The sequence below is a fragment of the Haematobia irritans genome, chromosome 1, assembly GCF_050003625.1.
Source record: "Haematobia irritans isolate KBUSLIRL chromosome 1, ASM5000362v1, whole genome shotgun sequence".
NCBI lineage: Eukaryota > Metazoa > Arthropoda > Insecta > Diptera > Muscidae > Haematobia > Haematobia irritans.
Genome location: NC_134397.1, coordinates 66,730,915 through 67,007,359, shown reverse-complemented (window position 1 = coordinate 67,007,359; position 276,445 = coordinate 66,730,915). Strand labels below are relative to the sequence as shown.

General features: G+C 32.7%; 1 protein-coding gene across 2 annotated transcripts; it reads right to left on the bottom strand.

Moving 5' to 3' along the window:
• Nucleotides 1-45,378: 45,378 nt before the first annotated feature.
• LOC142221117 (rho guanine nucleotide exchange factor 17) lies at nt 45,379-234,666 on the bottom strand. 2 transcript variants are annotated; one of them, XM_075290666.1, is made up of 14 exons: nt 231,745-234,666; nt 154,970-157,731; nt 148,621-149,398; nt 68,219-68,479; nt 67,959-68,149; nt 65,168-65,518; nt 64,890-64,984; nt 57,824-58,046; nt 57,657-57,748; nt 53,439-54,232; nt 53,219-53,370; nt 52,944-53,151; nt 46,723-46,844; nt 45,379-46,475 (listed from the first exon to the last, which is right to left on the bottom strand). In XM_075290666.1, the coding sequence occupies exons 1-14, from the start codon at nt 234,487-234,489 to the stop codon at nt 45,956-45,958; spliced, it is 9,294 nt and encodes a 3,097-aa protein (XP_075146781.1). In that variant the 5' UTR covers nt 234,490-234,666; the 3' UTR covers nt 45,379-45,955. The 2 variants fall into 2 exon arrangements, with proteins under 2 accessions (XP_075146781.1, XP_075146782.1); XM_075290667.1 differs by lacking the exons at nt 148,621-149,398; nt 154,970-157,731; nt 231,745-234,666 and adding an exon at nt 68,624-68,936.
• Nucleotides 234,667-276,445: the final 41,779 nt, after the last annotated feature.

Here is a 276,445-nt window from a genome sequence, read left to right as displayed (position 1 = left end):
AGTTTTTATCACTCCTTTATTTTTTATTTATTTATTTTTTTTTTTTTTTGTAAAGCCCGATCTCCCAATTTTACTTCTTGTATGTGTAGACGCCGAACTGATCATCTAAATTGCTCGAAAATAATAGAAGAATGTTATTTATCGTTCTCATTCTATTAGGAATGGGAGTAAAAAGCTACAGAGTTTTGATTTCAAATCAAGGTGTTATTTTCATAAGTCACGCTTATATATACAAAGATTGTACTCACTTTTATCGCTGTAATTATCTGTACTAAATTGGTTTCCCGAGAGGAGTTTTTTAATGGTTATCTCTTGCGGCTCAACGAGGAAAGAAAAACAAGGAACAAATCCAACACGAGATTCTAACTGTTGATTGCAGGGGCAGATGACTAACCGTCTTCGCTGTCGATTCAGACTGACTTCGATATGCTTCAATCCATACATATGCCACCACAAAAAAATCATGTTATTCTCAGCAGAAATAAAACTGGTTTTCTTCAAATTCCTTGATTGTCCATTCCTGGTCTCTCCGATCACTATGTGTGTATTGCTTAAGTGTGATGGTGTACATATTTGCCATGGTAGAGATATGATAAACGCATTTTGAGACAGCCACAATCTAGATTTCATTTCTATTCTTTTTATCACTTCTCCGCTGCGGCTGTATTACTCCTCTAGGTGTTGCAACATGTTTTCCATTTACTCCTCTCTGTTATGGCTCTCTGTTTTGTGGTTCCTATTGCTAGGAGTATAACTTAAGATGACAAGTAGTGAAGTAAATAAACGATTGTATTATCGAAAATTGAAAGAGAGTAAATAGGGTTTGTAACAATATGTTCTCCCTAAAACTTAAACCAAAAATGGTAAATTCAGAATTTTATATAGTCACATCATATGTAGACATTTTAAATTTAGCTTCGGGAAGTTTATCATGTGAACCGATCTTCTGAAGTTAGTATGTTTTTAAAGTCCACTGAAAAGTCTACATATTTACATGTCACCCACTACGATGGGGTTTTCAGAGAAAACTTTTCATGTCCAATTAGCTCGTTTTGAAGGAAGGAATTATTATTTTGCGTGCACTTGCTTTAAATTAATTTTTAAATTTAATTGTAAACACTTAATTATACAACACTTTTATTCATTTCAACATAGTTCAATGGTCCTCTTCTAACCCTTTTCAATGTCGCAGGTCAGGTGTAATAAATACTAGCTAATTTTAAAAGTTTCAAAGTTGGGACTACATTCAGCAAAGTGACAAATTTGTGGAGACACCAAAAAACCCCAAATAAACTTTTAAGAAGGTCATTGTTTTTTAGTGTCGCTCTAACATCAACATCAACAATGAGAAGGTTAAATGGAATTTTATTTCAAAGCATAAATGTACAAAATATCTTTGACAAGTGTCTAAGAATTCTGAAATTTTTTAATGTAGATATTTTAAATTTTTTGTGCAATGAATTTATACAGCTAGGAGAGAATGTCAGTACACTAGTCCACCATCACAATTAGAGACATAAATCGGACAAGGGTACTGGTTCATTTAGGAATTTATTTGCTGTCACACAAAGAGTCAATGACACAAAGATAACACAAAGAAGTAATTTACATTTTTGCCATGGTCTTGAATTTGTGTCATGTTCAAAATGTTATAAAGCCAGAGGAACAATGAATTTTCCCCAAACAACCTCTGTTGGGATGGACATTTTTAAACATACCAAAGAAACAAAACAAAATTTGCATATTTGAATTTTGAATATACATTTAGGGTCATCTTTAGTGAAAAATATGCTTTATATTGTGAATTATGTTGCAAATTCATTTAAAATTTCGTGCAAAGAAAATATTTAATTTAAAATTAAATTAAATTACAGTGTTACATTCGATTAACTCTGCGGTATCTTTGGTATAGGTTTTGGAGTATCATTGGTATAGGTTTTGGAGAACATAAAGGGGGGTACATGTTTATGGGTGTCTTGTCACAATCTGAGCAGAAATGTCTAATATTAGGAGTTATAGTTTATTTTACACCAAAAGAGTTAGTATGCCACTAATATTGAGTCCATTATTAAAAAAGAGGAAATCGGTCAATTAGTTTGTGGGTAATAAATCCAAATTTCTTCAAATAGGGCAATAGATTTATGTAAGAGCTACATGTAAGTCTAAATACGATCAGCTAGTATATCAAAATTTGAAATTTGAATAACAAAGCTTAATAAATAAGAGTATTATGGCCAAATATGACAAAATCGGGCGATGCATATATATGGGACCTATATCTAAATCTGAACCAATTTATATAATATTTTGCAGGTATGATTGATACCACAGAAGGTCACTTTGTGTAAAATTTGAGTATGGTCAGTTAATAAATGAGGCCCCTATGGTAAAAAATAAGGTTATTAGGGGGAAATTTTTCAAAATCGGGCGATACATATACATGGGAGCTATATCTAAATTTGAACCGATTTCTATGAAATTTTGCACATACAGTTAGAGGTATAGAAGATTATATTTAGCCAACTTTGAGTACTATCGGTTGATAAATAAGGGTTCTACGGCCAAATTTGGCAAAATCGGGCTACACATATATATGGGAGCTATATCTAAATCTGAACCAATTTCGATGAAATTTTGCAGACTTAAAGGGTGATGAAAAAGTTTACTATGTGCAAAATTTGATGACGATCGGTTTGTAAAAACGCGTAATGTGACTCCATTTGTCGAAATCGGGCGATACATATATATGGGAGCTATATCTAAATTTGATCCGATTTCTTTCAATAGCGTTCATCCTTGCGCCCAAAAAACACCCTGTACCAAATTTCATCCAAATCGGTTAATAATTGCGACCGGAATCCTGTGAACAAAAAATACATGGACAGACGGACGGACGGACGGACACCAAGCACTAGATCGGCTCAGGAGGTAATTCTGAGTCGATTGGTATATATTTTATGGGATCTAAAATCAATATGTCTGGTAGGCACATTTTTTAGGGTATAAATATGGGAAATATTTAAATCTGAAGCAATTTTAAGGAAACTTCACTACCATGAAAGTTTTTGAGAAGGTTTTGAAATTACGAGAATTCCCAATTTCTACAAAATATACGCCGAAAAAAAAATAAAATTAAATTGATGTATAACATTTTTTTTTAAATATTTGATAAAAAAAATTGCCGCTGGTGAGATTAAAAACCTGTGTTTTTTATTTTTTCATATTCAATGGAATTTGAGGATGAGTGTCACAACGAAAAAAAAGCGTCGCCAAAAAAGTAGTGACATTTTCTTTTTTGGATCCGGAAGTAGTGCAAAATTGGCGCAGAAGCAATAAATTTATCATGGGTTTGTCAAAGGGCGGATGTCCATCATTTCAACAGCCTTTGCATTGATCAGAATTGAGTATTTTGGATATGATTAACAAAAATTGTGATATTTTGAAAAATAAATAATTTTTATAATCTTTTTTAAGATTTTTAAGGCATTAAAACAACTTCCTGTGTAGCCAAACTAAAGAACATTTTTAGGAAGTGCTTTTAAAGTGGTGCCTTTAGAAGAACTTCCAAAATTTTTGGTATGGTGCTAATGCATTCTGTTATTGTGCCAACAACACAGGTTTGACCAGCGGTCGGAGCAAAAAAGTTTTTCAAGTTCTAAAAATTATATATACATAAATAAAACATAAAAATATAATAAAAATATTGATGAAAATAACAAGTATATATGGCCGTAAGTTCGCCCAGGCCGAAGCTTATGTACCCTCCACCAAGGATTGCGTATATGGTATTCATAGATTTTAAAAAAGCGTTTGACTCAATAAAGAGAAGATCGATATGGGAAGCTTTGGTACGCAAAGAGGTCCCGAAGAAAATAATAAATATCATCAAAGCTATGTACACAAACTTCACGCTACAAGTACGTCACAATGGTACGATCAGTGACCCATTTTACACAAATGCTGGTGTTAAACAAGGCTGCCCACTTTCGCCACTTCTGTTTGCAGTAGTGCTAGATGACATCATGCTAAAGTTGTCTCAACAAAAAAGAGGGATAGTATGGAACATGCACAGGCACCTTGAATACCTAGCGTACGCAGACGACATCTGCCTATTATCCCATAAACACTCTGACATGCAAAATAAGCTTAACGACCTCGTCGCCATGTCAAAACAAGTAGGTTTGGAAGTGAATATTAGCAAAACTTTCGCAATGCGTATTAACCAATCTACCGATAGCAACTTCACCATCTCCAATCAGCCTATCTCTTTTGTTCAGAACTTTTGCTATTTGGGTAGTATGATGTCTAGTGACAACGGGATAGAAGAGGACGTTGACAATCGGCTGAAAAAAGCCAGATCAGCATTTGGCCGACTGAAGAAAATATGGAGGGCAAGACAAATATCTCAGAACACAAAAATAAAGATTTTCAATTCGTGCGTGAAGTCAATACTTTTATATGGAAGCGAAACCTGGCTCATGTCTAAAAACATAGCACAAAGAATTCAAACTTTTATCAACAAGTGCCTCCGCATAATATGTGGTATATTCTGGCCCAATACAATAACAAATGGAGAACTGTATACAAAAGTAAATGAAGAACCAATAACAAGACAAATTGCTAGACGAAAATGGAGATGGATTGGGCATACATTACGGAAACCGACAAACAGCATCTCTAGAATGGCCATGGAGTGGAACCCCCAAGGATCGAGAAGACCAGGGCGACCCAAAAATACATGGCGCAGAACTGTACAAACTGAATTATTAAGAATAAACAAGACACTAAACGATATTAAAATTATATGTATCGATAAAAGTAGATATAAAATTCTTGTAGAAGCCCTATGCTCCCAAGAGGAACAATAAAGGAAAAAAAAAAAAAAAAAACCAAGGATTGCGTAGAAACTTCTGCGAAAGACAGTCATCCACAATCGAATTACTTGGGTTGCGGTAACACTTGCCGATTATATGGGGGCTATATATAATTATGGACCGATGTGGACCAATTTTTGCATACCAACTCCATGTACCAAATTTCATCAGGATCGGATGAAATAGGCTTCTGTTAGAGGCTCCACAAGCCAAATCTGAGGGTCCGTTTATATGGGGGCTATACGTAAAAGTGGACCGATATGGCCCATTTGCAATACCATCCGACCTACATCAATAACAACTACTTGTGCCAAGTTTCAAGTCGATAGCTTGTTTCGTTCGGAAGTTAGCATGACCGACGGAAGTTAGCATGACCGTCTGTTGGACCGACGGACGGACATGCTTAGATCGACTCAGAATTTCACCACGACCCAGAATATATAGACTTTATTTTAGCGTGGTTGTTAGAGACCATGTACCAACACCATGTACAAAATTTCAGCACTATCGGATGAAATTTGCTTCTCTTTGAGGCTCCGTAAACCAAATCTGGGGATCGGTGTATATGGGGCTATATATAATTATGAACCGATGCGGACCAATTTTTGTATGGACATTATAGACCATATACCAACACCATGTACCAAATTTCAGCAAGATCGGATGAAAGTTGCTTCTCTTTGAGGCTCCGTAGGCCAAATCTGGGGATCGGTGTATATGGGGGCTATATATAATTATGGACCGATGTGGACCAATTTTTGCATGGTTGTTAGAGACCATATACCAACTCCATGTTCAAAATTTTAGCCGGATCGGATGAAATATGCTTCTCTTAGAGCAATCGCAAGCCAAATTTGGAGGTCCATTTATATGGGGGCTATACGTAAAAGTGGACCGATATGGACCAATTTTTGCACGGTTGTTAGAGACAAAATACTAACACCATGTACCAAATTTCAGCGTGATCGGATGAAATTTGCTTCTTTTAGAGCAATTGCAAGCCAAATTTGGGGGTCGGTTTATATGGGGGCTATACGTAAAAGTGGACCGATATGGACCAATTTTTGCATGGTTATTAGAGACCATATACTAACACCATGTACCAAATTTCAGCCGGATCGGATGGAATTTGCTTCTCTTAGAGCAATCACAAGCCAAATTTGGGGGTCCGTTTATATGGGGGCTATACGTAAAAGTGGACCGATATGGCCCATTTTCAATACCATCCGACCTACATCAATAACAACTACTTGTGCCAAGTTTCAAGTCGATAGCTTGTTTCGTTCGGAAGTTAGCGTGATTTCAACAGACGGACGGACGGACGGACGGACATGCTCAGATCGACTCAGAATTTCACCACGACCCAGAATACATATACTTTATGGGGTCTTAGAGCAATATTTCGATGTGTTACAAACGGAATGACAAAGTTAATATACCCCCATCCTATGGTGGAGGGTATAAAAAGTGAAATTGGTTAAAAAAATAAAATTTCTTCATTTAAATTATCTTCCAAGGCACAACTTCTAAAGAAATGCAAAGGATCCGAAAAAAACGTACTTCCGTCCTATGACAAGTCCACGTAAAATCGATTGGAAATGATCCAAGTTTGCACTACCTCATCCTACCTCAGGGAGCCACCATGGTGCAATGGTTAGCATGCCCGCCTGCTTCGACCGAACACCAACAAGTTTTTCAGCGGTGGATTATCCCACCTCAGTAATGCTGGTGACATTTCTGAGGGTTTCAAAGCTTCTCTAAGTGGTTTCACTGCAATGTGGAACGCCGTTCGGATTCGGCTATAAAAAGGAGGTCCCTTGTCATTGAGCTTAACATGGAATCGGGCCGCACTCAGTGATAAGAGAGAAGTTCACCAATGTGGTATCACAATGGACTGAATAGTCTAAGTGAGCCTGATACATAAGGCTGCCACCTAACCTAACCTAACTTACCTCATGATCACAATTTTAGCAATTCTTGGTTGGGTATTCAATATACTTAGTTGAAAGGAGAGTCTAAAGTCAGGCGGACCTGAATATTGTATACAGTTCACCACTTTGCACATACAAAATTTTGAATACCATCTCAAATCCTTCAAATTTGTTGGAAGCTATATAAAAGATTATATTCCCATATACATATATTAATATTTAAGTCTGAACCGATGTGGACAAAGCTTTTTACACTCCTAGAAAATTTCTAAACCTAAAATTTAAATCGGCGTAATGCAAAAACACAAAAACAATTATATACGGCCGAAAGTTGGCTAGGCCGAATCATATGTACCCTCCTCCATGGATAGCGTTTTATTAAAGATTGTGATTCGATTCACAATCGAATCACTTGGGTTTTACCACAACACGTTGGTCAGATATAGTTTTATTTTTAACATGTCTTCTAAAGTTGATCCATACGAGGTCTATCTATCTATATCTATAAAATTCAATCTATGTTTGTTTATTCGTTTGTTTGATTGTTTGTTTGTATGTTCCGAGTTGGCTCCGAAACGGCTGAACCGATTTTCTTGAAACTTTCAGAGATCGTAGGGGGCGTTCATGTGGTGAAAATAGGGTACCTAATTTTTTGACACCTGGTCGCGGAGGGGGACCTCCCCTTTGTCGGACTTTTTGAAAATTGGACCAAAGTTGACCGATGTGCTTGAAATTTTCATTGAAGGTTGAGGTTGGCATCCAGACAAAGATCCGCTACCTCCCCTTTGTTCGACTTTTTTTAAAGTACAGTGAAAAAACTAAAATTCTCTAAATTATCTGAGATTTACAGAGAACATGCGGTGAGGTTATGGAATTAATATGGGGTACCTGATGATTTCATATGTGGACGGGGGGGTACCCCCCCCTTGCCCTACTTTTTGAAACTTGGAACAAAATTATGCGATTTGCTTGAAATTTTCATTAAATGTTGGGGTTGGCATCTAGAAAAAAATCCGCTACATTATTTTTCGATATTTGGTCGGGGAGGGGCGCCACCCCTTTGCCCGACTTTTTTTTTAAAGTACAGTGAAAACAAAACTAAACTCCCCCGACTGAAATTTTACGGAACAAATGGGTGAGGTTATGAAATTTATATCAGGTTCCTGATTTTTTAATAAAAATAAAAGGGCATAGAGAGACATCCGCTTCTCTTAAGTACATACAGAGAAACAATTAAACTTTACCGAGTTACTTGAAATTTACAGAGGACTGGGGAGAGGTTACAATATTAATAGTTGATACTTGATTTTGTGATATTTGAAAGGAAGAGAGGCCGACCCTTTAGGCTTATAATTTGCTTGACATTTTCTGGGACGTTTACAAAAGATACGCTACATCACTTTTCGATATTTAGTCGGGGAGGAGGTCATCCTCTAAAGCTGCAAAAAAAAAAAGAAAAATGTTTAAGTTTTCTTGAAATTAACAAAGGCAGTGGGGGAAGGTTATGAACGAAGAGGCAACCTTCCTTGCCCCACACTTAAAGGAAAATTTCAAGAATTTTCAGGGAAAGTTAGGGGTTCTATTCACTTCGGTGTTTGTCGATATTGTATCGGGGAAAGTGACGTCCTTTTAAAACAATAGAGCAAAATTTCAACGATCTACTTGAAATTTACAGGGAACGTGGGAGTTGGTGATTAAATGTATACATGATTTTTAAATTAGTATATGATTTTTCGATATCTGGTTGGGGAAGGGGAAAATTGAAATAAACTTTGTCGATTTACTTCGATAGAATTTATAGGGGCCATTGAATAGTTTGTGAAATTAATATAGGGTACGTGATAGTCCGATATCAGGTCGGAGTAGAGCGAAGGTGGGGAGAGGGTTCCCTTTTGCCCGTTTTTTTTTTTTCTTAAATTGAAAGTAGAGGGTTTTCTGTAAATGGGAACTCGATACATAATTTTATGACATATTTTATGCACAGGCTTCTGCCAGACTTCTTTTTAGTAAAGAACTTAAATTTACATGAAATTGTCAGCCAACGTAGAGGGTGTATCATTTTCCAACATTTTAACAAATGTTAATGTGGTAACATTTTTTACTACTTTAGCTTTTTCCGATTTATTGGATGGGAAACGGTAATTCTTAATTTTCAGGTATGTTGAGGAGAAGGATACCTTTCCTTGACAAACCACACTTAAAATTCACAAGAAATATGGAAGATTGTCCAACTACTTGAATACAGAACATTATTTAAAACATTTGGAGGAAAGGGTACACCCTCTCCCCGACATTTTTTTAAGACGAACCGTTTTACATATGCATATCCGTCGTATTTGTACCTATAAACGAAAAAGCACGTAGTCGGATTTGTTTGAAAGAATTCAAATCTTTTAACGCAAAATATCCCTACAAATACGCTTTGGAAGGCGCAGCGAAGCGGGCCGGGTTACGCTAGTGTTAAATAAATACAAGAGGATTTCGTTTTATATAAAGGAGTCTACAAATGGTTATAAACCGATATGAACCAATGTTTAAAGGGCCTAATTTTATAGTAATATCAACCGGATCGGGAGAAATTTGCTCCTCTACAGAAGGCTACGGAAGTCGAATCGGTTTATATGGGGGGGGGGGGGGGCTGTATATAATTATGGACCGATATGCACCAATTTGTGCATGGTTAGTAGAAATAATATACTGACATCACGTATCAAATTTCAATTGGATTGGATGAAATTTACTTTTCCAGGAGGCACCAAGACGGGTTTATATGAGGGCTGTATATAATTATTGTAGCTAGAAGGAGTACTTTAACGCTTGCTAACATAACAATGCAAATTTTGTTAACCTCTATCTAAATGTCAAATATGCACATTTAAAGCTTTTTTAAAAGAATTGCTCACTAAAAGCAGTGCTGCGATATTTGACTTGAAATTGTCATTAACGCATGAAAGAGAAGGTTAAAAATTAAGCAACAAACTGTAATTTTAATTATTCTCATTTGCCATTTCTTTTTCTACTACAGACTCGCAGAATTTTTACGACCCAAGTTCCTTCCCCACAAAAAAAGTGACAGTAAAAAACGAAATGTAGTTATGCAAATAACTATTTTTTTCAGATGATTATTTGCATTTTCATTCGTATTGCTGTTGATGCAAAAAACCAACTTGGAAGTTGGTACAATGTTGTGATAGTCCTTAACGGTATTATTTACATTATGTTGAATGGGTGTTTTTTTTTTGTGTTAATGAACTGAATGTAATTTTTTAAGCAACACAATCGCATTATTTTTTGCGAGAACTTCTAATTTAAAAAAAGAAAATGAAAACGAATTGTTAATCGGCAATATTGTAGTTAAGTTACTTAGGATACATCTCATGATTGGGTGGATACGATATTTAAGCATTCATTTTGTAGAAAGATAAGTATATTTTTAGGAGCTTTGTTAAATATTTTCTAATGTACGTATTTTACAGTTGCTTCAAATTCTTTTCTACATTAGAAGTTAGTTACCTACGAACTTATGGCGCAGACTAAGGACCTATTTATATCGATTTATATGAGTAAAAAATTTAATTATGAGACGATATGAACCATTTATTTTATGGTTTCGATTTTTTTCTGATTTTTTCCATCTTTAAGGTAGATTGGCTAAACAAGTAAGGAAAGTTTAAAGTTGGGCGGAGCCTACAATATCATACCCTTCACCACTTTGTAGACCAAATTATTTGAAACAATCTCAAACCGCTCAAATTTCTTGGAAGCTATATAAAAGTTTAAACCAATTTTTAGATAACACAAAGACAAACTTTCTGTTCGTTGTGAACGGATATAGATTGCTCTTTGATTTTGTACGGATAAGCCTAGATATTGACCAAGTAGTGAGCATGGTTACAACATTTGGTGGAATTCTGCCAAAAATGATAGATTTTTTACTGTTTGGCAGATTGGTAGAAATCTTGTTTTTTTTTTTTTCAAACTATTCCCCTCCAAGATGTATTTCATAAATTTTCCATAGAAATAAAATTTTTACAAATTTTTCTGTAGAAATAAAATGTTGACTAAATTTTCTATAGAAATAAAATTTTGACAAAATTTTCTATAGAAATAAAATTTTGACAAAATTTTCGACAGAAATATAATTTTGACAAAATTTTCTATAGAAATAAAATTTTTACAAATTTTTCTATAGAAATAAAATTTTGACAAAATTTTCTATAGAAATAAAATTTGGACAAAATTTTCTATAGAAATAAAATTTTTACAAATTTTTCTATAGAAATAAAATTTTGACAAAATATTCTATAGAAATAAAATTTGAACAAAATATTCTATAGAAATAAAATTTAGAAAAAATTTTCTATAGAAATAAAATTTTGACAAAATATTCTATAGAAATAAAGCTTTGACAAAATTTTCGACAGAAATATAATTTTGTCAAAACTTTCTATAGAAATAAAATTTTGACAAAATTTTCTATACACCCAGAAAAAAGTGCCTTCGAAACTAAAGGAAAAAATTTTCATCAATATAGTTTATTCATTTTATTTCCATTAAGGTAAATTTTTGTGAAAAATAATAAAATTTACTCGTTTCAGTAAAAAAATCCTAAACTGTAAGCAGTTAGGAATAGTTCATTAACTAGAATAAGGCATGGAATTTTACTCATACTATTTTCTTCGCTGGGTATAAGAATTTACTACTGAAAAAGAAAATTTTATTCACAGATAACAAAGCATTCGTAAAAATAAACAAAAACCGAACTAAAACCAAGTTTCCTCAAAATTAGTAAAATTTCTTATAAAATGATAATTGCGACTTCCTTTATAATAGAAAGTTTTTCATACATACGAACAACACTTGGCATAGAAAAATATTTTAGTTCATTCGTACTAAGAAGTATGCAATCCTTTCAAAACTTAAGGAAACACACTTGTTAGAATATAGGAAATTTTCCTAAATTTCTATTGTCTACCTGTAATCGATACCTGTCATCGTAATCGATGTGTTTGCGCGTGGGTGTAATCGATATATTTGCGCGTCGGTTGTTTTTTTAGTTGGAATCGCGTTGTTTTGGTATACGGAGAGATTGTTAAAAAATAATATGGTAAAATAATATAATAAATAACAAATAAAATATATAAAATATTTGTTATTTTAAATTAGTGAGAAAAATTTTCGTTTTTTTAAATAAATCTATCAATGTTCGTGATAGTGTATAAAGAAAGAAAACACCAGCAGAATAACAACCCTTTTATTTGTCTTCATTTTGGAATCTTCAATTATCAGGTAATATTCAGTGACGCTAACCTTTTGCAACAAAAATGTTTTATGATTTTTTATATTTGTAGGTATTGAAATTGTAAAAGGAGGAAAAAATCGTTAGGCAGCAACTTATTAAAAGTGAAAAGTACAAGAAGAAGAAAAAGTGCGTTTTACAGTTGATAATATCACACGGAAATTGGAAATAGTGGAATAATAAACTAATATTTCAAAGAGATTCGATGCTGTTGATTCTTAATAAATATATTCAATATATTAATAAAACATGTCTTTTATTGAAGATAAAATTGCTTATAGAAATAAATAAAATTGTATTTAAAAACGAAGGTAAGCAGTTCTAATTATGAAGTAAAAGTTTTACCACAAATGTGTAAGATTTGTCGAAATGAATGAAAAAATTTCAATAAAATCATTCCATATATGAATTCAAATTAGTTAAATTTTTTCATTCTGTAGTATAGTGGTATATAAATATAGGAAAATGTTAACTAATATATGGAATGCATTATTCCTAATTTCTACGAAAATCACATCGTTCAAACAAATAAAAATGTCTTTGGCGCTATACGAAGTTCAACTTTCTTCGCAATGAGTTCATTTTGACTTAAAGAAGGGGTCACTTTTTTCTGGGTGTATAAATATATTTTTGACAAAATTTTTTTTAGAAATAAAATTTTGACAAAATTTTATATAGAAATAAAATTTTGACAAAGTTTTATATAGAAATAAAATTTTTACAAAATTTTCTATGGAAATAAAATTTTGACAAAATTTTCTACCAAAAACTTTAAGGTTAATGACCGATGCACCCTGGTTTGTGAACAACAATACTCTACACAGAGATCTTGGAATTCCATTGTTGGACGATGAAGCACGTTACACGTTACAGTTCGCGATACTTAGCTCGTCTAAGTAATCATTCCAACATATTTGCTATAACTCTACTTGATGACACTGACGAGGTGAAGAGGCTGAAGAGACATCATCATAGCATATTTACCATACACAAAATAATTAGTTAAGATATATTGAGTAATTTGTCGAGTTTGCTGGAACTCGATGCACAGTCAATGTGAATAGTTATAACATTTGCTTATTGTTTTGTTGAAAATAGATTGCAAATAAATGAATAAAATGAAAAAAAAAAAAAACAAACAAGTATATACGGCCGTAAGTTCGGCCAGGCCGAATCTTATGTACCCTCCACCATGGATTGCGTAGAAACTTCTACGAAAGGCTGTCATCCTTAATCGAATTAATTGGGTTGTGGCATCTTAAAACTTCTTAACATCGTTTTCTAAATTGTTAGTTAGTCCATACGTGGTATATATTAGACAAAAAAGGTATGTATAGGTAAGTCTACAAATAATTACGAATCGATGTGGACTTTTGCACGGTACGTAGAGAGTCAGAATTGAAATATGGGAGTCGCTTATATGTGGGCTATACACAATTATGAATTTGATATGGACCAATTTTTGTGTGACTGGGGATCGATTTATCTAAGGGCTATATATAACTACAGACCGATATGGACCTAGTTAGGCATGGTTGTTAACGGCCATATACTAGCACAATGTACCAAATTTCAACTGACTCGGATGAAGTTTGCTCCTTCAAGTAACTCCAAAACCAAATCTCGGGATCGATTTATATGGGGGCTATATATGATTATGGACTGATATGGACCACTTTTGGCATGGTTGTTAAATAGCATATACTACCACCACGTACCAAATTTCACCTAGATCAGATGAATTTTGCTTCTCCGAAAGGCACCGGGGATCGGTTTATATGGGGGCTATATATAATAATGGACCGATGTGGACCATGGTCATTAGAGACCATATACTAACACCATGTATCAAATTTCAGCCCGATCGAATGAAATTTTCTTCTCTTTGAGGCTCCGCAAGCCAAATCCGGGGTTCGGTTTATATGGGGGCAATATTAGAGCAATATTTCGATGTGTTACAAACGGAATGACAAAATTTAAGGACGATTTCTTTTTCTCTTTTAATTAAAATTTCATTATTTTAAAGAAATTTGTCCTTAATAGTGTGTAAATCGCGCATCCTAAAATTAAGATTGCGTAACCTTTAATATCATGTAAATATTTCTCAATTTTGAAATAGACGAATACAATGGTATTTTTTGAAAAATAAGGAAAACACTTTTTCCACTAACCAGTAGTTTTACATTATTTAAAAAAAGAATACATCTTTGGAATTCTATAAATGGTTTTGTTATTTTCTGTTTTAGGTAAAAATCCGGAATCCCGTTTATAAATCTTTAAAATCTGGAATATCTGCTGCTACGTTACATTGTCCTCATTGTTCCTCATATTTATCTGCAATAGATGAATTCTTGGCTTATAACTATGTATATAGACTTTTGTGGGTTCTAAAGCTCTAAGATTACTTGCAAAGCTTTTTATGGAAAAGTTCTGGTTTACATAAAAGTCAAAATATGAATGTAAGCATATACAGAAAGCATTGTTGCAGTATGTTAAATCTGTTGCAACAATGCTGTTAAATCTGTAAGTTAAATCTGTTTAAAATTTATAAAAACCAGTGTTGTTAATTTCTCCTGTTTTTTTAGTAAATGGTAGCGGGTTTAAACCTATATATACAGAAACAAGTATATACAGCAGTAAATTCGACCGGGCCGAATCTTAAATACACTGAAAAAAAAGCTTACTCGATTCCAAAGATTTTGTCTTTACCTTAAAAAATTTGGTATTGATTCCGAGCCAAAGAAGCGGAGAATATAAGTAAGGATACTTTTAAGTCACAATTCTCTTTTAAATTTAGGTTTTGTGTACTTGCTTCTAGGAAGCAAATTTTAATTTTTCACTTTCTCAGTTTTTTTTTTTTTTTGCATATGCTGTCAAAGTCCTTTAAAAACGAGTTAACGGCAACTTTATTTCCCAAATTAAGACTCGACTTCCAGTAGAAATTATGCTATGTTTGAAGTAAAAAACTTCTTTAAAATAAAGTTTTGAAAAACATGTCCTATATTTGAACGATTTTTTTGCTTTGTAGTCAAAATGCAACAAATTTAAAGACAATTTCATTAAATTTAAAGAATTTTTCTGAATTATTAAAGTCAAGTTGACCTTAGCCTATACATTTTTTCTTTCATATATAATGAAATGATTAGTCAAGCTCGAGCTTGACTAATCATTTCATTATATATTTATAAAAGGTCGAATAAAAAGAAAATTAATAAATTGAAAAACGATTTTTTCTTTCATGTTAAGATACCCATTTTTAAGTCAAATCACTTAATTATAAGGACAATACGACTTCATTGAAAAGTTTATCGACTTTTGGAGAAGGAAAATATCTTTATTTTAGAGAAATGCGTCTTCTATGATAGCAAAATTTGTATTCGTATTTTAAAGACATGAAATCTTTGATCTCACGACAATATTGTCCCAAGCAGATCATTAAAGATTCTATCCATGGGGACTAGATCAGATTCCGGATTTATAAGAACCATTTTTTTTTAGTTTTAGAGAAATCATAAACATGCCGTGTAACATAAATGATGAAATAACGCCTTGATTTGAAATCTTAAATCTGTGGATTTTACCGCCATTATTTAAAGGATTACGAGGAGTTACTTCCAGGTTCGAGCAATTTTCATGATCAGTGCGCCTGCTATACCTCAAGAAGTGAAATCGGCCTATATCGATGCCTTACCAGATTTTTGAGGTCTAAAATACCAGTATATTTACGTTTTCGGCCAAATCGGTTAAAACTACGGTTTCTAGAAGTACAAGAAACTAAATCGGGAAATCGGTCTATACTGGGGTCTATACTAAAAAATGGGTCGATACCCACCATATTCGGCTGACCTATTTGTGGTCCTAAAATACCTCTAAGTTTCCAATTTCAGGCAAAGTAGATAAAAACTACACACAAAAAAATAACTGCAAATAAATATTAACAACTTTATTTGTATGTAGAATCTGCTTATGCTCAACAAATTTGTCTATTGAACATGAGGCATTTGTTGTTGAAATGTGTTTGTAGATGCTTCACAGAGGAAATCATAGAAATATTCTGAATTTTCAACAAATTGCTTTGTTGCGAAAATAGTTGACTGCTATCGATATGAAAACAAAAACAACAAGTATATACGGCCGTAAGTTCGGCCAGGCCGAAGCTTATGTACCCTCCATCATGGATTGCGTAGAAACTTCTTCTAAACACTGCCATCCACAATCGAATTACTTAAGTTGCGGTAACGCTTGCCGATGGCAAGGTATCTTAAAACCTCCTAACACCATTTTCTAAATTGTATGTAAGTCCATACGTGGTATATATTAAATCAAAAAAGATCGATCCAATACGTATATAATTCAGTTTGACAAAGTAGACATAAAATTTTGACAAAATTTTCTACAGAAATAAAATTTTAACAAAATTTTCTATAGAAATAAAATTTTCACACAATTTTCTATAGAAATAAAATTTTCACAAAATTTTCTATAGAAATAAAAATTTTGAGAAAATTTTCTATAGAAAGAAAATTTGACAAAAATTTCTACAGAAATAAAATTTTAACAACATTTTCTATAGAAATAAACTTTTGACAAAATTTTCTATAGAAATAAAATCTTGGTAGATTATTTTTGGCTCGAGTGGCAACCATGATTATGAACCGAATAAAATTGGAACAAAATTTTCTATAGAAAAAAAATTTTGACAAAATTTTCTATAGAAATAAAATTTTGACAATGATGAAAATTTTATTGTGAACCGAATAAAATTTTAACAAAATTTTCTCCAGAAATAAAATTTTGACAAAATTTTCTATAGAAATAAAATGTTGACAAAATTTTCTATAGAAATAAAATTTTGGTAGAATATGAACAGATAGGACCAATTTTTGTGTGATTGGACCAATTTTGGTATGGTTGTTAGCGACCATATACTAACACCACGTTCCTAATTTGAACGGGATTGGATGTATTTTGCTCCTCCAAGAGGCTCCGCAGGTCAAATCTGGAGAACGTTTTATATGGGGCTATATATAATTATGGACCGATATGGACCAATTCTGGCACGGTTGTTAAAAATCATATACTAACACCATGTTCCAAATTACAACCGGATTGGATGAAATTTGCTTCTCTTGGAGACTTCGCAAGCAAAATCTGGGGATCGGTTTATATGGGGGCTATATATACACCCTCAAAAAAAAAATCGCTTCTCTAACATATGTTCCAAACATATTTTGCAGGAAGCACATATATTATTGGATACCGCCGAAACATTAATATGTTTGTTTTATGTGACCATATTATATGTTTGGAAGCATTTTGAGTCCAAGAATAGTATATGCTTGGAAGAATTCCCCAAAGAAGATTATGTTCATTCCCTCACATAATTTTCACTTCCACGAAATTTTTGAGTTCTTCGCATCTTTTTCTGTAATACAAATATGCTGTTTTTTTTTTCAAATGTCTATTCTCTTTATTCCGAATACTCATTCTACTATTCAAATTAAATAATATTTAGACATAAGCATACCAAATTTTTGGCCTTATTATAAAAAAGTTTTCCGAAACAACATACATTCACAGAAATTGCTCTCATTTCATTCTCTCGCTGTGTTATGTTGATATTTTTTATTCAACCCTCCCGGTTTCCATATCTATTTCTTTCTCTATACTAACTCTCTCTCTGTCGCTCTCTGAATAAAGTATCACAACATATATATGTTTACTCGAAATTTGTAAATTTATATATGTTTACATTCACACATATTATTTTTATGAAACATTCATGCCCCAAACATAATATATTCTAACATATTAACATATGTGTCCCAAACATTTTGTGTTAGTTTAGGAACATTACATGTTTGCACTTAAATATATTGTGTTTAAAAATTGTGCCCGAAACATATTTTGTTTATATCGGAACATATGAAAAACATATTTTTCTAACAGTGTAATTATGAACCGATGTGGACCAATTTTTGCATGGTTGTTAGAGACCATATACCAACACCATGTACCAAATTTCAGCCGGATCGGATGAAATTTGCTTCTCTTTTAGGCTCCGCAAGCCAAATCTGGGGATCGGTTTATATGGGGCCTATATATAATTATGGACCGATGTGGACCAATTTTTGCATGGTTGTTAGAGACCATATACCAACACCATGTACCAAATTTCAGCTGGATCGGATGAAATATGCTTCTCTTAGAGGCTCCACAAGCCAAATCTGGGGATCGGTTTATATGGGGGCTATATATAATTATGGACCGATGTGGACCAATTTTTGCATGGTTGTCAGAGACCATATACCAACACCATGTACCAAATTTCAGCCGGATCGGATGAAAATTGCTTCTCTTTTAGGCTCCGCAAGCCAAATCTGGGGATCGGTTTATATGGGGGCTATATATAATTATGCACCGATGTGGACCAATTTTTGCATGGTTGTTAGAGACCATATACCAACACCATATACCAAATTTCAGCCGGATCGGATGAAATATGCTTCTGTTAGAGGCTCCACAAGCCAAATCAGAGGGTCCCTTTATATGGGGGCTATACGTAAAAGTGGACCGATATGGCCCATTTTCAATACCATCCGACCTACATCGATAGCAACTACTTGTGCCAAGTTTCAAGTCGATAGCTTGTTTCGTTCGGAAGTTAGCGTGATTTCAACAGACGGACGGACGGACATGCTTAGATCGACTCAGAATTTCACCACGACCCAGAATATATATACTTTATGGGGTCTTAGAGCAATATTTCGATGTGTTACAAACGGAATGACAAAGTTAATATACCCCCATCCTATGATGGAGGGTATAAAAATACAAGACTGGTTACGCGCACATCGCTGAGAATATGTACGAAAGCTAAAAGAAGTATGCGGAGAATACCGTTAGAACAAAACGAGTATGAGCACATGCACGTGTATGATAGCAAGCAAAGAGCTCACTCATCAGAGAATACAGAAAGACATTTATAAATGTCTGTGATAAATGTACATTTTTCAATATGGTAGTTTCTTAAATGTGTTTTTGTATGAGATAAATAATAAAACCATATTAATATCGGGATTAGAGTTATTACAATTCTAATTAACTAGAATATATAACACTGGGCAAAAAGTTGTCAAAATGCTTGCTAGACCCGGAACTACTCAAATTTAAAATTGTCAAACATTTACAAAACTGAGTATAGGATTTTCGACACAATGTAAGGTTAGGTTATAAATTTGTTACAGGTCATTGATAGACTCCAACAAACTACAAACAAATTTTTTCGTTCAAATTCAAAAATATTTGTTGAGGATTAAACGTAACGTTCAACAACAAATATTTTGTACTGTTGGATGCTCAACAAATTACTTACAAATTATGTTATTGAGAACACAAATTATTTGTTGCCTTCTGATGGTAACGATTGCTAACAACTTTTTTGTAATAATGGTTATTAAAAGTACAAATTAGTTTGTTGCAGGAAAATTAACAAATTTTGTTATTGGTTTTCCAACAAAAGTTATTGGTTCTCAAACTTATTTTTATCTGTGTACGGATTCTAAAATACTCACCATTGTCGATACACTCGCCATTTTCGACAATACTCAACAATTTCGACACACCTCTAAATGGTCCTCAAATACCTCTAGAATTCCAATTTCAGACAAATTGGGTAAAAGCTACGAATTCTATAAGCCCAAGAAGTAAAATCAGGAGTTTATATGGAAGCTATACCAAAACTTGCACCAATACGAACCATTTCCGAGAAACCTCTTTATGGTGCTAAAATACCTCTAGAATTCCAATTTCAGATAAATTGGATAAAACTATAGATTCTAGAAGCCCAAGAAATAAATTGGGAAGGAATTGGGAAGCACAAGAAGTAAATTTGGCTATACCAAAACATGGAAAGGTAAGCACCATTTTCGACACACGATACATTTTCGATACATCTCATTTTCGACACACCTCTTTATGATCCCAAAGTATCTCTGGATTTCCAATTCCCAATTTGTGACGCATAGATGGTGCCGCTAGTATTAAATTCATATTATTTTTATATAGTACCAACCTTCAAATGATTCGTGTCAAAATTTGACGTCTGTAAGTCAATTAGTTTGTGAAATATAGCGTCTTTTGTGAAGCAACTTTTGTTATTGTGAAAAAAATGGAAGAAAAGGAATTTCGTGTTTTGATAAAATACTGTTTTCTGAAAGGGAAAAATACGGTGGAAGCAAAAACTTGGCTTGATAATGAGTTTCCGGACACTTCCCAATAATTGATTGGTATGCAAAATTCAAGCGTGGTGAAATGAGCACGGAGGACGGTGAACGCAGTGGTGGTTGCCGCCGAAAACATCAAAAAAAATCCCGAAAGAAATGATTTTGAATGACCGTAAAATGAAGTTGATCGAGATAGCACAGCCCTTAAAGATATCAAAGGAACGTGTTGGTCATATCATTCATCAATTTTTGGATATGCGGAAGCTCTGTGCAAAATGGGTCCCGCGCGAGCTCACATTTGACCAAAAACAACAACGTGTTGATGATTCTGAGCGGTGTTTGCAGCTGTTAACTCGTAATACAACCGAGTTTTTCCGTCGATATGTGACAATGGATGAAACATGGCTCCATCACTACACTCCTGAGTCCAATCGACAGTCGGCTGAGTGGACAGCGACCGGTGAACCGTCTCCGAAGCGTGGAAAGACTCAAAAGTCCGCTGGCAAAGTAATGGCCTCTGTTTTTTTGGGATGCGCATGGAATAATTTTTATCGATTATCTTGAGAAGGGAAAAACCATCAACAGTGACTATTATATGGCGTTGTTGGAGCGTTTGAAAGTCGAAATCGCGGCAAAACAGCCCCATATGAAGAAGAAAAAAGTGTTGTACCACCAAGACAACGCACCGTGCCACAAGTCATTGAGAACGATGGCAAAAATTAATGAATTGGGCTTCGAATTGCTTCCCCAACCACCGTATTCTCCAGATCTGGCCCCCAGCGACTTTTTATTGTTCTCAGACATCAAAAGGATGCTCGCAGGGAAAAAATTTGGCTGCAATGAAGAGGTGATCGCCGAAACTGAGGCCTATTTTGAGGCAAAACCGAAGTAGTACTACCAAAATGGTATCAAAAAATTGGAAGGTCGTTATAATCGTTGTACCGCTCTTGAAAGGAACTGTGTTGAATAATAAAAACGAATTTTGACAAAAAAAATTGTTTTTCTTTGTTAGACCGGGGACTTATCAGCCAACCTGTTAAATTAGGAAGGAATTGGGAAGCCCAAGAAGTAAATTGGGCTATACCAAAACATGGAAAGGTAGGCACCATTTTCGACACACGATACATTTTCGACACACCTCTTTATGATCCCAAAGTACCTCTAGATTTCTAATTTCAGGCAAATCGGATAAAAACTACGGTTTTTATAAGCCCAATAGCCCAAATCGAGAGGTTGGTTTATATGGGGGCTATATCAAAACTTGAACCGATATAGCCCATCTTCGAACGTGGCCTGCCTGTAAACAAAAAACGAATCTGTGCCAAGTTTCAGGACGATAGCGCCATTATTGAAGGCTGTACCGTGATTACAACAGACAGACGGACGGACAAACGGACATGCGTTTTAGAATATAAAAAAAAATTTTTTTGAAAAGAGCCAAGCCAAGCAACTCGGCTTGCCTGAAAGTGGTCAGTTAAAGAAGTAGGTTTCCTCTGATGAAAATCCATTCCAAATTGATTACTTTGTAAAATTTACACTTTGCAATGGCCACCAGAACTCCAATGCAGCCGATGGTAATGGTGTGGGCCACCGTATCGCCCAATGGTCGCTCCCCTCCACTCATATTCATCGACTTTGTGGTCAAAATAAATGCCAAATATTATCGGGAAAATGTCCTAAGACAGTATTGCCGCCCGACATACAGACCAAAGACATTTCAACAGGAGCACCATTAACAGGTTGGCGATACGTCCCCGTTTTTATATCCTTCACCACTACTGTGGTACAGGGTATAATAAGTTTGTGCATTTGTATGTAACGCCAAGAAGGAGTAATCATAGACCAACCTTTTAGTATACGGATCGGCTTAGAATTAAATTCTGAGTCGATTTAGCGATGTACAGTACAGCTCGCAGTTTTAGTCCGATTGTCCTAAAATTTGGTATAGGGTACTGTTTCGGCTCAAAGACGATCCCCATATATATTTTTCACCCATCTGGTCATAATTGGCGTATATATAAACCGATCTTTCTCAAATTCCGTACATCCGAATATTTTATGAGTGTCGAAAAACTTGCAAAATATCAGCCAAATCGGTTCAGATTTAGATATAGCTCCCATATATAGCATTCGCCCGATTTACACTCATTTGCCCACAGAGGCCAATTTTTTGCTCCGATTTAGTTGACATTTTGCATAGGGAGTAGAATTAGCATTGTAACTATGCGTGCCAAATTTGGTTGAAATCGGTTCAGCTTTAGATATAGCTCCCATATATATGTTTTTCTGATTTCGACAAAAATAGTCAAAATACCAACATTTTCCTTGTAAAATCGCCACTGCTTAGTCGAAAAGTTGTAAAAATGACTCCAATTTTCCTAAACTTCTAATACATATATATCGAGCGATAAATCATAAATAAACTTTGGCGAAGTTTCCTTAAAATTGATTCAGATTTAAATGTTTCCCATATTTGCTTACTAACATTGTTTTCCACCCTAGTGCATTAGCCGACTTAAATTTTTAGTCTATAGATTTTGTAGAAGTCTATCAAATTCTGTCCAGATGGAGTGATATTTAAATGTGGGACAAACCTCTATATATAGCCCCCAACACATTTGACGGATGCGATATGGTATCGAAAATTTAGATCTACAAAGTGGTGCAGGGTATAATATAGTCGGCCCCACCCGACTTTAGACTTTCCTTACTTGTTTTTTGTAATGTGCGCTGTATGAAAAAAAACGCTTTTCCCGTTTTTCCGTTGAGACTTTTCTTGAATTTTGCTTAAACTTCTCGTAGCCCGAGACCTTTGCAACAAATGTAAAACCGTGGAAATCAGTTCAGGAAGGAAACCCCGATTTATTTTTATATAGTAGATGTTATTGATGAGAGTTTTTGTAAGCATATTCGGGCTTTCATCTATCTGTATGTATAATAATTGTTACCATTTGGAACATATTCTAAACTTTCATTAATCATACCTCACTATCCATTTTGAAGTTTTGAACAAAACACATATTTTTACATATTTTTTGAAATAAACGAATTTTGGTTTTATTTTCAAAATAAAAATTTCATAATGTTGTCATGTTTTCTTAGGATTTTATTCTTTTATCATTATTTTTGTTTTTGTTTTTTATGATAAATATTTAACACATCAGGTTTAGGCTTTTTTGCACTAGCTTTATTGAATGCACATTTTATCGCATTTCTTTTGTCATTTATAGTCACAATAAACAGGAAACTTGTGTTACTAATCATGTCAGAGTTGCTGCTACATGCTGTTTTCATTTTTGCATTTACTTTTGTTTTTTTTTTTTTTTATTAGAAAATAAAAGAAAATATGTATTTAATGTATAAAGAGTTTTTTTTTTTTGTTGTAAAAAATAGATATACTCTTAGAAGCGATATAACTTTTAGGCCTTAGATATAATTTACAAATGATTGAGTTTAGAATAGATGAGGGAAATATGGAGATACTTTTGAAATAAGGAGCACTAACTTATATTTAATTATTAAGACAAAATTTAATAAGTCTGACTGTATTTAAAGTATACAGAGTAGAATAAAACTTAAGTTTATTTTTGTTGTGTGTTATTTTATCTACACCCTATAAATAAATTCATTACGGATATATATTTCAAAAATAATATAATCTTTTTTATCAATAGCGAAACCTGCATGGCTGGGTGTATATATTTTCTTGAGATACCAAAATCAAAATAAATTAATTTGAATTTATAAAATAATTCAAACAATTAAAAATAATTTTAATTAAATTTTTTAATTTTCTTGTGATAACAAAAAAATCAAAATAAATTAATTTGAATTTATAAAACAAATTTCAAAAATTCCTGTAAATGAAGCCATTGATATGTATTTTCCTTGTATACATACTTTTTAAAAAATTAACAACCATTAATTAAATTCTTATAAAATTCTTATGTCTCAAACTGTGATGATATGAAACCAAATTCGGTGGGGGTTGGTTCTTATATACTAAATTTAATGATACATAAAATCAAATTACAACAAAATAAATAAATACAATAGGGCTGTTTTCTTTTTGCACTGGATGCAACATTTGTATGAGCTATCCAGAACATCGTTGCACTGGTGTTCTATCCAGAACATCTCATCAGTGCAAGTCGCGCCGATCTTGCCAGATTGTGTTTTGATAAAGTGACGCTTCATCGATTCACAATAGCACTTTATTGTGACTAATTTATCGAAAAACATGAAATTCAAAGTGGTATAGTGTCATTAATAATCGCAGCAGTAAATATTTATTACTAATTGGAGCATTTCATACATTAAAAATGCAAGATTTCACTTCTTTCCTGTGATTGTTTTTGAACAGCTGATGACAGTGTTGCATATTTTTGGAGATGTCCTGGATAAACGAGTACTCTGTTTTCATTTAGTCCTTTACGGCTTAGGGTATCCAGTGCTAAAAGAAAACAGCCCTAATATTAAAATATCATTTAAGTAAATTCAAGCGGTTGATTTATCCCCCATGTTCTGGTTTACGAATTCACAAAACGCAAAATTTTTATCTGCAAATAACTTCTGAACCACTTCATATTTTGCCAAGAAATTTCTTCCATTTAATTTCCTTATCCATAGGAATAGTATGTAAAAATTTCGTATCATATATCATTGTGGTTTGGGAACTATCGATAGACGAAACGTTTACGTTTTGCGAATTCGTAAAGCAGAACAGGGGTGTATGTTCAGAGAATGAAGCCGCAGAGTTGCGCCGCCGAACATATTTTGCCAGTAGACGCCGCCCCCGAATATGTCGACTCATCTCGACTCAAATTTAGCTGCCAATTAATCAAAAATATCGGTTTAAATCACAAAAACTGATTAACAATTGTCATAATGTTTGCCAAAATTTTGAGCCTTTCACCCACAATCAATCTATTTTAAAGTGTTTTGCAAAAATCTACCTCATAAAATTTGAACGAAATTTAAATTTGATTGTAAAAATAGTTGTACAACTAATCTCATTACCATTCGAATAACTTCAAATTGATTTTATAATGGATAATTGTCCGCCGCCGATAAAACATAATTATATCGGCTTAGCCGTCAAGCCGCCGCCGCCGGAAGCAAGAATTTAGTGTCAGCCCCCGCCGACAAAAATGGGTCGGCTTCATTCTCTGGGTATGTTTCCATATGGAAGGGTTGACATCACTGCCTTAGGGTTTTCAATAATTAATTCAGCCTAAAAGTATACATCATTTTATTTTATTACATTGTATAGTGTGATGTAAAGACCCCATAAAATTAAATGCATGACTATTGAAAGACTCCGGCCTGATGTGTAATAAGCGATACTGGAATCACATCCAATATCTAAGTCTAAAATCTCGTATACAAATTGCTAGAAATTATAGCATTTTGAATTAATTAACCGGAGATCGCATTTCTGATTTAAGCAAGACTTTGTTGCAGCCAACATTCTTTTGAGATTTGGGAATAGGAAATAATCGACGGGGATCCCAAATGGAGAATGCGTTTGAATGGACACACAATTGGAAACCCAATTTACGCATTTTTGCATTAATTTTTGCCACACGGTGCATTGTCATCATGAAGCATCTCAATCATCATATGCGTCTTTATACCCTTCACAACTACTGTGGTACAGGGTATAATAAGTTTGTGCATTTGTATGTAACGCCAAGAAATAGTGGTCATAGGACCCATCTTTTAGTACACCGATCGGCTTAGAATTAAATTCTGAGTCGATTTAGCGATGTCCGTCTGTCTGTCTGTCTGTCCGTCTGTCTGTCTGTCTGTCTGTCTGTCTGTCTGTCTGTCTGTATATGTAATTTTGTGCACAAAGTACAGCTCGCAATTTAAGTCCGATCGTCCTTAAATTTGGCATAGGGCCGTTTCTTGGGACAGAGACAATCGCTATTGGTTTTGGAAAAAATCGGTTCAGATTTAGATATAGCTGCCATGTATATTTATCCCCGATTTGGTCATAGTTAACGTGTTTATCTACCGATTTTCTTGAAATGCCGTACATCCAAATATTTTATGAATATCGAAAATCTTGCAAAATATCAGCCAAATCGGTTCAGATTTAGATATAGCTCCCATATATATCTTTCGTCCGATTTAGACTCATATGACCACAGAGGCCAAAGTTTACTACCGATCTTCGTGAAATTATACACAAAGGGTAGAATTGACATTCTACCAATGCTTGGTAAATTTGATTGAAATCGGTTCAAATTTAGATATAGCTCCCATATATATCTTTCGTCCGATTTTAACTTATATGGCCACAAAAGCCAGAGTTTTGCCTTGATTTGCTTCAAATTTTGCACAAGGGGTACGTTTAATAGTATCGTTAAGTGTGTCGAATTTTGTTAAAATCTGTTCAGATTTAGATATAGCTCACATATATATCTTTCGCCCGATTTGGACTTATATGGTCTCAAAAGCCAGAGTTTTGCCCTGGCTTACTTCAAATTTTTCACAAGCGGTACTTTTAACGATACTATTGTATGTGCCAAATATGGTCAAAATCGATTCAGATTTAGATATAGCTCCCAATATTTTATGAATATCGAAAATCTTGCAAAATATCAGCCAAATCGGTTCAGATTTAGATATAGCTCCCATATATATCTTTCGTCCGATTTTAACTTATATGGCCACAAAAGCCAGAGTTTTGCCTTGATTTGCTTCAAATTTTGCACAAGGGGTACGTTTAATAGTATCGTTAAGTGTGTCAAATTTTGTTAAAATCTGTTCAGATTTAGATATGGCTCCCATATATATCTTCCGTCCGTTTTGCACTCATATGACCAGGGGATCAAAGTTAATCTCCTATTTACGTGAAATTTCGCATAGATAGCAGAATTATTGTTCTAACTATACATGTAAAATTTTATTCAAAATCGGTTCTGATTATATATAGCTCCCATATATACGTACACCAGAGTTGGGGAAATATGGTAGACTGTTACACATTTTAGACCCATTTTCAATGGAAGTTTCCTCCAATTACCTGGATAGCGTTAGCCGATTTAAATTTTAATTCTAGAGATTTTGTAGAAGTAAACAAATTGTCTCCTTTATATAGCTTCCAGCAAATGTGAAGTAGTTGAGATGGTAACACAAATTTTGTCCTACATAGACCCCTATGTAGGACAGTACAGGAAGGGTATAATATAGTCGGCCCCGACCGACTTTAGGCTTTACTTACTTGTTTTATAGGTGATTTCATGGAAATGTGACGATTCGGTGAGAAGCCATCCAAGTGGTAGCATGGAGACGTGGGAATCAGTTGATCCCAAGAAGCGATGGTTGAAGTCATACAAATCAACCTCCTCTCACGCTATAAACGAGTGAACAGAAGTAATCTAGCTTCCATAAAAAATGAGGTGTTATTTTGGTATTAAAAGAAAGAATTATTTTTTTGATAAAAATCGTTTGTCTTATTTCATAATAGGAAGAGGAAGATATGCTATTTACAGAGACATATCTTTTTCATGAAATTTTGCATAACCAAATAGTAAAGTGGTCTGGAATTTTATATTTCCATCTTTGCGTTGACGCTGGACCATGGTCAATAGAGATCATCTCCTCTACCATAAAAATAAAACTAATTACCCCGCTAGACCGAACCGTCACATGTTCAGGACGAAGAATCCCCTCAATAATAATTCTTGGGAATTCAGAGCTATACTCTACATTTAATCTTGAATCTATCATTCTAGAAAGCAACCATGTATTAAAACTACGCAAACTGCTGTAAGATTTTTCAATTGTTGCGGTAGTACATGGTTGTCCCACGAAAATACTTATGAAGGGAAAACATTTTACCTTCTTGGCGAACATCGCAAACATGCAAGTTTGACAAGTAATGTGCTGTAATTTTCCAATGATTATAACAAATTTCTGCTTCCTGCTCAAATCGATTTATAGAATAATGAAGTAAAAAAGTTTTGATTCTTTTTTAAATTCTTTGACGATTAATTTAAGTCTGTTTAAAGGGTGCAGCAAAATAATAAAAACGCCTTTGTCAGAAAATCTATGTTATAGGGCTGAATTCAATAAATAAAGGTATGGAATTAATTTCACTATTTTCCAATAGTTTTCAGAATTGGGTACAGGAGGATTTACTCTAGGATCAGTTTGGCAGGTTTAGATTAATAGAAGCTTACCTTTTGCTAAATTTGAGTAAGATCGGCTATATTGGTCAAAAATAGAGTTATTAGGGATTTTTTTTCAAAATTGGGCGATACACATATATGTGAGCTATATTTAAATCTGAACGGATTTGGATGATATTTGGCAGGCTAAATTTTTAGCTAAATTTGAGTATGATCGGGTGATAAATAAGGGTTTTCTGGCCAATTTGGGAAAATCGGGCGATACATATAGATGGTTGAGTTAGGTGGCAGCCCGATGTATCAGGCTCACTTAGACTATTCAGTCCATTGTGATACCACATTGGTGAACTTCTCTCTTATCACTGAGTGCTGCCCGATTCCATGTTAAGCTCAATGACAAGGGACCTCCTTTTTATAGCCGAGTCCGAACGGCGTTCCACATTGCAGTGAAACCACTTAGAGAAGCTTTGAAACCCTCAGAAATGTCACCAGCATTACTGAGGTGGGATAATCCACCGCTGAAAAACTTTTTGGTGTTCGGTCGAAGCAGGAATCGAACCCACGACCTTGTATATGCAAGGCGGGCATGCTAACCATTGCACCACGGTGGTGCAATGGTGATAGGAGCTCTATATAAATCTGAACCGATTTCGATAAAATTTTGCAGACTTCAGGGGTGGTGAAAAAGATGACCTTGTGCAAAATTTGACGATGATCGGTTAGTAAGAAAGCACAACGTCACCTCATTTGTCGAAATCGGGCGATACAAATATATCCGAGATATATCTAAATTTAATCCGATTTCTTCCAAATTCAATAGGATTCGTCCTTGTGTCAAAAAACCACTTTGCACCAAATTTCATCAAAATCGTCTAATAATTGGGACCGGAATCCTGCAAACAACACGGACGAATGGACACCAATTGCTAGATCGACTCAGGAGGTGATTATGAGACAATCGGTATATATTTGATAGGGTCTAAAATCAATTTTTCCTGTAGGCACATTTTTTGACAGATCAAAGTTATTATACCCTGACCGCTATGTGGTTTAGGGTATAATGATCGTTTCTTTATTTCACATTAGAAGCGAAAAACATGCCGTTACTAAAGAGCAAAATAATACATCATTTTTATGGCATTGGAATTTTATCCTTCAGGCTTTCAATTGACGCTAGACCTTTGGTATATCTTATCTTTTTACATGGCCAATTGATATCATCGGTTCGGTCCGGACACTGTTGTGTTGCATACAGGACCGCATTATTAAAAGAAAAGTTGTCCAGATCATAAAAATAGTTAATTATCTCCCAATGCCGCAATCCATTCACAGTAACTCTTAGTCCAAGCTCCTTAAAAAAAAGTAAACTCCAATTACCCCGCCAGACCGAACAACATCAGGACGGAGAATTTCCTTAACAAAAATTCTTGAGATTTTCGATCTGCAGATGCGACAATGTTGCCATAGCCCTAAAGTTAGAGTTACCACCTATTGGAAAATTGTAAAAACTACCACTGGTAGTTCGTATTGACCAAATTGGGGAAATGAATCTTCGACCCTTCCAACCCTAAAGTGCCTTAACTTTTCCACATGTTGATTAATAGCAACTGTTAGAAAAACAACGCATTTTATTAGTTCAAGTGATTTTTATAGAATGGTGATGGGGGTATAATATATATAAATTATATATATTCTTGATCAGGGAGAAATTCTAAGACGATATAACCATGTCCGCCTGTCTGTCTGTTGTAATCACGCTACAGTCTTCTATAATGAAGCAATCGTGCTGAAATTTTGCACAATCTCGTCTTTTGTGTGCAGGCAGGTCAAGTTCGAAGATGGGCTATGTCGGTCCAGGTTTTGATATAGTCTCCATATAAACCGACCGCCCGATTTGGGGTCTTGGGCTTATAGAAATCGTAGCTTTTATCTAATTTGCCTGAAATTAGAAATCTAGAGGTATTCTAGGAGCATAACGATATGTGCCAAAAATGGTGAGTATCGGTATAGCCCCCATATAGACCGATCTTCCGATTTTACTTCTTGGTCTTATAGAAACCGTAGTTTTTATCCTATTTATTTGAAATTGTAAATCTAGAGGTATTTTCGGCAGACCATAAATAGGTGTGCCGAAAACTGTGAGTATCGGTCCATATTTAAATATAGAAATTGTAAATATTCTGGTATTTTAGGATTGCAAAAACGGGTATCGGATTTAGTTTTAATCAGTTCATTTGGTAAGGCCTACATATAGACCGATTTCACTTCTTGAAGGTATAGACGGCGCACTGATCATGATTTTACTTCTCGGGTGAAAATCTACAGATTTAAGATTTCAAATCATGACGTTATTTTATAATTTTCTTGCACTCTTACAAGATATGTTAATGACTCCTCTAAAATTCAAACAAAAATGGTTCTTATAAATCCAGAATCTGATATATGTAGCCTTCATAGGTAAAATCTTTAAATTTATCTTCGGGAAGTGTACTGGTTGAACTGCTCCATTTGATTTGTCATCAAACCCCCCTGAAATTGAAATGAAACCCTAATATTTGATTCATGGTATTTAAGATTCGGCCCGGCCGAACTTACTGCTGTATATGCTTGTTTTTTTTTTCACTCAGCATATATAAAAAATGTATTACTCATCCATATACTGAAAAAAAAATGTTGGCGTAAGAACAAAGATTTCATCTCATTCCAATACGAATGCGCATCACAGGTTAGGTTATGTTAGGTATAGTGATAGTGCAATATTTCAGGCCCATTTAGACTATTCAGACCATTGTGATAGAGAAATTGTGAACTTTTCTCTTATCAATGTATGCAGTCCCATTTTATGTTCTGTTCACTGAAAAGGGACCTCCTTCTTATAGCTGAGTTCGACGAGGTTCCACATTACAGTGAAAAAAGTGTTTATATTCACTGAGAGTAGTTTGACAAACCCAGAAATGTCACCAAGCAAAGGATAAACCACCGCTAAAAAAATTATTTGCTGTAAGGTCAAAACTGGGATTGAACCCACGACTTTGTAAAAATTTTATTTCTATAGAAAATAGTTGGAAAAATTGTACTTCTATATGCAACTTTTGTCACAATTTTATTTCTATAGAAAATTTTGTAGAAATGTTATATCTATAGAAAATTGTGTACAGATTTTATTTTTATATATATTGTGAACTTTTCCCTTATCAATGTATACTGTCCCATTCTATGTTCAACTCACTGAAAAGGGACCTCCTACTTATAGCTGAGTTCGACGGGGTTTCACATTACAGTGAAAAAGTTATTATATTTACCGTAAGAAGTTTGACACACCCAGAAATGTCACCAGGCAAGGGATAAGCCACCGCTAAAAAACTGTTTGCTGTTCGGTCAAAACTGGGATTGAATCCACGACTTTGTCAAAATTATATTTCTATAGCAAATTTTGTCAAAATTTTATTTCTATAGAAAATTTTGTCAAAATTTGATTTCTATAGAAAATTTTGTCAAAATTAGATTTCTATAGAAAATTTTGCAAACATTTTATTTTATGGAAAATTTTGTCAAAATTTTATTTCTATAGAAAATTTTCTCAAAATTTTATTTCTATAGAAAATTTTGTCAAAATTTTATTTCTATAGAAAAATTTTCCAAAATATTATTTCTATAGAAAATTATGTCAAAATTTTATTTCTATAGAAAATATTGCAAAAATTTTATTTCTGTAGAAAATTTTGCCAAAATTTTATTTCTGTAGAAAATTTTGCCATAATAGCAAATATTGTCAAAATTTTATTTCCATAGAAAATTTTGTCAAACTTTTATTTCCATAAAAAATTTTGCTAAAATTTATTGTTGGGTTTAATGAACTGCCTGAATTTATTCTGATAATTGGTTGATAGTTTTGCTGCAAGTAGAGGATGCTGATGATAAATGTGGAAATTCCGAAACGTGCGTCCATCCACCATCTTGCAGTCTATAGTGCTTTGCCCAAATAAATTTGACAAACATTCTTTTCCTCAACATTTTATATATAGAGACAATTTTGTCAAAATTTTATTTCTACAGAAAATATTGTAGAAATTTTTGTTTATAGGAAATATTGCCAACATTTTATTTCTATTGAAAATTTTGTCTAAATGTTATTCCTATAAAAAATTTTGTAGAAATTTTTGTCTATAGGAAATTTTACTAAAACTTTATTTATATAGAAAATTTTGTCAAAATGTTATTCCTATAGAAAATTTTGCCCAAATTTTATTTCTGTAGAAAATTTTGCAAAATTTTATTTCTATAGAAAATTTTGTGAAAATTTTATTTCCATGGAAAATTTTGTCAAAATTTTATTTCTATAGAAAATTTTGTCGAAATTTTATTTCTATAGAAGTTTTTGTTAAAATTTTATTTACTATATAAACATTTTTGCACAATTTTATTTCTATAGAAAATTTTGTTAAAATTTTATTTCTATAGAAAATGCTGTCAAAATTTTATTTCTATAGAAAATTCTGTCAAAATTTTATTTTTATAGAAATCTTTGTCAAGATTTTATTTCTATAGAAAATTCTGTCAAAATTTTATTTTTATAGAAAATTTTGTCAAAAAATTTCTATAGAATATTTTGTCAAAATTTTATTTCTATAGAAAATTTTGTCAAAAAATTTTATAGAATATTTTGTCAAAATTTTATTTCCACAGAAAATTTTATAAAAATTTTATTCCTACAGAAAATTTTACCAAAATTTTATTTCTATAGAAAATTTTGCCTAAATTTTATTTCTGTAGAAAATTTTGCCAAAATTGTATATCTATAGAAAATTTTGTCAATATTTTATTTCCATAGAAAATTTTGGCAAAATTTTATTTCTATCGAATATTTTGTTAAAATTTTATTTCTATAGAAAATTTTGTCAAAATTTTATTCCTTTAGAAAATGTTGTCACAATTTTATTTCCATAGAAAATGTTTTCAAAATTTTATATCTATAGAAAATTGTGTCAAATTTTTATTTCTATAGAAAATTTTGTCAAAATTTTATTCCTATAAAAAATTTTGTAGAAATTTTTGTCTATAGGAAATTTTGCTAAAATTTTATTTCTATATAGAATTTTGTCAAAATTTTATTTCTATAGAAAATTTGGCAAAATGTTATTTGTATAGAAAATTTTGTCAAAATTGTGTTTCCATAGAAATTTTATTTCTATGGAAAATTTTTCCAAAATTTTATTCTATATAAAATTTTGTCAAAATTTTATTCCTGTCGTTTTTTTATTTCAGCTTAAAACCATACATTGACTAAACTACAAGAGTAGCTTAACCAACAGAGGAAAAGAATGTTTGTCAAATTTATTTGGGCAAAGCCCTATAGACTGCAAGATGGTTGGATGGACGCACGTTTCGGAATTACCACATTCCTCATCAGCATCCTCTACTTGCAGCAAAACTATCAACCAATTATCAGAATAAATTCAGGCAGTTTATTAAACCCAACAAAAACCACACTTGAACCCTCCGAAAAAAGGTTTTACATTGATAGCCGGCTTATGCCAAATGAATTCGAAACAAACATATCTCTTTTCCTATGCCACTGTCAAATCATCGATTTGAATTCACATGGCTGGGTTTATTTTGAGCGTGCCTCCTCTTCTTTTTCCATTTGTTTTGTTTTGTTATTGTTGGTTTTGTTCTTTAAGCATTGTTGTCGTTTTTTTATTTCAGCTTAAAACCATACATTGACTAAACTACAAGAGTAGCTTAACCAACAGAGGAAAAGAATGTTTGTCAAATTTATTTGGGCAAAGCCCTATAGACTGCAAGATGGTTGGATGGACGCACGTTTCGGAATTACCACATTCCTCATCAGCATCCTCTACTTGCAGCAAAACTATCAACCAATTATCAGAATAAATTCAGGCAGTTTATTAAACCCAACAAAAACCACACTTGAACCCTCCGAAAAAAGGTTTTACATTGATAGCCGGCTTATGCCAAATGAATTCGAAACAAACATATCTCTTTTCCTATGCCACTGTCAAATCATCGATTTGAATTCACATGGCTGGGTTTATTTTGAGCGTGCCTCCTCTTCTTTTTCCATTTGTTTTGTTTTGTTATTGTTGGTTTTGTTCTTTAACAAAATAACAAAACAAAACAAATGGAAAAAGAAGAGGAGGCACGCTCAAAATAAACCCAGCCATGTGAATTCAAATCGATGATTTGACAGTGGCATAGGAAAAGAGATATGTTTGTTTCGAATTCATTTGGCATAAGCCGGCTATCAATGTAAAACCTTTTTTCGGAGGGTTCAAGTGTGGTTTTTGTTGGGTTTAATAAACTGCCTGAATTTATTCTGATAATTGGTTGATAGTTTTGCTGCAAGTAGAGGATGCTGATGAGGAATGTGGTAATTCCGAAACGTGCGTCCATCCAACCATCTTGCAGTCTATAGGGCTTTGCCCAAATAAATTTGACAAACATTCTTTTCCTCTGTTGGTTAAGCTACTCTTGTAGTTTAGTCAATGTATGGTTTTAAGCTGAAATAAAAAAACGACAACAATGCTTAAAGAACAAAACCAACAATAACAAAACAAAACAAATGGAAAAAGAAGAGGAGGCACGCTCAAAATAAACCCAGCCATGTGAATTCAAATCGATGATTTGACAGTGGCATAGGAAAAGAGATATGTTTGTTTCGAATTCATTTGGCATAAGCCGGCTATCAATGTAAAACCTTTTTTCGGAGGGTTCAAGTGTGGTTTTTGTTGGGTTTAATAAACTGCCTGAATTTATTCTGATAATTGGTTGATAGTTTTGCTGCAAGTAGAGGATGCTGATGAGGAATGTGGTAATTCCGAAACGTGCGTCCATCCAACCATCTTGCAGTCTATAGGGCTTTGCCCAAATAAATTTGACAAACATTCTTTTCCTCTGTTGGTTAAGCTACTCTTGTAGTTTAGTCAATGTATGGTTTTAAGCTGAAATAAAAAAACGACAACAATGCTTAAAGAACAAAACCAACAATAACAAAACAAAACAAATGGAAAAAGAAGAGGAGGCACGCTCAAAATAAACCCAGCCATGTGAATTCAAATCGATGATTTGACAGTGGCATAGGAAAAGAGATATGTTTGTTTCGAATTCATTTGGCATAAGCCGGCTATCAATGTAAAACCTTTTTTCGGAGGGTTCAAGTGTGGTTTTTGTTGGGTTTAATAAACTGCCTGAATTTATTCTGATAATTGGTTGATAGTTTTGCTGCAAGTAGAGGATGCTGATGAGGAATGTGGTAATTCCGAAACGTGCGTCCATCCAACCATCTTGCAGTCTATAGGGCTTTGCCCAAATAAATTTGACAAACATTCTTTTCCTCTGTTGGTTAAGCTACTCTTGTAGTTTAGTCAATGTATGGTTTTAAGCTGAAATAAAAAAACGACAACAATGCTTAAAGAACAAAACCAACAATAACAAAACAAAACAAATGGAAAAAGAAGAGGAGGCACGCTCAAAATAAACCCAGCCATGTGAATTCAAATCGATGATTTGACAGTGGCATAGGAAAAGAGATATGTTTGTTTCGAATTCATTTGGCATAAGCCGGCTATCAATGTAAAACCTTTTTTCGGAGGGTTCAAGTGTGGTTTTTGTTGGGTTTAATAAACTGCCTGAATTTATTCTGATAATTGGTTGATAGTTTTGCTGCAAGTAGAGGATGCTGATGAGGAATGTGGTAATTCCGAAACGTGCGTCCATCCAACCATCTTGCAGTCTATAGGGCTTTGCCCAAATAAATTTGACAAACATTCTTTTCCTCTGTTGGTTAAGCTACTCTTGTAGTTTAGTCAATGTATGGTTTTAAGCTGAAATAAAAAAACGACAACAATGCTTAAAGAACAAAACCAACAATAACAAAACAAAACAAATGGAAAATTTTATTCCTATAGAAAATTTTGTAGAAATTTCTGTCTGTAGAACATTTTGCCAAAATTTTATTTCTGTAGAAAATTTTATCAAAATTTTATTTCTATAGAAAATTTTGCCAAAATTTTATTTCTGTAGAAAATTTTGCCAAAATTTTATTTCTATAGAAAATTTTGTCAAAAATTTATTTCCATAGTAAATTTTACCAAAATTTTATTTACATAAAAAATGTATCCAAATTTTATTTCGATAGAAAATTTTGTCTTAATTTTATTTCTATAGAAAATTTGTCACAATTTTATTTCTATAGAAAATTTTGTCAGAAAATGTCTATAGAATATTTTGTCAAAATTTTATTTCTATAGAAAATTTAGTCAAAATTTTATATCTATAAAAATTTTGTCAAACTTTTATTTCTATAGCAAATTAGTGGAGAACCTCTCAGTTGGAGAGGAATATTGTGCAAAATCTTCCAAAAAAATCAACAATTCAACCAGTCTAACCTACAGTAAAAAATGTACTAGTACTAGTTTGGTAACCGTGCTTATATACCGTTTCTTCTAGCAAGGTTTTGTAAAGGAGATATGAGTAACTAGAGATGAGGAAACCTTATATATTGCTTTGCATTGTTATACTAGGGTGAAAATAATTTATTTTAAAATATAAATATTTATATATATATATATATATATATATATATATATATATATATATATATTTTTTTTTTTTCAAATAAAAATAAAAGCACATCATAACCTTAGTATCTCAAGAAAACAACTATCCAACAAAAAATTATTAGAATAGAGCAGACTATATAATTTAAAAAACCTTGTGCATATTGAAAACATCAAATACTACTGATATTTGGCAATACTATTTTGTTTTGTTTATCGGGAAACCAACTGTAATACTATATATATTTCTTTTAATTTCTTTGAAATTCTAAGAACTTTGCTTCCTCATCGTCTCTACAAAATAAATAAATTCGAAAAATTTAATATGAATATGTGATTGTTAATGTATATGTCAATATGTATTTTTCTCTGTGTTTTTTACTATTAAGAATCTTTCCTGATTTGGGATTTTTTTTGGGAAGATGGTTTGTTTTTTTTTTGTTGGATTGTATATTAATTGAATGCATTTTAATTAAATAATTTAATCAATTTTATTTACAACAGGTAACAACAACAATTGTTACTAAACAACATTAAAACATACAAATTACAAATAAATCTTTTTTCTTAATATTTTCTTATTAATTTGTTTCTGTAAATTGTAATGTTTAATTTCTATGTTTTTGTATTTCACACCATTATAAATATAATGATGTATATTTTAAATTTAGATTTACAATTAAAGTATTCAAATATTATGTTTAGAAAAAAAAATGGAGTACTAATTATATTATATGGTATGACAAAAATAATAGAAATGAACAAATGAATAACGAAATACTTAATAAACACTCATGAGAGAGCGAGTGAGTACAATGGGTATGAGTATGAGTATGCGTACGAGTACAAATGAGTACTTTTACATAGTAATGAATGAATGTTTGGCTTTTTTTCTTCAAATCATTGAATTTTAGTAAATAAATGAATGTCTCTGCAGATGTTTTTGTTTTTTTTTTTGTGTATTTCTTTTACTTAATGGAATTTAACTATATTTAATAAATATATATATATATATTTATGTATAAGTATATGACCATATCAATACAATATTAAATGTTAATTTCTCCGTTCTGTTCGGTTCTTCTGGTTTTCATTGAATTTAATGTAACTATATATGTATGTATATATTTATGTTGTATGTATAAATATACAAGACATTTAGACTTAGAAATAATAGGTGTACAATATGTATATATATATGATAAACTATATATAATATTTTATAAAGAAATAATTCTCAATTTAACTTATATTTAAATACACAACAAAATATTATGCTTATTTATTTATTTCAGTTATTTTATTTCAAATTCGTCTCGTTAGTTGATTTCTTTTAATTTGTGATAATTAAAATATTTTTTTTTATTTAGTTGATGCCATAATTTTTGTCAACATCACCATCATTATTAACCCTAAATAATTTCAATATCATTTTTTGTTTTATTTTTAAATTCTATACAAATAATTTATTGTTTAGTTTTTAATTAATTCTCTTAAATATTAATTCTATTGATTTTTATTTCACATTTCATAGATAAACAAAAATATACAATGGGTTTATTGTTTTCAGTTTTGTATGGGTTCAGACATATTTATATATTCTTTGTTATATTTTATATATGCCATTTAAAAATAAATAAAAAAAACATGTTTTCTTAATATTATATAATTTTTAGAATTTTGTTATTATTTTGTTATCAGATTATTGTTCATACACAAGTGTTTTGTTTTTAAATATTTTCCGAAGATTTGTTATAATCTTTTGTGTTTATCTTATGCTCAATTTAACAAAAATATACAATTAGTTTTTTTTTTTCTTTTAAAGAAAAATATTTAGTTTCTATTTTTAATTTACAAATATTTGATCAATTTTGAGAGAAATATTGACGGCCAAAATGAATGTGAGATATGGAAAAGGATATAACATAGTCAATTATTTTTCATTTATAGCCCTTTCTGGAAAAAGTTTTTATAAAACAGCTACAGTAAATGAAATACTATTGAATAGTTTTGCTTGCACAAATTGAAATAGTTATTTTAGAAATCCGATTTTTGTTATATTCATATTTACTTTTGCTAAAGAAAAAACATTTAAAGTTGCTGTATAGTTGACCTCGAAATAAAACAAATAAAATATTTTTTATATTATTTCATTGTGAATTTTTTTTTTCAATATATCGAACACCATCGTTATCCCTTAGGGAATTAAATTTTTAATTGGAGATAAAATGACTAGCTCACCACTTTGCCACACGCAATGTAAACCTAAAGGCAGTGGTGAGCTAGTCACTTGATTAAAATCTATAAAAAAAAAGGTATTTATGTTTATGTTTGAATAATTATAATCATTACGTTCTTATATAAATTAATTTTGCATAATTCAGACTTCAGAAAATCGAAAGTGCCCTTCTAACCTAGAAACTCTATAAAAATTTAAGTTAACCCTTAATAAATTTCCATTAAAATTCCATTAAAATGCAATAATGTTTTAGCATTGATCACTATCATAACATATGACACGATTTCCTAAAATCCTAAAAGTATGCAATATCAAACATTTTGTATATTGGAGATTTTTATGCGCATACTTTTAAACCATATTGAACCAAAATTTTATTATAGTTAAATTTATATTTTCCATTTCGATTTTTTTGTAAATATTCTTGTAATTCATAAACGTTATCTTGTTCATCCAGAAGTCATTTAAAAATTTTGTTGAATTTGCAGCTCCATATATTCAAAATTTCCATTAAAATTGCGAAAGATTAAAGAAAAGTAGTAGTAATATTCACTAATTTTAATGAATACATTTAATTTAATTTTTTCAATTTTCTTTGATTTAAAATCATTTTTTTTTTTTAAATTTATTTAACCAATTTTAATTTGAATTTTAGTTTAATTAAACCATTTTTGCATTCGATTTCCATGAAAATTGCGAAAAATTAAAGAAATTTTTAAATTTTTTTTTGTACGTAATTTAATTTAAAATTTTATCATTCGATTTCCATGAAAAGTTGAATTTGTATTGCAATTAATTTAATTTTATATAATGTAATATCCAATAATTTTAATGGATATTATATATTATATCGTTTTTAATTGATTTTAATTTGCATTTTGTTTTAATTAAAAATTTATGCATTCGATTTCTATGACACTTGCAAAAGATTCTTTAATTTAGTTTTATATTATGTAATATCCAATAATTTTATTGGTTGCAATTTCATTTAATAGACTTTTTTTTCTTTTAATTTTTTAATTTCTTTTAAGTTATATAAAATATTTTTTTTTAAATTGTCTTAACCATATTTAATTTTTATTGCATTTAATTTTATTTTTTATGATGTTATTTCCATGAAAAATTGAATTTGTATTGTAATTAATTTAATTTTATATAATGTAATATCCAATAATTTTAATGGATATTATATATAATATCTTTTTAATTGATTTTAATTTGCATTTTGTTTTAACTAAAAATTTTTGCATTCGATTTCTATGACACTTGCAAAAGATTCTTTAATTTAATGTTATATCATAGAATATCCAATAATTTTATTGGTTGCAATTTCATTCAATAGATTTTTTTCTTTTAATTTTTTCAATTTCTTTTAAGTTATATTAAATATTTTTTTTTTAATTGACTTAACCATATTTAATTTTTAATGCATTTAATTTTATTTTTTATGATGTAATATCCTAAAGTTTATTTGGATATAATTTAATTTAGTTATTTTTCTTTTAATTTTCTTTTAAAAAATTAAAAAATTACAAAAAAAAGATTTTTTAATTTTATAAATTGATTTAACCCTCAGATGAGTGATAAGGTCCCTATGGACTTTTTATTTACAGACATAAATCTGTCTTTTTTATGATCTCAAATATTATGATTTATCACTTCCTTTACAAATTAATACAGGTAGTCGTAAACTATTATATTTGAGATCAGATAAAATTCAGAATTATGAAATATTAAAAATCCAAAAACTTCCAATGGAACCTTACCATCCATGGGAGGGTTAATAATATTTAGTTTATATATCATTTAATTATACATATAATTAAACAAAACAAATTTTATATGGAACTAGTACCTTATACAGCATTTTACGGTGAGGAAATACAATCCAATTGTCTCGAATATTGTGTATTATATTATATATTATTTTATTTTATTGTACTTCATTTTATTATTTTCTTTGTTATTTTATTATTATTTTATTTTACTTTAAACAAATCAAATTTATATGGAACAATTACCTTATACAGCATTTTACGATGAGGAAATACAATCCAATTGTCTCGAATATTGTGTATTATATTATATATTATTTTATTTTATTGTACTTTATTTTATTATTAATTTTTTTATTTTATTATTATTTTATTTTATTTTGCTTTATTTTATTTTTTATTTTATAATTTATTTTTTTATTTTTTATTATATTTTTTTTTATTAACCATAACCTAAAATCCTAAAATTATGACTTTAATTATGCAACTTTTTTACGATGTCGGTACTATTTTTATTTTATTTTACTTTATTTTTTTTTTTTTATTTTATTTTGATTTTATTTTATTTTATTTCATTTTATTTTATTTTATTTTATTTTATTTTTTTTTATTTTACTTTACTTTATTTTATTTTATTTTATTTTAATTTTATTTTATTTTATTTTATTTTATTTTATTTTATTTTATTTTATTTTATTTTATTTTATTTTATTTTATTTTATTTTATTTTAATTTTATTTTATTTTATTTTATTTTATTTTATTTTATTTTAATTTTAATTTTATTTTATTTTATTTTATTTTATTTTATTTTATTTTAATTTTATTTTATTTTATCCTATTTTATTTTATTTTGTTTTATTTTATTTTATTTTATTTTAATTTTACTTTACTTTACTTTACTTTACTTTACTTTATTTTATTTTATTTTATTTTTTTTAATTTAATTTAATTTAATTTAATTTAATTTAATTTAATTTAATTTAATTTAATTTAATTTAATTTAATTTAATTTAATTTAATTTAATTTAATTTAATTTAATTTAATTTAATTTAATTTAATTTAATTTAATTTAATTTAATTTAATTTAATTTAATTTAATTTAATTTAATTTAATTTAATTTAATTTAATTTAATTTAATTTAATTTAATTTAATTTAATTTAATTTAATTTAATTTAATTTAATTTAATTTAATTTAATTTAATTTAATTTAATTTAATTTAATTTAATTTAATTTAATTTAATTTAATTTAATTTAATTTAATTTAATTTTATTTTATTTTATTTTATTTTATTTTATTTTATTTTACTTTATTCTATTTTATTTTATTTTATTTTATTTTAATTTTACTTTATTTTATTTTAATTTAATTTTATTTTTTTTTATTTTATTTTATTTTAATTTTATTTTATTTTATTTTATTTTATTTTATTTTATTTTATTTTATTTTATTTTATTTTATTTTATTTTATTTTATTTTATTTTATGCAATGTCGTTTTCGTCCCTAAAGTTATGCTTCTTTGTATCTGAGACGTTTTCCATCCATTTTAAAATACTCTCAGAACTAAAGAATCGAAATTTTTTAAGACAATATAAATTCCACTGAATTTTTAAAGAATTTTTTTGAAGGGATAAAAGAAAAACATAAAAAATCAGGGAAATTGTGCACATAATCCGTTTTTAATTAACCTACATAGTGTAAAATGTGATTGATAAAACTAAATATTTGCAACATAATTTAACTCAAGGTATTTTAAAATCATATGCAAGTTTCTAATATAATATTAGAATATATTAATATACGATTTTTCTGGATACCATAAAGTAGACTACACACATATATATATTTTCTAGATCGACGTTGGAAGAATAGGAGAATGACTTTTTTCTAAATTATTTATTTCTATAACGGGCTAAATTATTTCTATAACGGGTAATTTCCGTCGGATTAAAATATGAAATAAGATCTTTTTATTTGCATTTATAGAGATCTTAAAAGTCTGTTTTAGAAATAATCTGGGAAAATCCAAAACTATAAATTATGAATGTCTATAAAATCAAATAAATTAAGACACCAAAATAATTTTCATTTTAAATTTTACCAAAACTCAAGCCCAATATTGGAAAACTTTTAATTTTTAATGTAATTTTTTAATCAAATATGTAATATTTTAACTCTTATATGTATCCATAAAGGTAAAAATAACAAACAAAAATTCAAATTTACAAATATATTTGCTTTATACTTCAGCTTAAAACATACAATTTTTATGGTGCAAAATAAAATCATGAACTATCCTAAAAGTATGCAATATAAACAACAAAGGAAAGGATTTTACTAATGTTTTTTTTTTTGGGACATATGGAATTTTTAAAAATTTCTTAACAGATTTTCATGATTAATTATGAAATATTTGAAGCTCATTAAATCATTTATAGAAAAAAAACCTTAAAGCATAAAAACACATAAAGCAAATTCAATCCTTTGGAATACACGTGTAGTGAAGGAAAATAGAAGGAGATTATGCATCAATAGTATTGCTTAATAGGCCATTATCATAAAATTGTGTTATAGTTTTATGGCACAAATTTGTTTAAAATCCTAAAAGTATGCAATACAAAATATATATAGATTTGATAAAATTGGATACATAAATGACAAAAAGTGTTTTAAAATTAAACTCGTATTTTTCAGCAAAAATTAAATTATTCGAAGATTTTTAGCAACATTATTGCTTCATTGGTAACTATCATAAAATCGTGTGAATTTTTATGACACGATTTCTTAAAATCCTAAAAGTATGCAATATCAAAAATTTTGGAGATTTTTACACTCATACTTTTAAACCTTATTGAACCAAAATTTTATCATAGTTAAATTTGTATTTTCCATTTCGATTTTTTGCAAATATTTTTGGAATCCATAAACGTTAACGGTATGCTGCAATTTTTTTAAATTTCATGATTTGTATAGAAAAATAGAAGAAGATAAAAGGATGTATATAAATTCTCAAATTTCTATCAGGAGAAAGAAAAGGTGTTATCTATGAGTTCTTCTTTTCAAAATCTGGTCTTAATGAAGGAGAATAAATTAATTTAAAAAAGACTCGAAAATGGTTAGTGAAATTTCAACATCCTTAAATTATGCAATATTGTTATGACAAAAATTATAGAATTCTTGAAATATAAACGGAACATTTTACCTTTGTTATAGCATATATTTCCAATAACTTCATCTCCAAAAAAATATCTTCAATACACTTTCGGCTACGAAAAGAGTGAAATCACATTTCTAACTAGCTATGAGTTTAATCCTGTAATACCCAAGTCCACCTTTAGGCGGTCTCAATTACATCCAAAATAATTTATATATAAAACACGTATTTAAAACTGTAAAAGAGACTTCATCCCAGCAAAAAAAAAAAAAGCGTCGCCAAAAAGTAGTGAAAATGTTCTTTTTGGATCCGGAAGTGGTGCAAAATTGGCGCAGAAGAGATGATTTTAACATTGGCTTGTCATAGGACGAATGTCCACCATTTCAAAAGCCGTTGTTCTGAATTTCCATCATTTCTTAAGGTGTGATGCCAATCCAGTGATTTGGATGTGAATTAAAAATTTTGTGATATATTGACGAATAAATAATTTTTAATTTTTTTATGATTTTTAATGCATTATAACGCTTGTCTGGAACATTTTCAAAAATTTACAATTTTCATAGAAAGGATTTAGCATTTTTTTCGGCAAAATTTAAATAATTTGCACTATTTTATTAATTTTTAGTCTGTTTTTAATCCATTTGAAACAATAAAACTTTAAATTTCCCATTAAAAATGTTTATAAAAAATTGACCCAAATGAACTTCCTGTGCAGTTAAAATAAAGAACATCTTTGGGAGGACATTTTTGGGAGCGCTTTTAAAGTTGTGCCATCAGAAGAACTTTCAAATTTTTTTGCTGGGATATGGATGATTTTGACACATGGTTCTTTCTTGTTTTGTTTTTCTTTTTTTGAACCAAAAATTGTGAGCACTGGAAGATGTACAATTTCAAAAAGTTTAGTTTCACATTTAACAATGAGTAAATCTAGAAAATGACACTTGATCCTAAAGGTATGCTATGAATATTATTATATTATATTATTATATTACAATTGTACGAATATTCTATCCCAAAAAGTATGCAACATAAGAAAATCAATGATGTGGGGAATTATTTAATATCTGAAAGAGACGGTGTTATCCATGACTGCGTTGTGTAAAGATGAGACAAAAAAATTCCTGATTTCCTCCAATATTCCTTTTAGAGCAGAAAATAGCGGTGACCATGATTTATTCCAAATATAATTTAACTCTGTATTTTCGTGCAAATATTCGATTATAGCTTGGAACTAACCCCCCAAACTATCTCTATTGAATATTTGCTTTCAATTTTCCTTGCTTCTCACATTCATTTTGGCTAAATTTCTGGCATTATTAAAATGCTTTGAATAAATTTAAAAATGTTTTGAAAAAAACAAATACCAAATAAAAATCAATTTTCTCTTGGCAATTAAAAGAAAACAAACATAAGTGGATTTTTAAAATTCCAAAAACAATAATAAAGTCTCTGGGTTATTACCATTTTGGCACATATATCAGTTTGTTAGTTACAATATAGTAGGTTAAGATTGAAATTTGGGGGGCCATAACAGTTTAAGCCCTTAAAGTTTAAGAGAAAGCTTTGTCTTCCTTGTTAAGGGTCTACCCTTTCTCTCTCTCTCCCTCTGTGATCCTCTGGCCCATAAGCTAAAATGTTCTAAACTTTTTACCCAAAATCATATTTAGCTGATGCTAGTTATTGTTTTTCCATCGCTTTAGTAGAACACGCCAACGATTCTTACGCCTTCGGCTTCAAATTTGCCATATCAGTAAATGATTCGTGCTGTCTTCACGTCCGGCAATTTCGCTCAAGGAATTTGCTCCGGAATTACGGAAATCCTCATAGCCATCACCGCCTGAAATGATGAGAATATTGCCAGGGGTGTTGGTGGCACCCGCCGCATTGGATGATTGTTCACCTTTAGGTTTGGGTGATTTAGCTCCTGCAGCCACATCATGATCTTTGTTATTTTCAGCATTAGGATTACTTCCAGAGGCTGCTGTGGTTTCGACAAATGTCAGGAAACGTACATGACCCGTATGACCATGGGGTATACCTGTGGGCACGACATTTGGTGCCCCTTTTTCATAGCCCTGTGAAGGTATTGTAAGAAGTACACCAGCGCTGGTACCAATCCAAATGAGATCACGACATGAAAGCAATGAAGTGACTCTTAAACAGGCAGCCTTATGCTGACGTATAATTTCATCACAATTTGAGAGCATTTTATTCACAGCCTGGGCCAAATTAACTTCGGTGATTAATTGATGTCTATAAAATAGATTTATAATTTCAGTTAGCTTATGCAATAAGAACAAAATAGGTTTTAGAAAAATTGGGGAATAATTTTTAAATTTTTTAATATTTCTAAAATATATATATATATTTATTTTTTTTTGGACGCAAAAATATCCATCTTACTTTTAAAACACAAAAAAAAAACATATAAAATAAAGGTTATCTTTCTTAAAAATTTATTCATAAACTTTTATTAATTTGTAATAAATTCTCAACTTACGTATTGGAATGGAAACATTTGATGTGAGCTGAATTTTGTATGGATATCCACACGTAATTGCTGGAAACACACATGTTTGTTATTGGTTTTGAATCCGATGATATTTGAATTTGATTGATCACCTAAAATTAAAAAGAATAAAAATAAAATTAATTAAAAGATGGCTTAAATTTACTCTAAAACTCTAAATCACGAAAATAATTTGGGATTAAACTGTACAAAAACTATTCCATTATAAATTAATGTAATGGCTTCAACATGTCCACTGAACAAAATAAATATCCCTTGAATTAAAAACTGTGTCGAATTTTAAATGTTTTACATGATCTTGCACGAAAATTAAAATTTTTGAAGAAACGGAATTTATAAATTTTGACAAACTTTTATTTCCATAGAAAATTTTGTCAAAATTTAATTTTTATAGAAAATTTTGTCAAAATTTTATTTCTAAAGAAAAATTTTGTCAAAATTTTATTTCTATAGAAAATTTTTTAAAAATTTTATTTCTATAGAAAATTTTTTAAAAATTTTATTTCTATAAAAAATTTTTTAAAAATTTTATTTCTATAGAAAATTTTGTCTACATTTTATTTCTATAGAAAATTTTATAAAAATTTTATTTCTATAGAAAATTTTGTCAAAATTTTATTTTTATAGAAAATTTTGTAAAAATTTTATTTCTATAGAAAATTTTGTCAAAATTTTATTTCTATAGAAAATTTTGTAAAAATTTTATTTCTATAGAAAAGTTTGTCAAAATTTTATTTCTATAGAAAATTTTGTAAAAATTTTATTTCTATAGAAAATTTTGTAAAAATTTTATTTCTATAGAAAATTTTGTAAAAATTTTATTTCTATAGAAAATTTTGTAAAAATTTTACTTCTATAGAAAATTTTGTCAAAATTTTATTTCTATAGAAAATTTTGTCAAAATTTTATTTCTATAGAAAATTTTGTCAAAATTTTATTTCTATAGAAAATTTTGTCAAAATTTTATTTCTCTAGAAAATGTTATCAAAATTTTATTTCTATAGAAAATTTTGTCAAGATTTTATTTCTATAGAAAATTTTGTACAAATTTTATTTCTATAGAAAATTTTGTAAAAATTTTATTTCTATAGAAAATTTTGTAAAAATTTTATTTCTATAGAAAATGTTATCAAAATTTTATTTCTATAGAAGATATTGCCAAAATTTCACTTCTATAGAAAATTTTGTAAAAATTTTATTTCTATAGAAAATTTTGTCAAAATTTTATTTCTATAGAAAATATTATCAAAATTTTATTTCTATAGAAAATTTTGCCAAAGAATTATTTCTATAGAAAATTTTGTAAAAATTTTATATCTATAGAAAATTTTGTAAAAATTCTATTTCTATAGAAAATTTTGTAAAAATTTTATTTCTCTAGAAAATGTTATCAAAATTTTATTTCTATAGAAAATTTTGTCAAGATTTTATTTCCATAAAAAAAATTTGTAAAAATTTTATTTCTATAGAAAATTTTGTAAAAATTTTATTTCTATAGAAAATTTTGTCAAACGTTTATTTCTATAGAAAACTTTGTCCACAAAAGCTCCGGAGAATTAGGACACTTACAAAATGAATCTGAGAGAATATAAACGAGAACTGAGAAAGGCTCATCATAACTCTTGGAATGATTACTGTAGCAGTATTGAGAATACGTTCGAGGCTTCCCGACTACTATCATCCACTAATTCCACTCCAGGTTTCATTAAAACATCGGAGAGAAATTGGACAACGTCCAGTTAAGAGATACTTTTTGACAAACATTTCCCGGAAATCAGACGATTGAACCATGTTCTGGAGGTGCAACAGAGACTCAACGGTCATTTCCTATGGGGGAAATTGTATCGAATCAATAATAAAATGGGCTTTAAATAGTTTTGGACCATTCAAATCCCCTCGGACCTGATAGAATTACTCCGGCGGAGTTACAAGCAGTGACTGACAGAATTACCCCTTGGTAGACGGCGATATATAAACGATGTATATACTTAACATATATTTCAGAAAATTAGCACTCCCTCCTTGCATACACAAGGTCGTGGGTTCGACTCCTGCTTCGACCGAACACCAAAAAGTTTTTCAGCGGTTTGCTGGTGACATTTCTGAGGGTTTCAAATCTTCTCTAAATGGTTTCACTGCAATGTGGAACGCCGTTCGGACTCGGCTATAAAAAGGAGGTCCCTTGTCATTGAGCTTAACATGGAATCGGGCAGCACTCAGTGATAAGAGAGAAGTTCCTTGGTATCACAATGGACTGAATAGTCTAAGCGAGCCTGATACATCGGGCTGCCACCTAACCTAACCTAAAGTCGTTTTCATACCTAAAGCGGGAAAGGCCTCTCAGTCGTGTGCGAAGGATTTCCGACCAATCAACTTATCCTTATTCTTACTTAAGACTCTGGAGAGGATGATAGATATTTATCTTAGAACTAGCGTCGATTCTAGTTTGCTCTCGAAACGACAGCATGCATACTCGAATGGCAGGTCTACTGAGGCAGCATTGCATGAACTAGTCAGCTTAATGAAAAGCTCACTATCTGTCAATGAATACACAATCGTGGCGTTTCTAGACATCGAAGGGGCATCCGAGTTCGACATTAAATGGACTGACAATTCTGAATGTTGTTCCATGTGTGTTTGAATAACATTCTAATGAAGAGACGTATTTCAGAAAACATACAAAGGTATGTGAACAGAGGCACTCCCCAAGGAAGAGTTATATCACCTCTTTTTTGGAATGTTGCTATAAACAACCTTCTAGTTTCCCTTGAAAAAGAAAGGATAAAAGTGGTGGCATACGCAGATGATGTGGCTCTAGCAGTCAGGGGCAAATACCCATCCACAATCAGAGATATTATACAGAGAGCCCTCTGGATGACTGAGAAATGGGCGAAAGAGAATGGTCTTAGGGTAAATCCTGCAAGACAGAGCTAGTCATGTTCTGCAAAGATCGCAAAACTCCCACGGCTAAGCCCATATCCTTAGGGGGTATTGAAATTCTCTTTGGTGAGTGTGCAAAATACCTTGGCGTTATTTTAGACAGGAAGCTGAAATTTAAGCTTAATATTGAGGAAAGGGCGAGAAAAGCTACGGTACCTTTGTACTCGTGTAAAAAGGCAATAGGAACAAGTATATACGGCCGTAAGTTCGGCCAGGCCGAAGCCCTCCACCATGGATTGCGTACACACAAAAAAATTTCACGAAAATTTTTCCAATTAAAATTTTAATTGAGTTTTAAAAAATATTCAATTAAAAATTTAATTGATTCAACAATTTTTTTAATTAAAACAAAACTCAATCACAAAAATAATTGTATCAATTATTTTTTTATTGGATCAATTAACTTTTTAATTGACCTTCAATTAATTTTTTAATTGATACTATCATTTCTGTGATTGAAAACATTTCAATTAAAAATTAATTGAATCAATTAATTTCGTGATTGAAGCTGAAAAAAATTTGTTTGTGTGTAGAAACTTCTATTGAAGACTGTCATGCACAATCGAATTACTTGGATTGCGGTAACACTCACCGATGGCAAGGTATCTTAAAATTTCCCAACACCGTCTTCTAAAATGCAGGTAGCCCACACGTGGAATATATTAAACTAAAAAAGGCCGATTAAATACGTATATAATTAAGTTTGACAAAATTTTCTATAGAAATAAAATTTTGACAAAAGTTTCTATAGAAATAAAATTTGGCAACATTTTCTATAGAAGTAAAATCTTGACAAAATGTTCTATAGAAATAAAATTTTGACAAAATTTTCTATAGAAATAAAATGTTGATAAAATTTTCTATAGAAATAAAATTTTGACAAAATATTCTATGGAAGTAAAAAGCTGACAAAATTTTCTATAGAAATAAAATTTCGACAAAATTTTCTATAAAAATGAAATTTTGACAAAATTTTCTATAGAAATAAAATTTTGACAAAATTTTCTATAGAAATAAAATTTTGATAAATTTTCTATAGAAATAAAATTTTGAAAAATTTTCTATGGAAATAAAATGTTGACGAAATTTTCTATAGATATAAAATTTTGACAAAATCTTCTATAGAAATAAAAGTTTGACAAAATTTTCTAGAGAAAAATAATTTTGACAAAATTTTCTGTAGAAATAAAATTTTGGTAGATTATTTTTGGCGATATGGACCAATTTTCGTGTGATTGGCGATCGGCTATATATAAATATAGACCGATATGGACCAATTTTTGCATGGATGTTAGACACCATATACTAATACCACGTACCAAATTTCAACCGAATCGGATGAATTTTGCTCCTCCAAGAGGTTCCGAAGATCAAATCTGGGGATCGATTTATATGGGGGCTATATATAATTATGGACCGATATGGACCAATTTTTGCATGGTTTTTAGAGACCATATACGTACACCACGTACCAAATTTCAACCGGATCGGATAAAATTTGCTCTTCCAAGTGGCTCCGGAGTTCAAATCTGGGGATCGGTTTATATGGGGGCTATATATAATTATGGACCAAGTTTTGCATGGGTGTTAGAGACCATATACTAACACCACGTACCAAGTTTCGACCTGATCGGATGAATTTTGCTCCTCCAAGAGTCTCCGGAGGTCAACTCTGGGGATCGGTTTATATGGGGGCTATATATAATTATGGACCGATATGGACCAATGTTTCCATGGTTGTTAGAGACGATATACTAACACCACTTACCAAATTTCAACCGGATCGGATGAATTTTTCTCCTCCAAGCCAAATCTAGGGGTTGGTTTATATGGGGGCTATACGTAAAAGTGGTCCTATATTGCCCATTTGCAATACCGTCCGTTTCAAGTCGGGTCCGATTTGGCCTATTTGCACCATCCGACCTACATCAATAACAACTTCTTATGCCAAGTTTCAAGTCTATAGCTTCTTTCGTTCGGAAGTTAGCGTGACGGACGGACTGGCATGCTTACATCGACTCAGAATTTCACCACGACCCAGAATATATATACTTTATGGGGTCTTAGAGCAATATTTCGATGTGTTACAAACGGAATGACAAAGTTAATATACCCCCCATCCTATGGTGGAGGGTATAAAAAGCAAATCGCTCAAATATTTTGGGTAATAAATCCAAATACTCGCCTGATAGGCGAGTTTGCAAAAACTATTGGCGTAAAGTATAACGACTACCGTATGAGCTGTCATGATGCGGAGGAAAAGTAATCAATTAAAAACCTTTTGTGTAAGTGTTCTACATTAGTCGATGTGGTATCACAATTGACTGAAACAAATTGGGTTGCCACTTTAGCCTAACCTAAACATGTGTTAATATAGCAAAAGTCCCCATACAACTGTCCGCATTTGAAAGTTGTCAAGCTTTCAGAATGGTCAAGTTTGAGAGGTTTCACTGTAATGCCATTAAAAGAATTTATGTTAACCCTTTCACTACCGATGTCCACTGAGAAGGACATTCGAAAAAGACACCAAATTCTACATTCCCACTCAGTTTCGATTTATTTCTCGATATTATTTTAAAGTAAAATATTGTCCATATTGGTGAGGTCTAAAATACATTTTTATAAACGAAAAATACGAAAATTTGAGACTACTTTTCTACTGTATGCTTCTAGTAAATGGACATTTATACAAAAACTCTAGCTGATACTTTTCCGGGTTCTTTTTTGTAATTTTTCTCACACTTTGAAAAATATTATAGGCCAAATAGCGCTTATTTTCGTAATGCCATTTGGTCACAATTCAAGAATCACGTTTTCAGAACAAGCTCATATAACTCTTGAAGTAATTGAGGTAGGTTTTCAAAATGACAATTTTTGTTCTACATGCTGTTAGTACATGTAAGGACAGACGAAAAATAAAAGTTTTTAACATTAGGTTTATTTCGGTAGTGAAAGGGTTAATATATACTCTAGCGCCCACTTTTATTGAGTTTAGATATAACCATTTTTAGGATCTTTTCAGACCTTGGAACAGATCTATACATATCTTGACTCAGACCCAACAATTCAATTCAATTTTTACTTATGCTTTTGAGTAAATATAATGTATTTTTCCACAAATTCTCGTTTCAATTCGTGTCACAAAAAAACTGTTTCAAGCTTTCAAACAATTCTCTACTTCATTAAAATATCCCATGCCGTCGAAGTATGAGTCGAACATGAAACATATTCCAATCATTCACAAAACTTACCGCTAATGTTTCAATATCCAAAACTTTAATGATTCCCTGTATGGAACACCACAGTCTACCATGTACATTAAGCAATTTCGTCACAGGACTTGTTACAGTCCCTATGGAGAGACAATGCGAGGAGGTTGTATTCCAGGCTGAACCATCACGCAGATAGACACAAATATCTCCATTGGCCAAGGCCACAAAAACACGATTATCAAGGTACCTGAGACAAAAAAAGAGGAAGAATTAACCATAGGGTCTTAAAATCATTATCTCTTCTGGAGACTTACAATATGGAATAAACAGCTGCATGATGTTCGATTTTGATGCGATTCTTTTTGATACGAATATTATCGGTACTATTGTAGACATGAATGCAACCATCTTCGGTACCAATCCACATTGTAGATTGATTGCCATCACTTTCTTCGGGATTGGAGTCCTACGATAAACACAAATAGAAATAAATTTCAATTGCATTATTGGTAAGCCGAAGAGAATCTCTCTTACCTGATGCCCATGATATAAGGTACTACTGCTACCCACAATTGCCGTTGAGGCGGTTGACGTTGAACCAGTTGTATGGGTAGATGGAGCCGGACTGGGTACTCGCTCACACGAGGCACTAGTGCCACCAACTCCTGGCCCCTGCACATTAGCATTCGCCAAGGCATTTGCATCGGCCTCTTCATCACTGGAACTTAAATTTAAATCTAATTGAATATCACTATTATTGCCTGTTGTTGCTCCTGTCACCGAACTGTGACTACTGCTGACAGCTAAGCTGCTCGACTGTGATGTCTTATCGCGTTTCTTTTCCGGTGTTCCAATCAACGATGAAGCTGTTGGGTAATTCGGTGAAATACTCTTGCGATAGTCCAATAACTGTTGGGTATAACTTAGGGGAGGTAAAGAAGAACGTTGCTGCTGCTGGTGCTGATGGTGATGCGTATGATGATGCTGTTGCAAGTGTTGAGCTGATGATGTGGTAGAGGCAGAGGAGGATTGATCTTCATTGGATGAGGAAGTAGACTTAATGGAAGAACTGTGAGGACTATAAGCAGGTACAGAGGCCACACATAAAATGCGGGCATTACAGACACCATTGCAACTGGTCACATTGGGTTCCGGATGCAGAGACATAATGCACACTTGACCCACATAACCGTCACTGTTGCATACCCAAACGTCACGTTTCTCGCTCAAAGTGGCTGCGGCACAGGTGAATTGGAGACCAGCTCTAGTTTTGCGTATGGGTATTGAGGTTAAGAACTCAGGTATGGGATGACGTTCCAAAGTGGCGGCTGTAAGAAAAGATTTTATGATTGATTATTGAGGATTGAAGTCTTTGGGGAATTTTATACTAGAGTCTAGAAATAATTCTGAATTTCTTCTGTGTGTAACTCTTCAGATGTCTAAGAATAGGGATCATGATTGGGATAAAAACCGTATTAACCCTAGCGGAATATTTTCTAGTATGGGAGGTATAAATTATAATAAATAAATTTTAATGAGGACTGCAATAACTTTTTTAGCAACACCCGATGGTACACAGAAAAAAATATCACCAAAATATTTCCAATTAAAAAGTTGATGGAAATTTTTTAATTTTTAAATAAAAATTTATTTCAAACAGTCAACTTGTTAATCAAACTAAAAACAAAAAGTCAGATAAGAAAGCAATTGAAAATAGTCACATTTTTAATTCGAGAAATTAATTGAGTTTTGCAATCAACATTTTAAATTAAAAAATTAATTGATACAATTAACTTTATAATCAAACCCGGAAAACTAAATCAGTTAAAAAGCGATGGAAATTTTTTTAATTTTTAAATAAAACTTTATTTCAACCAGTCAATTTTTAAATCAAACAAAAAGTCAGATAAAAAAGCAATTGCAAATAGTCACTTTTTTAATTCAAGAAATTAATTGAGTTTTGCAATCAACATTGAATCAATTAAAAAATTAATTGAAATTTTCAAATCAAATCAATTAATTTTTTAATCAAAAAAATTTTTTTGTCCAATTAAAACTGTGAGGTACTATCATTGTCGTGATTGAAGACATTTCTATTAAAAAATTAATTGGATCAATTAATTTCGTGACTGAATCAGCAAAAAAAAAATTGTGTGTAGAGAACTGTTTTTATACCCGCCACCATAGGATGAAACTTAATTCCGTCATTCCGTTTGTAACACATCGAAATATTGCTCTAAGACCCCATAAAGTATTCTGGGTCGTGGTGAAATTCTGAGTCGATCTAAGCATGTCCGCCCGTCTGTTGAAATCACGTTAACTTCCGAACGAAACAAGCTATCGACTTGAAACTTGGCACAAGTAGTTGTTATTGATGTAGGTCGGATGGTATTGAACATGGGCCATATCGGTCCACTTTTACGTATAGCCACCATATAAAGGGACCCTGAGATTTGGCTTGTGGAGCCTCTAACAGAAGCATATTTCATCCCATCCGGCTGAAATTTGGTACATGGTGTTGTTATATGGTCTCTAACAATCATGCAAAAATTGGTCCACATCGATCCAAATTATATATAGCCCCCATATAAACCGATCCCCAGATTTGACTTGCGAAGCCCCAAAGAGAAGCAAATTTCAACCGATCCGGCTGAAATTTGGTACATGATGTGGGTATATGGACTCTAACAAAACATGCCAAAATTAGCCCATATCGGTCCATAATTATATATAGCCCCCATATAAACCGATCCCCAGATTTGTCCTCCGGAGCCTCTTGCAGGAGCAAAATGTATCCGATCCGGTTGAAATTTGGTACGTGGTGTTAGTATATGGTCTCTAACAACCATGCCAAAATTAGTCCATATCGGTCCATAATGATATAGCCCCCCACCCAGCAAAAAAATTTGGAAGTTCTTCCAAAGGCACAACTTTAAAAGCACTTTTAGCCGATGCACTCCCAATGATGTGTTTTATTTTAACTACCGAGGAAGTTCTTTTAATTCAATTTTTTATAGGATGCTTTTTTCATACTTTTAATGGATAATTTTAACTTTTTTTGTTTCAACTACGTTAAAAACAGAGTAAGAATTCATAAAATGGTACAAATCATTTAAATTTGGTCGACAAAAATGCTAAATCCAATCTGAAAAAATTGTGAATTTTTGAAAATATTTGAGGTCAAACATTTCCGACAAGCGTTAGAATCCATTAAAAATTATAAAAAATTATAAAAATTATTTATTTGACAAAATATCACAGAATTTTTTAATTTACATCAAAACATTGAATTCGGATCACACCTAAAGAAGTGATGCAAATTCAGTGCAACGGCTGTTGAAATGGAGGACTTCCGTCCTATGACAAGCTCATGTTAAATTCATCGCTTCTGCGTCAATTTTGCACCACTTCCGGATCCAAAAAGAACATTTTCACTACTTTTTTGGCGACGCTTTTTTTGCTAGGCATATAAACCGTTCTCCAGATTTGATCTCCGGAGTCTCTTGGAGAAGCAAAATTGATCCGAAACGGTTGAAATTTGGAACGTGGCGTTAGTATGTGGTCTCTAACAAACACGATATGGACACGAATTGGTCCATATCGGTCCATAATTATATATTGCCCCCAGGTTTGATCTCCGGAGTCACTTTGAGAAGCATATATATAGAGCCGATCCCCAATCACACAAAAATTGGTCCATATCGGTTCACAATCATGGTTGCCACTCGAGCCAAAAATAATCTACCAAAATTTTATTTCTATAGAAAATTTTGTCAAAATTTTATTTCTATAGAAAATTTTTTCAAAATGTTATTCCTATAGAAAATTTTATCAAACTTTATTTCTATAGAAAATTTTGTCAAAATTTTATTTCTATATAAAATGTTGTCAAAATTGTAATTCTATAGAGAATGTTTTCAAAATTTTAATTCTATTGAAAATTTTTTCAAAATTTTATTTCTATAGAAAATTTTTTTCAAAATGCTGTTTCTATAGACAATTTTGTCCAAATTTTATTTCTATAGAAATTGTTGTCAAAATTTCATTTCTATAGAAAATTTTGACAAAATTTTATTTCTATAGAAAATTTCGTTAAAATTTTATTTCTATAGAAAATTTTGTTAAAATTTTATTTCTATAGAAAATTTTGTCCAAATTTTACTTCTATAGCAAATGTTGTCAAAATTTTGTTTTGTCAAAATTTTATTTCTATACAAAATTGTGTCAAACTTAATTATATACGTATTTAATCGGCCTTTTGTAGTTCAATATATACTATGTATGGACTGCCTTGCAATTTAGAAGACGGTGTTAGAAGGTTTTAAAATACCTTGCAATCGGCAAGTGTTACCGCAACCCAAGTAATTCGATTGTGGATGACAGTCTTCAGTAGGAGTTTCTACGCAATCCATGGTGGGAGGTACATAAGCTTCGGCCTGGCCGAATTTACGGCCGTATATACTTGTTTATTTTTTTTAAGATATTACACATATTTTTTTAATAACGTCTAAGTTTTATTTTAAATATATAAAGACTGATTTGTTATTGTTATATTATTTTGTGTTTCTTTTGCATTTCCACTCGAATAATTTTTTATGGAAAAAAATAATAATAAAAATTTAAATGAAACCCAATAGTATGAGTGTTTTTATTTGTAAAGTTTTTTTTTTCAGAATCAATTTTTTTCCTCAATGTCAAGCTTTTTGACAATTTGGATCAGGTAAGCCTAGGTGAACATATGTGTAAACTTACCTAATTTTTGTTTGGCTTCATTAAAGGTCTCCTCCCACTGTGTCCTCTTTTCAGACTTACTAAAAACTATGGATAATTTTTGAGTACCATTTCTATAAGAGAGAGAGAGACAAAATATACAATTTGGTAAATTACAAAATGACAGCTGTAAATCCATAAATACTTACGGTGAATTAACCGCTAATTCGAGCATATTCAATTGAGCATCATTGGTTTGTCGCTCTGACAACTGGCGTTGGGCATTTTGATGTAATTCTCGGACAACATCTTCCAAATACTGATGGGGAAATTTAAGAGAGGCGGTTATTTCGGATATCTGTTGCAATTTATTGCAATCCTCGGCGAGATTTTCAATTTCAGTCATAATACGTTTTATATTCTCATCTTTTGCTGTAGAGGATATAAAAAAAAATAAATAGGCACATATTAGATATAATATACTTATTTTTATGATAGCCTTTCGTTACAAGTAATTTTAAATTCAGTTGAAATGATTCGGAAGGGGTTTCCAACAAGAGGTGTTATTTATATACAATAAGTAAGACATCACTTATGAAGCTTTTCCTCGTTGATGTTTGACAAGTAAAAAGAAATAGAGATAGTCTAAAGTCGGGCGAGGCTGACTATATTATAACCTGCACAGTTTGTAGATCTACACGCAAAAAAATAATTCTTCCTCCCAAACGAAATTTTAGACAAACAAAGTTCGTTTCTCATTTGCTTTTTGTTGAAAGGAAGTGTATTTGGAAGAAAAGTATATACTTTTTGTGACAAACGTTTATTCTTTTCCAGGATGTAAAAACAATTTCATAAAGACTAATTCAAAAAATTTTTTTTTCTGGCTAATTGCATTTTCCCTCACATCTCTCTCACTTCCACGAAGTTTTTTAGTTCTTAGCACCTTTTTCTGTAACACAAACAATGTAGAAGAAATTATACGATTTTATAAATTAAAAAAATTTTTTTTTAGCTTTCGCCTGGACGGAGAATCGAACCGCGGACCATGCAATTTGTAAGCCAATACACTATCCACTGAGCCATGTAGCCGTTATTGTCATCAATAGACAATTACCCATATAACTAAGTTGTATTTATATAGCATAGCTTGCGGCGCCCACGAGCCGATTAAACAAAGTTTATTTAACAGAAAAATACATTTAGTTGGGCACCGTGGAGCAGTGGTTGCTACGTCCGACTTGCATGCCAAGAGTCGTGGGTTCGATCCCTACTTCGACCAAAGTTTTCTTTTTTTTTTACATATATTCCAGATATGGTCGGAAGAATCCGAAAAAAATTTCAACATTACATTCTACTATATTAAGTTTTTACTATGAACTGTAAAATGCGTCTTATTAAAGATCTAAATTTAGAAAAGAACAGTGTTTGATATTAATGAAATGGACTGTATTGTTGGTTCAAAAATAACTTTCTTTATTGAAAAAATAAAAATTTTGTGACAAACGAATTTTTTTGGTGATAAAAGTGTATACTTTTCGAAGCAATTCAAAAAACTCTAACAAAAGAAAAACGTTTTCGGTACACGTTTTCCAAACGTTTTTTTTTTCTTTGCGTGTAAATTTTCGATACCATCTCAAATCCTTTAAATTACTTGCGTGCAATATATAAAGGCTTATATTCTCATACACTTATATTTAAATCTGAACCGATTTGGATAAATCTATTTGGACTTATACGAAATCTTTAAACTCAAAATTTAATTCCCCTAAAGATCTGGGGCCGAGCACAATGGTAGTAACACCCAGAGAAGGAATATGATCACCTCAAACATGTTTTAAGAGCAAAATGCTATTTTTGGGAGGTGACCATATAACATGGTTTTCGCAACCATGTTATTTTCTCGGAAATCATGTATCTGATTTCGGCAAGCAGGTTATATTTGACGAGAAAATAATATTTTAGTGACAAACATGTTACATGGTCACCATACAAAAACAACATTTTGCTCATGAAACATGTTTGAGGTGATCATATTCCTTCTCTGCGTGAACAAAATATGGGAAATATTTTAATATAAAGACATTGCATAAAAATTCGCAAATTCGCAGTTTTAACCTATCAATCGATAGATATGCATTAGAGGAAATAGGAAAATTTGAGCCATTTTTACACGTCTTCGACTTCGCAGTGGCAAAATGAGGATATTTGCCCAAATCTTGTTTATTTAAATTTATTTATTTATTTATATATTTACAATCATAATAAATTATGAAAATAAACAGGAAATATAGGTGCTGTCCTGTCTAAATCTGAGCCGATATTTACCAAATTTGACACGTATTGTTTATTGTACTCGCTGTGCGAAATTTCAAAATTTTCGGAGTGAATCTAAATCGATTTAGACAAAATTTTATGTACATAACTAGAATAGAAATCATACTCCGTGTACAAAATTTGAAATTCTGTCCTCCGGTGAGCATATGAGTGTAAAAAGGCCGAAAGATACATATAGGAGCTATATCTAAATCTGAAACAATTTAAACCAAAACGGACTAGAATGTTAATTATATTCCCTGTGCAAAATTTCACTTAAATCGTGTAAATCAGGTGAAAGTTATATATGGGAGCTATATCTAAATCTGAACCGATGTCAACAAAATTTGGCACAATTACGAAGATATCAGTTCGCAAAACTTCTGCAAAACTTAAAGAAAATCTGGATTCACAGGATGTGCGTGAAGATAAATTGTAAATTTAACTAGTCGAGACACAAACCAGGTAGTTTTTGCCTGCGCACCTAATGGGTTAATTACAATTTGGGGAGATGAAATATTTAATGAAATTCAGCACTTTCCAACATATTTGCGCAAAATATTTTGGTATTAAACAAAAGATCTTGACAAGTACTATAAATGCAAGTGGTTGTCATGTTCGAAAGCGTCCCATAAATATTAGTTTTGCAGCTATATTTTAAAAGTCAGTTTGTCCAACTTGAAATAAAGTTAAACTACGCCCACTGTGCAATACCTGCTCTAGATTTTTTGGTATCAAATGAAAGCTCTTGACGAGTACTATAAACGCAAGTGGTTGTCATGTTCGAAAGCTTCATAAAAATATCGATTTTTATCAAAAAGAAAATTACTTTTTTAGAATTTCAAAAAAAGTGCACATTGTGAGGTTCACAAATACAATGAATCTTCGGCGTATGTACATTTTAAATAATTAGAAGTAATTTCTACCTATGGGTTAATACCATGCATTTTTCACTTTGATTCTTAACTTTTTACAAGAGAAGTAGGCCTTGGTATTTGAATTGCTTCTAAACTTTTTCCATTTGATTTCAAATTTTCAACAAGAAGGAGAAAAAAAAATCTCAGAAAGAATTTAATTTATTACATATAAATATTGTTCGCCGCGAATTGAAGTATTTTCAAAGAAATTTTATATAAAAACAAGTTCAGGATTAATCCTTTAAGCTGCCTTGTTTTGACAGAGCTGCAGATATTCCAATTTACCAAGATAAAGCTGTGGGATGCATATCCCACAGCAACACAATTTAAAAATCTAATAGAAAAAAGATTTGTTTTGTATGGCGGTTTTGAAAACAGATGTTCATTTGCTATTTTATTTAAATCGTTGAAGGCCAAATGAATAAAATGAAGTTATTTACAAATTACCCTAAAATGCATTGGATTGAATCGATCACAAAAATAAGCAAATTATAAAGAATATGGTACCGTTATGCCAAAGAATTTTCCCCGCTTCTGTCAAAGGATTTTAACAAAAATCAAACAAAAATATTTAACGTCATCATTGCCAGGAATCTACTAATTTTAAAGATCCAGTTAATTTGCATATGTCTCCGATACAATTACTATTATATTCCTATACCAAGACACATCTTACAATTTCCACAATTACTACATCCATTTATTTTGAACTGCAGTCTACAAGCGCTTGTCGACGGAGTATACGATAAATTGTGAGTATTATTTTTCTTGTTTTTGCGTATGAATGATTTTTATTGCTATTAAGTATACGCCTTGATTACACATTACCTATTATTTGTTTGTCTATTTTTTTATATTTCGCGTTCATTTTTAACTTACATTATTTTATACTTATGATTCCTATTAGTTTTATTAAATGTTAAATATAATGTTTTAAATATAAATAAACTCCATGAAATTGAAAAGATGACATATTAAAGTTGAGCAAATGGGCTGACTAACATGTAGAGTCAGTATGGTAGGGAGGGTTGACTCAAGAGAGGATAACTAACATCTTTTCATCTTCTCAACTCTACGTAATGGTACTTCTAATTTCGTTATAAATGCCTGTCAATGATTGGGAAATTAATAACTATTGCTATCTAAGATATTATTTTTTTTGTTAATGGACCGAGATTTACCTTTTGTGGCAAGAACACACTCCCAGCCCTGAGCACAGCCGGAATTAAAAGATAGTAGCGCCGCAAAAGATAGAATCTGATATGAACTGGTCGTTACAACATTGGCCCACTGTGCAACACCTGCTCTACAGTGTTTGGTATCAAATGAAAACTCTTGATGAGTACTATAAATGCAAGTGGTTTTTATTTTCGAAAGTTTCCCAAAAAAAATTGTTTTAAGCAAAAGTAAAATTAATTTGCGAAATTTTAGAAAATATCGCACCAGCGCCCACTGTGCAAAACCTGCTCTAGATTTTTTGGTATCAAATGAAAGCTCTTGACGAGTACTATAAACGCAAGTGATTCTCATGTTCGAAAGCATGATAGAAATATCGATTTTTATCAAAAATATAATTAATATGTCAGAATTTAAAATATAGTGCACGAGGGCCCACTGTGCAATACCTGCTCTAGATTTTTTGGTATCAAATGAAAGCTCTTGATGAGTACTATAAATCCAAGTGGTTGTTATATTCGAAAGCATCACAGAAATATCGATTTTTATCAAAAAGAAACTTAGTTTGCACGAAGTTACAATATAGGACACCCGTGCCCACTGTGCAAAACCTGCTCTAGATTTTTTGGTATCAAATGAAAGCTCTTGACGAGTACCATAAACGCAAGTGGTTCTCATGTTCGAAAGCATCATAGAAATATCGATTTTTATCAAAAATATAATTAATATGTCAGAATTTAAAATATAGTGCACGCGGGTGTTTATAGTACTCGTCAAGAGCTTTCATTTGATACCAAAAAATCTAGAGCAGGTATTGCACAGTGGGCGTAGTTTAACTTTATTTCAAGTTGGACAAACTGACTTTTAAAATATAGCTGCAAAACTAATATTTATGGGACGCTTTCGAACATGACAACCACTTGCATTTATAGTACTTGTCAAGATCTTTCGTTTAATACCAAAATATTTTGCGCAAATATGTTGAAAAGTGCTGAATTTCATTAAATATTTTATCTCCTCAAATTGTAATTAACCCATTAGGTGCTCAGGCAAAAACTACCTGGTTTGTGTCTCGACTAGTTAAATTTACAATTTATCTTCACGCACATATTCACAGGCCTTTATCTAAATTTGAACCAATTTCTTCTAAAATCAATAGGGTTCTCTTCTGACCCAAAACAGAAACTTGTGCCAAATTTGAAGTCGATTGGACTAAAACAGTGACATAGTCTTCGATTAGAAATATGTGTTCACAGATACACGGCCGTACGGACAAATGGACATGGCTAGATCGATTCAGGGGCCGACCAGTTTTTGTTTTGTGCTTTAGTACATCAGCCTGTATCCAGATTAAGGAACTCTGTGACTAAGATACGGACAAATGGACATGGCTAGATCGATTCAGGGGCCGACTATTTTTTGTTTTGTGCTTTAGTACATCAGCCTGTATCCAGATTAAGGAACTCTGTGACTAAGATACGCCCAGAGTTATCTGGTAGTAACTCGGGTAGGTTTAGCTGTGCAAGCAAAAATGTGGAGCGTGTCATGTGGCCCTTGGTCGCAGATGGCACACACGTCAACTATGTTATGCTGCTATCAACCACTGACAGATAGGAATTGAGGCGGCAGCACTTGCCTGATATCAGTTGGCCCAAACCTACGCTGGTCTGCCGTGGGAGGTAGTCGAACTTCGAGATTAATCTTGAAGCTTCTCACCACTTCAGCTACAGTATCGTAATCAGAGGTGGTCCGAATAGCAAGTTTTTGGGTTTTCTACTGTCAAAAAGTTGTAAACGTCGAAAACGTCATATACCTGTATAAAACGTAAAAACGTAGTAAATGTCAAAAACAATTACAGGATCATTGGATTTTGATTTCAAAAACTATTTTTAGTATCCTAAGACATGAAAACGTCCTATTGAAGTATTTTAGATTTTTTTTATAATAATATTTTGAAATTTTTACTCAAAAGCAATTTGCACGATTTTCAGACATAAACGTTTGAATTCAACGCGGTTTCAAATTGCTGAAACTGTGAAAATTGTTGTGGCAAAAATCGGATTTAGGTAAAACGTGTAGACATGCAAAATTCCAACCACGCAGATTTAAATATATTAATAACTCCAATTTTAATACGGCTATGTGAAATCTAAATGGCAGTAGTACGTCTATATTTACTATTTTTTATAAGGAAAAGGAAAACGCCTTCTCCAATCAAGTAAGCCATAAATGGTGCTAAAAACGTCTACTGTACAAAAAATACTTACATTGCAAAAAACTGAGTAATTTACGAAGGTTAGCATTTTTTTTACAAAAAATATTTATATTGCAAAAAAACTAAGTATTTTACGAAGGTTAGCATTTTTCTTTGGTGAAAAGGTGTTTTTTTTAATAATGAAAGGCAATATTCTAAAAAAAAAGTATACTGTACAAATTCTTATATTGTCAAAAACTGAGTATTATAAGAAGGTTTACGACGTTTTTGACGTATGGTAAAATACGTCGTAAATGTATGTCAAATACCTTACAGTTACGACAGACCATCTCTGATCCTAATGTATCCTGTTGAGATCTGCCTCTTTTTAAAACTGCAGTATGAATTTCTCCTCAACTTATTTTGTTCAATGTTCATTGTATTTCAAAGAATTTTTAATTTTTACTCGGTTAACCGGTTTTGGGCAAAATAAAAAATAAAAACCATTTGTTTTTTTTTTCGTATAAACCGAAAACCTCTTTTTGGAAAACACAACCGGTCATTTTGACACCCTAATTAAAATCTCTACTACGAATGCTCTTCATGAGATCGAATTTAAATGTGCTCTCTCAATGATAGTTTAAAAATTCTCTACAAATATTAGTATTCACTTACTCTTAACAATTTCTAAACAATCCAGTGAAATTTTAGTGAGAAATTTATATTTGTTGGTATCCAATGTTGAAGCTACGGTTCCGGGGCATGTTGTTCTAGGGTAGAAAAATACAAACAACAAATTAGTAAGTATAAGATAAAGTTTACGCAAAGAGAAGGTATCCCATAACAACAAACATCATGCAAAATATTCACCAGCAAAAAAGTGAAAGCCATCAATGCGGTTATGGAAATATACTTTCTCTCCTTGTATGTACAACATTATCTCCACTACTTACGTATTAGGTTTTCTTATGGTACCGCTACGTTTCTTAATACTTGTCAATACCAACAAATCGTTGAACAAAAAGAATCCCCTTTCTTTGCGGGCTCCTTGCCCCGAAGGCATTGTTACCAAGTCAAAGAGTAAAAATTGTCGATCTGGTGCTGTGAGATCTGTTATACCCTCAATTACACCTTCTAACTCCCGTAATGTTGCTTCCCGTTGACCATTTTCCAATATCTCACGCTCTTTGCAATTGATATGCACAAGGATGTCATGCACCAGTTTGAGAACATCTTGTAAATGCTTCTGATCGGGATGATCATGATCGGTGTGCTTGATAAGTCTTTGAAAGAGAAGTTCATAACTAAAAAAAGAGAAAACAAAACAAATTTTTTAATATTTATTATATATAGAAAAAGAAATAAAAGTGGGTAATTATTTGATGTATAAACATCTTGGGCTAGGAATGAAGAATTCTTACTATGACATACATAGTTTAGCATCTCTATTAAGTTATGTTAGGATAGGTTAGTTATAGTGGCATCCCGATATTTCAAGCAATGAAGTCCATTGTCATACCACACTGGTGAACTTCTCTTTTTTTCACTGAGTGCAGCCCGCTTCTATGTTTAGCTCAATGACAAGGAACCTCCTTTTTATAACCGAGTTCTAACGGCGTTCCACATTGCGATGAAACCACTTAAAGAAACAGAAATATTACCGTCATTACAAAGACGAGATAATCCGCTGAAAAACTTGGTGGTTAATTGAAACTGGCATTGATCTCAAGATTCTTTGTATCCAAGGCGGGAATGACAAGGCGTTCCACATTGCGATGAAACTACTTAGATCAACTTTGAAACACTCAGAAATTTCACTAGCATTGCTGAGAGGGAATAATCCGCTGCTGAAAAAAATTCTTGGTGTTTGGTTGAAACTAAGTGTTCGGGGACATGTTGAGAAATGTCATTCAATCACGGTGGTTCCCATTGTGTTACCCAACTAAGAGGTGACTCATTCTAAAGATAAGGGGCATCCTTCTTATAGTCGATACAAAATGGATGGAGGATCTGGGCCGGGAAACTTTTCCAGCACCTGTGAGTAGACGACAGACAGAGCATTCTCAATTTCCCCCCATTTTTGCTTTGGAACCATACCGTCCAATTCTCCTTTATTAATGATAGCCATCACAAGGCTGTCTTTAGCAACTGAGGCAAACGATCTTTTGGAGGATGGCAACTCATCCGGCGATCTTTCGCCTTTTTCCAGTTTCAAGAATTCCTTGAGCCCATTTTAAGGAATCGCTTTGTTTAGCCGACAGCGTGCTTGGGTCGACTGATCCTAACTTCTTTAGAATAAACAAAGTATTTCTGCGTTCCTTGACTCTCGTTCGTGAAGGATTACCTCCTTTTGATGTCGTTACCTTAGAAAAAGTTCGACTTGTCAGAGTGTCGCCACCTGTCGACCCGTCTACATGTCGACTAATTGGGCCTAACTCTTGGTCATTGCCCAGATTTATAACTCCAGTCGATACCCGTCCACTGGGCCCTGAAGTTAGCAACCCAGTGGATGACTTGGAATTTCGCTGCATGGTGGCTTAATTTCCCACCACACTTGAAAGTTTTAGTAGGAACCTATTACGATGAGTTTATCCGCTATTGAAAAACACGTCCGTTCCGTTCGACGGTTGAATAGAACGGACGTGTTAAGTTTCTAACTGGCATTGACGGTTAAGTTTCTAACTGGCATTTTGAATGTATACGCAAAAATCGTTAGCTAACGTAGCACTAACGGAGCTTCATGAAAATGGGGGTAAGAGGTACTTCTGAAATTTTCAATAGAAATAAATTTCTCACAAAATTTTTTATAGAAATAAAATATTAACGAAATTTTCTACAGAAATAAAGTTTTGACAAAATTTTCTATAAAAGTAAAATTTTTACAAAATTTTTATAGAAATAAAATGTTGATGAACTTTTCTGTAGAAATAAGATTTTATCAAAATTACCTATAGAAATATATTTTCAATAAAAATAAAATTTTGACACAATTGTCTATAGAATAAAATTTTGACAAAATTTTCTATCTAAATTTGGAATTTTAGGTTGATTAAGACCAGTGCCAAATTTGGTTCTGCCGAACTTTTGGACTTGGATATACGTGGATGAATATTAAGCCTACAAAAAAAAAATACTCCGGTTATATTTCAGTTTTCGTATACCGTAAAAATACGAAATAAACTCCCAACTATTTTGGCTGCCCCTTATAGATCTCCTAATTTTAATTACCGAGTATCTTGTAGCCACAGTTGTGATCTATTTTGACGCCAATTTGGTAAACACATTTAATACTCTGCGAAATAAGCTCCCAAATACTGTGGCACTCCTTAATAGATTTTTCAATTGACATCTATTCCGCGGGTCTGCTGTGAATTTTTAAAGAGTGGCATAAAAAGTGTCACTCGCAATAAAAGGTGACACAATAATTTTAAAAGGTAAAATCACTTTTTTCAAATTGAATTAATTTTTTTTCATAAAACACCAATCACATTCGAATTTATAATCAAAAATTAATAAAATATAAATTACAGTAAAAAAAAGAATTAAACAAAGGGGGCACAACGTGACAAAAATTTGGCATAAAAACTAATAAAATATACCATTTAGTGGCGGAAAAATATCAACACTTGAAAAGGGTGGCACATTTGCCATTTAAGTATCACAACGGCAACACTGTCAAGGAAGATATTGTAGCCCTTGGCTTAATACCTTAACGAGTTTAAAAGCTCATTTAGTTGGACTTACTTTGGAAACTTTTGTACCGGCTTTATCAGCAAATAGTCCAATGTCAATTTGCCTTTATGCTCACGCGCTGTGGTCTCCAAAAATTTGGCAAATGAGGGTCGTTGATGTTTGCTGGTACGTATGGCATTTTTGGCACGACTGCAATTATTTACAAATGATGTGTAGACTTCTAAAACTTCAAGTTTGGAAAACTAAAATTGGACAAAAAATGACAACACATTAAAAACAAATTTTACAAATAAATTTAATGAGAAATATACCGTTTCCATAAAGGCATCGCCAACTTTTTGTTGTGGATCCCAATTATCCAAACGATTTTTTAATTCTGTTAGGAATTTCTCATGAATTTCGAGGATATCAGGAACCATGAAAAAGATCTCATCTATAGTTCGGGTCTCAAGAACACCAGCATGTTCCGGAGATTTTAAGGCCTTCAGATAACGATTAACCATGGTCTGCAGAGATTCCACATAGGATTGTTCATTGTGGAATATTTCATGGACTATGTGAGTGCGGGTATCCTAAAATAAGAAAAACATAAAAATATATTTTTATAATCGTTTCAAAAAAAGCATTGTGTTTTACTTAAATTTAAAAAATAATAAATGCTAAAATTATAAAAAGAAAAAACTTGGAACCCTTTTGTTTTAATTGCTTAGACTTACACCTTCATATCCACCTAATTGCCATTTTCCATTACCCTCCAATTGTATTCGTCGTTCGGAATCATCTTCAGAATCGGAACATGTTATCGATGTCATTTTTTTCAAACGTTCACATTTGTCATTCTGATACCCTCCCTTGGTGAATTTATTGGCCACTGTTGTAATGGCCTGGTTAGCTATCACTGACATGGATTGTGAGACACTGGATGAACTGGATGATGAATTTATGGGTGCTGTGGTGGTCTGTTGCAAATCGTGCAAACTTAAGCGTAAATTTTCACGATTGTGTGTCATTTTGTTCAAAAAATCTTGGATAAATAATTTTGAATGAAGCTTTTCAGATTTCGAGTGTCCCAAATTTAATTTAGGGAATTTTTAATTGTTGTTGTATGTTTTGATTTGCTTTTTATTTTTTGTTAATTAGTGGTGGTTTGATTTTTTTTTTATAGTTTTAAAAGGTGTAATCCAATGATAATTGATGTGATATATATGTGGAGAATTTTGTAGCACTTTGTTTTATTTTTGTTTTTAATTTAGGTTAATTGTTTAGTTTTTTTGTTTTTTAATTGGTTTTGTTAATATATTTGTTTCTTATGTTTAATTGTTTTTTGTTTTGTTTTGTTTTTTTTTATTATTATGTTTTTAATTAAATTTATTTTACAAATAATTTAACAGCATTGTTTCTTTGATGAGCTCTAGTTTAATAAAAAACAAAGGAAACGGAAATGAGTGCATAAGTGTGTGTGAAGTGTGCGTGTGTAAGTGCTAAGCCCTATAATAAAACTCTAAATTGGTTTTAGAGATGAAGAACACTGTTGTTGAGAATGAAAAATAGAAGAATAGAGGACCGGAGAAAAGAGAAAAATAATCTATGGGAAATTATAACCGAGAAAAGAGTTTGAGAAAGAGAGGGAGAAGTTGAGAGACTAGAAAGTAGAGAGAGTTGTCTACACACTGGGAATCATAAAAGAAAAAATATCACCAATATTTTTTCGAATTGAATTAAAAAACAAGTAAGGAAAGTCTTAAGTCGGGCGGGGCCGACTATATTATACCCTGCACCACTTTGTGGATCTAAATTTTCGATACCATATCACATCCGTCAAATGTGTTGGGGGCTATAGATAAAGGTTTGTCCCAAATACATACATTTAAATATCACTCGATCTGGAAGAATTTGATAGACTTCTACAAAATCTATAGACTCAAAATTTAAGTCGGCTAATGCACTAGGGTGGAATACAATGTTAGTAAAAAACAAGTAAGGAAAGTCTAAAGTCGGGCGGGGCCGACTATATTATACCCTGCACCACTTTGTAGATCTAAATTTTCGATACCATATCACATCCGTCACATGTGTTGGGGCTATATATAAAGGTTTGTCCCAAATACATACATTTAAATATCACTCGATCTGGACAGAATTTGATAGACTTCTACAAAATCTATAGACTCAAAATTTAAGTCGGCTAATGCACTAGGGTGGAACACAATGTTAGTAAAAAAATATGGGAAACATTTAAATATGGAGCAATTTTAAGAAAACTTCGCAAAAGTTTATTTATGATTTATCGCTCGATATATATGCATTAGAAGTTTAGGAAAATTAGAGTCATTTTTACAACTTTTCGACTAAGCAGTGGCGATTTTACAAGGAAAATGTTGGTATTTTGACCATTTTTGTCGAAATCAGAAAAACATATATATGGGAGCTATATCTAAATCTGAACCGATTTCAACCAAATTTGGCACGCATAGCTACAATGCTAATTCTACTCCCTGTGTAAAATTTCAACTAAATCGGAGTTAAAAATTGGCCTCTACGGTCATATGAGTGCAAATCGGGCGAAAGCTATATATGGGAGATATATCTAAATCTGAACCGATTTCAACCAAATTTGGCACGCATAGCTACAATGCTAATTCTACTCCCTGTGCAAAATGTCAACTAAATCGGAGCAAAAAATTGGCCTCTGTGGTCATATGAGTGTAAATCGGGCGAAAGCTATATATGGGAGCTATATCTAAATCTGAACCGATTTCAACCAAATTTGGCACGCATAGCTACAATGCTAATTATACTCCCTGTGCAAAATTTCAACTAAATCGGAGCAAAAAATTGGCCTCTGTGGTCATTTGAGTGTAAATCGGGCGAAAGCTATATACGGGAGCTATATCTAAATCTGAACCGATTTCAACCAAATTTGACACACATAGCTATAATGCTAATTCTACTCCCTGTGCAAAATTTCAACTAAATCGGAGCAAAAAATTGGCCTCTGTGGGCAAATGAGTGTAAATCGGGCGAAAGCTATATATGGGAGCTATATCTAAATCTGAACCGATTTGGCTGATATTTTGCAAGTTTTTCGAGACTCATAAAATATTCGGATGTACGGAATTTGAGGAAGATCGGTTGATATACACGCCAATTATGACCAGATCGGTGAAAAATATATATGGCCGCTATATCTAAATCTGAACCGATTTTTTCCAAAATCAATAGGGATCGTCTTTGAGCCGCAACAGGACCCTATACCAAATTTTAGGACAATCGGACTAAAACTGCGAGCTGTACTTTGCACACAAAAATACATCAACAGACAGACAGACAGACGGACAGACAGACAGACAGACAGACAGACAGACAGACAGACAGACGGACATCGCTAAATCGACTCAGAATTTAATTCTAAGACGATCGGTATACTAAACGATGGGTCTCAGACTTTTCCTTCTTGGCGTTACATACAAATGCACAAACTTATTATACCCTGTACCACAGTAGTGGTGAAGGGTATAAATATGGGAAACATTTAAATATGGAGCAATTTTAAGAAAACTTCGCAAAAGTTTATTTATGATTTATCGCTCGATATATATGCATTAGAAGTTTAGGAAAATTAGAGTCATTTTTACAACTTTTCGACTAAGCAGTGGCGATTTTACAAGGAAAATGTTGGTATTTTGACCATTTTTGTCGAAATCAGAAAAACATATATATGGGAGCTATATCTAAATCTGAACCGATTTCAACCAAATTTGGCACGCATAGCTACAATGCTAATTCTACTCCCTGTGTAAAATTTCAACTAAATCGGAGTTAAAAATTGGCCTCTACGGTCATATGAGTGCAAATCGGGCGAAAGCTATATATGGGAGATATATCTAAATCTGAACCGATTTCAACCAAATTTGGCACGCATAGCTACAATGCTAATTCTACTCCCTGTGCAAAATGTCAACTAAATCGGAGCAAAAAATTGGCCTCTGTGGTCATATGAGTGTAAATCGGGCGAAAGCTATATATGGGAGCTATATCTAAATCTGAACCGATTTCAACCAAATTTGGCACGCATAGCTACAATGCTAATTATACTCCCTGTGCAAAATTTCAACTAAATCGGAGCACAAAATTGGCCTCTGTGGTCATTTGAGTGTAAATCGGGCGAAAGCTATATACGGGAGCTATATCTAAATCTGAACCGATTTCAACCAAATTTGACACGCATAGCTACAATGCTAATTCTACTCCCTGTGCAAAATTTCAACTAAATCGGAGCAAAAAATTGGCCTCTGTGGGCAAATGAGTGTAAATCGGGCGAAAGCTATATATGGGAGCTATATCTAAATCTGAACCGATTTGGCTGATATTTTGCAAGTTTTTCGAGACTCATAAAATATTCGGATGTACGGAATTTGAGGAAGATCGGTTGATATACACGCCAATTATGACCAGATCGGTGAAAAATATATATGGCAGCTATATCTAAATCTGAACCGATTTTTTCCAAAATCAATAGGGATCGTCTTTGAGCCGAAACAGGACCCTATACCAAATTTTAGGACAATCGGACTAAAACTGCGAGCTGTACTTTGCACACAAAAATACATCAACAGACAGACAGACAGACGGACAGACAGACAGATAGACGGACATCGCTAAATCGACTCAGAATTTAATTCTAAGACGATCGGTATACTAAACGATGGGTCTCAGACTTTTCCTTCTTGGCGTTACATACAAATGCACAAACTTATTATACCCTGTACCACAGTAGTGGTGAAGGGTATAAAAATATGGGAAACATTTAAATCTGGAGCAATTTTAAGAAAACTTCGCAAAAGTTTATTTATGATTTATCGCTCGATATATATGAATTAGAAGTTAAGGAAAAATAGAGTAATTTTTACAACTTTTCGACTAAACAGTGGCGATTTTACATGGAAAATGTTGGTATTTTGACCATTTTTGTCGAAATCAGAAAAACATATATATGGGAGCTATATCTAAATCTGAACCGATTTCAACCAAATTTGGCACGCATAGCAACAATGCTAATTCAACCCCTTGTGCAAAATTTCAACTAAATCGGGGTTAAAAATTGGCCTCTATGGTCATAAGAGTGTAAATCGGGCGAAAGCTATATATGGGTGCTATATCTAAATCTGAACCGATTTCAACCAAATTTAGCACGCATAGCTACAATGCTAATTCTACTCCCTGTGCAAAATTTCAACTAAATCGGAGCAAAAAATTGGCCTCTGTGGTCATATGAGTGTAAATCGGGCGAAAGCTATATATGGGAGCTATATCTAAATCTGAACCGATTTCAACCAAATTTGGCACGCATAGCTACAATGCTAATTCTACTCCCTGTGCAAAATGTCAACTAAATCGGAGCAAAAAATTGGCCTCTGTGGTCATATGAGTGTAAATCGGGCGAAAGCTATATATGGGAGCTATATCTAAATCTGAACCGATTTCAACCAAATTTGACACGCATAGCTACAATGCTAATTTTACTCCCTGTGCAAAATTTCAACTAAATCGGAGCAAAAAATTGGCCTCTGTGGGCAAATGAGTGTAAATCGGGTGAAAGCTATATATGGGAGCTATATCTAAATCTGAACCGATTTGGCTGATATTTTGCAAGTTTTTCGAGACTCATAAAATATTCGGATGTACGGAATTTGAGGAAGATCGGTTATTATACACGCCAATTATGACCAGATCGGTGAAAAATATATATGGCACCTATATCTAAATCTGAACCGATTTTTTCCAAAATCAATAGGGATCGTGTTTGAGCCGAAACAGCACCCTATACCAAATTTTAGGACAATCGGACTAAAACTGCGAGTTGTACTTTGCACACAAAAATACATCAACAGACAGACAGACGGACAGACAGACAGACAGACAGACAGACAGACAGACGGACATCGCTAAATCGACTCAGAATTTAATTCTAAGACGATCGGTATACTAAACGATGGGTCTCAGACTTTTCCTTCTTGGCGTTACATACAAATGCACAAACTTATTATACCCTGTACCACAGTAGTGGTGAAGGGTATAAATATGGGAAACGTTTAAATCTGAAGCAATTTTAAGGAAACTTCGAAAAAGTTTATTTATGATTTATCGCTCGATATATATGCATTAGAAGTTTAGGAAAATTAGAGTCATTTTTACAACTTTTCGACTAAGCAGTGGCGATTTTACAAGGAAAATGTTGGTATTTTGACTATTTTTGTCGAAATCAGAAAAACATATATATGGGAGCAATATCTAAATCTGAACCGATTTCAACCAAATTTGGCACGCATAGCAACAATGCTAATTCTACTCCCTGTGCAAAATTTCAACCAAATTGGGGTAAAACTCTGGCTTCTGGGAACGTATTAGTACATATCGGGCGAAAGACATATATGGGAGCTATATCTAAATCTGAACCGATTTCAATAAAATTTGGCACACTTGACTATAGTACTAATTGTTCTTCTTGTGCAAAATTTTATGTAAATTAGGGTAAAACTCTGGCTTCAGGAGCCATATAAGTCCATATCGCGCGAAATATATATATGAGAGCTATATCTAAATCTGAACCGATTTGTTCCAAAATCAATAGGGATCTATTCTGAGCCAAAACACATACTTGTGCCAAATTTGAAGTCGATTGGACTAAAACTGCGACCTAGAATTTGATAACAAAAATGTGTTCACGGACATGGCTGTATCGACTCAGGAGCCCACCCTGAGCATTTTTGCCAAAGACACCATGTGTCTATCTCGTCTCCTTCTGGGTGTTGCAAACATATGCACTAACTTATAATACCCTGTTCCACAGTGTGGAGCAGGGTATAAAAACTGCTAAAACTTATTCTCATGATTGTTGGATATGGGAACCAAGCAATTTACCTCCAAATGAGGCTACATATTTTAATTATTATTTTATTTTTATTGGAGAAAGGCGGTGAATGGATTTTATTAATTGAGTTATTGAAAAGAAAATTCCAAAAGATTCAAATCTATTAAAAGATTAAGTGAGTTTATCATATTTTAATCAAAATAAAGATCAATTATTTCAATTTAGTGGCCCTATTAATTTTTTCTGTGCATCAGTTCTTTTTGTAATTGACACAAACTGCAGGTGGCAGCCCGATGTATCAGGTTTACTTAGACTATTCAGTCCATTGTTATACCACAGTGGTGAACTTCTCTCTAGGTATATATCCCTTACAATATGGACTCGTTTAGTAGCACAAAAAATATGTTTTCTCCCCCTAAAATGAACGCAATTACAAAATTTTACGGATGAATTATATCGTGAAACATGGACTTTTCAACAAGATAATTCTCCCATTCACGTTACAGACCAATGGCCCATGCTTGTCCTCGATCCAAACCCTATCGAGTATCTTTTGGGATGTTTTGCCAAGCCCAAACAATATACAACAATCAAAGACTAAAGTCTACAATTAAAGCGGATTGGAAAAAATACCTGCGATGACGATGAAGAAACTTGGAGGGACTCTATGCCTCCCTGATTGTATCCGGAGACCTATGGACCGTCAAAAAGGAAGACTGGACCCAGGAATTTTATTCAGCAGAGGGCGTCCAGAAAATTGATTCAAAAGGATTCACAAGGTGAGGATCCATACATACTACCTGTGGAAGTAATCGTTATGCATCCTATATAGAACTTTGTGATTGGTCTCAAATTAAATTTTTACTTAAAGTTATAATGGAAAAAAAATTGCAATCCACACCCGTGAAACGGAAACGTTCGCAAAAAATTGGACGAAGCATCACTACACTTAAAAAAAACTATTGAAGTTTTACTTAGCATAGAAGATGGAAATGTTTTCTAGTTATAGGACTGAGGTCGATACAATTTTCAATTAAGGAGTTTTGGCCTTAGAGTTAGGAGATTCGACTTTAAAGTGGGTATGTTTACATTAACGAAAATTATATTTAACTGAAGTTAATTTGTACTATCAAAATGCACTCGAAGAAAAAAAGTTTGGAAAACGTGGACCAAAAACGTTTTTGGTAGATTTTTTTGAATTTCTTCAAAAATAACACACTAACCACACGGGTCTCATACATTGGGCTACCAACTAACCTAGCCCCTAAAATCAAAAATAAATCAGTAAAAAAGTATAAAATTATAACTCTTCGATGCAAATTTTAATATTACGTAATGAGGAATAGCCCAAAGCAAATTTCTATAAAGTTTAAAATCGATTATAAAAGAGAAGTAATCGTGAAAAGGGCGATTTTAGCGGCTAAATTCGATCCTAATACCCCCATTTAGTCTTTATGAAATTGTGTTTACGTTCTGTAAAATAATAAACGTTTACGTCTGTAAAATAATAAACGCTTATACGTTTTGCCCAAATAAACTACCTTACAGCGAAAAGCAAATGGAAAGCGATATTTGTTTGTCTAAAATTTAGAAAGAATTATTTGTTTGCGCGTGGAAAAATATTTCAATTATATTGAAATAATCCTTAAATTCGATCATTTTTATACCCTCCACCATACGATATGTGGAGGTTATAAAAGGGTAACACATTGAAATATTGCTCCAAGACTCCATAAAGTATATTCTGGGTCATGGTGACACTCTGAGTCGATCTAAGCATGCCCGTCCGTACGCCCGTCCGTCCGCCCGTCCGTCTATTGAAATCACGCTAACTTCCGAACAAAACAAGCTGTCGACCTGAAACTTGGCATAAGTAGTTGTTATTGATATAGGTCGGATGGTATTGCAAATGGGCCATATCGGACCACTTTTACGTATAGCCCCCATATGAACGGACCCAAAGATTTGGTTTGCGGAGCCTCTAAGAGAAGCATTTTTTATCCGATCTGGCTGAAATTTGGTACATGGTGTTAGTATATGGTCTCCGATCCCCAGATTTGAACTCCGGAGCCTCTTGGAAGAGCAAATTTCATACGATCCGGTTCGAATTTGGTACGTGATGTTAGTATATCGTCTCTAACAACAATGCAAAAATTGGTCCATGTCGGTTCATAATTATATATAGCCCTCATATAAATCGATCCCCAGATTTGACCTCCGGAACCTATTGGAGAAGCAAAATTCATCTGACCCGGTAGAAATTTGATACGTGGTGTAAGTATACGGTATCTAATAACCATGCAAAAATTGGTCCATATCGGTCTATAGTTATATATAGCCGATCGCCAATCCCACACAAATTGGTCCATAGAAAAACTTGTCAAAATTTTATTTCTATAGAAAATTTTGTCAAACTGAACTATTTAATTTAATCGGCTTTTTTTATACCCTCCACCATAGGATTAACTTTGTCATTCCGTTTGTAACACATCGAAATATTGATCTAAGACCCCATAAAGTATATATATTCTGGGTCGAGGTGAAATTCTGAGTCGATCTGAGCATGTCCGTCCGTCCGTCTGTTGAAATCACGCTAACTTCCGAACGAAACAAGCTATCGACTTGAAACTTGGCACAAGTAGTTGTTATTGATGTAGGTCGGATGGTATTGTAAATGGGCCATATCGGTCCAAATTTACGTATAGCCCCCATATAAACGGACCCCCAAATTTGGCTTGCGAGGCCTCTAAGAGAGGCAAATTTCATCCGATCCGGCTGAAATTTGGTACATGGTGTTAGTATATGGTCTCTAACAACCATGCAAAAATTGGTCCACATCGGTCCATAATTATATATATATCCCCCATATAAACCGATCAACCGATTTGGTTTGCAGAGCCTCTAAAAGAAGCAATTTTCATCCGATCCGACTGAAATTTGGTACATAGTGTTAGTATATGGTCTCTAACAACCATGCAAAAATTGGTCCACATCGGTCCATAATTATATATAGCCCCAATATAAAGCGATCACCAGATTTGACCTCCGGAGCCTCTTGGAAGACAAAATTCATCTGATTTAGTTCAAATTTGGTACGTGGTGTTAATATGTGGCCTCAAACACCCATGCAAAAATTGGTCCACATCGGTCCATAATTATATAGGCCCCATATAAACCGATCCCCAGATTAGACCTCCGGAGCCCCTTGGAAGAGCAAAATTCATCCCATTCGGTTGAAATTTGGTACGTGATGTTAGTATATTGTATCCAACAACCATGCAGGAATTGGTTCATATCAGTCCATAATTATATATAGTTCCCATATAAACCGATCCCCAGATTTGACCTCCCGTGCCTTATGGAGAAGCAAAATTCATCCGATCTGGTTGAAATTTGGTACGTGGTGGTAGTATATGATATTTAACAACCATGCCAAAAGTGGTCCATATCAGTCAATAATAATATATAGCCCCCATATAAACCGATCCCGAGATTTGGTTTTGGAGCCTCTTGGAAGAGCAAATTTCATCCGAGTCAGTTGAAATTTGGTACATTGTGCTTGTATATGGCCATGCCTAACTAGGTCCATATCGGTCTATAGTTATATATAGTCCTCAGATAAATCGATCCCCAATAACAAAAAAATTGGTCCATATCAAGTTCATAATTGTATATAGCCCCCACATAAGCGACTCCCATATTTCAATGCTGGCTCTCTGCGTATCGTCCAAAAAGTCCATATCGATTCGTAATTATTTGTAGACTTACATATACATAACTTTTTTGTCTAATATATACGACGTATGGGCTAACTTACAATTTAGAAAACGATGTTAAGAAGTTTTAAGATATCACAACCCAAGTAATTCGATTGTGGATGACATTCTTTCGTAGAAGTTTCTACGCTATCCATGGTGGAGCGTACATAAGATTCGGCCTGGCCGAACTTACGGCCGTATATACTTGTTTTTGTATAATATATACCCCGTAACTAACTTACAATTGGGAAGACAGTGTTAAGAAGTTTTAAGGTACCTTGCCATCGGCAAGTGTTACCGCAACCCCAGTAATTCGATTGTGGATGACAGTCTTTAGTAGAAGTTTCTACGTAATCCATGGTGGAGGGTACATTAGATTCGGCATGACCGAACTTACGGCCGTATAACATATACTTGTTTCCCTTTTAGAGTGTTTGTGGAACAATTTCATACATTTTTATACTGGGATACTATATCTGGCCTCGTTACACCTTCAGTTATCTACTTACATCACACAACAGCATGTTTCTCTTCAATATTCAATAGCATGTGATAGTTTTTAAATTGCCCTTCACTATTAGTCATTATTGTACTCAAAGTAATGAAAAATGAGCTTAGAATCTTAGCAAAAAAAAAAAATAATGGGCATCTGGTGTCTCTTCCACTCGAGTAATGGTAAGGCAAAATCCTAAGCCCTACTAAAACCAAAGTAGATACACATGTCAACACAAATATAAAGAGAAATCTATACAAGTGACTATGCATATAGGCTGCTTTATCACCTATTATGTATTATGCATAGCATAGAATCAGTGGCGTCGTCGGGGGATGAGGGGAAAAAATGGGTAGGGGCTATATGACATTGTTTGTAAGAACTCTTCGCCTGATCGATTTCTTTTCGACCTCTACTTAAATCTCATACAATATGGATATTTTGCATATTTAGGGAAAAAGTATCGCTATTGGCACAAGCAGTTGATATTGATCTCTAAGTCGGATTGTTTTGTAAATAATCAATATTGGACCTCCTTAAGGCTATAGCCATCAACACACAAGCAATGCAAACAGTTATATTTTTATAACATAGATTTGGGAGCTCACGAGCCGATGTAAAGAAACTTTATTTGAGAGAAACAAACATTTTTTGTCCACTGTGTATTTACTTGTTAAAAATTCTTAATTTTCGTGTTACTCGTAGGCCATTTTTAGACAGCCACAGACTATTGAAGTCTACTGTGACACTACACTGTAAATTTTCCCTTTTTGTAGATGTAGCAACGTTCAAGGGATTCAAGGGATAACCACCAAAATTTGACCAAAAACTTTAAAATGAGATATTTTTAAATTTGGTAATTTTTGGTAGAATTTTCTAAACATTTTACTAGAATATTTTTAAATCGATTGACAACCGTGGCATCAATCCCAACAAATTATACCTTTCTCTTTGTTACATCTACATATGTCGTAAAGTATAATCCTCTTTAGTTCTCTTTGCGCTACGGATCTGCTTATGCATTTGAGCCTATATTTTCGTCCTATCATTCTGCAGGCATATTATGTGCTTAGTTATTTCAGTGTGTGTGTGTATGTATGTATGTGTGTGTCTGAGAGAGAAATAGTGTATTCTTCCATAGTTTTATTCACAGATTGCAATTTATTTTGCCTACTGAAGCGTAAGTGGGTCGATAAAAGCATCTTAGTCATGCCTTTCATTTTATCATCATCGACCTAAGACTGCAAGGAATCCAAATGGAAATAAAATGCAACCGGAAATTTAAATAAACCTTTCGTGTTTAGAGATAATACACTTAAATGTTGATACAGGGTGATGTAGAATGAATATTAAATTTAGTTCTTGGTATTTTTTTTTCACACAAAAATAGAATAATTATATTTTCATGTTAAATGTTGATTAGAATTGAAATTTTATTTGAGAATCTTTTTAAGTAAATGCAATTAAGCAAATAAGAAGAACAAAAAGATTTTCATAAATTTAAAATCACAATTACACTCATATATACAGTGAGCGTCTTAAAGCGTACATAAAAATTTGTTTCAAAATATCTTTAATATTAACGAATAAGAAAAAGTAGAGAATATAGGAGAAACTAAAAAAGTAGAGAAGCTTGAGCTCCTTAGCAAATTGTAGAGAGATAAGTGCTATTCTCATATAGCAGCATATAAGAACAGCTTTAAATATAGGCTCGGAATTATTTAAAGAATTTTTAATTTTTCGTGTATTTCTATACCCTTCACCATAGGATGCAGGGTATACTAATTCCGTTTGTACCAAATATGGTAGATTTTTTAATGTTTTGGTAGATTGGTGGAATTTTCGATGTTTTTTGTAGAATTTGCAAACCATTCGTCTCCAATTAAAAGGTACTTCACAAATATTCTATACAATTAAAATTTGGGAATTTTTCCTACATAAATAAAATTTTGACAAAATTTACTATGGAAATAAAGTTTTAACAAAATTTTCTATAGAAATAAAATATTAACACATTTTTCTATAGAAATAACATTTTTAGCAAAATGTTCTATGGAAATAAAATTTTAACAACATTTTCTATAGAAATAAAATTTTGACAAAATTTTCTATAGCAATAAAATTTTAAGCAAAATTTTCTATCGAAATAAAATGTTTAGCAAAATCTTCTATAGAATAGAAATTTTGACAAAATTTACTATAGATATACAATTTTGCAAAAATTTTCTATAGGTGTACAATTTTGACTATATAAATAAAATTTTTACAAAACTTTATATAGAAATAAAATTTTGACAAAATTTTCTATAGAAATAAAATTTTTAGCAAACATTTCTACAGAAATAAAATTTTGACAAAAATTATGTAGAAATCAAATGTTGACAAATTTTCTATATATATAAAATTTTGAAAAATTTTATATCTATAGAAACAAAATTTTAAGAAAATTTTCAGTCGAAATAAAATTTTTAACAAAAATTTCTATAGAATTAAAATTTTGACAAAATTGTAAAAAAAACCATGCATAAAACCATGCATTGACTAAACTACAAGTGTAGCTTAACCAATAACATTTTATAGAAATAAAATTTTGACAAAATTTTGTATAGAAGAAAAATTTTGACACAATTTCCTATAGAAATAAAATCTTGACAAAATTTCCTATAGAACTAAAATTTTGACAAAGTCTTCTTAGAACAAAATTTTCTATAGGAATAAAATTTTAGCAAAATTTTCTACCGAAATAAAATTTTGATAAAAATTATTATAGAAACAAAATTTTGACAAAATTTGCTACAAAACAACAATTTTGACAAAATTTCTTATAGAAATACAATTTTTAGCAAAATTTTCTATAGAAATAAAATTTTGACAAAATTTTCTATAGAAATAAAATTTTGACAAAATTTTCTATAGAAATAAAATTTTGACAAAATTTTCCATAGAAATAAAATTTTTAGCAAAATTTTCGATAGAAATAAAATTTTTAGCAAAATTTTCTATAGAAATAAAAAATTGACAAAATTTTCTTCAAAAATAAAATTGTCTCAAAATTTTCTTTAGAAATAAATTTTGACAAAATTTTCTTTAGAAATAAAATTTTTACAAACTTTTCTATAAAAATACAGTTTTTGCAAAATTTTCTATAGAAATAAAATTTCCCATAAAAATAAAATTTTGACAAAATTTTCTATAGAAATAACATTTTGACAAAATTTTCTAAAGAAATAAAGTTTTGGCAAAATTTTCTATAGATATAAAATTTTGAAAAAAAAATCTATAGAAATTAAGAAATTAGATCAAAAAACAAAAAAACAACAATAACGATTGAAGAGAAGCCAACAATAACAAACAAAACGAATGAAGATAGAGGAAGCACGCTCAAAAACAAACCCAGCCAAATACATATAAATCGATGATTTGAGTTTGGCAAAGGAAAAGAGATATGCTGGCAAATTTGTTTAGGCAGTAGCCGACTATCAAACCCTTTTTCGGGAGGTTCAAGTGTAGTTCACGTTGGGTTGAGTGAATTACCCGAATTTATTCTGATAATTGGTTGATAGTTTTGCTGCAAGTAGAGGATGCTGATGAGGAATGTGGTAATTCCGAAACAGCCGTACATCCAACCATCTTGCAGTCTATAGGGCTTTGCCCAAATAAATTTGACAAGCATACTTTTCCTCTGTTGGTTAAGCTACACTTGTAGTTTAGTCAATGCATGGCTTTAAGCTGAGATCAAAAAAACAAAAAAACAACAATAACGATTGAAGAGAAGCCAACAATAACAAACAAAACTTTTACAAAATTTTCTATAGAAATAAAATGTTTACACATTTTTCAATAGAAATAAATTTTCTATAAAAATGAAATTTTGACAAAATTTTCTTTAGAAATAACATTTTGACAAAATTTTCTATAGAAATAAAGATATAAAATTTTGAAGAAAAAAAATCTATAGAAATAATATTTTTAAAAAAATTTCTATAGAAATAAATTTTTTAGCAAAATTTTCTATAGAAATAATTTTTTTAGAAAAATTTTCTATAGAAATAAATCTTGACAGAATTTTCTATAGAAATAAACTCATGACAAAATTTTCTATAGAAATAAAATTTTGACAAAATTTTCTTAAAAATAAAATTTTTAGCAAAATTTTCTTGAAAATAAAATTTCGACAAAAATTATTTTAGAAATAAAATTTGACAACATTTTCTATAAAACAAAATTTTGACAAAATTTTCTATAGAAATAAAATTTTTAGCAAAATTTTCTATAGAAATAACATTTTGACAAAATTGTCAAAATGTTATTTCTATAGAAATTTTATTTCTATCGAAATAAAATTTCGACAAAAATTATTTTAGAAATAAAATTTGACAACATTTTCCATAAAACAAAATTTTGACAAAATTTTCTATAGAAATAAAATTTTTAGCAAAATTTTCTATAGAAATAACATTTTGACAAAATTGTCTATAAAAATAAAATGCTGACAAAATTTTCTATAGAAACAAAATGTTGACAAAATTTTCTATAGAAATAAAATTTGGACAAAAACTTCTATAGAAATAAAATTTTGACAAAATTTTCTTAAAAATTTAAATTAAAAGTTTTGACAAATTAAAAGTTTTGACAAAAATTATTATAGAAATAAAATTTTGACAAAATTTTCTATAAAACAAACATTTGCAAAATTTCCTATAGAAATAACATTTTTAGAAAATTCTCTAACGAAATAAAATTTTGACCAAATTGTCTATAAAAATAAAATGTTGACAAAATTTTCTGTAGAAATAAAATTTTCTATAGAACTAAAATTTTGACAAAATTTTCTATAGAAAGAAATTTTTAGTAAAGTTTTCTATCGAAATAAAGTTTTGAAAAAAAACTTTATTTCGAAAATTCTACGAAAATTCGATGAGTGAGATCTGTATAGTAATTTTAATTTTATAGAGCCTAGATAGTTTCCAAAAATTGTCATTATTTTAAAGACGTCGCATCTTTTTACAAAATTTTCTATAGAAATAAATTTTTTAGCAAAATTTTCTATAGAAATAAATTTTTTAGCAAAATTTTCTATCGAAATAAAATCTATACAAAATTTTCTATAGAATTAAAATCTTGACAGAATTTTCTATAGAAATAAAATCATGACGAAATTTTCTATAGAAATAGAGTTTTGACAAAATTTTTTTAAAAATAAAATTTTTAGCAAAATTTTCTGTCGAAATAAAATTTTGACAAAATTTTCAATAAAACAAAAATTTTGACAAAATTTTCTATAGAAATACATTTTTTACCAAAATTTTGTATAGAAATAAAATTTTGACAAAATTGTCTATAAAAATAAAATATAGACAAAATTTTCTATAGAAACAAAATTTTCTATAGAAGTAAAATTTGGACAAAATTTTCTATAGAAATAAAATTTTGACAAAATTTTCTTAAAAATTTAAATTAACAGTTTTGACAAATTAAAAGCTCTGACAAAAATTATTATAGAAATAAAATTTTGGCAAAATTTTCTATAAAACAAAAATTTGGCAAAATTTCCTATAGAAATAAAATTTTTAGAAAATTCTCTAACGAAATAAAATTTTGGCCAAATTGTCTATAAAAATAAAATGTTGACAAAATTTTCTGTAGAAATAAAATTTTCTATAGATGTAGAAGTTTGCAAAACATGGTAGGAATGAAGTTTAATTTGAGTGGTCACAATGCAGACGATAGAGAATCAATCAAGTACTTCTTGGAGCGGAATATCAATATATTTGTATACATAATTTGTACATTTACAGTTTTCAATATTTGTATATTATATTTATAATATTTTTATATTCCATTACACCTAATGAAGAATATGCAATGGAACTCTTAAAAATTTCCTAATATTATTTCTCTAGCTAATTTTATTGTCCTTTGTCCCCTCCCAAAACAAAAACTTATTTAAATTTATTATTAATGGCATCAACATCAATCAACCACCACAAAGATGTTATAAAAACTATAGAAAAACTCACACTCAATTTCGTATATTGTTGCTCCAAAAACTAATGAACACAATGTGAAAGTTCAAAATTTTGTAACATAAAATCAAATTAAAGACCTTTCAAGGAAACCACTTTACACATGAAAAATGAAAGTGAAAACTTTGTCCTTAAGCTGATGTCTGAGAAATTTCATGGATACAGAGTGAGAGCATTAAATTTCCTAGCAATGATGCATTAGCATTGATGCTAACCTTAACTTTCATTCATTTTATTGTTGTATTTTTTTATTCCTATTTTATTTATTTTTTCTCTTAGGTTTTTTCCTTCATTATTCTCAAGAACAATTGTAAACGCTCTCAAGCTGGGAAGCTGAAGAAAAGCAAAAACCAAAACAAATTCTGTAATGTAACAAAATAACTTGAAAGGACCTTGCTGCAGTCATCTGGCCATAGTAGCTACTGTCACAACCAATGTCACGAAGAGACTCATGTAGCCATTGCCATATCCATAGATGTGGGGAAGTTGTAGTAGTACACTAAAAAAAAAAATATGGCAAAGATATCTTATCCTTAAAGTACGAATATTTACATGTTTTGCTTAACATAGAAGACACATTTCTCTGATATAAGTCGATAAACTTTTCAATGAATTCATTTTGTCCTTATAATTAAGTGATTCGACTTAAAAATGGGTATCTTTGCATAAAAGAAATATTTGTTTGACTAAGGTCAACTTGGCTTTAATAATTCTGAAACATTCTTCAAACTTTATGTAACTTGTTGTTTTTTTTTTTGCATCTTGACTACGAAGCAAAAAATCGTTTAAAATAGAAGAAGTTTTCCAATAATTAATTTCAAAGACGATTTTTACTTGAAACATAGCATAATTTTTCTTGAAGTCGAGTCTTAATTTGGAAAATTAAAAGGACTTTGATAGCGCATTAGCTGAAACAAACAGAAAAAAAACGAATAAATCCAAATTTCCTAATATCCAGTACACAAAACTTGTATTTAAAAGAGAATTATATCTTAAATGTAGCCTTAGTCTTTGACTCCAAGTCAATACGAAAATCATTAATGTAAAGACAAAATATTCGGAACCTGCGATGCTTTTTTCAGTGTAAGTTTTGATTGTGGCTTTCGGTTGCATTCAGTGTTTATTCAAGGAACCCATAGTGAAAACAAAATACATTCGACAACTTTCCAAATCCTGGGCACTCATTCATCGGCTCCATATACTACAAAAAGCTGTTACCGGATGTGGAACTAGTAGAAGCACTTACATCATCACATAACAATTGATTGTGGTATTATAGAAGAAACAAAAATCTATTTTTTCAATATTGACATCTAAATGAGAAGGGATGCCAGTAAAAGGAGTATCATTTGCAACATGCAAATTAGGCGTTAGTTAGTAAAAAAGTAGACCTCGTGCAGGGATCCGGAGCGGTCAATTTTTTCGCTCCGCTACGCTCCCGCTCATGAGAAAAAAATCGCTCCTATTTTCTATCCGATTTGCCTGAAATTCAGCGTTGCCAATTTAGCTTTTTTCCCGCTAGATTTGGCTTTTTTTGAAGACGTTTAGCGGGGAAAAAATGCATTTAGCTTTTAGCTTTTTTCTGGCTTTTTTTCATGACCCTTTTAGCTATTTTTGGCTTTTTTTATTTTCGACATGTTTCTATTGAAATATGGATAAATCGGCGTTTTTATCTAAGCCTTGCTGCAAGTATAAGGGTTTCCACATATTTCAAAGCTCAGTTGAAACATTAATAATGAGTCCAGCCATTATGCGGGCATTTTTGTAGCAAATACACCTTGTTGTAAAGTTTTTTCATTATATACATAAAAAGTTATCGTAAACTTTAAATCTACTTTTACCATACAAATTTGTTAGATAAACTGTCAGTAAATTATTGGGAATATTATCATTTGACTCGTTTATCCTTTTTATGTTATTATAATATTCTAAAGTTATTACGATATTACTAAATTAAAATAGTAGATGTGAATAGCTTTGTGCACTGAAAAAATATTGTCGTCTCCTTAAAATACGAACGCGAATTTTGGTTATAATACCATTGGTGAATTTCTTTTATATAAACTGTTTTCCTTGTCCAAAAGACGATAAAGTCGTTTTGTCCTTATAATTAAGTGATTTAACTTAAAAATGGGTATGTTTTCATGAAAGAAGGAAGAATTAATGAAATAGTCTTTAAATGTGAGGAGTTTTTGCATCTTAACCACAAACCAAAATAGCGTTCAAAAATAGAAGATGTTTTTCAACACTTTATTTTAAAAACGTATGTATACAATAATTTCTACTTGAAGTCGAGTCTGAATTTGGAAATTTAAGTTGGCGTTAGCACGTTTTTAAAGCACTTTGATAGCTCATGAAGAAAAGGAAAATGTTTTTACTGGGAAATGTAAACTATAGGTATTTTCTACAATTTAAATAAAAGTAATGTATTTCGAATTTTTCACAATTTCAAAACCAAACTAAAATTTTATTTAAAAAAATGACAAATCATTTTTTTTACCAAATCCAAAGCATGCTCAGATCATTTAATATTTTAAAATAACAAGTAAATAAAATAGAGGTGTTGGGAAGGTAGCTCCCACAAAACGAAGGACTTCCAGTAAAAAATTTGTGATAGTAATCAAAATGTATCAAATACGCAAACAGAGCTAATATGCAATGCAAATGAAAATAATATGCATTGTAAGTTAAATAAAGCCTTTAAGTTTGTTAAATTTCAATCAAAAATGTGACTTTTGATACAAAAGAATTTAGCTTTCTTCTAGCTATTTTTTAGAATTTTTTAGCTTTTTTAGCTATTTTTTTGGGCAAATCTAGCGGTTTTTGGTGAAACAATTCTGACAACGCTGCTGAAATTGGAGGGGTGTATTGGTCAATGTTTTGGTATAGTCCCCATATAGACCGATCCCACGATTTTACTTCTTGGGCTTCTAGAAATTGAATTTTCTATGCGCTTTCCCTGAAATTAGAAATCTAGAGGTACTTTAAGACCCTAATAAGTGTGCCGAATATGGTGTGTATCGGTCCATGGTTTTCTATAGCTCCAATATAGACCGGTGTCCCGATTTTACTTCTTGAGCTTCCAGAAAACGTAGTTTTAATCCAATTTTCCTGAGGTTTCTTAGGACCATAAATAGGTGTTCCGAATATATTGTCTATGATCGAATACAGATTTTGATATTGGGTTTCCTAACATGAAAGAAATTTTCTTTTTACTAAAGTCAACTTGACTTTAAAACTTCTGAAAATATCTTCAAAATTAGTGAACCCGAACAAATTTAAAGTTGACTTTTTGTAGCTTGGCTACAAAGCTAAACCGCGTTTAAAAATATAAGACGTTTTTCACCACATTATCGACGATTTTTGTCTGAAACATACATAATTTCTGTTTGAAGTCGAGACTAAATCTCACAACTTTTGTGGTCGTTTACACGTTTTTAAAGGGCTTTAATAGCATATGAAGAAAAATATGAAAAACGAATAAATTATAAATTGCTCCCTACAATCACATACGCAAAACTTAAATTCAACCTTTGTGCACTCCTTGGGTCAATTTGACCCAACATTGATTTTAAAACGTAATTTTTATTCCTTTAGTTATTGGATATTTTTTTGAAACTTTTATTTATCCATTACAGGAACGAAATGTATGTTTTTAAAAGATAATAATAAAAATAAAATATTTCCATAATCCGCTATAATAATCCGCACGCGGAAAGGACACTTATCCAAGGAGTGTAAAGGGTTAAAAAAAATAATTTTATGTTACAAATCTTTACTTCTAGTTTCAAAATCGATACCAAAATCATTAGTGAAAACACAAAATCTTTGGAAACGGATATGTCGTTCGGTTTGAAATATTAGTCTCAGATCCCATAAAGTGTATATATACTTGGTCGTCGGGAAATTCTGAGTCGATCTTGTGTGGTCCGTCGGTCTGTTGAAATCACTCCGAACGAAATAAGCTATTGTCTTGAAACTTGGAACAAATAGTTGGTATTAATGCAGGTTCAACAACTATATGCGACTGTAAGTTCGGCTAGGCCGAAACTTATGTACCCTCTACCATGGATGGCGTAGAAACTTTTTCTAAACACTGCCATCCACAATCGAATTACTTGGGTTGCGGTAACGCTTGCCGATGGCAAGGTATCTTAAAACCTCCTAACACCGTCTTCCAAATTGTAAGTAAATCCATACGTGGTATATATTAAATTAAAAAAGACCGATTAAATAAGTATATAATTCAGTTTGACAAAATTTTCAAAAAAAAATTGACAAAATTTTCTATAGAAATAAAATTTTAACACAATTTTCTATAAAAATAAAATTTCGACAAAATTTTTTATAGAAATAAAATTTTGACAAAATTTTTTATAGAAATAAAATTTTTACAAAATTTTCTATAAAAATAAAATTTAGACAAAATTTACTGTAGAAATAAAATTTTTACAAAATTTTCTATAAAAATTTAATTTTAACAAAATTTTCTATAAAAATTTAATTTTTTACAAAATTTTCTATAAAAATTTAATTTTAACAAAATTTACTGTAGAAATAAAATTTTTACAAAATTTTCTATAAAAATGAAATTTTAACAAAATTTTCTATAGAAACAAAATTTTAAAAAATTTTCTATAGAAATAAAATGTTGACAAAATTTTCTATAGAAATACAATTTTGGTAGATTATTTTTGGCTCGAGTGGCAAACATGATTATGAATCGATATGGACCCTTTTTTGTGTGATTGGGGTCGGCTATATATAAAAAATGGACTGAATAGTCTAAGTGAGTCTGAAATTTAATTGGGCTGCCACTTTAACCTAACCTAACCGATAGACCGATATGGACCAATTTTGGTATGGTTGTTAGCGGCCATATACTAACATCACGTTCCAAATTTGAACCAGAGGCTCCGGAGGTCAAATCTGGAGAACGGTTTATATGGGGGCTATATATAATTATGGACCGATATGGACCAATTCTGGCATGGTTGTTAGAGACCATATACTAACACCAAATTTTAACCCTTCTCTTAGAGGCAAGCCAAATCTGGGGGTCCGTTTATATGGGGGCTGTACGTAAAAGTGGGCCGATTTGCAAAACCATCCGACCTACATCAATAACAACTACTTGTTCCAAGTTTCAAGTCGATAGCTTTTTTCGTACGGAAGTTAGCGTGATTTCAAAAGACGGACGGACGGACGTACACGCTTAGATCGACTCAGAATTTCACTACGACCCAGAATATATATACCTGAGAGCAATATTTCGATGTGTTACAAAAGGAATGACAAAGTTAATACCTTTTTATACCCTCCATCATCCTATGATGGAGGGTATAAGATTTAAAACAACGGTGTGATACCCTCAAAATGAGTACTAGCCTATTTTTTCAGCTTTTTGTATACCCACCATCATGGGGTGATGGGTGATATAATAAGTTTGTCATTCCGTTTGTAACATATTGAAATATCGGTTTCCGACTAAGTAGATATATTTTTAATCAGGGAGAAATTACGACCATAAAGAGGTGTTCTGAAAATGATGAATATCGGTCCATGTTTTGGAACAACCCCTATATATACCGATCTCACGATTTTACTTCTTGGGCTTATAGAAACAGAAGTTTTTATCCGATTTGCTTGAAATTGGAAATCTGTAGGTTTTTAGGACCATAAATAGGTTTGGGGTCTAGATTCTGTAGGTTTTTCAGAAAAACAATTAGGTGTGCAAATACGATTTATCTGTCGATAGATCGATGTATTAGAAGTATGGGAAAATTTGAGTAATGTTTGCACTTAACAGTGGCGATTTAAAAATGTAAATATGTGTATTTTGGCCATATTTGCCTAAAACGGAAGAACATATATATGGTGGCTTTGTCTCAATCTAAACCGATTTTGACCAACTTTGATACACTTTGATATACTTTGCTAATATGTTAGTTGTACTCTCTGTGCACAATTTCAAAATATTCGGAGTGAAACATTGGTCTCCGTGGTTATATGAATCTAAATCGGGCGAAAGATATATATGGGAGCTATATATAAAACTGAACCGATGTCAATCAAATTTGGCATGCATAATAGGAATATTGGTTCTACTCCCTGTACAAAACTTCATGTAAATCGGAGTACCTCTGTGGCCTCTGTGTTCATATGGGTGTAAATGACTTGGAATTTAGAATCACTAAAGTCGAATACTGAAAAAGTTATATTTGATTTACATCATTTCCTTATAGATTTAGCATGAAATGAAAATCTCTTAATATTCAAAACTAACGAGAATCGTACAAATATTGCATAGCTTGGGTGATGTGAGATGGTAATAGAGCAAAGAAGCTATGCATACAATTGTGTGCGTTAGCACTATTAAATACTCGCCTTCTCTCCCTCTCTATCTCTCTAGTCCATACAAACACACACACACATGCGTTGAATGGGAATACGTCAGTTAGTGAGTGTATTTGCTTTTCCATTTAAATCAATTTTTGCTGTGTTGTTGATGTCAAAACAACATCAACAAGTGGGTTGTTGTGTTGTTGTTGATGATGAAGATTATGATGGCAGTGGTATAGAAGCATAGCGTGCTGGTTGCCACACAAAAAGGGAAAAAACAAACGTCTGTTGTGGTTTTTATCATAAACCAGCAGTTGTCGTCCTGGTTATATCCTATCCTCTATTGCAGAATAACGTCATTCAGTCGCTAGTCAACAACAGGCAGAAGGCTCCTAGTCCGGAAACTAAAGTAGGCACAAGGCGTAAAGGTGGCATTGCATTCAACGGAAAGAAAAAACAAAACAAGAAAATACTTTAAAGTGACGTTCTCGTTTGCTACTGCAACTACGGTAATGGTCCTTGTTGACGTCGATAGTAAGTGGGGTTGGTTGCTCTACGAGAATAGTTAAGTATACGCGCGTATGTGTGTGTGCTAGGGAATCTTGTGTGAGTAGACTCAAAAAAAAGCGTTGTGTTATTTTGGCTTTGACACTTTTATTCTCATGGACACATAAATTCTTTTGTTCTGTGATTTACGTGTTTTTCAAATATTGAAATATTTATATATGCGATGTATATTAGGGTGAAACGAAAATAAATCACTTAGTTTATCTTTTATCTATGGTGCGAGCAAAGCGGCCCAGAAAATAATATCACAAAAATATATATAATATCAAAAAAACGTAATAAATTAAAAAAATACATGATACACTGAAAACAAAAAACATGTCCTGTTCCACTTTATCTTTACACTAATAATTTCTTTTAAATATGAATTTTGCATACTTGATTCTAAAACCAAAAATATTATTATTTATTCGTGCTATCAAAGTCTTACAAAAACGTGTAAACGACAACATAAATACCCAAATTCAGACTCGACTTCAAGTCGAATTTAGGCAATGTTTCAAGTAAAACCGTCTTTAAAATAAAATATTGCTTTGCTTTGTAGTCAAGATACAAAAAAGTTAACAAATTTAAAGAATTTTTCTGAACTATTAAAGTTGACCTTAGACAAACAAAATAATCTTTCATGTTAGGATACACAATTTTAAGTCGAATCAATTAATTATAAAAATAAAGCGAAGTCATGGAAAAGATTATTGACTTTTGGATAAGGAAGAATACTTACATCAGAGAAATAAGACTTCTATGCTAAGCAGTTTATGCATTTGTATTTTAAGGATATGAAATCTTTGGCCTCAAGACATTATTTTTTATACCCTCCACCATAGCATGTGGGTATATTAACTTTGTCATTCCGTTTGTATCACATCGAAATATTGCTCTAAGACCCCATAAAGTATATATATTCTGGGTCGTGGTGAAATTCTGAGTCGATCTGAGCATATCCGTCCGCCTGTTGAGACCATGAAACTTGGCACAAGTAGTTGTTATTGATGTAGGTCGGATGGTATTGCAAATGAGCCATATCGGTCCACTTTTACGTATAGCCCCCATATAAACGGACTCCCAAATTTGGCTTGGGGATCCTCTAAGAGAAGCAAATTTCATCCGATCCGGCTGAAATTTGGTACATGGTGTTAGTATATGGTCTCTAACAACCATGCAAAAATTGGTCCACATCGGTGCATAATTATATATAGCCCCCATATAAACCGATCCCCCATGCTAACCATTGCACCACGGGAGCCACCGTGGTGCAATGGTTAGCATGCCCGCCTAGCATACCCACGGTCGTGGGTTCGATTCCTGCTTCGACCGAACACCAAAAAGTTTTTCAGCGGTGGATTATCCCACCTCAGTAATGCTGGTGACATTTCTGAGGTTTTCAAAACTTCTCTAAGTGGTTTCACTGCAATGTGGAACGCCGTTCGGACTCGGCTATAAAAAGGAGGTCCCTTGTCATTGAGCTTAACATGGAATCGGGCAGCACTCAGTGATAAGAGAGAGTTCACCAATGTGGTATCACCTGCCACCTAACCTAACCAGGCCCCCATATAAACCGATCCCCCGATTTGGCTTGCGGAGCCTCTAAGAGAAACAAATTTCATCCGATCCGGCTGAAATTTGGTACATGGTGTTAGTATATGGTTTCTAACCCCCATATAAACCGATCCCCCGATTTGGCTTACGGAGCCTCTAAGAGAAGCAAATTTCATCCGATCCTGCTGAAATTTGGTACATGGTGTCAACATATGATCTCTAACACGCGTGCAAAAAGTGTTCCACATCGGGCTATAATTAAATATAGCCCCCATATAAACCGATCCCCCGATTTGGCTTGCGGAGCCTCTAAGAGAAGCAAATTTTATCCGATCGGGCTGAAATTTGGTACATGGTGTAAGTATATGTAACAACTATGCAAAAATTGGTCCACATGATCTAATGACCATCCAAAAATTGGTCCACATCGGTCAATAATTATATATAGCCCCCATATAAACCGATCACCAGATTTGAACTCCGGAGCCTCTTGGAAGACCAAAATTCATGTGATTCAGTTGAAATTTGGTACGTGCTGTTAATATATGGCCTCAAACACCAATGCAAAAATTGGTCGAAATCGGTCGAGATTTGACCTCCGTAGCCCCTTGGAAGAGCAAAATTCAACCGATTCGGGTGAAATTTGGTACGTGATGTTAGTATATGCTATCCAAAAACCATGCAAGAATTGGTTCATATTAGTCCATAATTATATATAGCCTCCATATAAACCGATCCCCAGATTTGACCTCCGGTGCCGCTAAGGTGAAACATAATATGTTTGAGCAATACAAACAATATTTTGTTTGAACCAATCCTGAAAATATATATGCTTGAAGCAAAATGTGTTACAGAAGCGATTTTTTTTGTTGTTGAGAGTGCAGTTAGGATTTATTTTCATTTCAGTTAGAATTAATTTCTTTTGAATCAAAATAGAAAATGAGTCCAAATTTTATTTTGGTAGAAATTTTTATGCTTCAGTTACATTTTGTTGAGGTCATAGTCAACTTCATTATAAAACATCGCCCCGCATTTGTGGTCCTGTTTCATTTGGGGTCATTTTCCTGGGGTCCTTTTTCATACCGCCTATCCGTGGTATATATATTTGAATCTGTTTTAAAATCTATCTATAACATGTTTTGGCCCTAGACCCATTATTATATACTGATCAATTTAAGAGCAAAGAAGTAGTAACTGGATCAATATAGAGCTGTCCGTCCGTCTGTGAAGACCTATATAAGAAGATGTTCAAGTATTCAAATTAAGACAAAGAAAACATTTCGGTAAAGTAGCGACTTTCGATACAGATCCCAGCAAACCAAATTGGAAGTTGATCCAAAAACATTTCTTTTTATCCATCAATTTTTTTCTCTTCCGATGAAGTTTTTTTTTTTTTTTGGACCAGTCTTAGAAAATACGGTATTTTGTCAAAATTTCAATTTTGGACAATTAAATGTTGCAAAAAAGACTGATGATGACATGCCAGCTTAAAATTATTTAAATCAAATTTACCTTTAAATTCTAGTTTTTGCCATACGATTAAATCCCCCTTTTGGGGATTTAATTTTATTTTCAAAAAAACAAAAATTTAGTCGATTAATGGAATTTAAAGATTACTAAAGTCGACTTCGATTTACTTTAATAAAAATCCGATTAGCAATAAAATCGATTGTCGATATTTGTATCCCTATTATTTTTATCTCACCTGATTCTTTAAATCAACTACGAATCGATCCTTTGATTCAACATAAAAATATTTGTTTTCTATTTCTTTTGTTTTTTGAAAATATATCTTTTGCCATCTTAAAATTTCAATAATTGTATTTTTTTTTTTTGATAAAATTGGTTCTAACCGACATTTGATGTACCCAAAGAAGAGAAGAAACGACTTTTGATGGGTCCAAAAATTAAATGTTCAACTTTGAATTAACTGGGGTAGAGAAAAATTGTTTATTTTAAATTTGTTTTTTAAAGTAGGGAAATTATAAAATCAGAAGGTGATTTTTAAATAATCGAAAAAAAGTAAAATTTTGAAAAATGTAAAACTGCTCTTAACTATTTCATGTTCATATTTTGTTTTTTTTTTTTTTTTTTTTTTAAATTTGTGTTATTTATTTCTATTATTTTTTGTTTTTTTTTCCTACTACCACCAAAGTCATTGTGGTGATTGTGTACGCTATTCGTAATTGAATGCATTTTCGTTGGTACTCACAATTTCATATACATTTCACGTAAGTCCTTTTCATGTTGTCGAGGACTTTTCGCCATGAAAGTCAAGGCCCATAAACCTTGAATGTTCACATGGTAAATTGCATACGAGTGTAATAGAACACAGAAAATAAACCAATGTGGGATAAAGTTAAAGCGACCCACAATGACATATTAATGTAATGATGGCGAGAGTTTTGTTGTGGAAGGATCTATACAAACAGGACGATAAAGTACAAATATTTTAATAGAAATATAGAAAAACAAAATGTGTTTCTATGCTTTGACATTGTATAATTTAAAATATGTGGAGAATGGTGGGAGGAACTGATTTTTTTCTTCACCAATATCCATGTCACACCCACTTACCCCGAAAAACCTCCCATCATCAAATAATGGTGAAGGTAAATTAGTTCAAAATTGGTAACCAATTTATATTAACTAGAAAGCCTGACTACTTTGGCAAGGCAGATTTACCATTGATGATATTCAGAAAATCGAACAAGCAGCGATTAACGTCCAAATGCATGATTTAATTTGTTCGAGCTTTATGGACAAAGAAGATTAAGGTGCTTGATCAATTGAGTTTTCTTTTCTATGACCCAATTGATAAAGTTCCTTAATCTTCTTGGTATAAATAATTTCGAAATCGCATTTAAAATTGTAATTAATGTAAAAAAATTTCGAATAATAATAATAGAAGTAATATCTTGGCAAAGTTTTGTATAGAAATAAAATTTTAAAACAACTTTTGCATATAAATAAAATCATGACAAAATTTTCTATAGAAATAAAGTTTTGAGACAATTTTCTATAGAAATAACAATTTGACACACTTTTCTATATAAATAAAATTTTGACAAATTTTCTTTAGAAATAAAATTTTGACAAAATTTTCTATACAAATAAAAAAATTTCTATCTAAAAAAATTATAGAAATAAAATTTTGGCAAAATTTTCTATACAAGTGAAATTTTGAGAAAATTTTTTAAAGCGATAAAATTTGAGAACATTTTATATAGAAATAAAATTTTGACCAAATTTTGATAAAATTTTCTATAGAAATAAAATTTTGACAAAATTTTCGGTAGCAATAATATTTTGACAAAATTTTCAATAGAAATAAAATTTTGACATAATTTCTATACAATACAAATAGAACTAAAATTTTTACAAAATTTTCTTTAGCAATGAAATGCTGACAAAATTGTGTATAAATGTAGCAATAAGATTTTGACAAAAAATTTCTGTAGCAATAATATTTTGACAATATTTTATATAGAAATAAAATTTTCACAGAATTTTTTTTAGCAATAAAATATTGACAAAATTGTCTATTAAAATAAAATTTTGAAAAACTTTTGCATAGGAATAAAATTATGATAACATTTTCTATAGAAATAAAGTTTTTCCAAAAAACCTATTTGAAGAAATAAATTTTTGGCAAAAATTTCTGTAGCAATAATATTTTGGCAAATTTTTCTATATAAAAACATTTTGGCAAATTTTTCTATGAAAAAAAAAATTCTATATAAAAAAAATGTTGGCAAAATTTTCTATGAAAAAAAAAAATTCTATATAAAAAAATATGTTGCCAAAATTTTCTTTGAAAAAAAATTTGATAAAATTTTCTATAGAAATAAAATTTTGACAAAATTTCTATAAAAATATATATAAATAAAATTTTGACAAAATTTTCTATAGAAACAAATAGAAATAAAATTTTGACAAAATGTTCTATAGCAATAATAGTTTGACAAGATATTCTATATAAATAAAATTTTGGCAAAATTTTCTATAGAAATAAAATTTTGACAAAATGTTCTATAGAAATAAAATTTTGAAAATTTTTCTATAGAAATAAAATTTTGACAAAATTTTCTATAGAAATAATATTTTGACAAAATTTTCTGTAGCAATAATACTTTGACAAAATTTTCTATAGAAATAAAATTTTGACAAAATTTTCTATAGAAATAAAATTTTGGCAAGATTTTCTATAGAAATAAAGTTTTGACAAAATGTTCTATAGCAATAAAATTTTGACAAAATTTTCTATAGAAATAAAATTTTGACAAAATTTCCTATAGAAATAAAATTTTGACAAAATTTTCTATAGAAATTAAATATTGACAAAATTTTCTATAGAAATAAAATTTTGACAAAATTTTCTATAGAAATAATATTTTTACAAAATTTTCTTTGACAAAAATTTCTGTAGCAATAATATTTTGGCAAATTTTTCTATATTAAAAAAATTTTGGCAAATTTTTCTATGAAAAAAAATTTTCTATATAAAAAAATGTTGGCAAAATTTTCTATGAAATAAAAAATTTCTATATAAAAAAATATGTTGCCAAAATTTTCTTTGAAAAAAATTTTGATAAAATTTTCTATAGAAATAAAATTTTGACAAAATTTCTATAGAAATATATAGAAATAAAATTTTGACAAAATTTTCTATAGAAACAAATAGAAATAACATTTTGACAAAATGTTCTATAGCAATAATAGTTTGACAAGATATTCTATATAAATAAAATTTTGGCAAAATTTCGTATAGAAATAAAATTTTGACAAAATGTTCTATAGAAATAAAATTTTGACAAATTTTTCTATAGAAATAAAATTTTGACAAAATTTTCTATAGAAATAATATTTTGACAAAATTTTCTGTGGCAATAATATTTTGACAAAATTTTCTATAGAAATAAAATTTTGACAAAATTTTCTATAGAAACAAAATTTTGTATAGCAATAAAATTTTGACAACATTTTCTATAGAAATACAATTTTACAAAATTTTCTATAGAAATAAAGTTTTGACAAAATGTTCTATAGCAATAAAATTTTGACAAAATTTTCTATAGAAATAAAATATTGACAAAATTTTCTATAGAAATAAAATTTTGACAAAATTTTCTATAGAAATAATATTTTAACAAAATTTTCTGTAGAAACAATAGTTTGACAAGATTTTCTATATAAATAAAATTTTGGCAAAATTTTCTATAGAAATAAAATTTTGGCAAAATATTCTATAGAAATAAAATTTTGACAAAATTTTCTATAGAAATAAAATTTTGACAAAATTTTCTATAGAAATAAAATTTTGACAAAATTTTCTATAAAAATAAAATTATGAAAAACTTTTCCATACACCCAAAAAAAAGTGACCCCACCGTGGAAGAAAATGTACGTTTATTTTAGAAAATTTTAACTAAAATAGTTTTCTAATTGCAACGTGTTACAAAGAAGATAATACTTTTTGTCAAATTGAAGAAATTTTTGTTTGAAAATAATTAATTTTTTTCTGTTGTTTAAGAAAATTTCATATGTTGGAAAAAAAATTGGATTTAAAAATTGCTAAATTGTCTTTATCGCTGTACGAAGTTCGAGAGAGGTGTAATTTTAGTAAAATTTACTCATTTGAGAGACTTATGAACTCAATTTAAGCAAATTTCTGCCATTTTAGGAAAATATGAACTATTTTATTTTTTTAGTAAAATTGTGCACTATATTTGTATACAACTTTTTTTCTTATTTTTAGTTCACGTCATTAAAGTTATTCAAATAAAGAACATTTAGTCATATTGTGCAAAATTTAACTATAATCAACTAATCTTCATGAACTAAAATAAAGTTCAGTTGGCATTAGAGCCCCTATTTTCTGGGTTTAGGAATAAAATCATGATAACATTTTCTATAGAAATAAAGTTTTAACAAAATTTTCTATAGAAATAAAGTTATGAGAAAATTTTCTATAGAAATAAAAATTTGGCACAATTTGCTATAAAAATAAAATTTTAACACAATTTATACAAATAGAATTTGGACAAAATTTTCCATAGAAATATAATTTTGACATCATTTTTTATAAAAAATAAGATTTTGGAAAATTCTCTTTAAAAATAAAATTTTGGGAAAATTTTCTATAAAAAAAATTGATAATATTTTCTATAGAAATAAAATTAGAAGAAATTTTTCTAAAGAAATAAAATTTTCAATAAAAATAAAATGTTGGCCAAATTTTCTTCAGAAAAAAAATGTTGACAAAATTTTCTATAGAAATAAAAATTTTTACAAAATTTTCCATAGAAATAAAATGTGAGAAAATCGTCTATAGAACTGTAGAATTTTGACAAAAATTTAAATAAAATTTTGCAATCCGTTAGATAGTTCACTTTGCTACATTTTTTATGGTATCGAATTTTATGTGGTGCATACTTTAACTCACTGATGAAGGATAATAACAAACAATATTTTATGGGAAAACTTTGCTTTCTACATTTTATAAAACTGAATCTTTTGATGAAACACACAAAGCATACATTTTTTTCAAAAATTTAACGGATCCTCTTTATTTTACGAACTGGCTGACATGTTAAAATTAATGGAATGGATAAAGGATTTGTATGAACCATCAAGTAGCTTTTGTGTTTTTATGTTTTCTCGAGGGACTTTGTATTCTACGAAAACACTGATGCATTTTAACTTTTTGCTCACGTGGCATTAATCCCTGGCATATGTATAAAACTGCACAATTCTCCTATGGAAATAGGGGACAATTTTTCACAGAAAAATAAAATCGGCGTTTAATTAAATCAATTGCAATCGTTATTTATTTTTTATACCCTCCACCATAGGATGGGGCGTATATCCGTTTGTAACACATCGGAATAGTGGTTGAAGACCCCCATAAAGTATATATGTTGTTGGTTGTGGTGAAATTCTAAGTCGATCTAGCAATGCCCGAATATTTAAATGACGCTATCTTCAGAACGAAACAAGCTATCGACTTGAAACTTGGAACAAGTAGTTGTTGTTCATGTAGTTCGGACGGAAATGGAAATCGGCTGTATCGAACCAGATTTAGATTTAGCCCCCATATAAACCGACCCCCAGATTTGGCTTGCGGATCCTCTTGGAGTAGCAAATTTCATCCGATCCGGTTGAAATTTGGTGTGAAACATGGTGTTAGTATATGACCTTTAACAACTGTGTACAAATTGTTCCATAATTATATATATCCGCCATATAAACCGATCTCCAAATTTTGATTGTGATGCCTCTTAGAGGATGTTAGTATACGCCCTCTTATATCCACGCAAAAAATGCTTCATATCGGTCCATAATTATATATAGCACCCAAATAAACCGATCCCAAGGTTTGGCCCAAATAAACCCAGCCTTAAAATTGACCACCGAAGCCTGATGGAAGAGCAAATTTCACTCGATCCATGTTTAGAGAGGCCAATCTTTCGATTTGATTTCTAGAGGACATGCAAGTCACAGTTTTTATGCGATTTACTTGAAATTGGAAATAAAGGGTGATACGGTCAAAATTTGGTCAATATAAACTTGACGTATTTCTTTCAATTTTGCATTTAAAACACCCCTCATTTTGAAGGTGTGTGTGTGTAGAATGTTGCTCCTATTTTGATTTTGGAATTCACTCTTCAGTTGTCAAAATGCCGTCCAAGCAAGAAGAGCAGCGTATCAAAATTTTGCTCGCGCATCGCGAAAATCCGAGCTACTCGCACGCAAAGCTGGCAAAATCGCTAAAAGTTGGCAAATCAGCCGTTACAAATGTAATTAAAGTGTTTGGGGAACGTTTGTCGACAGCCAGGAAGTCTGGATCGGGGGGAAATCGAAAACCGGAAGCCGCTGAGACGATAAAGAGAGTTGCCGGTAGTTTCAAGCGAAACCCTAACCTCTCTCTCCGAGATGCCGCAAATAAGCTGGGTGTATCGTCTACAACCGTGCATCGAGCCAAAAAACGAGCCGGACTATCCACTTACAAGAAGGTAGTGACTCCAAATCGCGATGATAAACAAAATACGACGGCCAAAGCGCGATCCCCGACGATGCTGACGAAGTTTGACTGCGTGGTAATGGACGACGAAACCTACGTCAAAGCCGACTACAAGCAGCTTCCGGGACAGGAGTTTTATACGGCAAAAGGAAGGAGAAAGGTAGCAGATATTTTCAAGCACATTAAACTGTCAAAGATCGCAAAGAAATAACTGGTTTGGCAAGCCATCTGTACCTGTGGCTTGAAAAGCAGCATTTTCATAGCTTCCAGGACTGTCAACCAAGAAATTTACGTGAAAGAGTGTTTGAATAAACGTCTGCTGCCTTTCCTGAAGAAACACGGTTGTTCCGTACTGTTTTGGCCGGATTTGGCATCTTGCCATTACGGTAAAAAAGGCCATGGAGTGGTACGCCGCCAACAACGTGCAGGTGGTTCCCAAGGACAAGAACCCTCCCAACACGCCAGAGCTCCGCCCAATTGAGAAATACTGGGCTATTGTCAAGCGGAACCTAAAGAAGACCAAAAAAAAACTGCTAGGGACGAGCAGCAGTTCAAGGCAAACTGGCTTTCTGCGGCGAAGAAGGTGGACAAAGTGGCTGTACAAAATCTGATGGCAGGTGTCAAGCGTGAGGCCCGGCAATTCGGATTTGGAAAAGCGAAAGCCTAACTGAATATTTTTCCTGAATTTTATACTAATTGAACTTGAAAAAGAAATTTAATTTGATTTTTTAAATAAACGATTTCACCGATTTACACGCGTTTTCCCTTGACCAAATTTTGACTGTATCACCTTTTATTGTTTAGGGTGATCCTCCGCTGGTCTTCGATCGAAACTGGTATTTGAACCCATGTATTCAAGGCGGTCATGCTAACCATACACCAATAAGGCCTCCCCTTATTTTATTAACGTTGTGTGGGAGATAACTTATTATCTCCCTCTTCTTCATGATTTGTTACGAAATATAAAAATGTTTTCCAAAACTATATATTTTCATAGCTGCCACTATTCCATTTCATTTCATTCTCCATTGATTTTCATAACTAAAACTCATTATCTGTCGATCAATAGCAACAATAGTTATCTCTTCTATTGTAATCCAATTCCTGATTTCATCCATATCGCTATAATATCAACAAAGTGATAAAGGGAAAAATCAATTCAACCTTTTGATTTGTTCGAATCATAAGAACATTTGTGATAAGGGTAAACCATTGCCGTCATAAGTCATTCAACCCTTTTTGATTTCTACAAATTAGACGTTTCCAAGGATATGTATGTTATACCAAATGCATTTTTCTACATGATTGAAGTGGCAATGACTAACGTTTGGTCCTGGGTTTGTTTGAGCAACAAGTTGACCTTCAAATTAAAGGAATATGTGAGTGACATTTAAATTTCCGCATCTTTTCATTTGGATGACTTTGTGGCTTTTATGTCGGTTGAGAATGAACACATGGGATGTATGTTCATGTATATAATGTCTCGAGAAGAGTTGCTACATGTCAATATTTCAATTTCCTTGGGTTAAGTACAAAATGCCCTTGGGTTAAGTTCACAGTTAAACTGATGTTTGAATTTTCACCGAATACAAAGGTGTCATGGGATTGTCATTGATTTTGAAAGACATCGTTGTTTGGGAAAACGATTCTCGAATTGTCAATTTTTCAAAATACGATTTTGATTTTACTGAACAAACATCTACAAATTCGAGTTTTAACTAATCCATCAGCCGAACGTAAAATTTCCAGTCTCTTGTTTCTTTCCTCTAATTTTTAAAATTCTGACGACAAATTTCGAGATCTAAGAATGCTAGACAGTTCGAAAATTGTCTAAACCGATACTTTATAGACAAACCGATCATCGGTTACACATTAATCGATATCAAGTATAACAGGTTGGCTGATAAGTCCCCGGTCTAACAAAGAAAAACACATTTTTTTGTCAAAATTCGTTTTTATTATTCAACATAGTTCCCTTCAAGAACAATACAACGATTATAACGACCTTCCAATTTTTTGATACCATTTTGGTTGTACTCCATCGGTTTTTCCTCAAAATAGTCCACAGTTTCGGCGATCACCTCTTCATTGCAGCCAATTTTTTTTCCTTGCGAGCATCCTTTTGAGGTCTGAGAACAAGAAAAAGTCGCTGGGAGCCAGATCTGGAGAATACGGTGGGTGGGGAAGCAATTCGAAGCCCAATTCATGAATTTTTGTCATCGTTCTCAATGACTTGTGACACGGTACGTTGTCTTGGTGGAACAACACTTTTTTCTTCTTCATATGGGGCCGTTTTGCCGCGATTTTGACCTTCAAACGCTCCAATAACGCCATATAATAGTCACTGTTGATGGTTTTTCCCTTCTCAAAATAATCGATAAAAATTATTCCATGCGCATCCCAAAAAAACAGAGGCCATTACTATGCCAGCGGTCTTTCCACGCTTCGGAGACGGTTCAACGGTCGCTGTCCACTCAGCCGACTGTCGATTGGACTCAGGAGTGTAGTGATGGAGGCATGTTTCATCCATTGTCAAATATCGACGGAAAAACTCGGGTGTGTTATGAGTTAACAGCTGCACACACCGCTCAGAATCATCAACACGTTGTCGTTTTTGGTCAAATGTGAGCTCGCGCGGCACCCATTTTGCACAGAGCTTCCGCATATCGAAATATTGATGAATGATATGACCAACACGTTCCTTTGATATCTTTAAGGCCTCTACTATCTCGATCAACTTCATTTTACGGTCATTCAAAATCATTTTGTGGATTTTTTTTTATGTTTTCGTCGGTAACCACCTCTTTCGGGCGTCCAGTGCGTTCACCGTCCTCCGTGCTCATTTCACCACGCTTGAATTTTGCATACCAATCAATTATTGTTGATTTCCCTGGGACAGAGTCCGGAAACTCATTATCAAGCCAAGATTTTGTTTCCACCGTATTTTTTCCCTTCAGAAAACAGTATTTTATCAAAACACGAAATTAATTTTTTTCCATTTTTTTCACAATAACAGAAGTTTCACAAAAGACGCTCTATCTCACAAACTAATTGACTTACAGACCTCAAATTTTGACACGAATCCTTTGAAGGTTGGTACTATATAAAAATAATATGCATTTAATAATAGCGACGCCATGTATGTGTCAGACCGGGGACTTATCAGCCAACGTGTTAGTTATAAGTCTACCAACCTTAAGGTTCTTAGTGTACTGTGATAAAATTTTCGTCTTTAGGAGACCTAAGTTCTTGGTGTGGCTTTTGAGTACCTTTTACTCTGTGGCTCGCAATTGGTTGATGAAATGTTGGGAGCAGAAATAAGCTGCAAAAACACTTTGGGAGAAAGATACCGAGACGAGTCTAATGGTTGCCCTTTAACGGTTATGTGACCCCCAGATCTACGAAACGTAATGGAGAATTCTCCTGCCGAGGGCAAATTCTGAGCTGCGGATTACTCCCAGACTTGCTACTTCCACACACGGGAGCCACCGTGTTGCAATGATTAGCATGCCCGCCTTGCATACACAAGGTCGTGCGTTCGATTCCTGCTTCGACCGAACACCAAAAAGTATTTCAACAGGGGATTATCCCACCTCAGTAATGCTGGAGACATTTCTGAGGGTTTCAAAGCTTCTCTAAGTGGTTTCACTGCAATGTGGAACGCCGTTCGGACTCGACTATAAAAAGGAGGTTCCTTGTCATTGAGCTTAACGTGGAATCGGGCAGCACTCAGTGATAAGAGAGAAATTCATCACTGTGATAATACGATGGACTGAGCAGTCTAAGTAAGCCTAATACATTGGGCTGCCACCTTTCCTAACCTTCTCCAAGACACCGGAACAATACCTGCGGTATGAGTCTAAAATGGCCTCGGTGAGGCGTATACGGCAACGTTTCAGGAAGATGTACCATCCTACTAGTGAAGTGTTGTACCGAAGTAAAGACCACTACCCGTCAGCGACGATGCCTGGTATTCCTAGTCGAAGTATTGGCATGGCATTTGATAACCTTTTGCTCTTTGGCTAACACTCGCAATTGGTTGACAAACAAATTGCAAAAGACGTTGGCGGCCAAAACTTGGGGAAAAGATAAGGAGATGATTTTAAAGACTTACGAGTCCATTGGTCGATCTTGATGAAAACCCCTTCAGCCGATATAAAATATAAAATATTATCATCAGTAGTTACCAAGTCAGCGGAGCAGCATCTCTAATTCTCTCAGAGTGAGAGAACATATCAGCAACTGATAAAGAGCGGCATGGTAAACCACTCGGTTCATGTCACTTTTGTTGTATTGAAGTAAATACCACCACCAATCAGCGTCGATGAGACACGGCTGTCTAATATTCCAAGTCTTGTCGTGGTACTTTCGTCATTGGGAAAATCTCAATATTGGCTTGCAATTTGTAACCTTTTACTCTTGGGTTGACAAAAATGTTGGAATTTGCCTTACACATAACTCAGGGAATCTAGAATCTGAGAGACTGCTTCCAGCAACGTGCAATCTGTTTTGTAACACTTAGAATGGTTCAACAGAAAAGTATAATTGGATGGACTCAACGCTAAAGCCTAGTAGTACCTATATGTAATAGGTACATTTAAGAAGTACCTATATGTAATAGGTACATTTAGTTAATGTGGTATCACAATGGACGAAATTGTCTTTCAGACCATAAAATTAAATGGGATGCCACTATCTTAACCCCCTACATAAATTCAATATGGCTCAAACTTCAAAGCTAATAATCAACTATACTAAATAACAATACAATTTTCAGACATAAAATAAAAAGATATAAAAAAATATACATCAAGAATAGAATCCTACATTGGAGAATACAAAAGTCTGACGTAAAAGCCTTGCGCCAATGCAACAACAATTATAGCATATTTACACAACAACAAAAAACTCTCATGCAACAATCCTTTTTGCATTGTTAACTTCTATGGAAGAAAAATCGCCATAAATGAGACTGGCAACCGGTGACTGTTATAAAAAAAATAAATAAATACTACGCCAATACAACTCAGACAATGCAAGAGTAGACCATACAATTGCAGCGTCAATCTATGAAGGATGATAACGCTTGTAATCTTATTAAGTAAACGAATAAAATATGAGTGGGCTTTGTGCACTTAATTGACATGAAAAACGCCACATATAAAAATCCTAAGGTAATTTGCCATGTATAATCACTATGACGACAGAAAAGGATGCAAATATTAATCTATTTTTGAAACAGCAAAGTCTTCATTATTTGATGGATAAAATAATCTAAGAATAGATTCCTAGTTTAAGCGAAATGTTATATGTAATAAAAACCAATGCAAAGAGTTGATAACAAATCGCAAATTTAATTTAATTTGTTTTCAAAAGCCTAAAGTGGGCAGACGTAATATATACACTGGAGATGATATTTCACATACCGAAATATTTTACGAAGATTGAAGAATTATCTTAAGAACCGAGTTTTGCTGTATGACACTATACAGGGCCAAAGAAGAATGGAAGTGACCCCAGGTTCCGCACAAGGCTCAATCCTTGGAGCAGATCTCTGACATACGACATACGACGAAATACTGAAGATATCCATGTCAGACGATACATTCCTTGTTCGCTACGCTGATTACATAGCCGCTGTGATATGGGCAAGAGATACTGAAGAGCCTCAACGAAAACTCTGCCAAACCATGATACGTGCAGAAGACTAGTTGTACAAAATTAGTCATTCAAAAGACCGAACTGCTACAACTAACAAGACGGCATCTGTCTTTAGAAATAGAGATGCACATAGACGACATGGTAATCCCAATACGGCAGTCAATCAAGTACTTGAGACTAGGTTAGGTTAGGTTAAAGTGGCAGCCCGATTAAGATTCAGGCTCACTTAGACTATTCAGTCCATTGTGATACCACATTAACTAAAAGTACCTATTACATATGGGCACTTCTAGTTTTAACCGTTGAACCTTCTCGATTATTTTCTTCTGTTGATTGTTCCAAAAACATTAGCAGACTGCTTAAGTTAACGTTTTCCAGGTCCGCCAGTAATCTGAAGCTATATGCCCCTAAAATTTGCTTACGCCTTACACAAACTGCAGGACACTCACACAAGAGGTGTTTTACTGATTCCTTTTCCTTCGCATCATGACAGCTCATACAATAGTCATTATACTTCGCCCCAATAGTTTTTGCAAAATCGCCTATCAGGCAGCGACCCGTTATAGCAGATATCAGGAGTGATATCTGGCGTCTCGAGAACACTAGCATACCTAGTGTGCGGTTTAAGTTTAAATGGGGCCATATTTGCTTGGTGTCGTTACAACCCTTACAATTCTCCCATCGAACATTTGCCATCATGACAGCCTTCTAACGCAGTAAGAGCTTGCAGGTAGCCAGAGGCACACCAACAGATTCTAGTTCCCCTGGAATATGTAAGGTAGTTCCTAGCCTTGCTAGCTCATCTGCTTCGCAGTTCCCCGGTATGTTCCTGTGGCCAGGCACCCATATTAGGTGAATATTGTGCTGCTCAGCCATCTCATTGAGAGATTTGCGGCAGTCGATGGCCGTTTTCGAGTTGAGGAACACAGAGTCCAAGGATTTTATTGCAGGCTGACTGTCTGAGTATATATTAATGCCAACACCTGTTGGAACATTACTTCTCAGCCAATTCGCCACCTCTCTTATTGCTAATATTTCAGCCTGAAAACACTACAGTGATCAGGTAATCTTTTCGCTATTCGAAGTTCCAGATCTTTAGAATATACTCCGAAACCCACTTGGCCATCCAATTTGGAGCCATCAGTGTAGAAATCTATATATCTTTTATTCCCCGGGGTCCGTGTACACCACGCCTCACTGTTGGAAATTAGAGTCTCAAACTTTTTGTCGAAAAGTGGACTCGCCAAAGTGTAATCCACTACGTTAGGCACATCAGGCATTATTTTGAGGACCGAACTGTGACCGTAACTTTTTTCCGACCACAGCGATAGCTCGCGCAACCGCAGAGCCGTTGTTGCAGATGACTGTTTGGCCAAAATGTCTAAAGGCAATAGATGCAGTATGACATTAAGGGAGTTTGTTCCTGTCTTGCTGAATGCACCTGAGATACACAAGCACAAGCCATACGCTGAACTTTGTCTAAACTTGTCGGCTGGTGAAGTGCCGGCCACCAGACTACAACACCATATAGCATTATAGGTCTAACCACTGCCGTGTATAGCCAATGCACAATTTTTGGTTTTAGTCCCCACTTTTTCCCTATTGCCTTTTTGCACGAGTATAAAGCTACCGTTGCTTTCCTCGCCCTTTCTTCAATATTAAGCTTAAAGTTCAGCTTCCTGTCCAAAATAACGCCAAGGTATTTTGCACACTCCCTAAAGGGAATTTCAATACGATCCTCCGTGAGGAGTGCCTCTGTTCACATACCTTTGTATGTTTGCTTGTCCTAGTGTGGCTGAAATGCGTCTCTTCCTTAGAAGTTCGTCTAACAGCCTAAGTATACCTGGATCAACATTCAGAGTTGTCAGTCCATTTAATATCGAGCTCGGATGGACGTTATTGAACGCCCCTTCGATGTCTAGAAATGCCACGATTGTGTATTCTTTGACAGATAGTGAGCTTTCAATAAAGCTGACTAGTTCATGTAATGCGGTCTCAGTAGACCTGCCTTTCGAGTATACATGTTGTCGTTTCGAGAGCAAACTTGAATCGACACTAGTTCTAAGATAAATATCTATCATCCTCTCCAGAGTCTTAAGTAGGAATGATGATAAGCTGATTGGTCGGAAATCCTTCGCATTCGAGTGAGAGGCTTTTCCCGCTTTAGGTATGAAAACGACTTTTGATTCTCTCCACTTTCGTGGAATATATGCTAAGTTGATACATCCTATATATATCGCCGACAACCAGGGGATAATTCTGTCAGCCACCGCTTTTAACTCCGCCGGAGTAATTCCATCAGGTCCGGGGGATTTGAATGATCCAAAGCTATTTAACGCCCATTTTATTCTAGATTCTGATACAATTTCCTCGATAGGAAACGACCGACTTGAGACTAAGGCTGGACTGAAACTAACGTACTTCAAGCAGATAGAGTACGCAACGGAGAAAGCTGATACGTTAACGTCGCGACTGAGCACACTAAAGAAGGAATATGATCACCTCAAACATATTTCAAGAGCAAAATGTTATTTTTGGACGGGGAACATGTAACATGTTTGTAGCAACCATGTTATTTTCTCGGAAATTATGTATCTGATTTCGGCAACCATGTACATTTTTGTCAAGCAAATAACATTTTTGCGACAAAAACCTTCCATGTTCTCCGTCTAAAACTAACATTTTACTCTTGAAATATGTTTGAGTAGATCATATACCTTCTCTACGTGCAGGCTGATTGCAAACATAGGAGGCCCTCTTCCAAGCAGAAGAGCGATACCAATGGCGATGAGTAACGGTATACTTCTCTATGGATGTAAGATTTGGGCTTAGACCCTACAGAGGCGAACAAGAGCGAAAAAACTGTATACCGCAGTGTATCAGTGATAGCAAGAACGATCCCAATAGACATTCAGGCTATTGAGCGGAAAAAGGTTTCAACAACAAGGCGCGACGGATTTGATAACGAATATTGAACAAGAGACCAGAGAGATGGCAGGAACAGTGGAGGAACGAGGCAAAAGACATATGGACACATACAGTCATGGCGAGAGAGAAGATATGGGGAAGTGACGTATTACATGACTCAGATGCTCTCTGGTCACGGATACTTTCGATAGTGTCTGCATCGTTCAGCACTGTGGTATCTCAATGGACTGAATAGTCGGGCTGCCACACTCATTTAATTTAATTTAATTTAATTTAATTTAATTTAATTTAATTTAATTTAATTTAATTTAATTTAATTTAATTTAATTTAATTTAATTTAATTTAATTTAATTTAATTTAATTTAATTTAATTTAATTTAATTTAATTTAATTTAATTTAATTTAATTTAATTTAATTTAATTTAATTTAATTTAATTTAATTTAATTTAATTTAATTTAATTTAATTTAATTTAATTTAATTTAATTTAATTTAATTTAATTTAATTTAATTTAATTTAATTTAATTTAATTTAATTTAATTTAATTTAATTTAATTTAATTTAATTTAATTTAATTTAATTTAATTTAATTTAATTTAATTTAATTTAATTTAATTTAATTTAATTTAATTTAATTTAATTTAATTTAATTTAATTTAATTTAATTTAATTTAATTTAATTTAATTTAATTTAATTTAATTTAATTTAATTTAATTTAATTTAATTTAATTTAATTTAATTTAATTTAATTTAATTTAATTTAATTTAATTTAATTTAATTTAATTTAATTTAATTTAATTTAATTTAATTTAATTTAATTTAATTTAATTTAATTTAATTTAATTTAATTTAATTTAATTTAATTTAATTTAATTTAATTTAATTTAATTTAATTTAATTTAATTTAATTTAATTTAATTTAATTTAATTTAATTTAATTTAATTTAATTTAATTTAATTTAATTTAATTTAATTTAATTTAATTTAATTTAATTTAATTTAATTTAATTTAATTTAATTTAATTTAATTTAATTTAATTTAATTTAATTTAATTTAATTTAATTTAATTTAATTTAATTTAATTTAATTTAATTTAATTTAATTTAATTTAATTTAATTTAATTTAATTTAATTTAATTTAATTTAATTTAATTTAATTTAATTTAATTTAATTTAATTTAATTTAATTTAATTTAATTTAATTTAATTTAATTTAATTTAATTTAATTTAATTTAATTTAATTTAATTTAATTTAATTTAATTTAATTTAATTTAATTTAATTTAATTTAATTTAATTTAATTTAATTTAATTTAATTTAATTTAATTTAATTTAATTTAATTTAATTTAATTTAATTTAATTTAATTTAATTTAATTTAATTTAATTTAATTTAATTTAATTTAATTTAATTTAATTTAATTTAATTTAATTTAATTTAATTTAATTTAATTTAATTTAATTTAATTTAATTTAATTTAATTTAATTTAATTTAATTTAATTTAATTTAATTTAATTTAATTTAATTTAATTTAATTTAATTTAATTTAATTTAATTTAATTTAATTTAATTTAATTTAATTTAATTTAATTTAATTTAATTTAATTTAATTTAATTTAATTTAATTTAATTTAATTTAATTTAATTTAATTTAATTTAATTTAATTTAATTTAATTTAATTTAATTTAATTTAATTTAATTTAATTTAATTTAATTTAATTTAATTTAATTTAATTTAATTTAATTTAATTTAATTTAATTTAATTTAATTTAATTTAATTTAATTTAATTTAATTTAATTTAATTTAATTTAATTTAATTTAATTTAATTTAATTTAATTTAATTTAATTTAATTTAATTTAATTTAATTTAATTTAATTTAATTTAATTTAATTTAATTTAATTTAATTTAATTTAATTTAATTTAATTTAATTTAATTTAATTTAATTTAATTTAATTTAATTTAATTTAATTTAATTTAATTTAATTTAATTTAATTTAATTTAATTTAATTTAATTTAATTTAATTTAATTTAATTTAATTTAATTTAATTTAATTTAATTTAATTTAATTTAATTTAATTTAATTTAATTTAATTTAATTTAATTTAATTTAATTTAATTTAATTTAATTTAATTTAATTTAATTTAATTTAATTTAATTTAAGTTAATTTAATTTAATTTAATTTAATTTAATTTAATTTATTATTATTGTGTTATTTAATTTAACATTGTAAAGAAGTAGAAAAACTGATAATTGCACTTGTTGATCCTAATTACAATCATTAATTTATTATAATTCGAAGTCAATGCCCTCCATTTTTATGGCGACCTTCAGCCTTGAAAATATTTCAGAATTATATTATCTTACACTATACATACATATACATAATTGAATATTTTGATTTCCATAAACGGTAGAGAGCCCAACAATACTTGAACTATATAAATTATATGACTTTCTTTTAGTTCAGAAAAACCAGAATTCTTCTTAATATCCTTGCTGTTTACACAATTCATTTGTCGGTGTATTAGTTTGTGTTATTTTTAATACCGTTTATCATTAAAACGCATTTTATTATGGATAAACAGGTGGGTAGGAAAGCGCGTACAATTTACATATCTATCATGTACTAAGTACTAACAGGTAAAAATGTATGTATGCAGATTTGTCGAGGGGATATCCTTGCTTGCTATCCCCAAAACCAGCAAACCCACGACAACAGCTAGTTTACATTTATTTTGTGAAATGTTTCCCCCAGGAACCTCATTTTAATCATGTGGAAGATAATTTCTTTTATTTTCAGGTTTGTTATTCTACTCCCACCACCAATGATATATATATATATATATATTTTGTTGTTTTCATTAGAATGAGGCAGATGAAGTCGAATGTAATAATGACAATAACAACCAAGGAGTGGGGCAGTGGAAAAGAGGACAGCATGTCAGACATAATAGTAAAGTATTAGCAGCAGCAGTAGCAGTTACAATAACAGTATTTACAGTGACAATGTAAACTAACAACAAATACCTATACTTCTGCTACTACTAACATACTATGGCCTTGTCTCTTCTCTGTACTCTTTTTTTGTTCTCCGGCCAGAGATAAATGGACTCGTGACTATATTGTGTATGTGTGTATATTCTATCTTGTGGGGGAGTAAAGAAGCCCTAAGTTTTAAATGAGTATAAGCTTGTGCTTGTGTGGGTTTTATATTAAAGAGAGTTTGTTTGAGAGGGAGGCAGCAAAAAGGGTGGTGTTTTTGTTTACAGCAGTAGATTTTTTGTTTTTTTTTTTTTTCAAAGATGTATGCTTGAATGTAGAGCAATGTGGAGCTGAGTGTTTTTAGTGAGTACGACGGTGTGTGTGTAGCATTGTATCCATTAGAAAGTTTGAAATATGTTAATGTAGAGGCAACAATATTGTACACATGGACATACTTTTAAGGAACAAAGAAGCAGCAGCTTGTGCCACATGTATACACATTATACGCAGGTGCAATTATTAGTGTGTGTACATAATGTGTAGCTGAAGAAAAGAAGAAGATAAACAACAACAGCAACAAAATGTAAAAGAAAATTAAGAGGAATTGAGGAATATAATGAAAACAAAACAAAATAATCCAAAAACGACAAAGGCAAAAGAGGAAGAAGAAGAAGAGGATGTAATGAGAACGGTATAAAATTTAACTGGGCCGAATGTTGCATACTCTCCACCAGGTTTTGAATAGAATGGATAATTCAGAACAAAAATGATAAATTGCCAAGTATTCAAGCAATACTTTGAGACCCCTGGTGTTGGGGTTAGCATACCTGCCTGGCATACAAGGGGTCATGGGTTCATTTTTGGCCAGAACACCAAAATGATTTTCATCTGTGGATTATCCCTCTCAGTAATGCCGGCGACATTTCTGAGTGTTTCACTTCGGACTCGCTTATAAAAAGGAGGTACATTGTTATTGAGCTAACAAAAGAATCGCACAACACTTAGAAAAACAAACTTATTATACCCTGACCACTATGTGGTTTAGGGTATAAAAAGAGCAATAAATTGTCTAATAATGGCGATTTCGATTGGGAAAAATGGTGCAACATTCTCAAAATTTAGTGCAATATATGAAGGACTCTGTCATAGAATTTTGAACCTGTATCCGTCACAATATTAGGGATTAACAATAACTTTGGGATGACACTATCGTTTGGGCGAAAATACAATGAGGGAAAAAATAGTACAACACCAAGGCAACATATTTTTTGCGAAACGAAATCGTTTCGCTAATGAGCCTACAAAATAATGGGTGCCACTATACCTAATCAAATCCGATTTGATACCCTATCAGGTTAATATATTTTAGACCATGAATAGAATTAGAATGTAAATGGAGTGTAAATGAATCGCACAATATATAACCTAGCCAAGCTCTATCGAAATTCATAGAAATAGGTTTCCTCTCTCTCTTTAGTACACACTACAAAAATTGTCCGGAAAGTTCACTGAAAAAAAAGATTGCGCAGTGCAAAGGAATTTGTCTTTACACTCAGAATTTTTGTACAGGTTCCGAGCCAAAGAAGCAAAAGAATGGACTACAGAATCATTTAATCATTTTTTTTTAATTTCAAACAAATTTGAATTTTTTTTTTAAATAAATTTGAATTTATTCTCTTTTTTGGGCTGTCGCTAATGCTAAAATCTCTCAACTCTAAAGACAAAACGACTTCATTTATCGACTTTTGTCCAATGAATTTTTATACCCTGCGCCACACTGTGGAACAGGGTATTATAAGTTAGTGAATATGTTTGCAACACCCAGAAGGAGACGAGATAGACACATGGTGTCTTTGACAATAATGCTCAGGGTGGGTCCCTGAGCCGATCTAGCCATGTCCGTCTGTCCGTCCGTCCGCCTGTCTGTGAACACATTTTTGTGATCAAAGTCTAGGTCGCAGTTTAAGTCCAATTGCCTTCAAATTTGACACAAGTTCCTGCTTTGTCCCTGAGTCGATCTAGCCGTGTCCGTCCGTCCGCCTGTCTGTGAACACATTTTTGTGATCAAAGTCTAGGTCGCAGTTTAAGTCCAATTGCCTTCAAATTTGACACAAGTTCCTGCTTTGGGTCAAACTAGAACCCTATTGATTTTGGAAGAAATCGGTTCAGATTTAGATATAGCTCTCATATATATCTTTCATCTGATATAGACTTCTATGGCCTCAGAAGCCAGAGTTTTAGCCCAATTTGGTTGCAATTTTGCACTAGGAGTACAATTAGTAGTGTAGTCAAGTGTGCTAAATTTTATTGAAATCGGTTAAGATTTAGATATAGCTCCCATATATATATCTTTCGCCCGATTTTCCGTCATATGACCACAGAGGTCAAAGTTGTAGTCCGATTTACGTGAAATTTGGCACAGGGAGTAGAATTAAAATACCAAGTAAGCATGTCAAAAATGGCCAAAATACCCACATTTTGCTTATAAAATCGCCACTGTTTCTAATACATATCAATCGACCGATAAATCATAAACACACTTTTGCGAAGTTGCCTCAAAATTGGTACAGATTAAATTGTTTCCCATATCTTTTACTAACATAGTGTACCATCCTAGGGCATTAGCAAACGTAAATTTTAAGTCTATAGATTATAAATTTTGTTCAGATGGAATCAGATTTAAATGTATGTATTTGGGACAAAAACCTTTATATATAGCACCCAACACATTTGACGGATTTGATATAGTATCGAAAATGTGGATTTACAAATTGGGGCAGGGTATAATATAGTCGGCCCCGCCCGACTTTAGACTTTCCTTACTTGTTTTTTTATTAAACTAATACGTCTTCTGTGCTAAGCAAAACTCGCATTCATACCGACAATAAATCTTTGTACACAAAACAATATTTTTTTCCGTGTAACTAAACCTAATAATAATGATTTTTTAGGCCGATAGCCTCTAGTTGTTAGCGCCCGTATAAATAAGTTTATTTGATATTTATTTATTTATATATTTACAATCATAATGAATTATGAAAATAAACAGGTAATATAGGTGCTAACAACATAGGTTTTCGACCTGAAATAAGTTTATTATAATTTGTAATTATAATAAATTAAGTAATAAATAAATAAATAATAATGATTTTTAAATGGATATACTTAGAAGGAGCATTTCGACCTAAATGTATTCCTTTAAAAAAGGGTCTCCAATAAAAGGAGTTATATTGGTATTAAAAGAAAAATGTTTTTTTTTACTTCAGCCCCCAAAGTGGCCATTATGCCGTTAATAATAATAATAGCAATATCATCCAAATGACCACCATGACCATGCTAAAAGAACCATATACTTTTCCTGAAAATTCACATAACCAAATCGTTATGTGTCTCTCCTATCTTCTATATTGGAGGCCTCGAAGAGAAGTGGAAATATTGGCAGAGACCAAATCTTCAATGTATGTTAGTAGCAAATAAAGAAGTCAACATGTGTTAAATCACAAGAGCTCGGTGGCTAATTCACAACTCTTTAAGAGAGTAGCACTGTTCCAAAAAATTTTCTTAATGAAAAATCTCAATCGATACCCCGACCAACAAACATCACCAATCATCTCCAATGGCCTTGCTTAACAGCAGTAACTCCTCGGATTTCCCATCCAAAGATGTAACGATTGTGTTCACTGTTGAAGTCCAAAAACCTTCGTTTTTAGTTTTGCGAACTGCGACTTCGTTTTAACAATATCTGTAGTGAACTTTAATAATTTCAATGCGTTGTTGAAGCTTGTATGTTGTAAAACGCTTTAATTGGCCTTTCATTAATTACCCAGCAAAAACGCGTAATCAAAAAGGCAATGAAAATTTTCTTTTTGGATCAGGAAGTGGTGCAAAATTGTCCCAGAAGGAATGTATTTTACATGGGATTGTCATAGAGCAGAAGTCATTTTTTATACCCTCCACCATAGGTTATGGGTATATTAACTTTGTCATTCCGTTTGTAACACATCGAAATATTGCTCTAAGACACCATAAAGTATATATTCTAGGTCGTGGTGACATTCTGAGTCGATCTGAGCATGTCCGTCCGTCCGTCCGTCTGTTGAAATAACGCTAACTTCTGAACGAAACAAGCTATCGACTTGAAACTTGGCACAAGTAGTCGTTATTGATGTAGGTCGGATGGTATTGCAAATGGGCCATATCGGTCCACTTTTACGTATAGCCCTCATATAAACGGACCCCCAAATTTGGCTTGCAATAGCTCTAAGAAAAGCAAATTTCATCAGATCCGGTTGGTACATGGTGTTAGTATATGGTATCTAACAACCATGCAAAAATTGGTCCATATCGGTCCATAATTACATATAACCCCCATATAAACCGATCCCCCAATTTGGCTTGCGGAGCCTCTAAGAGAAGCAAATTTCATCTGATCCGGTTGAAATTTGGTACATGGTGTTATTATATAGTCTCTAATAACCATACAACAATTGGTCCACATCGGTCCATAATTATATATAGCCCCCATATAAACCGATCCCCCGATTTGGCTTGCGGAGCCTCTAAAAGAAGCAAATTTCATCCTATCCGGCTGAAATTTGCTACATGATGTTAGTATATGGTCTCTAACAACCATGCAAAAATTGGTCCACATCGGTCCATAACTATATATAGCCCACATATAAACCGATCCCCAGATTTGGCTTGCGGAGCCTCTAACAGAAGCAAATTTTATCCGGTCCGGCTGAAATTTTCTACATGGTGTTAGTATATGGTATCTAACAACCATGCAAAAATTGGTCCACATCGGTCCATAATTATATATAGCCCGCATATAAACCGATCCCCCGATTTGGCTTGCGAGGCCTCTAAGAGAAGCAAATTTCATCCGATCCGGCTGAAATTTGGTACGTTGTGTTAGTATATGGTCTCTAACAACCATGCAAAAATTGGTCCACATCGGTCCATAATTATATATAGCCCCCATATAAACCGATCCCCCGATTTGGCTTGCGAGGCCTCTAAGAGAAGCAAATTTCATCCGATCCGGCTGAAATTTGGTACATGGTGTTAGTATATGGTCTCTAACATCCATGCAAAAATTGGTCCACATCGGTCCATAATTATATATAGCCCCCATATAAACCGATCAACAGATTTTACATCCGGAGCCTCTTGGAAGACCAAAATTCATCTGATTCAGTTGAAATTTGGTACATGGTGTTAATATATGTCCTCAAACTCCCATGCAAAAATTGGTCGGTATCGGTCCATAATTATATATCGATCCCCAGATTTGACCTCCAGAGCCCGTTGGAAGAGCAAAATTCTTCCCATTCGGTTGAAATTTGGTACGTGATATTAGTATATGGTATCCAACAACCATGTAGGAATTGGTTCCTATCAGTCCATAATTATATATAGTTCCCATATAAACCGATCCCCAGATTTGACCTCCGGTGCCTTTTGGAGAAGCAAAATTCATCCGATCTGCTTGAAATTTGGTACCTGGTGATAGTATATGATACCACAACCCAAGTAATTCGATTGTGGATGACAGTCTTTCGTAGAAGTTTCTACGCAATCCATGGTGGAGGGTACATAAGATTCGGCCTGGCCGAACTTACGGCCGTATACACTTGTTTTTATACCCACCACCATAGAATGGTGACGGGGGTATAATAAGTTTGCCATTCCGTTTGTAACACATCGAAATACCGATTTCCGACTATATAATGTATATATATTCTTGATCAGGGAGAAATTCTAAGACGATATAACGATATCCGTCTGTCCGTCTGTCTGTCTGTCTGTCTGTCTGTTGTAATCACGCTACAGTCTTCAATAATGAAGCAATCGTACTGAAATTTTGCACAAACTCGTCTTTTGTCTGCAGGCAGGTCAAGTTCGAAGATGGGCTATATCGGTCCAGGTTTTGATATAGTCCCCATATAAACCGACCTCCCGATTTGGGGTCTTGGGCTTATAGAAATCGTAGTTTTTATCCAATTTGCCTGAAATTTGAAACCTAGAGGTATTTTATGACCATAAAGAGGTGTGCCAAAAATGGTGATTATCGGTCCATGTTTTGGTATAGCCCCCATATAGACCGATCTCCCGATTTTACTTCTTGGGCTTATAAAAACCGCAGTTTTTATTCAATTTACCTGAAATTTGAAATCTAGAGGTATTGTAGGACCACAAATACGTGTGCCAAAAATTGTGAGTATCGATCCATATTTTGGTATAGCCCCCATATAGACCGATCTCCCGATTTTACTTCTTGGGATTATAGAAACCGCAGTTTTTATTCAATTTACCTGAAATTGGAAATCTAGAGGTATTGTAGGACCAAAAATACGTGTGCCAAAAACTGTGAGTATCGGTCCATGTTTTGGTATGGTCCCCATATAAACCGACCTCCCGATTTGGGGTCTTGGGCTTATAGAAACCGTAGTTTTTATCCAATTTGTCTGAAATTGGAAATCTAGAGGTATTTTAGGACCATAAAGAGGTGTGCCGAAAATGGTGAGTATCGGTCCATATTTTGGTATAGCCCCCATATAGACCGATTTCAAGATTTTACTTCTTGGGCTTCTAGAATCCGAAGTTTTTTTCCTATTTGCCTGAAATTGGAAATCTAGAGGTATTTTCGGGTCATAAAGAGATGATGATCATGAAAGTTGCTTGAAACTCAATGTAAAATTTCCAGATTTTACTTTTCAAGACTTTATTTTATAATTTTCTTGCACACTTACAAGAGATGATTCCTTTAAAACTCAGACAAAAATGGTTCTTATTAATCCAGAATCTGATATAGTCCTCATAGGTGAAATCTTTAAATTTATCTTCGGGAATATCCTCAAGTCCTCAAGCCCTCCTGAAATGTGAAAGCAAACCCTAATATTTGGTTCATGGTGGTGGGTATTTAAGATTCGGCCCGGCCGAACTTAGTGCTGTATATACTTGTTTTTTATATTTCCATTATTTTATTTATCCTGACTACGTCACACTGTGGGCACAGCATCCCAGCAAAAAAATTTGGAAGTTCTTCCAAATGCACAACTTTAAAAGCACTTCCAGAAGATGCACTCCCAATGATGTTCTTTATTTTAACTACCCAGGAAGTTTTTTTAATTCAATTTTTCATATTTTGGTTTTTTCATACTTTTAATAGGTAATTTAAAGTTTTTTTGTTTCAAATAGGTTAAAACCAGAGTAAGAATTCATAAAATGGTACAAATCATTTAAATTTTGTCGAAAAAAATGCTAAATCCAATCTGAAAAAATTGTGAATTTTTGAAAATATTTGAGGTCAAACGTTTCCGACAAACGTTAGAATCCATTAAAAATTATAAAAAATTATAAAAATTATTTATTTCACAAAATATCACAGAATTTTTTAATATACATCCAAAACATTGAATTTGGATCACACCTAAAGAAGTGATGCAAATTCAGTGCAACGGCTGTTGAAATGGAGGACTTCTGTCCTATGACGAGCCCATGTTAGATTCATCGCTTCTGCGTCAATTTTGCACCACTTCCGGATCCAAAAAGAACATTTTCATTACTTTTTTGGCGACGCTTTTTTTGCTGGGATATTATAAGTAAGTCAATAAGTTTTCAGTACCAGAATGAGATGAGCTAGACTCATGGTGTCTGCGGCATAATGCTCAGAGCAGGCGCCTGAGCACAGTTTCCACTCGTGCCAAAAATAACCTACCAAACATTCAAAAAAATTTTGCTACAAATCTATATGATTTAAAAAAAATTTACTTGAAGTTTTTGATCAACTTTTTTGTAGTTAGTATGAAACAACGTGTATTTTTTTCGAACGAATAAATAACCCCTCTATCAACAAAAAATTTTTGGATATGAAATAACACGAAAATTCAAATTTTTAAAGATATTGAATTTTTTAAAAATTGTATTTCTATATAATTTTTTTCAAAATTTATTTCTATAGAAAATTTTGTTAAAATTTTATTTCTATAGAAAATTTTGCAAAATTGTATTTCAATAGAAAATTTTGTCAAAATTTTATTTCAATAGAAATTTTTGTCGAAATTTTATTTTGTTAAAATTTTTTGTTAAAATTTTGTTAAAATTTTATTTCTATACAAAATTTTCTAAAAATTCTATTTTATAGAAAATATTCTCAGCGTTAGGTTAGGTGGCAGCCCGATGTATCAGGCTCACTTGGTCTATTCAGTCCATTGTGATACCATATTGGTGAACTTCTCTCTTATCACTGAGTGCTGCCCGATTCCATGTTAAGCTCAATGACAAGGGACTTCCTTTTTATAGCCGAGTTCGAACGGCGTTCAACATTGCAGTGAAAGCAATATTAGAGAAGCTTTGAAACCCTCAGAAATGTCACCAGCATTACTGAGGTGGGATATTCTCAATTTTTTTTTTATATAGAAAATTGCAGTACCTCTTAGTTGGAGCGGAATAGTTTGCAAAATCTACGAAAACATCAAGAATTCTATCAATCAACCAAACAGTAAAAAATTTAAAAATTTTTGGTAAAATTCCACCAACTGTGGCAACCATGCCTCTGAGTCGATATAGCCATTTCCGTCCATCTATCTGTGGACACATTTTTGTGATCAAAGTCTAGATCAAAGTTTTAGTCCAATCGGCTTAAAATTTGACAGGGGTTTTTTTTTGGTCCGGTGTTTTATTTATATTTTATAAGACATCGGTTCAGACTTAGATATAGCTCCCATTTTTTTTTAATTCTCCAGATTATAAATAAAAGTGATAATTAAATTTATAAGCACCTTAATTATGTTAGTAATTGCACTTTTCTGTAGAAATTTTTCTTAAAAAAATTAAGAAGAATTCAATTTTATTAGATTGTATTTTTTTTTTAATTTTTTAACACCGGTATAAAATATACCGGTATAAAATATTCGGTATATACCCTAGGTTAACAGTCCTACTATCGTGGCCTTGTTTTAATCCATGATGTAGGATATACGAGCTCTACGAGCCCAGTTTACTAAAAAGGCTGAACTTTTCTTATGTAAATGATTTCGTTGGCCTGGATTTATCAAGAAGTTATAAATAAAACGGTAGTTAATTTAAACATAACCATTTTCATAATAATGAAACTTGAAATGAAATTGCATTAGAGAAAAATAGTATTGTTTTCAGTGTATGATGAAAGGTATTCGAAAATTAAATATAAATAAAATGAAGAGAAGTGGAATAAATCTAATAAGAACATTAGGAGTAAAAAAAGCAGCAGCAACAACAACACCCAAAAAACTCCCAGCCAGCTCAGCTGGGCTAAGAATTTTTTTTAGAATAAGAAAAAAATTCATTTTAGTAGAAAGTTATTTTGTGATTGTAATGGGAAAAGAAGATTAGAATATAGTAGTCTTAGAATTAAAAGTTTTTTTTTTTTTTTGTTTTGAATTAAAAAAGAATCCAGTCTTTGGAAAGAGGATATGTTTTGATTTGTTCCATTTTATTTCAAATGCCAATCAATTTTGTTTTTGCTAAACTGTTTTTTTTTATTCTCTTTTACAATAAGTTTCCGATGAGCCTTAGTTTATCGAAGTCAACATATTATTTTTTTTTTCAAAATCTAATTTAAAACTTGTTTTTTTTAATTCCATTGCACATTTTTTTTAATTTTTTCACCGCTGAAATTGGAGAGAGCACACACACACGCGCGCACCTATACATATAACCAATCACATGTATGTTTAGATATAGGGATCTACAATAATGATACACATTCTCGAGCAATCATATAGAAACAAATTTTGCTTTCGTTTTCATTTAATTACATTTACACAACCACACACATACATATACATTTAGCTGTAGGCTCATAACATAATTTTTCGCCAAATCGTGTTGCAATAGGTAAGTGTATACAAGAGTTCAAGAGTGTAGGTATGTGTGTGTGTGTCTCATTCTGAGGCATTTATTAAAACAATTAAATTTTCTTTTGCTCTCTTTCAGGAGATTTGTACTTTAGATATAATCTCATGATACAATTTATTTATTTTTGTTGTTTGTTTTTGCATTTTTTTACACTCTTTTGTTTTATATTTCTTTATGAAAAACATAAAAAACAAAACCCATACACTTTCAATGAAAATTATTTCCAATTTCCAGACTTGGGAGAAGTCCATTAGAACCAAAATCACCACAATTAAATTTTTCTTTATTTATAATTACTTTAAATTCTATTTAAATTCGCTTTTTCATAGAATCATCATTTTGATTTTGTTATGATTTTATTTGCTTGTGATTTTAACATTTTCTTTTGTGTGAATTTTCACTTTTTATTTCATTTTGATTTTTCGTGAAACTTGTATAATTTTTTTTTGTACGATGCCCGTTCCGTGGAGTGGTCTACGGTGCTTTGATGGCTGATATGATTACTGCTAATGCCGCCGTTGCTTTTGCTGATGGAAAATATTTACTACAGTCTCCTCAGATAATGTACAATTACTACTACTGACTGAGCAATGGAAAAATAGCTGGAGCAGCAGCAGCCAAAAAACAAAATTCTTATACTCATGGCAAAAATATTTGTATTTTATACTTGGGGCTTTCTGTCATCCCCACCATAGTCGCAGATAGAAGCCTTACTTCCACGCGTGAAAATAATAAATATGCATACTCTTCTACACACATGTGAGTACTCTCTTCCTTTGCTAGTTCTAGCGTCAGTAAAAGGGATAACAAAACTCAAATCTCTCTTTCCAGACCCATTAACTTGTTTACAAGTTGACGACATTCAAAAAACAATTATAACTTTAAATTTTTAAATTTGGTGATTTTTTTAATTTATTTTTTTATTATTTTTTTTATTATGTTTTGTATATATGTATATTATTTGTTAATCATTTCTCTACAATTTCGTAACTTGTATACTATACTTACTAACTGCTATATTCTCTCACTCACTCTCTTTTTCCTGTTGGCCATGCATAAGCTTTAGGGTTGCCATATACCCCTCAATGAAAGATGTTAGAGAATAGCAATGAAAATCAACAAGTAAACCACTAGGAACACTGGAGCTTTGTAAAAAATAATAGATTAATCTCAATATAGAGGAAACTTCCACAAATATCCAAAGAATATTATATGGGCTTGTCATAGAAGGTATTATTTCATGATATAATATCATCTCTATAAAAAAGTGGTTGAAAATTCTGCAAAGAAAGCCATTCATAATCGCTTTACTACATTGAAAAAAACAGTGGACCAAAAAGGAAGACAAATGTTGGTTCATATTAGAAAATTTAGAATATTTTTATAAAATTTTAACTAAACAGTATTACGAACGCTGACATCATGCCGATATCACAAAAATTATTAGACATAATTATTTTTTTTCCATTTACTAAAGAAATTTTCGTAGTTCGAAAAACAAGATTGGTGTTCAAAATTGCAAAAATGTGTTAAGTACTATACGAATATTAATATGGGTAGATTATTGGTAAAATTTAAAAATTTTAAGAAATTTTCAACTATTTTGTGGGAGACACGAATTAAGTAAATCTTGTGTATCCATTTTTATACCCTCCACCATAGGATGGGGGTATATTAACTTTGTCATTCCGTTTGTAACACATCGAAATATTGCTCTAAGACCCCATAAAGTATATATATTCTGGATCGTGTTGAAATTCTGAGTCGATCTGAGCATGTCAGTCCGTCCGTCCGTCCGTCTGTTGAAATCACGCTAACTTCCGAACGAAACAAGCTATCGACTTGAAACTTGACACAAGTAGTTGTTATTGATGTAGGTCGGATGGTATTGCAAATGGGCCATATCGGTTCACTTTTACGTATAGCCACCATATAAACGGACCCCCAAATTTTCCTTGCGATCGCTCTAAGAGAAGCAAATTTCATTCGATCCGGCTGAAATTTGGTACATGGTGTTAGTATATGGTATCTAACAACCATGCAAAAATTGGTCCATATCAGTCCACTTTTACGTATAGCCCCCATATAAACGGACCCCCAAATTTGGCTTGCGATCGCTCTTAGAGAAGCAAATTTCATCCGATCCGGCTGAAATTTGGTACATGGTGTGAGTATATGGTCTCTAACAACCATGCAAAAATTGGTCTATATCGGTTCATAATTACATATAGCCCCCATATAAACCGATCCCCCGATTTAGTTTGCGGAGCCTCTAAGAGAACCAAATTTCATCCGATCCGGCTGAAATTTGGTACATGGTGTTAGTATATGGTCTCTAACAACCATGCAAAAATTGGTCCATATCGGTTCATAATTACATATAGCCCCATATAAACCGATCCCGCGATTTGGCTTGCGGAGCCTCTAAGAGAAGCAAATTTCATCCGATCCGGCTGAAATTTGGTACACGGTATTGGTATATGTTCTCTAATGACCATGCAAAAATTGGTCCACATCGGTCCATAATTATATATAGCCCCCATATAAACCGATCCCCCGATTTGGCTTGCGGAGCCGCTAAGAAACGAAAATTTCATCCGATCCGGCTGAAATTTGGTACATAGTGTTGGTATATGTTCTCTAATGACCATTCAAAAATTGGTCCATATCGGTCTATAATTATATATAGCCCCCATATAAATCGATTCCCAGATTTGTCCTCCGGAGCCTCTTGGAGGAGCAAAATTCATCCGATCAGGTTGAAATTTGCAACGTGGTGTTAGTATAAGGCCGCTAATATCCATGCCAAAATTGGTCCATATCGGTCTATAGTTATATATAGCCGATCCCCAATCACACAAAAATTTGGTCCATATCGGTTCATAATTATGGTTGCCACTCGAGTCAAAAATAATCTACCAAAAATTTATTTTTATGAAAAACATTGTCAAAGTGTTATTTCTATAGAAAATTTTGTCAAAATTTTATTTCTATAGAAAATTTTGTAAAAATTTTATTTTTTTAGAAAATTTGGTAAAAATGTTATTACAATAGAAAATTTTGTCAAAATTTTATTTCTATAGAAAATTTAGTCAAAATTTTATTTCTATTTTTTCCCAAATTTTATTTCTATAGAAAATTTTTTCAAAATTTTACTTCTATAGAAAATGTTGACAAAATTTTATTTTGTCAAAATTTTATTTCTATAGAAATTGTAAACTTAATTATATACGTATTTAATCGTCCTTTTTTAGTTTAATATATACTACGTATGGACTACCTTGTAATTTATAAGACGGTGTTAGGAAGTTTTAAGATACCTTGCCATCGGCAATTGTTACCGCAACCCAAGTAATTCGATTGTGGATAACAGTCTTCAGTAGAAGTTTCTACGCAATCCATGGTGGAGGGTACATAAGCTTCGGCCTGGCCGAACTTACGAACGTATATACTTGTTTTAGTTCTTTGAAGTAACATACACAAAAAATTATTACAGTTAAGGAAACTTTCTCAAAACATAAGAATTCCATGATCTAAAATAAATTTCAATTGGTTTTAATGTCATATTACGAGCTGTACCGTGAAAACAAAATATACGGAAATATCTAAATCGACTATATTTTATTCTATATGACCATTGGCGTAGTAAACGATGGTTCTCAGGCTACTCCTTCTGAACTACTACAGTAATGAAAGATATAACTGCGAAAAAAAAGAATTACACCCTCATGATCAATATGTTCCACGAACAACCGAAATAATTTTCCCTATCAAATTTTTATTATTGTCAAAATTCGATAAACTTTTCAATGAAGTCGTTTTTTAAGTGATTCGACTTAAACATGAGTATCTTTACATGAAAGAAATTTTTGTTTGACTATGATCAACTTGGCTTGAAATATTCTGAAAAATCTTTAAAATTAAATAAATAACATTAAAATAAAGTGTTGAAAGACATCGCTTATATTTGATCACTTTTTTGTTTTGTAGTCAAATTACAAAATGTCAACAAATTTAAAGACGATTTCATGGCTTTAAATTTGTTATGACTACATGGCTTTAAATTTGTTATGATCTTGACTACAAAGCTAAAAAGCGATCAAAAACAAGAGATCTCTTTGAACACTTTATTTTAAAGTCGATTTTTATTTGAAACAAAGCATACATTTTTGTTAATACGTTCTTTAAAGACTTTGATATGACGCGAAAAAAAATCAGAAAAAAACCGAATAAATTCACATGAGTTTCCTAGTACCAAAAACGCAAACCTCCAGCTTAAAAGAGAATTGTGTCCTCAAAGTATCCTCACTTCAATTCATCGCTTCTTTGGCTCAGAATAGAATTTTGACAAAATTTTCTATAGAGATAAAATGGTGACAAAATTTTCTGTAGAAATAAAATTTTGACAAAATTTTCTATATAGATAAAATGGTAACAAAATTTACTATAGAAATAAAAATTTTACAAAATTTTCAACAGAAATAAAATGTTTACAAAATTTTCTATAAAAATAAAATTTTGACAAAATTTTCTATAAAAATACAATTTTGACAAAATTTTCTAAAGAAATACAATTTTGACAAAATTTTCTATAGAAATGAAAATTTGACAAAATTTTGTAGAGAGATACAATTTTGACAAAATTTTCTATAGAAATGAAATTTTGACAAAATTTTCTATAGAAATGAAATTTTGACAAAATTTTCTATAGAAATGAAATTTTGTCAAAATTTTCTTAGAAATGAAATTTTGACAAAATTTTCTTAGAAATAAAATTTTGACAAAATTTTCTAATAAAATTATGAGAAAATTTTCTATAGAAATAAAATTTTTGAAAAAATTTTCTATAGAAATAAAATTTTCAAAAAGTTGTGTATAGACATAATAAAATATAAATTTTTAATAAAATTATGAGAAAATTTTCTATAGAAATAAAATTTTCAGAAAATTTTCTACAGAAATAAAATTTTCAGAAAATTTTCTATAGAAATAAAATTTTGAAAAAATTTTCTATAGAAATAAACTTTTCAAAAAATTTTGAATAGAAATAATAGAAGTAGAAATTTTTAATAAAATTATGAGAAAATTTTCTATAGAAATAAAATTTTCAGAAAATTTTCTATAGAAATAAAATTTTTAAAAAATTTTCTGTAGAAATAAAATTTTCAGAAAATTTACTTAGAAATAAAATTTTCAGAAAATTTTCTATAGAAATAAAATTTTGAAAAAATTTTCTATAGAAATAAAATTTTTAGAAAATTTCGTATAGAAATAATAGATTAAAATTATAGAAGTAAAAATTTTCATAAAATTTTCTATAGAAATAGAGTTTTGAGAACAATTTTTATAGAAATAAAATTTTCACATAATTTGCTATAGAAGTAAAAGTTCAGAACAAAATATAGAAATAGAAAAAGAAATTTTGACAAAATTTTCTATAAAAGTAAAAATTTTGACAAAAGAAGTTTCTAAAGAAGTTTCAAATTGGTAAAATTTTCTATAAAAGTACAAATTTTTACAAAATTTTCTAAAGAAGTTAAAGTTTGGTAAAACTTTGTATACACAGAAAAAATTTCCGTAATTAAACTAACGCTAAATTTAACTTATTTTTATTGGAAACAATTTATTTGCTTGTAGTTAAATTTAATTTTTTTATCGAAATTTTCCACAGTTTAATGAAATCTTACTTTTTTTAAGTATGTCTCAAAAATTTTATGAACTAAACGTGAGTATAAAGTTCAATGACCGTACACATAAGTTCAATATGAGTTAAAGCAAAAGACGATTCCCACAAATAGTAAGAATGAACTATTGTATGGTTAAAATGGTCATGATTTGGCGCACATGATTTTCTTCTTTACTTTTAGTTAATTTTTCTTCTATGACATGATGTAATTTCGTGAACTGCAGTTAAAAAGTACAACAGGGCATTAAAATTTCCTGGTTTTAACAACCCTTTGTGGAAATCCCAAAATGTGGAATAAAATTTAGTTAAATTTTCGTGCGAGGTAGTTCATTCTTCCTAAAAAACAGTTCACTTTTTTTTCGGTGTAGAATTAAAATTTAAAAAAAATCCTATAGAAATAAAATTTTGAGAAAATTTTCTATAGAACTAATATTTTAACAAAAATTTCTATAGAAGTTAAATTTTGATAAAAATTTCTATAAAAATAAAATATTGTTAAAATTTTCTATTAATTCAATATCTTTAAAAATTTTAATTTTTCTGTTAGATCATAGTACAAAAATCCATTGTGAATACGTTCTCCCATTTTGTAGAACTAGTAACTTAGTATTGTTGGTGCAAGCTAAAATCGGTATAGCTTTAAAATTCGACACCTTTGCAATTCAAAGGATATTTATATACCCAAACAAATTTTAGCTAATAGGAGCGATTAAAATATATTGTATTGAAATGTAAAATACAATAATAAAACCTTTCTTTCAAAATATTTTTTTTTTTTTTAAATTTGGTTGATTTTTGGTAAAATTGTCTTTAAAATTTTGGTAGATTATTGTTGGCATGAGTAGCAACCGTGTTCTACAATAAATCAGCACTTTATTTTCTAAGCATCAACTATGCAGAATTTATTTTATACAAGATGTTCGCTACCAAATCTAATCATATGTGGTAACACTGTCATACCATATTGGCAGACAGTTAATATAATGTGTATATCTCAATTTCATATGTGCTACCAGTAAATGTTCTCATTAAGCTTTTCTCTGTAGTGTTGTATTGAAGGAAGCTACAAGGTAAGTACTCAATAGCTCTTACCTCTTGATGCTGACTGGATGCTCTCTTTACTACAGCATACTCTCAGAATAACATACAATGACAATAAGAAAACACATAATAGGCCGCTATTTGATAAAAAAAAGCTTCAAATGGATATATCAACAGTTTGAAAGTTTTTCCTGGTTTTATTATTCGCTCTCCATTTATAGAGACCAAGAGAGAGAGAGAGAGAAAGTTGTATCTCTTTCGGCCAGAAAATTCTCTTTTTTCATTAATTGTTGAACAAAAAACTTTTCATAGCTTGTTTATATTTGCGTTGATACTTTTGGTTGTCCTTTTTTATTCGTTTTGGCCATTCGTAGGTTTTCACTCGTCCCCTTCTATTTGTTTGCATATATTTTTGTCTTTATTTTCTATGGGTGTATTGGTTAATGGGGTGGATCGATTTTGTTTTTGTTTTTTGTGTCCCACAGAAAATTCCTATAATAGCCATAATACGTATTCAGCGACCCCAAATGTAATCTATTCCTCTTTTCATTCATGGGGAAGGAAAGGAAAGGAAATTTGATTTAGTGGAACGACTTGGCCATATGGGTCATTATTTTAAGTTCGATTTATTTAAATTAAGCCAACTCGAGTAAAAATTGAGCGATCTACTTAGATCTGAGCAGATCCGAAAATTGGTAAGATACACCGAGAAACAGTGAATTGTTTTATAGGAACTAACTCGAACTAGCAGAAATTAAACTAATTTGTACTCCACATATTGAGATTTCCACAAAACATTGATAAATACACTAAAATTTAATGACCTGTTTTTCGTTTTAACTGCAGTTCACGTAATTACACACTCTCATACAAGCAAAATTGAACTGAAACAAGTATATACGGCCGTAAGTTCGGCCAGGCCGAATCTTATGTACCCTCCACCATGGATTGCGTAGGAACTTCTACTAAAGGCTGTCATCCACAATCGAATTACTTGGGTTGCGATAACACTTGCCGATGGCAAGGTATCGTAAAACTTTTTAACACTGTCTTCTAAATTGTAAGTTAGCCCATACGGGGTATATATTAAACAAAAAAAGGCCGATTAAATACGTATATAATCTAGTTTGACAAAATTTTCTATAGAAATAAAATTTTGACAAAATTTTCTATAGAAATGAAACCTTGACAAAATTTTCTATAGAATTAAAATTTTGACAAAATTTTCTATAGAAATAAAAATTTGACAAAATTTTCTATAGAAATAAAAACTTGACAAAATTTTCTATAGAAATAAAATGTTGACAAAATTTTCTATGGAAGTAAAATGTTGACAAAATTTTCTATAGCAATACAATTTTGACAAAAATTTCTATAGAAATAAAATTTTGACAAACATTTGTATAGAAATAAACTTTTGACAAAACTTTCTATAGAAATGAAATTTTGACAAGACTTTCTATAGTAATAAAATTTGACAAAATTTTCTATGGAAATAAAGTTTTGGTAGATTATTTTTGGCGATATGGACCAATTTTTGTGTAATAAGTCATCGGCTATATATAACTAAAGACCGATATGGACCAATTTTTACATGGCTGTTAGAGGCCATATATTGACAAAATGTACCAAATTTCAACCGTATCGGATGACTTTTGCTCCTCCAAGAGGTTCCGGACGTCAAATCTGGGGACGGTTTATATGGGAACTATATATAATTATGGACCGATATGGACCAATTTTTGCATGGTTGTATACTAACACCATGTACCAAATTTCAACTGGATCGGATGAATTTTGCTCTTCCAAGAGGCTCCGGAGGTCAAATCTGGGGATCGGTTTATATGGGGGCTATATATAATTATGGACCGATATGGACCAATTTTTGCATGGTTATTAGAGGCCGTATACTAACATCAGGTACCAAATTTCAACCGGATCGGATGAATTTTGCCCCTCCACAAGTCTCCGGAGGTCAAATCTGGGGATCGGTTTATATGGGGGCTATATATAATTATGGACCGATATGGACCAATTTTTGCATGCTTGTTAGAGACCATATACTAACATCAGGTACCAAATTTCAATCGGATCGGATGAATTTTGCCCCTCCCAGAGGCTCCGGAGGTCAAATCTGGGGATCGGTTTATATGGGGGCTATATATAATTATGGACCGATATGGACCAATTTTTGCATGGTTGTTAGAGACCGTATACTAAGACCACGTACCAAATTTCAACCGGATCGGATGAATTTTGCTGCTCCGGGAGGCTCCCCAAGCCAAATTTGGGGATCGGTTTATATGGGGGCTATACGTAAACGTGGTCCGATATGGCCCATTTTCAATACCAGCCGACCTACATCAATAACAACTACTTGTGCCAAGTTTCAAGTCGATAGCTTGTTTCGTTCGGAAGTTAGCGTGATTTCCACAGACGGACGGACAGCCGGACAGCCGGACAGACGGACGGACGGACGGACGGACGGACATGCTTAGATCGACTCAGAATTTCACCACGACCCAGAATATATATACTTTATGGGGTCTTAGAGCAATATTTCGATGTGTTACAAACGGAATGACAAAGTTAATATACCCCCATCCTATGGTGGAGGGTATAAAAATCATTGTCGCCAAATCATGACCATATTAACCATAGAGTAGTTCATTTTTATTATTTTTGGGAATCGTTTTGCGTACTTAATACTAGGAAGCAAATTTGAATTTATTCGTGTTTTCTGACTTTTTTCCTCATATACTATCGAAGTCCTTTTAAAAAAGTGCTAACAACTTCAATTTCGAGAAAAATTTATGCTAAGCTTCTAGTAAAAATTCTTTTTAGATAAAGCATTGAAAGACATGTCCGATTTATAACGTTATTTTTAGATGCAAAGAGACAAGAAATTTAACCCTGGAAAGTCATCCTTATTTATTGTACACTAACGTCATCCTTCGTCATTTTGACTACGGCTTATTTCGAGACGCTATAATTTGCATTGTGAGCAAATATGTGAACCAAATTTGAATTTATTTTCTTATTCAATTTGTTTTTAATTAGTATAAAACAAAATTTCATAAAATTGTTGAATTAGTATAACTTAAATTTATTATTTCCCAATCGACTAAAATGCATTTTAGATCGAATATGAAATTACGAGTCGTCAATTTGACGAAGGATGACTGTCCAGGGTTAAAGAAAAGAATTATTTTTCACAATTATTAAAGCCAAGTTGACCTTAGTTAAACAAAAGTGTTAGTCATGTAAATATATCCATTTTAAGTCAAATCACCTAATTATCGGAAAACCCGACTTCATTGAAAAGTTTATAGACAAGGAAACAATTTTATATCATAGAAATGCGTTTTCTATGCTAAGCAAACAACGTATTCATATTTTAAGGAAAAGAGACCTTTGGCTTCAGGAAAATATTTTTGCAATGTACAACGTTTCTCTTATCTTCTCATGAGATTGTTTGGATCCTCATGCTGTTGAAGGTTTACGACAAGTGGCATTTTGGGTCTATAGAACAATGAGCGGGCATAAATAAATAGGAGGTATTTCCCATGTTGGGCCACGGAAGCCACCGTGGTGCAATGGTTAGCATGCCCGCCTTACATACACAAGGTCGTGGGTTCGATTCCTGCTTCGACGAAACACCAAAAAGATTTTCAGCGGTGGATTATCCCACCTCAGTAATGCTGGTGACATTTCTGAGGGTTTCAAAGACCCCCTAAGTGGTTTCACTGCAATGTGGAACGCCGTTCGGACTCGGCTATAAAAAGGAGGTCCCTTGTCACTGAGCTTAACATGGAATCGGGCAGCACTCAGTGATAAGAGAGAAGTTCACCAATATGGTATCACAATGGACTGAATAGTCTAAGTGAGCCTGATACATCGGGCTGCCACCTAACCTAACCTATGTTGGGCCTGGATCAAGGCCCCCTCATCAAAATGGCGAGGAATCGACCTGGGATACGATAGTTATTGGTTTAGACGACAGGTTTGAAATAAATGGCATTCTGAGAGTTTTGAGTCTACAGAACAAAGAACTAGAATAGGACTTTGATTACATAGCACCCCACATTATTCTTACTGAAAACCATGGAACCACGAGCGTGAACCCAAAACACGATGAAACCAAAAAGGATAATAACATAATAACAAATAATTCGGCAAGGCCGAATCTTATGTGCCCTCCACGAGGAAATGCGCACAATGTTAGAGACACCGTGGTGCAATGGTAGCATACCCACTTTGCATACATAAGGCCGTGGGTTCAACTCTAATTTATACAGAACACCAAAAAGCTTTTCAGGGGTGGAATATACCATCTCAGTGTTTCAAAGCTTCTCTAAGTGGTTAAACCGTAATGTGAACACGACTGGCAACCGAAAATAATCAAAAATAATCTACAACATTTTTGAGAAAATTTTACCACAAAACCACCAAACAAGAAATCTAATTTTGCAAAATTTTATAAATATGTAGAACAATTTATTTACTATATATTATAGAAAATTTAATTTCTATAGAAATTTTTGTCAAAATTTTATTTCTATAGAATATTTTGTAAAAATTGTATTTCTATAGAAAATTTTAACAAAATTTTATTTATATAGAAAATTTTGTAAACATTTTATTTCTATAGAAAATTTTGTAAAAATTTAAATTCTATAGAAAATTTTGTCAAAATTTTATTTCTATACAAAATTTTAACAAAATTTTATCTCTATAGAAAATTTTGTCAAAATTTTATGCCTATAGAAAATTTTGTCAAAATTTTATTTCTATAGGAAATTTTGTCAAAATTTTTGTACTATAGAAAATTTTGTAAAAAATGTATTTCTATAGAAAATTTTAACAAAATTTTATTTCTATAGAAAATTTTGTCAAAATTTTATTTCTATAGAAAATTTTATAAAAATTTTATTTATACAGAAAATTTTGTAAAAATTTTATTTCTATAGAAAATATTGTAAAAATTGTATTTCTATAGAAAATTTTAACAAATATTTATATAGAAAATTTTGTCAAAATTTTATTTCTATAGAAAATTTTGTCAAAATTTTATTTCCATAGGAAATTTTGTCAAATTTTATTTCTACAGGAAATTTTGTCAAAATTTTATTTCTGTAGAAATTTTTGTCAAAATTTTATTTCTATAGAAATTTTTGTTAACATTTTATTTCTGTAGAAAATGTTGTCAAAATTTTATTTCTATAGAAAATTTTGTCAAAATTTTATTACTATGGAAACTTTTGTAAAAATGTTATTTCTATAGCAAATTTTGTCAAAATTTTATTTCCACAGAAAATTTTGTCACAATATTATTTCTATAGATACTTTGTCAAAATTTTATTTCTATAGAAAATTTTGTAAAAATTTTAGTTCTATAGTAAATTTTGTCAAAATTTTATTTTTATAAGAACTTTTGTCAAAATTTTATTTCTATAGAAAATTTTGTCAAAATTTTATTTCTATAAAAAATTTTGCCAAAATTTTATTTCTATAGAAACTTGCGCCAAAATTGTATTTCTATAGAAAATATTGTAAAAATTTTATTTCTATAAAAATATTGCATAAAAATTATTTCAAAAAAAAAATTATTTCTATAAAAAAAGTTGACAAGATTTTTTTATTTAAATAGAAAATTTTGTCAAAATTTTATTTCTATAGAAAGGTTTGTCAAAATTTTATTTCTATGGAAAATTATGTCAAAACTTTAATTCTATGGAAAATTTTGTCAAAATTGTATTTCTATAAAAATATTGCATAAAAATTATTTCAACAGAAAAATTTATTTCAATACAAAATTTTGGCAAGAATTTTTTATTTCTATAGAAAATTTTTTCAAAATTTTATTTCTATAAAAATATTTCATAAAAATTATTTCAATAGAAAAATTTGTTTCTATAGAAAATTTTGACAAGGTTTTTTTATTTCAATAGAAAATTTGTCAAAATTTTATTCTTATAGAAATTTTTGTTAAAATTTTATTGCTATAGAAAAGTTTGTCAAAATTTTATTTCTATGGAAAATTTTATCAAAATTTTATTTCATTGTTGTTGTTTTTTATTGCAGCTTAAAACCATACATTGACTAAACTACAAGTGTAGCTTAACCAACAGAGGAAAAGAAAATTTTATTTCTATAGAAAATTTTGTCAAATTTTTTTTTTCAATGGGAAATTTTGTCAACATTTTATTTTGATAGAAAATTTTGTCGATATTTTATTTCTAAAAAAAATTTTGTCAAAATTTTATTTCTAAAAAATATTTTGTCAAAATTTTATTTCTATATTAAATTTTGACAAAATTTTATTTCTATAGGAAATTTTGTCAAAATTTTATTTCTATAAAAAATTTTGTCAAAATTTTATTTCTATAAGAAATTTTGTCAATATTTTATTTCTATAGAAAATTTTTTCAAAATGTTATTTCTATAAAAATATTGCATAAAAATTATTTCAATAGAAAAATTTATTTCTATAGAAAATTTTGACAAGATTTTTTTATTTAAATAGAAAATTTTGTCAAAATTGTATTCGTATAGAAATTTTTGTTAAAATTGTATTATTATAGAAAATATATAGAAAATTTTGTCTAAATTTTATTTCCATAGAAAATTTTGTAAAAATTTTATTTATAGAATTTTGGCCAAAATATTATTTCCATAGAAAATTTTTTCAATTTCTAAAGAATTTTTTGTTACTATAGAAACTTTCGTCAAAATTTTATTTCTATAGAAAATTTTGTGAATTTTTTTTTCTATAGAAAATTTTGTCACAATTTTATTTCTATAGAAAATATTGCAAAAATTGTATTTCTATAGAAAATTTTAACAAAATTTTATTTCTATAGAATATTTTATCAACATTTTATTTCTATAAGAAATTTTGTCAAAATTTTATTTCTATAGAAATTTTTGACAAAATTTTATTTCTATAGAAAATATTGAAAAAATTGCATTTCTATAGAAAATTTTGTCAAAACTTTACTTCTATAGAAAATTTTGTCAAAATTTTATTTCTATTGAAAATTTTGTCAAAATTTTATTTCTACAGAAAATTTTGTCAAAATTGTATTTCTATAGAAAATTTTGTCAAAACTTTACTTCTATAGAAAATTTTGTCAAAATTTTATTTCTATTGAAAATTTTGTCAAAATTTTATTTCTATTGAAAATTTTGTCAAAATTTTATTTCTACAGAAAATTTTGTCAACATTTTATTTCTATAGAAAATTTTGTCAAAATTTTCTTGCTATTGAAAATTTTGTCAAAATTGTATTTCTATAGAAAATTTGAAACTCAAAATTTTATTTCAATAGAAAGTTTTTTCAAAATATTATTTCTATAGAAAATTTTGTCAGAATTTTATTTCTATAGAAAATTTTGTCAAAATTTTATTTCTATAGAAAATATTGTAACAATTGTATTTCTATATAAAATTTTAACAAAATTTTATTTCTAAAGAAAATTTTGTCAAAATTTTATTTCTATAGGAAATTTTGTCAAAATATTATTTCAATAGGAAATTTTCTCAGCATTTTATTTTTATAGAAAATTTTGTCAACATTTTATTTCTATAGAAAATTTTGTCAAAATTTCTATTTCTATAAGAACTTTTGTCAACATTTTATTTCTATAGAAAATTTTGTCAAAATTTTATTTCTCTAGAAAGTTTTGTCAAAATTTTATTTCTATAAAAATATTGCATAAAAATTATTTCAATAGAAAAATTTATTTCTATAGAAAATTTTGACAAGATGTTTTTATTTCAATAGAAAATTTTGTCAAAATTTTATTGCTATAGAAAATATATAGAAAATTTTGTCAAAATTTTATTTTTTATAAAAATATTTCATAAAAATTATTTCAACAGAAAAATTTATTTCTATAGAAAATGTTGGCAAGATTTTTTTATTTCCATAGAAAATTTTGTAAAAATTTTATTTCTAGAATTTTGGCCAAAATATTATTTCTATAGCAAATTTCAACATTTTATTTCTAAATTTTCTCAAAATTTTATTTCTATAAAAAATTTTATTTCTATAAAAAATTTTATTTCAATAGAAAATTTTGTCAAAATTATTTGTTTCTATGCAAAATTTTATAAACTAAACGCATAAAGATCACTCGGTTTGAGTTGGACCTGAAAGAATGGAGAAGACACCAAAATTGATATGGGATGACCTAAACAAAACCTGGGCCAGAGAACTACTGATGGGTAGAAGAATAACAGTCAGAACAGTCAGCCGTGGTTTTTGAAAAAACAGTCAGCCGTGGTTTTTGAAAATTGCCATTATTTTATTTGTCCTTAGTATGTCTTATAGAAAGATTATTATACCCACTATATTGTTGAGGGGTTAGGGGATCCTTAATATTTCACCGATTTCGTTCCACCCTTATATAGCCATTTGGGGTTTTTTTTTTTTGCATTCAATTCGTTTTCAACATTCGACAAGTGGGAAATTGCATATGGCGCGTTCACTGTTCACCTCTTGTATGTTCGCGTTTCGCTTTTGTTTCAATTTCGCTTTGGTGTGTTCTTTGGTCCGTGGGTTTCTTCCACGTACGTTTCGTCTGGTTTGTTTATAGAATACGTGGGGGAATTAGTTCGAGATAAAATGCCACAATCATAACACACTTCATGTTGAGTAGTGTGAATGAATATCCAGCAATACAACAATCAGCCAGCCAGCCAGCCAACTAGCGAACTAGCCACCCAGCCAGCAAGTCATCCAGCAAACCAATCGACTTATTCCCCAATTCTATTCGATTTATGCGTCCATCCATCTGTCTGTATGTCCATTTAAGTGTCCGTCCCTCCGACTGTATGTCTGTCCATTGCTTTTCTCGAGATTATTAGGTGTGAAACAATGTTACAATTTGGCCGGTGAATAATTTTCATTCATTTCCATTTGCAACTGGATCAAAAGGGGAACAATGGCAATGGGTAAGGAAACATGTTTATGGGAAAGCGTATAGCAACTGCACCAATTCGCCTGGATAAGGTAAATCAACTAGGAGTAGGGCAGGATTTTAAAGTGATCTATCAATACCCAAAGTATTCATAACCTACGATATTCTGGAACGTGATGGCCTAACATTTTTTGGGGGAAATTTGTTTTTTTTTTGTTTTGTTTTTCTTTGTTGTTGTGTATGTGCGTATTTGGATATGCGCAAGTGTTTGTAAACGTTTTGTTCGAATGCAATCAATAGTGGATGATAAAATCTGAATGAATAAGTGATTGAACTGATAATGGGGAAATATTCTAGAAAAATTTCTAAACTACACAATATGGAGGGCAGGTGCCCAGAAAAAAAGTCCGTAGTTCAACTAACGCTCTATTTATTATTTTTTTTTTTTTTTTTTGTTTTTAGTTAAATTTTATTATATTTTACGAAATTTTTCACAGCCCAATTCTTTTTTATACCCACCACCATAGAATGGTGGTGATATGGGGGTATAATAAGTTTGTCATTCCGTTTCTAACACATCGAAATATCGATTTCCGACTATATAAAGTAAATATATATATTCTTGATCAGGGAGAAATTGTAACACGATATAAGCATGTCGGTCTCTCCGTCTGGCCGTTTCTGCTCATGCTACAGTCTGCAATAATGGCGCTATCGTCCTGAAATTTCGCACATATTCGTTGTTTGTCTGCACGCAGGCCAAGTTCGAAGATGGGCTATACGGGTCTAGGTTTTTTATATAGCTCCCACATAAACCGATCCCCCGATTTGGAGGCTTGACCGGAATTTTCATGCGGTTTGTCCGAAATTGGAAATCTAGCGATATTTTAGGTCTACAAAGTAGTGTGCCGAATATGGTGTATATGATGTGTATCGGTCCAGGTTTTAGTATAGTCCCCATATAGACCGATGCCCACATTTGGAGTCTTGAGTTCCTATACACCGCAATTTTCATACGGTTTGTCTGAAATTGGAAATCTAACGATATTGTAGGTCTACAAAGTCGTGTGCCAAATATGGTGTATATCGGTTAACGTTTTGGTATAGCCCCCGTGTAGACCGATCCTCCGATTTGAATTCTTGGCCTTCTAAACACCGCAATTTTATCTGATCTGCCTGAAATTCAAAATCTAGACATATTTTAGGTAAAAAAAAAAAAATTATACAGGCTTGGTGCGTATCAGTCCGTATTTTGGTACAGTCGGTCTATATAGGGACCGATTCCCCGATTTGACTTCTTGAGCGTAAAGACAACACATTTTTCATACGATTTGGGCTGAAATTTGAAATGTAAAGAAATTTTAGGCCCACAAAGAGTTGTAGTAAATATGATGTGTATCGGTCCACGTTTCGGTATAGCCCCCATATAGACCGAACGCCAGATTTGACTTTTTGGGATCGTAAACACCGATTTGCCTGAAATTCAAAATCTAGAAATATTTTTGGTCCACAAAGAGGTGTACTGGACATGGTGTGTATCGGTCCATTTTTTGGTATAACCCTCTTATAAGACAATCTCCCGATTGGATTTTTTGAGCGTCCACAAATCCCAATTTTTATACGATTTGGCTGAAATTCAAAATGTAAAGGTATTTTAGGTCCAAAAAAAGTTGTGGCGAATATGAAGTGCATCGCTCCATTATAGACAGACCTCCCAATTCGACTCTTGGTACTTTAGGTCCACAACGAGATGTGCCGACCAAGGTATATACCGGTCCAGGCTTTGATATAGCTCTCGTATAAACCGATTGCTCGTAATTTTCACGCGATTTGTCGGAAATTAGAAATCTAGAAATTCTTTAGGTCCACAAAGAGGTGTGCCGAATATGGTGTGTATCGGTTCATGTTTTTATATATACCCCTATGTGGGTGCAATTTTGGTATTGCACCCACATAAACCGATCTCTCGGTTTGAATTCTAGACACAACACCGGTCCACATCGGTCTCCTGTGCGAAATTTGAAGCAAATCACGGCAAACCCCTGGATTTTATGGCCATATAAGTTCAAATCGGACGAAAGATATATATGGGAGCTATATCTAAATTTCAACCGATTTCAATCAAATTTCCCAAACATTGGTAAAATGTCAATTCTACCCTCTGTACAAAATTTCACGAAGATCGGTAGTAAACTTTGGCCTCTGTGGTCATATGAGTCCAAATCGGACGAAAGATATATATGGGAGCTATATCTAAATCTGAATCGATTTTGACCATATTTGGCACATACAATAGTATCGTTAAAAGTACCGCTTGTGCAAAATTTGAAGTAAGTCAGGGCAAAACTCTGGCTTTTGAGACCATATAAGTCCAAATCGGGCGAAAGATATATATGTGAGCTATATCTAAATCTGATCCGATTTTAACAAAATTTGACACACTTAACGATACTATTAAACGTACCCCTTGTGCAAATGACCATATTTGGCACATACAATAGTATCGTTAAAAGTACCGCTTGTGCAAAATTTGAAGCAAATCACGGCAAAACTCTGGCTTTTGTGACCATATAAGTTCAAATCGGACGAAAGATATATATGGGAGCTATATTTAAAATTGAACCGATTTCACTCAAATTTACGAAACATTGGTAGAATGTCAATTTCACGAAGATCGGTAGTAAGCTTTGGCCTCTGTGGTCATATGAGTATAAATCGGACGAAATATATATATATATATATATATATATATATATATATACATACATATATATATATATATATATATATATATATATATATATATATATATATATATATATATATATATATATATATATATATATATATATATATATATATATATATATATATATATATATATATATATATATATATATATATATATATATATATATATATATATATGGGAGCTATATCTAAATCTGAACCGATTTGGCTGATATTTTGCAAGATTTTCGAGATTCATATAATATTTGGATGTACGGTATTTCAAGAAAATCGGTTGATAAACACGCTAACTATGACCAAATCGGCGATAAATATATACGGCAGCTACATCTAAATATGAACCGATTTTTTCCATAACCAATAGCGATTGTCTCTGTCCCACGAAACGGCCCTATGCCAAATTTGAGGACGATCGGACTGAAGTTGCGAGCTGTACTTTGTGCACAAAAGTACATATATAGACAGACGGACGGACAGACAGACGGACATCGCTAAATCGACTCAGAATTTAATTCTAAGCCGATCGGTATACTAAAAGATGGGTCTATGACCACTATTTCTTGGCGTTACATACAAATGCACAAACTTATTATACCCTGTACCACAGTAGTGGTGAAGGGTATAAAAATTTCCCGAGTTTACTACGCGTGCCCATTCGAGTAATTGGGGTAAACATCTATAGAATTTAGATTTCAAATCACATTTTGACGAGATATTTAAAACTCAAACAAAACTGGTTCTTTTAAATCCAGAATCTGGTGTAGCCTCAATATGTAGAAACTCTAAATTTATCTTTGGGAAAATTACCATTTGCTTCCGGTGGCTTCAGTGGTGCGATGGTTAGCATACCCGCTAACCATTGTGCGAAATAAATGTTTAATTAAAAATTAACAAGATTTCCATACCCTTCACCTCTACTGTGGTACAGGGTATATTAAGTTTGTGCATTTCTATGTGACGCCGCGAAGCAGTAGTCATAGACCCATTTTTTAGTATACCGATCGGCTTAGAATTAAATTCGATTTCCGTCTGTCTGTCTGTTGATGTATTTTTGTGTGCAAAGTCAAGCTCGCAGTTTAAGTCCGATCGTCCTCAAATTTAGCATAGGGTCTTTTTTCGGCTCAAATACGATCCCTATTGATTTTGGTCTGGTCATAAATGACGTATTTATCAATCGATCTGCTACCAATCGAATATTTTGTGAGTCTCGTAAATTTTGCAGAATATCAATTAAATCGCTTCAGCTTAGATATAGCTCCCATGTATAGCCCGATTTACATTCCTATGGCCCCAGAGGCCAAACGTTTACTCCGAGTTACGTGAAATTTTGCACAGGGAGTAGAATTAGCATTATGAAAATGCATACCGAATTTGGTTGGTCCCAGAGGTCGATATTTCACTCCGATTTAATCGAAGTTTTGCACACATGCTATACATGCCAAATTTAGTCAAAGTCGATTCAGTTTTAGATATAACTCCCATATATATCTTTCGGCCGACTTAGATTTATATGAATCGAGCCCACGACCTTTTGTATGCAAGGCGGGCATGCTAACCATTGCACCACGGTGGCTCCCATACTAGATGACTTGGTAGAAAAATGAATTACACATGAAATCGGATCACAAATTAAAACATTCCGAGGCTAAGCATTTGCTATTAGGCCCACGGTCTTAAAACGTGGCAAGTCACCTGGATAGAACCTCAGCTACTTTGTATTCAAAGATCCAATGGGTAATCGGAACCATTTTTCTTTCGATGTCAGTTTTTTCTCATAAAAGCCTATGAGAAGAGAATTCCAAATAAAGCTTAAAATGTCCTTATACAAAACCAAATAATAACATAAAATTCCTAACAGTATAAGAGAGGTAAAGCAAAGCTTAAGAAAGCTCCGGCATACACTGTGTTCATTCGCATCTATGTAAAAAGGCAAACTTATAGATAAACAAGAAGAACAAAATAAAACAAGACGGCAGCTATAACAATACAGCAAAAGAAAGTACACAGAAGTTGATTATGCCACTCAGTGGCCTTGTGTGTACACCTACAAACACACACACACAACATGACCAAGTTTTGCAACAACCACTTTACTTACAGACCCATCAAGAACATGCCTTTTTATGTTAGGACTTGTAGACAGAGAGAGATAAAGAGAAAATCAACATACCTTATATATGCAATACTCTCTATTAGGGGGAGAACATGCGAATATAGTCATGAGAAATCTCATTTCATTCAAATTTCTCTAGCCTATTGCACACAACCGTTGCTGCCCTTTACTCCTGTTGAAGCATCACTAAAGTTAATGAAGCATACTTAATGGGTTAATCGGTTGGCTCTCAATGTTAGGATGCTAGTGTATTAATGAGTACCATGTTAGTTTTCTGTTTTCATATGCCAGACACTTCTCATAAAAAAACACAATGACTTCTGGCATCAGACCAACAGTAGATGTGCGTAACATGGAAAATTGCAAAAGACAATGGGCAGAAGATTGGATAGTAAAAATAAATGAAATGGGATGGAAACCACAACAAAATAGATAATGGAGCACAGCAATTACACACTAAAAAACATATAAGCAGTACACGATATGTGTTTTGTGTCGAGATAGATATGCGTGTGTGTGTGCCATTGTGTTTATGGCATAAAATCGAGTAGGAAGGAGCGTAGTGCTGATTGCTATCAGCCACAGACAGTGGCACATGCCATACTCATTTACTCATACGCATATGACTTACACTCCGCATACACACTATCTACATACATATGTATATGCACACTCATTTACATGTGCATAAAAAAAAAACGTTTCTGTGGGGTTGGTTGGAAAAATTGTTGTTAACATTAGGTCTCATTGTAGAAGCAGCACGAGAGCACGAGCTATTACACAGGCAAACGCATGCACATACACACACACGAAAATAGTTGCGAAATTGTTAAGCAATAATGTAATGAAAAATAATAATGCCTATGCCCAAACAGATGCAGAACAATGTGAACCTGTTGCTGCTCGTGTTGCCGCAGTTACAACTGGCTGGATGCCTGGCTGGCAGCTTGATATGTCAAAATCATACTATTGATGAGGAGTTTGAACAAGGATTTACATTGGGTTGTAATGAATATTAAGGGGGAATTTGCTAAGACATTGAGTTAAAGGTAAGGCAAAAAAAAATGTAAATATGGCTGTAAGTTCGGCCAGGCCGAATCTTATGTACCCTCCACCATGGATAGCGTAGAAACTTCTACGATAGACTGTCATCCACAATCGAATTACTTGGGTTGTGGTATCTTAAATCGTTTTCCAAATTGTGAGTTAGTCCATACGTGGTATATATTAGACAAAAAATGTATGTGTAGGTAAGCCTACACATAATTACGAATAGATATGGACTTTTGAACGGTACGTAGGGAGCCAGAATTGAAATATGGGGGTCGCTTATATGGGGGCTATATACAATTATGAACTTGATATGGACCAATTTTTGAGTGATTGGGGATCGATTTATCTGAGGGCTATATATAACTATAGATCGATATGGACCTAGTTAGACATGGTTGTTAATGGCCATATACTAGCACAATGTACCAAATTTCAATTGAATCTGATGAAATTTTGTCCTCCAAGAGTCTCCAAACCAAATCTCGGGATCGGGACTGATATGGACCACTTTTGGTATGGTTGTTAAATATCATATGCTACCACCACGTACCAAATTTCAACCAGATCGGACGAATTTTGAAATTTGAACCGAATCGGACGAATTTTGCCCTTCCAAGGGGCTCCGGAGGTCAAATCTGGGGATCGGTTTATATGGGGGCTATATATAATTATTGACCGATTTCGACCAATTTTTGCATGGGTGTTTGAGGCCACATATTAACACCACGTACCAAATATCAACTGAATCAGATGAATTTTGGTCTTCCAAGAGGCTCCGGAGGTCAAATCTGGTGATCGGTTTATATGGGGGCTATATATAATTATGCACCGATTTCGACCAATTTTTGCATGGGTGTTTGAGGCCATATATTAACACCACGTACCAAATATCAACTGAAGCGGATGAATTTTGTTCCTCCAAGAGGCTCCGGAGGTCATCTGGTGATCGGTTTATATGGGGGCTATATATAATTATGCACCGATGTGGCCCAATTTTTACATGGTCATTAGAGACCATATACTAACACCATGTACCAAATTTGAGCCGGATCGGATGACATTTTCTTCTCTTAGAGGCTCCGCAAGCCAAATCTGGGGATCGGTTTATATGGGGGCTATATATAATTATGAACCGATGTGGACCAATTTTAGCATGGTTGTTAAAGACCATATACTAACACCAAGTAACAAATTTCAGCCGGATATTTGGGGGTCCGTTTATATGAGGGCTATACGTAAAAGTGGACCGATATGACCCATTTGCAATACCATCCGACCTACATCAATAACAACTACTTGTGCCATGTTTCAAGTCGATAGCTTGTTTCGTTCGAAAGTTAGCATGATTTTAACAGACGGACGGACGGACATGCTCAGATCGACTCAGAATTTCACCACGACCCAGAATATATATACTTTATGGGGTCTTAGAGCAATATTTCGATGTGTTACAAACGGAATGACAAAGTTAATGTACCCCCATCCTATGGTGGAGAGTATAAAAATAAATAAACAAAACAATTAAGGAAAGTCTAAAGTCGGGCGGGGCAGACTATATCCGTGAAATCTTTTGGGTGCTCTTATAAAAGTTTTTGCTTCCATATACATATATTTAAGTCTGACTCGATCAGGACAAAATTTACTAGACTTTTACAAAGTCTGTAGACTTAAAATTTAAGTCGACTAATGCCATAGGGTGGAACACAAAGTTTGCCATGCATAGTTACTATCTTAATTCTACTCCCTGTGCAAAATATCACGTAAATCGGATTACAACTTTGACCTCTGTGGTTATATGAGTGAAAATTGGGCCAAAGATATTTGTGGAAGCTATATCTAAATCTGATCCGATTTCAACCACAATTGGCACGCATATATAGAACCTAATTTCAACTACCTGTGCAAAGTTTCAAATAAATCGTAGTAAAACTGTGGCCTCAGTGTCCATATGAGTGTAAATCGGGCGAAAGATATATGTGGGAGCTATATCTAGCACTGAACCGATTTAAACCAAACTTCGCACAAACAATAAGAATGTTAATTCTACTCCCTATGCAAAGTAAATCAGAATAAAACTTCAGTGTCTATATGAGTGTAAATCGGGCGAAAGATATTTATGGGAGTTATATGTAAATCTGAACCGATTTCTTTAAAATAAATAGGGTTATTGTCTGACTCAAAACACATATCTATGGCAAATTTAAAGTTGATTGAGCTAAAATGCGACCTAGACTTTGATCACAAAAATGTGTCCACAGACAGACGGACATGGCTAGAGCATCGACTCAGAGCCCCACCCTGAGCATTTTTGTCAAAGTCAACATGTGTCTAAAGGGTGATACGGTCAAAATTTGGTCAAGGGAAAACGCGTGTAAATCGGTGAAATCGTTTATTTAAAAAATCAAATTAAATTTCTTTTTCAAGTTCAATTAGTATAAAATTCAGGAAAAATATTTAGTTAGGCTTTCGCTTTTCCAAATCCGAATTGTCGGGCCTCACGCTTTACACCTGCCATCAGATTTTGTACAGCCACCTTGTCCACCTTCTTCGCCGCAGAAAGCCAGTTTGCCTTGAACTGCTGCTCGTCCTTAGCAGTTTTTTTGGTCTTCTTTAGGTTCCGGTTGACAATAGCCCAGTATTTCTCAATTGGGCGGAGCTCTGGCGTGTTGGGAGGGTTCTTGTCCTTGGGAACCACCTGCACGTTGTTGGCGGCGTACCACTCCATGGCCTTTTTACCGTAATGGCAAGATGCCAAATCCGGCCAAAACAGTACGGAACAACCGTGTTTCTTCAGGAAAGGCAGCAGACGTTTATTCAAACACTCTTTCACGTAAATTTCTTGGTTGACAGTCCCGGAAGCTATGAAAATGCTGCTTTTCAAGCCACAGGTACAGATGGCTTGCCAAACCAGATATTTCTTTGCGAACTTTGACAGTTTTATGTGCTTGGTCCGATGCACGGTTGTAGACGATACACCCAGCTTATTTGCGGCATATCGGAGAGAGAGGTTAGGGTTTCGCTTGAAACTACCGGCAACTCTTTTTGTCGTCTCAGCGGCTACCGGTTTTCGATTTCCCCCCGATCCAGACTTCCTGGCTGTCGACAAACGTTCCCCAAACACTTTAATTACATTTGTAACGGTTGATTTGGCAACTTTTAGCGATTTTGCCAGCTTTGCGTGCGAGTAGCTCGGATTTTCGCGATGCGCGAGCAAAATTTTGATACGCTGCTCTTCTTGCTTGGACGGCATTTTGACAACTGAAGAGTGAATTCCAATATATAATACTCTGTACCACAGTGTGGCGCAGGGTATAAAAAAGTTACCAAAAATTGTTTCGATCCCCACACAGAAAAAAATTTCACGAAAAATTTTTCCAATTAAAATTTTAATTGAGCGTTAAAAAATATTCAATTAAAAATTTAATTGATTTTCATAAATTTTTTTAATTGAAACAAAAATTAATCACAAAAATAATAGTACCAATTATTTATTGGATCAATTAATTTTTAAATTGATACTATCATTACTGTAATTGAAAACATTTTAATTAAAATATTAATTGGATCAATTAATTTCATGATTGATTCAGATTTTTTTTTGTGTGTGCAGAGAAATAATATGATCAACTCAAACATGTTTCAAAAGCAAAATATTATTTGTGGGTGGAGAGCATGTAATATGCTTGTCGCAACCATATTGTTTTGTAGGACATTATATATCCGATTTCGGCAACAAGAAAACAATTTTTTTTTCGGTAAAAATGTTACATGATCCACATCAAAAAAAAATTGTTTTTGTTTTTTATAAATTTTTGAAGTGATCATATTTCTTCTCTGCGTGTACCACAATTCCATAGAAAAAACTTAGCATTGCACACTTCTATTGCATATTCCACAGGGACCACCCTAATGTCTCCAAATCTATTTTTGTCAATTTTCATACTACATGCGTGTGGACGGATATCAATATCTCTGTTTATAGCTATAAACAGATTACAGTACAATAAAAAAAGAAAAACAAATAACAAACTTACCGCAAACATTTGTTGACGTTGTTCCGAAAGTAGTTTTTCACTGGAACCCTTCAACAATTGAGCCAACAATTCCTGCGTGGGCAAAATATTGGTGGCTGTCGTTGAGGCCGGGGTACTCGTGACACTGCCACCACTTTTATGCTGCTTCGATGCTGCCACACCACTGCTTGTCACATCTAAACTACGTTTCTGTTGATGCACATGCTGCATATGGGTAGTGGGTTTCTCGGTACTACTCATGGACTGGCTACGTTTACTATGGCTCGTTTTGGTGGGACTTTCGGAGGCGGATCTTTTTTGTTCCCGTTGCAGCAGAGAAGTTTTCGATTTGTTGCTTGTCACTGCATTGGAGACGGGAGTCGATGGTTTCGAGTTGGGTGTCAATGCCGTCATTGGCTTTAATGTGAGTAAATCATCTGATCCTCCTCGACCTATTGAGGTTGTATCCAAGGTTGATTGATATTTCTTCTCCAGGGGCTTCAAGTGGCATAGATCATTATTTTTAGTACCACCTCCACTACCGCCACTGCCACTGCCACCATTATTATGGCTGTTGCTGAAACTGTTGCAGCTATTGCTACTGATGTTTTCGATTTGGGAAGGTGTTGAGGCGGCACGCGTATGTTGAGGCACTGGCAGACTGGTGCCATTGTTGTTGTTGTTGCCATTGGTTGTTTTACGCACACGCATCGAATTGGAATAGTGGGGCAATACATTATGAGTGCTACGGCCACCTGCGTCATCAGCCGAAGAACGCTGGCGCCTTGGTTGTAAGGAACTGCAAAGAAAATAATAACAACAACATCAGAAAAAAATCAACACACGAGGAAAATTATGAAAAGTCCATTAACAATAACAACAAAGAGTCAACAATAATAATAATATGATATATGAAGCAAGCAAAGTGTTAAGAGACATGTCGTTTGTATTTGATTTTATTTTTATTTTGATTATGATTTTGATCTTTATTTTTCCTATGGTTTCAGTTCAATGCGACTGGAAATATAGCCCCAATAATACATCAATATCCTAATTACTTTAAGAAAAATTTAATTTTGAATTCGAGGTAGTGCGATAAAGACGTTAAGGTTTCAGTCAATTTATTAAAATTTTTAATTTAATTTTGTCTCTATCAAAGGGTAGTAAAAATTACCGAGCACGAAAATTTAGATTTTTGCTAAGCCCTATGAATGCCACTCAATATCAAAATACACACAAACAACAATTTGTCTCATTCAATCACAAAATTAATTGATCCAGTTAATTTTTCCATTGAAATGTCTTCAATCACGAAATGATAGTATCAATCACAGTATTAATTGGGCATAAAAAAATGTTTGATTAAAAAACTAATTGGTTTGATTTGAAAATGTCAATTAATCTTTTAATTTATTCAATTAAAAATTTAATTGATGTTTATTACAATATAACAATTATTTTTTTATTGATTCAATTAAAAATTTAATGTCGATTGGACAACTCAATCAGTAATTATTTAGTTAAACATTTTAATTAAATCAATTAAACAATTAATTGAGTTTGCAATCGACATCGATTAATTTCTCTTATTTAATTGTTTATTGGAATAATTAATTGTTAAATAAAAACCACGAAAATTTTCACTCATTTTCTTAACTAACTTTGTCTTCTTAGTTTGATAAAAATTTGTATCAATAATTTTTTTAATTAAAAACGTAGATATTTTCCCTCACTTTTTAATTGATTTTGTGTTTTTATTTTGATTAAAAAATTTATTGTATTTTTTTTTTTTGTAAAAATTCAAATTTTTGCAATTTCAATTGTATCAATTAATTTTTTAATTGAAAAACTGTTCAGCTTCATTAATGACCTTTTTATTGGAAATATTTGGGTGATATTTTTTGGAAATATTTTTCATCATAGCAGGTTACTGCTGAAGAGACAATATCAGATTCTGGATTTATAAGAACAAGTTTTGTTTTTCAGTTTTAGAGGAATCTTAAAACCATGCATTGACTAAACTACAAGGTTAACATAGCTAACCAACAGAGGAAAAGTCTGCTTGTCAAACTTATTTTGACAAAGCCCTATAGACCGCAAGACGGTTGGATGAACAGCTGTTTCGGAATTAACACATCCCTCATCAGCAAACTCTACTTGCAGCAAAACTATCAACCAATTATCAGATATATATTCGGCTATAAAAAGGAGCTCCCTTGCAATTGACCTGAACATGGAATCGGGCAGTGATAAATGACAAATTCACCACTGTGCCACGGGCTGCCACTATACCTAACCTAAATTTATTTCAACAGAAAATGGTGTCAAACATTTTATTTCTATAGAAAACTTTTTAAAAATTTTATTTCTATAGAAAAATTTGCCAACATTTTATTTCTATAGAAAATGTTCTCAAAATTTTATTTCAATGGAAAATTTTCATCTTATTTCTGTAGAAAATTTTTTCAAAATGTTATTTCTATAGAAAATTTTGTCACAAAATTTTATTTCCACAGAAAATTTTGTCAAAAAATTGTATTTCCATAGAAAATTTTGTCAAGATTTTATTTACATAGAAAATTTTTGTCAACGCTTTATTTCTATAGAAAATTTTGTCAAAGCTTTATTTCTATAGAAGATTTTATTTCTACAGAAAATTTGTCAAAATTTTGAATCTATTTTTGTAAAAAAATTAATTTCTATAGAAAAATTTTGTCAAACTTTTATTTCTACAGAAAGATTTTTAAAAATATTATTTCTAAAGTTCGAAAATTTTCTTAGAATTTTATTTCTATAGAAAATTTTGCCAAGATTCTATTTATATACAAAATTTTTGCAAAATTTTATCTCTATAGAAAATTTTGTCAAAAATTTTGTTTCTATAGAAAAGTGAGACCAATCTTTTTTCTATAGAAAATTTTCTCAAAATTGTATTTCTATAGAAAATTTTGTCAAATTGTTTTTCTATAGAAAATTGTGTCAAAAATTTTTTTCTATAGAAAATGTTGTAAAAATGCCATTTCTATAGAAAATTTTGTATCAATTTTATTTTCATAATTTTTTTGTAAAGTTGTATTTCTATAGAAAATTTTTATAAAATTTTATTTCTATAGAAAATTTTTTTAAAATTTTATTTCTATAGAAAATTTTGTCAAAATTTTATTTCTATAGAAAATTGTGTCAGAATTTTATTTCTATAGAAAATTGTGTCAGAATTTTATTTCTACAGAAAATTTGTCAAAATTTTATTCTATATTTGTAAAAAAAATTAATTTCTATACAAAATTTTGTCAAATTTTTATTTCTACAGAAAAGTTTTTAAAAATATTATTTCTTAAGATAGAAAATTTTCTTAACATTTTATTTCTATAGAAAATTTTGGCAAAATTTTATTTATATAGAAAATTTTGTCAAAATTTTATCTCTATAGAAAATTTTGTCAAAATTTTATCTCTATAGAAAATTTTGTCAAAATTTTTTTTCTATAGAAAATTTTGTCAAAAATTTTATTTTGTCAAGTTTTTATTTCTATAGAAAATTTTTCAAAAATATTATTTCTAAAGTTATATTTTTTTGTTTTAATTTCATTTCTATAGAAAATTTTGTCAAGATTTTATTTAGGTAGAAAATTTTTTCAAAATTTTATCTCTATAGAAAATTTTGTCAAAATTTTATTTCTAGAGAAAATTTTTGTCAACGTTTTATTTCTACAGAAAATTTTGTCAAAATTTTATTTCCATAGAAAATTTTGGCAAAATTTTATTTTTATATAAAATGTTCTCAAAATTTTATTTCTATAGAAAATTTTGTCAAAATTTTATTTCTATAGAAAATTTTGTCCAAATTTTATTTCCATAGAAAAATTTGTCAAAATTTTATTTCTATTGAAAATTTTTGTCAACGTTTTTTTTTTCTAATTTTGTCAAAATATTTTATTTCCTTAGAAAAATTTCTCAAAATTCTATTTGGATAGAAAATTTTGTCAAAGCTTTATTTCTATAGAAGATCTTATTTCTGCAGAAAATTTGTCAACATTTTGAATCTATATTTGTAAATTTTCTGTAGAAAATTTTTTCAAAATGTTGTTTCTATAGAAAATTTTCTTTCAATATAATATTTTCTCAAAATTTTTTTTTATATAAAATTTTCTCAAAATTGTATTTCTGTAGAAAATTTTGTCAAAATTTTATTTCTATAGAAAATTTTGTCAAAATTTTATTCCTATAGAAAATTTTGTCAAAATTTTATTTCCATAGAAAATTTTGTCAAAATTTTATTTCTATAGAAAATTTTTGTCAACGTTTTATTTCTATAGACAATTTTGTCAAAGCTTTATTTCTATAGAAGATTTTATTTCTACAGAAAATTTGTCAAAATTTTGAATCTATATTTGTAAAAAAATTAATTTCTATGGAAAATTTTGTCAAACTTTTATTTCTACAGAAAGATTTTGAAAAATATTATTTCTAAAGTTCGAAAATTTTCTTAGAATTTTATTCCTATAGAAAATTTTGTCAAGATTTTATTTATATAGAAAATTTTTGCACAATTTTATCTCTATAGAAAATTTTGTCAAAAATTTTATCTCTATAGAAAATTTTGTCAAAAATTTTATTTCTATAGAAAAGTGAGACCAATCTTTTTTCTATAGAAAATTTTGTCAAACATTTTATTGCTGTAGAAAATTTTCTCAAAATTGTGTTTCAATAGAAAATTTTATCAAAATTTTATGTCTATATTTGAAAAAAAATTAATTTCTATACAAAATTTTGTCAAATTTTTATTTCTACAGAAAAGTTTTTAAAAATATTATTTCTTAAGATAGAAAATTTTCTTAACATTTTATATAAAAAATTTTGTCAAGATTTTATTTATATAGAAAATTTTGTCAAGATTTTATTTATATAGAAGATTTTGCCAAAAATTTTTTTCTATAGAAAATTTTGTCAAAAGTTTTATTTCTATAGAAAATTTTGTCAAAAATTTTATTTCTATAGAAAATTTTCTCAAAATTGTATTTCAATCGAAAATTTTCTCAAAATGTTATTTCTATAGAAAATGTTTTCTATATTTTCTCTGTATAAAAAATTTCTCAAAATGTTATTTCTATATAAAATTTTCTCCAAATTGTATTTCTATAGAAAATTTTGTCAAACTTTTATTTCTATAGAAAATTTTGTCAAAATTTTATTTCTACAGAAAATTTTGTCAAAATTTTATTTCCATAGAAAATTTTGGCAAAATTTTATTTCTATAGAAAATTTTGGCAAAATTTTATTTCTATTGAAATTTTTTGTCAACGTTTTATTTCTATAGAAAATTTTGTCATAAAATTTTATTTCGATAGAAAATTTTGTCAAAGCTTTATTTCTATAGAAAATTTTCTCAATATTTTTTTTCTATAGAAAATTTTCTCAATATTTTCTTTCTATAGAAAATTTTCTCAATATTTTCTTTCTATAGAAAATTTTCTCAAAATTTTATTTATTAGAAAATTTTCTCAAAATTCTATTTGGATAGAAAATTTTGTCAAAGCTTTATTTCTATAGAAAATTTTATTTCTACAGAAAATTTGTCAAAATTTTATTTCTATATTTGCAAAGAAATTTAAGTTCTATAGAAAATTTTGTCAAATTTTTAAAAAATATTATTTCTAAAGTTAGAAAATTTTCTTAAAATTGTTTTTTTTTTTTATAGAAAATTTTGTCAAGATTTTATTTATATAGGAAATTTTTGCAAAATTTTATCTCTATAGAAAATTTTGTCAAAATTTTATTTCTATAGAAAATTTTGTCAAAATGTTTTTTCTATAGAAAATTTTGTTTCTATAGAAAATGTTGTCAAAATTCTATTTCTAAGAAAATTTAGTCACAATTTAATTTTTAATTTTTTTAAGTCGTATTTCTATAGATTTTTTTTTTTAAATTTTTGTTCTATAGAAAATTTTGTCAAAATTTTATTTCTATAGAAAATTGTGTCAAAATTTTATTTCTATAGAAAATTGTGTCAAAAATCTTTTTTCTATAGAAAATTGAGTCAATTTTTTTTTAATTTTATTTCTACAGAAAATGTTGTCAAAATTTTAGTTCTATAGAATTTTTTTTTTAAATTGTATTTCTATAGAAATTTGTTTAAAAATTTTAGTTCCATAGAAATATTTTTAAAAATTTAATTTCTTTAGAAAATTTTGACAAAATTTAATTTCTACAGAAATTTTTGGCAAAATTTTTTCAAAATTTCAAATTTTTACAATGGTCTCAGACCAATATTCCTATGTGTTAAAGCTACTATACCGATTATATTAGGGTGTAGTAAATATAAAAATGATTTCAACACTAAATTAGGGCAATTTCAATGCAATCTCACTCACCTATTCTCTTCTCGCAGCTCTTCTAGAATTTCCTCAAAATGTTTCTTTTGAGGTTTCTTCATTTCAGCCTCAAGCATTTGCCCGTAAGGACCACGCAAAGGACGTTTGGAGAATCTCTTGAAATCATGTTCACTGGAAACAGGACTACTACGGTCTCTCGATGGAGGTGGCGTACGATCACTTTCATTATCCGACACCGAATCGGTGCGTAAAAATGGAAAACTTTTATTTTGCCTTGGTAAATTAATGTGTGAAGTACTCAACGAGACGGGGGGTGAAGCCAAAGGTATGTCATCTTTTTCCTCGGAACTTTGACAACTAAAACTGGACATTATAATGTGTTTGGACCATACAGGCGATTGACGATATTCGGATTCTGGTGTAGCCAAATCAAAAGAATACATAGAGCCTGGAGTTTTATTATCCTCCGTGAGAGGACTATTAATGTACATCATATCATCTTCGGGTGAGTCGGGTTTTATGGCATTCAAATTGGCTATGGAAATATCCAAAGCCAGAGATTTATGTGAGCTACCATCTGGGGTGTCTGAAGGTTCTTGCCAATTTTCTATATAGATACCTTTACGACGAGTGGACATATCCGCTTTGCGGCGATCATCTGAACTATGACGTGTGGGTATATTCTCCAATGAGGAACGATTTTCTGGAACTATATCCATATCATCATGGCTATAGCGTTTCTTAACCTCCTGGTTGGTGGGTGAAGGTACTGCCTCACTTTCAGATTTGGATTTCTTAACCGTTTCGTTGATAGCTTCTTTATCCTTTTGGCGTAGCAAGGCCTTTTCCTCAATTTCTTCGGAGGAACGTCTTACTGATATTGTGGGAACAGGTTCCCCATCGGTTTTTGTCTCTGGCTTTTCTATACTACATTGATCCAAAGTTACCAGGGGTTCAATGGTTTCTGGTATTACAATAAATTCTTCGGGAGCCACTTCTTCCCATTCCTGCGGGGGATTTTCCAGACCCCATTCTTGGGCAGCACATTCATATACGGGAACTGGTATCAGACAAGTGGTGGCTGTTTGCAGAAAATTATCAGGAGGTGATTCCATGGGCATTTGTTCCTCCATGAGAGTGGCCAAATTGGGAGAGAATGATTCCAGGCTATTGGCTGTAGCTGACGGTGAGGATGCACTGTCGTTGGAGCTTTCAGCTTGACTATGAGATTTGGCTTCCATTAGATCTTGGGCCTCCACAGTAACTGGGACTTGAGACTCATCGATGATGTAGTCATTATCCGAATGTATGGTATCGGTAAGTGACTCCATTTTGGCATGAGCCGCTTGCATAGAGGCCACCACCACACAGGCCTCCGATTTTTGATCTCCGCCATCAGGTAACTCTTGTATGGTATCGGCCATGAAAACCTCTTCCTCGGGTATTATCTCTGGAGATTCCATGACATCTTCTAGACTTTTGTCTTGACCATAACACAAACTAATACTGAGCTCGGATTTCTGTTTAAGGGGTATATAAATCCAATCGGGTTCCTTCTTGGTTGGGGTTACCAAATCGCTGGCAGGAGATTTCTCCTCTTCACATACCTCTTCGACAATTTTTTTACGCGGCCACGTTAGGCTATCGACAACACTATTGAATATCGATGTGGTAGAACCATCAACGGATTTGTCGCGACGCAAACGATCCCTTAGAGCGCTAAGGGCCGAACGTTTATATTTACCCGCCGAATAGTCAATTTGCGAAAACGAAGCCGAACGAAATGGAATTCCCTTGGGAGATGACGAACCGTTTTCCGTGCGCTTTTTCGATTTCGATTTGTCTTTTGCCGATGCACTATGAGTACTGGTCGCTGCCAATGTGGGATTCTCCTTAGCACACTCTGGCCCACTCTCAATTGGCCGTCGTCGTGTTAGCTTTCCCATAGATGCCATAGCAGGAGGAGGAGGAGGAGGAGGTGGTGGCGGAGGGGGCGGAGGTGGTGGCGCTGTAGTATTGGCTACTTGGGATTCACTCTCTCGTCGCATTAGCAGTGCCTCCAAATTCGATAACGATGCATTTGCCTTTAGGGCTGTGGGAGACGAGAGTGGGGTGGTCGAGGCCGACACCGACGATAGCAATAATTTTGAGTGTTTCGTGGAGGGATCGTGATGGTTTACACTTAATTGTTGTATGCCCTTCTCTTCCAGCACTACTCCAGACTCCATGGAGATTTGCTTTTGTAGATGGCGTAACGATTTTGAGGTGTTACTTGGCTCATCTTGATCCATTAGCAATATATCATCGGAATGAGTCGACATAAATGACAGAATTGGTTCGTGACTATGCGAGGGAGAGGGGGCGTTATTGTTTTTCTTGTTATCGGTTTGGCTATTTTGGCCAATGTTGTTGGCGGCCATGGTCTCTGTTACCAACAGTGACGTGGAAGGTGATGATTTTTCATTGGCATCCGCCTTATCAAAGCTGGCCGATGTTGATGATGGTGTGATTGAACGTTGTTTGCGTGGTGGCGGTACTGGTGGCGGGGTAGGTGAGGAACTATGTGGAGCTCCGCCGCCGCCGCCACCACCACCTTTTAACATTTCGGTTAGTTCACGCAATCGTTCGGTTTTCTCGGACGATTTACGTTGTTTTGAATTGCCACACGAATCGCTTGAGGCGGCTGCCGTCGATGAAGCTGATGGATTTTTGTTGGACACACTTGTATTGGGCGATGATTTGCGGCCAAAACCCAAACGCTGAAAACGATCCAATGTATTACGTCGTTTTTCCATGGTGTTCTGAAAATAGCAACAACAAAAAAACAACAACAAAGATGAGAAATTCGTATGGGAAAAGAAGAAAATGAAAAAAATTTTTCATCTGCCACCAGTAGTGAATACCGATGATCATCATCAGCTAAATGATGATGATGATGATGAAAATTTTTGTGATCATCCTACTAAGAAAATCAAGGGGACTGAGAGACAACAACAACAACAATGATTCCGAATGTTTTTTTTTCTTTGAGAAATCGAAACAAGCTCTAAATGTTTCTGACAAAAATCTCAACAACTGTGTTCCTTGATTTCATCAATAAATTTTCCAATTTTATTTTCTATTTTTCTTTGGCGTGTTCTCATAGTAACCTCAACGTTTCTCTTTTGGTATTGCCCTAACCATGACTATTACCTCTAAAGCAATTGGCTAGCTATTTATCTTCCAATATACAAGATAATGGAATACATTAAAATAAATGAAAATTATTTCAATTTCAATTAAACATAATTGAGGATAGACTAAACGCCAAATGGGGCAAAAATTTAAATCTTAAATCATACTGGGTATCTAAATTAATTTTTTTTTCGAATGGGCTTTCTGTTTTGAAATAAAATATTTCAATTCCTATATTTTATGAAATTGAAATATTTTGTGGAAAAAGCTACCGAGCAAAAAAAAAATGGAAATTATTCTCAAGTCATTGCTTTTAATGAAAACTCTAGGATATTCTCCACATATGTTTACACTATTTAAAATAAAACTTACACTATTTAAATTAAAACTAAAAAAACAAATAAGGAAAGTCTACAGTCGGTCGGGGTCGACTATATTATACCCTGCACTCTGTAGATCTACATTTTCGAAATCATATCAAATTCGTCAAATGTGTTGGCTGCTATAAATAAAGGTTTTTGTTCCAAATACATACATATAAATCGGACTTGATGTAGACAAAATTTGTTAGACTTCTACCAAACCTATAGACTTAAAATTTAAGTCGTCCAGTGCCCTGGGGTGCAGTGGTACCGTTGGAAATTTTGGAAAAGTCGCAAAAAAGTCTCATATTCCAAAAAAAGGTCGCACAAAAAAGTTGCATAATGATGAAAAAGTCGCATAATGTTGAAAAGTCGCATAATGATGAAAAAGTCGCTTGCATTTGTGAGGACTTTTTATTACAAAAAAAAAAATTCTATAAAACAACACAAAAACAATAAAGGAACAGTCCCTTTAACATAAAAAGATATTTAACCAACTTATTGTAACATAAAATTCAGAAAAAAATAAACTTGCAAGATAATAATTATGGATTTTTTCACTTTGCTAAAATTTGCAGAAAAGTACGCGGACGCCATCCAGCACCAATTTACCATCAGCTAATTTAAAGCTTTTAACTCAATTAAAATAATAAAGATATTTATTTTCTATACTAATTTTCTAATTGACTCTGTGAAATATATTGCTCGTATGATTTGTTTATGACAAACTCTTCCAGTAAAAATTAAAAAAAAGAACAAGTATATACGGCCGTAAGTTCGGCCAGGTCGAATCTTATGTACCCTCCACCATGGATTGCGTAGAAACTTCTTCTAAACACTGCCATCCACAATCGAATTACTTAAGTTGCGGTAACACTTGCCGACGGCAAGGTATCTTAAAACCTCCTAACACCATCTTCTAAATTGTATATAAGTCCATACGTGGTATATATTAAATCAAAAAAGATCGATCACATACGTATGTAACTCAGTTTGACAAATTAGACATACAATTTTGACAAAATATTCTACAGAAATAAAATTTTAACACAATTTTCTTTAGAAATAAAATTTTCACAAAATTTTCAATAGAAATAAAAATTTTGACAACATTTTCTACAAAAATAAAATTTTAACAAAATTTTCTATATAAATAAAAATTTCACAAAATTTTCTATAGAAATAAAATCTTGATAAATTATTTTTGGCTCGAGTGGCAACCATGATTATGAACCGAATAAAATTTGAACAAAATATTCTATAGAAATAAAATTTTGACAAAACTTTCTATAGAAATAAAATTTTGACAATGATGAAAATTTGATTATGAACCGAATAAAATTTTAACAAAATTTTCTATAGAAACAAAATTTTGACATAAAATATAGAAATAAAATGTTGGTAAATTATTTTTGGCTCGGGTGGCAACCATGATTATGAAGCGATTTGAACTAATTTTTGTGTGATTGGAGATCGGCTATAAATAACTATAGACCGATATAGACCAATTTTGGTATGGTTGTTAGAGGCCATATACTAACACCATGTTCCAAATTTGAACCGGATCGGATGAGTTTTGCTCCTCCAAGAGGCTCCGGATATAAAATGTGGAGAACGTTTTATATGGGGGCTATATATAATTATGGACCGATATGGACCAATTCTGGCACGGTTGTTGGAGACCATATACTTACACCATGTACCAAATTTGATCCTGGTCGGATGAAATTTGCTTCTCTTAGAGGCTCCGCAAGCCAAATCGGGGAATCGGTTTATATGGGGGCTATATATAATTATTGACCGATGTCGACCAATTTTTGCATGGTTATTAGAGACTATATACTAACACCATGTACCAAATTTCAGCCGGATCGCATGAAATTTGCTTCTCTTAGAGGCTCCGCAAGCCATATCTGGGGATCGGTTTATATGGGGGCTATATATAATTATGGGCCGATGTGGACCAATTTTTGCATGGTTATTAGAGACCATATACTTACACCGTGTACCAAATTTCAGACGGATCGGATGAAATTTGCTTCTCTTAGTGGATTCACAAGCCAAATTTGGGGGTCCGTTTATATGGGGGCTATACGTAAAAGTGGACCGATATGGCCCATTTGCAATACCATCCGACCTACATCAATAACAACTACTTGTGCCAAGTTTCAAGTTGATAGCTTGTTTCGTTCGGAAGTTAGCGTGATTTTAACAGACGGACGGACGGACGGATGCTCGGATCGACTCAGAATTTCACCACGACCCAGAATATATATACTTTATGGGGTCTTAGAGCAATATTTCGATGTGTTACAAACGGAATGACAAAGATAATATACCCCCCATCCTATGGTGGATTTAATGCGATTTCTTCTACACGCAGAGAAGGAATATGATCACCTCAAACATGTTTCAAGAGCAAAATGTTATTTTTGTATGCTGACCATGTTACATGTTTGTCACTAAAATGTTCTTTTCTCGACGAATATAACCTGCTTGCAGAAATCAGATACATGATTTCCGAGAAAATAATATGGTTGCGAAAACCTTGTTACATGGTCACCACACCGAAAGAATTCTCTTCGTTAAGTTTACGAAGACTTCTTCATTCATTTTCGTAAATTTTACGAAGAACATTTTACAAATATACGAAACTTCTACGAAATATTCTACATTAACTTTTCTTCGTAAAAAGTTCGTACTTTTAACGAAACTTTCTTCAAATTTCATGAATTTTTTTGTGAAGAAGTTTTTACGAATATTTTACGAAACATTCTGCGTTAAAATTTCTTCATAAAAAGTGCGAAACATTTTCTTTGAAATAACGAAGAAGTCTCATTGAAGTTGTAAAATTTCCGTTCGCGGCATTAAATTGTCTTTTATAATGTGCTTGAGTGTATTCCTTTATTCTATTTTTTATGCGTGTCTATGCTACATCTCATTTGGGCGATAGCGCGCTATGAATAAAAGTGAAGCAATAAAACTAAAAATTATTCAAAAACTTAAGATGTAAAGTAGTGATGCCATTTTTCACACTTGTAACTACAACCAAATGCACTTTCGACTATAATTTTTTTTCTAAAAGTTCGAACATTTTTCAAAAAAAGTACGAAAGTTTTTCATAAAAAGTACGAAAATTTTTCATAAAAACTACGAAATAAAATGTACGAAATAATTTCATAAAAAGAACGAAATTGTTTCATAAAAAGTACGAATATTTTTCATAAAAAGTACGAAGATTCTTCATAAAAAGTACGAATTTTTTTCTTACAAACTACGAACATTTTGGAAGAACTTTTCTTCGTATAAAGTACGAAATATTTCGTACTTTTAATGAAAAGTTTCTTTGGTTGTAAAACAATGACAAATTTCGTACTTTTAGCGAAATTTTTCGTTCTTTTTACGAAGAGAGTTCTTTCAGTGCACCCAAAAAAAAAACATTTTGCTCTTAAAACATGTTTGAGGTGATCATATTCCTTCTCTGGGTGTAAATTCATTAGTGTTCGTCCTTGTGCCCAAAAAACACCCTGTACCAAATTTCATCAAAATCGGTTAATAATTGCGACCGGAATCCTGCGAACAAGAAATACATGAACAGGCGGACGGACGGAAACCAGGCGCCAAATCGACTCAGGAGGTGAGTCGATCGGTATATATTTTATGGGGTCTAAAATCAATATTTCTGGTAGGCACATTTTTTGGCAGATCAAAGTTATTATACCCTGACCACTGTGTGGTTTAAGGTATAAACATTAATTTTAAGGGTTAGGATATTAAAAATATAGCATAATACTATTTAAATTCAATCTACTAATTTAATACGGTAAAGTAAACGAGTGTTTTTCATTCAGTTTATTTATCTCCCCAGTGCAAAAAATGTTCAAGGTCGCCTCCTATGACACTGGAATACATATTGCCAGTGTTCCATTATTTTAAAGGTATTGCCCCAATGTGCATTGTGGTTACCTTCAAAAATATAAACATTCATTCTTTTTATACCCTCCACCATAGGATGGGGGTATATTAACTTTGTCATTCCATTTGTAACACATCGAAATATTGCTCTTAGACCACATAAAGTGTATATATTCCGAGTAGATCTAGGCATGTCCGTCCGTCTGTTGAAATCACGCTAACTTCCGAACGAAACAAGCTATCGACTTGAAACTTGGCACAAGTAGTTGTTATTGATGTAGGTCGGATCGTATTGCAAATGGGACATATCGGTCGACATTTACGTATAGCCCCCATATAAACGGACCCTCAGATTTGGCTTGCGGAGCCTCTAAGAGAAGAATATTTCATCCGATCTGGCTGAAATTTGGTACATGGTGTTGGCATATGGTCTCCAAGAACCACGCAAAAATTGGTCCACATCGGTCCATAATTATATATAGCCCCCATATATACCAATTCCCAGATTTGGCTTGCGGAGCTTCAAAGAGAAGCAAATTTCATCCGATCCTGCTGAAATTTGGTACATGGTGTTGGTATATGGTCTATAACAACCATGCAAAAATTGGTCCATATCGGCCTATAATTATATATAGCCCCCATATAAACCGATCCCCAGATTTGGCTTGAGGAGCCTCAAAGAGAAGCAAATTTAATCCGATCCGGCTGAAATTTGGTACATGATGTTGATATATGGTCTCTAACAACCATGCTAAAATTGGTCCACATCGGTCCATAATTATATATAGCCCCCATAAAAACCGATCCCCAGATTTGGCTTGCGGAGGCTCAAAGAGAAAAAAAATTCATCCGATCCGGCTGAAATTTGGTGCATGATGTTGGTATATGGTCTCTAACCAATCATGCAAAAATTGGTCCACATCGGCCCATTATTATATACAGCCCCAATATAAACCGATCCCCAGATATGGCTTGAGGAGCATCTAAGAGAAGCAAATTTCATCCGATCCGGTTGAAATTTGGAACATAATGTTAGTATATGGTCTCTAACAACCGTGCCATAATTATATATAGCCTCCATATAAACCGTTCTCCAGATTTGACCTCCGGAGCCTCTTGGAGGAGCAAAATTCATCCAATCCGGTTCAAATTTGGAACGTGGTGTTAGTATATGGCCGCTAGGTTAGGTTAGGTGGCAGCCCGATGTATCAGGCTCACTTAGACTATTCAGTCCATTGTGATACCACATTGGTGAACTTCTATCTTATCACTGAGTGCTGCCCGATTCCATGTTAAGCTTAATGACAAGGGACCTCCTTTTTATAGCCGAGTCCGAACGGCGTTCCACATTGCAGTGAAATCACTTAGAGAAGTTTTGAAACCCTCAGAAATGTCACCAGCATTACTGAGGTGGGATAATCCATCGCTGAAAAACTTTTTGGTGTTCGGTCGAAGTAGGAATCGAACCCACGACCTTGTGTATGCAAGGCGGGCATGCTAACCATTGCACCACGGTGGCTCCGCTAACAACCATTCCAAAATTGGTCCATATCGGTCTATAGTTATATATAGCCGATCTTCAGTCACATAAAAATTGGTCCATATCGGTTCATAACCATGGTTGCCACTCGAGCAAAATAATCTATCTATAGAAAATTTTGTTAAAATTTTATTTTTATAGAAAATTTTGTTAAAATTTTATTTTTATAGAAAATTTTGTTAAAATTTTATTTTTATAGAAAATTTTGTTAAAATTTTATTTCCATAGAAAATTTTGTCAAAACTTTATTTCTATAGAAAATTTTATCAAAATTTTATTTCTATAGAAAATTTTGTCAACATTTTATTTCTATAGAAAATTTTGTCACAATTTTGTTTCTATAGAAAATTTTGTTAAAATTTTATTTCTATAGAAAATGTTGTCAAAATTTTATTTCTATAGAAAATTTTGTTAAAATTTTATTTCTATAGAAAATTTTGTCAAACTGAATTATATACGTATTTAATCGGTCTTTTTTAATTTAATATATACCACGTATGGACTTACTTATAATTTAGAAGACGGTGTTAGGAGATTTTAAGATACCTTGCCATCGGCAAGCGTTACGGCAACCCAAGTAATTCGATTGTGGATGGCAGTGTTTAGAAGAAATTTCTACGCAATCCATTTTGGAGTGTACATAAGCTTCGGCCTGGCCGAACTTACGGCCGTATATACTAGTTTTTTTTTTTTTTGTTTTTTTGTTTCTCAAGAATTTCGATCCCCTTTTCTCTTGTTCACATCTTTAAATACCGGGCATTTTCTGTAGATTGCCACTTTTCATTACTGTCATCTCCTTTTTGGATTTTCTTTATTGTTTTCCCTTTTTGGTCTGTGGACTTTTTACTCTCAGCCTCTTTTGCTAGCCAATAAAAATATTTATGTGTTAAAATTTTGTAAAATCAAAACAAAAACCGCCCCATATAATAACACAAAACTCGGCAAAAGAAAATAAAACAAATATCGCGCAATCCTAAACAAAACAAAAGAAAACAACAACAACAGCATCAACGTGAACAAAGACTGATTCTCAATTTGGGGGAAAAACAAAAACACAAACATTTTGGCCTTAAAGAAAAATGCATAGCATCGTCATATCAGTACAAATGTACAGATAACGAAATAAATGTGATTGCCAGTACAAGAATTTTTGCTTTATTCGAAAAATGAATTTATTTCCTTAGATGCATTTGAAATTCTGCAAGGGTTACTTTCTAGCCTCATTCTAGTAGTACCACATTTTGTACTGTGACAAGGGGTTTCCAACAAAAGATTACTTCGATCCCTAGAATTTGACCTTTATTTAAGCATGTTAAAAAAAAATTATTTTGCGGAAGCCATCGAAACTCAAATATAGATTTTTATACCCTTCACCACTACTGTGGTATAGGGTATAATAAGTTTGTGCATTTGTATGTAACGCCAAGAAGGAAAAGTCTGAGACCCATCGTTTAGAATTAAATTCAGAGTCGATTTAGCGATGTCCGTCTGTCTGTCCGTCCGTCTGTCTGTCTGTTCATGTATTTTTGTGTGCAAAGTACAGGTCGCAGTTTAAGTCCGATCGTCCTCAAATTTGGCATAGGGTCGGTTTTCGGGACAAAGACAATCGCTATTGATATTGGGAAAAATCGGTTCAGATTTAGATAAAGTTGCCATATATATGTATCCCCGATCTGATCATAATTGACGAGTTTATCAACCGATGTTCTTCATGTTCCGTACATCCGAATATTTCATGAGTCTCGAAAAACTTGCAAAATATCAGCCAAATCGGTTCAGATTTAGATATAGCTCCCATATATATCTTTCGTCCGATTTAGACTCATAAAAGGTGATACGGTCAAAATTTGGTCAATATAAACTTGACGTATTTCTTTCAATTTTGCATTTAAAAAACCTGAACACCCCTCATTTTGAAGGTGTGTGCGTGTAGAATGTTGCTCCTATTTTGATTTTGGAATTCACTCTTCAGTTGTCAAAATGCCGTCCAAGCACGAAGAGCTGCGTATCAAAATTTTGCTCGCGCATCGCGAAAATCCGAGCTACTCGCACGCAAAGCTGGCAAAATCGCTAAAAGTAGCAAAATCGTAAAAGTTGGGGAACGTTTGTCGACAGCCAGGAAGTCTGGATCGGGGAAATCGAAAACCGGAAGCCGCTGAGACGACAAATAGAGTTGCCGGTAGTTTCAAGCGAAACCCTAACCTCTCTCTCCGAGATGCCGCAAATAAGCTGGGTGTATCGTCTACAACCGTGCATCGAGCCAAAAAACGAGCCGGACTATCGACTTACAAGAAGGTAGTGACTCCAAATCGCGATGATAAACAAAATACGACGGCCAAAGCGCGATCCCGGAGGCTGTACACGACGATGCTGACGAAGTTTGACTGCGTGGTAATGGACGACGAAATCTACGTCAAAGCCGACTACAAGCAGCTTCCGGGACAGGAGTTTTATACGGCAAAAGGAAGGGGAAAGGTAGTAGATATTTTCAAACACATAAAACTGTCAAAGTTCGCAAAGAAATATCTGGTTTGGCAAGTCATCTGTACCTGTGGCTTGAAAAGCAGCATTTTCATAGCTTCCGGGACTGTCAACCAAGAAATTTACGTTGTCTTGGAACAATACCAAAATCTTTAAGTGCAAACTAAAATCTGTGGACTCAAGCACTTCAAAAAAAAAAAAAAAAAAAACAAGTATATACGGCCGTAAGTTCGGCCAGGCCGAAGCTTATGTACCCTCCACCATGGATTGCGTAGAAACTTCTACTGTCATCCACAATCGAATTACTTGGGTTGTGGTAACACTTGCCGATGGCAAGGTATCTTAAAACTTCCTAACACCGTAATATATACCACATAGTCCATACGTGGTATATATTAAACTAAACAAGTATATACGGCCGTAAGTTCGGCCAGGCCGAAGCTTATGTACCCTCCATCATGGATTGCGTAGAAACTTCATCTAAACACTGCCATCCACAATCGAATTACTTAAGTTGCGGTAACGCTTGCCGATGGCAAGGTATCTTAAAACCTCCTAACACCATCTTCTAAATTGTATGTAAGTCCATACGTGGTATATATTAAATCAAAAAAGATCGATCCAATACGTATATAATTCAGTTTGACAAAGTAGACATAAAATTTTGACAAAATTTTCTACAGAAATAAAATTTTAACAAAATTTTCTATAGAAATAAAATTTTCACACAATTTTCTGTAGAAATAAAAATTTTGACAAAATTTTCTATAGAAAGAAAATTTTCACAAAAATTTCCACAGAAATAAAATTTTAACAAAATTTTCTATAGAAATAAACTTTTGACAAAATTTTCTATAGAAATAAAATCTTGGTAGATTATTTTTGGCTCGAGTGGCAACCATGATTATGAACCGAATAAAATTTGAACAAAATTTTCTATAGAAATAAAATTTTGACAAAATTTTCTATAGAAATAAAATTTTGACAATGATGAAAATTTTATTATGAACCGAATAAAATTTTAACAAAATTTTCTCTAGAAATAAAATTTTGACAAAATTTTCTATAGAAATAAAATTTTGACAAAATTTTCTATAGAAATAAAATTTTGACAAAATTTTTTATAGAAATAAAATTTCTATAGAAATAAAATGTTGGTAGATTATTTTTGGTTCTAGTGGCAACCATGATTATGAACCGATATGGACCAATTTTTGTGTGATTGGACCAATTTTGGTATGGTTGTTAGCAACCATATACTAACACCACGTTCCTAATTTGAACCGGATCGGATGAATTTTGCTCCTCCAAGAGGCTCCGGAGAATGTCTTATATGGGGGCTATATATAATTATGGACCGATATGGACCAATTCTGGCACGGTTGTTAAAGATCATATACTAACACCATGTTCCAAATTACAACCGGATGGGATGAAATTTGCCTCTCTTGGACACTTCGCAAGCCAAATCTGGGGATCGGTTTATATGGGGCTATATATAATTATGAACCGATGTGGACCAATTTTTGCATGGTTGTTAGAGACCATATACCAATATCATGTACCAAATTTCAGGCGGATCGGATGAAATTTGCTTCTCTTTGAGGCTCCGCAACCAAAATCTGGGGATCGGTTTATATGGGCGCTATATATAATTATGGACCGATGTGGATCAATTTTTGCACGGTTGTTAGAGACAATATACCAATACCTTGTACCAAATTTCAGCCGGATCGGATGCAATTTGCTCCTCTTTGAGGCTTCGCAAGCCAAATCTGGAGATCGGTTTATATGGGGTCTATATATAATTATGGACCGTTGTGGACCAATTTTTGCATGGTTGTTAGAGACCATATACCAACATCATGTACCAAATTTCAGCCGGATCGGATGAAATTTGCTTCTCTTTGAGGCTCCTCAAGCCAAATCTGGGGATCGGTTTATATGGGGGCTATATATAATTATGAACCGATGTGGACCAATTTTTGCAAGTTTGTTAGAGACCATATACCAACACCATGTACCAAATTTCAGCCGGATCGGATGAAATATGCTTCTCTTAGAGGCTCCACAAGCCAAATCTGGGGATCGGTTTATATGGGGGCTATATATAATTAAGGACCGATATGGACCAATTTTTGCATAGTTGTTAGAGACCATATACCAACATCATGTACCAAATTTCAGCCGGATCGGATGAAATTTTCTTCTCTTTGAGGCTCCGCAAGCCAAATCTGGGGATCGGTTTATATGGGGGCTGTATATAATTATGGACCGATGTGAACCAATTTTTGCATGGTTATTAGAGACCATATAGCAACACCATGTACCAAATTTCAGCCAGATCGGAAGAAATTTGCTTCTCTTTTAGGCTCCGCAAGCCAAATCTGGGGATCGGTTTATATGGGGGCTGTATATAATTTTGGACCGATGTGGACCAATTTTTGCATGGTTGTTAGAGACCATATACCAACACCATATACCAAATTTCAGCCGGATCGGATGAAATATGCTTCTGTTAGAGGCTCCACAAGCCAAATCTTAGGGTCCCTTTATATGGGGGCTATACGTAAAAGTGGACCGATATGGCCCATTTTCAATACCATCCGACCTACATCGATAACAACTACTTGTGCCAAGTTTCAAGTCGATAGCTTGTTTCGTTCGGAAGTTAGCGTGATTTCAACAGACGGACGGACGGACGGACGGACGGACGGACATGCTTAGATCGACTCAGAATTTCACCAAGACCCAGAATATATATACTTTATGGGGTCTTAGAGCAATATTTCGATGTGTTACAAACGGAATGACAAAGTTAATATACCCCCATCCTATGATGGAGGGTATAATAAAATAAAATACAAGTATATTTGGATTAAACCATACTACTTCTATGTTAGATATCTAACTTGCAAACTATTTGTTTTAAAGAAATTTAAAAAAAATATTTTTGTTTTCGACCCATTCTAATTTCACATATGGTAAATGGACTTAGAAGACATCTGCAGCTATATGCTACCCATACCAATTGTATTTATGTTTGATACCTACGTAACTAACGAACTAATTGTTGTGGCACTCACTCATTTTAAATTTTCCTATTTAAAAATTTTGTTGGCACTTTCTCAACACTGCGTCAGAAAAAAAAATTGTATTCTTTTTTTTCCTGACAAAGTTTTTTTATGAGAGTCTATTAGGTTTGCGGCAGTTTATGTGCTCTCACCCTCTTTGATGTGATAAATATTTCACTAAGTTAGCTGAAATCACAGTGGTTTAAAAATGAATGGAAGGGGAATAAAAGAAACGAAATTTTTGTAAATGAAATAAATTTTATGCTGATTTCATTACCAAATTATATTCACTTAATCTTTTGACCACCGATGTCCACTTAGAGGGACCTTTGAGAACGATACCAAACTCTATTTCTTCACCTATTTTCGATTTATTTCTCGATCCCTCAAGTATTTTCGTATTTATTCCGAGCCACAGATGCGGCTTCTTGAAAATAAAGACAATTTGTAGAAACCTATTTAGCTATAAATCTAGGATCAATAAAATTAATATCAGGATACAATTTTCATTTATGGAATTTTCAGTTACTTTTTAAGATATAAAGGGTGATTTGTTAAGAGCTTGATAACTTTTTTTTAAAAAAAAACGCATAAAATTTGCAAAATCTCATCGGTTCTTTATTTGAAACGTTAGATTGGTCCATGACATTTACTTTTTGAAGATAATTTCATTTAAATGTTGACCGCGGCTGCGTCTTAGGTGGTCCATTCGGAAAGTCCAATTTTGGGCAACTTTTTCGAGCATTTCGGCCGGAATAGCCCGAATTTCTTCGGAAATGTTGTCTTCCAAAGCTGGAATAGTTGCTGGCTTATTTCTGTAGACTTTAGACTTGACGTAGCCCCACAAAAAATAGTCTAAAGGCGTCAAATCGCATGATCTTGGTGGCCAACTTACCGGTCCATTTCTTGAGATGAATTGTTCTCCGAAGTTTTCCCTCAAAATGGCCATAGAATCGCGAGCTGTGTGGCATGTAGCGCCATCTTGTTGAAACCACATGTCAACCAAGTTCAGTTCTTCCATTTTTGGCAACAAAAAGTTTGTTAGCATCGAACGATAGCGATCGCCATTCACCGTAACGTTGCGTCCAACAGCATCTTTGAAAAAATACGGTCCAATGATTCCACCAGCGTACAAACCACACCAAACAGTGCATTTTTCGGGATGCATGGGCAGTTCTTGAACGGCTTTTGGTTGCTCTTCACTCCAAATGCGGCAATTTTGCTTATTTACGTAGCCATTCAACCAGAAATGAGCCTCATCGCTGAACAAAATTTGTCGATAAAAAAGCGGATTTTCTGCCACTGATTTTGGTAATAAAATTCAATGATTTGCAAGCGTTGCTCGTTAGTAAGTCTATTCATGATGAAATGTCAAAGCATACTGAGCATCTTTCTCTTTGACACCATGTCTGAAATCCCACGTGATCTGTCAAATACTAATGCATGAAAATCCTAACCTCAAAAGAATCATCCTTTACTAAAAAAGCTTTTCACGTACAAACAAATGCCAGTTTAAAAATTAAAATTATAACACAAAGAAAAAATATGTTTTCTTATTTTCAAAAGGTACAATATCCTCTGAAAAAGTATAAGCCTATATTTGAAGTGTTTTTATCCTCAATTTAATGATTCAATATTTCTTTTAATTTAAGAACGAAAGGAAATGTTTTTCTTTACCTTAAGCTAAATTTGACTTACTTCAAAGTCACACGACTTTAACAGAGGGAGACAATTTCCAATTCCACAATATGGCGCAGGGTATAAAAATCCCTCCACCATGGATTGCGTAGAAAATTCTACTAAGACTGTCATCCACAATAGAATTACTTGGGTTTCGGTAACACTGCCGATGACAAGGTATCTTAAAACTTCCTAACACCGTCTTCTAAATTGTAAGTTAGTCCTTACGTGCACTGAAAAAAAAGCATGCCCGGTTCCAAAGATTTTGCCATTCCTTTAAAAAATTTGGTTTTGATTCCGAGCCAATGAAGCGGAGAATACAAGTAAGGATACTTTTAAGACACAATTCTCTTTTAAATTTGGGGTTTGTGTATTTGTTTCTAGGAAGCAAAATTTTATTTTTCGCTTTCTCATCTTTTTTTCTTCATATGCTATCAAAGTCCTCTAAAAACGAGTTAACGACAACTTTATTTTCCAAATTAAGACTCGACTTCCAGTAGCAATTATGCTATGTTTCAAGTAAAAAACTTCTTTAAAATAAAGTTTTGAAAAACATGTCCTATATTTGAACGAATTTTTGCTTTATAGTCAAGATGCAAAAAGGCAACAAATTTAAGGACAATTTCATTAAATTTAAAGAATTGTTCTGAATTACTAAAGTCAAGTTGACCGTAGCTCAAAGATTTTTTCTTTCATGTTATGATACCCATTTTTAAGTCAAATCACTTAATTATAATGATATTACGACTTCATTGAAAATTTTATCGACTTTGGACAAGGAAAAAAACTTTATATTAGAGAAATGCGTCTTCTATGCTAATCAAAATTTGCATACGTATTTTAAAGACATGAAATCTTTGACCTCATGACAATATTTTTTTCAGTGTGGTATATATTTAATTTAAACAAGTAAGGAAAGTCTAAAGTCGGGCGGGGCCGACTATATTATACCCTGCACCATTTTGTAGATCTAAATTTTCGATACCATATCACATCCGTCAAATGTGTTGGGGCTATATATAAAGGTTTGTGCCAAAATACATACATTTAAATATCACTCGATCTGGACAGAATTTGATAGACTTCTACAAAATCTATAGACTCAAAATTTAAGTCGGCTAATGCACTAGGGTGGAACACAATGTTAGTAAAAAAATATGGGAAACATTTAAATCTGGAGCAATTTTAAGAAAACTTCGCAAAAGTTTATTTATGATTTATCGCTCGATATATATGCATTAGAAGTTTAGGCAAATTAGAGTCATTTTTACAACTTTTCGACTAAGCAGTGGCGATTTTACAAGGAAAATCTTGGTATTTTGACCATTTTTATCGAAATCAGAAAAACATATATATGGGAGCTATATCTAAATCTGAACCGATTTCAACCAAATTTAGCACGCATAGCTACAATGCTAATTCTACTCCCTGTGTAAAATTTCAACTAAATCGTAGTTAAAAATTGGCCTCTACGGTCATATGAGTGTAAATCGGGCGAAAGCTATATATGGGAGATATATCTAAATCTGAACCGATTTCAACCAAATTAGGCACGCATAGCTACAATGCTAATTCTACCCCCTGTGCAAAATTTCAACTAAATCGGAGCAAAAAATTGGCTTCTGTGGTCATATGAGTGTAAATCGGGCGAAAGCTATATATGGGAGCTATATCTAAATCTTAACCGATTTCAACCAAATTTGGCACGCATAGCTACAATGCTAATTCTACCCCCTGTGCAAAATTTCAACTAAATCGGAGCAAAAAATTGGCCTCTGTGGTCATATGAGTGTAAATCGGGCGAAAGCTATATATGGGAGCTATATCCAAATCTGAACCGATTTCAACCAAATTTGGCACGCATAGCTACAATGCTAATTATACTCCCTGTGCAAAATTTTAACCAAATCGGAGCAAAAAATTGGCCTCTGTGGTCATTTGAGTGTAAATCGGGCGAAAGCTATATATGGGAGCTATATCTAAATCTGAACCGATTTCAACCAAATTTGACACGCATAGCTACAATGCTAATTCTACTCCCTGTGCAAAATTTCAACTAAATCGGAGCAAAAAGTTGGCCTCTGTGGGCAAATGAGTGTAAATCGGGCGAAAGCTATATATGGGAGCCATATCTAAATCTCAACCGATTTGGCTGATATTTTGCAAGTTTTTCGAGACTCATAAAATATTCGGATGTACCGAATTTGAGGAAGATCGCCAATTATGACCAGATCGGTGAAAAATATATATGGCAGCTATATCTAAATCTGAACCGATTTTTTCCAAAATCAATAGGGATCGTCTTTGAGCCGAAACAGGACACTATACCAAATTTTAGGACAATCGGAATAAAACTGCGAGCTGTACTTTGCACACAAAAATACACCAACAGATAGACGGACAGACAGACAGACAGACAGACGGACATCGCTAAATCGACTCAGAATTTAATTCTAAGACGATCGGTATACTAAACGATGGGTCTCAGACTTTTCCTTCTTGGCGTTACATACAAATGCACAAACTTATTATACCCTGTACCACAGTAGTGGTGAAGGGTATAAATATGGGAAACATTTAAATCTGGAGCAATTTTAAGAAAACTTCGCAAAAGTTTATTTATGATTTATCGCTCGATATATGTGCATTAGAAGTTTAGGAAAATTAGAGTCATTTTTACAACTTTTCGACTAAGCAGTGGCGATTTTACAAGGAAAATGTTGGTATTTTGACCATTTTTGTCGAAATCAGAAAAACATATATATGGGAGCTATATCTAAATCTGAACCGATTTCAACCAAATTTGGCACGCATAGCTACAATGCTAATTCTACCCCCTGTGTAAAATTTCAACTAAATCGGAGTTAAAAATTGGCCTTTACGGTCATATGAGTGTAAATCTGGCGAAAGCTATATATGGGAGATATATCTAAATCTGAACCGATTTCAACCAAATTTGGCACGCATAGCTACAATGCTAATTATACTCCCTGTGCAAAATTTCAACTAAATCGGAGCAAAAAATTGGCCTCTGGGTCATATGAGTGTAAATCGGGCGAAAGCTATATATGGGAGCTATATCTAAATCTGAACCGATTTGGCTGATATTTCGCAAGTTTTTCGAGACTCATAAAATATTCGGATGTACGGAATTTGAGGAAAATCGGTTGATATACACGCCAATTATGACCAGATCGGTGAAAAATATATATGGCAGCTATATCTAAATCTATTGAACAAAAATCAATAGGGATCGTCTTTGAGCCGAAACAGGACCCTATACCAAATTTTAGGACAATCGGAATAAAACTGCGAGCTGTACTTTGCACATAAAAATACATCAACAGACAGACAGACAGACAGACGGACATCGCTAAATCGACTCAGAATTTAATTCTAAGACGATCGGTATACTAAACGATGGGTCTCAGACTTTTCCTTCTTGGCGTTACATACAAATGCACAAACTTATTATACCCTGTACCACAGTAGTGGTGAAGGGTATAAAAATGCCGGTTAAAATCGTGTACAATTCAGTTTGACAAAATTTTCTATAGAAATAAAATTTAGCAAAATTTTCTATAGAAATAAAATTTTGAAAAAATTTTGTATAGAAATAAAATTTTGAAAAAATTTTCTATAGAAATAAAATTTTGAAAAAAAAATCCATAGAAATAAAAATTTAAAAAAAATTCTATGGAAAGAAAATTTTGACAAAATTTTCTCTAGAAATAAAATTTTAAAAAATTTTCTATAGAAATAAAAATTGAAAAAGTTTTCTACGGAAAGAAAATTTTGACAAAATTTTCTGTAGAAATAAAATTTTGACAAAATTTTCTATAGTAATAAAATTTTTACAAAATTTTCTATAGTATTAAAATTTTTACAAAATTTTCTTTAGAAATAAAATTTTGGTAGATTATTTTTGGCTCGAGTGGCAACCATAAATATGAACCGATATGGGCAAATTTTTGCATGGTTGTTAGAGACCATATACTAACATCACGTACTAAATTTCAACCGGATCGGATGAATTTTGCTCCTCCAAGAGGCTCCGGAGGCCAAATCTGGGCATCGGTTTATATTGGGGCTATATATATGGACCAAATTCTGGCATGGTTGTTAGAGACCATATACCAACATCATGTATCAAATTTCAACCGGATCGGATGAAACTTGCTTCTCTCAGAGGCTCCAGAGGTCAAATCTGGGCATCGGTTTATATGGGGGTTATATATAATTATAGACCGATATGGACCAATTCTGGCATGGTTGTCAGAGACCATATACTAACACCACGTACTAAGTTTCAACCGGATCGGATGAATTTTGCTCCTCCAAGAGGCTCCGGAGGCCAAATCTGGGCATCGGTTTATATTGGGGCTATATATAATTATGGACCGATATGGACCAATTTTTGCATGGTTGTTAGATACACATATACCAACACCATGTACCAAATTTCAGCCATATCGGATGAAATTTGTTTCTCTTAGAGGCTCCGCAAGCCAAATCTGGGGTTCGTTTATATGGGGGCTATACGTAAAGTGAACCGATATGGCCCATTTGCAATACCATCCTACCTACATCAATAACAACTACTTGTGCCAAGTTTCATGTCGATAGCTTGTTTCGTTTGGAAGTTCGCATGATTTCAACAGACGGACGGACGGACATGTTTAGATCGACTCAGAATTTCATCAGACCCAGAATATATATACTTTATGGGGTCTTAGGGCAGTATTTCCATGTGGTACAAACGGAATGACAAGGTTAATATACCCCCCATTCTATAAAACGAATAAATTAAAACTTGTTTCTTAGAATGAAGTACGCCAAACTCTTATATAAAAGAGAATCTTTCTCCAATTTTCCGTTTTTTTTTTTTTTTGGCTCGGAAACAATATCAAAATCATTACGAAAACGTTGTTCTTCTGTTATAGTTGTTTTTTAATTTCTTTGGAAATTTCAAACTTTTATCGCAAAAAAATATGCTCCAAAATCACAGTCCATTTTGGTTATATCAGCACTGTTCTTTTCTGACTTTAAAGAGTAACATTTTGAAATTTCATAGTAAAAATGAACTATTTTAGTATCTCAGCAAAAAAAAGTCTCGGCAAAGAAGTAGTGAAAATATTCTTTTTGGATCGGAAAGTGTTGCAAAATTGGCGCAGAAGCGATGAATTTAACATGAGCTTGTCATAGCACGGATGTCAACCATTTCAACAGCCGTTGCACTGAAGTTGCAACACTTCTTAAGATTCGATCCGACTTCAGTGTTTAGGATAAGAATTAAAAATTCTATGATATTTTGTCACATAAACAATTTTTATATTTTTTTATGATTTCTGATGCATTCTACCGTTTATGTGAAATTTTTGACCACAAATATTTTCAAAAAGTTGCAATTTTTTCAAATTTATTTAGCACTTTTTCTATAATATTTAAACAATTTGTACCATGTTAATTGTTTCTCTGTTTTTAATCTATTTGGAACAAAAAATGTTAAAATTACCCATTACAAATATGGAAAAAAGCTAGTTAGAAAAATTTAATTAAAACAAGTAAGTAAAGTCTAAAGTCGGGCGAGGCCGACTCTATCATACCCTAAACCACCCCTACTGAATTAGTAAACATTGTTTGTGGGCTTTGAATGGTACAGGATTGGGAGATAACCCGCATTTCCATATATAAGAACATTAAGGGGTACATGATTATGTATCACAATCTGAACAGAAATTTCTGATATTAGGAGCTATAGTTGATTCTGAAGCTACAGAGTTTGTATGCCACTAATATTGCTTCCATTATTAAAAAAAGAGGAAATCGCTCAATTAGTTTGGGTAATAAATCCAAATTTGTGCGAATCGGCCAATATATTTTTGTACAAGCTACATGTATGGCTACAAAGATCATCTAATACATCAAAATTTGAAATTTATGTATTAACGTTGGTTACTTATTATGGCAAACTTTGGGAGCTATATCTAAATCTGAACCAATTTGGATAATATTTGGCAAGTTTGATTGATACCACAGAAGGTTACCTTTTGCTAAATTTGAGTAAGATCTGATAATAAATGACCCCTCTATGGTCAAAAATATGGTTATTAGGGGCAAATTTTTCAAAATCATGTAATACATATATTTGGGAGCTATATCTAAATCTGAACCGATTTTGATAATATTTGGCAGGTTAGAATAGAAGGTTATCATGTGCTAAATTTTAGTAAGATCGGGTAATAAATAAGGATATTTTGGCAAAAAAATATGGTTATTAGGGAAAATTTTTGAAAATCAAGCGATACATATGGGAGCTACATCTAAATCTGAACCGACTTAGATGATATTTGGCAGGTTTGGTTGGTACTACAGAAGGTTACCTTTTGCTAGATTTTAGTAAGATTGGGTAATAAATAAGGGTTTTATGGCCAAATTTTGGAAAATCGGGCGATACATATAACATATATGGGAGCTATATCTAAATTTGAACCGATTCCGATGAAATTTTGCACACTTGAAGGGTAAACAAGTATATACGGCCGTAAGTTCGGCCAGGCCGAATCTTATGTACCCTCCACCATGGGTTGCGTAGAAACTTCTACGAAAGACTGTTATCCACAAATTTCAACTCACATGGTTGTTAAATATCATATGCTACCACCACGTACCAAATTTCAACCAGATCGGATGAATTTTGCTTCTCCAAAAGGCACCGGAGGTCAAATCTGGGGATCGGTTTATATGGGAGCTATATATTATTATAGAACCAATTCCTGCATGGTTGTTGGATACCCTATACTAACATCACGTACCAAATTTCAACCGAATGGGAAGAATTTTGCTCTTCCAAGGTGCTCCGGAGGTCAAATCTGGGATCGAATTATATGGGGCCTATATATATTTATGGACCGATATCGACCAATTTTTGCATGGGCGTTTGAGGCCATATATTAACATCACGTACCAAATTTCAGCCGGATCGGATGAAATTTGCTTCTCTTAGAGGCTCCGTAAGCCAAATCGGGGGATCGGTTTATATGGGGGCTATATATAATTATGGACCGATATGGACCAATTTTTGCATGGTTGTTAGAGACTATATACTAACACCATGTACCAAATTTCAGCCGGATCGGATGAAATTTGCTTCTCTTAGAGGCCTCGCAAGCCAAATTTGGGGGTCCGTTTATATGGGGGCTATACGTAAAAGTGGACCGATATGGCCAATTTGCAATACCATCCGACCTACATCAATTACCACTACTTGTGCCAACTTTCAAGTCGATAGCTTGTTTCGTTCGGAAGTTAGCGTGATTTCAACAGATGGACGGACGGACGGACGGACATGCTCAGATCGACTCAGAATTTCACCACGACCCAGAATATATATACTTTATGGGGTCTTAGAGCAATATTTCGATGTGTTACAAACGGAATGACACAGTTAATATACCCCCCATCCTATGGTGGAGGGTATAAAAAGCGCAACGTAACCCCATTTGTCGAAATCGGGTGATACATATATATGGGAGCTATATCTAAATTTGTTCCGATTTTTTTTCCAAATTCAATAGCGTTCGTCCTTGTACCCAAAAACACACTGTATCAAATTTCATCAAAATCGGTTAATAATAGCGACCGGAATCTTGCGAACAACAAATACATGGACAGACGGACATACGGACGGACATACGTACGGACAGAAGGTGATTCTGAGTCGATCAGTATATATTTTATGGGGTCTAAAATCAATATTTCTGGTAGGCACATTTTTTGGCAGATCAAAGTTATTATACCCTAACCACTATGTGGTTTAGGGTATAAAAATTTCCTGTGTAGTTAAAATAAAGAACTTCTTTGGAAGGACATTTTTGGTTGTTCCTTTAAAACAACTTCTAAATTTTTTTACTGGTATGTAATGCCGAACATCTATTCGAAATCTTGCGAATATTTGTGGAATATATGTAAAATTACATTAATGGTATGTTTCTTTTAAATAAAGTTCCTTTACATCACCTCGTGGGCGCCCAAAACTATGCTCTATAAATATAACTTCTTAACTAATTTTATCTACATTGTTCGTATTACAGGAAACGGGGCTAATAACTAAATAAATTTCGTGGAATTGAGAAAAGTGCGAGGAAAGAAGCAGTTAGTCACAAAAAATTTTTTTTTGAGCCAGTTTTCATTATCTATAAATGGGAAACGATATTTGGTTGTCAAAAATTCGTTTGGAAGGAAAGAATTATTTTTGTGTGTATATAAACCAAACAAGCACTTAATTGACGTACATAGACATTTTATTAGCTTCTATATGGACTAAGACAAATGTTACCACAACCCAAGTAATTTGACTGTAAATTACAGTTTGTATGTCGCTTCTGTAACATATACCCCAAGGTTAGGTTAGGTTAGGTTAGGTGGCAGCCCGATGTATCAGGCTCACTTCGACTATTCAGTCCATTGTGATACCACATTGGTGATCTTCTCTCGTATCACTGAGTGCTGCCCGATAGGTATCTTTGGTCCAAACAAAATATTGTTTGTATTGTTCAAACATATTATGTTTCACCTTAGGGCATATACTGGTAGAAAAAAATTTTAATGAAATTTTGTGAGTTCCAAACATATAATTTTTACACCCAAACATATGAAAAACAGTCTTTTTCTTCCGTGTAGTAGAACTTGCTATACCATTCATGGTTGAGGGTACATAAGATTCGGCCTGGCCGAACTTACGGCCGTATATACTTATTTTATAGTTAATCTATATACAAATGTATAAATATTATTATCTAGTAAATAAATATGTAATAGATAACACACCCACAAGTCCCACTGTACCCAGGATAGTATATGTAACAATAAAATCTTTGTTTAATACGAATTGATGCAATATTTCCATTATTTTTATGATCTACATTTCTACATATAAACATTAAAGCATACATACAGAAGAATATTCCTCCTAAATACAAACGCATGTATTAACAATCCATGATATAGTCATGTACTCTTGTATTTACTTATTTAGCAAATGTACACAGCCTTTCACAAGCATGGAAAATGGTCGGAGATTGAATGTGGTATCGTCAAAATTATATCTGCTGCTCTGTTCTGAGCTCCCATTGAATGAATTGTACGAATGCATATTCATACAGGCATGTATAGTACAAATAACGATGCTCTCTCTCTCTCTCTCTCTCTCTCTCTCTCTCTCTCTCTCTCTCTCTACCTTTAGATCTGTACCATACGCCCATATGGATGGACATGTTTTTGTACCCTGCGCCACAATGTGGAACAGGGTATTATAAGTTAGTGCATATGTTTGCACCACCCAGAAGAAGAAGAGATAGGTGTCTTTGCTATTATTGCTCAGGGTCGGCTCCCCGTCCGTCCGTCTGTGAACAGATTTTTGTAATCAAAGTCTGCGTCGCAATTTAAGTCCAATCGACTTCAAATTTGGCACAAGTATGTGCTTTGGGGCAGAATAAATAGAATCCTATTGATTTTGGAAGAAATCGGTTCAGTTTTAGATATAGCTTCCATATATATCTTTCGCCCGACATCTACTAATATGGCCGCAGAAGCCAGAATTTCAGCATGATTTGCTTTAAATTTTGCACAAGGAGTGCAAACGATAACATCGTAAAGTGTGCCGAATTTGGTTCAAATCGGTTCAGATTTAGATATAGTTCCCATATATATCTTTCGCTCGATTTACACTCATAGAACTTTACGTAGAGAGTAGAACTAACTTTCTCGATATACATGCCAATTTTGGTTGAAATCGGTTTGGATTTAGAAATAGCTCCCATATATATCTTTCGTCAGATTTAGACTTATAACAGGTTGGCTGATAAGTCCCGGTCTAACAAAGAAAAACACATTTTTTTGTCAAAATTCGTAGTTCCCTTCAAGAGCGATACAACGATTATAACGACCTTCCAATTTTTTGATACCATTTTGGTAGTACTCTTTCGGTTTTGCCTCAAAATATGCCTCAGTTTCGGCGATCACCTCTTCATTGCAGCCAAATTTTTTCCCTGCGAGCATCCTTTTGAGGTCTGAGAACAAGAAAAAGTCGCTTGGGGCCAGATCTGGAGAATACGGTGGGTGGGGAAGCAATTCGAAGCCCAATTCATGAATTTTTGCCATCGTTCTCAATGACTTGTGCGTTGTCTTGGTGGAACAACACTTTTTTCTTCTTCATATGGGGCCGTTTTCCGCGATTTTGACCTTCAAACGCTCTAAAAACGCCATATATAGTAGTCATTGTTGATGGTTTTTCCCTTCTCAAGATAATCGATAAAAATTATTCCATGCGCATCCCAAACAACAGAGGCCATTACTTTGCCAGCGGACTTTTGAGTTTTCCACGCTTCGGAGACGGTTCACTGGTCGCTAGGTTAGGTTAGGTGGCAGCCCAATGTATCAGGCTCACTTAGACTATTCAGTCCATTGTGATACCACATTGGTGAACTTCTCTCTTATCACTGAGTGCTGCCCGATTCCATGTTAAGCTCATTGACAAGGGACCTCCTTTTTATAACCGAGTCCGAACGACGTTCCACCTTGCAGTGAAACCACTTAGAGAAGCTCTGAAACCCTCAGAAATGTCACCAGCATTACTGAGGTGGGATAACCCACCGCTGGAAAACTTTTTTTGGTGTTCGGTCTAAGCAGGAATCGAATCCACGACCTTGTGTATGCAAGGCGGGCATGCTAACCATTGCACCACGGTGGCTCCATATGGTTCACCGGTCGCTGTCCACTCAGCCGACTGTCGAATGGACTCAGGAGTGTAGTGATGGAGCCATGTTTCATTCATTGTCATATATCGACGGAAAAACTCGGGTGTATTACGAGTTAACAGCTGCAAACACCGCTCAGAATCATCAACATGTTGTGGTTTTTGTCAAATGTGAGCTCGCGCGGGACCCATTTTGCACAGAGCTTCCGCATATCCAAATATTTATGAATGATATGACCAACACGTTCCTTTGATATCTTTAAGGCCTCTACTATCTCGATCAACTTCACTTTACGGTCATTCAAAATCATTTTGTGGATTTTTTTGATGTTTTCGTCGGTAACCACCTCTTTCGGGCGTCCACTGCATTCACCGTCCTCCGTGCTCATTTCACCACGCTTGAATTTTGCATACCAATCAATTATTTTTGATTTCCGTGGGGCAGAGCCCGGAAACTCATTATCAAACCAAGTTTTTGCTTCCACCGTATTTTTTCCCGTCAGAAAACAGTATTTTATCAAAACACGAAATTCCTTTTTTTCCATTTTTCCCAAATAACAAAAGTTGCTTCACAAAAGACGCTCTATCTCACAAACTAATTGACTTACAGATGTCACATTTTGACACGAATCATTTGAAGGTTGGTACTATATAAAAATAATATGCATTTAATACTAGCGACGCCATCTATGTGTCAGACCGGGGACTTATCAGCCAAACTGTTAGTCCATTGTGATACCATAGTGGTGAACTTCTCTCTTATCACTGTGTGCTGCCCGATTCCATGTTAAGCTCAATGACAAGGGACCTCCTTTTTATAGCCGAGTCCGAACGGCGTTCCACATTGCAGTGAAACCACTTAGAGAAGCTTTGAAACACTCAGAAATGTCACCAGCATTACTGAGGTGGGATAATCCACCGCTGAAAAACTTTTTGGGGTTCGGTCGGCGGGCATGCTAACCATTATGCCAATGTGTCTCCCGTTTCGTGTGTAACAAATCGATATATCGATTTCAGACTATACCATAAAATGTTTATATATTCTTCATCAGGGAGAAATTCTAAGACGATAGACCGTCCGTCTGTCGGTCTGTTTGTCTGTCTGTGTGTTCTAATCACGCTACAGCCCTCAATAATGGCGCTATTATCCTGAAATTTGCAACAGATTCGCTTTTTGTTTGCAGGCAGGTCAAGCCCGATGATGGGTTATATCGGTTCAGGTTTTGTTATAGCCCCCATATAAGCCGACCTCCCGATTTAGGATCTTGGGCTTATAGAAACCGTACACTTAAAACAATATTGTCGTGAGGGCAAAGATTTCATGTCCTTAAAATACGAATGCAAATTTTGCTTAGCATAGAAGATGCATTTCTCTAATATAAAATTTTTTTCCTTGTCCAAAATTCGATAAACTTTGCAATGAAGTCCTATTGTCCTTATAAATAAGTCATTTCACTTAAAAATGGGTATCATACAAATATCTATAGATTTTAGATTTCAAATCAAGGCATTATATCACAGCTTTCTTGCACACTTACACGAGATGTTTATGTTTCCTCTAAAACTCAAACATACGTAACTGACTGTTACTAATCCAGAATCTGATCTAGTATCCATAGGTAGAATCTATAAATTAATATTTGGGAATCGTACTGTTTGAGTTGATCGGGTCCGGAGAATATTTTTCATCAAACCCCACCTTAAATGCTATATATTATGATAAAGAATTTTCAAAGGATTTGATTTTTGGTGGTGGGTATTTAAATTAAAATTAATTTTTATACCCTCCACCATAGGATGGGGGTATATTAACTTTGTCATTCCGTTTGTAACACATCGAACTATTGCTCTAAGACCCCATAAAGTATATATATTCTGGGTCATGGTGAAATTCTGAGTCGATCTGAGCATGTCCGTCCGTCCGTCCGTCTGTTGAAATCACGCTACCGAAACAAGCTATCGACTTGCACCTTGGCACAAGTAGTTGTTATTGATGTAGGTCGGATGGTATTGCAAATGGGCCATATTGGTCCACTTTTACGTATAGCACCCATATAAACGGACTCCCAAATTGGCTTGCGATTGCTCTAGGAGAAGCAAATTTCATCCAATTCGGTTGAAATTTGGTACATGATGTTAGTATATGGTCTCTAACAACCATGCAAAAACTGGTCCATATCGGTCCACTTTTACGTATAGCCCCCATATAAACGGACCCCCAAATTTGGCTTGCGATTGCTCTAAGAGAAGCAAATTTCATCCGATCCGGCTGAAATTTGGTACATGGTGTTAACATATGGTCTCTAACAACCATGCAGAAATTGGCCCACATCGGTCCATAATTATATATAGCCCCCATATAAACCGATCCCCAGATTTGACCTCCGGAGCCTCTAAGAGAACCAAAATTCATCCGATCCGGCTGAAATTTGCTACATGGTGTTAGTATATGTTCTCTAATGACCATGCAAAAATTGGTCCAAATCGACCCATAATTATATATAGCCCCCATATAAACCGATCACCAGATTTGACCTCCGAAGCCTCTTAGAGGAGCAAAAGTCATCCGATCCGATTGAAATTTGGAACATGGTGTTAGAATGTGGTCTCTAACAGCGACCGGTGAACCGTAGGGAGCCACCGTCGTGCAATGGTTAGCATGCCCGCCTTGCATACACAAGGTCGTGGGTTCGATTCCTGTTTCGACCGAACACCAAAAAGTTTTTCAGCGGTGGATTATCCCACCTCAGTAATGCTGGTGACATTTCTGAGGGTTTCAAAGCTTCTCTAAGTGATTTCACTGCAAAGTGGAACGCCGTTCGGACTCGGCTATAAAAAGGAGGTCCCTTGTCATTGAGCTTAACATGGAATCGGGCAGCACTCAGTGATAAGAGAGAAGTTCACCAATGTGGTATCACAATGGACTGAATAGTCTAAGTGAGCCTGATACATCGGGCTGCCACCTAACCTAACCTAACCTAACCTAATCTAACCTAACCTAACCTAACAAATACGCAAGAATTGGTCCATATCGGTCCATAATTATATATAGCTCCCATATAAAACCGTTCCCCAGATTTGATCTCCGGAGCCTCTTAGAGGAGCAAAATTCATCCGATCCGGTTCAAATTTGCAACATGGTGTTAGTATAAGGCCGCTAATAACCATGCCAAAATTTGTCCATATCGGTCTATAGTTATATATCCGATCCCCAATCACACAAAAATTGGTCCACATCGATTCATAATCATGGTTGCCACTCGAGCCAAAAATAATCTACCAAAATTTTATTTTTATAGAAAACATTGTCAAAATGTTATATCTATAGAAAATGTTGTCAAAATTTTATTTCTATAGAAAAGGTTGTCAAAACTTTATTTCTATAGAAACTTTAAACTTAATTATATACGTATTTAATCGGCCTTTAGTTTAATATATACCACGTATGGACTATGTGGTATATATACGTTGTTAGGAAGTTTTAAGATACCTTGCCATCGGCAAGTGTTACCGGAACCCAAGTAATTCGATTGTGGATGACAGTCTTCAGTAAAAGTTTCTACGCAATCCATGGTGGAGGATACATAAGCTTCGGCCTGGCCGAACTTACGGCCGTATATACTTGTTTTAAATTAAATTTTTAATTTAGTTACACTTTTTACGAAATATATATGTCAAAAAACTACACTGAAAAAATATTGTCGAGAGACCATTGATTTCAGTTTTGCTTAGCAAATCAAAGCATTACTCTGATATAAACTTTTCTTTCTTGTCGATAGCCTTTCTGACAAACTCGTTGTATCCTTATAGTTAATTAATGCGACTTAAAACTGGATAACTTTTGATATTTAAGTTGTCGTTAACACGTTCACAAATTTAGAATTAAGTACGCAAAACTCAAATTTAAAAGAAAATTGTGTCTTAAAGATATCCTTACTCCAATTCCCCACTTTTTTGGCTCGGACTCAATACCAAAATCGTTAGTGTAAATACAAAATCTTTAGAAACGGGTATGCTTTTTTTCGTGATTGCTTCAGAAATTCAGGGAAATATGAATAAACACCTCTTTATAATAATCTAAATACTATTTTTTATGTTTAAATGAAATTTGCAATAATCTTTATGAATACAACAAGAACAACAAAAGTGCATTTTGGCACAATTGCCCCCATTTGGCGATGATTCACACAAAATTAGCTATGGTAAATAATTTACTCTCTACATTAGGTGGCCAGAAGACTTATTTGGTAATTAATTAAAAAAAATATACAATAAGTTTATATTGTTTATTTTTACTGAATATTTTTCAGTAGATGGTTCATTTTTATGATTAATAAAACTTATAAAAATATTTTGATAAGGCAATTAATAACTTGTAATGTTTATGAGTTGTAATAAAGAACTTGCATTTTATGTTACAATTGAATCATTAAATGATTTTTGTTTTTAACAAAATTCAATACCAGGAGGAATCTTTTTCCGGCCATGATGTAAGTTTTGTCCAGGAAACAACTGACATAACTTTATCAAGCTTGCGGAAGATGTATAGTTTTATGAATTATTTTGGCGAACGATCCAACAAGAATTAAGAAGGAGACAAATGAGGGCGATATCGCATACCAACATCACAAACACGGTGATATTTAGCCCACAAGGAAAAATTTATATTGTGCCAAATTTTATAAAGATTAATGTTTTAATTGCTAGAGTCGGTGTTACATAGGGATGCTAAAAATTAATCATAATCTATTCGACTGAAGTTAACAAAGCGATACAATATGTTTTCCTGTAAGTTTGTATCACATTATCGATCTATCGTCCAGAAATGTGTCAGATATTCGTGTTTTGTCTGCACACAGTCCGAGTTCGTAGACCCCCGATTTGGGTTCTTTGGCATATAGACAACACAATTTTCATACGATTTGGCATCAAATGGACATCTAGAGATCAATTCGGGGTTTGATCTAGTCCCTATACAGACCAATCTTCTTATTTGACTTCAACACACCGCAATTTGCTTGAAATTGGAGAGAAGGAATATAATCACTGACTGGAGAAAAATTTTGTCGAAATCAGAATAAAGTCCGAGAAAATAACACGGTACATGTTCCCCGTCCAAAAATAACATTTTGCTCTAGGAGGTGATCATATTTCCTCTCTGGGTGTAGAGGTAACGCAGCAAAAAAACTTGCTGAATTTTCAGCAGTTTTGTAAAGGAAGAAAAGTCAAGCAGCACTTACCCTTGCAAGGAATTCATCGATGAATTTATAAAAAAAATGTCCCACTTAAATGAGCTTCTACTACGTAGGAATTTCAACGCTTTCAGAAGCACAAAATAAGGATGTAAAGAACATGAAATCGTAACTTGCCACATAGTTCGCAAGTAGTCGTGATAAAATACACAAACAACTCTTCTTTACAGGAGTGCAACCTTGTAAGCGAGAGACGAAGCACCCGCTTACCCTAGTGCAACTCGGCTGCGCTAATTTCAGCACCAGCATTATTTACACATTTTAAGTACGTTGTTCATCTTATATGTGAAGAATGAAACGCTTTACGGCACTGAAAATGTTGCGAGGAAAAGTAGTGCCCGGTATGGACACTATAATTTTACTGCTTCCAAATTTACAATTATTTTGTGCTGGAATTGTAGACACGGTTGCCACAGTTGGTAGAATTCTACGAAAAATGGTACTGTTTGGTAGATTGGTAGAATTCTTGATGTTTTCGTAGCTTTTGCAAAATATTCCTCATCAACAAATTTTCTATATCAATAACATTTTGATAAAATTATCTGTAATAAAATTTTGACAATTTTTCTATAACAATAAAATTTTGACAAAATTTTCTATAACAATAAAATTTTGACAAAATTTTCTATCACAAAAAATTTTGACAAAATTTTCTATCACAATAAAATGTTGACAAAATTTTGTATCACAATAAAATTTTGACAAAATTTTCTATAGAAATAAAATTGTGAACAAAAATTTCTATAGAAATGAAATTTTGAAAAAAAAATTGTCTATAGAACTAAAATTTTGAAAAAATAATTTTCTATAGAAATAAAATTTTGACACAATTTTCAATAGGAATAAAATTTTGTCAAAATTTTCTATAGAAATAAAATTTTGGCAAAATTTTCTATAACAATAAAATTTTGGCTAAATTTTCTATTACAATAAAATATTGACAAACTAAAATAAACTAAAATAAATAAAATTCTGACAAGATTTTCAGTAGAAATAAAACTTTGGCAAAAATTGTCTATAGAAATAAAATTTTGAAAAAATAATTTTCTATAGGAATAAAGTTTTGTCAAAATTTTCTATAGAAATAAAATTGTGTCAAAATTTTCTATAGAAATGAAATTTTGACAAAATTTTCTATAGAAATAAAATATTGATAAAATTTTCTATTGAAATAACATTTTGACAAAATTTTCTATAGAAATAAGATTTTGACAAACTTTTCTACAGAAATAAAAATTTGGCAAAACTTTCTACAAATAAAATTTAAAATAAATAAAATTCTGACAAGATTTTCGGTAGAAATAAAACTTTGGAAAAAATTGTCTATAGAAATAAAATTTTGAAAAAATAATTTTCTTTAGGAGTAACATTTTGTCAAAATTTTCTATAAATTTAAAATTTTGTCAAAATTTTCTATAGAAATAAAATTTTGTCAAAATTTTCTATAGAAATAAAATTTTGACAAAATTTTCTATAAAAATAACATTTTGACAAATTTTCATTAGAAATAAAATATTGACCTAATTTTATATAGCAATAAAATTTAAACAAAATTTCCCATAGAAATAAAATTTTGCACAATTTCCTATAGAAATAAAATGTTGACAAAATAAATAAATATAAATAAATTTTTTAAAAAAAAATTTCTATAGAAAACAAAAACAAATTTGACAAAACTTTCTACAGCAATAATGTTTTGATAAAAATTTCTATAGCAATAAAATTTTGACTAAAATTTCTATAGCAATAAAATTTTGACTAAATTTTCTACAGCAATACAATTTTGACAAGTTTTCCTATAGCACTAATTTTTGGTAAAATTTTCTATAGTAATAAAATTTAGAAAAAATTCTATATAGAAATAAAATTTTGACAAAATTTTATATAGAAAAAAAAAAACTTAGAAAACAATTTCTATAGAAATAAAATTAAAAAACAAAATCTAAAGAAATTAAATTTTGAAGAAACTTTTTATAGAAATAAAATTATGCAAAATTTTCTATATAAATAAAAATTAGACAAAATTCTATATAGAAATGAAATTTGTAAAAAAAATTTCTATATAAATAAACTTAAAAAAAATTTTTAGAAATACAATTTTGACAAAATTTTCTTTAGCAATAACATTTTGATAAAATTTTCTATATAAATAAAATTTTGACAAAATTTAGACAAAATTCTATATAGCAATAAAAAATTATATGTAGAAAAAAAATCTATATAGAAATCAAATTTTGGAAAATTTTTCTAAAGAAATGAAATTTGATAAAATTTTCCATAGCAATAAAATTTTGAAAAAAATGTTCTATAATTTTTCTTTTTTATTAATTTCTATAAAAATAAAATTAAAAAAAAATCTATAGCAATATAATTGTGACAAAATTTCTATAGAAATAAAATTTTGAGAAAACTTTCTATAGAAATAAGATTCTGACAAAGTTTTTTTATAGAAATAAAATTTTGAGAAAACTTTCTATAGAAATAAAATTTAAAAAAAAAAATTTTAACAAATTCTATAGAAATAAAATTAAAAAAAAACTATCTATAGAAATAAAATGTTGGCAAAACTTTCTATAGAAATAAAATTATGCAAAATTTTCTATATAAATAAAAATTGGAAAAAATTCTATATAGAAATAAAATTTAAAAAAAAAATTTCTATAGAAATAAACTTTAAAAAAATCTATAGAAATACAATTTTGACAACACTTTCTTTAGAAGTAAAATTGTGACAAAATTCTATATAGAAATAAAAAATTCTATGTATAAAAAAATCTATATACACTGAAAAAACAGTGAACCCACCAGGAAGAAAACTTTTGATTAATTTTTGAAAATTTTGAATAGTTTTAGAAATTTTTAACTAAACAGTATTACAAGCGCTAGCATCATGCCGATATCACAAAAATAAGTAAATATTTTTCGACAAATTCAAGAAAAGTTATTAGACATAAATAATCTTTTTAACTTTTTAAAGAAAATTTTGTAGTTTGAAGGAAAAAATTGGAGTTCAAAATTGCAAGAAAGTCTTTAGTGACATACGAAGTTCATGATGGACGCTTTTGTAGTAAAATTTACAAATTTGAAGAAATAATTAACTATTTTATGAGAAATACGAATTTAGTAAATCTGTATCCTTAATTTGTGTATAATTTTTTGCCGTATTTTAGTTAATTTAACTAAGGTACGCAAAAAATTATTAGAGTAAATGAAACTTTCTCCAAATATAATAAGTTCATGAACTAAAATATAGGTAAATTGGCTTTAGTGAAATAGTGAGTTCAATTTTTTTGAGTGTAGAAATAAAATTTTGGAAAAATTTTGTATAGCAATAAAATTTTGACAAAATTTCTATAGAAATAAAATTTTGAGAAAACTTTCTATAGAAATAAAATTTTGACAAAGTTTTTTATAAAAATAAAATTTTGAGAAAACTTTCTATAGAAATAAATTTTTGTCCAAATTTTATATAGCAAAAAAACTTAAAACATATTCTATAAAAATAAAATTTAAAAACAAAAATCTATAGAAATTCAATTTTGACAAAACTTTCTAGAGAAATAAAAATATGCAAAATAAAATTTTGACAAAATGTTCTATATAAATAAAATGTAGACAAAATTCTATATAGAAACAAGCATATACGGCCGTAGGTTCGGCCAGGCCGAATCTTATGTATCCTCCACCATGGATTGCATTGAAACTTGTACTAAAGACTCTCATCCACAATAGAATTACTTGGGTTGCGGTAACACTTGCCAATGGCAAGGTATCCTAAATTTTCTTAACACCGTGTTCTCAATTATAAGTTTGTCCATACGAGGTACATATTAAACAAAAAAGGGCAATTAAATATGTAACTAATTTGGTTTGATAAAATTTTCTATAGAAATAAAATTTTGACAAAATTTTATATAGCAATAAAATTTTGACAAAATTTTCTACAGAAATAAAATTTTGACAAAATTTTCTATGGTAATAAAATTTTGACAAAGTTTTCTATAGAAATAAAATTTTAACAATATTTTCTATAGAAATAAAATGTTGACAAAATTTTCTATAGAATAAAATTTTAACAAAATTTTCTATGGAAATAAAATTTTGACAAAATTTTCTATAGAAATAAAATTTTGACAAAATTTTCTATAGAAATAAAATTTTGACAAAATTTTCTATAGAAATAAAATTTTAACAAAATTTTTTATCGAAATAAAATTTTGATAAAATTTTCTATAGAAATAAAAGTTTCTATAGAAATACAATTTTGTCCAAATTTTATATAGCAAAAATACTTAAAACAAATTCTATAGAAATAAAATTTAAAACAAAATCTATAGAAATTCAATTTTGACAAAACTTTCTATAGAAATAAAAATATGCAAAATTTTCTATATAAATAAAAATTAGACAATATTCTATAAAAAAATTCTATATAGAAAAAAATTTTGACAAAATTCATTATAGGAATAAAAAATTCTATGTAGACAAAAAATCTATATAAAAATAAAATTTTGAAAAAATTTTCTATAGAAATGAAATTTTGACAAAATGTTCCATAGCAATGAAGTTTTGAAAACATTTTCCACAAAAAATTTTTTAATTTCTATAGCAATAAAATTTTGACAAAATTTCTATAGAAATAAAATTTTGAGAAAACTTTCTATAGAAATACAATTTTGACAGAGGTTTTATAGAAATGAAATTTTGACAAAATTTTCTGTTGAAATAAAATTTTGACAAAATTTTTTGTTGAAATAAAATTTAAAAAAAAAATCTGTAGAAATAAACATTTGACAAAATTTTCTATAGAAATAAAATTTTTATAAAATTTTCCATAGAAATAAAATTTTCTAGAGAAATAAAATTTTTATAAAATTTTCCATAGAAATAAAATTTTCTATAGAAATAAAAATTAGAAAAATCTAATAAACACTGTGAAATAAGATTTTCCTATTTCGTAGTTTTTGAGTAAAATTTTCCTGGTAGGTTATTTTTGGATCCAGTGGCAACCGTAATTGCAGGTCCACAAAGAGCTACACCAAATACGATGTATATCGGTCCATGTTTTGTTATAGTCCCTATATATACTTTCCACGATGGTGACTCTAGATTTCAATGGCTACCTTGATGAAAAATTTTAAAAATTGTATATTTTTTATTATTATAACCACTTATTTAATCCATCCACAAACATTTAGTTTATCCAATACATACAACAAAATACAAAATAAAATATGCGTTATCAGTAGACAGACGAAAGTTATGCTAATTTTCGAATCATTGAGGCAGCAAACCATAAGAAATTTGCACACAAAAGGAAAATATGAGTTTACTAATTTGTGACCATTAGAGATTCACGCCACTTTACTTTTTTCGATTTTGGTTTGGACACATTGCTTTTTTTACACTTTTTTTGTCGTTTTTTGTTTGTTTTCCAATGTGTTTGGTTTGGTTTGGTTTGATTTGTTTTATTTTGTTATTATAAAAATAAATCAAGAGAATTATCTTTGCATATGCTGCCACAAAATGAAGCAATAAATTTATTTAGCCACAGAACATTTTGTTGTTTTTATTTCTGAGCTTTTAAAAAAAAATGTTTTTTTTTTAATTTTTGAAAAATATAAATAAATAAAATACAACACAATATGCTAAATGTATGAGAGAAATCCATAGACATGGAGGTTTTTACGTTTTGCAGCATACATGGTGATGGTCTGTCCATGAACTGAGAGATTTAATTATGAGCCAAGTAAATCAAGAAAAATGTGTTTTCATCTTAATAACATTATTAGAAATGAGACGAAAAAATAAAACAAACAAATAATGGAAGTCTATATGCCTGGTGATTTTTCAAAGTTTTGAGGATTTACATAAAATTAACAATGAAAATTATTAAATTAAAGTCAAATTGTTCTTTTGAACTTAGCAGGTAGTTTGAGGAGAAAAAACTTGTACAATCGCGTACAGAAATAAATAGCAACAATATTTTTTCAATTAAAATTTAAATTAAAAAAATGGTCTAATAATGAAAAAAAAACTAAATGATTAAAAAGTTTTTTTTTTTTTTAACAAAAAAATTCAATAACAAAACTTATTTGAACCACTTAAACTTTTATTTGGAACCAAGGAGGCCAATATTTTCATGTTCAAAATTAATATATAACAAAACTTTCATTAAAATCCGAGACAATTTTTCTCCATTTACTTTGTAGTTACAAAACGAATGAGAATGTTATCCCAACTCCACACAAAAAAAACCTGAATTAATTGATCCAATTAATTTTTTAATTGAAATCACAGAAATGTTAGTTTCAAATAAAACAAGTATATACAGCCGTAAGTTCGGCCAGGCCGAATCTTATGTACCCTTCACCATGGATTGCGTAGAAACTTCTACGAAAGACTGTCATCCACAATCGAATTACTTGGGTTGTGGTATCTTAAAACTTCTTAACATCGTTTTCTAAATTGTGAGTTAGTCCATGCGTGGTATATATTAGACCAAAAAGGTATGTATAGGTAAGTCCACAAATAATTACGAATCGATATGGACTTTTGCACGGTACGTAGAGAGTCAGAATTGAAATATGCGGGTCGCTTATATGGGGGCTATATACAATTAGGAACTTGATATGGACCAATTTTTGTGTGATTGGGGATCGACTTATTTGAGGGCTATATATAACTATAGACCGATATAGACCTAGTTAGGCATGGCTGTTAACGGCCATATACTATACAGAAAAAAATTTCACGAAAAATTTTCCAATTAAAATTTTAATTGAGTTTTAAAAAATATTCAATTAAAAATTTAATTGAATCAACAAATTTTTTAATTGAAACAAAAATCAATCACAAAAATTAATAGTATCAATTAATTTTTTAATTGACCTTCAATTAATTTTTTAATTGATACTATCATTTCTGTGATTGAAGACATTTCAATTAAAAAATTAATTGGATCAATTAATTTCGTGATTGAATCAGAATTTTTTTTTTTGTGTGTAGCACATTGTACCAAATTTCAACTGACTCGGATGAAATTTGCTCCTCCATATGATAAAAATGTCCTTCAGATCTGCCAAGATCATCCACCCCGAGACCTTGATGAAAGCAAAAATACTCCTAAGGTATCTTGTTCTGAAAGATAATCTTTCTATTAAATATGTTTCTTATTTCTATAACCATAAGTAAAGTTAGAACTATTGGCGTAGCTAGGGATGTCCGGGAGCGAAGCCACCCCGAAAAATTGAAGAAATTGGCTTACTCTAATCTTCTATAGTACTGACTATATATGCAAAATATCATCCAAATCGATCGAATCAGATTTATATATAGCTCCCATATATATGCATTGTCCTTTTTTAACTTACCCCTCATAACTGTATTTCTGATCATAATAAACTTATTTAGTAACCGATCTTACTCAAATTTAGCACAAGGTATCAACCTTCTGTGGTATCAACCAAACCTGGAAAATATCATCCAAATCGGTTCAGATTTAGATATAGATTCCAAATGTGGCCATAATACTCATATTTATTAACCAATGTTGCTCACATTTCTTAATACAATAACCGATTGTATTTAGACTTACATGTAGCTCTTACATAAATATATTGTCATATTTTCACAAATTTTGATTTATTACCCACACTAATTGAGCGATTTTCTCTTTTTTATGGAATCAATATTAGTTATATACTAACTAACTATATAACTTAGGACTGGTAGTTTTTAATAATGTCGCGGAATGATGTCTACTTTCTATAGATAACAGATATTTAAACATAAACTAAAAACTCAAACACAATTTATTGATACACCGTTTGGGTCAAAATACTCCACTGTAGGCCGGTACAAAGTTCAATTTAACGGGTGAGAATAATAATTACTTCATGGTCACTAATTATAAATTCGGGCTTATTTGATGTAAGAAGAGGGGGAAATTTCATTTCCCTAGATATCTAGATACACGCTCACAAAAAATCGCTTCTGTAACATATACTCCCAAACATATTTTGCTTCAAGCATATACATTTTTGGGTATTGCCCAAACATTTATATGCTTGATCTCTTCCAATATATAATATGTTTGAAAGCATATTGGTCTAAACAATATATGTTTGGGTAGTCTAAGTTCCAAACATTTTGTATTTTTGCATCCAAATTCAATAATGTTGTCTTCCAAAAAACAATATGTTATTATGTGAACATATAATATGTTTGGAAGCATTTTGCACCCAAAAATATTATATGCTTAAAAAAAATTCTCCCAACAATATTGTGCTCAAAATTTTATTTATTTATTTATATATTTACAGTCATAATGAATTATGAAAATAAACAGGTAATATAGGTGCTAACAACAAAGGTTTTCGACCTGAATGCTCAAAATTTTGTTTCTGCCCAATTGTATATTCCCCCACATCTTTCTCACTTCCACGAGATTTTTTAGTTCTTAGTACCTTCTTCTGTAATACAAACATTGTAGAAGAAATTATCCAATTGTATGATTCTTTTTATTTTAATTTTACCTTTTGCCGGACGGGGATTCGAACAGCGGACCACACAGTTTGTAAGGATCAAAGAAGTAGCTGATCAATTGCCCAAGGAAAAATAAAATGTTAATTTTGTAATAACAAGCAACAACCACCAACTTAATTCAATATCGCTCCCTGTTAAATAGCGCTCCAAGCTACTAAACACATATATGTTTATAGGCTATTTCTAAATTAATATATGTTTGCATCCAAGCATATTATATTTACAAACATTTTATGTCCCAAACATAATATGTTCTAACATATTAACATATATGTCCAAAACATGTTATGCTAGTTTATGAACATTATATGCTTGCACTCAAAAATATTGTGTTTAAAAATTTGTGTTCCAAACATATAATGTTTATAGCCAAACATATGAAAAACAGTCTTTTTCATCCGTGTATGACAATCCTGTTTGCCTTTACTATATGTTGCTGATTTTTGTGAGTTTGTGGTTGCGTATTAGTAACGATGTCTTTTTTTATCATACGCCCCATAGTCCTCTCAATTCTCAATAATTCCATGAAATAAAATAAAGTTTAATTGGCTTTAGTGAAATAGAGATTTAACTTTTTTTGAGAGTAGAAAAAGATTTGATATTAAAATGTAATAATTCCTTAAACTAAAATAGAAAAAATCGGCTTTAGTGAAATATAGGGTTCATTTTTTGTTTTTGAGAGTATTGGGAAAATAAATTATTTACTGTTTTATTACTTAGATATTTCATTATACCCTGCGCCACACTGTGGAACAGGGTATTGTAAGTTATGGCATATGTTTGTAACACCCAGAAGGAGACGAGATAGACACATGGTGTCTTTGGCAATAATGCTCAGGGTGGGTCCCTGAGTCGATGTAACCATGTCCGTCTGTCCATCCGTCTGTCTGTGAACACATTTTTGTGATCAAAGTCTAGGTCGCAATTTAAGTCCAATCGCCTTCAAATTTGGCACATGTTCCTAATTTGGGTCAGAATAGAACCCTATTGATTTTGGAAGAAATCGGTTCAGATTTCGATATAGCTCCCATATATATCTTTCGTCCGATTTCGAAACTCAGCAGCCAGAGTTTTATACCGATTTGGTTGAAATTTTGTACAAACATAACACTTAGTCGTTTAGTCAAGTGTGCAAAATTTGATTGAAATCGGTTCAGATTTAGATATAGCTCCCATATATATATTTCGCCCGATATGGACTTATATGGCCCCAGAAGACAGATTTTTGGCCGAATTTGGTTGAAATTTTGCACTATGAGTACAATTAGTAGTATAGTCAAGTGTGCAAAATTTGATTGAAATCGTTTCAGTTTTAGATATAGATCCCATATATATCTTTCGCCCGATATAAACGAATATGGTCCTAAAAGCCAGAGCTTCGACCCAATTTGGTTGAAATTTTGCACAGGGAGTAGATTTAGTATTGTAGCTATGTGTGCCAAATTTGGTTGAAATCGATTCAGATTTAGATATAGCTCCCATATATATCTTTCGCCCGATATGCACTTATATGAACCCAGAAGCCAGAGTTTTATCCAGATTAGCTTGAAATTTTTCACAAGGAGTACAATTGGTAGTATAGTCATGTGTGCCAAATTTGATTGAAATCGGTTCAGATTTAGATATAGCTTCTATATATATTTTTCGCCCGATATGGACTTATATGGCCCCAGAAGCCAGAGTTTTGGCCCAATTTGGTTGAAATTTTGCACTAGGAGTAGAATTAGCATTGTAGCTATGCGTGCCAAATTTGGTTGACATCGGTTCAGATTTAGATATAGCTCCCATATATATGTTTTTCTGATTTCGATAAAAATGGTAAAAATACCAACATTTTCCTTGTTAAATCGCCAGTGATTAGTCGAAAAGTTGTAAAAATTACTCTAATTTTCCTAAACTTTTAATACATATATATCGGGCGATAAATCATAAATAAACTTTTGCGAAGTTTCCTTAAAATTGCTTCAGATTTAAATGTTTCCCATTTTTTTTTTGCTAAATTTTGTGTTCCACCCTAGTGCATTAGCCAACTTAAATTTTGAGTCTATAGATTTTGTGAAAGTCTAACAAATTCTGTCCGAATCGAGTGATATTTAAATGTATGTATTTGGGACAAACCTTTACATATAGCACCCAACACATTTGACGGATGTGATATAGTATCGAAAATTTAGATCTACAATGTGGTGCAGGGTATAATATAGTCGGCCCCGCCCGACTCTAGACTTTCCTTACTTGTTGTTTTTGGCTTTAGTTTTATATTCCCCATATGGTTTTCTTAATTGTGTTTCGTTTCGTTAAATTTAAAGTCTATAGATTTTGTAGAAGTTTAAAAATATTGCTCCAAATAGGTTCTGATTTAAATATTTGTATATGGGAATGTAAACCTTTATATAGTTCCCAACAAAACTTGAAGGAGTGAAGAGATGGTATTAAAAATTTTGTTCTACCTAGTGGTGAAGGGTATAATATAGTCGGCCCGGCCCGAGTTTAGGCTTTACTAACATGTTAGGTCTAGATTTGGCAATCATATTTGCCATTATGACGCTGATTTTTCAGTTTGTGGTTGCGTATAAGTAACGATGTTATTTTTTTTTTAATTATCATACGCCCCACAGTCCTCTCAATTGAAAGTAGTCATATTTCACTCGTTGCATCTTAAATGGAATATATGTTTGTCAGATGAAGAGAAGCATGAAATATTGGGTCAGGGAATTTGACCTTTTGTCAGTGTATCGAAAGACTATTCCAATATATAAAAGTGTGCCAAAAATGAAAGTAATATGCACATCAATTTCAATAGTTAAAAATTCCATTTTTCTGAATTACTTAAAATTCTGAACATACACTGAAAAAACAGTTAACCCACCAAGAAGAAAAGTTTTAGAAAATTTAGATAATTTTTAGAAAAATTTAATTAAAAAGTATTACAAACGCCGATATCACAAAATAAGTTAATATATTTCGACAAATTCAAGAAAATTTATTAGACATAATTATTAGTAATTATTTATTTATTTATTTATTTTTTTTTTTTTTTTTGTTTGAAAATTGTAAGAATGTCTCTAGTGCCATATGAAGTTCAAGATGGACCCATTTGTAGTAAATTTTATACATTTACAGAAATAATAAACTATTTTATGAGAAGCACGAATTAAGTAAATCTGTTTGCTTCATTTGTGTACAATTTTTCTCCCTTTTTATATCCACCACCATCGAATGGTGACGGTGGTATAATAAGTGTATCATTCCGTTTGTAGCACATCGAAATATCGATTTCCGACTACATACAATATATATTCTTGATAAGGGAGAAATTCTAAGACAATTTAACCATGTCCGTTTGTCTGTTGTAATCACGCTACAACCTTCAATAATGAAGCAATCGTGCTGAATTTGTGCACAAACTCGTCTTTTGTATGCAGGTAGGTCAAGTTTGAAGATGGGCTATATCGGTTTAGGTTTTGATATAGTCCTCATATAAACCGACCTCCCGATTTGGGGTCATTGGCTTATAGAAACCGTATTTTTTATCCACTATGCCTATAATTTGATATCTAGAAGTGTTTTAGGACCGTACAGATGTGTGCCGAAAACGGTGAGAATCGTTCCATGGTTTGATATTGCTCCCATATAGACCGATCTCCCGATTTTATTTCATGGGCTCTTAAAATTCGTAGTTTTTATCAAATTTGCCTGAAATTGGAAATTTAGAGGTATTGTGGGACCACAAATACGTGTGCCCAAAATGACGTGTATCAGACCATGTTTTGATATAGCCCCCATATAGACCGATCTCCCGATTTGGGGTCTTGGGCTTATAGAAACCATAGTTTTTATCCAATTTTCTCGAATTTTGAAATCTAGAGGTATTTTAAGACCATAAAGAGGTGTGTCAAAAATGTTTTGGTATAGCCCCTATATACACCGATCTCCAGATTTTACTTCTTGAGCTTATAGAAACCGTAGTTTTTATCCAATTTGCCTGAAATTGGAAATCTTGAAGTATTTTAGGACTACAAAGAGGTGTGCTACAAATGGTGAGTATCGGTCCATGTTGTGCTATAGCCCCCATATACGATAGACCGATTTTACTTCTTGGGCTTATAGAATACGTAGTTTTTATCCTATTTACATCAAATTGAAAATCTAGAGGTATTTTAGGACCATACAAATTTGTGCTGAAAATGTTGAGTATCGGTCCATGTTTTGATATATCCCCCATATAAATCGATCTCCCGATTTTATTTCTTGGGCTTATAGTACCCGTAGTTTTTGTCCAATTTTCACGAAATTTTGAAATCTGGAGGATTCTTAGGACTATAAATTGGTGTGCAAGAAATGATTTTTATACCCTCCATCATAGGATGGGGGTATATTAACTTTGTCATTCCGTTTGTAACACATCGAAATATTGCTCTAAGACCCCATAAAGTATATATATTCTGGGTCGTGGTGAAATTCTGAGTCGATCTAAGCATGTCCGTCCGTCCGTCCGTCTGTTGAAATCACGCTAACTTCCGAACGAAACAAGCTATCGAGTTGAAACTTGGTAGAAGTAGTTGTTATCGAAGCAGGTCGGATGGTATTGAAACTGGGCCATATCGGTCCACTTTTACGTATAGCCCCCATATAAAGGGACCCTCAGATTTTGCTTGTAGAGCCTCTAACAGAAACATATTTCATCCGATTCGGCTGAAATTTGGTACATAGTGTTGGTATATGGTCTCTAACAACCATGCAAAAATTGGTCCACATCGGTCCATAATTATATATAGCCCCCATATAAACCGATCCCCAAATTTGGCTTCCGAAGCCTCTAAGAGAAGCATATTTCATCCGATCCGACTGAAATTTGCTACATGATGTTGGTATATAGTCTCTAACAACCATGCAAAAAGTGGTCCACATCGGTTCATAATTATATATAGCCCCCATATAAACCGATCCCCAGATTTGGCTTGCGAAGTCTCCAAGAGAAGCAAATTTCATCCAAGCCGGTTGTAATTTGGAACATGGTGTTAGTATATGATCTTTAACAACCGTGCCAGAATTGGTCCATATCGGTCCATAATTATATATATCCCCCATATAAAACATTCTCCAGATTTGACCTCCGGAGCCTCTTGGAAGAGCAAAATTCATCCGATCCGGTTCAAATTAGGAACGTGGTGTTAGTATATGGTCGCTAACAACCATACCAAAATTGGTCCAATTACACAAAAATTGGTCCATATCGGTTCATAATCGTGGTTGCCACTAGAGCCAAAAATATTCTACCAAAATTTTATTTCTATAGAAAATTTTGTAAAAATTTTATTTCTATAGAAAATTTTGTCAAAATTTTATTTCTAGAGAAAATTTTGTTAAAATTTTATTCGGTTCATAATAAAATTTTCATCATTTTTTTTTCTTTCTATAGAAAATTTTGTTCAAATTTTATTCGGTTCATAATCATGGTTGCCACTCGAGCCACAAATAATCTACCAAGATTTTATTTCTATAGAAAATTTTGTCAAAAGTTTATTTCTATAGAAAATTTTGTTAAAATTTTATTTCTGTAAAAATTTTTGTCAAAATTTTCTTTCTATAGAATATTTTGTCAGCATTTTTATTTCTATAGAAAATTTTGTGAAAATTTTATTTCTATAGAAAATTTTGTTGAAATTTTATTTCTGTAGAAAATTTTGTCAAAATTTTATGTCTACTTTGTCAAACTGAATTATATACGTATTGGATCGATCTTTTTTGATTCAATATATACCACGTATGGACTTACATACAATTTAGAAGATGGTGTTAGGAGGTTTTAAGATACCTTGCCATCGGCAAGCGTTACCGCAACTTAAGTAATTCGATTGTGGATGACAGTGTTTAGAAGAAGTTTCTACGCAATTCATGATGGAGGGTACATAAGCTTCGGCCTGGCCGAACTTACGGCCGTATATACTTGTTTTGTTTGAGATTCTAGAAAGAGTAGTTTTTATCCAATTTGCACGAAATTTTAAATCTAGAAGTATTTTGGGTCTATCGGTCAATGTTTTAGTGTAGCCCCCATAAGACCGATCTCCCGATTTAACTCCTTGGGTTTCTAGAAACCGTAGTTTTTATTCGATTTGTCTGAAATTGTAAATATTTAGTTTTTATCGCTTCATTTGGTAAGGCCTCTACCGATTTCACTTCTTGATGGTATAGAAGGCGCACTGATCATGAAAATTGCTTGATTGATTGTAAAATTTCCAGATTTTACTTCTCGTAATCATTTAAAATAATGGAGGTGAAAATCTACAGATTTTTAAATCCTTAAATTTATCTGCGGTATGTGTACTAGTTGAATTTTTATGTTTTTCTCTAAAAGTTTTTGCGTACGTTAGTTAAATGAACTAGAAGACGGGAAAAACTTAAGTATAGAGATTTACTAAAATCATATTTCTCATAGTTCATTATTTCTTCCAATTTGTAAATTTTACTACAAAAGCGTCCATCACGAATTTCGTATGTTACTAAAGACATTCTTGCAATTTTGAACTCCAATTTTTTCTTTCAAACTACAAAATTTTCTTTAACAAGTGAAAAAAATTATTTATGTCTAACGAGTTTTCTTGAATTTGTCGAAAACCGTTTACTTATTTTTGTGATTTCGGCGTGATGTCAGCGCTTGTAATACTGTTTAGTTAAAAATTTCTTAAAATATTGAAAATTTCCTAAAATTAATCAAATCAAATTTAATCAAAAGTAAAATTAATCAAAAACAGTGAAACCACTAGCACTGTTTTTTCAAAAAAAAAAAAAATTGGAAGTTCTTCCAAAGGCACAACTTTGAAAGCAATTCCACAAATGTCCTCCCAAAGATGTTCTTTATTTTAACTATACAGGAAGTATTTTTAATAGAATTTTTTATAACTCGTTTTTTTCACATTTTGAATGGGTAATTTTTACTTTTTATGTTTCAAATAGGTTAAAATCAGATTATGAATTAATAAAATGGTATAAACTATTTAAATTTTGTCGAAAAAAAAATGCTGAATCCATTGTAGAAAAAATGTAAATATTTAAAAAATTTGAGGTCAAACGTTTCAGACAAGCATTAAAGCGCATTAAAAATTATACAAAAATATTGAAATTATTTAGTTGGCAAAATATCACAACATTTTTTAATTCACATTCAAAACCGGAATCTTGCAAACAACAAATACATGGACAGACGGACGGACGGGTGGACACCAAGGGCTATATCGACCCAGGACGTGATGGTGAATCGATAGGTACAAATTTTATGGGGTCTAAAATTAATATTTCTGGTAGGCACATTTTTGGCAAATTAAACTTATTATACCCTGGCCATTATGTGATTTAGGATATAAAAAACTCAAAATCGGATATGTTCGAATTTTATTTCGCAATAGAATTCCCTTTGTACTGAAAAAATTGTTAACTCTTAAATAAACTCTAAAAACTCGTTAAAAAAAAATTAAAATCACCGTAATAAAAGCAAACCATGAATACAAAATGTTCACTTCATTGAAATATTTCCCACCATGTGGAGATTATAACAAAAATTTCCCATCAAAATCATTATTTATAATCTCATACAAAATATGTCCAATATTTTGTATTACTGAATTTCTTTCTTTTGTTTGCATTTTGACCAACATCTTGAAAAGATAGCCATATTGAAAGACTAAAACAAATAAATATCCTCTGTCGAATATGCAAAATTTGTGAATAAAGACAATAGAATAACAACATGAGTAAATTTTTCATGCCAATACAAAACTGAAATTTGTTATTCTTTGCCAAAATGGGAGATGATCACAAAAATACAAATATTCAAGATCGATAGAACAAATAGAAGAATACAAGTCTATCCCATAGATGATGAGTTTTTCAGGCTTTCAAGAAAGTTTACAGTAATATGGTGTCTGACAAACATGAAACTCAATTTTTATACTATCCATAGGATAGCGGTTATGCTGACTTTGTTTATTGTGTATGTAACGCTTTGAATGTTCTTATCTTCGATACATTTGAAAGTACGTATCAAAAATTGATTTATGATTTTTTACGAGTAGAAATAAGAAACGGTTCTACGAGCAACGCTCTTGGTATAAATCACTCATACATTGCGGCGTATTCACTTTCTTATAATGACACAAAAAAATAAGCTTTATAACTACACGCAGAGAAGGAATATGATCACCTCAAACATGTCTTAAGAGCAAAATGTTATTTTTGGGTGGTGATCATGTAACATGGTTTTCGAAACCATGTTATTTTCTCGGAAATTATGTATCTAATTTCGGCAAGCAGGTTATATTTGACGAGAAAATAACATTTTAGTGACAAACATGTTACATGGTCACCATACAAAAATAACATTTTGCTCTTGAAACATGTTTGAGGTGATCATATTCCTTCTCTGCGTGTAGGGTTATGCATATGCATGTGATTAAAATTATCTCTTATTGCAGCATTTATATTTACAACATTATTTCACCCGTAAATGTACAAGGTCACAGATTCCTTCGAAAAAAATATATAATATGCAAAATGGTAAATAAGGAACATCTGCATACCATGTACATCTGCATGTTCGAAATATATTTAACTAACCATATTCGAAATATATTTAACTAACTTTTTCTAGACCAAAACTGTGATTTTGGCCCATTTTTATTTTTTAGGAATTTTTAAAGAACAAACAAGCGAAAACAAGTATACAAGAGCGTAAATTCGGCCATGCCGAATCTTAACAGGTTGGCTGATAAGTCCCCGGTCTGACACATATATGGCGTCGATAGTATTAAATTCATATTATTTTTATATAGTACCAACCTTCAAATGATTCGTGTCAAAATTTAACGTCTCTAAGTCAATTAGTTTGTGAGATAGAGCGTCTTTTGCGAAGCAACTTTTGTTATTGTGAAAAAAAATGTAAAAAAAGAATTTCGTGTTTTAATAAAATACTGTTTTCTGAAGGGAAAAAATACGGTGGAAGCACAAACTTGGCTTGATAATGAGTGTCCGGACTCTGCCTCAGGGAAATCAACAATAATTGATTGGTATGCAAAATTCAAGCATGGTGAAATGAGCACGGAGGACGGTGAACGCAGTGGACGCCCGAAAGAGGTGGTTACCGAAGAAAACATCAAAAAAAAAATCCACAAAATAATTTTGAATGACCGTAAAATGAAGTTGATCGAGATAGCAGAGGTCTTAAACATATCAAAGGAACGTGTTGGTCATATCATTCATCAATATTTGGATATGCGGAAGCTATGTGCAAAATGGGTGCCGCGCGAGCTCACATTTGACCAAAAACAACAATGTCTTGATGATTCTGAGCGGTGTTTGCAGCTGTTAACTTGTTATACACCCGAGTTTTTCCGTCGATATGTGACAATGGATGAAACATGGCTCCATCACTACACTCCTGAGTCCAATCGACAGTCGGCTGAGTGGACAGCGACCGGTGAACCGTATCCGCAGCGTGGAAAGACTCAAAAGTCCGCTGGCAAAGTATTGGCCTCTGTGTTTTGGGATACGCGTGGAATAATTTTTATCGATTATCTTGAGAAGGGAAAAACCATCAACAGTGACTATTATATGGCGTTATTGGAGCGTTTGAAGGTCGAAATCGAGGCAAAACGGCCCCATATGAAGAAGAAAAAAGTGCTGTTCCACCAAGACAACGCACCGTGCCACAAGTCATTGAGAACGAAGGTAAAAATTCATGAATTGGGCTTCGAATTACTTCCCCACCCACCGTATTCTCCAGATCTGGCCCCAGCGACTTTTTCTTGTTCTCAGGCCTCAAAAGGATGCTCACAGGAAAAAAATTTGGCTGCAATGAAGAGGTGATCGCCGAAACTGAGGCCTATTGTGAGGCAATACCTAAGGAGTACTACCAAAATGGTATCAAAAAATTGGAAGGTCGTTAAAATCGTTGTATCGCTCTTGAAGTGAACTATGTTGAATAATAAAAACGAATTTTGACAAAAAATTTGTTTTTCTTTGTTAGACCGGGGACTTATCAGCCAACCTGTTATGCACCCTCCACCATGGATTGCATGGAAACTTGTACTGAAGACTGTCAGCCACAATCGAATTTCTTGGGTTGCGGTAACCTTCCCGATGGCAAGGTATCTTAAAACAAAATTAAACATACAAAATTAAAATAAAATTGTGACAAACATTTCTACAGAAATAAAATTTTGACAAATTTTTCTATAGAAATAAACTTTGGACAAAATTTTCTATAGAAATAAAATTTTGACAAAATTTTCTATTGAAATAAAATCTTGACAAAATTTTGTATAGTAACAAAATGTTGATAAAATTTTCTATAGTAATGAAATTTTGACAAAATTTTCTATAGAAATAAAATTTTGACCAAATTTTCTATAGAAATAAAATTTTGACAAAATTTTCTATAGAAATAAACGTTTGACAAAATTTTCTATAGAAATAAAATTTTGACAAAATTTTCTATAGAAATAAAATTTTTACAAAATTTTCTATAGAAATAAACGTTTGGCAAAATTTTCTATAGAAATACAATTTTGACAAAATTTTCTATAGAAATAAAATTTTTACAAAATTTTCTATAGAAATAAAATTTTGACAAAATTTTCTATAGAAATAAAATTTTTACAAAATTTTCTATTGAAATAAATCTTTGACAAAATTTTCTATAGGAATAAAATGTTGATAACATTTTCTATAGAAATAAAATTTTGGAAGATTATTTTTGGGGATCGGCAATATATAATTATAGACCGATATGGACCAATTTTGGCATGGTTGTTAGCGCCCAGATACTAGCGCAATGTATCAAATTTCACCACATACCAAATTTCAACCGGATCGGATGAGCTTCGGAGGTCAAATCTGGGGATCGGTTTAAATTGGGGTTATATATAATTAAGACCGGTATGGACCAATTTTTGTATGGTTGTTAGAGACCATATCACCACGTACCAAATTTCAACCGGATCGGGTTAATTTTGCTCTTCCAAAGGGATCCGGATGTCAAATCTGGGGATCGGTTTATATGGGGGCTATATATAATTATGGACCGATGTGGACCAATTTTTGCATGGTTGTTAAAGTCTATATACTAACACCATGTACCAAATTTCAGCCGGATCGGATGGCATTTACTTCTCTTAGAGGCTCTGCAAACCAACCCGGGGGATCGGTTTATATGAGGGCTATATATAATTATGGACCGATGTGAACCAATTTTTTCATGGTTGTGAGATACCATATACCAACACCATGTACCAAATTTCAGCCCGATTGGATGAAATATGTTTCTCTTAGAGGCTCCGCAAACCAAATCTGAGGGTCCGTTTATATGGGGGCTATACGTAAAAGTGAACCGATATGGCCCATCTGCAATACCATCCGACCTACATCAATAACAAGTATTTGTGCCAAGTTTCAAGTCGATAGCTTTTTTCGTTCAGAAGTTAGCGTGATTTCAACAGACGGACGGACGGACGGACATGCTTAGATTGATTCAGAATTTCACCACGACCCAGAATATATATACTTTATGGGGTCTTAGAGCAATATTTCGATGTGTTACAATCGGAATGGCAAAGTTAATATACCCCCCATCCTATGGCGGAGGGTATAAAAAATTAAAATTTTATTTTTATTTTTTTTTTTCTCTATAGAAAATTTTGTCAAAATTTTATTACTATAGAAATATACCTCCCATCCTATGGCGGGGGTATAAAAAAATTAAAATTTTATTTTTATTTATTTTTTTTTTCTCTATAGAAAATTTTGTCAACATTTTATTACTATAGAAAGTTTTGTCAAAATTTTATTTCTGTAGAAAATTTTGTCAAAATTTTATTTCTATAGAAAATTTTGTCAAAATTTAAAGTGTAGAGAGTTTGTAGAAGTTTACAAATGTTTCTCCAAATCTGTTTTGATTTAAATATTTGTATATGGGAATGTAAACCTTTATATAGCTCCCAGCAAATTTTAATTATTTGTGATGGTATCAAAAATTTTCTTCTACATAGTGGTGAAGGGTATAATATAGTCGGCCCCACCCGACTTTAGACTTTACTAACTTCTTCTATTTTAAATATGATCATTAAAATCCATACGAATATGAAAAACAGCAACTACAATAGGACATGATAACAAAAACAACAACAACAACAAAAATGTGTATGAACAATAATAACAACATGATTTTTGCATTTTATGGAAATATGAACAAAAGATGAATAAACTGTTCTGAGGTTGTTTCTCAAGGAGAACCTAAATGCATCTCATCGTCGAATGCTTTTAGGAAAAAATGGCATCTAATGGATGAATCACTTTACGCATAATTTCTGTATACATATTAAAATTGGCAAATTGATTTTCCTTGTTAATATTCATACACTAAATGAGTTTGTGGAACATTTTAGCGCTATAGCTTTATTATTAAAGGCTGTATGCAGCGTAATTACAAACGATAGACGGACATTGTCACGTCGTCTTAGAATTTCATTGTGATCATAGACTTAATGTTGTCACCGAAGAAAAGTTTTCAGGGTTCTAATGATTTTGAGGATATTGGTATTAATTCTGAACCAAAAAGTGCAGAATTGCTTTTTGGCTCAGAAAAGACAAAATCTTTGAAACTGTTTTTCAGAGTTGAAATCACTTACCAACTTTCAAGCGGATCGAAGGAAATTTGCCCCTCCAAGGGGCTGCATAAGTCAAATCTGGAGTCGGTTTATATGGGGGCTATATCTAATGGTTTGGCCCCATACGGTATCCCAACGATGTTCTTTATTTTAACTACTCAGGAAGTTCTTTTCATTAAATTTTTATACCCTGCGCCACACTGTGGAACAGGGTATTATAAGTTAGTGCATATGTTTGCAACACCCAGAAGGAGACGAGATAGACACATGGTGTCTTTGGCAAAAATGCTCAGGGTGGGCTCCTGAGTCGATATAGTCATGTCCGTCTACCCGCCTGTCCGTGAACACATTTTTGTAATCAAAGTCTAGGTCGCAGTTTTAGTCCAATTGAGTTCAAATTTGACACAAGTATGTGTTTTGGCTCAGAATAGAACCCTATTGATTTTGGAAGAAATCGGTTCAGATTTACATATAGCTCCCATATATATATTTCGCCGTTATGGACTTATATGACCCCAGAAGCCAGAGTTTTACGCTAATTTGCTTAAAATTTTGCACAAGAAGAACAATTAGTACTATAGTCAAGTGTACCAAATTTTATTGAAATCGGTTCAGATTTAGATATAGCTCCCATATATATCTTTCGCCCGATATGGACTAATACGGTCCCAGAAGCCAGAGTTTTATCCCAATTTGGTTGAAATTTGCACTAGGAGTACAATTAGTAGTGTAGTCATGTGTGCTAAATTTTATTGAAATCGGTTCAGATATAAATATAGCTTCCATATATATTTTTCGCCCGATTTTCCGCCATATGACCACAGAGTTCAAAGTTGTAGTCCGATTTACGTGAAATTTAGCACAGGGAGAATTAGAATTAAAATACTAAGTATGCATGTCAAATTTGGTAGAAATCGGTTCAGATTTCTATATAGCTTCCATATATATGCTTTTCCGATTTGGGCAAAAATGACCAAAATGCCCAAATTTTCCATATAAAATCGCCACTGCTAAGTCGAAAACTTGTAAAAGTGACTAAAATCAACCGTTTCAGACAAGCGTTAGAATGCATTAAAAATCATAAAAAAAAATTAAAACTTATTTATTTATCAATATATCACCGAATTCTTTAATTCACATCCAAAACATTGAATTTGGATCATACCTTACGAAGTGATGCATATTCAGTGCAACGCAGTTGAAATGGTCACGAAAAAAAGTTGATGCGGTCACCCCCCAGTTTTGTAGCATATTCGAAGACAATTTCAGAACACCAAAACTTTTTTTTTCGTGCACCCTACGACCCCCCGAAATACAATTTATTGTGCTGTGTCGTCATTTGAAGTCCGATCGAAAAGAAACGCATATCGTTGTTCGTGGTTGATCAGGGGCTATATTTCGTGCATTGGTCATTTACCGTTAGAAATTTACAGACAAACAGGTTTTGTGTTCTAAATGCCTTATAAATTAATTTCGTAGATGTGAATAACGATGTGCATGTGGTTTCGATCGGACATCATGACAACACAGCAAACTATTGGTGGTGTGTAGGGTGACCTATTGACTTTTTAAAATCTCTGTAACTTTTTTGTTTATGAATATAAGTAAATGCTTCAAAAGCAAAGTTTCATATTTTGTTAAGATCTTTATATTGCTTATCAGAAATGGGCATCATAGGGGTATACGAAGCGAAATAAAAAAATTAAAAATCAAATTTGACTTCGGAGTCAAAAATGACCAATATATGCGTTTCTTTTCGATCGGACTTCAAATGACGACACAGCACAATAAATTGTATTTCGGGGGGTCGTAGGGTGCACGGAAAAAAAAAGTTTTGGTGTTCTGAAATTGTCTTCGAATATGCTACAAAACTGGGGGGTGACCGCATCAACTTTTTTTTCCTTTAGGCCGTGACCCTATCTAGTGGACATCCATCCTATGACAAGCCAATGTTAAATTCATCGCTTCTGCGCCAATTTTGCACCGCTTCCGGAACATTTGCACTACTTTTTTGGCGACACTTTTTTTGATGGGTAGGTATAGTGGCAGCTCGATATTTCAGGCTCACACAGACTATTCAATCCATTTGGAGTTCAGTGGCGAACTTCTTCCTTTATAATTGGGTGCTGCCCGATTCTATGTTTACCTCAATGGCACGCCGAGTACGAAGGGTGAAACGACTTAGAGAAGCTCTCAAATTCTTAGAAATGTCACCAGCAATACTGAGGGATAATTCACTCATGAAAAAAAATTTGGTGTTTGGTCGAAAGAGGGATTGAAGCTATGGCCTTTTGTATACAAATCGGGCATGCTAACCGTTGCATCACGGTAGCTCCCTCCCTCCGTCCGACCTATATCAATAACAACCACTTGTGCCAACTTTCAAGTGGATTTTTCGCTCGAAAGTTAGCGTGATTTCAACAGACGAAGGGACGGACATCAACTCAAAAATTCAAAGCGATCCAGAATATATTTATAATTTATGAGGTCTCAGACCAATATATCGATGTGTTACAAACGCCATGACAAAATGAAAATACGCCCTATGGTGGAGGGTATAAAAATGTCGAAAATTGTATTAGATTTTAAAATCAGTTTAGATTTGTTTGAATTGGCAACCTTTAGCACGAATTCTGGCTTTCAAAGTACTGACAAACCCATCAGACACCGCACGCAAGTTGCCCTTCGCTATTTTGATCCATTCTCATCTAAGCGCTGTCTTGAGATGATCGACAATCGACAACCATACTGCAAAATAATCCCCCCAGGCCCAGTAGATTTTGGTGGTGGCATGTTGTTGCTGAGTCTTGCTTGAATGTCCCTGATCTGTGGCAGCCATATTTATCTACCCACTACCCAGGGTTTCAATACTGCCTTTTTATACACTCCACCATAGGATGGGGGGAATATTAGCTTTGTCATTCCGTTTGTAACACATCGAAATATTGCTCTAAGACCCCATAAAGTATATATATTCTGGGTCGTGGTGATCTGAGCATGTCCGTCCGTCCGTCTGTTGAAATCACGCTAACTTCCGAACGAAACAAGCTATCGACTTGAAACTTGCCACAAGTAGTTGTTATTGATGTAGGTCGGATGGTATTGAAAATGGGCAATATAGGTCCACTTTTACGTATAGCTCCCATATAAACGGACCCCCAAATTTGACTTGCGGATCCTCTAAGAGAAGCAAATTTCATCCCATGCGCGTGAAATTTGGTACATAGTGTTAATATATGGTCTCTACTAACCACGCAAAAACTTGGTCCACATCGGTCCATAATTTTATATAGCACCCATATAAACCGATCCCCCGATTTGGCTTGCGGAGCCTCTAAGAGAAGCAAGTTCCATCGGATCCGGCTGAAATTTGGTACATAGTGTTAGTATATGGTCTCTAACAACCATGCAAAAATTGGTCCACATCGGTCCATAATTATATATAGCCCCCATATAAACTGATCCCCTGATGTGGGGATTATATATAGCCCCCACACTAAAGACTTTCATGCACAATCGAATTACTTGGGTTGTGGTAGAAGTCTGATATTTATGAAATAAAGCTGTGATTGAACTTATGATTTAATTGAATAAAAAATAGTAATTGATATTAAAACTTTTCTTTCATAAATTAATATCTTAGTAATGCTGCAAAAAAGCGTCGCCAAAAAAGAAGTGGAAATTTTCTTTTTGGGTCTGGAAGTGGAAAAAATTGGCGGAGAAGCGATGAATGTAATATGAACTTGTCATAGAACGAATGTCCACCGTTTCAATAGCCGTTGCAATGAATTTTGAAAAGGCGGGGAATTAAATAAAATAATTTATCAATGAGGGGGGAAATAAATAAAAACACAATTAAATTTCGGGTTTTAAAAAGATAAATTAAAATTTAATTTATTGGCGGGGGTATTCGTACCTTCGGGTATTTGAGCGAGAGAGTAAGTGTGAGAGAAAGTTTCGATAAGTCATTTGTCATTTTTTCAGATATCGTTATAATTCAGGGGTGTATTTTACAATTCATGAAACTTAAATCTAACAGGGTGTCAACCTGAACATCCCGCCCCCCTTGCAGGAATGCAACATAGGGGCAAGCAGGAGCTAGGGGACAATAAAAAAAACGAGAATTCAATTTACCATTCAATGGACATACAAATACAAAAAACATAAATAAATAAATTCAATGGGACCCAGAATGGACGTGAATCACAATCGTAGCAGGTCCACTGCCGGTGTTGGGGCTAACAGTGGAAGTGTTGACCGGATTGTGACCACAGGTGCATCGTCCGCCGGCGGCTCGAGGTTGATGCGATTCCGGATTTGTCGACATCCTATTGGCTGCATTGGTGTTGCTACGAGCATCTAGCGAGCGCCTTTGGTGGGTGTCTCGTCGTGGAGTTTCTTCCTAGGATTAGCTTTTTCCGTGGCCTTCCTAGAATTCTGGGGTCGGCTAGCGACGGCACTGGGGGGATTTTCACGCTTCCCAACAAACCTCGGGTGGAGCATCGTATGGTGCTCACCGCAGCATTCCATACATCTTTCGCGGCTCTTGCAATTCAAGCGTTTATGGGACTCCGCCAAGCAGTTGAAGCAAAAGCCGAGCTTCATCACTGTTCTCCGACGTTTTGCCGAATCCATCGCACGAAAACGAGGACAGAGACGAAGTACGTGAGGCTGCAAACATATCTTACACCGCACCTCACTACCCTTCTTCGTGCGTTGGGTGACGTCTTTATCTGCCTCAGGGCGTTCATTTGTGAGACGACGTGATGGGCCAGACATGTCTGGAAATACGAAAAATGGGGACAGCACACACACAAAGAAAATAAAATGTTATTAATTTTGTCCATCAACAGGTAGTAGCACGAGTTTGACAACGGGCCTTGTAATAGTACAATTTCCAACCTTGATGTCAACAACTCGCACTTTGTTGTCGGGGCCTAAGTAGATCTTTTCGATTCTACCTACTTTCCACTCTGGTGGAGGCAGATTATCTTTCCTGATTACTACCAGGTCACCAACGGCAAAATCTCTTTGAGGAAATTTCCACTTATTTCGCTTATGGAGTTCAACGAGATATTCCTCTTTCCACCGTTTGGCGAAAGAGTGATAAAGGACCTTAAGTTTCTGCCATCTATTCACATAACTTAACGACTCAATTGTCGTGTCGGGCTCCGGTGGGGAGAGAAGGGCAGAACCTATAAGGAAGTGTCCTGGGGTCAAAGGAGCCAAATCGTTTGGATTATCGCTCATAGGACTAAGGGGCCTAGAATTAAGGCATGCCTCGATTCTAGCTAGCATTGTGCTGAACTCTTCAAAAGTAAACTTCTGAGCGTGAGACACTTTCTTAAGATGAGTCTTGAAACTCTTAACTCCTGCCTCCCAAAGACCACCCATATGTGGCGCACCAGGGGGAATAAATTTCCATTCTAATAATTGGAAGGCGTTAAGCGAAATAAGATTTTGCTTCACTTCAGCGAGAAATCGGGCTTGGTCTCTACCAAGAACATTAGAAGCTCCTACAAAAGATGTCCCATTATCCGAAAACATCTTAGAAGGGCAGCCTCTTCGGGAGAAAAATCGGGTGAATGCAGCAATAAAACAATCAGTCGACATGTCATTTGTCGCTTCCAAATGAATTGCCTTAGTCGCAAAGCAGACAAACACAAGCACATATCCCTTAGTGATACGGCAACCTCTACCAATGTAGGTCTTTATATCAAAGGGGCCTGCAAAGTCGACTCCAGTGCATGTAAACGGGCGAGACAGTGTAGTTCTCTCAGGGGGAAGAGCGGCCATAATTTGGTCTACAGTTTTCTTCCGAAACAATACGCATGCACGGCAATTATGGATGATTGTCCTTACGAGATTCTTCAATCTGGGTACCCAAAATTCCAATCTCATTAATCTCAACATTAATGCATTTTCACCATGCACCGTATTCTTGTGAATGTACTCCAGGTACAATCTGGTAAACCGGGCATCATAGGGTAGAATTTTGGGGAATCTCTCGTCATAGGTGAGAGTAGGGGAACGCGCAAGTCTACCATTCATCCGCATAAATCCATCAGAATCTATAAACGGATTGAAATTCAATAAAGGGCTCTTTCGAGATAACTGCGCATTGTTCTCCAGCGCCACATATTCAGGAAAATGTCGACGCTGGCAGAGGACAACAAGACGACCTTTCACAAAGTTGATCTCACCCTGTTCCAAGTTGAAGGATGAATGCGTCTGTGTCGATTTAAACTTCGGGTGTATTCGATGAAAGAATCTGAATACATATGACAAAACTCTTAGGGCTCTGGATAAATCAGAGAAACGGGCCAAAATATCCTCAGGAGGGGATAATTGGTTCAAATTGACTTGAATCGGTTTAGTTTCAAGATTCGTCATGATTCTAAACGTAGATTTTGGCCATTCGGAGCGAGGGCGACATAACCAAGCGGGACCTTTCCACCAAAGGTTATTTGTTAGAAGATCGCGCGCTGAAGAACCTCTCGAGGCTATATCAGCGGGGTTATCGTGTGACAGAACATGATGCCAATTACTAGTACCGATTTTCGTAGAGATGTTAGCTACTCGATTCGCAACAAACGTAGGCCAGTGGCACGGGGGCTTCTGAAGCCACGACAAAACTATCGTCGAATCAGTCCAATAGAATGTCTCAATTTCTGGGAGACTCAGCTCGGAGCGAATAGTCTCAACCATATCAGCCAATAGAGTTGCACCGCAGAGCTCTAAACGGGGCAAGGATTCAACCTTGATTGGCGCTACCTTAGTTCGTGCTGCGAGCAGATGCGTGACATAATCACCAGGGGCGTTTTTAATTCGGACGTATAGGGAAGCCGCATATGCTTTCTCAGAAGCATCACAGAATGCATGAAGCTGAACTTCATGGTCTGGGCTGAAACCAACCCATCGGGGGATCTCTATCCGTTCGATTTCACTATAATCGTCCAAAAACGCAAACCATCTATTCAGAGTCATGGGTTTCAAACATTCGTCCCAATCTGTTTTGTCCTTCCAAATTTGTTGCATTATAATCTTAGCAACTATTATCTTAGGGGCCAGCCAACCTGCTGGATCGAACAATTTAGCTATCTCAGACAAAACGGCTCGTTTGGTGACGGAAGATCTAGTAGGGGCTGAAACCAACTTGAAAAAGAAAACATCTTTTCCAGCGTTCCAACGTAAACCCAGAGTCTTGGCGGTACTTTCATTGGAAATATTCAAAAAGTCATTATCCAATAAATATTCGGGGGGTAAATCTAACAAAAGACCCTGCACATTAGAAGTCCATTTTCTTAGATTAAACCCAGCAGAACCTAGAACTTCCATAAGTTCATCACGGCTCTTCATGGCATCATCTAAACTGTGAGCTCCTGCCAAAATGTCATCGACATACATCTGCGAACGTATTATCTCCGCAGCAGTCGGGAACTCACCCTCGACGTCATCAGCAAGTCTAAGTAGGGTCCGAATAGCAAGATATGGGGCACAGTTCACACCAAATGTGACCGTGTTCAATTCGAAATCTTAGATTATATCATCAGGGGCTAGACGGAAAACAATTCGCTGATATGACGCCTGATCGGGATGAATCAGAATTTGCCTATACATCTTCTCGATGTCGGCATTGAAGACAAATCTAAATAATCTCCATCGGAGAATCAAAACAATTAGATTTGCTTGTAGAACGGGTCCAGTGTACAATACGTTATTAAGACTAACGCCATTAGAAGTGACACTGGAAGCATTAAACACCACACGTAATTTAGTGGTGGCGCTGTCAGGCTTGAAAACAGCGTGATGGGGTAAATAATACACAGTATTAGAAGAATTTACCTTATTCTCATCAATCATGGTCATATGTCCCAAATCAGCGTACTCTTGTAGTACCCTGTCATACTGAATCTTCAGCTCGGGATTTCTCATTAACCGCGACTCATTTCGCTTAAATTGAGAAATGGCATTATTCCGGGACAAACCAAGTTGCAAATCTTTGGGGTATTCACGCTTAAAAGGCAGTGAAACAACATATCGACCATTATGATTACGATAAGTCGTTCGTAGGTATAATTCCTCACACCATCTATCCTCTTCTGACATAGTGCATACTTTCGGTACATCTTCGATTTCCCAAAACCTAGCAAGTTGATCATTCAACTCTATGTGGCTGTAAAATGATACCACCGACTGTAGGGGCTTGGTTTGGGAGACTTTGCCAGTCACGATCCAACCGAAAACTGTTTTCTGGGCAATAAGATCACCATTAGGGTGCTTATGAACATCAGTATGCATTATCCGAGAATATATATCACCACCCAGTAAAAGGTCCATATGAGAACACTTTAGATCACACATCGTGACTTCGGGCAGATCTACGTCTAGTAGCTGTGACAATGAATAAGTAGGCAAACGACCAGTTAACTTGTCAACCACATACGCATCTGTCGACAACTCAAAAGTTGGGTCAATAGGGGAGCACAAAGAGATCCTACAAACATTAGTAGACTTCGCCGATATCGTGCCGTTTAGGCCAACAATATTCGCAGAAGTAACTGGGAATATCGGCAAAGCAAGTTTCTTTTGCAACTTTCGGGAAATAAAAGTTGCTTGCGAGGCAGGATCGATCAATGCTCTAGCAGAACACTTCACGCCATGACAACACAAATCTACCACAGTAGTTCCCAAAAGAACTGTAGAAAACTGTGATGTTTCCATAGCAGTTGCAAAAGTTTGCAACGAACGGGCAGCCTCTGATGTAGAAGGAACATCGTCAGAAGCTGATCGGGCTGGATTTCCCATATCGCGGGTCATTCCAGGTCGTGAGCTCGAATCTCGACTTACTTGTGCTGAGGATTCCCTTCTATGCAAGTGAGAATGATGTTTTTGTTTGCAGAAGAAACATATATTTGAGCTCTTACAATTGCTAAAAGTGTGCGACGAAGCTAGACAATTTGTGCAACATTTGAGTCGCTTGACTGTTTCCAATCGATTGTTAACCGACATTTGAAGAAATTCTTCGCATAATCGTAGGGGATGCGATTCGGAACAAAGAGGACATTTCTGCTGAGAATTAGATGGTATAATCGTAGAGAAGCTCTTAAAACTTCTATTACCATTATTATTAGTAATTGACTTTCTCTTTGGGCTAGTAGGTTTTCTTACATAACTCGGACCAGAAGACGTCGAAATATTATGGGCGCCTTTAATGTCAAAGACGGACTCAAGGGTCTGATACCGAGCAGTCAAAAACTTATCCATTGTTTCCCATTTAGGTAGGTCAGAACTTGACCCTTGAGATTGCTCCCAATGTCCTAGGGTAACTTCAGGAAGACGGGTGGAACATATGAAAACAAATATAACGTCCCAATTCTTCGTATCAATGCCCAAAAGAGACAAATTAGTTATGCAGTCGCTCATAGTACGCTGCAATTGCTTAATAGAGGGGCCAGATTCCTTTAAAACGGGTGCAAGATTGAATAAAATCTTGAGTTGGGCGTTTACAAGAACCCTTTTGTTCTCATAACGATCGACTAAATTTTGCCAAGCCATCTGAAAACCCTCATTAGTAATCGGACATGTTTTGATAATATCGCGGGCTTCACCTTCCGTCTTTTGCATCAGATAATACATTTTCTGAATATTACTGATATGTTCATTATCTTTATATAGGGCAGAGAACATGTCTCTGAACGTAGGCCAAGATTTATAATCACCAGAAAAAATCTCAGTATCACAAGGGGGAAGGTGAATTGGAAGGGATGAACTAGAAGACTTCTTCTTCGCATTGAGCTTTTCAATTAAAGACTCAATAAGGGCTAGTCCACGCACATACGTCTTATATGTTGCGATATATTTTGCCTTAACTTTGGCAATATCATCACTAGAACCCATAGTGTCACACAATTCCTCATAAATTTCACGGAAATTCTCCCAAAGTCGAATAATTTCCTGTTTATGAATGTTGAGGCTGTGGACGGTGTGATCATCCTCCTTGAGCGAAGTCACGAACATATCCAAATCAATTAAGCGGTCTGCGCTTTTAATCAAATTCTTGATATCAGACATTATTATTTTCAATAAAATTCAAATTTCGAGTAAAAAGTTTAATTTGGTATGAAAACGGGGTTGCAGAACTCAATTCCAACAACAAACGTAAATAGGGTTCAAAAAAATTCAAAAAAGTTATGATTTTTTTTATTATTGGCAATAAACAAATATTTAATGCCTTTGCATATTTTTCGTAAATTAAAAAATATTTCAATTTTGGTCTTACCAACACCACTGTGCAACAAAACTACGTATTAGTATACGATACAATGTGCAAGAATCAAAAATATTTCAAACGGGCGAAACTACGGGGTTAGTTCGATATCAATTTAATTTATTATACAAAATAGTCACAATTGCCTTTTACTTGCAATATTTTCCAATAATTAATCAATTAAAATAATTAATTTGAATATTTATTTTTCAATGTAAAATAATTTTCAAAATTATTTAATGAACAACTTTTGTTCCTATCGGGCCCACTGTGCAATGTTCAGTTACAACTCACTCGAACATGCAATGCAACATGTAGTACAATTGAATGCAACACACACACGTATGTCCGTATAACAGTCAACCACACTACTTGATAAGAGAGACGGGAGTGGGGGTAATAATGCAAGCTGTTGTTTTCGTTTGGTTGTTAGAAACAAAGATATTAAAAGAGGAAGATGGGAGATTGGCTACTGAGCACATCAAACCATTTACCACATTAGTTTAATACTCGAACCAAACGCGAATACGACAGGTATTGACATAGCATTAAAATGCACATAAAAAGAAACTAAGAGCACGAAATAAATTTCCATAAAGGGGAAAATGTAATTTTTTTTGTTGTTGCCTAAAATTTATCATTGTTTCATTAAGAAAATTAAATTTTTCATTTAAAAAATAAAAACTAAAAACAACTAAAAGGTTACAAACATGTATTAAACTAATGTGGCAAATGCAACATTTGGTATGACGCAAGCCAATCTCCCATCTTCCTCTTTTATTATCTTTGGTTAGAAACCAAAGCGTATGGGCAAATGAAAATACAACAACAACACACAGGCAAACGAAAGAGTGACTTTGTATTTATTATTTCTTTTATTTTATTGATATTCTTGCACTTTTGTTTACTTTATTTTCACCACTAATAAATGTCCACAACCTTACCTTGGTGTGATGATTATTTTAGGGGAAAACAAAGGTAATGGCCAATAGTTTAGGGGGTAAAAATACCAAATATATCCAATGGATTTTCGGGCTCTAAAAAGAGAAGCTCAATGAAAAATTATTTTATTTTGAATCTCGGGCGGTTTAATCCGGTTCGAAGGACCAATGAAAAGGCGGGGAATTAAATAAAATAATTTATCAAATCAATGAGAGGGGAAATAAATAAAAACACAATTAAATTTCGGGTCTTAAAAAGATAAATTAAAATTTAATTTATTGGCGGGGGTATTCGTACCTTCGGGTATTTGAGCGAGAGAGTAAGTGTGAGAGAAAGTTTCGATAAGTCATTTGTCATTTTTTCAGATATCGTTATAATTCAGGGGTGTATTTTACAATTCATGAAACTTAAATCTAACAGGGTGTCAACCTGAACAAATTTGCATCACTTCTTAAGGTGTGATCCGAATTCAGTGTTTTGAATATGAATTAAAAATTTTGTGATATTTTCCCAAATAAATAATTTGTATACTTTTTTAATGCATTCTAACGCTTGTTTGAAACGTTTTCCCTCGAATATTTTCAAATATTATCGATTTTTCTATAATGGATTTAGCATTTTTGTGGCAAGATTTGAATAATTTACACTTTTTTTAAACTATTTGAAAAAAGAAAACAAAAAATTACGCATTAAAATATAAAAAAATGAAGTATAAAAGCTTGTGTAGTTAAAATAGTTAACTTCTTTGTGAAGACATTTTTGGAAGTGCTTTTAAAGTTGTGCCTTTAGAACAATTCCCAATTTTTTGCTGGGAAAAGTGTGGAACTACCCTACGGGAAATGGATCAACCACAGAACTGGTACAGGACTAGTCCTTGGTGTGTATGGACCAGTCCCAATTCTGATCAAAACGTATGGAAGGGACCGTCCACTTTAACATGGGTTTGTCATTGACGGAGTAAACTTACATTTTAGGACGCGTCTTGGACTCATCCCAAAGGACACGTCCTGGGGCACTTTAGCAGGAGCAACCCATAAAAGGTCCTCAGGAACCAGTCTCGAACAAACTCTTAGAAATCTCTTTCAATTTGGGCTCCTAATCGAACCCGAAAAAAAAACTTTTGAAATATGTCGAACAAAAGGTTATTCTGATAATTTTATTTCACTAAATGTGAAAATTGCATCTAACTGGAGCAAAGGTACCAGTTCTGTGATAGGTCCGTCAGTGGCAATTTGCACCAATTTCCCGTAGGGTACTTTTACTTGCTTTATTATAAATTGATTGTCGAGTTATTTTGATGTCTATTTTTTTATTCAATTTTATGAAATAAAACATTAGTTGAACCTATAAGTTCAGTCTATAAAGTTTTAGCTAGGGGGGCTATAGCCCCCCTCTGGCTTTGTGGCCATATAACTTCAAATCGGACGAAAGATATATATGGGAGCTATATCTGAACTCTGGCTTTGTGGCCATATAACTTCAAATCGGACGAAAGATATATATGGGAGCTATATCTGAATTTGAACCGATTTCAATCACATTTACCAAGCATTGGTAGAATGTCAATTCTACCCTCTGTGCACAATTTCACGAAGATCGGTAGTAAACTTTGGCCTCTGTGGTCATATGAGTCTAAATCGGACGAAAGATATATATGGGAGCTATATCTAAATCTGAACCGATTTGGCTGATATTTTGCAAGATTTTCGAGATTCATAAAATATTTGGATGTACGGTATTTCAAGAAAATCGGTTGATAAACACGCTAACTATGACCACATCGGGGATAAATATATATGGCAGCTATATCTAAATCTGAACCGATTTTTTCCAAAACCAATAGCGATTGTCTCTGTCCCAAGAAACGGATGATCGGACTTAAATTGCGAGCTGTACTTTGTGCACAAAATTACATATACAGACAGACGGACGGACAGACAGACTGACAGACGGACATCGCTAAATCGACTCAGAATTTAATTCTAAGCCGATTGGTATAATAAAAAATGGGTCTATGACCACTATTTCTTGGCATTACATACAAATGCACAAACTTATTATACCCTGTACCACAGTAGTGGTGAAGGGTATAACAAAACTTGTGTATTTTTCGGAGTTTCTTATATCCGTTATCCACTGTAACATTATTTCAGAATGCAGTAGACCAACATGTTTTTGTAAGCTTGTAAACAATAAAATTAACTGTCACTGGAATAAATATATCAGCTGTCTGACGAGCGTTTAATGATAGCATAATAAAATTGGTTGCAACACATATCAGCCACCCTGGGTATCCCCAATTTATTTTGCTTTTTACATACGACGAGGATACCAGGTCTAAACGACTTCTTCTTCATATTTAAAACCTGAATGTAAATAATTGTAAATCGATAATATTTACAAAAAAAGTATTTAACATGTTATTGTTGTTATTATTAAATTTAAAACAATTTGCAACAAAATTAATTACTTATTAATGATCTCAGACTCAGCAATAAATATTTATGTTAAAAAGAAATTTTTTTTCTCGATCGATATGATTTATGGCCGCATGGTCAGGGTGGGATTTTGGCTTCCGTATTTGTTTATCGCCATATAAATAAAAATAAAGACGTATAGACCCTCGAAAAGGAAGCTACGAATTTCCGGCTATTGTTCAAGAGATATAAATTTGCAATTTCCAATTTGCAAATGTGTTAACACAAATTCTTCAATTGTTCCCAATTGAAAATGTGTTAATAATACGCGTTTTTCTTGAGTTGGCTGGAACTTGGCTGAAAGTGAACCAAAAACCTAAAAGCACAAAAAAAATCGCATTACCTACCACTGTTTTATGGCAAATTTCAATTGAAATTATATTTCAATTTGTTTAAAATAAATTTCTTTGCTTGATTCTTGCTACATTCAATAATTTATTGGATTAGCCATAAGATCTGGCCAGGCTAAAATCAGTTTTTTTTTTTTTTTTTTTTTTTGATTCTCCAAAAAATGTAAACAAAACAATTGATGGTTGCTGTTGTTTCCCCCCACTTGATTTTGCAAAATATTCTTCATGGTTCCAAAACTCAAGTATACCAAAAACAATCAAAAAAAATTTTTTTAATTCTATTTTCTGAAAGCCAATGAACGCAACTGAATCATGTGATGGGCCAAACGGCAAAGCTAAAGGCAATTTTGATTGATGGCAACAGGGTTGTGTTATTCCGCTTGCCAGAGGGGGGTTAATAATGTTTACCGAATATTATGCACACTGCCGAACTGTTGACTAATCAATATTTTTTTTCCCCCAAAACCAGTCTACATACTATATTAGATGATATTATCGAAGTATATATATCATTGGATAAATTGATGTGAAACATATTTTTTTATTTTTATTAATTTTCCATCTTTCATTAACTCTTGGAATAAGTAACAAAATCAGGTTCTCTATTAGTGTCTATTAGAGCGGAAATTGACATAAATACCGGAAATCAGGATTTGAAATTTTTGAAGACGTAATGATAGACCTTTAAAATGGGTGTTGAAATCGGTTTATTATTTATTGCTACTGAATAATTTTATTAAAAAAACATATTGAGTGAAAAACCTAGAAACTAGATAACATCAATTATGCTGGTTGCGCAAACTAAAAATGTGGATTTTTGTTTTTCATTCCGAAAAAATATGTTTGAGAATTCATTCCGAAAACCAAACAAGTATATACGGCAGTAAGTTCGACCAGGCCGAATCGTATGTACCCTCCAAAATGGATTGCATAGAAACTTGTACTACACACAAAAAAATTTTTTTCTGATTCAATCACGAAATTAATTGATTCAATTAATTTTTTAATTGAAATGTCTTCAATCACGAAAATGATAGTATCAATCACAGTTTTAATTGGGCATAGAAAAAATTCTTGATTAAAAAATTAATTGATTTCATTACCAAATATCAATTAATTTTTTAATTGATTCAATTAAAAATTTTATTGATGTTGATTGCAAAACTCAATTAATTTTGTAATTAAAAAAGGTAACTATTTTCAATTACATTCTGAATTGGCTCAGAATTTTTATTTGGATTAACAATTGATTGTTTGAAAAAAAAACAAATTTAATTAAAAATTTAAAAAAATGTTCATCACTTTTTTAACTGACTTAGTCTTCCGAATTTGAATAAAAGTTAATTGTATCAATTAAATTTTTAATTAAAAATTTTTAAATTTTCAATCATTGACTAAATTAACTTAATGTTTCTATCTTGATTAAAAAGTTAATTGTACCAATTAATTTATTAATTGAAAAAAATTTCAACTTCAATTAACTTTTTAATTGGAAATATTTTGGTGATATTTTTTTCTGTGTAGAGACTGTCATCCACAATCGAATTACTTGTGTTGCGGTAACACTTGCCGATGGCAGGGTATCTTAACAGGTTGGCTGATAAGTCCCCGGTCTAACAAAAAAAAAACGCATTTTTTGTCAAAATTCGTTTTTATTATTCAACACAGTTCCCTTCAAGAGCGATACAACGATTATAACGACCTTCACGGTGCGTTGCCTAGGTGGAACAACACTTTTTTCTTCTTCATATGGGGCCGTTTTGCCGCGATTTCGACCTTCAAACGCTCCAATAACGCCATATAATAGTCACTGTTGATGGTTTTTCCCTTCTCAAGATAATCGATAAAAATTATTCCATGCGCATCCCAAAAAACAGAGGCCATTACTTTGTGAGCTCGCGCGGCACCCATTTTGCACAGAGCTTCCGCATATCCAAATATTGATGAATGGTATGACCAACACGTTCCTTTGGTATCTTTAAGGCCTCTGCTATCTCGATCAACTTCATTTTACGGTCATTGAATAATGTGTTACGGTTTATAAGTTTGGAGCTCAAGCTCGATATGAAAACTGAGGTTTTCAACTTGATAAACGATAGGGAAGAGTGGGGAACTCAAGTTCCATGGGATTATTCAAAGATTGTTGGAACTTAGGTTCCTGGAATAATGGGTCACTTTGTATGATCACACTACTACCACAAATACTTACATAGGTGATAATATGTCGGAACGAGAGAAAAAGAGACGAAAATATGTTTGTTATATGAGATGACAAATATTTTATTGAGAGATAGGGATCCTTTATCGTCGGCAGCTGGATGAAGAAAGAGGTCGGAAACTTAGACTAGATTTGACAGGTGAATTCAGAGCTTCAGAAAAGAAGAAAGAGGAAAGTAAATAGAAAACGGAGTTGCTACCTAAAATTATGACAGCTTAAAACTCTAATCTATTACATGCTAACGGCTAGTCTAAAAAAAGGAAATTCATTTAACTTATCTTAACAATAGGAATTCAATATTAATTCAAATTTCAATTCAATAGTTCAAAATTCATATTCAATATATTTTCCAACTACATTAAACAGTCATTCAAAATCATTTTGTGGATTTTTTTGATGTTTTCGTCGGTAACCACCTCCTTCGGGCGTCCACTGCGTTCACCGTCCTCTGTGCTCATTTCACCACGCTTAAATTTTGCATACCAATCAATTAATGTTGATTTTCCTGGGGCAGAGTCCGGAAACTCATTATCAAGCCAAGTTTTTGCTTCCATCGTAGTTTTTCCCTTCAGAAAACAGTATTTTATCAAAACACGAAATTCCTTTTTTCCATTTTTTTCTATCTCACAAACTAATTGACTTACAGACGTCAAATTTTGACACGAATCATTTGAAGGTTGGTACTATATAAAAATAATATGCATTTAATACTAGCGACGCCATCTATGTGGCAGACCGAGGACTTATCAGCCAACCTGTTAAAACTTCTTAACACCGTCTTCTCAATTGTAAGTTTGTCCTTTGTCCATACAGGGTATATAACATTAAATACGTATATAATTCAGTTTGACACCATTTTCTATAGCAATAAGATTTTGACAAAAAATTCTATAGCAATAAAATCTTGAAAAAAAATTGTATTGTAATAAAATTTTGACAAAATTTTCTATAGAAATAAAATTTTGACAAAATTTTCTATAGAAATAAAATTTTGAGAAAATTTTCCATAGAAATAAAATGTTGACAAAATTTTCTATAGAAATCAAATCTTGACAAAATATTCTATAGAAATAAAATATTGGTAGAATTTTGTTTGGAATCGGCTATATATACCTATAAACCGATATGAACCATGTTGGGCATGATTGTTAGCGGTCATATACTAGCGCAATGTACCAAATTTCAACCGGATCGGATGAATTTGGCTCCTCCAAGAGCTCCGGAGGTCAAATCTGGGGATCGCTTTATATGGGGGCTACATATAATTTTGGACCGATATGGACCAATTCCTGCATGGTTGTAAGAGACCATATACTAACACCACGTACAAAATTTCAACCGAATCGGATGAAAGTTTTTCATCCACGAGGCTCCGGAGGTGAAATCTGGTGATCGGTTTATATGGGGGCTATATATAATTATGGACCGATGTGGACCAATTTTTGCATGACTATTAGAGACCATATACTAACACCATGTACCAAATTTCAACCGGATCGGATGAATTTTGCTCCTCCAAGAGGCTTCGCAAGCCAAATCTGGGGGCTATACGTAAAAATGGTCCTATATGGCCCATTTGCAATACCATCTGACCTACATCAATAACAATTACTTGTGCCAAGTTTCAAGTCGATAGCTTGTTTCGTTCGGAAGTTAGCGTGATTTCAACAGACGGATGGACGGACATACTCAGATCGACTCAGAATTTCACCACGACCTAGAATATATACACTTCATGGGGTCTGAGAGCAATATTTCGATGTGTTACAAACGGAATGACAAACTTAATATACCCCTCATCGTATGGTGGAGGGTATAAAAAAGCATGACAGGTTCCAAAGATTTTGTCTTTACGAGGGCAGTTCGGAAACTTCTTAGCCTAGCACAAAAAGCGAGGTATAAACAGAAAAAAGTTAAGTGTTTTGGAAACTTCCATCGTTTCATAACTGATGATGAGACATGGATCCACCACTATACTCCAGAGACAAAGGTTAGGTTAGGTTAAAGTGGCAGCCCGATTAAGATTCAGGCTCACTTAGACTATTTAGTCCATTGTGATACCACATTAACTAAAAGTACCTATTACATATGGGCATTTCTAGTTTTAACCGCTGAACCTTCTTGATTATTTTTCTTTGTTGAACCAACCAGATTGTTCCAAAAACATTAGCAGACTGCTTCAGGTCCGCCAGTAATCTGAAGCTATATGCTCCTAAAAGTTGCTTGCGCTTTACACAAAATGCAGGACACTTGATTTAATTGATTCTTTTTCCTCCGCATCATGACAGCTCATACAATAGTCATTATACTTTGCGCCAATAGTTTTTGCAAAATCGCCTATCAGGCAGCGACCCGTTATAGCAGATATAAGGAGTGATATCTGACGTCTCGAGAACATTAGCATATCTAGTGTGCGGTTTAAGGTGAAATGGGGCCATATTTGCTTGATGTCGTTACAACCCTTGCAATTCTCCCATCGAACATTTGCCATCCTAACAGCCTTCTCACGCAGCATGAGCTTGCAGGTAGCTAGGGGCATACCAACAAATTCCAGTTCCCTGGAATATGTTAGGTAGTCCCTAGCCTTGCCAACTCATCCGCTTCGCAGTTCCCCGGTATGTTCCTATGGCCAGGCACCCATATTAGGTGAATATTGTACTGCTCAGCCATCTCATTGAGAGATTTGCGGCAGTCGATGGCCGTTTTCGAGTTGAGGAACACAGAGTCCAAGGATTTTATTGCAGGTTGACTGTCTGAGTATATATTGATGCCCACATTTTTTGGAACATTACTTTTCAGCCAATTCGCCACCTCTCTTATTGCTAATATTTCAGCCTGAAAAACACTACAGTGATTAGGTAATCTTTTCGTTATTCGAAGTTCCAGATCATTAGAATATACTCCGAACCCCACTTGTCCATCCAATTTGGAGCCATCAGTGTAGAAATCTATATATTCTTTATTCCCCGGGGTATGTGTGCACCACGCCTCACTGTTGGGGATTAGAGTCTCAAACTTTTTGTCGAAAAGTAGACTCGCCAAAGTGTAATCCACTACGTTAGGCACATCTGGCATTATTTTGAGGACAGAACTGTGACCGTAACCTTTTTCCGACCACAGCGATAGTTCGCGCAACCGCACAGCCGTTGTTGCAGCCGACTGTTTGGCCAAAATATCTAAAGGCAATAGATGCAGCATGACATTAAGGGAATTTGTTCCTGTCTTGCTGAATGCGCCTGAAATACACAAACACGCCATACGCTGAACTTTATCTAAACAAGTCGATTTCTGGAGTGCCGGCCACCAGACTACAACACCATATAGCATTATAGGTCTAACTACTGCCGTGTGGATTGTTCTTTTGTCCAGAGACAAAAGAACAATCCAAACAATGGACTGAAGCTGGAGGAAGTGCCCCAAAGAAGGTAAAAACAATTCAATCGGCTGGTAAGGTTATGTGCAACGGTTTTTTGGGACTTAAAAGGTATTTTATTGATTGACTATCTGCAAAAGGGTAAAACTAGTACTATTGCAACCTTTTGGATCAATTAAATGTACAAATTCGAGAAAAACGTCCTGGCTTACAACACAAAAAAATAATTTTTCATCAAGACAACGCACCAGCGCACAAGAGTGTTTTAACAATGGCTAAAATCAACGAATTAAAGTACGAGTTGCTTGACCACCCACCTTATTCTCCTGATTTAGCTCCCAGTGACTTTTACTTGTTCCGAAATCTAAAAAACTCCTTGCTGGCAAGCGTTTTACCTCAAATGAAGATGCAATTACAGTTGTAAACCACTATTTTGAAGACCTTGAGGAAAACTATTTTAATCAAGGGATAGAATTGCTAGAAAAGTGTTGGACTAAGTGTATTGAAGTTTCAGGAGATTATATTGAAAAATAAAAATATTTTTTAAAAAGTAACAATTCTCTTTCATTGATAGGCTAAGAAGTTTCCGAACCGCCCTCGTAAGTCTCAATCATTTTATGTTAAGTTCATTATATTGAAAAATAAAAAGATTATATTGAAAAATAAAAATATTTTTTAAAAAGTAACAATTCTCTTTCATTGATAGGTTAAGAAGTTTCCGAACCGCCCTCGTAAGTCTCAATCATTTTATGAACTTAATGTGGGTATAAAGTTTAATGACCGTACACATAAGTTCAATATGAACTAACGCAAAAGAAAATGTTCGTACAATTCCCAAAAAAAGTAAGAATGAACTACAGTATGGTTAAAATAGTCATGATTTGGCGCCAATGATTTTTATACCCACCACCATAGAGTGGTGACGGGGTATAATAAGTTTTCATTCCATTTGTAACACATCGAAATATCGATTTCCGACTATATAAAGTATATATATTCTTGATCAGGGAGAAATTCTAAGACGATATAACGATGTCCATCTGTCTGTCTGCCTATCTGTCTATTGTAATCACGCTACAGTCTTCAATAATGAAGCAATCGTGCTGAAATGTTGCGCAAACTCGTCTATTGTCTGCAGGCTGGTCACGTTCGAAGATGGGGTATATCGCTCCAGGGTTTGATATATTCCCCATATAAATCGACCTCCCGATTTGGGGTCTTATAAAAACCATAGTTTTTATCCAATTTGCCTGAAATTGTAAATCCAGAGGTATTTTACGTCCACAAAGGCGTGTGCCGAAAATGTTGAGTATCGGAAATCTGCGGGTATTTTAGAAGCATACAAATGTATGTCGAAAAAAGGAAGAACCAGGGAATTGCTTCGCTCGCCTGAAAGTGGACAGTTAGTGAATTTGGGTTTCTCCGATACGAAGTCATTCAGAATCACCTCCTGAGTAGATCTAGTAATTGCGACCAGAATTCTGCGAACAACATGTACATGGACAGACGGACGGATATCAAGTCCGTCTGTCCATGTATATGTTGTTCGCAGAATTCTGGTCGCAATTACACCCAGAAAAAAGGGGCTCTAATGCCAACTGAACTTTATTTTAGTTCATGAAGATTAGTTGATTTTAGTTAAATTTTGCACAATATGAGTAAATGTTCCTTATTTGAATAATTTTTTGTTAACTTTAATGGCTTGAACTAAAAATAAGAAAAAAAAGTTGTATACAAATATATTGCACAATTTTACTAAAATATTAAATAGTTCATATTTTCCTAAAGTGGCAGAAGTTTGCTTAAATTGAGTTCATAAGTCTCTCAAATGAGTAAATTTTACTAAAATTGTACCTGTCATGAACTTCGCATAGCGCTAAAGACATTTTAACAAATTTTAAATCCAATTTTTTCTTTCAACATATGAAATTTTCTTAAACAAGAGAAAAACAAGTATATACGGCCGCAAGTTCGATCAGGCCGAAGCTTATGTACCCTCCATCACGGATTGCGTAGAAACTTCTTCTAAACACTGCCATCCACAATAGAATTACTTAAGTTGCGGTAACGCTTGCCGATGGCAAGGTATCTTAAAACCTCCTAACACCATCTTCTAAATTGTATGTAAGTCCATACGTGGTATATATTAAATCAAAAAAGATCGATCCAATACGTATATAATTCAGTTTGACAAAGTAGACATAAAATTTTGACAAAATTTTCTACAGAAATAAAATTTTAACAAAATTTTCTATAGAAATAAAATTTTCTATAGAAATAAAAATTTGGAGAAAATTTTCTATAGAAAGAAAATTTTGACAAAAACTTCTACAGAAATAAAATTTTAACAAAATTTTCTATAGAAATAAACTTTTGACAAAATTTTCAATAGAAATAAAATCTTGGTAGATTATTTTTGGCTCGAGTGGCAACCATGATTATGAATCGAATAAAATTTTAACAAAATTTTCTATAGAAATAAAATTTGACAAAATTTTCTGGGGATCGGTTTATATGGGCGCTATATATAATTATGGACCGATGTGGACCAATTTTTGTACGGTTGTTGGAGACCATATACCAATACCATGTACCAAATTTCAGCGGGATTGGATGCAATTTGCTTCTCTTGGAGACTTCGCAAGCCAAATCTAGGGAATGGGTTTATATGGGGGCTATATATAATTATGAACCGATGTGAACCAATTTTTGCATGGTTGTTAGAGACCATATACCAATATCATGTACCAAATTTCAGCCTGATCGGATGAAATGTGCTTCTCTTTGAGGCTCCGCAACCCAAATCTGGGTATCGGTTTATATGGGCGCTATATATAATTAAGGACCGATATGAACCAATTTTTGCACGGTTGTTAGAGACCATATACTAACACCACGTACCAAATTTCAATCGGATCGGATGACTTTTGCTCCTCTAGGAGGCTCCGGGGGTCAAATCTGAGGATCGGTTTATATGGGGGCTATATATAATTATGGACCGATATGAACCAATTTTTGCATGGTTGTTAGAGACCATATACCAACATCATGTACCAAATTTCAGCCGGATCGGATGAAATTTTCTTCTCTTTGAGGCTCCGCAAGCCAAATCTGGGGATCGGTTTATATGGGGGCTATACGTAAAAGTGGACCGATATGGCCCATTTTCAATACCATCCGACCTACATCGATAGCAACTACTTGTGCCAAGTTTCAAGTCGATAGCTTGTTTCGTTCGGAAGTTAGCGTGATTTCAACAGACGGACGGACGGACGGACATGCTTAGATCGACTCAGAATTTCACCACGACCAAGAATATATATACTTTATGGGGTCTTAGAGCAATATTTCGATGTGTTACAAACGGAAAGACAAAGTTAATATACCCCCATCCTATGATGGAGGGTATAAAAATTAATTATTTTTAATAAATTTTCTTCAATTTGACAAAAAGTATTAACTTATTTCTAACATGTTGTAATTAGAAAACTATTTTAGTTAAAATTTTCTAAAATAAACCTACATTTTCTTTCACGGTGGGTTCACTTTTTTTTTGGGTGTGAGAAACGTGAGTTTTAAAAAGAACAGGTTTTGATCACTGTATAGCACATGCCAGACGAAATAAACTATTAAGGAACTGAAATACGGTAACTTCAACTTTATGTGGCAACCTGAAGTATAACCTAACAGCCAAGGAATATTCTTGATTCCATTTAGATGATTGTTATAATGTACGGTACTTACCTCCTTTTCAATATACTCTCGCACATTGGCACTACCCAATGAGCTTGAATGTGTTGGTATATATCCAAATGATTGTATAGCCGGTAGACGTCTCACCAATAAAGTTCCTTTCAGAAAATTCCCTGTTCCACTTGCAGAGCCTATTGGTCCTGGCGAACCATAGAGTATGGAAGAAGGTGAAGATGAAGAACACGAATCTTGTTCAAAATGAAATATGGTAGTTTGATCACTACAATTCGATTGTGTTTCATCCAAACAACGTTGTGAAGATGAAGTTGTATGAGATTCTATAGTCTCGGAACTTAACCAAATGGGGCTAGAAGATGGACCTGTGGCCAGAGTATCCCCTACAAAAGATGATTTTTTCGTTGTAATTAGGCGAGATGGTGATGTTGGTTGTTGTTGGGCGTGTTGAGATGATGTGGGAGATATAGCTGGAGATATTGATGTCTGCTGGGCGGATGATTGACAACTTATTAAAGATTTTGTTTTACTATCATTATCTTGAACACTTTCACTTATGGCAAAGTTATTTGGATTTTTAATTTCACTTTTATTTTGAGATTCACTTTCTGTGGACTTTATATCTTGGCTACTTGGATATTTTGAATTTTTATTTTCATTTTGCTTTTCACTTTGATTTTTATTTTCACTTAAATTTTCTCGATAATCTATTTTCGTATTGAAATTTTCTTTTAAATCTTGATTTTGGTTGGATTTTTGATAGTGATATTCTTGATTGGTGTTTGACAATTTCTCATTCGTTTCGTATTCTTCTTCATTGACTTCGATTAATTCGGCGGTTATTGTATGTTTGGGTGTATAGGTAAATTTACGCGTTAATGTGGGAGTTAATTTCAGCGGTGTATGACTGTAGACTCTTGGCTGTGGCGGATTAGCTGATGTTTCTGTTTCCAAAGAATTACGACGATAACCATATGAAGTTATGGGTAATTGTGATATATGGGAGGATTTCAAGCGGCCATGATTATCATAACGCAAAGTCCTTTTAGGACTGCAAGTATAATCAATGGGATGACGATATATATTCGTAGGATTGTAGTTACTTAAAGATCCATTTATGGACTCTCCATAAGATTCCCGGCAAGAATCATTTGTATGCTGCTGGCATTCCTTGTGGCCATCATTTACCACCTGGGTATTATCTTTAGTCGCTTGGGTTTTTCCTCCTCGATATGAGGGAAAACAATTGAGTAACTCACAACGTTCCGGAGTTATTGATCTTTCTTGGCTGGCACTGCGAAAACTTTCTCGATTTAAGGCTTGATTGATGACCGTATTTTGTTTTTCGAATTTTTGCAATTTTCGATAAAATCTCTGTGGGTCATAGGTGGGCTCTATATTATCCTCCTCGGCCGAGGGTTTGGGGGGAACGGGTGGTGGTCCGTTTTTATAGGATCTCAATGACTGACGCAAATATAATTGACGAGCAAAGGTTGAAGGTTCACAATCACTGCCATAATTACGGGGCAATGATGAGGAGAGGAGTAATTCCTCTGTGGCAGCGGGTGTCACACGGGCAGGTATTTGCAAAGGTTCGGTAACAGCAAAGGCCTGATAATAAATCAATTTATCACTCTGGGATTTATCTATGGAATAACAGCAATTTCCCGCAGAATCTTGGCTATCATGCTCTTGGGTCCCTGGTGTACGATTTGGGGCTTCTGTTGTGTCTGTGTACACAGAAGGCGTTGTTAAATATTCGTTGACTTTTCCGTTTTCATGATTGTTAATAAAATTATTTTGATTATTATAGTAATTGTTATTGTTGTTGTTGTAGTTGTTGTAGTTGTTATTATTATTATTATGATTGATATTTGTCGTAGTTGGCGTTGGCGAATAGACTTCGTGATGATTATTCGTTTGATTTTCCGAGAAATCGTTTTCTAGACTGTCGTCATAGTTAGTACGGCGGCTATTCACACACAAATCACCCAACAATGCCGATGAGGGTGATTGTAATTCGTAAAACTGATGTTGTTGCTGTTGTTGCTGATGTTGTTGGCTCAATGATGACGTTTGAGGCCTTCTGCTTAACGTCGTGGCATTTGAATTAGAATTTTTTTGAACAATTTCCAAATCTTCATCCGTTACAAAGCGATACGACGACAATTCAGAGACTGTTTCCGTATCGGATGGTTGATACATGGCCGAGTAGGATGAGGTGTGTTTTAGGCCATTATTTTGACCATTCGTATTACCCAACATCACCACTGCCGACATGCTCTCACAACAATGTTCACAACGTAGAAATCCCCCACCAACACCACCACTGCCTCCTCTAATGGAACGTGGTGAATTTTGTAGTTTAGGAGAGACCAAAGAGAATGCCTGAGATTGTTGATCACTTGCTGATGGGGTTTGAGAGTCTTTTGTGTGTGGCTGATGGTGTTGGAAACAACCCAAGGAATTTGTTGATGAATTTTTGTTTTGGTTTGAAGCAGATGTTTGTGGCATCCTAACCAAGTTGGCACACATGGTTGCATTGTTGTTGTTGTTATTATTGGTTGCATTGCCAAATTGTATTGGCAATAATTGCATGGGTTCATCATAACGTCCTGGATGCTTAAGCAACATGGATTTATTTTCGTTTTCTGCTACTACTGGATGATATGCCTGATGGTATTCCTGGTGCTGCTGTAGCTGTAGCTGATCTCCTCCATTATAGAAACATTGGGATGCATGAGTAGTAGTGATTGTCTTCTGGTCATAGGTCAAAGGCATGGAGTTATTTGATGTGTTAGCCAAATTTTTGACACCTTCCAGTTTCCTATAATTCAAAGCAACAGGTCGGCGTAATTGTGACAAATTCGGTGTGGCTGGCAAAGAAATGGATTTTTTTGTTGTCGTAGTTGCCGTTGTTGTCGCAATGTTTGCTGCTATTTCTGTACGAGTTGCCAGATATTCATTTCTATTTTTAGCTAAAATTTAGTAATCCCCATGAAAACCAGCATTATCATCATCATCATCGGGTGTTGTTGTTGTTGGATTTATGCGTGGTATTCGTCATCCCCCAAATGGGGCAAAGTAAAATATTCCCCCAAAACACCGACACACACACACACGCGCACACCATGCCATAGATGATCATTAAAAGGCATTTTTATTTTTCGTAATCGTGTACACCGAAACCAAATCAAATCGTCATCATCCATCGCCAAAGGCACGAACATTGCATACATGAAAATATAGAAAAGAGAAAAAATAGAAATGAAATTAAATGAATTTTCCACGAAAAATATTTGATGACATGGTGTGTGTGACAAAAGTTCAAAAAAAAAAACTGAAAACAAAGAAAATGAGGGAAAAACAAGTACATAAAAATGAAAGCTACTTTTAGATGGAACGCCTTATTATACCCTTCCATGATGGGTCCCTAAAAAATATCATGTCACATTCAACAAAAAAGTTTACTTGGATCCAAGGATTTTGACCTTCTCTTAAGGATTTTGGTATTGATTCCTAGCCAAAGATGCGACTTCTTTAAAATAAAGACAAAGTTAAAAAAACGGAAAACAAAGAAAATGAGGGAAAAACAAGTACATAAAAATGAAAGCTACTTTTAGATGGAACACCTTATTATACCCTTCCATGATGGGTCCCTAAAAAAGATCAAGTCACATTAAAAAAAAAAAAAAACAGTTTACTTGGATCCAAGGATTTTGACCTTCTCTTAAGGATTTTGGTATTGATTCCTAGCCAAAGATGTGACTTCTTTAAAATAAAGACATTTTTTAGCTACCTATCTGGTCTTAAATCTAGGATCAATAAACTTAAAATTAGGATTCAGATTTCATTTATAGAATTTTAATTTTCTTTTCGCGGTATATTAATAAAGCTATTCACGTACAAACAAATGCCAGTTTAAAAATCCAAAATATAGCGGATACCTCAAAGCACACAGAAAACAATATTTACGTGATATTAAAGATTAGGCAACCTTAATTTTAGGATGCGAAATATACAAAATATTAAGGACAAATTTCGTCAAAATAATGAAATTTTAATTAAAATAAAGTTTATAATTTTTGCTAGAACATTTTTTTCATTAAATTTAGGACACAAATTGTGTAAATTTGAAACTCCGTTAAAGCCGCATGTCTTTGAACTAAGGCTAATTTTTCTTAAAGTAAAGAAACACATTCTTGATTTAAAGAAATAGTCCTTAAATTAACTGAAATATTGAAACTTTAATTTTAAGATAAAAACGCTAAGACTTATTTTGAGGATTTAGCGTCTTCGATTTAAAGTTTTTTTTTGTTTTGAATTAAGAAAACATTTTTCACTTTAAAGTATTCATTATAATTTGGATTTTTAAACTGGCATTTGTGTGTACGTGAGTACCTTTATTAATAAACCGCGAAAAGAGAATGAAAATTTAATAAATGAGATGTGTATCCTAATTTTAATTTTATTGGTCCTACATTTAAAGCCAGATAGACCGCTTAAAAAAATTCTTTATTTTAAAGAAGCCGTATCTTTGGCTCGGAATCAATACCAAAATCCTTAAGTGAAGGCCAAAATCTTTGGATCCAAGTAAACTTTTTTTGAGTGTAAAAATGTTTTCTTAAGCCTCTAATGCCCCAATTTTTTGCTGATTCAATTCAATGTTAACGATACAAAATCAAGAAAACGAAACAAGAAAAATTTATACGGTAGAATTTAGTATATGTTGCAAAGCCTCTATATCAGTTTTAACTAAGTTTTCTTTTTGTTTTATTCATTTTTGTTGTTTTAAGGTGTGTTTTACTAAAAGCTTCCTTATTTAATGAAGCCCGCCCAAAGGCGGAATTGGGCATTAGAGGGTTAATTCAATAAACAAAAAAAACTTTATACCAAAGATGCTAAATCCTCAAAATAAGTTTTGGCCTATATTTGAAGCTTTTTTTATCGTAAATCTAAAGATTCAATATTTCAGTTAAGTTAATGACGATTTCTTTAAATTAAAAATGTGTTTCTTTATTTTAAGGAAAATGTCCCTTAGTTCAAAGGCATGCGACTTTTACGGAGGGACGCAAATTTACAAAATGTGTGTCCTAAATTTAGTGAAAAACATCTTTTAAAGAAAGATTATTAAACTTTGTTTTAATTAAAATATCATTATTTTAAAGAAATTTGTCCTCAATAGTTTGTAAATTGTGCATACTAAAATACTCTTTAATTTCACGTAAATATTATTTGCAGTGCATAAACCTTCAATCAATGGATTTGTATTACAAACAAGTATATACGGCCGTAAGTTCGGCCAGGCCGAATCTTATGTACCCTCCACCATGGATTGAGTAGAAACTTCTACGAAAGACTGCCATCTACAATCGAATTACTTGGGTTGTGGTATCGTAAAACTTCTTAACATCGTTTTCTAAATTGTGAGTTAGTCCATACGTGGTATATATTAGACAAAAAGGTATATATAGGTAAGTCTACAAATAATTACGAATCGATATGGACTTTTGCACGGTATGTAGGGAGCCAGAACTGAAATATGAGGGTTGCTTATATGTGGGCTATATGCAATTAGGAACTTGATATGTTATGGACCAATTTTTGTGTGATTGGGGATCGATTTATCTGAGGGCTATATATAACTATAGAACGATATGGACCTAGGTAGCCATGGTTGTTAACGACCATATACTAGCACAATGTACCAAATTTCAACTGACTCGGATGAAATTTGCTCCTCCAAGTGACCCCAAAACCAAATCTCGGGATCGGTTTATATTGGCACTATATATGTTTATGGACTGATATGGACCACTTTTGGCATGGTTGTTAAATATCATATACTACCACCACGTACCAAATTTCAACCAGATCGGATGAATTTTACTTCTCCAAAAGGCACCGGAGGTCAAATCTAAGGATCGGTTTATATGGGAGCTATATATAATTATGGGCTGCTAGGAACCAATTCCTGCATGGTTGTTGGATACAATATACTAATATCACGTACCAAATTTCAACCGAATCGAATGAATTTTGCTCTTCCAAGGGGCTCCGGAAGTCAAATCTGGGGATCGTTTTATATGGGGGCTATATATAATTATGGACCGATTTCGACCAATTTTCGCATTGGTGTTTGAGGCCATATATTAACACCACGTACCAAATTGCAACTGAATCCGATGAATTTTGGTCTTCCAAGAGGCTCCTGAGGTCAAATCTGGTGATCGGTTTATATGGGGGCTATATATAGTTATGGACCGATGTGGACCAATTTTCGCATGGTCATTAGAGACCATATACTAACACCATGTACCAAATTTCAGCCGGATAGGATGAAATTTGCTTCTCTTAGAGGCTCCGAAAGCCAAATCGGGGCATCGGTTTATATGGGGGCTATATAATTATGGACCGATGTGGACCAATTTTCGCATGGTCATTAGAGACCATATACTAACACCATGTACCAAATTTAAGCCGGATAGGATGAAATTTGCTTCTCTTAGAGGCTCCGAAAGCCAAATCGGGGCATCGGTTTATATGGGGGCTATATATAATTATCGACCGATGTGGTCCAATTTTTGCATGGTTATTAGAGACCATATACCAACACCATGTACCAAATTTCACCCGGATCGGATGAAATTTGCTTCTCTTAGAGGCTCCGCAAGCCAAATCGAGGGATCGGTTTATATGGGGGCTATATATAATTATGAACCGATATGGACCAATTTTTGCATGGTTGTTAGAGACCATATATTAACACCATGTACAAAATTTCAGCCGGATCGGATGAAATTTACTTCTCTTAGAGGATCGGCAAGCCAAATTTGGGGGGTCCGTTTATATGGGGGCTATACGTAAAAGTGGACCGATATGGCCCATTTGCAATACCATCCGGCCTACATCAATTACAACTACTTTCAACTCGATAGCTTGTTTCGTTCGGAAGTTAGCGTGATTTTAACAGACGGGCGGACGGACGGACATGCTCAAGATAGACTCAGAATTTCACCACGACCCAGAATATATATACTTTATGGGGTTTTATAGCAATATTTCGATGTGTTACAAACGGGATGACAAAGTTAATATACCCCCCATCCTATGGTGGAGGGTATAAAAACACGCACGATATTACAAACGATAGCTTATTTTGTCCTTAAAAATTTATGTTATGAACAAAATTGTTGTAACTCTGAGTCAAACCGAGTTACGCCAGCCTTTAGCTTCGAAAACGCGACCTGGTGCCACTAGGACCATTCGCCTCAACCCCACAAAACGAATCCCCTTTCCAGATATTGGGATAGCCAAAATTTGAGCCCGATTAAACGACGTTAGCACGTGCCGCTCGTCGCTGAGTCAAACCGAGTTACGCCAGCCTTGCTTTGCTTCCTAGAAGCAAGTTTGCCATTCCGTTTGTAAAACATTGACTTCATAAAGTATATACAGTAAAACCTCTCAAACTTGAACACTCTGAAAACCGGGCACATCTCAAAAGTGGGCAATTGCCCTGAGAAGTTTGCTATATTAACACATAACAATTAAGCTCTGATAGCTGGACACCTCCCAAATGTGGACGGAGTATAGGCGACTGTGGGGGTGTCCACTTCTGAGAGGTTTCATTGTATATTCTTGATATCCGTCTGCCTGTGTGTCTGTCTGTTGTAACATAATCACGCTGCATCCTTCAAAAATGAAGTTATTGTGCACATATTTTGCACAAACTCGTCATTTGTGTAATGGAAGGTGAAATTCGAAGATGGACTATATGAGTCCATTTTCTATATAGCCCGCATGTAAACGATCAACTGATGTGACTCCATGGGTATATAGACGCCACTACTTTTACCATTTTCATAAAATTAAAAATCTAAAGGTATTGTAGGTCTTCAAGGAGCTGTGCTAAAATCGTTATATGTAGGTCCCCCATAGGTTAGGTATAGTGGCAGCCCAATATTTCAAGCTCACTTAGACTATTCAGTCCATTGTGATACCACATTGGTCAACTTCTCTCTTATCACTGAGTGCTGCCCGATTGTGAAACACTCAGTAATGTCACCAGCATTATTGGGTCCGCCGATGAAAACGTTTTCGGTGTTTAGTCGACGCTGGGTTTGAACCCACGACCCTGTGTATGAAAAGCGGGGATGCTAACCATTACACCACGGTGGCTCCCAATATAGTCCCCATAAATCTCTCGATTTAACTTCTTGAGGTAATGCAAACTGCAATTTTTATCCGATGTGCTTGATATTTAAAATCTTCAGGTATTTTAGGTTTTTAAACAGCTCTGCTACATTTGGTTTCTAAGGGTCTATGTTTTGATATAGACCGATTTCCCAATTTGATTTCTATAGGGAATAGAAGCCGCAATTTTCATCTAATTGGCTTCAAATTATAAATCTAAAGTATTTTTAGGTTTTTTAAACAGATGTGCCAAAATTTATAGATATCGGTCCATGTTTTGATATAGCCCCCATATAGACCGATATCCCGATTTAAATTCTTCAGCAAATTTTATCCTATTTGCTTGACATTTTCAGTCTAGATCTAGTCTAATTTCAAGTTAGCTAAGAGCTGTACCAAATTTGGGAGACAGCCGTTCATGGGTTGTTTGACATGATTTCTTGAGAGCATGGAAGCCGCATATTATATTTTGGTATATATTGGGTTATGCTTTAATATAGCTGTTATATAGACCGATTTTCTAATTTGATTTCTTGGAAGGGTGTATGCCGCAATTTTTTCCTATTTGCTTAAATTTTTAAATCTGTTTATTTTTAGATTTGTAAGAGCTTTCAAGACGATTATGTTATTTTTGGATGGGCAACATGTAACATGTTTCTCGCAACTATATTATTTTTTTCGGAAATTATATTTCAGATTTCGGCAAGCATTTTATATTTGACAAGAACAACAATATTTTTGCACCAAAAATTGGTCCCCAAGTAAAAATTATATTTTACTCTTGAAACATATTTGAGGTGATCACACTGAAAAAAAAAACAGTGAACCAACCAGGAAGAAAAATTTTGGTTAATTTTAGAAAATTTTAACTAAACAGTATTACAAACGCTGACATCATACCGATATCACAAAAATAACTAAATATTTTTCGACAAATTCAATAAAATTTATTAGACATAATTAATTTTTATACCCTCCATCATAGGATGGGGGTATATTAACTTTGTCATTCCGTTTGTAACACATCGAAATATTGCTCTAAGACCCCATAAAGTATATATATTCTGGGTCGTGGTGAAATTCTGAGTCGATCTAAGCATGTCCGTCCGTCCGTCCGTCCGTCTGTTGAAATCACGCTAACTTGCGAACGAAACAAGCTATCGACTTGAAACTTGGCACAAGTAGTTGCTATCGATGTAGGTCGGATGGTATTGAAAATGGGCCATATCGGTCCACTTTTGCGTATAGCCCCCATTTAAAGGGACCCTCAGATTTGGCTTGTGGAGCCTCTAACAGAAGCATATTTCATCCGATACGGCTGAAATTTGGTACATGGTGTTGGCATATGGTCTCTAACAACCATGCAAAAATTGGTCCACATCGGTCTATAATTATATATAGCCCCCATATAAACCGATCCCCAGATTTGGCTTGCGGAGCCTAAAAGAGAAGCAAATTTCATCCGATCCGGCTGAAATTTGGTACATGGTGTTGGTATATGGTCTCTAACAACCATGCAAAAATTGGTCCATATCGGTCTTTAATTATATATAGCCCCCATATAAACCGATCCCCAGATTTGGCTTGTGGAGCTTCTAAGAGAAGCATATTTCATCCGATACGGCTGAAATTTGGTACATGGTGTTGGTATATGGTCTCTAACAACCATGCAAAAATTGGTCCACATCGGTCCATAATTATATATAGCCCCCATATAAACCGATCCCCAGATTTGGCTTGCGGAGCCTCTAAGAGAAGAAAATTTCATCCGATCCGGCTGAAATTTGGTACACGATGTTGGTATATGGTCTCTAACAACCATGCAAAAATTGGTCCATATCGCTCTTTAATTATATATAGCCCCCATATAAACCGATCCCCAGATTTGGCTTGTGGAGCTTCTAAGAGAAGCATATTTCATCCGATACGGCTGAAATTTGGTACATGGTGTTGGTATATGGTCTCTAACAATCATGCAAAAATTGGTCCACATCGGTCCATAATTATATATAACCCCCATATAAACCGATCCCCAGATTTGGCTTGCGGAGCCTCAAAGAGAAGCAAATTTCATCCGATCCGGCTGAAATTTGGTACATGATGTTGGTATATGGTCTCTAACAACCATGCAAAAATTGGTCCACATCGCTTCATAATTATATATAGCCCCCATATAAACCGATCCCCAGATTTGGCTTGCGAAGTCTCCAAGAGAAGCAAATTTCATCCAATCCGGTTGTAATTTGGAACTTGGTGTTAGTATATGATCTTTAACAACCGTGCCAGAATTGGTCCATATCGGTCCATAATTATATATAGCCCCCATATAAAACGTTCTCCAGATTTGACCTCCGGAGCCTCTTGGAGAAGCAAAATTCATCCGATCCGGTACAAATTAGGAACGTGGTGTAAGTATATGGTCGCTAACAACCATACCAAAATTGGTCCAATCACACAAAAATTGGTCTATATCGGTTCATAATCATGGTTGCCACTAGAGCCAAAAATAATATACCAAAATTTTATTTCTATAGAAAATTTTGTCAAAATGTTATTTCTATAGAAAATTTTGTCAAAATTTTATTTCTAGAGAAAATTTTGTTAAAATTTTATTCGGTTCATAATAAAATTTTCATCATTTTCAAAATTTTATTTCTATAGAAAATTTTGTTCAAATTTTATTCGGTTCATAAGCATGGTTGCCACTCGAGCCACAAATAATCTACCAAGATTTTATTTCTATAGAAAATTTTATCAAAAGTTTATTTCTATAGAAAATTTTGTTAAAATTTTATTTCTGTAGAAAATTTTTTTCAAAATTTTATTTCTGTAGAAAATTTTGTCAAAATTTTATGTCTACTTTGTCAAACTGAATTATATACGTATTGGATCGATCTTTTTTGATTTAATTTATACCACGTATGGACTTACATACAATTTAGAAGATGGTGTTAGGAGGTTTTATGATACCTTGCCATCGGGAAGCGTTACCGCAACTTAAGTAATTCGATTGTGGATGGCAGTGTTTAGAAGAAGTTTCTACGCAATCCATGATGGAGGGTACATAAGCTTCGGCCTGGCCGAACTTACGGCCGTATATACTTGTTTTTTTCATTTTCTAAATAAAATTTTCTAGCTTGAAGGTAAAGTTGGAGTTCAAAGTTGCAAGAATGTCTTTATTGCCATACGAAGTACACGATGGATACATTTGTAATAAAATTTACAAATTTAAGGAAATAATGAACTATGTTTTGAGAAGTACAAATTTAGTAAATCTTTATGCTTCATTTGTGTAAAATTTTTTTCCCGTTGTTTGGGTCATTTAACTAGTGTTGCCAGTATTTTTCGGGCTCTTGTCCCCAAAATAAGACGCTTTCATCCCAAAAAATCCCCAATTGAATTTAAAATTCCCCACAAAAATCCCCAATACAGTTTTTGGCAAGTTTTTTGAAAATAGGAATAGGCTCTGCTGTAAAAAATCCGTCATAATCCAAAAATTTTAAAAATATGCAATTTTTGTTATATGTTACCAGTTTGCGAGTTACAATAAAAATAAGATTTCAAAATCCAAAAAAATGAGACGGGTGCTCAAAATATTTCTGATACAATTCCTCATCAGAATTAATTATTGGTATAAAGAGTCATCGAATTTGTGTCTTATGCAAATCATCTTCTAAATGCTCGAGAAATAAAAATAGGAGTTTGGTCAACATGTGTAGTTATGAATCAAAACTTAGTTCTGAATAGCTAAGAAATATAATTGGGTGATCGATCAAAAGGCGTTGTTGCCCCGATATGAAGTCTATTATATATGTTAGATATATATTTTCCAAATCAGTGATGTATGCAGATGAGGGGCCAACACTGCGACCCAAGTCCTTATGAAATAATTTCACAATTGTAAACAATTTCTTAAAAACAAAGTAAATTAGAAAGTAGCTCTTGGAATAGATTTTTTTCATATTTTGAAGATTCTCTGTACTTCTTTAAGCCCCTTTTTAGGCATGTAGAAGTAAAAAATTTCATACAAACCATAACTCAAAACCTGATTTATTATACTGACCAGAATACCTCACAAAAATCCCCAAATTTGTGTAAATTCCCCACCAAATCCCCAAGTCCCCAACTCAAAAATTTTGTCCCCATCCACGAAAAAAATCCCCGATTTGGGGAAAAATCCCCAATACTGGCAACACTGCATTTAACTCACATACGCAAAAAATTATTAGAATAAAGGAAACTTCCTCCAAACATAATAATTCCATGAACTAAAATAAAGTTAAATTGGCTTTAGTGAATAGGGAGGGTTCACTTTTTTTTGAGGTGATCATATTCCTTCTCTGCGTCTAAATTTCCATGCTATATGTTAGACAATAATTCTTTTGAGTGTACACAATGTAATAAAATTTATATATATTTTTTGAATTTAAAAATAACATTTTGCTAATCTTACAAATAAATTTTCCTCAGCATTACCGATATCTCGCCTCTTAGCATTTTCGGAAATAAAAATAAACCAAATTTCAAAAAAAAAGAAAAACTTTTTGAACGCCTTTAGGCACACGACAAAAACACAACGTCCCCAAAGAGTTTGCTCTCCCATTTGATTCAAATTTAAATTTAAATTATGACCCATATTTAGCCCAAGCAGATAGACGAAAAACAAACACAGAAAAAATACACGCAATAGATATAAAAAAATAATGTTTTGTTGTGTAGAAAGTTTTATGTTTTTCAATTTTTTTATTATTTTTGTAGTTTTCATTTTCATACTGAAAAAAATTATACTGTTTATTTGTCTTTTTCTCTATCGTAGAAAGAAAATCCATACAACTAGAGCAACAAACTTATCTTGGAAATTCATTTGATTTTCTAGGAACAAATTTTTTATTTATTTTGATTTAGTTAAAAGAGTATTTTCTTCTTCATTACTCACAATAACAAAAATGTGCAATTGTTTATTTCTTTATTCTGTTTAACATTTTTTTCTTTAAATTAATTGCTTTTATGGTAATTCTTCTTTTTCTTTGACCCACCTTTTATATCTATTCATATGTAAAAGGAGATGGCGTCTTATTTTCTGCAATATGCATATTTTGTTTTGATACCCTCCACCATAGGATGGGGGTCTATTAACTTTGTCACTCCGTTTGTAACACATCGAAATATTGCTCTAAGACCCCATAAAGTATATATATATTCTGGGTCGTGGTGAAATTCTGAGTCGATCTGAGCATGTCCGTCCGTCCGTCCGTCTGTTGAAATCACGCTAACTTCCGACCGAAACAAGCTATCGACTTGAAACTTGGCATAAGTAGTTGTTATTGATGTAGGTCGGACGGTATTGCAAATGGGCCATATCGGTCCACTTTTACGTATAGCCCCCATATAAACGGACCACCAAATTTGGCTTGCGATTGCTCTAAGAGAAGCAAATTTCAAAAAAAATAAATAAATAAATATATATATATATATATATATATATATATATATATATATATATATATATATATATATATATATATATATATATATATATATATATATATATATATATATATATATATATATATATATATATATATATATATATATATATATATATATATATATATATATATATATATATATATATATATATATATATATATATATATATATATATATATTTTTTTTTTTTTTTTTTGAATGGTTGTTAGAGACCTTATACTAACACCATGTATCAAATTTCAGCCGGATCGCATGAAATTGGCTTCTTTTAGAGCAATCGCAAGACAAATTTGGGGGTCCGTTTATATGGGTTCTATACGTAAAAAAGGGCCGATATGAACCAATTTTTGCATGGTTGTTAGAGACCATATACTTACACCATGTACCAAATTTCAGCCGGATCGGATGAAATTTGCTTCTGATCCGACTGAAAGTTGGTACATGGCGTTGGTATATGTTCTCTAATGACCAATTTCATGCGATCCGGCTGAAATTTGATACATGGTGTTAGTATAAGGTCTCTAACAACCATGCAAAAAAAAAAAAAAAAATATATATATATATATATATATATATATATATATATATATATATATATATATATATATATATATATATATATATATATATATATATATATATATATATATATATATATATATATATATATATATATATATATATATATATATATATATATATATATATATATATATATATATATATATATATATATATATATATATATATATATATATATATATATATATATATATATATATATATATATATATATATATATATATATATATATATATATATATATATATATATATATATATATATATATATATATATATATATATATATATATATATATATATATATATATATATATATATATATATATATATATATATTTTTTTTTTTTTTTTTGCATGGTTGTTAGAGACCTTATACTAACACCATGTATCAAATTTCAGCCGGATCGCATGAAATTGGCTTCTTTTAGAGCAATCGCAAGACAAATTTGGGGGTCCGTTTATATGGGTTCTATACGTGAAAAAGGGCCGATATGAACCAATTTTTGCATGGTTGTTAGAGACCATATACTTACACCATGTACCAAATTTCAGCCGGATCGGATGAAATTTGCTTCTGATCCGACTGAAAGTTGGTACATGGCGTTGGTATATGTTCTCTAATGACCAATTTCATGCGATCCGGCTGAAATTTGATACATGGTGTTAGTATAAGGTCTCTAACAACCATGCAAAAAAAAAAAAAAAATATATATATATATATATATATATATATATATATATATATATATATATATATATATATATATATATATATATATATATATATATATATATATATATATATATATATATATATATATATATATATATATATATATATATATATATATATATATATATATATATTTTTTTTTTTTTTTTTTGCATGGTTGTTAGAGACCTTATACTAACACTATGTATCAAATTTCAGCCGGATCGCATGAAATTGGCTTCTTTTAGAGCAATCGCAAGACAAATTTGGGGGTCCGTTTATATGGGTTCTATACGTAAAAAAGGACCGATATGAACCAATTTTTGCATGGTTGTTAGAGACCATATACTTACACCATGTACCCAATTTCAGCCGGATCGGATGAAATTTGCTTCTGATCCGACTGAAAGTTGGTACATGGCGTTGGTATATGTTCTCTAATGACCATGCAAAAATTGGTCCACATCGGCCCATAATTATATATAGCCCCCATATAAACCGATTCTCAGATTTGACCTCCGGAGCCTCCTAGAGGAGCAAAAGTTATCCGATCCGATTGAAATTTGGTACGTGGTGTTAGTTTATGGTCTCTAAGACCAATGCAAGAATTGATCCATATCGGTCCATAATTATATATAGCCCCATATAAATCGATCCCCAGATTTGTCCTCCGGAGCCTCTTGGAGGAGCAAAATTCATCCGATCCGGTTGAAATTTGGAACATGGTGTTAGAATGTGGTCTCTAAGAAACACGCAAGAATTGGTCCATATCGGTCCATAATTATATATAGCCCCATATAAACCGTTCCCCAGATTTGATCTCCGGAGCCTCTTGGAGGAGCAAAATTCATCCGATCCGGTTGAAATTTGCAACGTGGTGTTAGTATAGGGCCGCTAATAACCATGCCAAAATTGGTCTGTATCGGTCTATAGTTATATATAGCCGATCCCCAATCACACAAAAATTGGTCCATATCGGATCATAATCATGGCCAAAAATAATCTACCAAAATTTTATTTTTATATAAAACACTGTCAAAATGTTATTTCTATAGAAAATTTTGCCAAAATTTTATTTCTAAAGAAAATTTTGTCAAAATTTTATTTCTGTAGATCATTTTTTTCAAATTTAATTCTATAGAAAATTTTGTCAAAATTTTATTTCTATAGAAAATTTTGTCAAAATTTTATTTCTATAGATCATTTTTTTTTTAAATTTAATTCTATAGAAAATTTTGTCAAAATTTTATTTCTATAGAAAATTTTTTCAAAATTTTATTTCTATAGAAAATTTTTTTGCAAATTTTATTTCTATAGAAAATTTTTTTGCAAATTTTATTTCTATAGAAAATTTTTTCCAAATTTTACTTCTATAGAAAATGTTGTCAAAATTTTATTTCTATACAAACTTTAAACTTAATTATATACGTATTTAATCGGCCTTTTTAGTTTAATATATACCACATATGGACTATGTGGTATATATTACGGTGTTAGGAAGAGTTAAGATACCTTGCCATCGGCAAGTGTTACCGCAACCCAAGTAATTCGATTGTGGATGACAGTCTTCAGTAGAAGTTTCTACGCAATCCATGGTGAAGGGTACATAAGCTTCGGCCTGGCCGAACTTACGGCCGTATATACTTGTTAATATTAATTTAAATGAAAAATATAATAAACATTGTGTCCATGTTTACACAGAAAAAAAATGTAAACAAAAGTATAAAACTCAGGCAAATTTTTTTTTATACCCTCCACCATAGGACGGGGTATATATGAACTTTGCCATTCCGTTTGTAACACATCGAAATATTGCTCTCAGACCCCATAACGTAAATATATTCTGGGTTGTGGTGAAATTCTGAGTCGATTTAAGCATGTCCGTCCGTCTGTTGAAATCAAAATTTTATTACTATAGAAAATTTTGTCAAAATTGTATTACTATAGAAAATTTTGTCAACAATTTTTTTGCTATAGAACATTTTGTCAAAATTTTGTTACTATAAAAAATTTTGTCAACAATTTTTTTGCTATAGAAAATTTTGTCAACAAATTATTTCTATAGAAATTTTTGTCAAAATTTTATTTCTATAGAAAATTTTGTCAAAATTTTATTTCTATAGAAAATTATGTCAAAGTTTTATTACTATACAAAATTTTGTCAAGATTTTATTTCTATAGAAAATTTTGTCAAAATTTTATTGCTATAGAAGATTTTGTCAAAATTTTATTGCTATACAAAATTTTGTCAACAATTTATTTCTATAGAAAATTTTTTCAAAATTTCGTTTCTAAAGAAAATGTTGTCAAAATTTTATTTCTCTAAAAAATTTTGTCAAAAATTTATTTCTTTTTTGTTTAATATGTACCCCGTATAGACTAACTTACAATTGAGAAGACAGTGTAAAGAAGTTTTAAGATACCTTGCCATCGGCAAGTGTTACCGCAACCCTAGTAATTCGATTCTGGATGACAGTCTTTAGTACAAGTTTCTATGCAATCCATGGTGGAGGGTACATAAGATTCGGCCTGGCCGAACTTGCAGCCATATATACTTGTTTTATATTTATTGCAAAAAAAATATTTTATTTTAGTTTATTTTTTAAGATTTTGTAAGATATTTTCCTCAGCTTAGCGAATTTTTTCTTTATTCCAATTATGTCTCAAAATTTTTATGAATTAAATTTCAATAAAATTTCAATGACGCTAACTAAATCAGAAGAAGTCTTTCGTACACTTCTCAAAAATAGTAAGAATGAAATATTAAGAATGGTGAAATGCTAATTATCTGGAATAAAATTTATTTATTTATTTTTTTTTTTTTTTGTACATTTAATTTATTTTTTCTACGATTTAAGAAAAACAAAATTTTTAAGCAAAATTCTTAAGTGCGTTTTCCGGCAATGAATATCCCAGCAAAAAAAAATCGTCGCCAAAAAAGTAGTGAAAATGTTCTTTTTAGATCCGAAATTTGTGCAAAATTGGCGCTGAAGCGATGAATCCAACCAGGGCTTGTATGCACGGCGGACATGCTAACCATTTCATCACAGAGTATCAATATATTTACGAAAACTTTCTTTGAATTTATGGAGTTTTTATACCCACCACCATAGAATGGTGACGGGGGTATAATAAGTCATTCCGTTTGTAACACATCGAAATATCGATTTCCGACTATATAAAGTATATATATTCTTGATCAGGGAGAAATTCTAAGACGATTTAACCATGTCGGTCTGTCTGTCTGTTGTAATCACGCTACAGTCTTCAATAATGAAGCAATCGTGCTGAAATTTTGCACAAACTCGTCTTTTGTCTGCAGACAGGTCAAGTTCGAAGATGGGCTATATCGGTCCAGGTTTTAATATAGTCCCCATATAAACCGACCTTCCCGATTATAGAAACCGTAGTTTTTATCGAATTCGCCTGAAATTGGAAATCTTGAGCTATTTTAGGACCTTAAAGAGGTGTGCCAAAATGGTGAGTATTGGTCTATGTTTTGGTATAGCCCCCATATAAATCGATTTCCCGATTACATTTCTTGGGCATCTAGAAACTTTATTTACTATCCAATTTGGCTGATATTGGAAATCTACAGGTATTTTAGGACCATGCAGAGGTGTGCCAAAAATGGGGAGTATCGGTCCATGTTTGGGCATAGCCCCCATATAGACCGATCTCCCGATTGTACTTCTTGGGCTTATAAAAATTGTAGTTGTTATCCAATTTGCCTGAAATTGGAAATCTAGATGTATCTTAGGACTATAAAGAGGTGTGCCAAAACTGATGAGTATCGGTCTATGTTTTGGTATAGCCACCATATAGACCGATCTCCCGATTTGTGCCGAAGATTGTGAATATAGGTCCATGTTTTGATATAGCCCGATCTCTAGATTTTATTTCGCTGGCTTATAGAAACCATAGCTTTTATCCAATTTGCCTGAAATTGGAAATCTGATTGCTGATTGCTTTACATTAGGCTGAAAAGCCCAAAGTGATTCGAAAAATGTAGACCAGAGTTGATCGACAGCCGCATTGTTGGAAAACTTGCCCGTGAGAGGAACATATTCCGAGAACGGATTAACACATATTGAAAAATGAGCTTGGACTAAAGCCATTGAAGTTCCAAAAAGGATAAGAGTTCACCAATGCACAAAAAAAGTAGACGGGAAAAAGCCAAGGAGTTGTTCCTCTTGCACGTAAGTGGCAAGTTACCAAATTTGGGTTTCTCCAATGAGAAGTCATTCCAACTAATCGGGTTTACTTGTCAGCTGAATATGTACACCAGAACTACCAGAACTCAATCGCCGACAATGGTAGTGGTGTGGGCCGCTATATCGGACGATGGTCGCTCCCGACAGGACGTTTTATCAAAGTTTTATCTCTATAGGAAATATTGCCAATATGTTATTTTTATAGAAATCTTAAAAAATTTCAAAATTTTATGTCTATAGAAAAATTTTTCAAAATTTTATTTCTATAGAAAATGTTGTAAAATTTATTTTGTCAAATTTTATTTCTATACACAATTTTTTTCAAAATTTTTTTTCTATAGAAAATTTTGTCAAAATTTTATTTCTATAGACAATTTTGTCAAAATTTCATTTCTATAGAAAATTTTGTCAAAATTTTATAGCTATAGAAAATTTTGTCAAAATTTTATACCTATAGAAAATTTTATCAAAATTTTATTTCTATAGAAAATTTTGTAAAAATTTTATTTCTATACACAATTTTGTCAAAATTTTATTTCTATAGAAAGTTTTGTCAAAATTTTATTTCTATAGAAAATTTTTTATTTCTATAGAAAATTTTGTCAAGATTTTATTTCTATATAAAATTTTGTCAAAATTTTATTTCTACAGAAAATTGTGTCAACATTTTATTTCTATAGAAAATTGTGTCAAAATTTCATTTCTACACTGAAAAAATATTGTCATGGAGTCAAAGATTTCATGTCTTTAAAATACGAATGCAATTTTTGCTTAGCATAGAAGCCGCATTTCTCTAATATAAACTTTGTTTGTCTTGTCCAAAAGTCGATAAACTTTTCAATGAAGTCGTATTGTCCTTATAATTAAGTGATTTCACTTAAAAATGGGTATCATAACATGAAAGAAAAAATGTTTGGGCTAATGTCAACTTCACTTTAATAATTCAGAAAAATTCTTTAATTTTAATGAAATTGTCTTTAAATTCGTTGTCTTTTTGCAAAAAATCACTCAAATATAGGACATGTTTTTCAACACTTTATTTTAAAGACGTTTTTTACTTGAGACATACCATAATTTCTACTGGAAGTCGAGTCTTAATTTGGAAAATAAAGTTGTCGTTAACTTGTTTTTTAAAGATAGCATATGAAGAAAAAAAACTAAAAAAGCGAAAAATTAAAATTTTCTTCCTAGAAGCAAGTACGCAAAACTCAAATTTATGAGAACATTGCGTCTTAGAAGTATCCTTACTTGTATTCTCCGCTTCTTTGGCTCGGAATCAATACCAAACTTGTTAAAGTAAAGACGAAATCTTTGGAACCAGGCATGCTTTTTTTTCAGTGTATAGAAAATTTTGTCAAAATTTTATTTCTATAGAAAATTATATCAAAATTTTATTTCTATAGCAAATTATGTCAAAATTTTATTTCTATAGAAAATTTTGTCAAAATTTTATTTCTATAGAAAATTTTGTCAAAATTTTATTTCTATAGAAAATTTTGTCAAAATTTTATTTCTATAGAAAATTTTCTCAAAATTCTATTTCTAAAGAAAATTCTGTCAAAATTTTATTTCTATAGAAAATTCTGTCAAAATTTTATTTCTATAGAAAATTTTCTCAAAATTTTATTTCTATAGAAAATTTTCTCAAAATTTTATTTCTATAGTAAATTTGGTAAATTTTTATTACTATAATAAATTTTGTCAAATTTTATTTCTATAAAAAAAAAATTTAATATTAATTCTATACAAAATTTTGTTAAAATTTTTTTTATACAAAATTTTGTCAAAATTTTATTTCTATACAAAATTTTGTCGATATTGTATTTCTAAACAAAATTTTGTAAACTTTTTTTTTTTGTTCAAAATATTAATTCTATACAAAATTTTGTCAACATTTTATTTCTATACAAAATTTTGTGAAAATTTTATTTCTATACAAAATTTTGTCGATATGTATTTCAAAAGAAAATTTTGTCAAAATTTTATTTCTATAGAAAATTCTGTCAAAATTTTATTTCTATAGAAAATTTTCTCAAAATTTTATTTCTATAGTAAATTTGGTAAATTTTTATTACTATAAAAAATTTTGTCAAATTTTGTTTCTATAAAATTTTGTTAAAATTTTTTTTTCTATACAAAATTTTGTCGAAATTTTATTTCTATACAAAATTTTGTCGATATTGTATTTCTAAACAAAATTTTCAAAAAAATTTTTTTTTCAAAATATTAATTCTATACAAAATTTTGTCAACATTTTATTTCTATACAAAATTTTGTGAAAATTTTATTTCTATACAAAATTTTGTCGATATTGTATTTCAAAAGAAAATTTTGTCAAAATTTTATTATTATAAAAAATTTTGTCAAAATTTTATTTCTATACAAAATTTTGTCAAAATTTTATTTTTATACAAAATTTTATTTTTATAGAAATAACCTTGGCACAATTAGTTCTTATTGATGTAGGTCGGATGGTATTGCAAATGTTGAACCACTTTTACATTAAACCCCCATATAAACCGTTCCCCAGATTTTGCTTGTGTATCCTTTTGCAGAAGCAAATTTCATCCGACCCCGTTGAAATTGTATACGTGGTGTTAGTTTATGGTTCTTAAATATATGTAGTCCCAATATTAACTGATCCCCAGATTTTGCTTGCGGATCCTCTTGTAGGAGAAAATTTCATCCGAACCGGTTGAAATTTGGTTAGTTCCTGGCCTCTAACACCCATGCAAAAATTGGTCCATATCGGTCCAAAATTATATAGCACCAATCCGTTATATTATTATATGGCCTCAACCATATAAATCGATAACCAGATTTGCTTTTCGGTGCCTCTTGGAGGAGCAACTTTTATGCGATCAGTTTGAAATTTGGTATATATTGTGTTAGTATATCGCCTCTAACAACCACGCAAAATTGGTACACATCGGTCTATAATTGTATATAGCAACCCACATAAACCGATCCCCAAATTTGAATCGGATCCAAATCGGATGAAATTTCAACCTTCCAGAGGCTCCGGAGGAGCAACTTTCATTCGCTTCGATTGGTATTTTGTCCGTTGGTTTGTATATGGCCTGTAACCATCCAAAAATTGGTCCATATCGATCCATAATTATATGTAGCCCCCATATGAACCGATCCCCAGACTTTATTTCTTGAGCCTCCTGGATAAGGAAATTTCATCTGATCCTGCTAAAATTTAGTACTAATCCCGCAAAAATTGGCCCATATCGGTTGATAATTGTATAAAGCCCCCCATATCTCACTTTTGGCTCTCCAATTACTTCACAAAAATTGGTTCATATCGGTTCGTAATTATTTATTCACTCTCCTATATATACCGATCAAGAACTGAATTATAAAGGTTTTCAATTTGATTTTTTTATCTAACATATACCCAAATTTGGAAAACTAAAACCCAAGAAATTCGATTGTGGATTACAGGCTTTAGTTTCTACGGAATCTATGGTGAATTATATAGGTTTTCAATTGGACTTTTTGTCTAACATATACACAAATTTGGAAGACTACAACCCAAGTAATCCAATTGTGGTTTACAGGCTTTAGTAGAAGTTTCTGGAAACATACGATTCGGCCAGGCCGTATATGCTTGTTCATATAGCTTCTTAACTGTATTTATTTTCTTGATATTTAAGTTGATTGGTAATAAAATATAGTGCATATTTCCCACGAGTTATTTTCTCTAAGAAAATTGTATTGGTTAATAAAACATTCTATTGCAATTCTTAAGTTTCATACAAACCTGAGGCATGTGAACTCTGTCGTATAATCTGTCTGCGTTTTAAATGCCAACACGATGATTTTGTATTCGAAGAGCAACAACAGTAATTACAATTATTTCCAGAATTTAAACTACTCGAGTCATTTTGACACGATGAATTGGACAGATCTTTCAAATAATCATCGTCTGAATGAAATTCGTCATTTTTACGCTCATAAAGGGGTATATAGGTGACATTGATAGAATTGGATCTGAAATAGGCAAATAGAAAAATATAAAATAAATTAAAACAATACAAAAATGCTGTTAAAGATTGTAAAAGTTATAGAAAATTGATTATTTGTGTTATTTTTTTTTATTTCATTGCATACAATATGTTTGGAGGGCTTATATGTAAAGCCTTTACTGTAAATTATAGCAGCCTAAAAGTATGCTTTAGATTTTTTACACAAAACATAATTATTCCGTTAACTTTGAATATGAAGGCTTAGGTGTGTTAGCGAGAGTGGTGAAAGGAACTTTAGTAGAAGTGTGTTATTGTTGTTGTTATTATTGTAATTTATTTGCATAGCATTCAGAAATATATATTTTGCTGTTTGTTGTACAATAAATCGTAGGACGTGTTATGACGTTTATATAAATGGCTGCTCTTGGGGAGACATTATTTTCTAAATATGTTAACAAATAATTAACATTTCTACAATAAACATAAACAATAAACATTAACATGCATTTTCAAACATAAACTAAACGATTGACATACGATCTATTGATTTTTCTATCTATCTAATTAATCATGCATTTTTGTACTTCGGGGGTTTGTTTTTGGCATCACAAAACAAGTGGTCATTTTTGCGGTTTGTTAAATGCTATAGAACAACCAAATTAAATGTGTAGAAATTTTTTTGGTGCTAAATGTTTTAGTTTTTTTGTTTTTTTTTTCTTGGCTGATAGTTTGCAGATGCGGTTACTCATGCTGGCATTTTTCTATCACCTGGTCCATTTTGGTTTAGGCAATTTACTATCGTTGTGATGTGATGAGTGGCATCGTTGATTTGTAGACATTGTAGCTGCTTTTGCCATTTGATCGTCATCATTTGGTCCATTTCGTTTTGCATTTGCCTCTGGCATATTCTATTCGATAATTGGCCACTAGTCTTGCGTTGGATGTTGAAGTACGCCACTATCATCAGTGAGATCGGCACACATTTAACAGTGGGCGTTACAACAGCTGTAGTTTAGTGGCTGTTTGTATGGGTGTGTGTGTGTGTGTGTCGGAATGGTATTATCGGCATGTTTCTGATGTGTATTTGAGAGAAAGATGAAACAATAAAATGAGATTTTTTTCTTTTAATTAAATAAACATCAATATTTTATATTTGCACTTAATAATAAATGGTGTGAGAAAAATTCTCAATAGTCTTGATTTAATATGCGTACAGTGGCGTAGCTAAGAAGTTTTTCTATGATGGGGATGGCTACATCTACACGGATGAAAAAGACTGTTTTTCATATGTTTGGCTATAAACATTATATGTTTGGAACACAAATTTTTAAACACAATATTTTTGAGTGCAAGCATATAATGTTCATAAACTAGCATAACATGTTTGGGACATATATGTTAATATGTTAGAACATGTTATGTTTGGGACATAAAATGTTTGTAAATATAATATGCTTGGATGCAAACATATATTAATTTAGAAATAGCCTATAAACATATATATGTTTAGTAGCTTGGAGCGCTATTTAACAGGGAGCGATATTGAATTAAGTTGGTGGTTGTTGCTTGTTATTACAAAATTAACATTTTATTTTTCATTGGGCAATTGATCAGCTACTTCTTTGATCCTTACAAACTGTGTGGTCCGCTGTTCGAATCCCCGTCCGGCAATAGGTAAAATTAAAATAAAAAAATCATTAAATTGAATAATTTCTTCTACAATGTTTGTATTACAGAAAAAGGTGCTAAGAACTAAAAAATCTCGTGGTAGTGAGAAAGATGTGGGGGAATATACAATTGGGCAGAAACAAAATTTTGTGCATTCAGGTCGAAAATCTATGTTGTTAGCACCTATATTACCTGTTTATTTTCATAATTCATTATGATTGTAAATATATAAATAAATAAAATTTTGAGAACAATATTGTTTGGGAGAATTTTTTTTAAGCATATAATATTTTTGGGTGCAAAATGCTTCCAAACTTATTATATGTTCACATAATAACATATTGTTTTTTGGAAGACAACATTATTGAATTTGGATGCAAAAATACAAAATGTTTGGAACTTAGACTACCAAACATATATTGTTTAGACCAATATGCTTTCAAACATATTATATATTGGAAGAGATCAAACATATAAATGTTTGGGCAATACCCATATGCTTGAAGCAAAATATGTTTGGGAGTATATGTTACAGAAGCGATTTTTTGTGAGCGTGTACTGTATAGTATTTATACAACAATCACCAAAGAATTATGGTATACTAAGTTTGTCATTCCATTTGTAAAACATCGAAATATCGATTTCGAACAGTATAAAATATACATGTCCTTGAGCAGGGAGAACTTCTACGAAGTTATAGCCATCACGATGCATCCTTCAATAATGGCGCTATTATGCTGATATTTGGCACATAATCGTTTTTGTTTGCAAAAAATTTCAATTAAAAAATTAATTGATATAATTAATGGAATTGGAATTTTTGACAAAATTTTCCAAAAAATAAAGCGTTGACAAAATTTTCTATTGAAATAAAGTTTTGACAAAATTTTCAATAGAAATAAAATTTTGACGAAATTTTCTAAAGAAATAAAGTTTTGACAAAATTCTCTATAGAAATAACAGTTTGACAAAATTTTCTATAGAAATAAAATTTTGACAAAATATTCTATAGAAATAGAATTTTGATAAAATTTTCTATAGAAATAAAATTTTGAAGCTTATGTACCCTCCACCATAGATTGCGTAGAAACTTCTACTGAAGACTGTCATCCACAATCGAATTACTTGGGTAACACTTGCCGATGGCAAGGTATCTTAAAACTTCCTAACACCGTAATATATACCACATAGTCCATACGAGGTATATATTAAACTAAAAAAGGCCAATTAAATACGTATATAATTAAGTTTAAAGTTTCTATAGGAATAAAATTTTGGCAAAATAAAATTTTGACAACATTTTCTATAGAAGTAAAATTTGGAAACAATTTTCTATATAAATAAAATTTGGAAAAAATTTTCTATAGAAATAAAATTTTGACAAAATTTTCTATAGAAATAAAATTTTGACAAAATTTTCTATAGAAATAAAATTTTGATAAAATTTTCTATAGAAATAAAATTTTGACAAAATTTTCTATAGAAATAACATTTTGACAATGTTTACTATAAAATATAAAATAAAATAAAATTTTGGTAGATTATTTTTGTCTCGAGTGGCAACCATGATTATGAACCGATATGGACCAATATTTGTGTGATTGGGGATCGGCTATATACAACTATAGACCGATATGGACCAATTTTGGCATGGTAATTAGAGGCCTTATACTAAGATTTCAACCGGATCGGATGAATTTTACTCCTCCAAGAGGCTCCGTAAGACAAATCTGGGGATCGATTTATATGGGGGCTATATATAATTATGGACCGATATGGACCAATTCTTGCATGGTTTTTAGAGACCATATACTAACACCACATACCAAATTTCAACCGGATCGGATGCATTTTGCTCCTCTAAGAGGTTCCGGAGGTCAAATCTGGGGATCGGCTTATATGGGGGCTATATATAATTATGGGCCAATGTGGACCAATTTTTGCTGGCAATTAGAGAACATATACCAACATCATGTACCAAATTTCAGCCGGATCGGATGAAATTTGGTTCTCTTAAAGGCTCCGCAAGCCAAATCGGGGGATCGGTTTATATGGGGGCTATATATAATAATGGACCTATATGGACCAATTTTTGCATGGTTGTTAAAGACCATATACTAACACCATGTACCAAATTTCAGCCGGATCGGATGAAATATGGTTCTCTTAAAGGCTCCGCAAGCCACATCGGGGGATCGGTTTATATGGGGGCTATATATAATTATGGACCGATATGGACCAATTTGTGCATGGTTGTTAGAGACCATATATTAACACCATGTACCGAATTTCAGCTGGATCGGATGAAATTTGCTTCTCTTAGAGCAATCGCAAGCCAAATTTGGGGGTCCCTTTATATGGGGGCTATACGTAAAAGTGGACCGATATGGCCCATTTACAATACCATCCGACCTACGTCAATAACAACTACTTATGCCAAGTTTCAAGTCGATAGCTTGTTTCGTTCGGAAGTTAGCGTGATTTCAACAGACGGACGGACGGACATGCTCAGATCGACTCAGAATTTCACCACGACCCAGAATATATATACTTTATGGGGTCTTAGGGCAATATTTCGATGTGTTACAAACGGAATGACAAAGTTAATATACCCCCCATCCTATGGTGGAGGGTATAAAAATCGAGAGCATTATTAAAATTATAACTATAACTAAAATTAAAATTAAATTAACTAAAATTGTAAGCCGATCCCATGATTTGAGCAAATTTTATCCGATCCTATCCACATTATAAATAGCCCCCATATAAACCAATTTCAAGATATGATTTCCGGACCTCTTGAAAGAGCAAATTTCTTATCATCCGGTTGAAATTTGGTTCGCGATGTTAGTATATGCCCTCTAACAATCGCGCATAAATTGGTTCATATCGGTCCATTATTATATACAGCCCCATATAAACCACCCCTGCACTCGGCATCCGGTGGAGCAAATTTCATTCGAACTGGTTGGACTTCTATTTGATTCATATCTATATAAACCGATCACGAACAAAAGAGGCTTATATGGGCGTATTGATCTAAAATAGACTCCATATGGACTTGTTTGTTATATATAAGACAATGATAAGAAATAATGCTATCCTTGCCATCGGCAATTGTTACCATAATCCAAGAAATTCGACTGTGGTTGACAGTCTTTAGTGGAACCTTGTACATTAAACAGGGTAGAGGGTACACGGACGAAAAAGACTGTTTACACCCAAACATATGATGTTTGGGTGTAAAAATTATATGTTTGGAACTCAAATTTTTTAACACAACATTTTTGAGTACAAGCATATAATGTTCATAAACTAGCATAACATGTTTGAGACATATGTATATCATAATATTAGAACATATTATGTTTGGGACATAAAATGTTTGTAAATATAATATGCTTAGATGCAATCATATATTAATTTGGAAATAGCCTATAAACATATATGCGTTTAGAAAGAGAGACCTAGAGAGTATGCTGCAAGTAAAATAATGGAAGTAACCAATTGGCGCCTTAAAACTATCCCCACACAAAGAAAATTTCAATAAAATTTTTTACTACCAATGTAAATATGCCCTAAGGTGAAACATAATATGTTTGAACAATACAAACAATATTTTGTTTGCACCAATCCTGAAAATATATATGCTTGAAGCAAAATGTGTTTAGGGTATATGTTACAGCAGCGATTTTATTTGAGGGTGTACATACGATACGTGTTGGCCAATTTTTCGGCCATATATACTTGGTTTTATATTAATTTTTCTGTTAAATGTTATAACTATGTATGCTACAGTTAGAATTTTCCAAAAAAAAATCAAGTCAATTGTTTTTCAAATTAAGCCATCATGTGTATTTTCAGTGATATTTTATTTGATATTGATTTAAAATTGAAAAAAAAATATATTAACATTTTAAAATTCCTTGTCATAAACGATTACATTTTGAAGACCTAGACCATAAAAATCATCAATAAATAAGTTACACCAAAATTCCAAAGCTGAAGAACCTTCAGTGATGAGAGTGCAACTCCCCATAAATTTGGTTTAATACAATGCAACTGTGTCAATATATAGGGGATTTACTTTGACACCCTCCTTCTTTGACACCCTCCAATCATGCATGTCTCCATTAATACTCACATATCAAAACAACAAAAGTAAGAAATTTAACTTTAAGACATAAACATGTCAGCAATGAGATATAAAAATCATTTTAAAGGTCATTTACAAGATGTTTTAATTTAACACAACAGCCAACACAAAAATGCATCTGAAAGGGAGTTTTCAGTGTAGAAAAAAAACAGGCCATTGAATACAAAACACAAACTCACACACACACACACATATCTATATGGGGAGTGTAGTGTGGTCTCTCAATGAGAACAAAACATAAAGAAAATAAAACAAAAACAAAATCTATGCACTTGAGCAGTAATAACAGATCCTCATACTCATGTGTTTGAGGCTTCTTTAATCGTCTGCTTTCAATCACGGCAACAAGATTTCCATTTTAAATTTAGATTTTCGATTTTTGTTTTTTGCCTTTCATTCATACTAAAAAAAATTGAGAAAAATCATTTTCCTGCACATGTTTAAATTATACCATATATTCACTAAAAACATAGTTTATTTGGATTCGAAGTTTTTGACCTTCACTTAAAGATGCAACATCTGCATATTAATTATAACCTAAACCACATAGTGGTCAGAGTACAATAACTTTGAACCGCCAAAAAAATGTGCCTACCAGAAATATTGATTTTAAACCCCACAAAAAATCCGGCCGCAATTTTTAACCGATTTTGACGAAACTTGGTATATGGCGTTTTTTTTTTTTTTTTGACAAGGTCGAACGCTACTGAATTTGGATAAAATCGGATTATATTTAGATATAGCTCCCATATATATGTATCGCCCGATTTCGAGAGATATGGTCAGATTGCACTCATTTACTAACCGATCGGCATCAAATTTGCCACAAAGTAATCTAATTTACCACCACAGAATGAAGCCGACCCATTTTTGTCGGCGACGACTGACACTACATTTTTGTCTCAGGCAGCAGCGGCTTGACGGCTAAGCCGATATAAATGTGTCCCTTCAGCGGCGGCCAATTATCCATTATAAAATCAATCTGAAGTTATTCGAAATGTAATGAGATTAGCTGTACAACCAATCTGAAATCAGCGGCGCGAGTCGGCGGCTTCATTCTCTGTTTACCGTCTTTTAAGTGTGCAAATTCGGTTCAGATGTATCGACCGATTTTTCCAAATTTGCCCATAAGACACTTATTTATCACCCGATTTTCCCAAAATTTGGCCATAAAACCCTTATTTAGCAACCGATCTTACTCAAAGTTGGGTTAGTCTACACACCAAAAAAAAATATCCGTAAATAAATATTAACAACTTAAAAAACATCCTGAATTTTCAACAAATTGGTTTGTTGAGAAAATAGTTGACAGCTATAGATTTGAAAACAAAAATAACAAGACTGGTGACGCACACATCGCTGAGAACCGTTAGAACAAAATGAGTACGAGCACGTGTTTTATAGCAGGCAAGAGCTCACTGAGAGAATACAGAAAAGCATTTATTTGTTGGTTTCTTATATGTGTTTGTTGTACGATACCTGCACAAAAGTTGTCAGATTTGCTTCCAATTTGTAGATTCGGGTTGGCAACTAGACAAACATCCGCCATAGTATTTTTCGATATTTTGTCGAGGAGGAGGACCTCCCTCGGGGTAGTCTTATTTATTTACTTGAAGTTTACAGGGAATAATTGTTAAAAAAAATTTTGTTGCTTATTAACAAACGCAAACAAATCACATTTTTGAAGACACCAATAAATTTGTTACAGATCATAAATAGACGTTCATATACAAATATTTTCGTTCGTTTTGTGAGTGGAAGGTTCAAAATTTTGGCAAAAATAGGACAATAATAAATTTTTTCGATTTAAATCGATATTTTTGATTACGTGGCGGCTAAATTTGAGTCGAGATGAGTCGTCATGTCGACTGAAATCAGCGGCGCGAGTCGGCGGCTTCATTCTCTATATAAATCAAATTTTGACAAAATTTTCTATAGCAATAAAATTTTGACAAAATTTTCTAAAGAAATACAATTTTGACAAAATTTTCTATAGAAATAAAATCTTAACAAAATTTTGTATAGTAATAAAATTTTGACAAAATTTTCTATAGTAAAACAATTTCGACAAAATTTTCTATAGTAATAAAATTTTGACAAAATATTCTCTGGTAATAAAATTCTGACAACATTTTCTATAGAAATAAAATTTTGGTAGATTATTTTTGGGGATCGGCTATATATAACTATAGACCGATATGGACCACTTTTGGCACGGTTGTTAGCGGCCATATACTAGCGCAATTAACCAAATTTCACCACGTACCAAATTTCAACCGGGTGGGATTAATTTTGCTCCTCCAATAGCTCCGGAGGTCAAATCTGGTGATCGGTTTATATGTGGGCTACATATATGATTATGGACCGATGTAAACCAAAGTTTGCATGGTTTTTAGAGGCCATATACTTACACCATATACCAAATTTCAGCCGGATCGGATGCAATTTGCTTCTCTTATAGGCTCCGCAAGCCAAATCTGGGCATCGGTTTATATGGTTCCTATATATAATTATGGACCGATTTGGACCAATTTTTGCATGGTTGTTAGAGTTCATATACTAACACCATACACCAAATTTCAACCGGATCGGATGAAGTTTGCTTCTCTTAGAGGCTCCGAAAGCCAAATCTAGGCATCGGTTTTTATGGGGGCTATATATAATTATGGACCGATTTGGACCAATTTTTGCATGGTTGTTAGAGACCGATATGGTCCATTTGCAATACCATCCGACCTACATCAATAACAACTACCAAGTTTCATATCGATAGCTTGTTTCGTTGGGAAGTTAGCGTGATTTCAACGTACGGTCGGACGGACATGCATAGATCGACTCAGAATTTCACCACGACCCAGAATATATATACTTTATGGGGTCTTAGAGCAATATTTCGATGTGTTACAAACGGAATGACAAAGTTAATATAACCCCATCCTATGGTGGAGGGTATATGTTTAAAAAAAAACAAGTAAGGAAAGTCTAAAGTCGGGCGGGGCCGACTGTATTATACCCTGCACCACTTTGTAAATCCACATTTTCGATACTATATCAAATTCGTCAAATGTGTTGGGTGATATATAAAAGGGGTTTTGACCCAAATACATACAGTTAAATCTGACTCCATCTGAAAAAATTTTGTAATCTATAAACTTAAAATTTAAGTCGGCTAACGCCCTGGGATGGTACACTATGTTAGTAAAAAATATGGGAAACATTTTGAGGCAACTTCGCAAAAGTGTATTTATGATTTAGCCGTCGATAGATATGTATTAGCAATGCGATTTTGTACGAAAAATGTGGGTATTTTGGTCATTTTTGCCCAAATCGGAAATACATACTCGTATATATCAACCAAATTTGACATGCATATTTAGTATTTTAATTCTACTCCCTGTGCAAAATTTCAATTAAATCGGACTACAACTTTGACCTCTGTGGTCATATGACGTAAAATCGGGCGAAAGATATATATGGGAGCTATATCTAAATCTGAACCGATTTCAATAAAATTTAGCACACTTGACTACTCTACTAATTGTACTCCTAGTGCAAAATTTCAACCACATTGGACTAAAACTCTGGCTTCTAGGGCCATTTAAGTCCATATCGGGCGAAAGATATATATGAGAGCTATCTCTCAATCTCAACCGATTTCCATCAAATTTGGCACACCTGACTATAGTACTTATTGTTCTCTTGGTGCAAAATTTCAAGCAAATTAGGATAAAACTCTGGCTTCTGGGGCCATATAAATCCATATCGGGCGAGAGATATATATGGGAGCTATATCTAAATCTGCACCGATTTCAATCAAATGTTGCACACTTGACTATACGACAAAGTGTTATGTTTTTGCAAAATTTCAAGCAATCTAAATCTGAACCGATTTCTTCCGATTTCCAAAATCAATAGGGTTCTATTCTGACCCAAAACAGGAACTTGTTCCAAATTTGAAGGCTATTGGACTTAAACTGCAACCTATACTTTGATCACAAAAATGTGTTCACAGACAGACGGACGGGCGGACAGACGGACATGGCTAGATGGACTCAGAGACCCACCCTGAGCATTATTGCCAAAGACACCATGTGTCTATCTCGTCTCCTTCTGGGTGTTGCAGACATATGCACTAACTTATAACACCCTGTTCCACAGTGTGGCGCAGGATATAATATATAAAATCGAATAATTTTTTTCTACAAAGTGCTAAGAACTAAAAAAAACTCGTGGAAGTGAGAAAGATGTGAGGGAAAATGCAATTAGGCCAAAAAGATAGTTGTTTTGAGTTAGTCTTTATGAAATTGTTTTTACATCCTATAAAAGAATCAACGTTTATCACAAAAAGTATGTACTTTTCTCCCAAACAAAAATCCTTATGGCGAAAAGCAAATGAGTAACGATAGTTCACCAATGTGGTATTCACCAATGTGGTATCACAATGGACTGAATAGTCTAAGTGAGCCTGATACATCGGGCTGCCACCTAACCTAACGATATTTGTTTGTCTAAAATTTTGTTTGGGAGGAAAGTATTAGTTTTTTGAGTGTAGTACATGAGTTCTTTTCATCCCAAAATAGGTATTTTTAAAAGCATTTTTTTTTGTTAATTTTACAAAATAATCAACCGGCAAAGCACCGAGCTCGAATGTACTCATACAATCACAGTTTTCCAAAACAACATCCCAGCTAGCATTTTTTCGTTTTTAAGCACATTCGAGCCTTTTTCGAGTCTACTTAGCGATTAACAAGTATATACGGCCGTAAGTTCGACCAGGCCGAAGCTTATGTACCCTCCATCATGGATTGCGTAGAAACTTCTTCTAAACACTGCCATCCACAATCGAATTACTGAAGTTGCGGTAACGCTTGCCGATGTCAAGGTATCTGAAAACCTCCTAACACCATCTTCTAAATTGTATGTAAGTCCATACGTGGTATATATTAAATCAAAAAAGATCGATCCAATATGTATATAATTCAGTTTGACAAAGTAGACATAAAATTTTGACAAAATTTTCTACAGAAATAAAATTTTAACAAAATTTTCTATAGAAATAAAATTTTCACAAAATGTTCTATAGAAATAAAAATTTTGACAAAATATTCTATAGAAAGAAAATTTTGCCAAAAATTTCTACAGAAATAAAATTATAACAAAATTTTCTATAGAAATAAACTTTTGACAAAATTTTCTATAGAAATAAAATCTTGGTAGATTATTTGTGGCTCGAGTGGCAACCATGATTATGAACCGAATAAAATTTGAACAAAATTTTCTATAGAAATAAAATTTTGACAAAATTTTCTATAGAAATAAAATTTTGAAAATGATGAAAATTTTATTATAAACTGAATAAAATTTTAACAAAATTTTCTCTAGAAATAAAATTTTGACAAAATTTTCTATAGAAATAACATTTTGACAAAATTTTCTATAGAAATAAAATTTTGGTAGATTATTTTTGGCTCTAGTGGCAACCATGATTATGAACCGATATGGACCAATTTTTGTGTGATTGGACCAATTTTGGTATGGTTGTTAGCGACCATATACTAACACCACGTTCCTAATTTGAACCGGATCGGATGAATTTTGCTCCTCCAAGAGGCTCCGGAGATCAAATCTGGAGAACGTTTTATATGGGGGCTATATATAATTATGGACCGATATGGACCAATTCTGGCACGGTTGTTAAAGGTCATATACTAACACCATGTTCCAAATTACAACCGGCTTGGATGAAATTTGCTTCTCTTGGAGACTTCGCAAGCCAAATCTGGGGATCGGTTTATATGGGGGCTATATATAATTATGAACAGATGTGGACCAAGTTTTGCATGGTTGTTAGAGACCATATACCAACATCATGTAACAAATTTCAGCCGGATCGGATGAAATTTCCTTCCCTTTGAGGCTCCGCAAGCCAAATCTGGGGATCGGTTTATATGGGGGTTATATATAATTATGGACCGATGTGGACCAATTTTTGCATGATTGTTAGAGACCATATACCAACACCATGTACCAAATTTCAGCCGGATCGGATGATATATGCTTCTCTTAGAGGCTCCACAAGCCAAATCTGGGGATCGGTTTATATGGGGGCTATATATAATTAAGGACCGATATGGACCAATTTTTGCATGGTTGTTAAAGACCATATATCAACATCATGTACCAAATTTCAGCCGGATCGGATGAAAGTTTCTTCTCTTTGTGGCTCCGCAAGCCAAATCTGGGGATCGGTTTATATGGGGGCTATATATAATTATGGACCGATGTGGACCAATTTTTACAAGGTTGTTAGAGACCATATACCAACACCATGTACCAAATTTCAGCCGGATCGAATGAAATTTGCTTTTCTTTTAGGCTCCGCAAGCCAAATCTGGGGATCGGTTTATATGCGGGCTATATATAATTATGGACCGATGTGGACCAATTTTTACATGGTTGTTAGAGACCATATACCAACACCATGTACCAAATTTCAGCCGGATCGGATGAAATATGCTTCTGTTAGAGGCTCCACAAGCCAAATCTGAGGGTCCCTTTATATGGGGGCTATACGTAAAAGTGGACCGATATGGCCCATTTGCAATACCATCCGACCTACATCGATAACAACTACTTGTGCCAAGTTTCAAGTCGATAGCTTGTTTCGTTCGGAAGTTAGCGTGATTTCAACAGACGGACGGACGGACGGACGGACATGCATAGATCGACTCAGAATTTCACCACGACCCAGAATATATATACTTTATGGGGTCTTAGAGGAATATTTCGATGTGTTACAAACGGAATGACAAAGTTAATATACCCCATCCTATGATGGAGGGTATAAAAAGGCACAATATGAGCTCAATTTATAAACTATTTTGTCGGGAGAAAAACGTGAATACCCTCGACTCTTCTTTATAAATCAATTATGAGTCTTCTTCAATATTATTATAGAGATTTTTTCCGAATCATTTTCTAGTAGTTTCACAACAATCAATTGCTCTCACTTGATTCTCCCGATGTGTTGAGTGTGATAACTTTCGTCAACTCTGTTGATTTTCATTTATATTTCTCTCCCGCTCTGCGAATAAGGTATCGAAACATCTGTGAAGAACTTTGTACGCAATATATGGTGGAGGATATGAACTTTCGTATCGTATGCATTTGATTTTTCTGTGCAGGCTTATACGCTGCCAATGATTGATTTTTAAAATTCGAGGAAACCCAACCAAGACCAGCAATCACATATTAATTATTGTTGTACACTATCCAATGGTGAAGAAACATCAATGCAAGAACAATGCCAAGGTGAACTATGAAATATGGCCTATACGGCCACACATCTATGAGAAAGTGTTAATGGCGTTCAATGGGGGCACTTTTCATTTTTCGCCCCTTGAGAAAATTCAAAATTAAGATAGCGGTAGTTAGGTTATCTTTTGTGGGTTGTGCGTTAGTCTGGCTGCCGACCGACCAATTCAGTTTGTTGTGGTTACTAGGAAGTGTTAGAATTATCACCTTTCGCAGTTAAAAAATTAAGAAAATAAACAAATGATCGGCTTCAAAGATTTAGGTAAATAATTCAAAAAATGAAAATCATGTGCGGAACATATATGTTGTAGGGGGAAAATTGATTTCATTTACATTGAAATAACGAAGGCCAAATAAATAGGCTATAAATGGTTCACAAATTTTATGGAAAAATTGAATTGAAGTATTAAATGTTCTTCGGAGGAAATGCGTGGATCTTAATCGACGATTGAAAGTTTTAATAGTACCCTACCAGAATAAATGGTTTCAAACCCAGAAGAGTACGAGTATATGTACCGACTTAGAATTGTTTTCAGAAACGAGATAGCCGTGACTGTCCATTCGTCCATCTTCATTTATTGATAGTCCGGGAGTTTTTGATACAAAACCTATCACTACACTAAAAAAAATATTGTCGGGAGGCCAAAGATTTCATGTTATTAAAATACGAATGCGAATTCTGTTAAGCATACACTCTAAAAAAGTGAACTCTCTATTCAACTAAAGCCAATTTAGGTTACAGTGGCAGTCCGATTAAGATTCAGGCTCATTTAGACTATTCAGTCCATTGTGATAAAAGCCAATTTAACTTTATTAAGTTCATGGAATTATTATGTTTGGAGAAAGTTTCCATTACTCTAATAATTTGTTGCATACGTTAGTTAAATGAACTAAAAAAGAGGAAACAAGTATATACGGCCTTAAATTCGGCCAGGACGAATCTTATGTACCCTCCACCATGTTCTACTAAAGACGGTCATCCACAATTAAATTACTTGGCTTGCGGCCGATGGCAAGGCATTCTTAACTTCTTAAATTGTAAGTTAGTCCATGCGGGATATATAGTAGATAAAAGAAAGGTCGATTAAATACGTAAATATTCAGTTCTTGACCGGTATATACAGGGAAGAAATAATTACGAACCGATATGAACTTTTGTGCGGTAATTATAGAGCAAGAATTGAAATATGGGTGTCGCTTTATATGGGGGCAATATACAATTATGAACACTAGTCTACCAAAAATGACAGATTTTTTACTGTTTGGTAGATTGGTAGAATTTTTGATGTTTTGGAAGATTTTGCAAAATATTCCTCTCCAACTATGAAATGCTTCATAAATTTTCGGTAGAAATAACATTTTGACAAAATTTTCTACAGAACTAAAATTCTGACAAAATTTTCTATAGAAATAAATGTTTGACAAAATTTTGTATAGAAATTATATTTTGACAAGATTTCGTACAGACATAAAATGTTGACAAAATATAGAAATAAAATTTTGACAAAATTTTCTATAGAAATATAAAATTTTGACAATCTTTTCTATGGCAATAAAATTTTGGAAGATTATTTTTGGCTCGAGTGGCAATCGCGATTTTTCTGTGATTGGGGATCGGTTTATTTGGGGGCTATATATAATATAGATCCATACGGAGCAATTTTGGCTTTTTTATTGTCGGCCATGCACTAGCGAAATGTACCAAATTTCAACCGGATCGGATGAATTTTGCTCCTTCAAGAGGTCAAATCTGGGGATCGGTTTATATGGGGGCTATATATAAATATGAACCGAAAGGGACCAATTTTTGCATGGTTGTTAGAGGTCCTATACTAACATCATGTACTAAGTTCCAATCAGATCGGATGAATTTTGCTCCTCCAAGAGGCTTGTATGAAATAATGAACTATTTTGTGAGAAGTACGAATTTACTAAATCTTTATACTTCATTGGTATACAATTTTTATACCCTACACCATAGGATGGGGGGTATATTAACTTTGCCATTCCATTTGTAACACACCGTCCGTCTGTTGAAATCATGCTAACTTCCGAACGAAACAGGCCATCGACTTGAAACTTGGCACCAGTAGTTATTATTGATATAGGTCGGATGGTATTGCAAATGGGCCATATCGGACCACTTTAGCGTATAGCCCCCATATAAACCGATCCCCAGATTTGTCTACCAGAGCATCTTGGAGGAGCAAATTTCATCCGATCCGTTTGAAACTTGGTACGTGGTATTAGTATATTGTCTCTAACAAACATGCAAAAATTGGTCCATATCGGTCCATAATTATATATAGCCCCCATATAAACCGATTCCCAGATTTGACTGGCGGATCCTCATAGAGAAGCAAATTTCATCCGATCCGGTTGAAATTTGGTACATGGTGTTAGTATGTTGTCTCTAACAATCATGCAAAAATTGGTTCATATCGGTACATAATTATATATAGCCCCCTTATAAATCGATACCTAGATTTGACCTCCGGAACCTCTTGGAGGAGCCAAATTCATCCGATTCGGTTGAAATTTGGTACATTGCGCTAGTAAAGGGCCGCTAACAGCCATGCAAACATAAGTCCATATCGGTCTATAGTTATATATAGTCAATGACCAATCACACAAAAATTGGTCCAAATCGCTAAAAATAATATACCAAAATTTTATTTCTACAGAAAATTTTGTCAAAATTTTATTTCTATAGAAAATTTTGTCAAAATTTTATTTCTATAGAAAATTTTGTCAAAATTTTATTTCTATAGAAAATGTTGTCAAAATTTTATTTCTATAGAAAATTTTGTCAAAATTTTATTTCTATAGAAAATTTTGTAAAAATTTTATTTCTGTAGAAAATTTTGTCAAACTGAATTATATACGTATTTAAGTGGCTTTTATACCCTCCATCATAGGATGGGGGTATATTAACTTTGTCATTCCGTTTGTAACACATCGAAATATTGCTCTAAGACCCCATAAAGTATATTCTGGGTCGTGGTGAAATTCTGAGTCGATCTAAGCATGTCCGTCCGTCTGTCCGTCCGTCTGTTGAAATCACGCTAACTTCCGACCGAAACAAGCTATCGACTTGAAACTTGGCACAAGTAGTTGTTATCGATGTAGGTCGGATGGTATTGCAAATGGGCCATATCGGTCCACTTTTACGTATAGCCCCCATATAAAGGGACCCTCAGATTTGGCTTGTGGAGCCTCTAACAGAAGCATATTTCATCCGATCCGGCTGAAATTTGGTACATGGTGTTGGTATATGGTCTCTAACAACCATGCAAAAATTGGTCCACATCGGTTCATAATTATATATAGCCCCCATATAAACCGATCCCCAGATTTGGCTTGCGGAGCCTAAAAGAGAAGCAAATTTCATCCGATCCGGCTGAAATTTGGTACATGGTGTTAGTATATGGTCTCTAACAACCATGCAAAAATTCGTCCACATCGGTCCATAATTATATATCGCCCCCATATAAACCAATCCCCAGATTTGGCTTGCGGAGCCTCAAAGAGAAGAAAATTTCATCCGATCCGGCTGAAATTTGGTACATGATGTTGGTATATGGTCTCTAACAACCATGCAAAAATTGGTCCATATAGGTCCTTAATTATATATATCCCCCATATAAACCGATCCCCAGATTTGGCATGCGGAGCCTCAAAGAGAAGCAAATTTCATCCGATCCGGCTGAAATTTGGTACATGATGTTGGTATATGGTCTTTAACAACCATGCAAAAATTGGTCCACATCGGTCTATAATTATATATAGACCCCATATAAACCGATCTCCAGATTTGGCTTGCGAAGCCTCAAAGAGAAGCAAATTGCATCCGATCCGCCTGAAATTTGGTACATGATATTGGTATATGGTCTCTAACAACCGTGCAAAAATTGGTCCACATCGGTCCATAATTATATATAGCGCCCATATAAACCGATCCCCAGATTTGGGTTCCGGAGCCTCAAAGAGAAGCAAATTTCATCCGATCCGCCTGAAATTTGGTACATGATATTGGTATATGGTCTCTAACAACCATGCAAAAATTGGTCCACATCGGTTCATAATTATATATAGCCCCCATATAAACCGATCCCCAGATTTGGCTTGCGAAGTCTCCAAGAGAAGCAAATTTCATCCAATCAGGTTGTAATTTGGAACATGGTGTTAGTATATGATCTTTAACAAGCGTGCCAGAATTGGTCAATATCGGTCCATAATTATATATAGCCCCCATATCACAATGGACTGAATAGTCTAAGTGAGCCTGAATCTTAATCGGGCTGCCACTTTAACCTATATAGCCCCCATATAAAACGTTCTCCAGATTTGAGCTCCGGAGCCTCTTGGAGGAGCAAAATTCATCCGATCCGGTTCAAATTAGGAACGTGGTGTTAGTATATGGTCGCTAACAAAATACCAAAATTGGTCCAATCACACAGAAATTGGTCCATATCGGTTCATAATCATGGTTGCCAGTAGAGCCAAAAAAAGTCTACCAAAATTTTATTTCTATAGAAAATTTTGTCAAAATTTTATTTCTAGAGAAAATTTTGTTAAAATTTTATTCGGTTCATAATAAAATTTTCATCATTGTCAAATTTTATTTCTATAGAAAATTTTGTTCAAATTTTATTCGGTTCATAATCATGGTTGCCACTCGAACCAAAAATAATCTACCAAGATTTTATTTCTATAGAAAATTTTGTCAAAATTTATTTCTATAGAAAATTTTGTGAAAATTTTATTTCTATAGAAAATTTTGTTAAAATTTTATTTTTGTAGAAAACTTTGTCAAAATTTTATGTCTACTTTGTCAAACTGAATTATATACGTATTGGATCGCTCTTTTTTGATTTAATATATACCACGTATGGACTTACATACAATTTAGAATATGGTGTTAGGAGGTTTTAAGATACCTTGCCATCGGCAAGCGTTACCGCAACTTAAGTAATTCGATTGTGGATGGCAGTGTTTAGAATAAGTTTCTACGCAATCCATGATGGAGGGTACATAAGCTTCGGCCTGGCCGAACTTACGGCCGTATATACTAGTTTTGTTTAATATATACCTGGCATGGACTGACTTACAATTTAGAAGACGATGTTAAGAAGTTTTAAGATACCTTGTCATCGGCAAGTGTTATTGCAACCCAAGTAATTCAATTGTCGATGACAGTCTTTCGTAGAAGTTTCTACGCAATCCATGGTACATCCATGGAGGGTACATAAGATTTGGCCTGGCCGAACTTACGGCCGTATATACTTGTTTTTCTTTTGTTTTGAATTAATTTAAATTTTAAATTTAAAATTGATTGAAGATATTTCAATTAAAAAATTAATTGGATCAATTAATATTGAATCAGGAAAACATTTTTTCTGTGGGATATAAATTTTTTTCCTTGTGCAAAAGCCAATAAACTTTTCAATAAAGTTGTTCTGTCCTTGTAGCTAGGCGACTCGACTTTAAAATAGTTATCCAAATATGTTTGACTAAAGTCAATTTGAAAAATTTCGGAAAAATTCTTCAAGTTTGACTACAAAGCAAAAACGCGTTCAAAAATAGGAGTTGTTTTCCGACATTTTTTAAAGACGATTTTTTCTTGAAACATAAAAAAATTTCTACTTAAAGTTTGCATATGGAAATTTAAATTGTTGTTGAAACACTTGCTCCTTCTACAAAAGTCAATAAACTTTTCAATGAAGTCATTTTGTCCTTGCAGTTAGAATCTACAAGGATCCCAAATTTGTGTTACTTTTCCATACATTGACTTATGGAATATTGCATATATTCCTACATTTTTCTTCCAAATTATCATTTTTAATAATTTTGTATCCTCTCCCAGTAAAAGTTGGCAGCTATGACAATTATTTTTCTCTACTTTTACTTAAATTTTTTTGCAATGCTTCGTTTTTATCAAACAATGAGCTTTTATTTGTTATTTAACACACGTCACATATCTCTCAAGTTTAAATAAATATTTAAACTAACACATTCCTCAAATACTTTGACATAACAGAAGCAACAAAAAAATGCTAAAGAAAAACCAAGATTATTTGCACATTACTCATATTTGTTTCAACATTGCAATGGGTAGCTGGAACTTCGTTCTTCCTAAGATAAGAATGATTTAATGTGCGATGAGAGAGGACTCGAAAACATTTTTCAAATTCCTATATTTAGGAAATTAGTGAGATACAATTATGTTTCAACAAGGTTGAACAACAATTAAGATACAGAATATGAGGCTTTAGAGTACATTGTGCAAAAAAGCGTAGCAATAAAAGCAATGAAAATTTTCTTTTGGGATCCGGAAGTGGTGGAAATTTGGAGCAGAAGCTATTAATTTAACATCGGCTTACAATAGAACAAATATGAACCACTTCTTTTTTTTAAATCAGGAAAATTTAATGCCCTGTTGTACTTTTTAACTACAACTCACGAAATCACACACTCTCATAGAAGTAACAAGTAAGAAAAATCTAAAGTCGGGCGGGGCCACCTATATTATACACTGCACCACTTTGTAGATCCCCATTTTCGATACCATACCATATCAAATATGTTGGGTGCTATATATAAAGGTTTTTGTCTCAAATACATACATAGATTTATGATTTATCGGCGGATATATATGTATTAGAAGTATAGAAAAATCTAAGTAATTTTTACAAGTTTACGACTTAGCAGGAAATGTTGGTATTTTGACAATTTTTGCCGAAATCAGAAAAACTTATACATGGGAGCTATAACTAAATCTCAACCGATTTCAAGCAAATTTAGCATGTAATGTTAGTTCTACTCCCTGTGCAAAATTGCACGTAATATGGATTACAACTTTCACCTCTGTGGTCATATGAGTGAATACACCAAGAGAAGGAATATGATCACCTCAAACATGTTTTAAGAGCAAAATGTTATTTTTGGGTGGTGACCATGTAACATGGTTTTAGCAATCTTGTTATTTTCTCGGAAATCATGTATCTGATTTCGGCAAGCAGGTTATATTTGATGATAAAATAACATTTTAGTGACAAACATGTTACATGGTCACCCTACAAAAATAATATTTTGCTCTTGAAACATGTTTGAGGTGATCATATTCCTTCTCTGCGTGTACCTATATTCAATTCTTGACCGGTATATATAGGGAAATAAGGGAGCCAGCAGTGAAATATGGGGGTCGGTGTATATAGGGGCTATATAGAATTATGAACGTATATGGACCAATTTTGTGTGATTAGTACCAAAATTTAACAAGATCAAATGAAATTCGCTTATCCAAGAGGCTCAAGAAGTACAAAATCTTGGAATCTAGGAGCTATATATAACTATGGACCGATATAGACAACTTTTGGCATGGCTGTTAGGTTGGGAGCTACGGTGGTGCAATGGTTAACATGCCCGCCTTGTGTACACAAGGTCGTGGGTTCGATTCCTGCTTCGACCGAACACCAAAAAAAATTTTTCAGCGGTGGATTATCCCACCTCAGTAATGCTGGTGACATTTCTGAGGGTTTCAAAGCTTCTCTAAGTGGTTTCACTGCAATGTGGAACGCCGTTCGGACCCGGCAATAAAAAGGAGGTCCCTTGTCATTGAGCTTAACATGGAATCGGGCAGCACTCAGTGATAAGAGAGAAGTTCACCAATGTGGTATCGCATTGGACTGAATAGTCTAAGTGAGCCTGATACATCAGGCTGCCACCTAACCTAACCTAACCTAGAGGCCATATACTAACATAACGTAGCAACTTTCAACCGAATCGGATAAAATTTGCTCCTCCAAGAAATATGCTTTTTGAAGAGGCTCCGGAGGTCAAATCTGGCGGTCGGTTTATATAGAGGTATATATAATTATAGACCACTATAGACCAATTTTTGCTTGGGTGTTAGAGCCCATATACTAACATAACGTACAAAATTTCAACCGGATCGGATGAAATTTGCATCCGTAAGAGGTTCCGCAAGCCAAATTAGGGGGTCGGTTTACTATGGGTGCTATACGTAAAAGTGGTCCGATATGGCCCATTTAAAATACCGTTCGACCTTCATCAATAACAACTACTTGTGCCAAGTTTCAAGTCGATGGCTTGTTTCGTTCGGAACTTAGCGTGATTTCAACAGACGGATGGATATCGCTTGATCGACCCAGAATTTTCCCACGACCCACATACACTTTATGGGGTCTTAGACCAATATTTCGATGTGTTATAAACGGAATGAAAACAAATATATACGGCCGTAAGATTGGCCAGGCCGAATCTTATGCACCCTCCGCCATGGATTGCGTAGAAACTTCTACAAAAGACTGTCATCCACAATCGAATTACCATCTTCTAAATTGTAAATTAGTCCACTTGGGGTATATTTTAAACAAAAAAAGGCCGATTAAATAATTATGTTTGACAAA

What these genes read in the sequence shown, in the direction of transcription:
- LOC142221117 (XM_075290666.1), bottom strand. Translation starts at nt 234,489, where the DNA reads ATGCCTTTGACCTATGACCAGAAGACAATCACTACTACTCATGCATCC. An exon ending in TGAAGCCAAACAAAAATTAG is followed by an intron (nt 54,233 to 57,656) that starts GTAAGTTTACAC and finishes CTTTTCTTACAG; the next exon opens with CCGCCACTTTGGAACGTCAT. An exon ending in GCAGCTGTTTATTCCATATT is followed by an intron (nt 53,152 to 53,218) that starts GTAAGTCTCCAG and finishes TTTTTGTCTCAG; the next exon opens with GTACCTTGATAATCGTGTTT.